Here is a 288,358-nt window from a genome sequence, read left to right as displayed (position 1 = left end):
GGAGAGCAGCAGCTGCTGGCTGGGTGCCCAGCTCTGAAGGCAGCTCTACCACCAGCAGCAATGCAGAAGGAAAGGTGGCATGATATGGGGGGTCCTAAACTTGGGGGGGGGCAGGACTGGCGTTACGGGTGGGAGATGTGGGTGACTGCCTAGGGTGCCATGGTTGGAGGGGGGGGTGTTTCTGTGGTCACACCCCCCCCCCCCACACACACACACACTCAGCCAGCTCAAGGCCCCTTTAATCCCAGAGTGCTGGAGCCAGGGAGGGGCAGGGCTTGGGGCACCCTGGCCGAGGACTCCTGCCATACACCAGACTCCAGCTGCTGGTGAGGGACGGGACTTCCTTTTCCCCTGCAGGGGCTGCTCTTGGGGCCAGGTCAGACCCACCTCCAGGAACCTCCCCCTGCTGCAGGAAGCTCTGCGGCTGTTGGCTGGGAGCCCAGCTCTGAGCACCACGGCCAGCAGCAGTGCAGAAGTAAGGATGTCATGGTATGATATTGCCTCCCTTACTTCTGCGCTGCTGCTGGTTGTGGTGCTGCCTGCAGAGCTGGGCTCCAGCCAACATCTGCCACTCTCCAGACATCCAGCTTCGAAGGCAGCGCAGAAGTAAAGGTGGCAATACTGCTTCCCCCCTACAGTAGTTTTGTGACCCCCCCAAAAAAAACCTTTTGGGTTGGGACCCCCCACTTTGAGAAATGCTGGTTTCCACAGTGAAATCTGTATAGTATAGGGTAAAAGTACACAAAAGACCAGATTTCACCATCCGTGACGCCTTTTTTTCACGGCCGTGAATTTGGTAGGTTCATGACCAATGGACACATTTTGAAACAAGAATGACCCATTGTCACATCACATTAAAATGTTAGTTAACATCATGCCTTTTCGAATTGCAGATAGTACTGTAGTCTCAGCAGGTTTACTGATGTTAGCTATGGTGGGGAATCTTGACCAGACTTAGGAGCTAATCAGTGTGGCATTTAAGAAAGGCTGTGACCACAGGAGTCTTGTCTTTACCACCGATCCTAAGGTTGCTAACACCACTGCAGCTGCACTATTGTTAACAACGGAAGCGGGGAGATTTTTTAATCCAGTGTTCCTAATGTAAACAAGTCTTTTGAGGGGTTGCCTTCACAGAGCTTTCTCTGTGATCCCATGCATAATATCACAGCATGTAACTAACAACTGGCAGCAGTCCAAACACTGTTTAGTGCTTGTTTTCTTTTTCTTTCATGAACAATTTGCAGTCTGGTGTGATTTTCCACGTTATTCAAGCCTGATCCTGTGATATCCTGTGTCTTCCTTTACCACTGAAGTCAGTGGCAATTAAGGACTCAACTTCACGGGTTATTATAAACATAGGAACTGATCAGGTTCTCCATCCATTACATTGGTGGTATGATGCCATTGTAACTCTGATTTCATTGGGTTGGCTTTAAACCAGTGTAACACAGAGGATACCTCTCTTGTTTTCATCTTTCTTGGTGAACAAAAAAATCCCCTTAGAATCAGCACATTTAATCTGCCTCATCCAGAAGTGGATTTCTGGATGTTGGCTGGCTTCTTACTTCTTCCACTGAATGTGAGCAGGATTTACAAGATGGCAGCAGACTGAGACATAGTGTTACTCCACAGGGATAAAGTTCTCCATTTTCTTCACTATTATTTCTTTATTCTTAAAACAATTCTCTGTCTTAGAATACGTAATTTTAAAACATAACTTATGTTCCTGTGCAATATTTTGTATCCACTGAAGATAATAACCCAAAAATACAATCTACTACTATACATAGCATTCTATGTTACTTGTTTAAAACATGTGGCTCCAAATTCATTCCACATAGAGGTGCATTGGGCCACATAGAGGTGCATAGAGGAGAAGATGCACCTCTGTGAAGGTGGTCGGATATGGCTCAGAAAGAGGACCACAATTCTAGGTGAAGGAAATGTCCTTGTCTATAAACATTCCTTGCCCTTCCCACTCCCCAGGCAAAAGTCAAATCTCAAGGGAAAAAGACTCCCGTTGATTTCAGTGGGCTTTGGATCAAGCCCTTGGTGAATTTTTTTTGTCATCCAAAACTCCCATTGACTTCAGAGGGAAATTTGGTGTCTTCTTGCCAATGTTTGCTAAAACAGGCATAGATGTTAATCAATCTTTACTATATTTTTGTAATTGTTTTTGCCATATCTCCTTCTTCAGACAGGATGCCTCTTTATATTCCTTTTTACTGAACATTCATTATAATATACTTTTTAAATAAAGGATGTATATAAAAGAGATTGGTGCTGTGCTTCACGGTGGAAACTAGTGCTATCGTGTACATTTTTTTTCTTTTAAACCATACTGCATCCACTTTCACTAAACTCTACACTCTTTAAGGAGGTGGCATTAAGATAGCTGGAATATTACAGATCTCTCTATTCTCCTATAACGTCTCATCTTTTTCTGTTGCTTTAAATTGATCCTCTACGTAGCTTTACGAACTGGAATATACTAATCATTTGAGTGTTTCTCAGGAGGTAAGGAACAACTTTTGAAAAATTTAGAAGGGTTTTAGAAGCCATCCGGTAACAATGGTCATTTGCTCTGAAGATGATCCTTTCTTTGAATCTGAAGGATGCTCTAAAATCAATAAAACAATGGGGACCATGAAACTTTAAATATTGAACTTTAAATACCTGCATTAACTTAAGCCCCAAACTGCTTTTCTTGCTGCCAAAAAATGGGTTGGTGCTCAGAACTTTCTGAAAATCAGGCCCCTCAATTTGGACCCCTGAAACTTGAGGCACCTAAAATTATTGGCCACTTCTTTAAATCCTGGCCAATAGCATTCTCCTTGCTTATGGCCTTTCATCACCTCTGCTGCCTTTCCAGGAATGCTCTGAATCCCATTGTGCAAATAAATGATGGTCATTGAGACTTGCAAAAAATGGTGTCATCTATAGAAAGACTGGAGATGGTGATGCCTTGAAACAGTGGCAGTCACTGAACTTCATAATCACTAAATTGTAACCACTGAAACTGGAAATTATTTTTTTTAATGTGATGCTGACCACTTTTAAAGCTATATCTTAAAGCTCAGAACTAATGACATGTTTAATATTCTGGAATAATTCACCTACCTGCACCAGAATCTAGTAAAAAGGATCCCCTGTGCAGGGCCGGCTCTGGCTTTTTTGCCGCCCTAGGCAAAAAAGCCACCCGCGGGGGGCCCCCCCCCCGCCAGCGCAGCAGGGAGGGCGCCGAGCAATCCCCCACCGGCCAGAGCGCCGGGAGGAGGGCGGAGAGCCCAGCTGGGGCTCTCCACTCTCCCCGGCGGCCAGAGCGCCTGGAGCAGGGCGGAGAGCCCGGCCAAGGCTCTCCGCTCTCCCCGGCAGCCAGAGCGCTGGGAGGAGGGCAGAGAGCCCGGCCGGGGCTCTCCGCTCTCCCCAGTGGCCAGAGCACCAGGGGGAAGGCGGAGAGCCCCTGGCGGCCAGAGCGCCGGGAGGAGGGCGGAGAGCCCAGCCGGGGCTCTCCACTCTCCCCGGCGGCCAGAGTGCCGGGAGCAGGGCGGAGAGCCCGCCGCGGCTCTCCGCTCTCCCCGGCGGCCAGTGTGCCGAGGGGAGGGCGGAGAGACCCCAGCGGCAGGAGCGCCGCGGGGAGGGCGGCAAGCCCAGTCGCGGCCCCGCTCTCGGGCCGGCGCGCCCCGCCGCGCCGCCCCCCTCCAGGCGCCGCCCCAAGCACATGCTTGGTGGGCTGGTGCCTGGAGCCGGCCCTGCCCCTGTGATACTGCCTGTGGCTGGCATGGCTTGCTGTGCATTTATCATAGTGCTCCAGACGATATTAGTATTTAATGACTGTGCTCTGATCAATCTGAAATTGGATGAACAGAGTATCTTCCATCTAGTTGTACTTAGGGTAACATCAACTTTCATTAGTATCATAGCCACTTGCAGCCCATTCAAGTATACTCCAGAAATGCTGAAAGGGATACTCTTATCAAATCACAGCTGAATGAAAGATCATAACAATGAGTCTGTCTTTCCTACTGTCTTTGGATTACTTTAATAAAAAGCATTTGTATCCAGAAAGGAAGCAAAAAATATAATTAATCAATGACACAACTGAATAGGCACCCTGTCTAAGTGATTCATTAGGAAGTAGTTTCAAGAATATTTATTTTGATATACTCTTTATAATTCATTAGCAGCATAATAAAGTGAAGACACTCAAATGGTTGCATTTCTATTTTTATACCTTTGAATTAAATATAACAATGCCCCAGCTACCTGCAGCTGTGCAGAAAACACTGGGAGTCTCTCGGTAAATGGTAAGGGCAGCAATCATGGTGGATGCAATTAATGCACCAGGGAGCCTTGTATTGACAGGAGACCTTGTTGTACTCATAACTACGAATCAAGCCAGGAATCTGACACACAGAATCCAACATTATAACTTAAGATCCCTGGTGGCAGTCTCAAAGAGACTGATAACTGAATGTTTGTGAATACTGAAAAGACAGTTACCTTTTTCCCTAACTGGTGTGCTTCGAGATGTGTTGCTCATGTCTATTCAACTTAGGTGTGTGTGCGCGCCACATGCACCAGTGCCAGAAGTTTTTCCCTCAGCAGTATCCGGCTCTGGCACCCCCTGGAGTCGCGCGCACATGCCGCGGTATATAGGGGGCCGCTGGCTCCCCCCACCCTCAGTTCCTTCTTGCTGAAAACTCTGACAGTGGGGAAGGAGGCCGGGTTGTGGGATGGACATGGCCAACACCTCTCGAAGAACACCAGTTACGGAAAAAGGTAACTATCTTTTCTTCTTTGTGTGCTTGCTCATGTCCATTCAACTTAGGTGACTCCCAAGCAGTACCCCTTGGAGGTGGGTAGGAGTTCATGGACGTGTAGATTGCAACACAACTCGGCCGAACCCAGCGTCATCCCTGGCCTGCTGAGTGATGGCATACTGGGTCGTGAATGTGTGCACAGAGGACCACGTCGCGGCTCGACAGATGTCCTGGATCGGGAAGTGTGCCAGGAAGGCCGCCGAAGATGCTTGTGCTCTGGTCGAGTGGGCTCTGACGATCGGCAGCAGAGGGACTCCCGCTAACTCGTAGCAGGTTCGAATGCAAGAGGTGATCCAGTTAGAAATCCTCTGTGTGGACACTGGGAGGCCCTTCATCCTACCAGCTGTAGAGATGAAAAGCTGAGTCAACTTACGGAAAGGCTTTGTCAGATCTAGGTAGAAAGCTAGGGCCTTTCTTATGTCCAAAGTATGGTGGCACCTCTCTTCACAAGTCTCATGGGGCTTAGGGCAGACGACCGGAAGGAAGATGTCCTGGCTCACATGGAAAGTAGACACCACCTTGGGAAGGTGTCCTTATAAAAGACCAGGTACCCTCAAAATGGACACTTGCCCACCTGCTCATTGCAGGTTGAGCTGGACTGAGAAGCCTGCGAAGGCTGGTGGCTAAGACGCCGCTTGTAGCCTCTGGATTTTTTATGGGGAGGCTCCTGGCGGGAGTGACTCTCCTGCCCCTTGAGGCTGCTGAGGCTTAAGCTGCTTGCGGGCAGGGCCAGGAACGTACAGGCCCAACATTTTCAGGGTCGTGCAGGAGTCCTTGAGGCCATGGAGTTTATTGTCCGTCTGTTCTGCGAACAGGGCTTGCCCATTGAAGGGGAGGTCTTGCATCGACTGCTGAGCCTCCGTGGACAAACCGGAGGGGAGCAGCCAGGAAGTCCGCCGCAAAGCGACAGCCGAGGCCATGGTTTGGGCGGCGGTTTCCGCTGCATCCAACACCACCTGGAGTGTCACCCTGGCCGCACTCCCCTCCGTCATGATCGCCCTGAACTCCTTCCTAGAAGCCTCAGGAAGGGATCCCTCAAACTTGGCCATGGCCTTCCACATGTTAAAGTCATAGCGTCCCAGGACGGCCTGGATGGTTGGCTACCGTCAACTGGAGACTAGAGGATGAATAAACGTTATGCCCAAACAAGTCTAGTCTCTTGGAATCTTTATTCTTAGGGGTAGCTCTGGGTTCACCCTGTCACTCCCTGTGGTTAACCGCCTCTACCACTAGGAAATTGGGGTCAGGGTGAGTGTACAGAAACTCATGGCCCTTGGATGGCACAAAGTACTTGCGCTCAGCCCTCTTGGAGATGGGGGTCAAGGAGGAAGGAGTTTGCCACAGGGCCTTGGTGATCTTTGAGACCACTTCATGAAGGGGCAGAGCTACCCTGGCCACTGCTATGAGCAGAGGACATCGAAGAGAGTCTCCAAGGGCTCCTCTAACTCCTCTGCCTGAAGGCCCAGGTTGGTGGCGACCCTCTTCAATAGTTCCTGGTGTGCATTAGCGTAATCCTGAGGAAATGGGGGAGGGAGACCCATTATGGCCTCGTCTGGTGACGATGAGGAAGATGCCGGTGCCATAGGGTCCTCCATGACCATTGGTGCCCCAGTGGCTTGCTCCTTTACTTCCTCATGGATCTTCGGGATCCTTGTCCCTGAGGCTTCGTGCACCGAGGGACAGTGGGAAAGAGAGGCAGCTGGTCTCTCCGAGGCTCTGGACACCGAGTGGGCGACCTCGGAGGGTTGGGTGAAGCCCACCAGTTCAATGGGTACCACAGCGCCGGCCATTGAGCCTGAGGTCACAAGGCCAGTTTCGATGCTGACGATGTAGCTGGCACCGCTAGTACTGGGGCTTGCCCCACCATCAGGGAACCTCGCTCTGAATCAGAGCTGGAGCCTGAGCGGTCACTCTGAGGTGACCAAGACAGGACGGAGTGGTGGCTCTGTCCCGAACGGTGCCGGTCACTCTACCTGGAATCTGGACCTCAAAAGGTCCACTAGTGCAGCCCCCTGTGCTGTGGCAGGACCAAGTAAACCTGGACAAACACCTGTCAGGGATGGTCTAACATGTTCCGATGATGGGGATTCCACAAACTCCCTTGGAAGTCTAGTCCAGAGCTTAACTATCTTTACAGTTAAAAAGTTTTTCCTAATATCTAACCTAAATCTCTCTTGCTGCAGATTAAACCTATTACTTATTGTCCTACCTTCAGTGACATGGAGAACAATTGATCCCTGTCCTCTTTGTAATAGCCCTTTGAAGACAGTTATCAGGTCCCCCCTTGTTGTCTTTTCTAAACCTTTATCATTTTTATTGCTCTCCTCTGGGCTCTCCTCTGTTTGTTCACATCTTTCCAAAAGTTTGGTGCTCAGAATTGGTATTATTAGCTGAGACCTCACTGGGCCAAGTAAAGCAGGACAATGACCTCCCATATCTTACGTAAGACACTCCTGTCAATTCACTTGAGAATATTAGCTTTTTTTTGCAACTGCATCATATTGTTGGCTCATATTCAATTTGTTATCCACTATCACCCCCAGATCCTTTTCCGCAGAACTACTACTTAGTCAGTTATTCCCCATTTTGTAGTCATTCATGTGATTTTTCCTTTCCAATTGTAGTATTTTGCACTTGTCTTTATTGAATTTTATCCTGTTAATTTCAGACCAATTCTCCAATTTGTTGAAGTTGATTTGAATTCTAATCCTGTCTTCTGAAGTGCTTGCAACCCTACCCAATGTGGTGTCATCTGCAAATTGTATAAGCATACTCTACACTCCATTGTCAAAGTCATTAGTGAAAATATTGAATAGTATCAGAGCCAGGACAGATAATACAGGATAACAAGACTTGGCTTTGGAGGGGATGCCTTGTGAACATTATAAGAAAGTTATTGGAATACATTTCTTTAATTTCTCTGGGGATATGATAAACCTGGCACTGTAGAGTCATTCTCACACTCTCTCTCTGGCTCATTGTATATTTATACACATGGAAGAGCTGCAACAGGCAAGATGGAGAGAGACCACTCATCAGAATACCCCATAGTCTAGTAATTATTGTGCTCAGCCTGGAGGTAGGAAATCCATGTCCAAATGTCTTCTCTCTATCAGGCAGAGAGAGGGATTGAACTGGGTTCTCCCACATCCTAGGTGAGTGCCCTAACCAGTGGGCTAAAGATTGTAAGAGAAGCCATCTCCCCTAGCTGTTTTGTGTGGAGTTGGGCATGCTTTGAGAACACCTACCAGATCAGCCTCTGCAGACAAGTTAGGTGGGCAATGACTATCTTCTTCTGGTTGAGGATTCCATTCAGGCTTGGGTGTAAGATAGGCACTCAGGTAACTACACTGATGCATTGTGCACATGGCAAGTGGCAGAAATGTAGGCACCTAAGGGACTTCTACAGTGAACGTTTAGGTGCTAAGGGCTTTAGGTGCCTCCAAAGTTAGACAGCTGAGAAGAGATTTTCAAAAGTGGAAATTAGGCACCTACATCCTTTTGTGGGTCTGGGACCTAGTAGCTGAGAATAGTCTAGGAAGAAAGAATTCAGTCAAGCCAAATTTAAGAAGCAGAGGGTTCCATCCTACATCTCCAGCAAGTTGCTGCACCTTGTATCTGGGACTACACCTGGACAGAAGCTAAGTACTACCCCTAGCACTTTCAAATGTTAAAGCCTATCTAGACTACCGTCTAACACTTTACACCTTATTTTCAGCTAAGAATCCTGTAAAATACACAAATACTACAATGGTCATCTGAAAGCCCCTGCAGGAGAAAAGAGAAAAACTATTAATGAACTTTAAGCTTTAAAATTTTGAGTGACATACGAAACTTTTGCGTAAATTAAACCTGTTATACCTGGAACAGAAAATGAATACTTCGCCATAATTTGAATTTTGGTTTCTTTGGTAGTACAATATATGAACGACAGAATTGTATTATGTTGAGATAGGACCTGTTTTTTTATTTCTTGCTTTTATTAGTCAGTAGTAAAAAGTCAAATTTAGTTAATGACACAGGTGGAGTCCTAAATCCTTTGTCTTGAATTATGCTGAATGCTAAATAATTTTGGCTTTTTGTTTAGGAAAAGTCAGTCTTCTGATAAGGCTTTTCAAAAATGTATAAAGACTTGGGTTCCAAGTGACTAATATTCCCTCCATATTGTCCTCTTCAGATGACCTGAAAAAATGAAGTATTACATTCTTAGAGGGGGGGAGGGAAAACTATAGCCTCTAAAAGAAATATTTTATCATGTTACCATAGTAGTCTCTCTTGCTTTTTAAGTTATCTTTATTGAAAGAGAAGACAAAAGAATGCAGAAAAGAAAAAAAGCATGTGCACTGAAGATTTAGTGAACATCAAAGATAGTCTAAGAAAATAAAAAATAACTTCTTGCTAATTTATGTCAGAGATACAGGAAATGGAGCAACTTGACAGTGGTAAAGGAAGAGAAATAGAGTTGTGAGAAACCAGTTAGTGGATATAAATCTGAGAAACCCAGGGGAACTACCTTCTAAAAAATTAAATCAAACATTACATTATTGACTCCATCATGAGGAAATCACTAATTCTTCTCCAAGGGAAGATAGGATGTCAGTATCCCTTAAATGAGCAGTGTTTAGGTCCTTGCTCAAGAAACCATCTCTTGACCATAATGATGTCACCTAATTACTGCTTTTTAGTTTGGAGGCAGGGCTGTTAAGAAGGAGATAGAAAGACAACCTTGGTATTTTATGGAGTAATCAGATTTCGATGAGCCTGGTAAAATGAGTCATGGTGGTGAGTCTCTACTTTTCTTATGTAGCCTTAAGCCTTCACTGTCATAGATGGGTTCTGTCTCATGGGTTGATACTAATCCTCAGTCCATGCTGATTCTGTTCGCTATAACAGCAGTCTTTGATACCACTGAGTTCTAACTTACTCTTGGCTGCCAAGGAGTTGTTCCTGCAGCTGGGAATAGCCAAAGCACAGGGTCACGCCGTTATACTAGCAGCTGGGACGGGGGGAGGATAAAATATAGCTGCTGCACTGGCTCTCTGCCACCTAAGGAATCTCCCTACACTCTGGGAATTCCTGGGTAGATGGTTGTCAGCAATGCATTACTGCTGCTTTATGTTGCCAGAACTGTGCAAAGGCAGCAGTTTGGAACCAACAATTAGACCCTTGATGTCATTCATCTGACTTTCCTTTGTACACTTTTTTACAAGTGCATGAAATGTTTACAGTTAAAAATGTGTAATTTATATTTTGCATGGGACAACGCCTGTTGTAATTTGCTTTTGTATTTATTATTTCATTTGATCTCAGAATGAATCATTTTAGGCAGATAAAAAAATACAAGACTTTTGAAATGAATCCAGGAGGAGACTAATTACTCAGCTGACTGATTCAAAGCATGATAGGCAAGGTAAGTATATCCTCATTATGCAATTTTATATCCATTCTATTATTTTCCCACTCATCTTGTATGTATACTCATATTTTAATATGCATCAGTCATGAGAGAAATTGTCCTACAGGAAGATGGCATCTAAGGTGAAGATTTTCAAATGTGATTTTTAGGTCCTCAGGTTTTTGAGCTTGGGACATCTCATAAGGGACTGATTTTCAGTGAATAAATGCCCAACGCATTCTGAAAACCAGGTGTCTCAGTTTGGGACTCAAAAATTAAGGCTCACAGAATGACAAGTCTCTTTTGAAAAACTTGATCTAGATCTCCTCCCTTCTCTACCTATTTTGTGATGCCCTAATAAACTATTTGAAAGCAGTGATGGTTTTGTTAGTAAATCAATACTGACTTTTGCCCTTTTCCACACTAATTCCACCAAATGTGCACTTTTTATGCAGTTTATTGCACCAGTACATGCATCCCAGTGTACTGCACTGAGACGAAATCTAGCAGGATATTTGTAATCTCAGTCCCAAATTTCAATGGCTAGAAAATATGTGATATAGATCTGAGTGGATTAAAATATGCAGCATTGTAGTACATTAACTGTGCCTGAATGATCCATGCTGTGGAAGAATTTAGGTTTCTTGGTCAATGCTTGAGACCAAGAACAATTAGAAAAGTATCTCACAGATAAGTTACCAAAAAGCATTAGAATTTCTCCTTTCTCCAGTAATGAAGAGCATTTTTAATTAATGAGTAAACCATTAATCATTAAGAATCACCAGTAAGAATTCATCAACCAATATGTTAATTAATCTAATTTCCCAAGGTCAGTTCCCCACATCAGTTATACTGATTTATATGAATGATTGGATCTTTATAGATACTTTAATTAGACAAAAATAGAAACTTCAGAAGTTCTCTTCTCTTCATCTCTATCCCATCTGTTATTAGCCCAATGAAAAATAAACATAATGGATCAGGAACATCCTTAAAGCAACTGGGAATGAATGTGAACCAGTGATCAGAAACCTTCAACTCTATCCTTATATCTGAACTTTGCATACATGACACAAAGATCACAACAGTGCAAGGAACAATAAAAATAATCATGGAAAAATGTAAACCTACATAACCACTGATTTAGTAGTGTAGAAATCACAAATAAATGGTGTTGCTAAAATTAAGAATTTTTCATGACCTAATATATAAATCAGGTTTGAGAAAAAACTAGTGAATACTACTTCACACTCTCAGAAAGGAGTACTTTTTTTTATTAAATGTTAGAATTTTGTGCTACTTCTAGGAAAAGATGGGGGGGAGGGGAAGTATGTCAGACAACTACAGTGAAATCCTAGCTCAACTGAATTCAATGGGAACTTTACCACTGACTTCTGTGAGGCCAGGATTTCACCCAAGCTGCTTTAGGCCTGGTCTATACCTATAACTTGACCTAGCTATATTGGTCAGGGATGTGAAAAATGGTGTGCCCTGAGTAAAGCAATTAAGTGGACCTAACTCCCAGTGTAAATATGACTAGGTCAACAGAAGGATTCTTCCATAGACCTAGCAACCACCTCTCAGAGAGGGGGGGATTATTTACATCAACAGAAAAACCTTTTCCATCACTGTAGGAAGAGTCTACGCTATAGCGCTACAGCAGCACTGCTGCACAGCTGTAGTGTAGACATATCCTTAGGATGGAGTGGAGAAAGGAGGGATTAGCTATGCCGTACAATGACAAATATAGAGCTTGGTAACTACTTTCCAATCAAGATCCCAGATGCTTTACTTCAGTGTACATTTTGTTAAGGAAGCTTAGGCCCAGAGCCAGCAAAGCATTTAATCACATGCTTAACTTAAAGCATGTGAGACATCCCATTGAATTCAGTTTGTGTCTGCAAAACAATAAACACGATAGACTCACTTCAGACCTATTCCAGCACAAAACATTTTAAATATCCTCTTCATTCTACGGATTTGAGAAGTCCCACTGAAGTCAACTCTTTTATCTTCAGGCAAAAAAGCAAGCTTGGCTGAATTCGATTTGTATTTTTTTTTATAATTTGAGGGATAATGTTGATGTTTATTTTTAAGCATTTTTAAAATGTTTATCTATTTACATTTTCTCAGTTGTGAGAAATTATGTGGGTGGAGTCAGACAACAATTATTTAATGACAATAGATGTAGAGATTCAAAAAGTGAAAGCTTTACAATTGGTAAAACACAAATTGTCAACCTCATATGTCACAATATACAAAGTAAACATCCTTAAATCAAGCTCTCTAATAAGTTCTCAAGCAGCATTTTTCCCACCTTGCCTATCTGTAAATTTCTATTATTGATGGAAATATTTTTGTCGGTTTGTGTGTGTATGGTGAAATCGATGTGTACTGATAATAAAAATCTAATCCTTCCAAGCCTATCCTCATCCTATTTGTGTTGTGCTATTGGCTTCAGAGGGCGCGCAGGATTGAGTCCAGAAATGGAAACGCTGCAGAAATATAACTGAAACTTTAAAAAACTATTACCTACAAGTTGTGTTCACAACACCTAAAAGGCAGGTGTTTAGAAAGGTGCTGTAAAGGCCTCTATCATTAAAATTTTAGGTTAATAGACTTAATATTACCCTACTATATAGGTATGCTTTTTCCTGAAAAAGGTAGACTGTAGCCAGACCATGGCATTTTGGATCTATGTAATGTAGGGCTGCTGTTGGAGCTAATAATTCTGATGGGCTATTTTTCAAGTATTAGGAGAACAAATTAATGAGGAAGCATGTGTCTTCTTCCCTGACAAATTTGGAGCTCATATCTAAAAACATGGAGAGAGAGAAGCCATGGAAAGTGATTCTGAAAGTTGCTGCAATAGGTCCCAATTCTGCAATTTTAAATGCATAGGTAGACTGCTCCACCCGCTCCTTTTCTTTCACTAGGGGCACGTCTTCACTACCCGCTGAATCGGCGGGTAGCAATCGATCTATTGGGGATCGACTTATCGCGTCTAGTGAAGACACGATAAAATCGATCCCCGATGGCTCTTCCGTCGACTCCGGAAATCCACCGCGGCAAGAGGTGGAAGCGGAGTCGACGGCGGCGCGGCAGCGGTCGACTCACCGCCGTCCTCACAGCCAGGTAAGTCAACCTAAAATACGCCACTTCAGCTACGCTATTCACGTAGCTGAAGTTGCGTATCTTAGCTCGACACCCCCCCACCCCCCCCCGGTGTAGTGTAGACCTAGCCCAGGACTCCATGTGGGCACAGCAGTTTGACTGTATATTTTAATTTGCAGAATTGGGCCTCAGTCCTCACAGCTGGCCACTATAATATTATATCACTGGAAATCACAACTGAGGCTCTCCACACTTAATGTTTAAATGTGCATAGCTCAAACTCTAGTTCAGGGGTAGTCAATAGGTGGACCATGAGCCAAATCTGGACTGCCAGACCCTTTTGAATGGACTGTGAAATCTTTTTATTTACGTATTATCATTATTATTTTCTCTGGAGTTTGGACCTTGACTATATCTTGACCAAGAAATTTGGACCTTGAAAAAAAAAATAATTGATTACCTCTGAGGGTGGCTTCTGTAACAACTGGAACTGTGCATTTTATATTCTGCAATTTTTATGTATTAACTTGGAATGACAAGACTGTCTATGTCAATCCCTAAACTATATTTCCACAAAATCGCCACTAGAATTTGCAATTAACATACTAAAAGAGATATACATCAACACAGGGTTAACACTTTTAATTAGATCTTGTGACACATTTGTTTATTCTAAAACAAGACAACTAAAGATGGTACAAACAGAAGCATTACAATCATGTAATGAAGAAATATAATTTTCATAGTGCCTTTCATAGAACAATATATGCTGGATAACTAGAAAAAAGAATGAAATTAGATTTTTGTTTAGTTAGACTGTCCTCTAGAACTATTCATTTCTAAGGTAATGGTTTAAAGGAAGATGTAATTTTAGTTGGTTCTATTGTTATTCTGTTTTTAAATACCTGAGAGGCAGTCTGTGATAGCAGTTGCATATAAGTACCTAGATTGTCCAACGAGGAGATAGATAGATGACATTTTACATCACTTTTAAGATAGAGAAGGAGTATATAAAAGGAGCTCTTTGGCTAAGCAGGCTCTGATGCGATCTGTCACAGCTGGCAGTGCTGCAGCTATATCAGGTCAGGAAAAAACATGACAGAGTTCTGAACTGCGAGGACCATAGTAAAATCTGCAATATTCTGGCTCTTCCACTTCAGGGGCTAGTCTGTAAGTGCTTTTCAGATTGGGCCTGAATAAGGAGTTGCCAAGGTAAGATGTTCAGGATCTAGCCCCGAATCCATAACAGGTATATATTTTCTAAAGATTGTTTTTATTTCTTCCCTCTGTTCTGTATTTTGGCAATAAAAGTTAACTGCTTTTTATTTATTCTGAACTGTGGTTTTGACTGTTAATTAGGGGCAATTCCTTGCTGATGCTCTCAAAAGAAACTGAACTCCGTCCCCAAGGGAGGCTACTGTCTTCCCTCCACAATAGTGCCACAGAAGAAGTGGTGGACAACAATGAGCCCCACATGGTGTGATGAACATAAGGTACTATTACAGTTCTCTTACCCTATTAAGAAGAATCATAAAATGGGGAGGGGAAAATAGAGAAGTTAACAAATGGTAAGCAATGTGTATTGTCATTGTTTTAATTATATGATCTCAGCTACCTCTGTGATGCAATTGCTAATTCTCATGATTTTATCCTGCGTCTTGTGATATTTGCTGTTTTTCTTAAAGCCTCACCTGCAGGAATTATGTTCTTATCTGAGAATCTAAGCTGTCCTTTAAAAAGAAAAACACCTTCTGACAGCACTAGGCGAACCAGAAGAACCCATTAAATGTATTACTTTAAAATATCTCATTATTTTCTTGGGGCACCTAGCTCCTGGTTCTAGAATGCTGGGGATAGGTAAGACTATTGATATATCCCAATGTATACATAGTAACTGTGGGGCAGATTCGGCTCCACGGGTGGAGTAATACCTTGGTCTGCAAATACCTGTGTTTTCTATTGGTTCTACTCAAGGTGAGTAAGGGGACAAGCGCCTCTTCATGTTAACAAAAATTCAGACGCATATATTTATTTTTAAAGACTTGCCTATTCTCCATTAATACAGCAATAGCCGTAATGGGTGCGTATAAGGCATAGCTCATGCACCCAGCCTAAGCTAACCTGGTATGATCCCAGCAGTTGGACACGAAGCTTTGCTCCTCACATTCCATTCTCTGCAGGTTTGTATTTGCTGGGGGGAGAGAGGGAGGTTGGTTTTTGGTCCACAGCAGAAGACAAAGACAAAGACAAAAGCAAAAAAGTCAATGTGAGGAGCACGGCTGGGAACCATGCACCTACTATCTTCTGGCTCACTCGCATCTATTAAGAACTGCAAGCGCTTGCTAGGGCGGGAGGCGCATTTCCCCTCCCTTTAGAAGCCGCGGCACAGCTCCGCTCGAACTCACCGGGCGCAGGAGCTGGCCCGCCTCAACCTCCGCCCGAACCTGCCCAGCCCTGGAACGCTGCCAGCAGGAGGGCGGAGGAGCGGGCACCTCTCGTCCCCCAGGGCCGGCCGCGGAGAGCGGCACGTGGCCGGAGCCCGCCGGTGTCTCCGCCGCCGGGCAGTTGCTGGTGGTGCCCGCGGGAAGCGCCTGCGCGCTGCAGCCGCTCGCTGCCTGCCCCGGAGCTGGCGCCGCCCGCAGCCCCCTGGCGGCTCCCTGCCTATTTTAGTCCAAGCTGCCGCTTGTTGGCGGCGCGGGGCCCTGAGGAAGCGGCAGTGAAGTCCCCGGCGCCTCAGCCCTGGAGCCGGGAAACTTTTCCTGAGGCGCCCGGCAGGGGGCTAAGGGCCAGGTAAGGGGGGCGGTGGGGCGTGGGCAGCCTCCCGGCGCACGGACACGCACCCCCCATCCCGCCGGGGCAGCTGCTATGGGGCGTCCCCGGGCAGCGGCTGAAATCGGAGCTGGAGGCGCCGCTTGCCCTCAGCTTCAGGGAGAAACTTCCCTGGGGAGACGCGCCCGGGCCAGCCCCAGCTGGGTGCAGCCCCCGCCCGGATACTGGCGGCCCCGCGCCCCAGCTCTTTAACCCCCATGTGCCCCCCGCTCCCCATGGCCCCGGAGCCAGCCAGAGCGGGGTTGTGTCGGAGGCGGATGCGGCTCCCGAGGTCACCGCCCGCCTCGCCTGGTCCCCCGACCCGAGCCCCTGCCAGCTGCGGGGTCCCGCCGCGGGGAGAGCCGGGCTGAGCCGAGCGCTGCACTGCCCGGGCGGGCTGCGCTCCCAGCACCCACACCCCGCCCGCAGCGGCGGCGTCCTGGCCCCGAAGCTCCTTTCTGCTCCTGGCAGTCCGCTGCTCGTGGCAGTCTCTGTGAACGGGAAGCGGTAGTGTTGTGTTTGTGGCTTTCTTTAGGCGTGGTACAAAGTAACTTCGCAACATTGGATGGGGTACACGAATCCAGAATGAGGACCGCATTCCAAATGGAAAATCAAGTTGTTGTATCACAGATATTTAATATCATCCGTGGGAAATGCTTTGTTAGGAACTAAGGAAACATGTAAACAGTCCATATTAATTGTTGAAATAACGGATTTCATAGAAACAGGTGCTTTCCACATTAGATCTACATTTCTCTGTAATAGGCTTCGCTTTAAAAGTGAAATGCAGTAATTTTGTATGAAATGTTTTGAGATCACTTAAAGGTTGAAGAGCTTTGTGCTGCCTCATAAAATGTTCCATTTAGACAGAATATGTTTGCATGACACTTGCTCTATAGCTACCTTTCCTCCTCGACTAGTAAAGATATGCACGGAAAACAAAAATCTTTGTTTTGTAAGAATTTGGAATTTATTTTCCCAGCTGGAGTCCTTATCTCTGTACCTGATCCTGCAAGTTTTCAATGTATAGAACTCCTTTTGCACATGGAGCACATGGAGGAGTAGGTTTTCTGTGTAGTAATAGTCTTTTCACAAGAACCAGCTGGGGCCAAATCCTTCTCCCTTTTCTCAGGTAAGTAGTCCCATTGACTTCACTGATTTGACTTTCCCTTGCCACCACCAAATAATTATATCTTAATTGAGTAAGAAACAGCCAGAGCAATTCAACTCTTACATTAAGACCCGGTCTTTATATTTGTTTCTTTTTTGCAAAGAAACAAAGTGAGAGTAACACAAAACGTGAGCCTTTTTTCTAAATAGACTGTTTTACAAAATCTTACACAAGCCACCAGCTGTTCCTTACAGCTTTGTTTACATTTAACCTGCCAATCACTTTATAGGCAAATATTTTATTGAGTTGCTCTCTTATGATATTGAATCATAGAACCACCTGGTAATGTCATAAAGATGTCATTGAAGAAATCTGGCTTCCAGAAATTAGTTCTGTGGATTCATGGGAGTTTAGCTGCATACATCCAAGGGAAATGTATGCAGCAGTCAAAAAAGTGAACAGAATGATGGGAATCATTAAGAAAGGGATAGATAATAAGAAAGAAAATATCATATTGCCTCTATATAAATCCATGGTATGCCCACATCTTGAATACTGCGTGCAGATGTGGTTGCCCCATCTCAAAAAAGATATGTGGGACTTGGAAAAGGTTCAGAAAAGGGCAACAAAAATGATTAAGGGTATGGGGAATGGCTGCCATATAAGGAGCAATTAATAAGACTGGGACTTTTCAGCTTGGAAAAGGGACGACTAAGGGTTGATATGATAGAGGTCTATAAAATCATGACTGGTGTGGAGAAAGTAAATAAGGAAGTAACAGAGAGTCCTGTGGCACCTTTAAGACTAACAGATGTATTGGAGCATAAGCTTTCGTGGGTGAATACCCACTTTGTCAGACGAAGTGGGTATTCACCCACGAAAGCTTATGCTCCAATACATCTGTTAGTCTTAAAGGTGCCACAGGACTCTCTGTTGCTTTTTACAGATCCAGACTAACACGGCTACCCCTCTGATACTAAATAAGGAAGTGTTATTTACTCCTCAGAACATGACTGATGTGAAGAAAACACTTATTTCCTATTTACTCTATCTCATTACACAAGAACTAGGGGTCACCACATTAAATTAATAGGCATCAGGCTTAAAACAAACAAAAGGAAGTTCCACACTGTGCACAGTCAGCCTGTGGAAATCCTTGCCAGAGGATGTTGTGAAGGCCAAGACTATAACAGGGTTAAAAAAAAAAAAAAACTAGATAAATTCATGGATGATAGGTCCATCAATGGCTATTAGCCAGGATGGACAGGGATGGTGTCCCTAGCCTCTGTTTGCCAGAAGCTGGGAATGGGTGACGGGATGGATCACTTGATGATTACTTGTTCTGTTCATTCCCTCTGGGGCACCTGCCATTGTTTGACAGGATACTGGGCTAGATGGACCTTCGATCTGACCCAATATGGCCATTCTTATGATCTTATGAAAATGACTTCAGTGACCAAAAGAAAGGGCTTTCACCTGTGTAGAGTTGTTGCTACCTAGGCATGACACCATACTGTGTATGATGCCAGATCTTAAAGTAATATAGAAAATCTTCAGGCAGGTACTTTATGAAGTATGCCAGTGACTCATGCAGTATCACTTGAGTTGCATGTGCCGATAGTAAGGAGGTTAGATGCTATTAAAGAGGGAAGCATAATATGACCTTTTTAATTTTGAGGGAGAAGGCAAGTTTTTCCCTTCTCTTACAAGTTTTGTTGTAGGAAAATCTCTTTAAGACAAAATTTGATCAGCAGGAAGTTTATTGGAGTAGGAGAAACGGGCTGTTAACTGAAACCAACTTTAGTCTATTTGTTTATATTGTAAGTTCTTGGGGCAGAGACCACTTTTTTGTAATGTGTACGGTGCCTAGAACAGTGGGTATGTATAGGCTACCACAATACAAATAATAAATAATAATAGCCTGGTAGTTTGATTGTATTGGGATAAAGAATTTATAAGCCTCTTCTGACAATGGTAAGCAGAAATTAATCTATTAATGTACTTGAAAGTGATACTAAATGATCTCTCTCTCTGGGTGTGCATGCTTCTGTATGGCATTGCTTTTGTGATAGTCCATATGACACTTATTCCAAAAAAACCTAAACCTCTGTCCCAATTAAGCACAAATTAGAGATATGTTTTCAAACCTGAGTGCCAAAGTCAAATTAAACTATTTTAGTAACCACTAAAGCAGTGGTCTCCAACCTTTTTACTCCCAAGATCACTTTTTGAATCTAAGGGCAATCCGGGCTCTACCCCATCCCTTCCCTGAGGCCCCGCCCCACTCACTCCAACCCTCCATCACTCACTCTCCCCCACCCTCACTCGCTTTCACCGTGCTGGGGTAGTGGTTTGGGGTTTGGGAGGGGGTGTGGGCTCTGGGCTGGGACAGAGGGGTTGGGGCTGGGGGTTGGAATGCAGGAGGGAGTGAGGGGTACAAGCTCTAGGAGGGAGTTTGGGGCTTTGGGCTGGGGCAGAGTGTTAGGGTGCAGGAGGGGGTACAGGGTGCTGGCTCTGGGAGGGGTTCAGGGCTGGGCTTTGGGGTGCAGGAGGGGCTTTGGGGTACAGAAGAGGGTATGGGGTACTGGCTTGGGGAGGGGGCTGGGAGTTGGGGTGCGGCCTCTGTAGAACTGATGAATGAAATTGTTTTTAATTGTTCACTTTATTAATGTAACTTCATAAGTAAAGTTTTATGAATGAAACAATATTCATTCATAAAACCGGTTACCCCAATAACTGGCTAATTAACAATTAAGATGCTTGTTAACAGCCATAGCTGTTCAGTCAGCTGCCTTTGTAAGTTTCACTATCAATCCAATTCCTGCTTAAATCACTGAGGCTTGCACTGTTTCAGTATTGTAACTTCTGTTCACCATTTATTACACTTGCCTACAGTGTAACTTCTGTTCACTGTTTGCCATCCATTATACATGTCTATATTGTAACTTCTGTTCACTGTTTGCCATATTGTAATTCAAACCCCATTTTACAACGCTTACTCCATTTTGTAAGGGCTTGCTGCAACCTTCATTTTTGCAAACCCTGCTGTAATCTTATTAGTTTAGTTTAGATGTATGAATGAGGTATGTATGGATGATGGAATCAACCTCCAGCCCCAGCCTGTCCTGATTAGAGTTCAAACACCAAGGGCTGAAGATGCAGACAAGAGCCCTAACAAAGTAAGAAGAATCCACCCTAAAAAGAAAAGGTACAATAGAAGGAAGATCAAAGCCAGGTCCCAGGCTGAAAGTCATGTCTGCAATTGACGGGTGGTCAATCACCAGACCTGGAGGCAGCGTGACACAGCAAGACCTATAGACTCTGGATTCAAACTAAAGCCTACAAAAAGGATGGGTGAAATGGAAAACTTTGGAGGAGAGTAACATTCTGCTGCCAACATGGAAGGGTATCAGTGCATGCCCAACAGAGACTCAGCTCGTCCTTGTGCCCAGCTTTCCTGGCCAGTTAGCCGCCACAAGCTATGAACCCAAGCTGCAAACTCAAGCAGGACTGGTAACTATGCAGCAGCTGCAGAACATCTGATGTGTGTGTGTGTGTATGAATGTGTGTATAGGTATTAGGTATAATGTGTGTGTATAAGGATTAAGATACTAGTTATTGGTCATAAATCAAATTGTTATCATAATAAATGTGGCATCTTTATCTTGTCCCCTTTAATCAGATCCTGCTAGTTTTTATTGGTATAACACCTCCTGCCAGGCAGCACTTACCTCCGGTGGCTCCTGGTCGGAGGCGAGGCTAAGGCAGGCTCCCTACCTACCCCAGGCCCACACTGCTCCCAGAAGGGGCCAACATGCCCCTGCAGCCCCTGGGGGAGGGCAGGTGGCACGTGGCTCAATGCGCTGCCCCTCTCTGCAAGCACCACTCCAACAGCTCTCCCAGCCAATGGGAGCTGGGGGGCCGTGCTTGCAGGCAGGAGCAGCGCGCTGAGGGAGACCCCTGATCATGGGGCCGCACTGGCCGCTTCCGGGAGCGGCATGGAGCCGGGGTAGGCAGGGAGTCTGCCTTAGCGGCAGCCACACTGCACCACTGGAGATGGTGATTGACTGGGAGATCCTCTAGGATAGACCAGTCGATCGTGATCGACCGGTTGGTGACCACTGCACTAAAGTATCCTTGTTACCATAATGGAATGTGTTTTGAAACACATGTGATAGGTAAAGTGGTATCCCATGTTTTATCATGTTTATCCATTTGAACTGGTATCTAACTATTTTTCCTCTTTTGTAGTCTGGCTTTCATATTGGTGCATTGTGATTAGCCAAATCTCAGTGTTTATGTCTTGGTTTGGAAATAACCAACCATGCTGCATGCACTTACTTTGTTGATGCACGAATTTTAGCATTGCCAGGGGGAGCTCATATGGCTAGGGATAGCTCAGTGGTTTGAGCACTGGCCTGCTAAACCCAGGGTTAGGAGTTCAATCCTTGAGGGGGGGCCACTTAGGGATCTGGGGCAAAAATCAGTACTTGGTCCTGCTAGTGAAGGCAGGGGGCTGGACTTGATGACCTTTCAAGGTCCCTTCCAGTTCTAGGCGATAGGATATCTCCATTAATTTTTTTTAATACAAACTAATTAATTTTAAACTGAACTGTGTTTGCAAGGTTCAAGTGCAGTTCATTAACACAGCAGTAAAACAGCTTTGAAAATATGCACTGTCGCTGCTTAGTAGATTCCTTTAAAACAGTTTAAAAGCTGTAATGTGTAAACAGGAATAACATTTGATTTCACATTACTGTTTTCTTTGCAAAATGCAATAAATCCAAATCATTACATTGTTTGACCAACACAGTATTAATCATGTTTAACATATGTGAATTTTATTCAAGCTTCTCCAAGTGCAAGTAATCCACCATACTTTGAAAATAAAGATCTGAATTGTTTCATTCTGTGCCAATAGGCTTCATGCACAATGTTCCCCCTGATCTAAAAAAACTAAAGAAAAGATGCCAACTAACCTATTGTCTATAACTCAGATTTCTACAAGAGAACTATGTGCTTTCTATGGGTTATTAGTCTCCATCCAAATTGGAAAAGAAACTATAATGATTTTTAAAATAAAATATTTAGATATCTCTAATATGGGTTATTGTCTGGTATGTTTTACAGTAATAAAGAAGCAATTATTCAATTATTGTAACTTACCTAAAATGTTAAACTACAGTAAATTGTTAAAATATTGAAGACAAAATATTTGTAATATCAAAAGCTTTCACTGTACATGATGACACTTTTGATAAACCTTAAATAAATTATTCTATACTCATTTTTTTAAATGCTGTGGCAGTTTAACAAGTTAGAAGAGGAATGATACTATTTTTAATTGTATCCTTGATCTTGTTGCACATACAAATTCAACTAAGCTCAGTGAATTGAGAGTCCTGAGCCAGAGTACATCTAAATACTCACATGTTTGTTTAGGAACTTGTATAACTATGACTATTTAAATTATTCTGCCAGTGGTTGCTGTAGTACACTTCTGACATCGTGCTATAATATATTTTTTTTCCCTCAGAAAAGTTGACCTACATACACAGAAAAGGGCAACTTAAACTTGAAACAGGTTAAATTTTGTAAAAACAAGCTTTTATAAAGCTTGCCACTAGTGGAAGTGTTTCCACAACTATTACAAATCCAGTGAAAACATTTGCTCTTAAGCAAACAAGCAGTGTTTAAAACACAAACTTAAATGCACTAAGGGTCTGAAATGAAACTGACATAAACAAAAGTGAAGCTGAGTTGATTGATTTGTTCAAACTGAGAGAAATGCAAAATATAAATGAAGGGTATAAGTGAGAGCTAAATCCAGCCAACACATGCAGTTTTAACTAGTGCAGAAACCCACAGATCTTTCCCTCTGAATACTTAATATGCTCCAACTAAAGGGCAGTTTGCTTGAAGCCTGAATAAGCACAGTGTGCTATCGCTTTGCTTCTTGACTTAATTGAAAGGGCTGAAGTATTAGAAGAGCAAACAGATCACACCTTAAGTTTTTCAGAAATTAGTGTTCCCAGTGTTCTATGCAGGTGAATAATTACTATTCAAAGTATACCACAGCTAAAGTAGTCAGTGACAAATATATGGTGATATAATACTGTTATGAAAACAGTAATTTACATAAGCAATAAATGTTCTGTATGGATTCTGCAATGTACAGGGAACATCCCTCTCCCCAAACACACACTTTTCTGCATATTACATTTTAGCTGATTAATCTTTGATATGAACGCATATTAGTATAGCCTGTATCACAATTTTGGCTTAATATTTCCTTGTTTTGGGGGAGAATTAATGGAATATTGCCATTCTATTTATTAATTTTTAATAAGGGTTTTATTTTCTGATTTTAATTATTTCTTAAAGCCCTCCTCAAAACACGTCCACGAAGCCAGTTCAGTACCTGCAGAAATACTGTTGTTTGTTTTTAAAAAATACTGTAGTGCTATGTGATCACAGCTCTTATGTCAGATATGTTGATTTCTCACTAACTGATCTGGTTCTATTGAAGACATGGAAATTTTGCTATTTACTTCACAGGAAGCAACATGAACCCTTAAACTAAACTTTTCATACTTAGGAAATCAAATCTTGAATATTTTGTTTATTATTAAACCAAAAGTTCATCTTCTAATGGAAGTTTTGACTACGAGAATTGGAAAAATCTCAGTGAAATTGTGGTGTTCCGATGTATTTATAAAATTGGATAAACTAGTACTAGGCACTTGTTAGAGTTGTACTAAATGGCAGAAGCTTTGCAATTAATAGCACTGTTGATTTCCCTGTACTGAGGATAAACTGAATGGTGTCTGTATAGTGGCCATTGTGTAGCCCTTGGAGCTGTATGTCCTGCACCTAGAGCAGAGGTGGGCAAGCCACATCCCGCGAGCCACATCCAGCCCGCGGGACCCTCCTGCCCAGCCCCTGAGCTCCTGGCCCGGGAGGCTAGTCCCTGGCCCCCTCCCCTGCTGTTCCCCCTCCCCCGCCGCCAGCGCAATGCTCTGGGCAGCGGGGCTGCAAGCTTCTGGGGCATTGCAGCTGCAGAGCCTGGCCTGACCCAGTGATCTGTGCTGTGCGGTGGCTGGCTCCAGCCGGGCGGTGCGGCTTTAGTGCCGCCAGCCACTGGTGCTCCAGGCAGCGCGGTAAGGGGGCAGGGAGCAGGGGGGTTGGATAAAGGGCAAAGGCATTCAGTGGGGTGGGTAAGGGTCGGGGCAGTCAGAGGGTGGAGAACAAGGGGGTTGAATGGGGGCAGGGGTACCGGTGAGGGCAGTCAGGAATGAGAGGAGGGGTTGGATGGGGTGGCAGGGGGCAATCAGGGGCAGGGATTCCAGAGGCAGTCAGGGGAAAGGGAGAAGGGATAGTTGGGGGGGCAGTGAGGAATGAGGGGGGGGTTGGATGGGCTGGCGGGGAGCAGTCGGGGGACAGAGAGAAGGGGTGGTTGGATGGGGCAGGGGTCCTGGGGGGGGGGGGCGTCAGGAATGAGAGGAGGGGTTGGATGGGGCGGCGGGGAGCAGTCAGGGGCAGGGATTCTGGGGTCGGTCAGGGGACAGGGAGTGGGGGGAGGAGGCTGGGACAAGGGTCCGGGGGGTGGGTGTCAGGGAATGTGGGGGCTTGGATGGGGCAGGAGTCCCGGGGAGGGGGCAGATAAAGGGTGGGGGCTGGGCCACGACCCCCTCCCCTAACCGGCCCTCCATACAATTTCCGAAATCCGATGCGGCCCTCAGGCCAAAAAGTTGTCCGCCCCTGACCTAGAGGAACTGTCAAGTAAGGAAATATCAAGGAACACACACACACTGTTTGCTCTGCTCTGTCAAGTACTTTGTTTCATTAGTCTCAATACCCTTGTGGCAAAACTTACCAACAATTCTTGGCCTCCCAGGAATATTTCTCCCAAAATAATAGCAGAAGCAACTCTGATTATGGGGCCTGATCCTGCAAGCTCTCTCTGTGCAGAATTCCCATTGAAGTCAATGAGAATTTTGCATGTGGTAGGTTTTGGAGGACTGGGTTCATTGTGAACATATCCAGCTATAAATGCAGAGATTTTTTTCCATGGTCTTGGAGCCTATAAATCTTCCTGAGAAAATGGGTTCCATTTCCATGGTGGTATACATAAGAACGACCATACTGGGTCAGACCAAAGGTCCACCTAGCCCAGTATCCTGTCTTTCAACAGTGGCCAATGCCAGGTGCCCCAGAGGGAAGGAACAGAACAGGTAATCATCAAGTGATCCATCCCCTATCACCCATTCCCAGCTTCTGGCAAACAGAGGCTAGGGACACCATCCCTCTCCATCCTGGCTAATAGCCACTGATGGACCTATCCTCCATGAATTTATCTAGTTCTTTTTTTGAACCCTGTTATTGTCTTGGCCTTCACAACATCCTCTGGCAATGAGTTCCACAGGTTGACTGTGCGTTGTGTGGAACTTCCTTTTTGTTTGTTTTAAATCTGCTGCCTATTCATTTAATTTGGTGACCCCTAGTTCTTGTATTATGAGATGGAGTAAATAGGAAATAAGCAAGTGTTTTCTCCACACCAGTCATGTTCTGAGATGGAGTAAATAACACTTCCTTATTTAAGGTTTCAGAGTAGCAGCCGTGTTAGTCTGTATCCGCAAAAAGAAGAACAGGAGGACTTGTGGCACCTTAGAGACTAACAAATTTATTAGAGCATAAGCTTTCGTGGACTACAGCCCACTTCTTCGGATGCATATAGAATGGAACATATATTGAGGAGATATATATACACACATACAGAGAGCATAAACAGGTGGGAGTTGTCTTACCACCTCTGAGAGGCCAATTAATTAAGAGAAAAAAAACTTTTGAAGTGATAATCAAGCTAGCCCAGTACAGACAGACAGTTAGATAACAAGTGTGAGAATACTTACAAGGGGAGATAGATTCAATGTTTGTAATGGCTCAACCATTCCCAGTCCTTATTCAAACCGGAGTTGATTGTGTCTAGTTTGCATATCAATTCTAGCTCAGCAGTTTCTCGTTGGAGTCTGTTTTTGAAGTTTTTCTGTTGTAATATAGCCACCCGCAGGTCTGTCACTGAATGACCAGACAGGTTAAAGTGTTCTCCCACTGGTTTTTGAGTATTTTGATTCCTGATGTCAGATTTGTGTCCATTAATTCTTTTGCGTAGAGACTGTCCGGTTTGGCCAATGTACATGGCAGAGGGGCATTGCTGGCACATGATGGCATATATCACATTGGTAGATGTGCAGGTGAACGAGCCCCTGATGGTATGGCTGATGTGATTAGGTCCTATGATGATGTCACTGGAATAGATATGTGGACAGAGTTGACATCGGGGTTTGTTACAAGGATAGGTTCCTGGGTTAGTGGTTTTGTTCAGTGATGTGTGGTTGCTGGTGAGTATTTGCTTTAGGTTGGGGGGTTGTCTGTAAGCGAGGACAGGTCTGTCTCCCAAGATCTGTGAGAGTAAAGGATCATCTTTCAGGATAGGTTGTAGATCTCTGATGATGCGCTGGAGAGGTTTTAGTTGGGGGCTGAAGGTGACAGCTAGTGGTGTTCTGTTATTTTCTTTGTTGGGCCTGTCTTGTAGGAGGTGACTTCTGGGTACTCGTCTGGCTCTGTCAATCTGTTTTTTCACTTCAGCAGGTGGGTATTGTAGTTTTAAGAATGCTTGATAGAGATCTTGAGGTGCTTGTCTCTATCCGAGGGATTGGAGCAAATGCGGTTATATCTTAGAGCTTGGCTGTAGACAATGGATCGTGTGGTGTGTCCTGGATGGAAGCTGGAGGCATGTAGGTAAGTGTAGCGGTCAGTAGGTTTCCGGTATAGGGTGGTATTTATGTGACCATCGCTTATTAGCACAGTAGTGTCCAGGAAATGGACCGCTTGTGTGGATTGATCTAGGCTGAGGTTGATGGTGGGATGGAAATTATTGAAATCATGGTGAAATTTTTACTTTCTCCACACCAGTCATGATTTTATAGACCTCTATCATATCTCCCCTTAGTTGTCTCTTTTCCAGTCTCATTAATCACTCCTCATATGACAGCCGTTCCATGTTCCTAATCATTTTTGTTGCCCTTTTCTGAAACTTTTCCAATTCCTATATATGTTTTTTGAGATGGGGCGACCACATCTGCCTGCAGAATTCAAGATGTGAGCGTACCATGGATTTATACAGCAGCAATATGATGTTATCTTTCTTATTATCTATCCCTTTCTTAATGATTCCCCAACATTGTTCCCTTTTTTGAACACTGCTGCATATTGAGTGGATGTTTTCAGAGAACTATCCACAATGACTGCAAGGTCTCTTTCTTGAGTGGTAATAGCTAATTTAGACCACATCATTTCATATGTATAGTTGATTGTTTTCCAATATGCATTACTTTTCATTTATCAACATTGAATTTCATCTGCCACTTTGTTGCCTGGTCACCCAGTTTTGTGAGATCCTTTTGTAGCTCTTCTCAGCCTGCTTCTGACTTAACTATCTTGAGTAGTTTTGTATCATCTGCAAATTTTGCCACGTCACTGCTTACTCCTTTTTCCAGATCATTTATGAATATGTTGAATAGGACTGGGCCCAGTACAGCCCCTTGTGGGACACCACTATTTACCTCTCTCCATTCCAAAACCTGACCATTTATTCCTACTCTTTGTTTCCTAACTTTTAACCAGTTACCAATCCATGAGAGTACCTTCCTTCTTATTCCATGACTGCTTACTTTGCTTAAGAGCCTTTGGTGAGGGACCTTGTCAAAGGCTTTCTGAAAATCTAAGTACACTATATCCACTGGATCCCCCCTGTCCACATGCTTGTTGACCCCCTCAAAGAATTCTAGTAGATTGGTGAGGCATGATTTCCCTTTACAAAAACCAAGTTAACTCTTTCCCAATACATGTATGTTCATCTATGTGTCTGACAATTTTGTTCTTTACTATAGTTTCAATGAGTTTGCCCGGTACTGAAGTCAGGCTTACTGGCCTGTAATTGCTAGGATCACCTCTGGAGCCTTTTTTAAAAATTGGCGTCACATTAGCTATCCTCCAGTCATTTGGTACAGAAACCGATTTAAATGATAGGTTACAAACTACAGTTAGTAGTTCTGCAATTTCATATTTGAGTTCCTTCAGAACTCTTGGGTGAATACTAGCTGGTCCTAGTGACTTATTACTGTTTAGTTTATCGATTGTTCCAAAACCTCCTCTAATGACACCTCAATCTGTGACAGTTACTCAGATTTGTCACCTAAAAAGAATGGCTCAGATTTGGGAATTTCCTTCACATCCTCAGCTGTGAAGACCAAGGCAAAGAATTCATTTAGTTTCTCCGCAATTGCCTTATTGTCCTAGAGTGCTCCTTTAGAATCTCGATCGTCCAGTGGCTGGTTGTTTAGAAGGCTTCCTGCTTCTGATGTATCGTATATATTAGTTCATAAGCTGAATATTTTTTGAAAAAAAGTGATGCATCAAAGAGCGGGGGTCGGCTTATAAATGGATCTACACCAAAATTTGATGATTTTAAATTCTATGGAATCATTTAATTGAATATCTAATACATTGTCGTTTTGTTTACTTGGAGTGTCTGCAGGCATGGAGCCCCTCAGCTCCCTGTGGCCGCGGCTCGCCGTTCCCAGTACTACAAATCTGCATGACATTTGACCCATGCATTTCACAAAATGCTATGCCTTACAAGCCAATCAGAAAAATACAATGAACGATAGTACTATAGCACTGGTGTCAGTCCGCTATTGTGTAATTTGATCTCTTCATGCATTTCTACCATTGGACCTCATAAGTCTTGAGCCAATATGAAAATATAATGTGCAGAATCGATGGAATCTCTAATAAAATTGAAATAGCCTGTTATCCCCAGACATGCCAATCTACAGGGCTGCTTTGAAATAAACAACAATAATAATTTGATAGTGATAAAGCAGGTGACATTCCTGTATAAAGTCCTACAAAATCTATAACTACAATAATAATCTATTTTCATACTAGTATTTAAAATGAACAAGGGTGAAATCAATAGAAAAAGATCTGCTTATCACGCAGTGTTCAAATTTAAAGTTGTTGAATATGCAGAAGCAAACAATAATTGTGCCGCTTCTCATGAATTCTGTATCAATGAGAAGCAAGTAAGAGAATGGCGAAAAAATAAAACACTAAAAGACATGCCAAGAAGCAAGAAAAAATGTCCAACGAGGTGCACTTCATTTCCTGAGCTGGAGAAAGATCTCAATCATTGCGTTGTTGAATGTTGACAAAATGGGTACATTGTCACCAGAACTGGAATTCGTCTGCATGCTCTGCAAATGTCGAAAGATGACAATACAAGTCAGTAAAGCCGTCAATGTTTGTCGCATCAGCAGGTTGGTGTACTCAGTTCATGAACCGTCATGGTCTCTGTCTTCATCAGCGAACAAAGATAGCGCAAAAGATGCTGAGAGATCTGGAAGAAAAAAATCGAATCTTTCCAAAGGTTTATTATAAAATATTTAAAGGAATATGCATTTGAACTGTCACAAATAGGAAATATGGATGAAACACCGATGACATTCGATCTCCTGAGCAACAGAACAGTAACTGGTGTTGGTGAAAAAACAGTTTTAATTAAAACCACTGGCCATGAAAAAATCCATTTTACGGTGGTTTTATCATGTTTGGCAAATGGATCAACGCTCCCTCCTGTTGTTATTTTTAAAAGAAAAAACATGAAAGTTCCTGCTGGTGTCATCGTATGTGCACATGAAAAGGGATGGATGGATGAAAGTGGGACTATTGAATAGCTGGAAAAAGTGTGGAATAAGAGACCAGAAGCACTTTTCAAGAAACCCGCTATGCTCGTTTGGGACATGTTCAGGACACACAAGATGGATGAGGTGAAAAATGTGGCCAAAAATATGAAAACTACTTTGGCTGTAATACCTGGAGGCTTAACTTGAGTTCTACAACCACTTGATGTCTGCCTGAACAACCCCTTTAAAGACAGGCTACGCAAAATGTGGTCTGAATGGATGTGCTCAGGCATGGCCAAGTTGACAAAAAGCAGGAATCTTATGAAGCCTGAAATCAATCAAGGTCGCCCAGTGGGTGTCCATTCCCTCGGAAATGTAGAAAAATCATTTAGGAAATGCTGTATCAGCAACACACTTGATGATGACACAACAGAGGCTGATGATGAGACGGAATCTGAGTCTGAAGACGACACTGCCGACATCTACAATGACAATGCAGCTGTAGCTGTGACTGAAGCCAAGTTTAATGAACTGTTTGGTGAATCAGAGACTGATTCAGACTTTGAAGGATTTTAAGACTTTTTAAAGTCTCATATTGTTCTAAGTTACTTATTTTAAATATCCATTTACAGATTTTAAATATTGACTGTAATTTTGAAGGTGAATACATATTTGTTCAGTTATTATTATTATAACATATTTTTTTCATTAGATTACATTAAAATAATTCTAGCAAAACTTTTGAGTGTTTCTTGTGATGCCAGCTTTTAAAATATAGCAGGGGTTGGCAAACTTTGGCTCACGGCCTGTCAGGGCATGCTGCTGGAGGGTCGGGACGTTTTGTTTACCTGGAGCGTTCACAGGAATGGAGCCCCTCACCTCCCAGTGGCCGCAGTTTGCTGTTCCCAGCCAATGGGAGCTGTGGAACTCCTGCACGGCAAACCGCAGCCACTGGGAGCTGAGGGGCTCCATGCCTGTGAACGCTCCAGGTAAACAAAACATCAAGGCCTGCTAGAGGCTTACCCTAACGGGCCAAGAGCCAAAGTTTGCCAACCCCTGAAATATAGGGTCGGCTTATGAAAGGGTCTTACAGTTTTTGCTATTTTTACCTAACCATCTTGGGGGGGTTGGCTTATAAACGAACAGGCCAATGACCGAGTATTTTTTAAGTACAGGACTTAAAAAAATGTTTGCCATTTCTTTTTGAGTCTTTGGCTACCTATTCTTCAAATTCTTTTTTAGCCTTCTTAATTATATTTTTACACTTCATTTGCCAGAGTTTATGCTCCTTTCTATTTTCCTCACTAGGATTTAACTTCCACTTTTTAAAGAATGTCTTTTTGTCTCTCACTGCTTCTTTTACTTTGTTGTCTAGCCAAGGTGGACCTTTTTTGGTTCTCTTACTATGTTTTTTAATTTAGGGGTATACATTTAAGTTGAGCCTCTATTATGGTGTCTTTAAAAAGTTTCCAGGGATTTCACTTTTGCCACTGTACCTTTTTAATTTCTGTTTTAACTAACATCCTCATTTTTGTGTCGTCCCCCTTTCTGAAATTAAATGTTACAGTGTTGGGCTGCTGTGGTGTTTTTCCCTGCCAGAGGGATTTTAAATTTAATTATATTATGGTTAGTATTACCAAGCAGTCTAGCTATATTCACCTCCAATCCTGTGCTGCACTTAAGACTAAATCAAGAATTGCCTCTCCTCTTGTGCACCAAGAATCAGTCATTTACCTCTTCTGAGTTTGTGATGCCATTTGATAAGTTGGTAAACTAAACCCTGGTATAAATAGGAAGTGAATTGACCGTGCAGAAGAGAGATGTTTTGAGGGACTTTATAAGGTTGAAGTATTTTAAATGCTTGTCATTTTGTGGAACATTTTTATAAACATTTTTAGCCAAACTGAAATAGGAGGTGTAGCGGGGTGGACACCCGCTCCTGCCCTGAGGGGTTGGAAAAGCCCTGCAGAGGGCTGGGGCTGGGCAAGGTAAAACCCTGGCTGACTGGGGGAAGTGGCTGCAGCTGGGCCACACCCTAATCAGAGCCCAGGTGGCCTATATAAAGGTAGGGAGCCAGGAGCTCAGGCAGAGTTTCTGTGTTCAGGGAGGGAAGGGCCTGGCTGCAGGGAGCTAGACATAGGGTATCTGTAGTAGAGCAGGGCTGGGGAAAGGCCGAGGAGCTGGGGAGCTCCAGCCTGGGAAGCCCCAGGCTGCTGCCTAGTATTGGGCCAAGGGGTACTGGGGGTTGCAGAGGGCAGCCCAGGGCTAGGCCAAGGCAGCAGGTCCAAACCCTCCTTGCCAATGATGAGTGGCCTATACTGCAGTCTGCCCCAGGGAGTGGGAGCTAGTTGGTGACTGGCAGTGGCCTAGTGCTGAAGCAAGGTGGAGATAGTGGGTGGAGGTTCCCCAGGGCGGGGAGACCCAGATCTGTGGGGTACTGCCAGGGGGCAGCATCCCAGTAATAGGGGCACTGGGTCCTGGGAGGGACATGGGCGCCAGAAGAGGACAGGCGGATCACCGGCCTGCAGAGAGCGCTCCAGAGGGTGGTGAGCTAATTCCCTGGACGACCAGCAGGAGGCGCCGCAGGGGTGAGTCTGAACCCCTCTTACAGGAGGAAACTCTATTGACTTCAGTAACCCTTCAAGGGCAGGTCTTCACTATGGAGGGGGGGATTTAAGATACGCAAATTCAGCTACGCGAATAGCGTAGCTGAATTCGACCTATCGGAGCTGACTTACCCCGCTGTGAGGACGGCGGCAAAATCGACCTCCCCGTCGACGGCGCTTACTTCCACCTCTGCTGGTGGAGTAAGAGCATCGATTCGGGGATCGATTGTCGTGTCCCGACGAGACGTGATAATTCGATCCCTGAGAGATCGATTTCTACCCGCCGATTCAGGCGGGTAGTGTAGACTTAGCCTAAGACTAAGAAATTTAAGGTCAGGAACTTTATCAAGGTAGTACAAGTGGCACTGGATTTGTGTTGTTTGACCCTGTGTATTAATCTTGATATCCCCATGTATAGTTCTATGTCTTGACAATGTACTGCTTTACTTTAGAGATTTTGGCTTAGGTTCATTAAAAGATAGACCAATCTGTGTTTACATGAGTTGAAATACAGGAGTTACAAAAGCTTTGAGTTAACTGGTATTGGCTATCCAAAACCACTGGAATTCTAAGGCTGCATTGTGTCAATTTCATTTGCGTAACATAATAAATGCTCCATGTTGTGTGAACTAGGTAATAGTACCAATCGATGACCTTATTTACATCATACAGGCAGAGTCCCCCATAATATTTTGACCACAATCTCATTCAAAACGCAGCAGTTTACTTCATAGGAATTGGTATTGTATTAATTTGACAATTGGTAGACGGGGTATCGTTGACACTAAGCTAGAAATATCTCTGTTATCAAAAGTAAAGTAAAAAACAACATAGGACCAGGTTGTCTTAAAAAAAATCCTTTAAAAAAATCACTTGTTCTGCAGTTGACTAGCAGCATTCTCACTGCACTGCCAAAGAACTTCAGAATAGAAGACTCAATAGCCATGTGCTTCTGTTAATTCTGTTTCTTTGAGTTCAACAATCCTATATTTTGACCCTACTTGTAGTGCCTAATGATCTCTCCATCTAATTAACGTAAGAATTTTTATTTGTAGCAGAGATTACTCTTATCAACTCACTTGGTAAAAGTGCCAAAATCTGCATTTAGTTATATTTCTGTAGTAACTCCATTGACCCCGAGATTTACACTAGTGTGACTGAGAACAGAATTTGGAGAATGGCTCATCTTAAAGCTCTAGGATATCTCTTCTACAGGATTTAGGATCCAATAGTGCCACATGGCTCCCCCCTTTTAACACACACACCAAAAAAAACCAGCATGCTGTGGAAAAAAGATCGTACCCCCCCCCCCACCACCACCACCACCCACACGCACACTCTTGCAGATCTTAGTACTCAGAGAGGGCCAGACCTCCAAAACTTCTCATCAGTACTGCCCCACTATATTTCTCTCAGCTCTTCTAGATTTCACCATTTTAGCAGCCATGTCTTGGAATCCTGCAGCTAATGTTCCTTTTTTAGTAAACTAAAGGAATTAAAGCTCAGCAGCTAATAAATGTGCTATTGTGATATATTCCATGCACCTCTATGAATTGTCATTTCAAGGTTGGTACTTCTGAACTGCTGGATCCACTCAGCACACCAGTAGCACTTCCTCTAAGTATTGACTTCAGTGGTTCCTGGAAAAATCAGTTCCATTCGATGTCCCAAGAAATCTAGTATTTGCAATAGGTTTCTCTTTTTCCTAGTAAAACAGCAGTGGAACTGACATTTAAAGTTGGGCATTTTTCACTTTTAATTACATCACTGATGAATTTTGATTTTACACTTCCTACTGATGCTCGGCTCCTTTTGGATAAGTATATTTTGTTTTAAAATCTGACACAGAAGCCATTATGTTTTTAAATTCTGGTGATCTCACAGAGCTCAGATATTCAGTGGCTTTTCCTGGGAATAAATCAGAATGTGTAAAATGAATCCTGAAAGTGTTAAACAGCATCGTGTATATTATAACGTGTAGGCTATAACTCTAAAGCTTTGTTACACACTGTTCTCTTTGTGGTTGCTTTTGAGAAATTCTTTCTATATTGTCATGCTTGTAGTACAAGAGCAAGTTCCTTTGTATACAGAGGCACCCTTAAACTGTGCGGCTTTACTTCTACTTGACAGATTTTTTGCATGTCATAGCTGAAAAGTGTCATTTTACATGTGATGAAAAAGGAACACCCTGCACTACGCTTATGTTCCATATTGACTCATTCAGGGCCAGATCCTTTACCCCAGAAGTCAGTAGATGCTTTGCCATTGACTTCAGAGAGTACAGAAGCATGTGACCTAGTTTGTGCCAATAAAATTTCAAATATTAAGAAGCAATCCTTACCATGTTGGGAAAAGTTATTTGTAAATTAAAAAAAAAAAAAGCAAACAAAAAAAGCTAGATCATGCCCTTCCTAGGAAGGGAACATTTCTAGTATCTCCGTAGGGTCATCCACTCAGTGAGGCGGAGATGGTGGCTAGCCATAGGTCCGACATTATGCAAGTAGGCTGGATATCCCCGCCCTCCTCTCCCCCGAACATGCTTGAAGACTTCGTGTGTGACTGGAAAGCTCCACCATTTTTTACACCAGCAGTTCTTATGCTGCTACTGTTTCCCTTGCTATGGGCATGATCCAGAGTGCATTGAAGTGAATGAGAGTCTTTCCATTTACTTCAGTGGGCTTTGGATCAGGCCCCCTGGCTGCATATTCAGACCTTCTCTGCAGGTTGTTAATTCTGGCATGAACCAGCATTTACCTCTGTAAGATTATGTCAGAGTTGAACTCCCTACACCAGAGAATCATGCCATCTAGTGCAGAGGTTCTCAAACTGTGGTCTGTGAGCTCTATTCAGGTGGTCCGCGGATAGTTCCCTCTAAGGTGCATGCCTGGACGGCTGCACACAAGAAAATGAAGGGCCACCCACCTAATTAGAGGAGGCACAGGCATGGCTCCACTAATTAGGTGCCTGGACCCTGGAGAAGATGCACATGTAAGGTGAGGAGGTGGCCTTGGGGGGGGGGGGGAGAGGGGGTAGGTGGGAGGGGGCAGTGGGGTGAGAAGAGAGGGTGGGGGGAATTTGGGACGTGCAGGGCTGCAGTGGCCAGAGAAAGAGGCGACTTTCCCCAGCTCTAGGGTTGCGGCTGCTGGGGAAAGACTCCCCTCCTTCCCAGCCCCAGCTCTGTGGCTGCTGTGGTGGGGGATAGCCGCCTCCTTCCCAGCCCCAGCTCAGGGGCTGCCACGATGGGGGGAGAGAGGGCACGTCCATTGCATTAGAAAGGTAAGACTACTGATATTAAAATATGAGTTGTGTGCTTTTTATTTATAGAACAAAAAAAGTTAATTATTAAAGGTTTGTTTTTATAGCGCTTTTATCCAAAGCACTTTACAATAGTTAGCTAACGGTACAAACAACCTTTGGAAAGATCCACCGAGACCCTCAGCAATTTTCAAGTGGTCTGTGAAAAAAATAAAAGTTTGAGAACCACTGATCTAGCATGTTCCTTGGATCTACCCGCTTGGCTGCCAACAGACATTCCCTCCTCCCCAAGTTCCATTTCCAGCAGATCTGCCTCAACACATGTTGTTTACAGGAGGGCCTTCCCAACTGGTAGCTCCTTTCTTTTGGTATTTATAGCCCTCATTTAAAAAGTTACTACTTGATGTCAGATTTGATAGGGTTTGAATATAAATCAAACTTATCAATACTCTGCTTTTGATGGAATAATAGTAGAAATAGTAGCACTATTTGTTAAGTGATACCAGATAGTATGACTAATGCAAGTCCTAATATCAATTTTCAACATTTTATGAATCACATTTGTTTATTATGTTACACTTATTAAATGTGCCCTTTCAGATGTCTCAGGACACAGAACGTACACTAGAACATATTTCTGTTGGCCATATAGTAAATACATTATACATAAACATGTAAAATTTCAAGTTAGTAATATTTTAGGGGAGGTTTCATGGTGAAGCAATGTTTACATAGTGGTGTAATATTGGGCCAAGTCTACATGGGAATATTCAAGAAAGTTAAGGCAAGTCAACTAAAGATGCTGTGCACATAAGTTAAAACTTAATTAACATCAATGTGGATGATTGGGTTTTATTTTCTTAAATATGAACACATCACTGTGGTGCTCTACTCTCTCTACTGGCTCCCCATAGAATACAGTGTCCTGTTTAGATCTCTGCCGTAATCTTCAAAGCCCTCCATTGGATTGGCCCTGTCTATCCAAGAGATTGCCTCTCACTCTGCCAACATGACTTCCCAGGGCAGTGATATTCAGTTGGAACAAAGAAACTGCCAGTCAACAGAGGGAGGCTCATGAGAGCAGGAGACAGCTTTCACAGGAGCTGGACCTAGCCTGTGGAACCCTTGCCCTCAAAAGATAAGAGTGACCCCCCCAGATCTCACAGTTAAATGTAAAACTCATTTGTTTTTCTTAGTTTTCTCTCAATCAGTTCTCCTTTCTCATACTCTGTAAACAAAATCCCCCAAAATACAAATTAATCAAGCTATTGCTCCAACGGACTGGGGGAGTTTTGTTCTTATTTCTATTTCTAAATTCTTAGAGGATCACCAGTACTGCAGTGATGGGAGGCCATAGATACATAGAACACACTTGGAAATCTGAATTGAAATTCAACCCCAACTGATTATCCTATTAAAATATTAACAGGAATATTTTGATACTTCCTCCTATTTTGGTGTTAATGAAACTTGTGTTGCACTGATATCATCCTTACAATATTGAATTTTGCTCCTTAAATTTTCTTTTGACTTTTTTGTTTATACATGGTACATAGTTAAAAAAAATTAATAAGCAGTGTTTTTGATTGTTGGCATATAATTAGTAAGGCTATTGACATAGCTATAAAATAACCCCCACCACACACAATCTCTTATTAATTTGAGTAAGGAATCAATCCGATCTCATCTTTCATGCCAAACTTGTCATTCCTTCAGTGCCCTAAAAGGACTATTGCTGAAAATCTGACAATTAGGGCTGTCGATTAATCACAGCTAATTCACACAGTTAACTCAAAAAAATTAATTGCAATTAATCTGTTTTAATTGTACTGTTAAACAATAGAATACCAATTGAAATTTATTAAATTTTTTGGATATTTTTCTACGTTTTCATATATATTCTGTGTTGAATTGATTTCAAAGTATATATTTTTGATTATAAATATTTGCACTGGTAAAATGATAAAGAAATAGTATTTTTCAATTCACCTCATACAAGAATTGTAGTGCAATCTCTTTGTCGTGAAAGTGCAATTTACAAATGTAGATTTTTTTAACATAACTGCACTCAAAACCAAAACAATGTAAAATTTCAGAGCCCACAAGTCCACTCAGTCCTACTTCTTGTTCAGTCAATTGCTAAGACAAACAAGTTTGTTTACATTTACAGGAGATAATGCCCTCTTCTTATTTACAATGTCACCAGCAAGTGAGAACAGGTATTTGCATTTTGTAGCTGGCATTGCAAGGTATTTATGTGCCAGTTATGCTAAACATTCGTATGGCCCTTCATGCTTCGGCCACCATTCCAGAGGACATACTTCCATGCTGATGACACTTGTTAAAAAAATGTGTTAATTAAATTTGTGACTGAACTCCTGGGGGGAGAATTGTCTGTTCACTGTTCTGTTTTACCTGCATTCTGCCATATATTTCATGTTATAGCAGTCTTGGATGATGACCCAGCACATGCTGTTCATTTTAAGAACACTTTGACTGCAGACAAAATGCAAAGAAGGTACCAATGTAAGATTTCTAAAGATAGCTACAGCACTCAACCCAAGGTTTAAGAATCTGAAATGCTTTCCAAAATCTGAGAGGGATAAGGTGTGGGGCATACTTTCAGAAGTCTTAAAAGAGCAGTACTCTGAGGCAGAAACTACAGAACCCAAACCACCAAAAAAGAAAATCAACCTTCTGCTGCTGGCATCTGACTCACATAATGAAAATGAACATGGGTCGGTCCTCACTGCTTTGGATTGTTATTGAGCAGAACCCATCATCAGCATGGATGCAAGTCCCCTGGAATGGTTGTTGAAGAATGAAGGGACATATGAATCTTTAGTGCATCTGGCACATAATTATCTTGCGACGCCAGCTACAACAATGCCTTGAGAATGCCTGTTCTCACTTTCAGGTGACATTGTAAACAAGAAGTGGGCAGCATTATCTCCTGCATATGTAAAGAGACTTGTTTGTCTGAGCGATTGGCTGAACAAGAAATAGGACTGAGTGGACTTGTAGGCTCTGAAGTTTTACATTGTTTTATTTTTGATTGCAGCTTTTTTTGTACATAATTCTACATTTCTAAGTTCAACTGTCATGCTAAAGAGATTGCACTACAGTACTTGTATTAGATTAATTGAAAAATATTATTTTGTTTGTTTTTTACAGTGCAAATATTGGTAAGAAATATAAAGTGAACACTGTACACTTTGTATTCTGTGTTGCAATTGAAATCAATGTATTTGAAAATATAGAAAACATCCAAAAATATTTAAATAAATCATATTCTATTATTGTTTAACAGTGCGATTAATCACAATAAATTTTTTTAATCGCTTGACAGACCTACTGACAATATGTTATTAAGAAAGATATCTAAGACAAGGAAAGATTTATTTTATTTATTTATTTATTTATTGGGCTAGAAATAAGGTATGCATATTTTTAACAGTGAGAGTAATTAACCATTAGAATAAGTTATCGAGGGTGGAGTTCTCCCTCACCTGAAGTCTTTAAACCAGAAGTTATGATGAGCTTGATGCTGGAGCCACTTGGTGAAATTCTGTGACTTGTATTATGTAAGAGGTCAGATTAGATGAACATAGTGCCCATTTCTGGCATTAAAATCTGTGAAATCTTGTCTGAGCTAACTTATGCAAATGTTTGTATAAATGCTCCTCTCTTTTCTTCACTTGGCCAGATCAGATCATGTTATGGATCCAACCAAATCAAAAGGATGCGTGAGCCGGTGAGAAAGAACATGGACTTCTGAGAACACTAACTTCCTAGATGCTTAAAATAGAAGAGCCTGGGATTATGGTGATCAGTTACCAATGGCTACAAAGATGGAAAAGCAATGGACCCCTCTACCTGTACCTGTATAAATAAAGTTTTAGAAGGCAGAGAGAACTTAAATTGAACCAAATAATTATTTCAGCCATGGGAGAAAATGAAAGTTTTTGGGAGAGCTTGATATATGCACATCCTACCTGTGTAGCCTGGAAGCAAGAGCCAGAAGGATCTATCTACCATCTAGCTAGTATTCTATTCGTTGTTGGCTTCATGGGAGGAAGTGGATTCTTTGGGCTAATGTACGTCTTCAGTTTGCTTGGACTGGGCTTTCTCTGCTCTTCTGTATGGGCTTGGCTGGATATATGTGCTGCTGATATATTCTCCTGGAATTTTGTCCTCTTTGTGATATGCTTCATACAATTTATTTATGTTACTTACCAAGTTCGGAGTGTTTCCTTTGAAAAAGAATTCCAGGAACTCTACAGTTCTCTTTTTCAGCCTCTGGGAATCTCTTTGACTGTTTTTAGGAAGATTGTCTTGTGTTGTGATGCAGAAGTGGTTACTTTGGAGAAGGAGCATTGTTATGCTATGCAAGGCAAAACACCTATTGATAAACTCTCTATGCTTGTGTCTGGAAGGTTTGTATCAGTTTGTTCGTATCTATTTACAGGGTGGGTTTTTTCATCCTTCCAAATATAAAAGTAAACAGTAATTCCTTATTTGTATATTGTTTGCTCACATTTAATTCAAGTACCAGAGATTAAATAGGCCGACAGTTTAAAAACTGTAAACATGTCCAAGAAGTCTCCAGCATAAGAACACTTTGAGCACAAAAGCCATAACAGCTTAAAGAACAAGGAGACTAATTTTTTTTTTCAGACCATTGTATTATACCACTTCAATTTTTCCTTAAGAAATTCAAATAAAGGGAGCATGAGTGCATTCATCAACGTGTACACTGTATTTGTTACCCATCTATTGTTTTAATAACATAAGAATATTTTAGAAGTGTTCTCTATTAGTATAACCTGACTAGTATGGGAAACAAAATTGTGCTACACCATATAGCAGTGAATGCTATGTTTGTTTTTAATAGCGAATCACTACATTATATCCTAGATTGTACCTACCTGCTTCATGGGTGTCCAAGGAGTGGAAAAGGCATAAGAAACAAACAGCCTCCCTCCACAACAGCTGGGCACAACCACAGTCCCTGCTAGTGTCTGCATGAGTGCTAGCTATGATGCAGGAGTAGTGTCCATCCCTCCACATTGGCCAAACATGCAGGGAAATGCATGCTACACTCCTTCCTGGGGTGAGACAAAAGACTTGCACGCCCCTGCACGTGGGAGATGAGAGCATTAAGCCCCATCCTGAGTAGCCCTCAGAGTGGCATACAAGGTGCAGTTGAGTCCTAGATAATTTTTTAACTCATGAAAATCTTTGGCCTGTGGAGGGCTAGGCCATTTATACAGAGACCCAGTGTCTCTATGCTATTCCTCTGGCCTCACAGCTCCTGAAACAGCATTACCTTGCATGGGAAAACCATATATGTTACATGAGGGATGTCTCCCCAGCTACCATGCCTCCCTCTCACCTTAGCCCTCTAAAATTGCAGAGCCACAAAATAACAAAGGGGGTTCTATTGGTCTTAGAAGAAGGTGAATCATGCTTTTTCACCATCTCTATGTATATCCGCCATATCAGGCCACTGTATGCCTAACGTTCAGCCCTTCCACATGCTAGTCACCTATAGAATGATCTTGCCTTGAGTAAGGACTAGAAGATTTGAACCTTAGTTGCTTGCTTGCTGTTTTGTATGTGCTTGTTCCAACTGCATATAAAAACTTAAAGAAAACTGTATGAACAAATAAGCATAGACCTCACTGTCCTCAACACCCTGTACTGAGTATTAAAGTACCTCACATCCGGCTGCTGTTTAAATTTAGAAGTAACTTACTATTCTGTCTACTTTTATGAGTGCAATATTGACATATCCACTGTATTTTGATAGGATCAGCGTGACCGTTGATGGAGAGTTTCTGCATTATATTTTCCCCCTTCAATTTCTGGATTCTCCTGAATGGGATTCCCTAAGACCCACAGAAGAGGGTATTTTCCAGGTAAAACATGAAGGGTTTTTGTGTACTTCTTTAAACTGTTGCATAGTTAAACACTTTAGAAATTAATGTACTGTATTATTTTTGTTATTGAAAATGCCAGACTTGGGCATACAGGGGAGGGAGGTCTGGTTACCCAATTGATTGGTTATGTCTGTATTCTGTTGGTATTTATTTAGTTTTATATTGTTGCTGCAAAATATGATTGCTTAGAAAAAATGACCCTATTTGGTATTTCAGAATTAGACTGCCTTTGTATTATGTAATGGTCTTTTTACATTTAGTCTGGGCTTACACCTAGAGAACTTCTGGATCCAAGAAAACTAGAAATCCTTGGTCTTCTTCCCCACCTGTCTTCTATCTGCAATGAGTCTTGGGTCATATTCTCACCTGGCTTAAATTGACTTAGCTCAGTTAACTTTAACTATTGTATATACAGAGCAGAAAGAATAAGGCACATGCACAGGCAGCAATCCAAGAAGCACTAGTGGCACTTTCAAAGGACTATTTGTAGGATTTCTGTGGCCAATTGTCATAAAAGCCTGATTCTGCAGTTTTTTTTACTTGTGCAGCTTTCCTATTGAAGCCCATGGGAGTTTCTTCTGAGTAAGAAGAATAGGCCTGAGCCCTTCATACAATTGTATAGTCAACATCAGCACACTGGAATTTAGCTATTTTTAATCTCATTTTCAGGTAACTCTTACAGCAGAGACGGACTGTCGATATGTGGCTTGGAGGAGAAAGAAACTGTATTTGCTGTTTGCTAAACACCGTTTCATTTCACGTCTGTTTTCAATTTTAATTGGGAGTGACATTGCTGATAAACTATATGCCTTGAATGACAGAGTGCACGTAGGAAAAGGACTTCGATACGACATCCGGTTACCAAACTTCTACCAAGTGGCAGTACCAGGGACACCCAAAGTGCAACCTGCAGAACAACTTGTGAGCAATTCAAGACAAAAGTTCACTAACATTGCAAACTGTGACTCTTCTAAAAAATAACAAACGAAAAGATATATGCTAAATTAAATAGGGAAATACAAGTTAATAACAGGAAAATCAAGCTGAACAAAACCTAGTAAAGCCAAACTTGATTGAAAGTGCCATTTACTTTAGCTAAAATAGCTTGCATCCCTTTTCTCCCTGCAGAGCCAGCTGGTTGGCTTGTACATCTTGACTAATTATGCATTATGATTAATTTCTTTTGTTGGTCTTATTACTTTTGGGGGGGGGGGAAATGAATCATGATGGGATGAAGCTTTATTGTAATTGTGGTGCCTTCTGTGTGTGTGTGTGTGTGTGTGTTTTTTAAATGATATTTGCATAGCGCTCTTGATCATATGTATTCCAACTTGCTTGTCATAATGAATTATGAATCTATTTCATCATAGTGAAAAGCAAGTTATCTTATCTTATTTTGAGTTGCTTGTTACATTCATAATTACAATATGTGAACCTGATCTTTTTTTAACCATCAGAATCTTAGAGAAGATTACTTTAAAAAAAAAATTAAACTCAGATTGTCGTTTTCTTTTTTAAAAAGGGGAAATGACAGAATGTGAAATGCACAGTAAGACAACGTTTTTTTTTTTTTTTCTTTCTTTCAGTCCATGAACAGTTGATTTCTCTCAGGCTATAGGAAAGAGGCATTACATGGAAACAAAAAACACTAGTGTAATTGCCAACGTGAAAAAAAGTAAAGCAATCAATATAATTGCTGCAAAGTATATAATAGGAAAAAGTTTGTGTAGTGCTTTGAAGTAGCTAGACTTCAAAGGTGTAAATGCCAATCATAATGTACAATAAATACTGTACATCAATCAATCACTAACATATTTAAGTCTATATTTTACAGAAACCCTTTGTCAGGTTTGTCATAAAGCAACACAAATCAGTAAATACGTGGGGCTACCAACATAAAACAGCAAACTATTCTTCTTAGTAGTGAAGTACTCCTATTTAGCTTGCAAAGTCACTTTTCTGTGCCTATAAACGTTTTAATTTAAAATACATTTTCTCCCTAGTGTGGGTGTCTTTAATAGTTTATGGGGATTGAAGATCAACATTTGGTTGGAGAAACCTAGTTTTATACCTTTTCCAATTGATTTTGAGGTCATTGTGCCTTTGGGGAAGAGGTGTTTGAATGTCTTTCCTAACTTACTATCTTGCTCTATGCTTGATGCATGCCTATAATCAAAAAGGGAGAACCATTACTATTTTATGAGACAATATTAATGCTTGATACATATCAAGGTAGATTGCCTTTTTAATATTTAAAACTTAAAAATTGCTCTAGGGTTTGGGAGGAAAAGTTAGTGCCTGCCTTTTTTTACTAGATCTTATGAGTCATTGGTAGAGGTTTAAAGCAGTTGCCACAGTCTCTACCTTGAAGGTAATCTTACTGTGTAAGAGGAAAAACTCTTTCAAAAACACATTCATCCTGGAGCCTGAGTGAAGTGGTTTTCAGTAAGAGTGGCTTTACAGAAGAAACCAAAAAAATCCATGTATTTTAACAAAGTTATTACAAGTGATGAAAAAGTATATATTGTACATCACTCAATACAAATAAAAGTAGTATTTACAATGCAAGAACAATTTTGCTTTTAGCTTTCTCCATTTTCTAGAGAGATAGATATGTAGTGGTGCCATGTGATATTGCAGAGCTACTTGTGTATAATGGGGTAATCCCAAATTCATTCTAATAAAAACCTCTTTATTATGTACTCCCTATGTTATGCCACATGATGTCACGATGTCCATAAAATGACTTTGTTTCTGTAACCCTGTGGCAATACCTGCAGCCATTTAATTAACTGAAAGATGCTGAGTCCCTAAATTAATTTTGGAGCTGAGGCTGTACACCATTTTGCGGGAGGTGGCTTGCACCTCATCTAATTGGGTTCTCTTATTGCTTTGTTGACTTCTCATTTGTGTTCTGCCAACTCATCCATCTCAGCCACAATTATGAAATATCTCACTCTTCAGATAAACTTTCAGCATTTTTTTTAAAGGTACCCCAAAATTATTTTTTTCCTCACCAAATCTGACGTAGATAAAAACCCAGGATTGAACATGTCCTTTGCTATATAATTTGTTTTGGACCAATAAGAGGTTTTACAATATTTTATGAACCCCTAGGACTAGAAATGCCATTAGAAAGGTAGTATTCTAATTTTGACAGACATTGACAAAGCATTGATTTATTGCTCTGATAGACATTCAAATCAAGACATCCTGCCTTTTTTTATTTATTTTTTTAAAGCTAATTTTAAATAATAGAAGTTTTACAAAACTTACTAGTATTATTTTCTCTTGCTTGTACTATCAGATATATGGCATAATATTCTGGTCCCCTTTGAAGTCAATGACAAAACTCCCATTTAAAATTCTGTCAAGTATCAGAGGGGTAGCAGTGTTAGTCTGAATCTGTAAAAAGCAACAGAGGGTCCTGTGGCACCTTTAAGACTAACAGAAGTATTGGGAGCATAAGCTTTCGTGGGTAAGAACCTCACTTCTTCAGATGCAAGTCTTGCATCTGAAGAAGTGAGGTTCTTACCCACGAAAGCTTATGCTCCCAATACTTCTGTTAGTCTTAAAGGTGCCACAGGACCCTCTGTTACTATTTAAAATTCTGTGACCATGAAATTGACCAAAGTTGACCTTGAATTTGGAAGGGTCCTAACTGTCAGTGTGAGTATGTACAGAGAGACAGATATAGACTTTGGGCCTGAGTCTTACCCCACTGTGTAAATCAGGAATAATGTCATTCATCAATTAGATCTTACTGGTTTAAGTGACAGGGTAATCAAGTCAACACTGCTCTATGAAGCACAGAGGTCCATATTGTGAATCCCTTACTTGGACTGTAGTGACTCTGCTTGAGTAGCACCTCGCTCTTTGGATAGTTGCATTGTCTTGATTGGGGCTATTGATGGAGTTGGGTTCTATTATAAGTAAGGGTGGCAGAATCTGGCACAATGTGACTGTTTTAAAAGCAGCTGTTTGCCCTTTCATCTGTGCATCAGTCTGTCAACTGATTAGTGCTTCCAGCATTTTTGAACATGTCAGGCAGGAATCCCCCTTCTGAGTTGCAAATTTCATGCCACCAACCAGCAAGATAACTGTGCCCCAGGAAGAATTTAGCTCAAAGAGAGAAGATGGTGTTTGCACCACTAGCATTCTCAGGAGTTCCCCTAGTATGGGTGGCAGTATTTAGTCTTGTGTAAAAAGCAAGGGTTACATTCTGCTCCATTGCCTGGGGTGACAACCAGGGAGAACTTATCTCTATTTATTATAATACATGGTGCAACTTCTAATCAAGAATTATTTTCCTTGGACCAAAACAGAAACTGTGGCTCAATCTGATCAAAGAAGATTTGATCATGGAGTAGATTATGGTACATAGCACACAAGATTCAGCCTGTTTTGAAGAAAAATGGGAAACGAGCCTGAATAATAATGCTATAGACTTACCACTCCGATTGAAGCTATGTACTCTTGTAATTATGAAATGATGTTGATACCACTTTCTAGAAAAAAGTTTGATAATATGAAATTATTGAGAGACAATGCATTGCCTACTGTTATATTCTCAACCGACATGAAAAATTACAATAAAGTATTTTGCCACTGATGTGAACTGGTCTTGCAAGACCATCTGTTATTAAAAACCATTCTCAATTATTTAGGTACATAACATGAAGGAAAAAAACTACACTGAACTCGGGTGTAAAAATAGATTAATTACTCTGCTGTAATAGTTGAATTTATATTAAAAAAAAGTGGGAGTATTTCTGAAATACTCTGAGGTAGCTGAATAGACACATTGTCAAATGATTCCTTAGCCTACCTTTGGAAAATGTTTATTTTGATTACATTAATATGCATGAAAAATATAAGTATCATAATGGGTTCATGATTCCAGAGGGAGTGCATCAATTTTTCATCTGCATAATTCATACTAACTTGTTTTTTTTTGTAGAGTTTTGTGTGTGTCTGCAGTTTCTGATTAATTTTCTGTCTAGTGTAGATGCAGTAAAAGCTGTAATGAGCCTTGCATGGTTTGGACAGATGGTTTTAGTACACCATTCACAGAACCTGACCGTGTAAACACTGATGTTTGAATTTTGTGGTGTTAGTAATCCAGCACAAAGGTGCTCAAGAAGACAAGTGCTATACATAACCCACTTTGTTATTTTAACTTTCAAAGTCTTCACCTCTGTTCTATGCATACCCACGTCCCAATGTGAATCAAAGGAATTAATGAAACTTAACATGCAATTTAGCCTGGTAACTTAACATGTAAATAAAGCCACATCATCTTGGTGAATCAAAGAGTGTAGGTGGAGCTTCATAAATACAAATGTGCTGATTTTCTCCTACACAAGTGAGGCATGTGACCTACCCGGCTGCTCTGGGAGGCTTAAGCAGCAGCTATGACTTCAGTGGGACTAATTGCATGAGTAAGGATTTGCAGGATCATGCTTAAGGTCAAAAAACTGCTGGCAGATTTACCTACAAAGGCAGCATACAAACATCACCCATGGAGAAGGTAAGAAGCTTCCAAGAGCTTGAGGGAGTAGAGGAAGATGTTCCAGCAACTAAAGCGCTACCCGGGATTCTGGGGAACATATTTTAAATCCCTGCTCCACCATTGACTTTTTGTATGACCTTGAGTAAATCACTCAGCCTAAGTTCCTCATCTGTGAAATGGGGATGATAGTGCTTCCTTATCTCACAGCAATTTTGTGAGTCAGTACATTAAAGATTGTGATGTGCTCAAAAGCTAATGATAGGGGCCATATAAGCACCATAAGCAGCTGCGATAAAATAATAGTGAATAATGTTTGCTCCTTTCAGTGCTGGCACTCACTTCTAGCCCTGGAAGATCTTCAAATACCAAACTTCAAAATCATGAGACTTTTATACACAAAAAGCTATTTTTGATCATTTTATATATCTGCACAATTATTTTTTCTTTTCGGTACAATGTGGGCTCCTGGTAGCTGAAGTCTTGTTGAATTGAGATTCAGCCATCGGGGGCTTCACTCCCAGTGTAATTGCACTAATACAAACCCCAAGTGTACTTTAAAAAAGCTGCAATTTGCATTAGTTGAGTTTACTGCTGCCTGAAATCCTGGTTTTCCTTGTCTACAGTTGGGACTTGCACTGGTGCAGCTAACACCAGTTGCTGGCTACCAATAGCTGAAAATGCCAAGTATAGACAAATCGTAAGGCTCCGGATTTTACAGGTAGAAGAATACAAAAGGAAATCTCAATGAAAAATATTTAAATTTCTTGAAAGCATTCTTAAAATAGTTTTTTTCCGTAGTACATATGGCATATATGTAATAAGATGGTATGAAGTTTCATTAACATTTATTTGGAATAACTTGCATTACTTGTCAAGTTACTGAGTTGTGCAACCATTCCCAATTCCTGCTCATATAACCTTTATACCACACAATGTGTGCGTACACGTACGTACACACACACACACAAAATTCATACAGTGTAGAGGATGGACTGTGCTCTGGGAATGGCTCTGGGCTGTGTGGTCAATGAAGATGTTGTTTGTAGGACCCCTGTTTCATTTGTTGCAGAAGATGGAAAGTTTGTAGTGAAGGAAGCGAAATATGGTCCTGTGTCTAAAGATGTTGAATGCCAGCTCTAAAATGAGGATTATAATAATACCATTTAATCTCAAAGGAGTGTTTTGAAATTGATTAATATGTGAAGCAGTGAGGCCCAGATCCTCAGAGGTATTTAGGCACCAAACTCGCATTGAAATCAATGGCAGTTAGGTGCCTAAATACCTTTGAGGCTCTAGGTCAAAGAAACTATGGTGAGAGCACCATAAAAACAATTATGAAGAAATTACTTATTGTGTATTGTGCAGCATTGGAATGGTGTGTGGTACATAAGGCATGGAACCGCACATTGAATGTGAGGGATAAAAAGAAATGTTGAATAGCTACCTATTCACTCAGTGAGGCAGGGGTCCTTTGGAAAAATAGTAGGTGATCATGTAATTAAAGACTATATCATAATTAAGAGTTTGTGTCAGTTATTTTTAGTTAAAGTCACATACAGATCACAGACAATAAACAAAAATTCACGGATGCCTGCACCCTGTCTGACTTTTACTAAAAAATAACTGGGGAGGGAGGTGGAGGGAAGGGCTGAGGGGGAGCATGAATGACAGTTGGGCCCTGTGTGGGGGAACTGACAGCCTGAGCTCCACCGCCACGGGGGCATAGTCCCAATCCCAGCCATGGGGGGGAGGAGAGGTGCAGAGCCCCGGGCGAGGGCAGCCCTGGCCACAGCCACTGGTTGTGGGGGACATACAGCCCTGGCTCCAGCTCTTGCCACAGCCATGGGGGGCAGGGACAGCCGCAGCTGGGGAAGGGATGGGGTGCACAACCCTGGCTCTGGCCCCAACTGCAGCCACTGACAGCTGAAGCCAAAGAAGTCACAAAGCTCCAGTAAAGTCATGGAATCTGTGACCTCCATGACTAAATATTATCCTTAATCATAATGCATATTATTCCTGGGGGAATTCTGCACCACTGCACATGTGTAGAATTCATGTGCCCTGCAGATTTTTTTCCACCGCAGAAAATACATTGTCGGACAGGCGCTGCAGTTCTGCCTCTCTCCCACAAGGGAATGATGGGGTGCTACAATACAGCACCAGCTCACCGCTCACCAGCCCTAGCAGTCAGCAGCCAAGAGGGAGAGAGCAGAGGCTCATTCCTCACAGCACCCTGCTTACAGGGCCAGGAGAGGTGGCATGGGGTATGGGGGGAGGCGGGGCAGAGGGCACATAGACCAGCCACATGGAGCTGCTAGGGGTCATATAGGCTGAGATTCAGAAGGGCTAGCGGGAGGGACAGTCTGGACTAGGGGGTCAATGCGAGTGGGGTTGCAGGGACACATGGGATTGGGGGGCAGGAGGGTACAGGGATACACAGGGAGAGGGGAGATGTACCTGACTGATTGGGAAAGGCTAGGAGTCAGTCAGGGTCTGCATGGGAAAGGCTCCCCAACTTCCTAACTATCCCTCACCCATCCCCAAAAAACTGTTCCCTACTTCTCCCACCCACATCCAACAACCCTCCAGGTTCACTTTCAGGCTCCTTCCCAGCAATTACTTCCCTCTCCCTCAGCTCCTCCATTACCCCGAACTCCCTCAAACCTTTGCACTGCTTCTGAGGCGTGCCGGAAATATGGTTCTGTATTGCAGTTTAAATGAATTATTACTCAAGTTCTGTATTAATATGTCTAGTAAGGAATCTATTCGTCCAAAAACATTTCCTGAATCTTTTTTGTTGTCTATATTGTTACAGAAATACTTGCTGACATGTATTTTGAAATAAATTACCAAAATAATTAAAACAGGAGTGATTATATAGTGTTGTTTTGACAAATAAAATATGCAGAATTTTTAATTTTGTTGGCAGAGAATTTTTTAATTTTTGGTGCAGAATTCCCCCCAGGAGTAGCATATGCAGAAGGAGGCTGAAATAAGGTTACACAGGCAACTTTAATTCCTAATTTGCCTAACTTCTGAGTATTTATTTAACTCTGCAACTTTAATGTTCCTTTAACGTAGTTTTTATTTATGGTAACTATATCTAATTTTGATGTAACTTTGTATTATATTTTGCTAAGAGATTTATCTGAGAAACATCTTTTATATTTTTTCAAATATATATCAAACTTCATAACTGGCTTATTTTAGTTTCTAGAAATCTCGTCCTATGTTTTTAAGCAGAACTCCCCAGTGAAATCAGTGCTCAAAAATCAATACCAGGATACAGCCCTTACTGTTTTTTTGCTGAGTCTCCATTTTCCAGTCCCAACTGAGTTATAGTTTTTCAATACAAACAGAGTCCATTTGGCATACATAAAACAATTTGGAGATTCATTATAAATGATAAGAACATAGCAGTATATAAATACTAAGGACCTGAAGTCAGATGTGGAATATAAAATATTATGCTGTTCTATGATTTTACTAACCAGTGTACTTTGTTCTCCATCATAGTTATTTGAATAGGTATTTTATGTCAGAACAGCATTGTATACACAATGCTTTATGGATTTATTGAAAATAGCATTAGGTGCAAAAACAATAGACATACTGCAAATGTGTGTGTACACTGCAGTGCCTACTTTTAAGGGCTCAGTATAATAGGTTTACTTTACAGAACAAAGAGCTATAATAAATGTAATTCATCAGATTGGTCTTTAGCTATCTTCAATGAAAATTGGGGGAAAGATTTTAAATGATTCATTGTTTGTCTAGTATTTGAAAGATCATTCAAAATTTCTGCAGGAATACTTTATCCTGACTCTATTGGCATGCATTCTGCTATAGTGAGGTTAAATAAACCTAATTTCCCCAATACTAATTCCCCCCTACTGTTACTCACACCTTCTTGTCTACTGTCTGAAATGGGCCACTGTCATTACCACTTCAAAAGTTATTTTTCCTCCCTTGGTATCCTGCTGTTAATTGAATTGTCTCATTAGACTGACCTTACACTTGGTAAGGCAATTCACATCCGTTCATGTATTTATACCTGCTCCTGTATTTTCCACTCCATGCATTTTTCAGAGTGGGGCCGGGATCTGGGGTGAAGTGGGGGTCAAGCATCCCCCGGCAAATCACCACCTTGGGTATCTGTACCAAGGCATGGTATAAGGGACACTGGCTTCCCCCCACCCTCAGTTCCTTCTTGCCGCCAGTGACTGTGCTGGAATGTCTGCTCCTTCGGCTAGCGTTAATTGTTCTCCATTCTTGCAAACTTTGCAAAACCTATAATTTAGTTGTATACAGTTAGTAGTTGAATTAGTTACCCATAGTAGTAGTTCTTAAAGCCTTCCTTAGTCCCAAATGGGACTCAGCCTGGGGACAGGGCATGCTCTGGTCCCCGGGCTTCAAGCTCTGCGATCGCTGCAAACGGCCATGCCCATCAGCAATCCCCATAGTAGCTGTCTTAGGTGCTTGGGTGAAGGGCTTATAAGTGACAAGTGTCATATTTGCAAGTCTTTCATACCCAGGACTTAAAAGGAGTGTGACAAATGTCTTAGAGTACTCCTGATGGAGTCATCAGTCACTCTGGCACTGGAGCAAAGATCCAACTTGGCACTGAGCACCGCAGCATCGGTGGGGAGTGCCCCGCCAGCCTCGTCCGTGGGCTGGCACCATTTCCCCCTTCATGGCTCTGGCCAAGAAGCTGAAGAGGAATATAAGGGGACGATCTCTTACTTCCCACAAGGGAAAGGAGAGGGCTGGGTGCAAGCCAAGACCCGTGCTGGACAGCTCAACACCCCCTCCGGGAAGTCAGGCCCCAGCTCAAGCGTAGCGGTGCAGGCAGCCCATCCTATGCCTTGCCTGCATCCCCAGATAGTGACACTGACCTCTGTCAGTTTCAGGTGCCATCGACACCCGAAGCTCTGCAGACAGCTCAGGAGATCCTGACGCTCTCGGTGCTGCCCACACTGACTCCAGTGGTATCCAGGTCTCGGGGTAAACCCACCTTGGGACCTCTGCATATGTCCCCGCCTCAGCGGCACCATTCCTCATTGCGAGGGATGTCCCACCACCGCTCTCCCTCCTGAAGCCGTCATGCTCCGAGCCAGAGAGGCAGGCTCAGCTGAGCCCTTTTTGGTCCCTGGACCTTGAGCACTGACAACAGGATTCGAGGCATACCTCGCCGGTAGCCGGGCGTAGACCCTCCAGGGCACACATCCCCTGGCAGGAGCACCAAGACCAATACCACGCGTCGCCAAGAGCTCAGTATAGATCCTGGGACCAATTGTGGGACCGAAGTCACCAGCCTGCCATCATCAGTCTCTGAGACAAGAATCGCCATATTCAGGAAGATCCTCCTGGCAACTGGCTCGTGATAGACCCCGGTCCCGCTCAACGTCCTGGTACCAGTCCAGCAGCATAAGGCATAGATTGCCAGGTTTCCAATGCCAGGTTTCCAATGCCAATCTGCTGAATGCCATCGTTCCCCGAGGCCTCGACCAAGACATTAGTCTCGCTCGGACAGGTCTATCTCCAGGCGCAGCAACCAGCACCAGTCAGATAGGAGCTGCCGCTCCACCCCAATTCTGGTCGCCTGCAAGCGACCGATCTGCCTATAGCTCTGGCATGGAGCAGTTCCCTGACTGCGGGACAGCCTCCGATGCCTGCGGTGCCATCTACATCATTACCACTGAAACATGTCCCATGGCCCCAGGCACAGTGGCTGGCACCATGGTACCCAAGGAACCCATGGGGGTTCACCCAGCCTTCCCAGGCTGCCCGTTCGGTGTCGAGAGCCTCGGACAGGCCAGTGGCCTTGACATCCCGGCCCCCCTCCAGTGCTTGAGGCTTCAGGGGAAAGACCTCACAAGTCCAAGAAGACCTAGTCTGCTGGACCACCAATGGTTGTTGAGGATTCCGGGGTACCGCATCGTCCTCGTCGCCTGATGAGGCTATCACGGAACCCCCTCACCCATTTCTTCAGGATGATGCTAAGGTGCACCGGGAACTATTGAAGAGGGTCGCATCTAACCTGGGGCTTAAGGCTGAGGAATTGGAGGAGCCTTGGGGCTCCCTGTTTGATGTCATTTGCTCATCAGCCCCTGCTTTACCCCTTCATGAGGGGGTATCAAAAATTACCACTGCCCTGTGACAGACTCCCTCCTCCTTGCCTCCCATCTCCAAAAGGGCCAAGTGCAAGTACTTTGTGCCAACCAAGGGGCATGAAAACTTATATTCCCACCCAGCCCCCAATTCCCTGGCCGAGGCAGTTAACCACAGAGAGAGGCAAGACAACCCAGGGCAATCCCCAGAAACAAAGACTCAAGGAGGCTGGATCTTTTTGGATGCAAAGTTTATTCATCTTCCAGCCTGCAGTTGAGAGTGGCCAATCACTAAGCCCTCCTTGGCCACTACGATTACAACATATTGCAGGCCATGGCCAAGTTTGAGGCTTCGCTCCCTGAAAGCTCCAGAAAGGAATTCCGGGCAATCCTCGAGGAGGGCATGGCTGTGGCCCGAGCGGCCCTCCAGGCAACTTCAGACACTGCAGATTCTGCCACCTGCACCATGGCCTCCATCATCTCTATGCAGCGAGCTTCCTGGCTGCTTCTCTTGGGCTTGTCTACCAAGGCTCAGCAGTCGATACAGGACCTTCCCTTCAACAGCCAGATCCTATTTACAGAGCAGACAGACAACGAGCTGCACAGTTTAAAGGACTCCCGTACCACCCTGAAAACTCCGGGGCTTTACATCCCAGGCGCAGCATGTAATCGGTTCAAACCCCAACAGCCTCAGGGCCAAGGGAGCCAGCCTCAGCAGGACCCGCTTCAAAAGAAGGTCAAGGGCTAAAAATGCCACCCAAGCCAACCTCCTCCACCCTCCGCTCAGTCGGGCTCTACCTGAAACAAGCAGGGTGTCAAGCAATCGTTTTGAGGGTACGCCCGAGGGCGACCTACCAGACTATTCACCAGACCCATCTTCCCTGTTTTTTTCCAGCCGCCTTTCCTCTTTCCTCCCTGCATGGACTGCTATAACCTCAGTCCGCTGGGTCCTGAACATGGTGGCACAGGGCTATACCCTCCAGTTTCTTTCTACCGCCCCTCCAACTCCTCCTACCCCGTCCCTCTTCAGTCTCCTCGCACAGGAGGTTCAAGGATTACTGCGGCTGGGTGTGGTGGAGGAGATTCCTCTCGAGTACAGGAACAAGGGTTTTATTCCCGATACTTTTTAATCCCACAGGCAGGGGTGGTCTACGTCCTATTCTGGACCTGAGAGACCTAAAGAAACTGAAGTTCCACATGGTCTCCCTGGTCTCTATCATCCCTTCCCTGGATCCAGGAGACTGGTATACCGCCCTCGACTTGAAGGACGCATACTTTCACATAGAGATCTTTCAAGGACACAGACGCTTCCTCCAATTTACGATGGGACACAACCATTACCAGTTTGCGGTCCTCCCATTTAGCCTGGTGACAGCACCAAGGGTGTTTATCAAGTACATGGTGGTGGTGGTGGCTGCTTACCTCAGGCGTCGGGGAATCCAGATCTACTTATACCTCAATGACTGGCTGGTCAAAGGCAACTCTAGGTCTCAAATCCAAAAGGATGTTGCGGTGCTGCAAGCTGTGTGCTGCTCCCTGGGCCTTCTGGTAAACAACAAAAAGTCTACATTCGTTTCGGTGCGGAGGATAGAGTTCATCAGAGTGGTGCTCGACTTGACTTGCACCAGAGCATTCGTGCCGCTAGAAAGGTTCCAGACATTGGTGGACCTCATCATGGAAGTCTCTGCATTCCCCCCTGACTACAAGGTTTGTCTGCGCCTGGTAGGCTACATGGCAGCGTGCACATATGCTGTCCGCCATGCCAGGGCTCCGGGTGTGGCCCCTGCAGCAATGGCTGATGACGGTCTATTCCCAGTCCAGGGATCACCTAGAAAATATTGTTACCATCCCCCCGACAATACTTACTTCACTGCGATGGTGGACCGATCGCAGGACAGTCCTAGAGGTAGTTCCGTTCAACACCCCACCTCACTCCATTGAGTTGGTATCAGACACCTCGGACCTCGGCTGGGATGCACACCTTGGCGATCTCCAGACCCAGGGTATGTGATCCCAGAAGAGATGACGTTACACATAAATGTCAAAGAACTCAGGGCAGTCTGCTTGGCATGCGGCGTCTTCCTACCTCACCAGTTGGGCAAGGCGGTGAGGAGAGTACTGATAGACAACACAGCCTCGATGTTCTACATCAACAGGAAAGGGAGAGCTTGCTCGTCAACTCTCTGCCACGAGGCACTCCGTCTCTGGGACTTCTGCATCAGCCAAGAAATCCATCTGGAAACTTGTCACCTCCCTGGTGTCAAGAACACACTAGGGGATCACCTCAGCAAGGACTTCTCCTCTCACCATCAGTGGTCACTCCACCCAGAGGTAGCCTGTATGATCTTCCAGAGGTGGGGAGCTCCCCAACTGAACCTATTCGCCACCAGACAAAACAGGAAATGCCACGGGTTTTCTCAGCAAGGTCTGGGAAAGTACGCCCCCTCTGATGCCTTCCTCCTGTCATGGTCAGGAAGCCTGATGTACGTGTTCCCTCTGATTCCACACATCAGCAGGGCCCTGGCAAAGATCAAGAGAGATGAGGCACAGGTTATGATGATTGCCCTGGCATAGCCTCACCAGCACTGGTTCGGCACGCCCATGAATCTGGCAGCGGCCCTTCCCTGGCCCCTGCCCAACCAACCAGACCTGCTGTCACAGGACCATGGTCAGCTCTTGCACCCCAATCTAGTGCCTCCACCTCTTGGTGTGGTTGCTGTGTGGCTGAACCCAGAGGAGCAGACCTGCTCGGATGAGGTCCAACTGGTCCTCCTGGGGAGTACAAAGCCCTCAACCAGACTGACTTACCTCGTCAAGTGGACAAGGTTTTCCTGTTGGGAGTCAGAGCATGGCATCTCTCCCTCCCGCTCTTCCTCTTCTGCTCTTAGACTACCTGCTTCATCTGAGGAACCTGGGCCTGGCACACTCTTCCATTAGAGTGCTTCTCGCAGCCATCTCCGCTTTTCACCCACTGATGCAGGGCCAGATGGTGTTTGCTCATGACATGACGGTCAGATTCTTGAGAGGCCTCAAGAGGTTCTTCCCGCAGGTTCGGACCTCTGTCCCACAGTGGGATTTTAACTTGGTCCTCTTTAGGCTCACTGGCCCACCCTTTGAGCCGTTGGGCTCCCGCTCCCTTTCCCACCTGTCATGGAAGGTTGCTTTCCTGGTGACAGTGACACCAGATTAAAGCCTTGACCTCAGAACTGCCGTATACAGTCTTCTACAAAGACAAGGTTCAGCTGAGGCCTCACCTGGCCTTCCTGCTGAAGGTGGTATCAACGTTTCATATGAACTAGGACATCTTTATCCTGGTGCTGTCTCAAAATTCACAAGACCAGTGAAGAGAGGCATCTTCATGCACTGGACATCCGAAGGGCTTGGCTTTTTACCAAGAGTGTACCAAGCCTTTCTGTAAATCAACTTAGCTCTTCATCGCCACAGCGGATAGGACTTTCTGGTGTCCTCGCAGAGGATTTCCAACTGAATCACCTCTTGCATAAAGACCTGTTACGATCTAGTGGGAGTCCCACCGCTGCTGATTGTCAGAGCCCACTCGACTAGTGCTCAGGTGTCCTCGGCAGGCTTCCTGGCACACATCCCTATCCAGGACATCTGTAGAGCCGCGACATGGTCCTCTCTCCACACATTCATGGTGCATTATTTCATCACTCAGCAGGCCAGAGACGACGCTGGGTTCGGCAGAGCTATGTTGCAATCTACACGTCCATGAACTCCTACCCGCCTCCGTTGATACTGTTTGGGAGTCACCTAATATGGAATGGACATGAGCAAGCACTCAAAGAAGAAAAGACAGTTACCTTTTTCTGTAACTGGTGTTCTTCGAGATGTTGCTCATGTCCATTCCATGACCCGCCCTCCTTCCCCACTGTCAGAGTTCCCAGCAATAAGAAACTGAGGGTGGGAAGAGCCGGCGGCGCCCCTTATACCATACCATGTGGGTGCCACTCCAGAGGGCGCCAGAGTCAGTCCCCTACGGATACCGCTAAGGGAAAATCTTCTGGCACCGGTGCATGTGGTGAGCACACACACACACCTAATATGCAGTGGACATGAGCAACACATCTCGAAGAACACCAGTTATGGAAAAAGGTAACTGTCTTTTTTCTTGAGCTAGCCTTGCAACCATGTGATTTAGATGACCAATTGTTGAGAACGAATAGCAAAAACTTGAAGCAATAGTTGCAGAAATTAATTTATAAGCAATCCATAGGCTGGAAAATGGATCATTCCTCATAAATCATTCCTTGAACAATTTCAAATAATGAACAAATCTGTAAAAATCAGATGGTTCACAGATAATTCATGAACAGAGAAAGGGGCTTAGTTAATTGAATAAATTGTCTGCTGTGATTAGTCTGCACAGCTCTAATACAAAACAACCTTCCCCTGCCCTCATAGCCCCATGACTCTGTGAACCCTTCAGATTACATATCTATCTAATCTATGTACTGTCACAGGGGTTCTCAACCTTTTCCTTTGTGAGCCCCCCTGTCTCTCCCCCCCCCCCCCCCACGGCCTGCCAGTGCCACAACAACTGCTTTTTGGCATACAAGAGCCAGGGCCAGTGTTAGGGGCCCCACGCCACAGTTGCCTGGGGCCCCATACCACAGGGGGCCCCACAAAGCTACATTGTTCAGGCTTCAGCTTTAGCCCCGGGTAGTGGGGCTCAGGACCCCAGGCTTCAGCGCCAGACAATGGGGTTTTGGCTTTCTGCCCTGGGCCCCATCAAGTCTAATTCTGGCCCTGCTTGGCGGACCCCCTGAAACCTGCTTGTGACCTCCTAGGGGCCCCGGACCCCTGGTTGAGAACCACTGTTCTATCCTACTATTATCACAGCTAGTGCACCTGTTAATCTTTGAGATTAAAATTCAACCCCTGACCCTTACTTTGCATCAATCAGGCTTTGGAAAACAGCAGGATCCTGAATCTATTACACAGTGTTTTATGTCTCCTATGCAGAACATGATTACAGAAGCACAAGTGGTCATTTTCTAGTGCACAGAAGATACCATTCCTTCAGACTCCTAGTAGCCACTTTTTGATATGTTACAATGTATGTGGTTTGGCAATTTCTCTATTCCACTTTTTGAGGAAAGATCAAATTGCATCTCAGTGCATGCTTTTACAATTAGCATAGTTCCTCCAACCCTTCAAAGGTTGCAGTATTATTTTTCACTCCCCTGCAATCTTTTCACAGACAAATTTCCTTCTAATAATAAATGATACCTACAGGATGCTTTTTGATAAATCCAAATAGTAAATAGATAGATGTTTCCTGGATATATTACACATAACAACACCACTCAATGACTGCTCCCTTCCTACCTTGTCCTGACCATTCTTGCTTAAAACTGGAGGAAACCCTGGTTACATTTACAAATGTTGCTACTGTGATACATTATTGTGTGCCTGTATAACATTTAGTGTCCAGTGTTGCAGCAACTCCACTTGCAAATCGCCCATTCACTGTAATGGGAATTTTGCCCCAAAATAACTGCAGGATTGGCTCCATTACAGCCTCTTATATAGAACAGCAATATAATTTATGTCCCAAATAAATTTGGGGAAATTACTTTATATTGTGTTTTATACACATGAATATGCTCCTCAACACCCCTGTAACTAGGTGTACTGGACCGCGAGTCAAGAGATCTTGGTTCTGTCCCCAGCTCTGCCACTAACTTGCTGTGTGACCTTTTCAAGAGACTTCATTTCTCCTTGCCTTTGTTTCCACCCTCCACTCATTGTCTGTCTTGTCTGTTTCAACTGTAAGTGTAACCCCTTTGGGGTTTAGAGAGCATGGGCCCTTTAAATATTTTTCCTGAGCAGGGGGAGTACTGATTGTTCCAGAAGGAGTTAGTGCTATTGGTGGAGGGGGAGGAGAGCAACTGCAGCAAGCAGGACCTCACAGAGTGAAGCAGCCAAAAACCTGCCTGAAGCCTGGGAGGTACAGAGCAGCTGATTGCAGACACCCCAGGACAGGAACCAGGAGGAGCACTGTGCCAGAGAGGAATTGCCCGAGAAGGACAAATCAGAGCTGGACCCAGTATCACTGCTGCCCAGAGCTGTATGGGGCCATGCGTACTGTGGCTTGTGACTTTGCATTAGGAATAAGGAAGGAGGCTGTGAGCTAGTTAAGTGGGGAGGTTGTCGCTCTCTATGGCTTTGCAGAGAGCCGCAGAAGAGGGCACCGGAGAGGTTTGTTGTGGAAAGTTTGCTGGTGCCAAAGATGACCAGGAGCATCCAAGACTCACCACTGGACTGGAACTTTGCTCAGGACTCCTGAACTCTGTGTGCAGACACATTGCTCGGTGTCTGCCCTTCCAGACTGTGCTACCACTGGGCCCGTGGGGCCTTGAGTTGAATGCAACCCCATTGTACCACTCCCTCTATATTTCCCCCTATTGCTTTTATCCTTTCATCCCTCTGTTAATAAATATTTTCCTTTCCTATGTTCATTGTACCTTTGTGTGTGTGTGTGTGTGTGTGTGCGCGCGCGCGCATTCACTATGGAGGGGAACGGGGCCCCTGGGCTGGAATCGACATTCTCTGCTGCGTTCCTGTGCACGCCTTCTCTTGGCCAGAGCTGCCTGCAGAGCAAAAAGAACAGGAGTACTTGTGGCACCTTAGAGACTAACAAATTTATTAGAGCACAAGCTTTCGTGGACTACAGCCCACTTCTTCGGATGCATATAGAGTGGAATATATATGTTTTAACTAATAAATTTGTTAGTCTCTAAGGTGCCACAAGTACTCCTGTTCTTTTTGCGGATACAGACTAACACGGCTGCTACTCTGAAACCTGCAGAGCAGACTCCATCTTGGCCACGAGGGTGCTAAAGTTACATAAGTTTTTTGCAGCAGTGACTGTTTGCACAGTCTAGAACAATGGAACACAGATCTCAGTTGGGACTTCTAGGAACTACTGTTAATATAAATACGTACATACTATTATTTCCTATACATATGAGGAAACCAAGAAACAAAGGCTTTAGATGACTCTGCCAAAGGTTACAAAGCAGGTCAGCAAAGGTAAGAACAGAACCAAATCATTTGTTTTAACTCTGAGGCCACATTTTCTGCCATAGACCACTAGTTGTAGAGACTATCAGCTAGAGCAGGGGTGGGCAAACTTTTTGGCCTGAGGTGGGGAAATTGCGTGCAGGACCATGAATGTAGGACTGGGGCAGGGTTTTGGAGTGCGGGAGGGAGTGCGGGGTGTGATATGCAGGCAGGAGTTCAGGGCAAGGGGTTGGGGCACAGGAGGAATGCGAGCTGTATGAGGGGGCTCAGGGCAGGAGGTTGGGTGCAGAAAGGGTGTGGGGTGTGGCAGGGGGCTCAGGGCAGGGGATTGGGATGCAGAAGGGGTGTGGCAGGGGGTTGGGGTGTGGGGTGCAGGAGGGGTTTTGGGTGCGGGCTCCAGCCCAGCGCTGCTTTCCTGGAGTGGTTCCGGAATGGCAGCGGTGCGCAGCGGGGCTAAGGCAGGCTCCCTGCCTGCCCTGACCCCGTGCTGTGCCGTTCCCAGAAGTGGCCGGCACTACGTCCTTGCGGCCCCTGGAGGGGGGGTGAGAGGGCAGAGAGCTTCGTGCACTGCCCTTGCCTGTAGGTACCTCCCCCAAAGCTCCCATTGGCCATGCTTCCCTGTTCACAGCCAATGGGAGCTGCGGGGGGCGGTGCCTGCAGACGAGGGCAGTGCATGGAGCCCTCTGCCTTTCTCCTCCTCTAGGGGCTGCAGGGATGTGGTACCGGCTGCTTCCAGGAGTGGTGGGGGGCCTGCGGCACCATAGTGGTGGCAATCCCATGGGCCGGACCCAAAGCCCCGATGGGCCGGATCCGGCCTGCGGGTCGTAGTTTGCCCACCCCTGAACTAGAGAATTTAAGAAACTATTTGCTAGAGAGCTACACAGACTTTTATAGCTAAAGAGAGATGCAAGAGAGGTTATATATCACTAGGCAGCTATACAGACTCTGTACTAGAAAAGTGCACCAATTCAACTAAATTAATCTGGCTAAACATGCACAACCCCCTGAGATAGGCACACTTATACTGCTTTAGTCCTTTCCTATAGCAGTTTAGCTTGCACTGGCAATAATTTTTTTAATAAACATAAACAAGGGTTAAACCAATTTAAATGTGCCTATATTAAGGCTTCACACTGGTTTAACTAGTTCAGTTTTAAATCAATTTAGTTAAACTGGTGCACTTTTCTAGACTAGACAAGGCCAGTTTTAGAGAATGCTTTCTAGTTAGCTGGGGAGACTGTTGTCTATACAGTATAGCTAAAAGAGATTGTTATATATTGAGAGACTTGGCAGGATAGATTTTTATTGATAAATGTTGATAAATGTCAATTTCACTTTATGCAGTGTTGTTATAGTCCAGTTGGCCCCAGGATATTCGAGAGACAAGGGGGGGTGAGGTCATGTCTTTTACTGGACCAACTTCTCTTGGTGAGAGAGACAAGCTTTCTCACCAAGAGAAGTTGGTCCAATAAAATATATGACCTCACCCACTTTGTCTCTCTAATTTCATTGCATATCCACAAACTACAGAAACATATTTTCTGTGGATAATACTTGCAATTTACAAGATAGGCAAAATGAGAAAAATGCAGCTTAGAATTTGATTTACTATTTACTTTGTGTATTTTGTCATGTGATGTTGACCTTTTGTGTTTTGATGCTTATAAAGCTTTAGCTTTTTGACTCTTAACCATCTCCTGTTATTAAACAATTACTAGCTGACCCCTCTCCATTGTTTGACACCCCCCATAAGCTCTCACAACTGTAAAAATTTAAAATCAATAAACATTAGAAAAAAATGCTTGAAAATAAATGGAAGTCATAAAAAAGGACCATGGAATCCTGCCAAGCCCAGTTCTACACAGTTCTGTACTGTTGTGTGTGTGTGTGGGGGGGGGGGGAGGTCTTGGGGCAGTGGGTGGAAGAATGTATACAGTGGGGGTGCTGAAAGCTATTAAACCAAACTGTAAACTCTGTATATGGTAAAAACAATGAGGAGTCTGGTAGCACCTTAAAGACTAACAGATGTATTTGGGCATAAGCTTTTGTGAGTAGAACCCCCCCCCCCCCCCACTTCTTCAGATGCATGGAGTGAAAATTACAGATGCAGGCATAAATCTACCACCACAGGAAGAGAAGGGAGTTGCCTTACAAGTGGAGAGCCAGTGTTGACAGGGTCAATTCAGTCAGGGTGGATGTGGTCCACTCCAGATAATTGATGAGGAGGTGTCCATACCAAGAGAGGGAAAATTGCTTTTGTAGTGAGCCAGCCACTTCAAGCCAGGGTGCTGTCTCACCACCAGCCCTAGTTCCAGCCCCCCTGCCATGGGGGTGCAGTCCGTTTGAGCTAGAAGGGTTGTTGCTCTAGTCCCATAGGGCTGTGAGCCTTGGGGTATGTAGTCAGTATCTGGGGCCCTTGTGGAGAGTGGGGGGGGGCAGCACAGCAAACCCCCTCACCCCTGGGCGGGCAGCGCTGGTACTTGCCCTGCCTTCGCCTGGGGCTGAGCCGAGACCGTTCTCTGCCCCTTTGCACCCAGGCGCTGAGCCGCCGTGGCGAGCAGCCCCGCGACAGCGCCCCCTGGCGGGCCCCGTCTGCTCGCCGCCCTCGACCGGTCTTACCCCGCTCCCGCAGCTGTTCAGTGTCTCCGCCGCCGGGCAGCGCCTGGTGCCCGTGGGAAGCGCCTGCGCGCTACGGCCGCTCGCTGCCTGCCCCTGGCAGCGTCCTGCCTATTTTAGTCCCAGCGGCCGCGGGTGGAAGCCGGTGAGGGGAACAGCTACCGAGTCCCAGCAGCAGCGCCCCGGGGACCCTGCTCGGGGCCAGGTAAGGGAGCGGGGCAGACCCCCCCCCTCCGGGGGGCAGCTGCTATGGGGCGTCTCCGGGCAGCGGCTGAAATCGGAGCTGGAGGCGCCGCTTCACCAAAGCGCCCGGGAGAAACTTCCCTGGGGAGACGCGCCCGGGCCAGCCCCAGCTGGGTGCAGCCCCCGCCCGGATACTGGCGGCCCCGCGCCCCAGCTCTTTAACCCCCATGTGCCCCCCGCCCCCCATGGCCCCGGAGCCAGCCAGAGCGGGGCTGTGTCGGAGGCGGAGGCGGCTCCCGAGGTCACCGCCCGCCTCGCCTGGTCCCCCGAGCCCCTGCTAGCTGCGGGGTCCCGCCGCGGGGAGAGCCGGGCTGAGCCGAGCGCTGCACTGCCCGGGCGGGCTGCGCTCCCAGCACCCACACCCCGCCCGCAGCGGCGGCGTCCTGGCCCCGAAGCAGCGGGTCGGGAGCCTGAGCGATCCGCTTTCTTGCTCTTCCCCTCACTTCGCTTCTCTTGGAAACAGTGCCCAGTGCAGAGGTCCCAATATAGTATAAGAGCCCCACTCTGCTAGAGCCTCCCCATCCCAATCTCGCAAATGGGCCATCAGTTGTACCGGGCGCGGTTGAAACGGCACATAAAGTTACGATATTAGCGTGAGAAATATTCCTGTAAGCGTACATAGACTCGAGGATTTTCAAATCAAACCAGAGAATTTAAATGTAGCTCTTGGTAAGTCAGCTCTTACCGAAATGGCTTTAAAACAAATTGTATTTAAAGCCAAGAGAGGCAAGCAAAGACTGCAGTATTCAAATGGAAGTATAATAAACAACACATGAGGTTGCAGGATTTAGTCAACATTTGATGACCGTTGAATGACATGAGCGTCTTCAGAACACGTTTTCTTTTTCCCAATAGAAGCTTGTTTAAATTCGTTTGGTGTAGAATTGGTTCAAATAGACGTACTCAAAACATTTGTGTAGTTCTGTAGCACTAGAACACTTTTTAAGATTGTGTCAGTATTTCCATGTTTTAGGGGGTTGCCACTCTTTTACAATAGGCTTTGCATTAAATTTTAGCATACTAAACATCCTAGGAAAAGTCATCATAATCTGATAATATTTAGTATGTTTGGATACCACTCAACTTTTAGAGATTCCACCATAGTGTTTTTGATTGGCAAGCTATCCTGCCTTTGCTGTAGTGGTCCTAAAATTGTGGAACACACTCATCCTTGAAATGAGAGTCCTTTCATCCCTTCCCACTTTTAAACAACCTTAAGCTATTTTCCCTAAATATATAGGTTTGAATAGGTGGTAAAGAGAGCATCATTCCTCCCTCCTTGCTTTTTCCTTTTAGATAACCCTAATCTTAAAGGGTTATTTGGCTGCTGGGCGGGGGGTAGGGGGGAAGTGTGCATGTGCACAATTGTTGAGCAGCACCCTGAGTGCCTTGATAGGAGGGGTGCTTTAGAAAGAACATTATTTTATTGTTATTAATGCAAATGTTCAATATCTTAATTTTATTGGCTCTGATTTAAGACACGTATTTATAGTTTTTTCCATATTGTGAATTAAAATTAAGCTTCTGTTATTTTGAGAGACATTGAGGATTAGAAAGTGACAGTTATAGATGTTTCCCTTAACAGATCTTTTCCATGCATCTGTGTGTTATGTAACCATAACACAAATTTGTATCTGCAGTTAACACCATTCTCGGCTCGCATCATTACCCTTATGACTGTTGATACTGTGAGCACATATTAAGAATTTCACTTAACATTGATGCATTTTCTTAATACATAGACTGAACGGACTGTTTATTCTTAATACAAATTTTACACAGCCCAAGGCTAACAAATACTGCAGTATAGAGACATTTTATTCTAAAGGGGTGCAGGGCTTCATTTGCATAGCATGTCCAAATACATGTTTTCTTCACATGCCTCTGTTTTTCCCTTTAATCCTATTTCAGTAGTAAAAGAAAATTGGGAAACTAAACTACAACGCATCTAATTAGAATAGCACTAGTGGTCTGTTTTCAGCTCTCAAAATTAATAGTTACAGTCATGGCTCTGTTGCCAGCTCTTTGTGCTGCAGGACCATAGCAAAGTAGACTAAAGAAAAGTTCTAGAGCTAGATTAAAAAAACCCTGCGGCCCAATCCTGTAAGTAGATCCATCTGTATGGATACAGTTGCAGGACCAGATTTTTAAAAGGCATTTAGGTACCTAAAGAGTCAGATAAGATTGATTTCAGTAGCAGTTAGGGGCTGGGGGCTAGCCACCTATAGCCCTTTGGGGATTTATCATCCACTTCACGTGCCTAAGTCCAAAATTTAGATCCACGAATTCTCCACTCAGCTCCCACCTAACCCTGTAGGCTCCTAAAGTCCCTAGGTACATAAGTTTCCACCAATAAAATTCCCTAGTCACCTAAATATCTGTCAGTGGGCATATTTAAAGCCACCTAATCCCTGATGCCCAGTACCTGATTTGTGCCCTAAACCCCAGCAGAATCCCCAGACCCAGTGTTCCCAGCCTATCTGGTAAGCGTGCTATTGGATCAGGCCTTGCACAAAACTACCACCCTTGTATCCAGTAGCCCAGTGGTAGGGCAGGGCACTCACCTGGGGAGTGGGAGACCTGGGCTTAAATCCCTGATTCAAATAAGGCAGAGGTGGGATTTGGGCCTGGGTAAATTCACTAACTACTGGGTTATTGCGTATAAGGGTGGTAGTGATGGTGGCAGTAGCAGACATCCTTCTGCTGAGAAGGAGCTTAGGCATCTCACTCCAGGGGAGAGTTCATGGGTGTGAATCCTGAGCAGAAGGAGGTGCCTCCATCCAGCCTAGATTTAGGCGCCTATGTCCATTAGAGGGACAGGGGGAGTCCATACCCCTCATGGCATTTCCAACAAGTAGTTTAAAGCAGCTCCTGCTCAGAGTGTTGGCTTTTGTGAATCCTGTTCTTAGGCACCTAACTTTCCCCAGGCATTGTATAGGGAGCCTGGGCACCGAACTCACAGCTATAGAGTCCGCTAAGTGGCAGGGCACCTAAAAGTCATATACTCTGCATTGCAATGCCTAAATCCCTGTTGTGGGTCTAGCCCCTGGGCATTTCTGAAAATCTCATTATCTGCATCTCTTGCTGCCTAAATAACTTTAAAGATTCATCCCTTTAACATATTTGTGTAACATATTTAATTCAAAGTATCTTCACTCTTGTCGGTTTAATATTGGTGTTAATATTCTGACCACTTTACAGACAACACGTCAACAGGTTTTCTTGTTGATTATAGCATCTTGTAGTAGATACAGTGAGACATTGTCAATTTAAGCATAAAAATCCAATTTACTTTCACTGTTTGTTTATTTACTACTTGCTTTTCTCTTAGCTCTGACAGTAGAAAAACAATGACATTGGTTTAATTATAAACAAATTGAGTTTTCAACCTCCGATTCTGAGTGCTGTAAACAGTGTGTGTGTGTGTGTGTGTGTGTGTGTGTAAAGCAATTGTTTTAATTTTGAATTTTAAAAATGTATCAAACATTTTATTAAGTTTTGTAAAAAGTTTAAATTTTGTAAAATGATGCGTTGTCAGATTTAAGTTGACAACATTCCATCCATTTTTTCCAAATACACAATAGTTTCTGAAGATGAAATTTTATGACTTCTATTTAAAGATCAGTTTTTAGAGGGGTTTTTGTAAAGAATATATCTTTATTGCAGTTTGTTAACACAGCATGTTATATTTCAAATTACATTATTGTAGTAATCTTTCTTATAAGCTGGAATCCTAGTTTTCTGTGATAAAAAACCAAAATTCTCTTATAAACATAAATCCACATTTTTCTGCAATTAAAATGAAATCTGACAGCCCGAACCCCGTCTCCCTGGGCTGACGGCCCGAGTCCCATCTCTGTTTTTTAAAAAAAAAGGCAAATTCAGTGGTGTTTTTTTCTGTGGCAAATGGATTTTTAGAATCCCTGCTTATAAGTAAGCTGAATTTAAAGCGTTAGAAGCATGATCCTATATTCCTTAGCTTCCCACTTACTATGAACTTTTGGTATTTTGAAATACTGAAGGTCCGAAATAGAATTTTTCATGTTTGTGTTATAAACAAGTTAGGACTGAAGGATCTGAGCTAGGACCAGAGGAAAAGACATAAGTTTCAGAATTATGTTTAACAATTTCTTTCCTGTAACTATCTATGGATAAATATCCAGATTGCATACCTAGTTTAAGTAGTATCTCCAGTTGAAATTAGTGGGCAGTCTTGCTTAAGACCCAGTGACACAATCTGTCACTTTGTAGATAGAGTAAATCTATTTCTGCAGGCACTTAGAAGTCTGTTTATCAGAAAAGTTGTACAGCCTTCTGCTATCTGTCAGTAGCACTCCTATATTTGTGTGACAGTAATAAGTCAACTTGAACTTTAGAGGATTAGAGAGCAAGATTTTAAAAGGAAAACTGAGCCAGAAGTTAGGTTCCTAAATCCATATTTAGGCACCTGTGAAGGGGTCCCCATCACATGTGCACCTGGCTAGACACTGGATGTAATGAATGTATGAGTGTGGGTGGGTGGTGGGACAGGTTGGACCCCCCTGCCCCCCAAGATGTCACCTGGCATGCTGGGATGCCACTGAGGCAGACTATTCTGCCAGCCTGGGCCCCCTTTTACCTGGTCTTGCTGGGCATCTTCCAGCCAAGCACACAGGCAGGGCCACCCCCAGCTGCACAGAGAGACCGAGATCTGCTCTGAGAAGGCTCAGCTTAAGGGGCTTGCCACAGCACCCAGATGTCCACCCCCCCAAAATTGTATGAAATTACCCTCCTCCACATTGAGGGAAGAGGCAATGCACAACTTCTCGCCCCCTCCCCCCAGTTAGAAATCACATAAACTGGGTTATATTGTAAACCAGAAATAAATGTATTAACTATAACAGGTGTATTTTAAGTAGTCAAGGAGGTAGTAGACAGAACAAGGCAGATTACTAAGAAAATAAAACAGCACACAAACTAAGCTAGATTCACTAAAGAAATTGGTTACATGTAAGTTCTCACCCTAAATGTGGTTCTAATAATCTTCTTCACAGGCCAGATGCCCTTCCAGCCTGGGTCCAGTTCTTTCCCCCAGTTCAGTCTTGGTTGTTTCCAGCAGTCATCTTGGGTGGGATAGCAGGGGAGAACTGATGACCAGGACTACCTCACTCCGCACCCTTCAATGGGATTTGCATAAGGTGGGAGTCCTTTGTTTCCTACTTTGACCCCCGACCCAGCTTCTCGTGGTAAAGTACAGAATTCAAGATGGGTTCCAGAATCCGGTGACATGGTCACATGCCTCTGTAACCATTCATCACAGGCTGACCCACATGTTCCCAGGAAGACTAAGCTCTTTTACAGTCCATTGGCTATTGCTGATGGGCCATCAGCACTGTCCAGCTTTTTCATTGTTGTACCTGAAGTGTTAGCAGGGGGCATCACCCAAAATAACATAGTTGAAATATAGTCAATATTCCTAATTTCAGATACAGAAATGATACATGCATACAAATAGGATAATCATATTCAGTAAATCATAACCTTTCCAATGATACCTTACAAGGCCAATCTTGCTTAAAGTACATCTTAGTTATGTTATATTCCTATCACAAGCATATTTTCATATGGAGTATAATGTCACAGGAGGATGTGTGAAAGAGAGAGGGAATGCCTCTACAGGATTTGTTACAATGCATACTCCATAATGTGTAAAGGGAAAAGAGTGTTCACTCTCTGATGTAAAGGTAGTTCATTAATGGGAATCAAACAGAACTCCATATAATCTTTTATATTGCAACCAGTAGGGGTCCTAAATACTTAGCTAAAAACAAGATTACTTTACTTTTAATATGAAATGAATCATTTTGTTTTTTTTTTCAATTGAAAAATGAATCTTTGTTTATTAAGTATATCAAGTTGTGCTCAATCTTGATGAGGAAAGACTGTCTGCAATAGGTTTCAAAAAAAGGTAATATCTCCCACCTTCCTTTTTAGTTACCTATTTAATCAGAGTTATTTCACTGTGTTTTGGAATGATATTGGTTAAGGGAAACCAACTTTATTGCTTCTTTTTGTTGTGAAGGTTATTAGCTAAGGGAACAATTTACCAAGATTCATGGTGGATTCTCCATCACTGGCAATTTTTAAATCAAGATTGGTTGTTTTTCTAAAATATGTTCTGATAATTTGTGCTGGGAACTTCTATGGCTTGTCTTACACAGGAGGTAAGATTACAGGACTACAGTGGGTCTGTTCTGGTCTTGGAATCGGAGTTTGTTTTACGTTAAAAAGTCAGTTCTTTTCTGCCCAATTTTCCTGAAAGACACTATGGATGACTGGAGAGCTAGAGCATTTGTTATCAGAAACACTAAGCAAGTGAAACCTGATCAACTGAGAAGGGAAATAGTTTTTATTAATCTTCACCCTAACACTCATGTATGGAATGAGAGAGCTTTGGGCAAACATTTTTGATCTCCAGGGAATCCGACAGCAAAACTGGAGAAGATCAGACTTGGTATTTGGTTGGTGGTGTGTATTATTATTTTTTTTTTTTTTAACCTTACAAATATCAGTTCTCCTCCCTCCTTTTGAAAGAAAGAAAATCCTTTCAGGACAGCTTTATACATTATAAAGAAGAATTAAAAGACATAAATCCTCTTTGGCTTTTTTGTCAAGCTTTCTGTAACAGATTATGATAACAGATTCTTCTGAATTTGTATTTAGCTTTGCTATTTTACGGATACCAAAGCTATATACTGCTCTTGGTATGCACATGTATCTTCTGATTATGAGGGAGTGGAAGTAGTATGCCTGGATGGTCCTAAGGACCATTTAACAACCAGCAGAAGTTACCATTATTGTGCCAATCCTGCAAGCTGCTTAGCATCTTATGAAAGTCACTGGGCATGTATCTGATAATAAATCATGTGTGCGGGTTGTCAGAATATTGACCTTTAACTCTTCTTCAAGCTCTTAGTTTTCACCTAAACGTGACTGTAAAATGTTTTTCATGTGTAGAGAGAGGGTTGCCAGGTGTCTGGTTTTCAATCGTAAGGCCTGGTGGAAAAGGGACCCTGGAGGATCCAGTCAGCACTGCTGACTGGGCTGTTAAAAGTGAAGTTGGTGTGGCTGGCAGGCTCCCTACGTGGCTCCTTGGAAGTGGCAATATGTCCCTAGGCTCCTAGGCAGATGTGCACTCTGCATGCTGCCCCCGCCTCGAGTGCTGGATCCACAGCTCCCATTGGCCAGGAACCATGGCCAATGGGAGCTACGGGGGTGGCACCTGTGCGGAGACAGGGCGTAGAGCTGCCTGGCCACCCCTGAGCCTGGCCACCCCTGAACCTAGGAACTGGACATGCCAGTTGCTTCTGGAGCCGCCTGAGATAAGCGCCGCCCAGAGCATGCACCCCTCATCCCCTCCCACAACCCAACCCCCTGCCCCATCCCAGAGCCCCCTTCTGCACCCTGAACCCCTTATTTATGGCCCCACCCCAGAGCCCGTATCCCCAACTGGAGTCCTCACCCCCTCCTGCACCTCAACCCCCTGCCCAAGCCTGGTGAAAATGAGTGAGTGTGTGAGGGTGGGGGAGAGCGAGGGACAGAGGGAGGGGGGATGGAGCCTCATAGAAGGGAAGGGGCGGGGCCTACCAGAAGGGCAGGGCAAGGGTGTTCGGTTTTGTGCCATTAGAAAGTTGGCAACTGTATGTAGGGACTTAGTTTAACCTTTGAAGCATGTGTAGAATTTTTGTTCATATTAAGGAGAAATATGTATGCACATGAAGGAGAGAGTATACCCCTAAGTCCCATGACACAAATCATTGTTTTTTCCATTGTATTGGTGCTCATTACTCTTAATGCCTCTCTTTTTGTATTTTTACAGGATTCTTCAAGATGAATACTACAGAAATCAATTCATTCACCATGACCCCATTAGGTTTTATACCAGATTTCAAAAATGCCACCCTTGTACCTGTCAATGAGACTGCGTGTGAAAACTGGAGTGAGGTTCATCATCTGGTTTTTCATGTGGCAAATATCTGTTTTGCAGTTGGATTGGTTATTCCAACCACTTTGAATTTCCATATGATTTTCCTGCGAGGCTTGCTTGCTACAGGTAGGACAAAGAAAATTTACTTTTTACAACTTTGTGGCTGAAATTCCATTTACTGACCAATAGAAAATAGGGCTGTCAAGCAATTAATTGCACAATTAAACAATAATACCGTTTATTTAAATATTTTTGGATGTGTTTACGTTTTCAAATATATTCAATTACAGCACAGAATAAAAAAATGTACAGTAGTCTTTTTTATTACAAGTATTTGCACTGTCAAAAACAAAAAAATAGTATTTTTCAATTCACCTAATAAAAGTACTGTCGTGCAATCTCTTTATCATGAAAGTTGAACTTACAAATGTAGAATTATGTACAAAAATTTTTTTTGAATGCAATCTAAAATTTTAGATCCTGCAAGTCCACTCAGTCCTACTTCTTATTCAGCCAATCATTAAGACAAACAAGTTTGTTTACATTTGCAGGAGAAAATGCTGCCCGCTTCTTGTTTACTGTAGAAGGGCAGACTCACCCCTGCAGCACCTCCTGCTGGTCTCTGTTGGGAATTAGCTTGGCTAGCCTTGGAGCGCCCTCTGCAGTCCAGTGATCCGCCTTGCCGCTGGCCCCGGGATCCTCCCGGGACCCTGGTGCCCCTTTTCTCTGGGTGCTCCCCCCTGGCAGTAACCCCTCAGTCTTAGGGTCTCCCCTCCCCAGGGAACCCTCACCCACTATCCCCACCTCGCCTCAGTATACGGCTACTGCCAGTCATTGTCTAGCCCCCACACTCTGGGGCAAACTGCAGTATACACCACTCATCACAGGCAAGGTTGGGTTTGGACCTGCTGCCTTTACCTACCCCTGGGCTGCCCTCTGCAACTCCCAGTACCTTTTAGCCCAATGCTAGGCCCCAGGCTGGAGCTCCCCAGCTCCTCTGCCTTTCCCCAGCCCTGCTCCACTCAGGTACTCTGTCTCTAGCTCCCTGCAGCCAGGCCCTTCTCTCTCTGAATGCAGAGAGAGACTGTGTCCTTGCTCCTGGCTCACAGCCTTTATAGAGCCAGCTGGGCCTGATTGGGGCGTGGCCCAGCTGCAGCTACTTCCCCAATCAGCCTAGCAGCTTTGAGAGCTGTAGCCCTCTCCAGGGCTGCTTTCAAGCCCCTCCAGGCAGGAGCGGGTGTCCACCCCGCTACATTTACAATGTCACCTGAAAGTGAGAACAGGTGTTCGAATGGCTCTGTTGTAGCCGGAGTCACAAGATTTTTACATGCAGATGCACTAAAGATTCATGTCCCTTCATACTTCAACCACCGTTCCAGAGGATGTGCGTCCATGCTGATGACGGGTTCTGCTCAATAACAATCCAAAGCAGTGCGGACTGACGCATGGTGAGATTTCCCCCCTAGCAAAAAGTTGACTTTCTTTTTTGGTGGTTCGGGTTCTGTAGTTTCCACATTGCAGTGTTGGTCTTTTAAGACTTCTGAAAGCATGTTCCACACCTTGTCCCTCAGATTTTGGAAGGCACTTCAGATTCTTAAATCTTGGGTTGGTTAGAAATCTCACATTGGTACCTTCTTTGTGTTTTGTGAGAGTGTTCTTAAAATGAGCATGTGCTGGGTCATCATCCAAGACTGCTATAACATGAAATATATGGCAGAATGTAGATAAAACAGAGCAGGAGACCTACAATTCTCCCCCAAGGAGTTCAGTGACAAATTTAATTAACACATTATTTTTTAAGTGGAGTCATCAGCATGGAATCACGTCCTCTGGAATGGTAGCCGAAGCATGAAAGGGCATACAAATGTTTAGCATATCTGGCACATCAATGCCAGCCATAAAAGTGCCATGCAAATGCCTGTTCTCACTTTCTGGTGACATTGTAAATAAGAAGAGGGCAGCATTATCTCCTGTAAATGTAAACACTTGTTTGTCTTAGCAATTGGCTGAATAAGAAGTAGGACTGAGTGGACTTGTAGGCTCTGAAATTTTACATTGTTTTGTTTTTGAGTGCAGTTATGTAACAAAAAAAATCTACATTTGTAAGTTGCACTTTCACGACAAAGATTGCACTACAGTACTTGGATGAGGTGAATTGAAAAATATTATTTTTTGTTTATCTCTTTTACTGTGCAAATATTTGTAATAAAAAATAATATACACTTTGATTTCAATTACCACACAGAATACAATATATATATGAAAAAGTAGAAAAACATCCAAAATATTTAATAAATTTCAATTGGCATTCTATTGTTTAACAATGCAATTAAAACACTGATTTTTTTTTTTTGAGTTAATAGCATGAGTTAACTGCGATTAATTGGCAGCCCTAATAGAAAGTATCGTTCTGGACTCGCTTGTCTTCCATTGGTGGTATTTCAACATATTGTTTTATTTTGTTGGAGGTGTGTTAGCATGATTTGGGGCTTGGTCAACACTCTGACATTGCAGAACTTACTTGGATAAGGTAATACAGACCCAGTTTCATAAAACTCCACAACAACTGCATATAGAATTTTGAGCATCTGTGCAGTTGCTGAAACATCTGACTGTGTGGAAGGGTAGGGTTTGTTTGTGATGTGGGCTATTTTGTTTTGTTTTTCCCTTTCTTTGTCTGTTTTTCTCCACTCTCTCTTAACTTATCAGAAAAAAAATCTATGCTTGGACAAAGTATGGAAAAAAAATTTACTCATAACAAAATTTTTTGGGGCCAATGAAAAAAGTAGAGCTCAATTTAAATTCTAGCAAGATAGACTTGTACCTTCTACAGTAGAAATCTCTTGCACTCTCAGACCACTGATATAATAGTAAATATCATCTACACCTACAATATTTTTTTCCTTAGAGAGCTTAATGTAGTGACTAGCCCCAACTCTTCTTAAAATATGAGTGGAGTGAAGTGTGAACATATACTATTAAATGTATTTTCTTGAGGAGGACTAGCTTTCCGCTCAGGCTGAATATTGCTAAAACAGATCGCTTCATCTTAACTCCCCCCTTAACCTCCCCATTACCTCCTTTCTTGGTCACTGTAGATCACACCACCATCCTGCCTGTCACTCTGGACTATACTGTGGCATCCTCTCTCTAGGCCTTCATGTCCAGGCTACGTCTAAATCTTGCGGATTCATTTTGCGTAACGTTTCTAAGATATGGCCTTTCCTATACACCCACACATCTAAAACGCTCATCCAGGCTGTTATCTTGCTTCTTGATTACTGCAACATCTCTGCAGTTGTCACGGGCCTTGACAAGTGCAGTCTTGCCCCACTCATTCATTCAAATGATGCTGCAAAGATAATTTTCCTAGCCTGTTGCTTTGACCATACTTGCCCTTCTCTGTTGCATCAAACATAATCCACTTGTCACTTTCAAGACCCTTCACAGCTAATCAAAGCCTCCCTGTCATCTTTCGTTTTCTACTGAAATATTCACTCCCATCTATCTGTGATGCCAGCCTCCATTGCCCACTTACAAAATTTTCAAACAAGGATCTTTGTGCTTTCTCCCATGCTGCCCCACCTGCTTGGGAGGAGCTTCCTCTAAACATCTGTAAAACTAACTCATTATCCTCCTAATTCCTCCTTAAAACTCTCCTTTTCCATGAAGCCTGCAAAAAAACTTGACAAGCATTAGCTTCTGGCATGCTAAGACTGCTGCCTATTGTGCTGGCTAATATTGTCTCATTCTTTCCTTACATTCCCCTGCATGTCTCCACTTGTTAACTCTTGTGTTATACTTAGATTGTAAGCTCTTTGGGACAGGGATATTTTTTTTATTTTCTTTTTCCCAATTCTGTTCATACAGCACCTAGTGCAATGGGGTTCTGTTCCATGATAGGGCATTATGAAAATACAAATAATTAATATTCCAAGTCTAATACTATTGTAATGCAAAGCGCTAACTAGAATTTCCTTTTTCTGATAGTCAAAAAAGCAATTTATGGTTGGAGTCTTGGCCTGATTCATTATTAACCACCAAAAATGCCCTGACTAATATCTGGGCTATTGTATTTAATAAAGATGTAGTTGGATTCAGAACCGTGCAGTACAACACACTTGGCAATCTTAAATGCTCTGAGAAAATAGAATTCTCCTGCTCTTACATTGTCTGACAGCATTAAGAACGGATGCTTTTTTTTGCCATTGACTTGAATAGGGCTAGGTTTTTACTACTGAAGTATTGTAAGCGCCTCATGACAGTAGGTGATGCCAAAACCTTGTTTTCAGCGGCATTGTTAGGAAGAGTTCAAACATGATTTGAGTGGGGCCAAACTACGTTTGTAAAGTCTTAACCTAAATCACTTACAGGGTTCCTGAACTATCTCTATGCCATTGTACTGTATGTAGAACCAAAGTCTTCATGACCCATTGAGGAAGTGTTGTGAAAAGTTATGACCCTGTAAGGTGTATTTTGAGAAATATCCTTTTTGTTATTTTTACAATATAGAAGTTCTATATTGTAAAAATAACAAAAGGGATATTTCTCAAATACACTTTACAGGGTCATAACTATAATAGAACCTGTTCAGTGTTTGAGAGACTCTATTTTAATTACCAGACCTTTATGTTGCTTGTATTAAGAATTTTACAGTAATTGTTCCATATTTCCTTTCACACTTACAAAAGGCTATTTTACCAAAATGAGTTTCTCTAATGGCCAGGAACCTCAATCTTTGCAAGATCTTTTATCTGTTGAACTCTCATTTAAAATCAACAGGAATTCTGCATGTGGAGGGTTCACTGATTTCAGCTCTAGTTTGAATTTTGAACTGGCAAACATATGGAGTATCAATTTTTCAAGCTGAGATGGCAACTTGAAAGAGTAACATTGTAAGAGAGAGATGCATAATTAAGAACTTTATCTTGTTTAGCAGCTCTCACTAATCGGAGCAGAGGAATTAGTATTTGAAAATTATGTAGAAGATACTCATCAGTCATTCTGTCTTCCTAACCAATGATATCTTGAACAATGGCATAACTCACAGCAAAAAGCCAGATTCATAACATATATTGTGGTGGTTCTTTTAAAACTGAAAATCTCTCTGGATGGCATTTAGGGAGCTCCAGGCAAATAGTGCTTGCTTATTCATGTTTTGTTTGTCTACAGGCTTCAGCCCTAGAAATGAATGCTTATTATTTTTGTCTCAAATCCGTGTAATGCCAGCTGTATGAAGCAGTTGTGTTTTAGTTAAAATGCTTCTTGTAACTAAATAAAATTAACTGTTACAACATTGCTTACCTTGATCCATGTTACCTAACTCTGTTGAAACTTGTGAAATGCATCACTTCTGAACATAATCACTGTAATCTAAAATTGGGATCTGTATTATCTATATCAAAAGAATGAAGTGTGTGTGTGTTTTTATTTTTATATAATATATATCTGTATAATTTAACTTCCTATTTTATTTTTGACAGGATGTGTACTTTTCATCATCTGGGCTATGCTGTACCGTTGTGCCTTGGATATAATGATCTGGAATTCGGTGTTCTTGGTTCTCAACTTCTTGCATTTTATATATCTACTGTACAAGAGAAGACCGGTATGTAAAGAGTATAATCACTACAAAGTCCTGTGACTGTGCTTGGGCAAGCCTCCCATTGAATTCTATTGGAGCTTTCCCCGGGTGGGTCAGTTATCAACCCCAGCAGGTACCAGCTATCATTAGCATGATTTTAGCCTGATAGTTTGTTGTTTGCCTCACTCTCTGATATAGTACTTCCATTTTAAAACTTTTTTTTTTTTTTTTTTGGTCAGGCATTTTTATTTATTTATCTAAATGAAAAGGACATCAATTTCAAAAGTGACTAGTGGGTTTTTTTTGGGTGCACAACTGGAACATTTCAGAGGGGCCAGATTTTTCAGAGGGTAGGTACTCAAAACTTCTGAAAATCAGGTCCACATACCTCAAGGTGGACATCCATAACTAATCATTCCTGGAAAATTAGGCCATGACCTCTATGGGGCTAAAACTTCTCTTGCTTAGTTTAAACCCAGAAGTATCTTGTGTACGGAGGAAGTGGAGAGTACATTTTGGCTCTTTATAAACATGGAAATAAATGTAGGTGTCCATATACAAACAACTTTAACGTTCTTCTTGCAGTCCATTCATACAAAAATACCTTTTTGGTCCATGTGTCCTCTCTCTCTCCCCCTGTCCTGCCTTGCGGAGGGAAGGAAATCCATAAAGAAAACCCTGATCAGACCCTGCAGATGGGAAAAGTGATAAGTGAAATACTACTCCCTTCTCTGTCAAATATCTGGGATGCCCAGGAATGAGCAGGAAAAAGTGGGCAGGGTGACGGAAGAGCCATTCAGTAACATGATTCCTGCCTTTAACCAGTTTGGAGCATGGGGATAATTTGCAGGTCAAATCAGCAAAGTTAAAGCTGCCTAAACTCTAGCGGTGCACCCTGTGACTCCCCTCCATAGAATCAAAGGGAACAGCCAGGGGAGTGAGCCAATAATCTGGAAGGGTCTGCAGAGTATTGTAGAACAGGAGTCCATCAACAGACTTGAGCACAGTCACTGAGATTGGAGGCCAGGATCCTTGGGAATCCCCATTCCTTTATCCATCCTGCCACCTGATATCTTCCCATTCTGCAGCATCTTGCCTCTTTTCAGAAACATTTAGGCTTAGAAAGAAACAGGGAAAATTCTTTTTTGCTCACTTTGGATTTTATATTGTACAAAATCTATCTTAAGAGAAATTACAGGAATATACTTAGGGCAAAGTAAAGCTTTATCTAGCTTTTGTCTAGAAGCATCATCAGTCACTATTTTAAAACTAGATATATTGCTCTACTGCTAACTGTCCATTTAGTTGCATGCAGTATATTGAGCCATTTGGCCTATCCAAGATGAGCCTAAATTGCCCATTGCCTTTAAATTGAAGAGATTTTAAAAAGGGAGTAGGCACATTTGTTTCTTACTGTTCTGCCTGAGATGCTTGCACTATTATTTTAGAAAACCTTTCTTTATCGATCTGTTTATACATGATCTTCAGGATACAATACTATGATGAAACTGCACCTTTGCCTATACTCAGATATTCTGTCTGTTATGCCACACCCATTACTGTATCTAAGCACCTACATAAATAATTTTCATATGTATTATGTTTATAGTCTCCCAACATGGATGTCATAAGCCCCAGAGGTGTCACTAACACATGTCATGACCATCTTACCTTTCTATTAGATTAGGGGAGGGTGGTAGATCCTGGTATTGAAAACACAGAACCACTGTATTTTATGATAAAGTAACAAAAGACCTTCTTGCAACAGATGTATGCAAAGGGCCAGGATTAAAATAGCAGTAAAAACTTTAACTCTGACCTGAGTGACTAAAATCTGAGACTTAATGGAATGCTAACACAGGGGTTTTTTTGTGCCATAGTAATAATTTGACTGTATAGAAGTGCCAGAGAATCTGGCATCCATTAGGGACTTCACTTTTGCTACTGATCTTGCAGGGAAGGCACTCAAATACTACAGTAATAGGCAGTAGTATAAAACACTATGATAGATATTGTTTATTTAGGTCCAAATAGAGAATATATTTGAGTTTGAAACTCAATTTATAAACTACCAGTCAATGAAAGTGTTAAAAAAATATTTTTAAACAGGTGGGAGGGAGGGGGGAACTTCCTGCCCATCCTATAATTTTGCTAAATTCCTCTTCTGGGTCTAGTTGGCTGGTTATGCCCAGATTGGGGAAAAGTGCAGCTGGCTATTCATATGTGCACTGTCCCTTGAGTGCGTTACAGTTGACAACTGCCTTTCTGAAAGGAAAATGATGTTGTTTTTTTTAATTTTCATCTTCAAATTGCATATGGCAGTAATGCAATGCAGCCAGGACTTCTAAGAGCAGGCTGTATTTGATTTTTTTTTTTTTTTTTTTTTTTTTTTTTAATAGCAGCTAGTCCTTTGGATGGAATTGAGTATTCAGGAGAGATGCAACACTACATAAAAAAACTCCATTGAGCCCTAGTCTTAGGTTGCATTTTTAAACGGTGACAAGCATTAGTGTCCAGCTTTCTTCACACCCCAATGGGACACCTCTCACACATTAGCAAGAACATCAGTTTTGATTTTGTCATCTTGTCTTTCTACTCTTCTGTCTATCTACATCCCTTTGATAGCACCGATCTCTGGTGTTTGACCACTCGCACTTGCTATCTTAGTGGTAAAATACATACAAGCAAATACTGACCATGAAATTGCTCATTTCACCTCTGTTGCTAGGTGTCAGTCTGTCTCTCTCATACAGACCATGCTGTATCCACCCTTGGTCTAGGGGGAGAGGCAGTTAATCAAAATAGCTAAATAAGCGCACAGTAACGGAAGATGCTGTCTCTGTTTCTTGAGCCAAAGGGAGTATTACAGTTAAGTGTTAATAAATGAATAAGGACCACTTATCACTAATAAGTGACTGTTTGACCATGTGGTTGTTTAAAAAGTGTGAGTTGGGAGTGCTTTTGTTCCAGGTGAGCCTTGAGTGGTTGATTGGAGGGAAGGCTTTGAGCTGGGGCAACTGCTTCAAGCCAGAAGCCTTATAAAAAAGCAGCCAGTTGCAAACCAAATGAGTGGCAAACAGAGAAAGTTCGCCTGGGGAGAGTTTCCACAGAGTTTTTTGCCTTTCAGGCTTCTGTGAGCAGTAAATACAACATCTAAAGAGTCTCTTAGAAGGAAAACAATGTGGATAGTGAATGATCCCTTGTTGTGACCTGCACAGGATGTGCCATGCTTGTTTTCTCCCAGAGGATAGAAGCGACTTCATCTGTATGAAGTGCAAACTAGTCTTCATATTGGAAGAGAAGGTTAAAGGACTAGCTACCCAAGCATCAACCCTGCGATGAATCAGAGAGAATGCTGACTTTCTGGATAGAAGACAGCATTTGGTACTGTGGGCACAACATGCTGAAGAATCAGAGAGGGCAGTACAGAACAGGGAAGAAAATTGGCAGCATGTGATCTCCAGAAGAAAGAGGAGAACTCCTGTACCCCCATTGCAGATAGAAGTAGAAACCATTTTCAGGCTTTCTGCACAGGTACTATGTCAGAGAATGGTTTGGAAGAGTTATCTGAGGGAAGGGATCAGAGGGAGACCCCATCGACCAGAAGGCATGGGAAGCATTGTCCTAGGGATGGGGGTTCCATAACCACCACTCCCAAGAGGAGATTTTGGGGGGGGAGGGTGGTTGGGGGCTCTCTCCTAAGGGGGAATGGAGTCATCCATCTAGACCAGGAAACTCTGTGTGCTGCTTGCCTGGAGCTAGAATTCAAGATGTGACTGAGTGTCTGCTGAGACTGATCAAGCCCTCGGACTGCTACCCCTTCCTACTTCTCCATGTGGACACCAATGATACTGCCAAGAATGACCTTGAGTGGGTCACTGCAGACTATGTGGCTCTGGGAAGAAGGATAAAGGAGTTTGAGGCGCAAGTCATGTTCTCGTCCTTCCTCCCTGTTGAAGGAAAAGGCCCAGGTAGGGACTATCGAATTGTGAAGGTAAATGTGTGGTTGTACAGGTGGTGTCTGAGAGAGGGCTTTGGATTCTTCGACCATGGGATGTTCCAGGAAGAAGGATTGCTAGGAAGAGAGAAGAGCATCTTGGCAAGCAGGCTTGCTTATCTAATGAGGAGGTTTGCTGTGGGATGGTGACCTAAGCCCTGAGGTAAGTGGGATACCGGGAGGAAACACAAGGAGGAGGGTGCAACAGGGGAGGCCTCCTGATCCCTACTGAGAAAGTCAGGCAATCAGCTAGTTATTTTAGGTGCCAGTACATGAATGCAAGAAGCCTGGGAAATGAACAGGAAGAATTGGAAGACCTGGTCAGTCAAGGAACTATGATGTGATTGGAATAACAGACTTGTGGAGTAACGCACATGTTTGGAGCACTGTCATGGATGGGTATAAACTGTTCAGGAAGGACAGGTGGGGAAGAAAAGGTGGAGGAGTTGCACTGTATGTAAGAGAGCAGTATGATTGCTCAGAGCTCCAGTATGATTGCTCAGAGCTCCAGTATGAAACTGGAGAAAAGCCTGTTGAGTCTTTGGGTTAAGTTTAGAGGCGAGAGCAACAAGGGTGATATCGTGGTGGGTGTCTGCTACAGACCACTAGACCAGGAGGATGAGGTAGATGAGGCTTTCTTCAGACAACTAACAGAAGTTTCCAGATCACAGGCCCTGGTTCTCATGGGGGACTTCAATCACCCTGACTTCTGCTGGGAGAGCAATACCTGGTGCCAGTGCTGGAGGAACCAACTAGGGGCTGTGCTCCTCTTGACCTGCTGCTCACAAACATGGAAGAATTGGTAGGGGAAGTAGAATTGGGTGGCAACCTGGGCAGCAGTGACCATGAGATGGTTGAGTTCAGGATCCTCACAAAAGGAAGAAAGGAGAGCAGCAGAATACAAACCCTGGACTTCAGAAAAGCAGACTGACTCCCTTAGGAAACTGATGGGCAGGATCCCCTGGGAGGCTAATATGAGGGGGAAAGGAGTCCAGGAAAGCTTGCTGTATTTTTAAAGAAGTCTTATTGAGGTTGGCTTAACTGAGAAATCTTCAGTGAGCTTAAACACAAAAGGGAAGCTTACAAGAAGTGGAAATTTGGACAGATGAGTAGGGAGGAGTATAAAAATATTGCTCGAGCATGCAGGGGTGTAATCAGAAAGGCCAAAGCACAATTGGAGTTGCAGATAGCAAGGGATCTGAAGGGTAATGAGAAGAGTTTCTACAGGTATCTTAGCAACAAGAAGGTCCAGGAAAGTGTGGGACCCTTCCTGAATGGGGGGTGGGGGGACAACCTAGTGACAGATGATGTGGAAAAAGCTGAAGTACTGAATGGTGTGGTGTGGTCGTTTGTTTGTTTGTTTTTTGTTTTTTTTCCCCCCCCTCCTCCCCCTCAGTCTTCACAGACAAGGTAAGCTCCCAGACTGCTGTACTGGGCAGCACAGTATGGGGAGGAGGTGAGCAGCCTCAGTGGTGAAAACAGGTTAAGGACTATTTAGAAAAGCTGGACATGCACAAGTCCCTGGGTCCAGATCTAATGCATCCGAGGGTGCTGACAAAATTGGCTGATGTGATTGCAGAGCCATTGGCCATTATCCTTGGAAAATTTGGTGGTGGGGGGAGGTCCCAGATGATTGGAAAAAGGCAAATATAGTGCCCATCTTTAAAAAGGGGGGGGGAAAGGAGAATCTGGGGAACTACAGACCAGTCCACCTCACCTCAGTCCCTGGAAAAATCATGGAGTAGGTCCTTGAGGAATCCATTTTGAAGCACTTGGAGAGAGAGGTGATCAGGAGCAGTCAATATGGATTCACCAAGGGCAAGTTATGCCTGACCAACCTGATTGCCTTCTATGATGAGATAACTGGCTCTGTGGATATGGGGAAAGTGGTGGATCTGATATATCTTGACTTTAGCAAAGCTTTTGATACAGTCTCCTACAGTATCCTTGCCAGCAAGTTTTTAAAAGTATGGATTAGATGAAAGCTGGCTAAATTGTCAGGTTCAATGGGTAGTGATCAATGGCTCAGTGTCTAGTTGGCAGCTGATATCAAGTGGAGTGCCCCAGGGGTTGGTCCTGGGGCCAGTTTTCTTCAACATCTTCATTAATGATCTGTATGATGGGATGGATTGCACCCTCAGCAAGTTCACGGATGACACTAAGCTAGGGGGAGATGTAGATATTCTGGAGGGTAGGAATAGGAGCCAGAGTGACCTAGACAAATGGGAGGATTGGGCCAAAAGAAATCTGATGAGGTTCAACAAGGACAAGTGCAGAATCCTGCACTTAGGATGGAAGAATCCCATGCACTGCTACAGGCTGAGGACTGACTGGTTAAGCAGCAGTTCTGCAGAAAAGGACCTGGGGATTACAGTGGATGAGAAGCTAGATATGAGTCAACAGTGTGCCCTTGTTGACAAGAAGGCTAAAGGCATATTGGGCTGTATTAGTAGGAGCATTGCCAGCTGATCGAGGGAAGTGATGATTATTCCCCTCTATTTAGCACTGGTGAGGCCACACCTGGAGTATTGCATCCCGTTTTGGGGCCCCCACTACAGAAAGGATGTGGACAAATTGGAGAGAGTCTACTAGAGGGCAACTAAAATGATTAGGGGCCTGGGGCACATGACTTAGGAGGAGAGGCTGAGGGAACTGGGCTTATTTAGTCTGCAGAAGAGAAGAGTGTGTGTGGGGGGGAGGGGGATTTTATAGCAGCCTTCAACTACCTGAACGGGGGTTCTAAAGAGGATGGAGCTAGTCTGTTCTCAGTGGTGGCAGATGACAGAACAAGGAGCAATGGTCTCAAGTTGCAGTGGGGGAGGTCTAGGTTGGATATTAGGAAAAACTATTTCACTAGGACAGTGGTGAAGCACTGGAATGGGTTACCTAGGAAGGTGGTGGAATCCCCATTCTTCAAGGTTTTTAAGGCCTGGCTTCACAGAGCCCTGGCTGGGATGATTTAGTTGGGGTTGATCCTGCTTTGAGTAGGGGGTTGGACTAGATGACCTCCTAAAATCTCTTCCAACCCTAATCTTGGATTTGAACTCAGAAGCATAAAAGTAGTTTCATGCATGTAAATACCAGCTTAGACACTTCCATCACGATTGGAATACTCCCTCCTCCTGTGCCAGACAAAGCAAAGTGATAATGTGACTGTATCTTCAAACAACTCCACTCTCTCTTCATTTGAAGATCCCAGTCCTACTCCTCCATTGCCTTACACCTTTTGTAGTCCTTTACCCAGAAGATGGTGGGAGTGAAATGTTACCTAATCAGGTACTATTTTACACTCACTGTGCATTGATGTGAATGACTGCTTGAAGTGCAGACCATCTCTTCAGAACTTTCCTTCTTGGTTTGAAAACAACAGTCTGAGAACATAACAGTGGCCTTTCACACACTCTCCCTCTATTGGTATGAGAGGCTTCTCTGCAATTCTTGTCTTTGGGAAGAGCCTTCCAATACATCTCTACCTCTTCAACTAAACCATGTCTCTTCTCTCCAGTTCTCTCTCCTAAAGCCATCACACTATTAAATTAAAAGTAGCTTTATTCTTGCATCGCTGATGAACTCCACTCTTTCTAATGAGAGGGGGGTGGTCACTTTCCAGCATTTTTCATAATGGTGTTTTTGGGTGAGCTTTCTAGTACTCAAATACATATCCAATAGTTTGGATTCTTATCCTACCCTTTATGCTCTACTAAACTGAAGTAGGAATCTCAGAAGAACAGTCTTACCTGAGAAAAGTACAGGAGTACTTGTGGCACCTTAGAGACTAACAAATTTATTAGAGCATAAGCTTTCATGGGCTACAACCCACTTCTTCGGATGCATAAGTGGGTTGTAGCCCACGAAAGCTTATGCTCTAATAAATTTGTTAGTCTCTAAGGTGCCACAAGTACTCCTGTTCTTTTTGAGGATACAGACTAACACAGCTGCTACTCTGAAACCACTCTTACCTGAAAGAGTTCCAGCGTGTCCTGCTTCTGGCCAGTACTACATGAGTAGCAGTGTGATACGTCTTAGTTTTGCATGGGGCTGGAAGCAGAAGTGAAGAGACAAATGAAAGTGAATAATAATGTTAGCCCAATTAGATCAGTTCTCCAAATTTGGTTCTGAGTTTAGGCCAAGTTTTGGATCTGTTCTGACTCTAGGGCTGAATGAACCCATTCTGATTACCTACTATTTTATTTAAAGGTTAACAGCACTAGGGGCTGAGGCCATTCAGCACTGTTTTAGAGGCACTCTTACCTTAAAGGACATTGAGCTTAGGAGCAATGTGGTAAATGGTGGTTGTAAAGGGGGCAGGGAAGTGGAAATTCAGGCCTGTCTTAAATAAACTCCACTTTCCTCCTCCCCTATTGCTGAAAGCCTTGCTTGCTTCCTGGATTCCAAAAATCTCCCTTTTCAGGTGCCTAAAACTCTAACTATCCTTACCCTTCTACCAAAGCTTTCCCCAGGACCATAATACATTGCCACTATAAAACTTTGCAGCAAATTGAAATAGTCAAATATAAGATCAGCACAAAACATGCTTAACTCAATATCTACACCACTACCTCCAGGAATACTGTAGTGATTTTTCATAATTTCATTCAATAAAAATATCTGTACCTGAAGATATCCCATAATTCAGCAGGACCAGGGGCAGTGTATGAACTGCCCAGTGTGGGACCCTAGCCCTCAACCCCTTTTCTGTTTGAAGTCCCACACCTTTTGCCCCTTCCCCCACTAGATGACTCCAGAGCACCTCCACCATGGCACCCAGTCCCAGGGGGGCAGCGCAGCCCCAGCTGCCTCCACACCCAGCACTGGGCGGATGGTGTGGCTCCACTTGGCTCCAGCACTGGGCGGGCGGCATGGCCCTAGATGCCCCAAGTCCCGGCTCCAGCCCGAGCCCCATTGGAAGAGCAGGCAGGGAACTGGGGGCAGAGCTGGGGTAGGGCCACACCAGGCAGCGCAGGGAGGCTCAACCTCCCCATGCCTGTGATACCTGCAGCCCATGAGCAGGCTCTTGGCAGGGAGCACACAGGGCTTGAGTGTACAACCTCCTAAGAACAAATTTGAAGAGTCCTAAAAATCAGGTATGATGTTTGCTGTCACTTTGTGGGGAGATCCCATGGTCACATCAGCATTTTAAGTGGACTTTGCTGTCTCGACCTAATGGGCTAAACTTTCCAAAGCAGCAATGTCATATTGAAAAAACAATGAGACCTAGTGCTCCGGTGACCTAGGAGCCTATAGAAAATGTTACAAATACCTTTTTAATATCTATTCATTTTGTTTTCTCAGCATTGTTTGGGGTTTGCTTTATGGTAATGGCAAAAGTTGGGGAGGGAAGGAGGAGATGGGGAGTGGGGGGAAAAAAGCAAGAGGGAATAGAATATATGGAGTCATCCTTGGTCCAAGTCCGTTAAAAGCAGTAGAATTAAATCAGAAGTGAATTTGGAATAAAATATATATTTCTCCTCTGTGGCTTTATTTGTTTTTTTATGTGCTAATTATGGGGCAAATTAATTGCTGCACTGGCATAGAGTCAAAGGGGCTGCAGGGGTTGGTGTGATGGAGGCAGTGGTCAGGGATACCGAAGTTGTGCGCCTGCTGCAGTGGTCTCTCTGGGGGATCCACACTTGGCGGGCCCATGCTCAATGTCCTGCTTCTCCTATTCTCAGAGCTGCCAAAGAAGTGGTACAGAGCTGGTAGAGTTGACTCTCCATCTAGCATAAGGAGCTCCCAGTAGAAAGGGTAATTTCCCCCAGAGAAATGACTTACACCTGCCCCTTTGTGTTAACTTAGCAAGTGAAGAAAGGCAATGGCACAATGAGGAATTGGATCCTGAGGGTCCAATTTTTCAATAGTTCTGTGCACCCATAACTGCAGTTGTAGTCAGTGCTCAGCTCTAAATACCTTGTGACATAAACACATCCATTGTGAATTTTAAAAACTGTAAAATTAAATGGAAACAAGAAAACATATGCCAGACAATATATGCGGCATCTTTATTATACATTATGAGCAATAACCCTTCTTGTAAATGCAACATCTGCTACTTACTCCACTCATTGTAGTTGCTGTGAATGTAACTTTGCTTTTACTATGAACTTGAAAATTGGTTGTTTTAAATATCACCACAGAAGGTAGCAAAGAAGATGTTAAAAATAATTTTTGAATGAGATTTTCTAGCTGCAAGTATCGACCATCACCCAGAATCATTTTTATTTACTCAGCCTCACACCTCTCATAATCTAGAAAGAATGGAAAAACAATTAAAAATCAAGCTGTATTGCAGGATGAATAATTGATAGATATTTTCAGGTAAATATTAATTTCATTAAATGTAGTCTGTGGAAAAACAATGGGTTCTTTCCTGACCAAAATATGACTTCTGTGGTTTTGGCTTATTGAGGCTTTCCCTACATGGTTCCTTTTAGAACCTCACCCTAATTCAGAAGCTAAAAGATTCTAATCAGTGCCTCTGCAGCGCTCTGGCTTGAGGCTTTGGCAGTACTCCAGAACACTTCATCTATCACAGAGCAAAACTTATACCTACCCATATGGCTCATTTGGAAAATGGCCCACAATGATGACTGCAGAAGCAGTCAACAGTGCTTAACTTAGGTTAGGGTGAATACTGCTTGAAGAGGGAGGGCTCGCAAAGTAGAATAATACCTCCCACCTGATCACTCATTTTAAAAGCAGCACTTCAGTTATGCCTGCTTTCTGCTTAGAGACATTTACATATTTGATCATGAAAGCTCTAAACTTTGTTTTGTTTTCCTTTAGTCAGTTTTGCCCTCACAAATGCTTGTGTAATTCCCAACTCAGTCCACGGGTGCTGCACATACACATCTAGGAATAAAATTTGACCCTGTCTGTGAATGGGTAAGAGCTCATGCAGGGAGATACACAGCATTAAGTTAGAATTGCTGACACAAAGGAGGGACTGACTGGAGAAGATAGACTGATTACAATCGACATATCTAACCTCACAGTTGCACAGAACCTATATGCAGATATTAGCAACCTTAGGGGATTCTGTGATTAATGATCTATTATGATCCCCAGCACACTTCTCCCTACCATGTATGTTTAAATTGAAGCTTTGCTTTGCCTGTGCGTAGGCCCTTTTTAGTTGTTAAGAATTACGATGTGCAGCAGGGCCGGGGGAATTGAAATTGAATTGAAAACCTCATACAAACATAGTTACTGTAGCTTGAGTGCTAACAACCTTATTGTTAATCTTCCTGAGCGTTTCCATTCCAACACCCCTCTTTCAGGAATTTAAAGGCTGTATCATAATGCATATGCACAAGGAGGCCAGATTAAAGGTGCACAGGCAACGTTAATTCTGGCCTTTCTTAACTTTTCAGGGCCTGACTTTGCATCCTTAATAAAGTTGTTTTAACATAATTTTTGTGTGTATTTTCTAGATATTTAAAAAAGCAAACTGAAAAATGGAAGTTCTTTCATGTGGGATTATATTGATACCCACATGGATCATTAGCAGGTTGGAACTTTGAGATCCACTACACAGACCTCTGTCGCTTGAGCTAACAGAAATAACTGATAGCAGTACTATCCTCTATGTGGACTAGCAGTAGAGGGGGATAGGACACTTTGCCAGTGGGTTTCAAAGATATTTGCTGACAGCAAAGACATGGTAAGACTCAGGGACAGGGATCATGGGTTCCATTGCAGACTCTGGAGGAACGTGTGCTGCAGTGGGCACTGTCACTTCTGCTCATTCCCCCCCGAGCTTGACCCCTTCTGTCCCATCACCTCCATGAATCCTCTGCCCCAGTCCTCTGTATCCCAGTTTCATTCTCATCTAGTCAGTTCCAGTCTCCACTTCTGAGAGGCTTCTGATCCCAGCCCCAGGCTCCCCCTTTTCCCACTCCTAGTCTCCTCGTCCATCCAGTCCCAGTTTTCTCTCGTCCTCCACAGTCTGTCTCTGTGTTTCTCCAGTACTCCCCTGCCCATGTTCCCCATGCCTCCATAGGAGCCAATGCTCCCAATCCCAATCTCCTGCCCCAAGGTTCTCATCCATTCTCAGTGTCCTCACCTCCTCTGGCTCCTTGTCCCGGTTGCTTTGCCCAGCCAGATATACCCTAACTTCTTGTCAGATCTTTCTCACCAGCATCCTTATTCCTTCCCATCCCTATGGATTCTCAGGCTCCTTGCCCAGCCAGTCCCAGTCTCCACCCTCAGGCTCCATGTCCCAATCCACTCCCTGGCCCTCACTCACAATGCCCTATGTCTGGCTCTTGTCCCCTCTGCATTAGAATCAGACTATTCCTTCCACTATGTTGCCTGGGTGCCAACAGAGTAGGGGGCGGGGGTCACTGAGAGCACAGGAGAGACCACTTCCCTGTTCTCAGTGCCAGTGCCTGGACAAACCCTAGCCAGGAGCAGCCATAGCTAAAAGCCTAGCCTAGCTTTGCCCCTGGACTGGAACATGCTCCATTGCTCTGTAGGGCTGGCACATGTGTTATCTGGTCAGCACGAGGAGCTGTGACAGGCCTCGAGCATGCTCAGTGAGGATAGAATCTTTCAAGACTTTTTGCTGTTAAGCTATAGAAAATTTCAACTGAACATGTGCAAATGTGACTTTCAGAAATATAACTTGGCCAAATTTGGACGGATTTTCACAGTGATGGCAAAAAGCACATCCCTGACACAAAGGCCACCTCCCTGTCAAATTTGAAGTCCCTATTCCAAAGCATAAAGACCTTTCAAATGAAAAGGTCACTAGAATATTTTTAACATTGAAAAATAATTTTATTTTCCTTAGTCTCATTCTTGGAAATGACTGACTTGTTTTGGATGAAATTTTCCACAACAATTGAGCTGGAGGCAGACACCTGGCATGGGAAATTTCAGCCAAAGTGGTTTAAGTTATAAGTGACTGAAATTGGGGTCTTATAATGGGAAGTGTTGGGCAACATTAATAATAGGCGGTGCTACCAGCCCTACCTATAATTTTGTTTATCAGTTTTTCTTTATTTTCCATTCTGAATATATGTACTTCCTTTTTTATTCTCTGATGTCCATACCCTTCATCTGTGTGTCCTGTTCCACCACCAAGCAGACCTCTGCTCAAGCTTTCCTGTGTTTTGTGGTAGACAAGGACCCAAAGCACTAGCTGCTATCTCCTTCCCAGTTGCCTTCGTTCAGGAAATACTTTCAGGCTTAGGATTTCAGCCAGCTTCCTTTCCCGCTTCCCTGCAGCTGAAGTTTGGGTGGGCTCCCAAGAGTGGGATGTTCATCTGGCAGTGGCTTCTTCCTCACTCATGACATGTGCTTATGGTGGGTTTCTGCATGCTGGCTCTGTTTTCAGGGCTTGCAGGCCTGCTCTTCCTCTGTATACAAGCCATGAATATGAAGAATCAAAGGTGCTCCCTCATTCTGTCCTGAGGCAGGGATGCATAGTGAAAGACACTGGGGTCCTGATGTTCCAGATGCCTTTCTGGGCCAAACTCTATTTGTTCTTACGGCAGTGTAAATCCAGAGTGACTATTTAAATCAGTTCAAATTCTACTGGTATGGAAAAGATGCTTAAAGTGCCAGCATACCATCTTGACCCAATTTTAGCTCTGCATAAACAAGTGCTGTGGTCACCATCTAAGAGTCAACATTTGTGGACAGATGCCAGTTCTTTCCTGCCCTATATGTAGACAAAACCTGAAGTATCTCAGCTACAACCATTTTGGCAAATGGTGAACTTTTATAGGAACCTGTGGAACTGAAAAATAATCTTGCACTTCTGTTTCTTCATTGACCCATTCTCCTTTATCATGACTGTTGTTGCATTCCAGATCAAGATAGAGAAGGAGTTCAGTAGTCTGTACAAGAGAATGTTTGAACCACTCCATGTACCTCCAGAACTGTTCAAGAGATTAACTGGACAATTCTGCAACATTCAGACTTTAAAAACAGGTCAAGCATATGCTGCAGAGGACAAAACATCAGTTGATGATCGACTAAGTATCCTGCTAAAGGGAAAGTATGTGCTGCATAAAGTTTGGGAAAGTCTTGTGTATTGCATGATGGTGGAATGAAAAACAAATTCAAAGGAAGGTCATTTTAAAAATAATTGTTCACAATATACAGTCAAATCTGTGTTAAGCCCTGTACCAACTGGAAAGCTCTATAAACCGACATTTCTAATCTTCATAGAAAGTCAGGTTTATAGTCCGGTTGGCATGGGGCCGGCAAGCTTCCTACCTGGCTCTGCGTGGCTCCCTGGAAACGGTGACATGGGGAGAAATGGCCACGAGGAGTTCAGAGTGCAGGGGGGCTGAGGATTGGGGCACGGGAGGGGTTTTGGGGTACCAGATCCAGGGGGGACGCTCACCTCGGGTGGCTCCCTGCAAGTGGCGACCTGTCCCTGTTGCTGCTAGGCGGAGATGCGGCTAGGGAGCTTTGCATGCTGCCTCCACCCACAAGCGCCACCCCTGCAGCTCCCATTGGCCAGGAACTGATTGGAGATGCGCCGATTCATAACTTCATAAGTTCTAGCTGGAGTTTAAATCTGATATTCCCTTGTAAGTTGTGGTACCACCATCTATCCTCTTTCCCTAGGGTTTGATCCACCCTATGTCACTTTGCGGGTGGATCAAACCCAAGGTATTCAGAGGACATCTGATAGATGTAGTATTCTGCGTACTGGGTGCTACCTTCTGGGTAGACCTGGGCAATTTTTTTGGCCAAAACTCTTTTTCAGTGAAATATGCAGATTCGACAACACTAGACTGTTTAGTGAATTTGTGTAGGCTTTGCTGAATTGTTGGAGTGGAAATAAACCCTAATAAGTAAATAAATAAAAAACCCAAACCTTTTCATTTTGACATTTTTCTCAACAGCGTTTCAATTTTTCATTTCAAAACAACTTCATTTTGAAATTTCTCTTTGGACAATTGCTTCTCTTTAATTTTGATGAAAAAAAAAAAAAAAGCTTTTTAAAATGGTTGAAACTGAGACAAAATATTCACCAAAAATGTCCAAAAAATTTTCTGTTTGACCTGCAACAGTGCTGTTTGTTTGTTTGTTTTTGTTTTGGAATTGGTATCAAAACAAAAAAAAATCCATTATTCACACAGCTCCTTATTATTTCAAACCATGTCGCCTGTTTTAAGGTGTGATACTGCTCCCTTTAGAATCAGTGAGAGTTTTGACAAAACTTAGTTTATTTGGCTGACAACTAGGTCAGATGCTTGGTGAAAACTCCCTGAGATATGGATGCAGTGACCTCTCGGAGTTCTGTATTATCATTGTCAATAATCATATTCAAATTTAGATTGTTATTCTACCTTATGGTTTTTATATGTTGTTCTAACAAATATTTTTATCATCAGAATGAAGGTCTCCTATCGAGGGCATTTTCTGCATAATATTTACCCCTGTGCCTTTATAGATTCTCCTGAATTTCGATCAACTCAGATGAACCGGGGTGAGAAATTCCAGGTATGTGTCTATTTGGCTGTCACTGGATATGAACTTAATGAACAGTGAATTTATTGACTTACACAGTTTTGCTAGGTTTTTTTTTATATTTAATGTTGGGCCATTTAAAAGATACTCCTGACTAGTAGTTCATTTCAAAATGGTATTAGTTTTTTCACTGACAAACCTTAGTATTGGCTTGTTCTATGCTATTTTTCCCCCTACGGTTCATATACTTTAATTCTATTTAATAGGATCTGTACTCCCTGTGCAGGACATATAAATTAGAAGGAGGTTTGGAATTGTCAACAAAATGTTGAGTGACATGTATAGGTAAAAAAGATGCCATTGAACTGAAATCTAGCAAGTTTTTTTAAAAAGTGAATTTCAGGTACTACAGCTGCCGCTGGTTCCCCTGGTTTACAATCACACTTTTTTATATTTTTAATTTTTCTCCTTTCTACTATTGCTGTATGTGTCACGTTCACAATTAAGGCTGTGATCCTGCAAACATGCACATACTTCACTTTAAGCACCTGAGTAGTCCCTGTGGGTGGGTATTTGCAGGATCTGGGCTTAACTGACTCTACTGGGAAATTATGAAACTGGCTATATGCAACATATTGTCAAATGCACAAAGAAAACAATCTGAAAAAATATTTTTCCCCCTTTAAACTCTTTTAGTTACAGTAATTTTAGGCATTGGCTGTATCTGCTTTAAAAAAGAAAATGATTACAAGTATGAAGTTGGTGTCCCTTTAAATGTGTTCAATGAAAAAAAGCTAATGTGTGCATATATTACAGTTGTCATTCAGCAGTAATTACTTGTATTTGAGTCACTTTATGCATTTATTTCCTTTTTGTGTTCCCAAAAATGTAAATCTAATTTATTATACGTGATGTTGTCTTTAAGGAGCAGACCTCCTTTTTGAACACATGCACACAAAAATCGTCCTTATGATTAAGAGCAAAACTTAGTCTATATTCAGACAAAACTCCCAGTGACTTCTACAGGAGCATAACCAGAGGTGAAAGTGGGCTGGTACAGCGTACCAGTAAGAAGTGGCCACTGGTATCAGCCCGTACACAGCCGACAGCACTTTAACGTCGCTGCCCCTTTTGCCCCCTCCCCAGGGCCACCGACGGGGGTGTGGGGCGCAAAAGGGGTAGCTGTGCCAGGGCCCGGCAATTTAAAAATGCCCAGGGCTCCTGGCTGCCGCCACCACTACCGCAGCAGCGGCCGGAGCCCCGGGCCCTTTAAATCGCTGCTAGAGCCCCAAGCGGCATGGGACAGGCAGCGTGGAAGGGCTGGCTGGCAGAGGCCCTCGTACCGGTATGTCTTTTATATTACTTTCACCCCTGAGCATCACATAAGTGAGGGCTGCAGGCGTTGACATCTAGTATAACATGCCATAGAGTACCACACTGGAGACAGGGAGTGATCTTAGGGGTTCTCATTTTAGGTTTAGCCGATCTGATACAATAACCTAGAGTGACACTATTATTTGTATTATTGTATCATCTAGGAGCCCTAGTCATGGACCAGGAGCTCATTGTACTAGGCACTGTACAAATGCAGAACACAAAGACTGTCACTCCCCCAAAGAGTTTACAATCTGATCTCATGACATTGGTGTGAATCCAGAGTAATGCCAACAGAGATTAACGTGACTGACAGTTGATGGCCTTGCCCTCTAAAGGAAAACGGTGTAGCTATAACATTTCTTAGGACTTGATCCTATTGCTTGCTCTGATTCCCATTACAGTCAATAGAAAGACACTCATTAACTTCAGTAGGAGTTGGATCAAGCCTTTTTTGCCATGTTGTAGAACAATGCTGTTGTCTCAGAAATTCCGTGTCTTTCTATCTGCATGCTGTGTGCAGTGATCATGGTTTCTAAGGGTCCTGGCTACATGGGGAAATTTCCCAGAATTACTATACCAGTATAATTGTACCACTATAGTTTTACTGGTATAACTCCCCATGCAGACCCTCTTATGCAGAATACGAGTGGCTTTTTTCTCAGTTTAGCTTATGTTGCTTTAGAAGCTCTGGAAGATGAACAGATGGCTGAAAGTATTATACATTGGTGTGCAGCAGATAACAAATATTAAGGAGGGACGGTTTTCTACCCAAAATACTGAAATCAGTACCAGATGTTTTGCTAGTTCCTTAACATGTTATTATTCCTAACTATGATTGTGTAATAGTTACTGGACTGTGACTCTCCTCATGCCAGGAAGGGAGGCAGGGTTGGTATGGCATCTAAGTCAGTGATTGAGGTAATATGTTCCAGTCAAGAACTCGGCATAGGGCCAAGGAGAGATGGTTGTGAAGATATATTCACTAAAGGAATCCTGTACACTTGCAGTCCTTGTCATGCAATCTCTCCTTTAGAAGATGATCAAACATTGATTCATGCTATTGAAGGGAAATAGTTTAACATCAAATTTCACCTACCTTAAAATTATTATAATCTAGTATGGTATGTCCTTCACTTACTAGGTTTTTGTTTTGTTTTTAATCTCAATACTCTGACCTTAAATAAAAAAATCTCATCAGGAATGTTCATGTAGAACTTATATTTAAATTATCTATAGAACCTTTTGTGCTCCATCCGCTGGCTGTGCTGATGAACAAATACTCTTCCCAAACCTGTACTTTTAAGAACTATTACAAAAAAATGGAGACTAAAATGTATCACTTAAAACCTGTATATAGTATGTGGCAGCGTTCCCTCACCTTCTGAGACTTATACCTCTTTAATTTATTTTAAGGAGAAAAAAAATCTACAAGTAACTTAGAAAAGAAGTAGCTATATGATTCCTACTTTTAATTGTTTACTTGTTTTTGTAAAATAAGTGATTTAAATATGGCTACAGAAGTACTGAACTGTGATATAGTGGTTTTTGTGTGCCACTGCCCTCTTCTGGCTAGAATGCGAGACCTGCTCAAGTGTTTATAAGTCTATAACTGTTTTCCTGAAAAGGGATGTAAACCTCTCTGCAACTTCCATAGCAGTACTACTGATGACTAATTGATTTGATTGTTTAGCACAAGTATTGAAGACTTGCCTTCATGAAAAGGTCATGAATTCTGTTGTAGCTGATGACAGGGCAAATCAAGCTGTAACAATTTGTATGAGATTTCAAAACATTAAAATATCACTCATAATATCTTTTTATATACCAGCTGTGCCAACACGTAGTAACTATGAGTAATTTTACTTACGTAAGTAGTCTTTGAACATCAGTGGGACTATTCATATGAGTAAAGAGAGATTTTTCCACACTATCCTTCCAAAAATCTTCCTAGAACAAATTTAGCTCTCATGTAATTAGATGGGAATTGCATTAAGGTCACTGGATTTAATTTGATTGTTTTATGTCCAATGAATTTCAATGGAATAAAAAGGTGTGTTCCTTATATTTTATTCCTAAATATATCTCTAGATTACAAATGCTGATATTAACTGTATTTATGGAGACAACTCGGTTTGGTGAGGGAAGGATTCTCATGACATACACTTCTGCCAGTCCATTAAACAAATGAAAAATGGGAAAAAAATCTCAGTTGAAAACATTTACTGCATTTATAAATAATGGAAATTTAAAAAATACAATACGAAGCATCTTGGGTGCCTTTAAACTTGTAGGTGGTATGTATCTTATGGGATATACACGGGTTGAGTCATGATTGAACTAGTTATTTTTGCTGCATCCCCAAATTAAAATCTGGTGTGACCTGTTTTTCAAACAATAAAGCAGTGTTAATTCTGTACATATGTTTTCTTAGGTCACCATTACTGCAGATGACAACTGTAAGTTTCTGTGCTGGTCCAGGGAACGACTGACTTACTTTCTGGAATCTGAACCATTCCTTTATGAAATATTTAGGTATCTTATCGGTAAAGATATTACAAACAAACTCTACTCATTGAATGATCCAACACTAAGTGATAAGGTGAGTTTTTTGGGAGAGTTTCCCTCCCTGTGCTATATTGTTAGATGCTATAAAGACAGGTTAATTTTATTCTCTTAATCCTGCTCATATATTCCATTAAATTCACACACACATCCAAAGACGGAATTGTTTTTTGTGTATCAAAAATGTGCTTAATGCAGAATATTTGGGTTTTTTGGATGGTAAAGATGCTGATCAATGTCAGATCAGTGCTCGAGAGAAAAGAGGCATGGTTAAGGCCCATGTCTGCACTACAAACTTTCACCAGTGCAAGTTACATTGGCATAAATCTGATGCAGTTAGTATATCGCTTCCATGCATGCTTGGCTCTTTGCAGTGGTGCTGTACGTACTCAGTAGGAGTGCTTGTGTTGATGCACAGTGTGGTGCACCGTGGGTAGGGATCCCAGTGTGCAACCCGCCACCATCCAATGCACTTTGGGAAGTTTTGGCAATGCATGGTGGGGCAGAAACAAGTCATCAGGGCGACTGGGCGCAAGGGGTCAACTTCCCAGTATGCAACTGTCTCCATCCCATAATGTCATCTACATCCCATAATTTTCATGCCATATTTAAAAATCTCACAAAACAGCACAGCCCTCCTCACTGTCCGCCATCTCTGACAGAAGCAAGGAGTCTACACAGCTCTGCACTATTGTCATAAGCGTTGCAAGCACAGGACGCACGATCCTCTGGTACTTGCAGAGCCGTAAGAAGAACCCACTGATTTGTGGGGAACCGGACTATTTCTTGAAGGACAGATAGCTGTGGGCCATAGCAAGAGCCAGTTCAAGGTTGTTAGTGGTATTCATGGAGCAGCTACAGATGGTGGAGCGCCACTTCTGGGCCCAAGAAACAAGCACTGACTGGTAGGAATCACATCGTAATGGAGGCTTGGGATGATGAGTGGTGGCTGCAGAACTTTCGGATGTGTAGGCCAAATTCCTGGATCTGTATGCTGAGCTCACCCCAGCCCTCCAGTACAGGGACACTAGGAGGAGAGCTGCCTTGACAGTGGAGAAGTAAGTGGCAATAGTACTTTGGAAACGTTCAATGCCATATTGATGCCATCCAGTGGGAAATCATTTTGGAGTTGGAAAATCCATTGTGACGACCTTTGTCATGCAAGTATGCAGGACTATTAATCATTTCCTGCTATGCAGGACTGTGACTCTGGTGTGCAGGACATAGTGGATGGCTTTGCAGCAATGGGGTTCCCAAACTTCTGTGGAGCAATAGACAGCATCCATATCCCTATTTTGGCACCAGATCACATTGCCACAGAATACATCAACAAAAAGGGCTACTTTTCCATGGTTATGCAAGCATTGGTCGAGCACCAGGGCCACTTCACCGACATCAGTGCTGGCCGGTCAGGGAAGGTGCATGACACTCATCTCTGAGAACACAGGATTGTTCAGACAGCTACAAGCTGGGACTTCCTTTCCCAAGTGGCAGATTATCACTGGTGATGTTGAAATGACCCTTGCTCCCCTGGCTCATGAAGCCGTACACCAGCCACCTCGACAGCACCAAGGAAAGATTCAACTACCGGCTCAGCAGTTGAATGTGCTTTGGGTAGAGTGAAGGGTTGCTGGCAGTGTTTGCTCACAAGATTGGATCTCAACGGGAAAAAAAGTCCCAGTGGTTACAACTGCCTGCTATGTTCTGCATCAAACCAGTGAAGCAGAGGGGGAAAAGCTGCCACCCCGGGGTAGAGGGCAGAGGTGGAATGGCTCTCTGCTGAACGTGAACAGACAGACACAAGGGCTATTAGAAGAGCTCAACATGGAGCTATATGAGTCAGGGAAGCTTTGGAAGAGCACTTTAACAGTGAACCACAGTAATGCATTGTGGTGTACTGTGTTCAACCTGGCTTTCCTGTTTTGGGCCTTTTCGGAATTGTGTGGTGTTGGTTCACACCTATGAATATAACACTCAGTGCACCTATTCATTCTGTGGTGCTTGCTGTATATCTATGATTATTACACCATGTCACTGATCCTATGAGTTGTTTTACACTGTACAGTAACAAGTAAGCGGGTGCTATCAGAACTTCTAGGCACTCTGCAGCATATGTTGTGAGCTAATAAAGATGAATTATTTTGCAAATAATAGAATTTTTTCATTAACAAAACCAGTGCGAAGAAAAATCTGTTCAATTTAAAAGGAAATACATTAAAAACTTAATAAATTATATGGAACAGAACTTAACCAAGTGAAAGAAAATTCATGTCCATCTTACCTACATGCTAACCTGTGAAAGCCACCGTTGCTGTATATGAAGCTGTAGTTGTCCTTAATGTCCCCTGGAGTGCAGTGGTAGAGGTAGGGATGTAGCCCCTGATGCCACATGGAATTTTGGGGTAGAGGGGGAAGGGAGGTGCTGCAGTGGAGTTCTGCATGCATTGCAAAGGGAGGCAACACTGTGATTGTTGAACCTGTAGGTCCACAAGAGTCTGCAGCATCTGTGTGTGCTGCTAGGGAAGCTCCATTATCTCCTGGTGTATCTCCCTCTCCTTTTCCTACTGGGCCTCCTGGGCCCATGAACCACTGGCTGGGGGAGGCTAGCCCCCAGCCCTGCCCCTTCCACCCAAGGCCCCGTGCCCCCTGCCAGAGCCCCCCACCGCAGCTGCTGGCCCCAAGCGGCACACACGCTAGTGCTCGTGCTCCCAACCCCAGAGCGGGCAGCGCAGCCCCAGCCTCGGAGCACTGGGAGGGTGGGTGGCACAGCCCGAGCTGGGGCTACTCCAGGAGACTGGAGCCATGCTGAATGGAAGCAGGAGGGCTGGGGGCAGAGTGTGGGCAGGCTACACCTGGCTTGGGGAGATGCAGACTCCCCCGGCCTCTGACACCCGCCGCCCATGCCTGGGCCTTTCTCCTGTCTGCTTTTTCCTCATTCAGGCTGTGTGCAGTGTTCACCCTCCAGGCCCTTTGCTCACGGTCTGATACAGCACTGGCTTGCAGGATCTCATTGATCTCCCATGACCTTGGGCAGTGGAGTTCACAATGGTGACCAGAATGGTTAGTGTCTGGTATTGTGGAACAGCTGCTGGAGGACTGTTAGAGTTGACAAAAGTAACACAGTGTCTACACGTGTGGTGCATCAACCTCAGTACCTCAACCCTGGCTTAACGCCGCTCAGGGAGATGGTGTTACTATGTCACCACAACAGGGAGTTTACCTGGGTAGGAGACAAATTTAAGTGTAGACACATACACAACTAGGTCAGTCTGAGGCAGCTTACATTGACCTAACTTTGCAGGGTAGACCAGGCCTTAGAATCTGAATCCATAGCTGATATAAATATTTCTATCCAAATAGCTGATATATCAGGAAGTGATCATATTATAATTTGATTGCCATCTCCACAGCAGCTATACAAAAAAAGGTTGTGTATATCTTTTAATTGGGAGGAGGCTGGACTAAGTGACTAGGGGGACTTTAACATCTCTGACTTCAACTGTTAGACTTTTTGGAGACAGGTCTTCATGGATTTTAGTTTATACTGTAGATTCAGGTATTATGTGAGGACAAATATATACGTAACCTTGTGTTACTTTCATTATATCTCCTTACATGGCTACATGGCTTTGCATTGTTTGGATAGAGGAGCTATGTTGTGCTTATGGTTCTTATTGTTTATGTAGTAGCTTCAGAGTTTTGATAAACATTTACTCTAGTAATATTGGACTTCTTCTGCAACGCTTATACAACTCCCAATTACTTGTAGATTTAGCAACAACTTCAATTAGTCACTTTAGTTCTGGCTTCATGATTTTAATCCACTCTGATTTATCAACCCAAAATTATTTCTTATCAGGTTGTGCATCAAAAATCTCCTAACTAGGTCATATTATAGCTGCTATAATAAAGTTGTGAACTTAGTGGAAAATAGTCCAAAATGAATTAATTGCCACTCATACTATACAACAAATTTCACTCTGAAGCATCCCTGGAATTCAGCATCAGTAATTCTACTGGGTTTCTTCTCTGCCTCCAGACAGATCTGCAAGAATCGTTAGAGAAACAACATTACAGTATTTTTTTTTTTTTTACCAATGTAGCAGTGCCTATACTGTCCCCTGCTACATTATACCTGGCCAATAAATGCATGAATACAAACTCTTTCTGTTGCTAAAAGTCAGCTAGAATATAAGACACAGGCCTGATCCTGTAAGGACAGGTTTGGTGTTTTGGGCATATCAGAGCAGGGTAAAAAAAGTGAGGAACAGGACAGGGAGCACACAGGGGAACTCTGTATTGCAATAATGAGGATGGTGCTGCACAGCCAGCAAGTGCTTTTTGCCTATCTAGAGTGTGGGCTAAGGAGAGAACACATAGCTAAGCACCTCCTCTGCATGCTAAGTTCCCTCAGGCAAATCCATTTTCTCTTGTGCACTCTTCCGAGCATGGAAACAGGAATTTGAGGCTGACTTCTGTTCGGAGTAGGGTACTGTGCATACTGCAGCCCTCACTTGAAAGAGGCGTGTGCTTCCTGTTGTACATCATGCAAGGACTTGTAGGATCAAAGTCTTAGTATCAATCATTCTTAAATAAAAAATAAAATGTTACATGGAATACTTGTCCATTTGCTCCAAGTTGTGTAGCTGGTGTTTAGAAGTCAAGTGACTCTTACTCTCCCTCCTGGGATATTTTAAACAGATATCCAAGAGAGGTGGTTATTGTAGTCTGGCTGCTGAGGCCCTAATGAGGTCCAGCTACAAACATCTGGTAGGAAGCTATAACTGGAATTGCATTGTATGGGATTTGCAAATTACAGGAGAAATCAGAGGGGAAAGTTGGATTTACTGAAAGATTTGAGCTTCACTTCATCTGAGGTTCAACACCTCGAAAATCTTAAACCTACACACAATCTAAAAGCATTTAAATGCTAAAAGAAATCTCTTCTTGCTCTTTGTGTCATATTTCCATTCTTCATTTTTTTTCTAGCTTACTTCATTTGAATTAGTGCGTTCTTATTACTTCTGGTACTTCTGTCCCACGTAGAGCAGATTCAAGCAGTGAGAACTACTGCCTCCTGTTTGTGACTTTGGACACAATTTTCAAAATTGACCTGTGATTTTTGGATACTTGTAGTTTTTGGGTGCCCCATTTGAGACACTTCCAACAGGACTATCTTCAAAAATTGCAGAGCACTGGCCTCCTTAAAAACAGACCTCACAAGATATCAGATATACCTAAAACTGAGTACCCAAAACTACTGGGCACTTTGGAAAATCTTGGCCATAAGCTTTTCTTGTAATATGGATTTTTCCCATCTTGCTTCTCCTCTCTCCCCCCACCCTTTTCGTTTGCCTCCTCTCCTCTTTGTCTTTCATCTTGACCGCCATTCTCTCTGCCCTTCCTTCCCATTTCACTTCCTCCTCCCATCCTTTCTGCTCTTTTCTACATCACCTTAAATAATAATACAAATGCACATAATCCAATATTTCTTGTAGGGTACCTTGGAGTAATGAGCTCTCCATCCTTCCCCTGGCTTCCTGCTTCCCATGGTGTTGGGACCACTCTCATCACTGTTCCCACACTGCAGTGTCTGTTGTTGAAATGCTCCTTGCGACTGATGGGAATGGAGTGTTGACTGGACTCCCAGCACTGTAGACAGGGCTAGATAATTGTCTAGACTGACTTTTTCAAGTTCTGCACCTTCTCTCCATACATTGAAAATGGTAAACAAGCATTGCTTAATTCAAATACACCTATGTTAAATATGAATGCATTTAGTATGAAGAGAAAAGATTAGTGTAAATGTATGTTGGCTAATACCCATTTTGAAGGTTATATCTTACAGCCTTCAATTTAATACAAGGGATGCTTATTTAACAGTTGTTTTCCAGGTCACTTCAGAAGATTAGAATCAGATTGATAATGTGAATTAGGTTTTATTTGTTCCCAAAGAAAGGGGAATTTTTAAAAAACTTAAATTTATGTATAATTTTGTTCATTGTCGCTTTTGATAGTGAAATACTAATATGAATTTGTTTAAGATTATTATAACTGCTGCTATACTGTAGCAGAACTGTATTACATTAGCAAAAAATTAAAGTCAAATGTATGGTTTGGGGGATTTTAAAAAAATCTTTTTATTCTTCAAAGTTGGACCCCTTGACGGCAAACCATTCTGAGGGCTGTAAAACAAAATGATTAGTCAAGTAGTTTGTCTTCATTTCCATATAACACAGCCACACGTATGTGTGTCAACCTGGATGGGATTCACTGCCAAATGCACATTTATAAATTCCTATTCTCTCTCAAAGGTGCCTTTGTTATTTATGCAGAAAATGGTGATTCATTATCCTTTTTATGAGAAAGTTACTAAATCATAAATATTAAAGTACAATAGAACAGAGTGCCATCCCATTACATCTTTGTCACTAATTACCACCTCTCATATGCACTTGACATATCATTGTGACATACAGTAGTATTTAAAAGAGGATAGAGCGCGATTATTTCATATAAACTTTATAGTCCAAAGCCTTCTCAAGAAGAGTACTCAAAGCAAGTGAAGGTCCTGGGATCGTACACTTCATCTGTATTCAATAAACCCCAAAGCTAGATTGTAACACCTGGCGAATATATTCCCAGGCGCAGCAGTTCATTAGCCTGGAGTTAAGGTTGAATGAATATATCATTTATATCTGCCAAAAGGTGGTGGGATGGGGGAGGAGTGGGAAGACTTCAGTAGCCTCAAATGCAAATGTCAGCCAGGAAATTCCAACTAACAGTACTGCTTTACAGAAAACCCTCAGAATATTTGAAAGTGTTCAAATGCACATCTAGGGTCATGGTTGTTTACATAATAATTCTGCCCTGTAGTGCCATCCTGATAATAATGAGAAACCCAGAGACTACTTTAGCCTTCCTTCACACAGGTTCATGTCACTAGTCACCACAAACAACATGAATACATATTAAGACTGAAAATGCAGTATGATTGCTGGATAAGGTAATAGATAAAGTTTGTCTCTCTTGACTTTCTCGTGGTTCTCATAGTGGCACTGTGGGGCAGAATGGATTCTCTTTCCAAATATTTGCAGCATGTGACAGTCCAATGTGCTTATCTAGCCACGAGAGTGTATGAAGTGGCTGTTAAGGTTTGGTGTTGGAGTACAAGTTGGATAAAGTTGGGGTATTGGCTGCTTTTTTGTTATCTGCTGGAGATGGAACTGAAAACTTAATGGAGTGTTAGAGTGTGTTATTCACAGTGGTGTGGGCAATATGAATTAATGCAGCATACTTTTCTCTTTAACGTCGTATTTCCATGGTTTTTAAAAGTATAATAAGTGTCTCTTCCAAGCTCACTCCCCATTTTGCCTCTGGAGCAATGAATCAAGCTCACTCATTGGAGAATTGTTATGCTTTCCTCAGTCTCACTTGCATGGACTGCCCACAGCCACTAACGTATAGGGCATAGGAACTGCTCCTCTGAAACCCATTGCCCCAGCTCACCTCTGACTTTAATAGCCGTACTTTAGCCCAAAGAGTCTACGATGGAGGAAGATTTGCTTTTGTTTCTTACTTTAAAATGTAGCTGTAATATATTAAAACCTTTTATTTCAGACTTCCAAAAAAATGGAGCAGCAGCCGAGCCTTTGTTCACAGCTCTCTGTGATGCAGATGAGAAACAGCATGGCTAGTTCCAGTGACAGTGAAGATGGCTTGCAGCAGTTTCTTCGTGGGTCTTCCACCGCTTCCTCTCTTCGTGAGTCCTTAAAAAAAGTGAAGCAAATCTTGGGCCCAGCCTTGTGGTCCATTAAGGACAATTGCAGAGCTTCTATGGACTTCAATGGGAGCAAGATTTGGGCCATTTGTGTGTTGCTGTAAATAAAAGGAGCTTTTGTACTAAGCTGTAGAGAAGTTGAGACATGTATAGTGGCTTTGGATGGCAGCCAAATCTACTTCATTTAAAAATTAGGGAGTGTTACTAATACTAGAAATAATGACCTATATTATAATGTCTGAGATCTAGAATATCAAACAGATAGAATATTTGAGACCGGGAGGCACATCACATGTGTAAATAACACTGAAAGTTTTAGTAATTATATTCAGTATGAATACATGAATCGTGTACAGAGGGGCTGCTGCATCTAAGCTGCACTGGACAGAGCTTGGTGCAGGGTGGGCAATGCTGGTTTTATGTTACCTTTACAAGCTCTTTGATGCTGGGGCTGGTTTGGCTCATAGTACAATTTAGAGCAGCCTCAGGGCTGTCCTACATTGTGCTGGCTGTTAATGCCTCTGAAGAGTCATTGTCAGGGACTATCTTTTTGTTCTCTGTTTGTCCAGTGCTTAACATAAAGGGGCCCTGGTCCATGACTAGGTCTCCTAGGGTTCGTCTACACAGAAAAAAAAAAAAAAAAAAAAAAAAAAAGAGACCCAAGGCAGTGAGCCTCAGAACCCAGGTCTACTGACTTGGGCTCGTGCTGTGGGGTGAAAAATAGCAATGTAGACATTCAGGCTAAGGCTGGAGCCAGGGTTCTGAAGCCCAGCAGGAAGGGAGGGTCTTGAAGCCCAGGCTCCAGCTTGAGCATTAACATTTACACTGCTTCACAGCGCGAGCCTGAGTCAGTTGACCCAGGGTCTGAGTCTCGCTGCCGATGGGTTTTGGTTTTTTTTGTAGCGTAGACATATCCTAAGGCACTTAAATACTACTGATAATTCTGCTCTCTAGGAATTGCCAGAGCACAGCAGCACTCTGGTCATGCTCTTTCCTCCCGCCATACCCTTTACTGCCGATAGAGGGGGCTGTGACACAGAGCTAACAATGCCTGCATTGTGCCACATGGGAAACCGTCTTTCCAGCTGCTCCGAACCCCTAGAGCAGCACAAAGTAGGTGGAATGGGGAAAGCCAGGATCAGGCTCTGTGTTTTTGCATCAGGATCTTATACCTTATAGAAATCTTTTAAATAACTCAATTTAGTTTGGCTTTTTTCTCTCTGTGTTACATGTAGAACTATAGGAAGTTTATTGGAGCTGTTTTAAAGACACAAAGTCTTACACAAATCAGGGATTTCTTTGCTTTTTTCCAAATACACATTTTAGATCCAGATTTTTTTAATTAAAATACAATTTCTTATCCTCATCAGCTTCCATGATCATACTATATTACTTGTTTTCAACATATAGAATCTAACAAATTTTGCTTCGTAAAATAGGCTCCTCTCATACGGCAAAATTTACATTCACCCAAAATAGTTTATCAAGTGTACTTGGGTTATGGGTGTTCATTTCAATACTTTCCTTTTGTCTCCCACTTAATTTAAATAAACTTCAGTAATAATTTTAACCTGAAATCAGATTTTGAAAAAAAAAAAAAAAAGTACATGTGCCTAACCCAGCTGGCACAGGCTCTTAGTTTAACGGGGTCATACAGAATTAACTATTGTGGCTCATGATCTCACTGTTTATCTGTTAGGATCTTAATATATATAAGAACTTGTCAGTGGTCCACCAATACTAAATGTATCTCTTTCTAATATGTAAAAAAAACCAACAGATGACTTAATTTTTATTTAACTCCAAGGCACCACCTTAATTATCCATTCTCCACTGTCCACTTACAATTCTTATTCAAGCCTCCAGATTTGGAGAGTCCTTTTCTTTCTAATTTTTGGCAATGATTTATATCTATATTCAAGTATCAGAGGGGTAACCGTGTTTGCTGCTTTTACAGATCCAGACTAAGAGTCCTGTGGCACCTTATAGACTAACAGACGTATTGGAGCATGAGCTTTCGTGGATGAATACCCACTTCTTCAGATGCATCCGACGAAGTGGGTATTCACCCACGAAAACTCATGCTCCAGTACGTCTGTTAGTCTATAAGGTGCCACAGGACTCTTTGCTGCTTTTATATCTATATTGTCATCACCGTTATAGGAGCACAAGCCCTAGGAGTGTTTCACCCTGATGGTTAGAGGGTGACTGACAGGATGTCATTTTGGGGGGTTAGCGGCAGGTCAGGTTTGATTTTCTTAATTTTCCTATGATATTTTTTCCAGAAAGTCCTGGTTTTGGGGGACATTAATGTCTGAGCTCTCCCGCATACAACTTCCCCTCTTTCCTATGTAGGAAACTGCTTGATTATATTTGTGCAATTGGGAGACAGTCATGGGCAGTTTGGAAGAGAGCCTCACTTCCAGCTAACCGCTTCAGAGTGTTTACTCCAGTATTTCAACATTGGGAGAAACTAATCTAAAGGCTTGCAATTTTCAGAAATAATATTAATCCCCATTTATGATAAACCTGAGCTTAATAATACTTGGTAAAGTCCTCTTCTCTATTGTATTCCTGCTATTCCATCTCTTTGTTTCTCTCAACAAGATTTCTTTGTGTTAGTTAACAAAGTGTCTGAGCTTCCAAAACTGATAGAAGGGGATTAGCTGTCTCATTGATATGCAGTGCTTCCATGGAATTAAATTCTTTGCCTAGACAGCTGTGCAGCCTGTTACCCCTATATAACACTGTCTATATGACAGTTCCACTGTCACAAGTTAGCATTGCCTGAATGTAGGTATTGAGATAGAAGATTTAGCAATGGCTCTCTTTCCCTCAGGTCCCCAAAGCAATCTGAACAAAAAGGTGGACATTTAGCTTTCCACATCTATGTTTCAGATAGCCCTGTCGCACCAGTAGGTGCAGCATATTCAATAATTGCTTTTCAGACTAGTCCAATGATGTATGCCAGTATGCCTCCAATTGTGGCATAAATGTACCAATATTGAGTTCTCCTTCCAGCTGCAGCTTAGAGCATAAACCAATGTACATTTTTTTTTTTAGTAAAAACAAACAGCAGCAGCAAAACCCCCAACAGATTATTTAGAGAAGGGCAACAAGTGAAAAGCAAGTGTCTTCTGCCACAGGAGAAAATAATAAAAGGGCGCTTATCTGGATAAGGCTCTGCATAAATTATAATCTCTTATGTGACCAGTTCTTGTGTAGACAAAAGCTTCCCAGTACAAAGATCTCATTATTTTTGGCTACTACAATGTAGAAAAATCCTACTCTCCAAAGTTTCATGTACTTACTGGAATACACTTGTAAAAACTAGAACTTCATCTTTTGAATGCGTTGAAGAAATCTTTTTTGTAAGTTATGACTTTGCTGCTGTGCTCCAAAAATATAAATTCTCTAATACATTTCTAAAAAGAAATCCACATAAAGACTTTAGCAAAATTGTATAACAGGAAGAGGGAAAACGTTCTTGCTAATAGAACCAATCTACTCATGTACTAATAAACTGTGATTTAAGTTTAAATAACTAAAAACAAAAAACTAACTGTCTGCTTTTATATTAAGGAAATAACCAACAAGAGTTCTATAATACTTATGGAGTGGGTCGTTTGCAGCATGATGTTTTCTGTTGATAACATCACATATTAACCCAACATCCTCAAAAAGGTATTAAAATGAAGTTTGCTTATGCCAGGTTGGTACTTATATTTGAAATACACAGTGCATCTGGGCACAAGTTATTAGTAAATGAAACTGTGAAGTAACATTTTTAAAAACATAAGTAAGTCGCAAAAAATGAGTTGGAGCAGACAAATAATTTCAGCTAATTTTGATGGTGTTTCAGTATTATTGCTATAAAATAAGCCTAATGGTTAACAGTAATTAATATGCAGGGTGACGGAGTCTCTTTAAAAAAAAAAAAAAAAAAGTATCTGGTTTAGCTTATTCAGGAGTGTTGCTGGTCTCTACAAATTCTGTATTTGCAACCCTCTAATGTCTCTAAGGTCTAAGCTAAGGAGGAAGGTAGTATGAGGATTTATTTTCAGTAATGCTTTCATTGGTATTACTCAGTATGTTCAATGTTATACCCAGCTTGTGGTTAATAGCAGGATTGGGTTTCACAGGAAATACCGTTTTTATAAGCATTTGAACTTAGGAACTGGAGACAGTGCAATAGACTACTGTATTGGAGGCTCGGGTTTGAGGCTCATTCAGGCTTTTGTATGTCCTCCTAACAAAGGATAGAGGCATGCCTAGATGACTCTTCAGCATTTGGAGGAAACAAGGGCATGACAGTGGTGCAGAACATAGGCGCCAACTCCCTGGGTGCTTCGGGGCTGGAGCACCCATGGGGGAAAAATGGTGGGTGCTTAGCACTCACTGGCAGCCCCCCTATCAGTTCCTCCCCCTGCCCCCAGTGCCTCCTGCCCACAGGCAGGCCCTGCCAATCAGCACCTCCTCCTCTCTCTCTGCACCTCCCGCCCACCACAATCAGCTGTTTTGCGGCATGCAGGAGGCTGAGGGGGAGTGGGAGTAGGAGCAGGAGCGAGGATGTGGTGCACTCGGGGGAGGGGGCAGACCTAGGTGGGAAGAGGCAGGGTGAAAAGAGGCGGGGAGGGGTCTTGGGGGAAGGGTGGGCTGGGGGCGGGGCCTGGGACAGAGCCGGGGGGGGTGTCAAGCACCCCCTGGCACTTTCGAAAGTCATCTTCTGTGGTGCAGAAGAAATTTACAGTATGAGACCAGACTACCAACTCTATTCAGCAGGCTTGTGCCACCGTGCTTCTGGGCTGGTCCACACTAACCCCCCACTTCGAACTAAGATACGCAACTTCAGCTACGTGAATAACGTAGCTGAAATATCTTAGTTCGAACTTACCGCGGGTCCACATGCGGCAGGCAGGCTCCCCCATCGACTCCGCGTACTCCTCTCGCGGAACAGGAGTACCGGCGTCGACGGCGAGCACTTCCGGGATCGATCCCAGAAGATCGATTGCTTACCGCCGGACCCGGAGGTAAGTATAGACGTACCCTCTGACTACTATGGAGAGACATGGGCTCTTCTGAACAAAGGCTAATCATCTTTGCTCATATCACCCTCAAAATTATTAACAACTACTAGTGACATCTAAAAATGAAATTGAAACTTTAGGCCTAAAGTTTCAGGCCTCCGTTTTTATGGGTGTAATTTGTGCCTGCTATGTAGGTCACTCAGATATCTAAATCCATAACTTCACCCACAAATCTCAGATTTAAACATCTCAGAGTATGTCTACACTGCAAAAAAACAAAAAACAAAACCCACCACCACCCACGGCAGTGAGTCTCAGAGCCCAGGTCAACTGATCAGGGTCAGGCTACAGGGCTCAGCATAGCAGTGTAGATGTTCCCACTTGGGCTGGAGCCCGGGCTCTGAAGCCCAGTAAGGGTCTCAAAGCCTGCGCTGCAGCCTGAGCAGTACTCTCTATACTGCTGTTTTTATCCCCATCGTGCAAGTCCGTGTCAGTGGACCTGGGCTCGAAGACTCACGGCTGTGGAGTTTTCATTGCAGTATAGATGTATCCTACGTGGCCTAACCTGCACTTGCAATTTTTACTCCGAAAAATAAGTATCTGAAAACAAGGCCTTTGTAGTCCCTGTATTTAATAATATACAGACTAATCTCTGTATAAAGCCAGCTGAGTAAGTAGTTTGTAAATACTGGGGGAGGGGCGGGGGAAATAAAGTACTGCATAAGACATTTACTACCTGTGGTGTTCTAAAAGCATTAATTAATACCCTCCAGTGTTTGCATGAGTGTAATTTTTAAATCTGAACACAGTAATGCAAAGCATATACTTGAATTGTAAGCTCCTCGGGACAGAGACCATCTTTCTCTTCTGTCTTTGTACAGCACAAAGCACCATGGGGTCCTGGTCCATGACTAGGGCTCCTAGGTGCCATGGTAATAAAAATAAAACATTAATTATTGCATAGATGATGGATTGAAGTTTAAGTAGTTTGTGTAATAAGAATGTCAGTTTACTAACCATATGTTATAACTGCAAAGATTCTTGAAGGGAAATGTTTTTCTTATCTGCATATATAGAGATAGCATCTGGCTGGCATGACTGTTTGTCTTTTACTGTTTTTCTTCTAGGATAATATTTTAACATTTGAAAGATTTTCATACTGTTTTCAGTCATCATATGCAGGCTGTTTATAAACTCTGCCAGTCCAAAGCCTGCACCAATTATGAATGCAGGACTGCTGAACTTTAGGGAATTGAGAGAAGACAGGGAGTTAAATACAATTTTCAGATTGGAGGACAGAGATTTACCTGTCAAACACGGTTGGGTGACCAGACAGCAAGTATGAAAAATTGGGACAGGGGGTGGGGTGGGGGGGGGGGGGAAAGGAGCCTATACAAGGAAAAGACCCAAAAATCAAGACTGTCCCTATAAAATCAGGACATCTGGTCACCCTACATGCATGTTAAGGAGAGTTATGAAACTAAATCCCCTCCATAATATGTACTCATATAGACTCAAATCTTGAAGTCCATTCTCAGGCAAAATAACCATTAACTTCCAACTGAGTGTGTGCTTCTGTGTGCTCTGCTTTAGAGGGTTTTATTCATTGCTGCTTTGGCTGAAGGCTGCCACCTACTGCTAGAGCAGTGAACCAATTTCAGTCATTGGCTACATGGTGCATATTATTTAGCCCTACATTTGTTAATAACATAACATAGGTGTTTTGCATTAGTTGTTTATGCAGTGGGAGTTACATCTCACCCCTCAGTAGGTTTTATCCCATGTTGTTGCTTATGAGGCACTGGAGCTACGATCTGGCTGAGATCTGCCCGAGTAAACTTAAGAATTTTGTCGTGACTTTGTGTCCTGAGGCGAGTACTCAAAGATACCTTCTGTGCTTAAGTCATCCTTCGATTTCTTCGGGCCAATTCTTGGATGAATACTGCAATAAGAAAAATACCTATCGGGAACACAATTCCCCGAGTAAGACGTGCAGAAAACTCCCATTGACACAAAAGGAGTTTTTCTTGAGTATGGACAGTAGCATTTGACCCTAAAATATTATAATGATTCATATCCCCTTTACCTGGCATCCACAATTTTCTGATGCTATAGTACAGATGTCAGATTAATTGACTTTAACCGGGAAAATATAAATTCTTCACAGTTAGGAGAATCATCAGATTTGCTGCATCTTTATCACAAATGAGTCTGTATGACGGGGGTGCATTCTTCAGTTTAACTTTTTTCTTCTCTTTGAAATTGTGGCAGGCCGCACATCTCCCTATATGAGAACTTCGGCAAAAATGAAACCAATAGAAGAAAGTGGTGAAGATGATGTCTTTGAACTACCCTCTGTTGTTAAGCCTGAAGTTCAGTGACTGCCTTGAGTCTCGAACATCCAGGGACGCTGTTGACATGGCAAAAGCAAGAAGCTTATTTTGAAGCGATTCTGAAAACTATCAGCACCCTTTACTTTCAGAGAATTATACCACAATATACCTGTGTTAGTGGCTTCTAGATAAAGATGCCAAGTTTTATTTATTCTCCTTAAAAATTTTTAAAAAGGCAGGATTTTTGAATGGGTGTATTTTTACTTTGGCTCTCTGCTGAGTTAAATTCAGTTTTAAGCAACAGACTAGTCTGAAATTTTATTTGCTTATTGAGTACCATTTGCAAAATCAGCCAAGTCCCATTTTTCTAAGCCACTTAGGAGCCTAAGTCCCAGTGAAAGTGAATGGGAATGTTTGAAAATTTGACCCAGTATCATTTGTACCTAACACCATAGTTATTAATATTGCAAATTCAAAATGAAGTTAATACACAGTTTTTGTGTGTGCATGAATGTATGTGTTTCTATTTTACACAGAGAAAACAATCTTAAAAGAACATTAAAGTTTCAAAGTCAAGCACTCCAAAGTTAAGAAAGGCCAGAATTAAGTTTCCTGTGCAACCTATATTTGGCCCCCTTATGTGTATGCATTATAATGTAATTAAAAATTGCATGATCACATACTGTTTTCCACAAGAATTTGGCAAAATGTGTAGATTTGACACACAGGCCATCCTTCTGCCAAATTTCAAGTCTCTGCTCTAATGCATGGGGGTTCTAAACCATCTTAAAAAAAAAGTCACTAGAATTTTTAAACATGGCCAAAATTATGTATTTTTCCCTAGTTTTGTTCTTCGAAATAGCTGCACCATTTTGGCTAAAGTTTTCCAAAGTAGTTCTCCTGAGAGAGACACCTATTATGGGAAATTTCAGCCCAAAGAGTTATAATTTTGCCAAACTATAAGTAGCTGAAAAAAGGATCTCATAATGGGAAGTGTTGGGCAGCCTTAATAATAGGTGGCACTACCAGCTCCACCTATAATGTGAGTACATGAATAAATAAAATCAACGTATTTGTCACACAATAATAAATTGTATTCATTGTCAAAGAGCATAATGGCAGATACAACAGTCTATGTAACAATTTAAGATGACAGAATGTGGCAACTAGAATATGACAAATAATGAGATTGTGGATAACAGTCGGAGTCGGGCTTTTTTACTGATTTTTTACTGTGACCATCGTCCTAGTATTGGCAGTGAAGTTAAGCCTAAGAGTGTCCTTGAATCAGCCTGTGCCTATGGTATAAAAATCTGTTTTTACACTGTTCTGAAGCTCTTGCAATGCCAAAGCACAACTCTTGTTTTTGTGGTTTTAAATTCAATTTTTAATGTTACTTCAGTGTGTCTTGTGGTTTTTGTTTCTTGCGTATTAAAAATTCTCATTGAGGTGAGCCATAGTTACCAGTTTATGTAAATATATGTTAAATACATCTCACATCATGTATGCAGTAGAGCACACTGGCCCCTTTTGGAGCGGAGGTAATTTATCATATAACTTCACTGTTTGAGTTTTGTAAAAACCTTTATTTACTTTGTAGACAATAAGCGTTCCTTTTGGAGCCATTGCCATCTCTTATATAAGTACTTAAACCAGTTATAAAGATACAGATCTGATCAAATCTACCGTTGCTAGGTACAAGATCAATGAGTGTTGTGTGGTACTAGCATTATCAGCATTTAAGACAAACTTAAAGACATGAAAAAGGTTATGCCACATTTATGGTGGCTGATTTTCAAACGTCAATAACTGGACAGCATTACCTTTTTAAAAGAAAATACTGTAGCTAGCCAGAGGACTTGATATATGTTAGGGACAAGTCTGCAACATTTATTTTCTAAACAATAAAAGTGTGTGAGTTAAATGAGCATTTGAAATTTGTAACTCCTACCTTTTTGCACCAATACTAACTGGGGAGAATTGGGTGGGGGATTGGGTTATTTTGGTGTGTAGGATTTACTAAGAAAAAAGTTTGTCTAGCATGAACTTTTATAGGAAGTTTTCAGAGAAGAGTTTGAATGGAAATGCTGCTAGAGACTCTGATTACAGCAGGGATGGTGCACTGAAAATGAATATGGATGATCCCAGGAATATGACGGGATCCAGAACTTCGAAGTTCTTAGCTTAAAATACAGCCAGTCTCAATAAACACAAATATTTCATCCACTCTTTTTTAATCTTTGTTTTTGAGATTTCTTTCGGTCGGTTTGGTTGTCAAGCAGCCATGCAGCCAACTGAGGAGGGAGTTCGGGATTGGGGTTCAGATGCTTCTTGTGGGCTGGGAACATTTGCCAGCAGCAGGCTCAGCCTACTCAGTGGGAAGTCGTGTCTTTCACGTTTAAGAGACTCCTCTGGATAAAAATGCCTCCAGCTCCCCTCGGCCAGAGGAAGACTCCCCAGGCCACATGAGCTTTGAGGGGCAGGGCTAAAAGGGAAGAGCAAAATGAATGTAGTTCAGAGAAGGCTATTTTTATTAAAATTGGTATTCATATAAACAGATCCATTGTATTTAAATATTAAAAACGAAGTAAGATCATGGTGAAATATAGTGTGAAAACTGTAGTCTGTTTTTCCATAACACATGATTATCATAAGCTACACAGTGGCCTGGTCTACACTAGAGGGGGGAATTGATCTAAGACACGCAACTTCAGCTACGAGAATAGCGTAGCTGAAGTCGACGTATCTTAGATCGACTTAGAATCACTTACTTCGCGTCCTTGCGACACGGGATTGATGGCCGCCGCTCCCCTGTCGACTCTGCTTCCGCCTCTCGCTGTGCTGGAATTCTGGAGTTGACGGCAGAGTGATCGGGGATCGATTTATCCACGTCTACACTAGACGCGATAAATTGATCCCCGATAGATCGATCACCCAGTCTGGCGAGTAGTGTAGATGTACCCAGTGTGAAGGAACGATAACAAAATGCTAATGTCTCCAGAGAAAAGTCAGTACTCTGCTTAAAGGGACTATGACACTGGCAGCTTAGCAGTTACCAAATTAAAGAGGAAATTCAGTAGTAAAATCCTGATATAGTAAAAAATGGATCCTTCAATAAGTACTTTGCAGGCACATCCTTGCTTCCGCAGCGAGCCTGTTGTAGAACTGAGGCCTCAGGAAGTCTCTCTCTCCAGGCATGAGAGATGGCAATTTCACAAGCAATGTTCTGGAGAGATCTTCACACTACACATTCATAAATCATTTTCCTGGAATCTCAGAGAATGAAATTTTGGTGACATGCTTTTATGTTATTACTAGAAAGAACAGTAACAGTTATTCCAATTATTGGTAGTCATAGGAAATGTTGGTTAGACTTAGTAAAATGTCTTTCCTCACTCGTGCAAAGCTAGTCACAGCTGTTTCTGATTAGAAAGGAATGAGTTCTTAGTACTTAGGGGATGAATAAGGGAAGACAAACTGTCTTCATTAATTAGTCCTGACATTTAAACTTCCTGAAAGCATGATAACATGAGAGTCATTAGAGATTTCAGAGAAGCAATGCTAAAACAAAAAGTTATCTGAGTATTCAGCATTAACGAGGTAAAGTCTACATACTTCTCACCACCAACAAAAGTATACAATTATACAATGGTTTGGAAAAAATGGCACAATTCTATTGGCTCCTAGCTGATTTGTCATTACTTTAAATCAATGGCTTTTCAATTGGTATGATTATAATCACTATAGGCTTAGTAACACAATTCTAAAACTTATATAAGGGAAATTGGGGGTCTTCACAGTAACCATATTTTAAAGCACAAGATTTTATCTTTGATCACAGATACAAAACCTTTTGGAAAATCGAAGTAAATTATGTTCCTTTAATATAAGGGCGTGAATGCACACACACCGATTGGCTAAAGAACTCTAAGAGCTAGATCCGCAGAAGGAGCGTAGATGTTAGGTGTTGCAATGCGTGCGTCTAGGTCCACACCTGTGAGTTAGGCACCCAGGTTCCCTAGACAATGCCTGGACGGCGTTTGGCACCTAAGAACGGGATCCCCAAAAGTGAGCAGGGAGCTACCTAAGGTAGCCATTAGGAAATGCTAAGGACGGACTTAGGTACCTATGTCTGGGCTGGAGGGAGGCACCTCCCTCTGCTTGGGATTCACAGCCACAAGCCCTTTCCTGGAGTTAGGTGTTCAAAATCTCTAAAAAAAAAAAAATTAAAAAAAAATTGGGGTGGTGCCACTGCATGCCACTCACCCCTTTCCCCAGATAACTGTTAGTCCAGGGGTGAGAGCATTTACCCAGGATAGGGGATATCGGAGTTGAATGCCCTAACCCCTGTGCTATGGGGTGGGTCTCTTACTCTCTCCTGTTAAGCTGTTCCACTGTGTATAACTAATTAAATATTCATTGGGCCACAGAGAGAGAGAGGGGGCAAGCACGAGCGCATGTGACTCTATAGCCCAGTGTTGATCGCACTGCTGGGTGAGGTGGGAGACTCATCTTCAGATCTCTTCCCCACATAAAGCAGAGGGGGAAGATTGCAACCCAGGTCTGCCTGGGTGAATGCGCTAACCGCTGGGTTAGTAGGGAGGTAACAGCAGTTGTGTTCTGTACTAAGCCTGACCTGGAGCATGCTTACTGGGTCAGGTCTTGCAGGTGAAACACCCAGGGCCTGATCCTATGTTGAGGGTTGAGCTGGGCTTAGGCATGAGCTATGCACCTGGGAGCCAGGACTGAGACTGCTGTGTACATGCCCAGCAGCAGCAATGTAGGTGCCTGGGAGATTTACCAGTGGAAACTTGGGCACTAGGGAATGTAGGTGGCTGCAGGGCTAGCCAGCAGCTGAATGGGGGTATAGAAGACCTAAATTTTGGACTTAAACACTGACATCTCATTGTGGATTTAGCTCTAAGAGCTTATACTGTGGTCACTTTCTTTTACAGAAAGCCCATGGGAAGATTTGATGAGCACACACTGACTATTCTATCCTGAGACATTCAGTCAGTTTGCCTAGAATTGAGATGAAGCTTGCCTGTCTGCAAATCTCAAGATTGTCCTGGGCTCTTTTTTGAAGCCAAATAACAGTAGCAACTTCTCGATATTCAGGACAGCTGATCTTAAGACTTAAGCTTGAAATTCATCCCAGTACAGGCCAGAACAAGACCCTTCCCACATCTTAAGCCCCATATTAAAGGCTTAAGTCATAAGTAGGACCTTAAGTGGTCCCTCTGCACTTGGGCAAATTTTACCTGTATTGCATATCCCCAGATAGCTTTGCTATCAGATCTCTCAGAATAATACCATCCGGTTACTGTAATTTACAGCACTTGAGTTTCTCAGGCTGCTCCTTAACTTCCTCCTTAGAGATTAATATCTATTAAGGCCACATCCTGATTTCCTGTGCAAAGTGCTTTTGGGAGAAGAATTCCCCATCATCCTTTATAGTAAAAGGAGTGATGAAGTGAAGCCTCTTGAAATGTGTCCACTTACAAACTATTGTGTCACCTTCCTTCATTCCCTCATACTTTGTGCTGTGTTTTATTTCAGAAAACTAAGGAATCTCATAATGCAATAGTAAATTGTCTGCCACAGGTAGTATGACAGGATAAATAAATCTTCAAGGCTAATTGAATTTTAAAGTATTTCCCCCCCCCCTTTATTTTTTAAAACAGGCCTCCCTCTCCTGCAGTTTTGCAATACACTTTTCTTGTTTTGTTTTTTAATTCCTTCTTCCTAGTTGTTGTGTAAAACACTTATATAAACACTAGGGGAAATGATTTATTACACAAGGAAACAAACAGAATTGACTATAGACAATCTGCTTGCAAAGACAAAGTGAACAAGTTAAAAAAAAATTCTAGAACTTGTCAGAATGGTAGGTAAAACACTTTCAATCAGAAGAATTTTTAAGATGAGGATGTCAGCTACAGAGGGAACAAAACCTGGACAGTTCTCCAGGTTTCTCACTTCCCCAAACATGGGGCTCAGATAAAATGGGACTGGTGTCAGAATCAATACTGCTTTTGGTTTTGCTAAATTGAAACAATCGCCACATTTTTTGACCAGATCTGGTATTAACTGGACCCTGATTGTCCAAAGTCAGGTACTGATTACCCACTGAAGCCTTGAACCTTCTTAGTGTCAGTTATCCACCAACTGCAGCAGTGCAGGGCTGGGACCTCATCATCGCACAGAGGAAAATCTCTCACTCTGTTAATTATGTTAACAAGATTTTACTCTTGGGTATTTTTTAAAACAAGTGAGAAGGGAAGGGCATGGGCAGGCAGACCTTGTCCCCCCAGAATACAGCTGCCAAATTCTATGTCAGTTTTCAGGTAACAACTTTCACAAATGACAGAACTTTCTCCAGTTCAGCCTGCCTCCCCGTTTAATAATAAATAATAATAAAATATTATAATAATGTCTATGTACTAACTGAGTCAGGAATCGAGGTCTGAGGTGACATCCTGACACTGCTCGAGTCACTGGGAGCTTGTCCATTGGCTTCAAGGGGGGATTCGGGATTTCACCCAGGTTTCTTTATGCTCAGCCCAGTGTATTATCTGCATGACTACCCTAGCCCTATTTTTACCTTCACTGTTTCTCTTCTCCCAAGACCCCCATCTCCCTTGGTCCCAGTTTCTTTCATATCTCCTTTCCCCGTGACCATCATGTCTCACTCTTTGCCCTCATTAGGTCAGCCAGTCTGCACAACAGCATTACCCTTTCCTACACCTGTTTGTGTTCCTCTCCCCAGTTTATCAAACCCAGACCCCTTCTTTCCTCCAATCAGACTCTGCCTCTCCCAGGTGCACACGATCCCCTGCATTAGGATGGGCTCCTATGCAGAGCTAGGAGGAGAGTGAATGAGCACAAGTCAATGATTCTGGGCATGTCCTCCCAATTTTAGCCCCAGTGTAGTGAGTGAACCAGTAGCTGGGCAGTGAGAATGAAAACAGGGATCCTTATTAACCTGCTCAGCACATTTGATGATACAAGCTACTTGCAATCCCCACTTCAGAGCCCTGGTAGCTGGCTGGAGCATGCCCCAAAGCAGGTTAGCCCACCAGTAGGTAGGACCAGGAGATGTACTGACTCAGTTCCTTTCTCAGGCTGCCTCCTCCAGCTACGGAACCTCCCCTGGTGGGGCTGGTCAAAGTGTTTTAATCAAAACTACTATTTTTTGTGACAAAAATTGGCTTTTTGACCAAAATTAAAAATGTTATGAAAAACTTTAACTAAGATCAATTTTCTGGGGGCATGGAGGGAGAGAGGATTCCAATGGCAAAACCAGAACACTTTTTTTTCCTGTAAATATTCTAATATTTTGGTTTAAAAATTAAAAAAAACTTCAGGTTTGGAGTATGGTTTTTGGGGGAGTGGGACATGTTCAGTTTTTGGGGAAAAAAACATTTTTACCAACCCCACCAAAATGTTCCCCAAAAGCGCTGTTTGAAAACAAAATGTTCCCCAAAAGTGCTGTTTGTTATTGTTTTCTATCCAACATGTTGTGGGGGATGAGACTGACGGGTCCCCCCAGGGTGCCACCTGGAACTGGATTACAGCTGAGTCCTCTCTTACCAATCTGGGTTCCCTCTCGCACTGTGACTTTCTGCAAAGCCCTCCAAGTTTGCACATCCACAGGTGGGGCCACTCCCAGCTGTATTCATGAATGCTCTGCTAGCCACTGCATGAACCAACAATAGAGAGGCTTCAGCCAAAATACCCCCAGTTCCTCAGCCTTGCCTTACTGGAGTATTAACCCAGAATTATACTGGACAGGGATCTGTATGGTGCAAGCTCATTAATTAGCCCACTTCCCCCTTGATGTGGGGAAGATATACACCGGCCTTTGTTAACAGAGCTAAGATTCCCTAACACTTCATTCAAAAACACATTGGTTAAGAGAAAACCAGAAACTACAGAAAGATAGATTTTAAGTAATTATAAGGGATAACAAACAAATCAAAGTAGATTACCTAACAAATAAACAAAAACATACTTAAGCATAATATACTAGATAGGATTTGAATCAAATGGTGTCTTACCATGTTAGCTAGTACAAGCAATTTGTAGATGTTCTATACACAGGCAGGAATTCTCTCTTCCTGCCTGCGACCAGCACTTCCCCCAAGTCACTCTTTGTTCCTAAGGTGTTGAGCTGTAGAGGGAGTGAGGCCCCTTGGTGATGTCACTTCCCCCTTTTATAGTTTCTTCCATATGGCAGGAACCTCTTTGTTCCAAGCCAAGTTGATACACGTCCCAAAATGGAGTGCAGTATCATGTGGTCCGGTCAGATGTCCTTGTATGCCTTGCTGAGTCATAGCAGCCATTATCCAGAGGCTGTCTGAAGTGTCCTCAGGTGAGGACAAGGCTTTTCCATGGGCCTTTGTTTCCGCTGATGGGTCATTAGCACTGTCTGGCTTCTTCTTTGTTGTACCTGAAAGGCTAGTTGTGAGTGTTACCCAGTGTAAGCACATTTGAAATACAGATACATAGTCAATATTCATAACTTTAGATACAAAAATGATACATGCCTATAAATAGGATAATCATATTAAGCAAATCATAACTTTTCCATTGACACCTTACATAACACATTTTATACAAGATGCATCATAATTATGTCATAATCATATCATAATCATGCTTTTATGATGAATATGGGGAAGACTGTCACAGAGACTATGGGAGGAAAAGACATTGTCCCCAAATTACCCACAAAACCACATTAGCATTTTTCAATCAGCACAATCAAGTGGATATTAAAGCTACCTTCTCATGCAGAAATCTTTGGGAAAGTTGGTGAATCCCCCTTCCAGCATGGGGGCAGCATGGTACTTATTTTTCCTCGACTCATTTTACTGACTGTAAGTACCCTACAAGCTTTAGGATGTCACAGGAGTCTAAAGCATGTTGTAACTTCTAGGAGATAAGGTGCTTCAATCTGAGTGTATTGACTGAGGTGGTGTAACCATTGTATGTTGCACAGGCAGGGAGAGAAAAAAGGTCTTTTTATAATAAGATGATTAACTTTAAACTTTTTTTCATCATTTAAAATTAAATCACAATATTTGTAAAGCTATTTAAAAACCAAACCCAATACAAATGCCCACCCCCTAGCTTTTCTGAAACTCTTTGCCTCTCTAAACTCAGGTACTTCCCTTAAAATACATTTCACATGGGGTGCACAGTTTGGTGGAGAGAGGGTTAAAACTGTATCTTTCAGCAGGAGAGTAAAAACACCTGTTTTCACTTACTGCAGAGATCACATTAGAAACCAGTCATGGTGGGGGAGGGAAGGATTGGGCTGAGCTCACACGAGAGTGATTGTTCCATGAAGGGGACAGGTACAGGAAGGGTTTCTTGGAGTTAAAATTGTCTTACCTTCCAAGGACTCTGTGTCCCTGTGAAAACACATTGAAGGGGTGAATTTATAGTATGCTTAAAATGCCATGGCTGTGGGGACCATGTGTTGACACCTCTCCCATGTGGCAGTAGCATGAAGAGGTAGGTGGCACTGATTTGTTAGTCTAATGATCTGTGTGAGAGCCTGAGAAAGCTCCTCCCCGCATCTCATGATTTTCCATCTAGCTCTCTTCAGACATACTGCAAGGACTGCAGACGTGTGTGTGGTGGGGGAAGACTAAAAGGGTGGGGAGGGGGTGAAGGAACCAAATTTGAGTGGCATTCTGCAAGGTCACAACACCATGCACTCAGATTTGGCCCGGCCACCCTCCTCCTTCATGACTAAGTGCTATCTGGGCCAAATCTGAGTGAGTGAATGAGTCATCTGGTGCATATGGTCACAATGCCAACCAAATCTGGCCTGGCCACCCCTCTGTCTTGCCAACAGGGAAGGGGTTCTGCCCTTCCACCACCCAGCTCCAGTCAGGGACCAAGTGTGTGTGGGGGCTTGGTTGATTTTTCCCTCCCCCATTACACTCCCTGCCAGGGGCAGGCTCTCAAAAATGGAGGGCAAGTCCCCTGTTTAGGGGGCCATGCCCTTTGCCTTCTCCCATCTCCACACCTGTGGCTTTCTCCAACCCATGATCATCTCCCCTACAAACCAGGGCTAGCTCTGAAGCTGTTCAGTTGGTTCCCCATTCTATCAGACCCGCTTATTTAATTTGGAAGAGAAAAAAGCCTTGACACACATTTTTCCTATAGATGGCAAGCCTGACTGCTTTGTGTCTCTGCATCGTTGCTAACTGGATATTTAGTTTGTTTAACTCTGAGATGTGCTTATTATATACATTTGGTTGTGGAATTTAATATATTTGCCTCCAGATTATATAAGGACCTGCTCCAAACCTTTTTGAAATCAAGGGAAAGAGTCCCGTTGACACCAATGAGCATTGAGTGAGTTATGTTGTTTAAAATGTGTTTAGCTGAAAGACCTCTTACAATAAACGGTGCAACAAACAGTGGTGAACTTGACCTCTAGAGGATTTCTGTACATATCTCATTGGATCCTGGGGAAATATAGAATCAAAGGGTAGAGCTGATTAAAAAACACGGAATTTTTTCATGTTTTTTATTTTTTCAAGAAAGCTTGTCCCCTTTGGGGGGAGAGGTGTCAAATTTTTGATCATATTTTGTCAAAATATCAAAATTTGGAATGTTTTAATGAGTCAATGAGGGTATTTCATAGGTTGGTGGCAGATATGGCTGGAGATAGTGCACTTTCCTCATGTTCAAAGAGATGACAATGGATATGGAATTAGGGAGAATCTAGTTGCAGGTTCAGGCTCCAGTCTTGCAACTGGCTGAGAGGTCTCTACACAGACCCACTTGCCCAGTCAGGACCTCTGCTTGCCTCACTTTTATATTTATATGATAGTTAAGAAACTCTCTCTTCATTCGATCAGATGTAGCAGTCAAATGCTCTGAACTGATCTTGAAAAGTTGGATTTTCAGAGTTGCAAACTTGCATGATACCCCCCCAAAATTACTTGGTATTTTTCTTAAAGCCCCAGCTCGTGGAGTCCTGTGTTTCAACTTCCATCTAAAAAGACAAGGCACTTGTAATCTTCATGTTTGCACAGAACAGCAGGACTATGTGAAGCCCAGAAGCTCAAAATAAAGCAGGCAAATAAAAAGACCCCAAAGTTAATCTTTTAAAATCTCATGATTTTTAAGCCAACCTCCTGATTTTGGGGGCTTGACTCAGGATTTCATGCTTGGGGTTGTCAGTCCTAGATTTGATGCCTATAGTGGCTTAAAGGGGAGGGTTAGTAAACTAGTTAAATTTATATGACAGAAAATGTGTAGACCTCAGTGATTTTATTAAATATGTTAATTTCTGTTTGTTTTAAATGGATTGGTGGCTCCATGATTTTCTTTGGTACACATCTATTGCACATACGTGGAGCTACTTATAATTTGCCTATAAACTGCTTACATTATGTACAATGCAAAGGTGATATGTTTTTACATTTTATTTTGGCTTTTAGTCTTAATGGGTCGGGAGGACGGTGCTAGATTTTAAACTTTGTCAGCTCATCACACTGATCTCGGAAGAATGATTACTTTGTAGATTAGTTGGTGTTAGTTGTGTGCACTCTCCAAATAACAAGATCACTGGACAGCTAATTCTTCAGTTGCTGCAAGCATACACTGCATGTGCATCGTGTCTGACATGAGGAAGATGGAATTACTCTAGGTCTGATGTAGCTTACCAACTCAATGAATGAGGTAAGCTAGAATGTAAATCCTGAAGAGCATCACTTTGAAATCTATGCCTAAATGTTTGTAGAATGAGCAGTAGGTTGCATCAGTGCTGTTTGGCTGTCAGATGGGGATGTCAGAAGCTGGTTAAGTTGACATGGTTATAGCTACAGAGTAGATGAGCCTGTGTGTATGTTAGTTTTAGTAGTATAACTGCATAAATACTAAGAATTGTCTATAGTTAGAAGGCAGCAGTAAGACAAGTAAACAGCAACCTCTACTGGGGATAAAATCCACATACATACAGCCTCTTCTGAAAATATTAAGACTACAATGCCATTAATATTTCTTGGACTATATAAAAATTAAATTGTTAAATAAGACCTTGATTCTACAAAGATTTATGCATGTGTAAATCTTTGCAGCATCGGGCCCTAAAAAGGCAGTTCTCACATAATCAACTTAAAGCATTGTGACACACATTGAGTAAAGCTAGAAAATGTTTAGATCAAGAAGGGAAGAGGGGAATTGCCCCTCTATGCATATTTGTACAATGCTAAAAAATTGACTATGGGTAGGAGGTGCTCTATGTACCCCAACATAACTGAAAAATACATAAAAACTAACACCCTAAAAGATCACCAGTACAGTTTAATATAGTGCACCTCTAGCAAGTCAAGCAACTTAAAAGCTCTAGTGCTCCACAACCGTTCCTCTCCTTTACAGTTCCTGACCCCACTTTTCAGATGCCAGCCTATAGCCTTCACTAACTAGGCACAATAGGACACATTGAGACTATCCAGCAGTAGATATCACAGAGCATGAAACACAGCAAGTTTATTACTATGAGATATCACGGTGAGAACTCTTAACAGCCCTATTAAGCTATTCCTGCCCTGCAGCAATCTGTTTGAGGAGGTTCTATTCCTATCCAACACCACATTTACCCTAGTATCTAATGTATTTATAGAAGCACAGAAGTGCCATTGAAAGCAGTGTTCATCCCTAAAGCAGAATCTTGTTTGCAAGTGGGACAACATGCAAACAAATAGCAACTGTAAACTCTCATTTGTAACAGTGGAAATTGTTTTGTCAGACAATTTTTTTAGTGAAAATTTCTATTTCTTTTGAAACTTTCCAGCTTTTTGACCAAAAAAATCCCAATTTTCAAAAATACTTTAAAAAAAAAAAAGGAAAGAAAGAAAAACAAAATAAAAACAAAACCCAAACTTGCAGAAAATATTTCCTATTTTCCTCCTGACTCTAATGGTTTGCTCTCATTACTATCTTAACCAACTAATGGCCAAATCTTGCTCTGGTTGGTGCGGTGAACTGGAGCAGAGATGCTGTCTGGTGTTTCCACTCCTACAGAAATCCTATAGTCATGGGAGAGCTCTTTCAGAGTGGGCTGCAGGTTCACACTCTGGAGGGATGCTGCCAGTGTAGCTGAATAAGCTGGGTATTCCCCTCTAAACCATACCTCCTTAGGGGTACAGTGTGTGACCGAGTGTGTTAGCTGCCCTTTTCCTCAGCTCTCCTTTGAGCCCCAAACAGATCCTGTCCTGCTGGTTGTGAATTGAGAAGAGGCTCCCCAGACTCCTCTCTCTCTCTCGGACACTACTATAGCTATGGACAGGACCCGAAAAAAAAGCTGAAACATTGACTTATTTTGTCTTATGCATTTTAAAATGATCAGAGTAAACTAAAGATTGAGTAACGTGAACTTGTTTGCTACTTGACAAGGAGTCCACCACCACCACTCTTTGAAGATTTGATAGATATGCTTGAGTTGCTGAAGCAGGACAGCACAATCAATAATATTGAAAAACTGCCCGGTAAGCTAGCAGTATCAGAAGAGCGAACGAGCTTTGGGACTAGAGGCAAGATGTAGGGAATTAACCACCCTGAGAAAAGCAGATTCTGCACATGAGGCTCAGAAAACGACACTGAAAGCAAAGCAGGCAGTGGTGTAGGTGGAGGTATGTCGGCCATTTTCTTCAAAGCCTTGCTGAAGGAACAGGCTAGTGATGTAGTAAGCAAGGATGAAAAATAAATCCAGCCTTCTTTGGAGGGACAGCACAAGGTATCTGCATCACTAAACACCCACCAAAGCCCTATTTTGAATTTCACTGGAAGGGAATCCCCACAGAGGGAATGTTTAATGTCGGTAGTAAATAAGTAGCAGGAGTAGAGAGGTGGGAAGCTAGCCATGAAGTTGGGAAGGGGGCCAGATAGAAGCTACTTATTTTCAGCAGAGATGAGGTGGATGATGGGCTAGTGGCTTTGATGGAAGAGAGAAAGGAGGGAAGAAAAATGTGGTAGCAGTATTAGGTTGCAGCGGGAAATCAAGGGAGGAAGAGGCACCTGAACTTCTTTTGTTTTAATCTTCAAGAAGAGGAGCATGGAGGGGGATGCAATAGGGAGTCAATATGTAGCAGGATTGCCAGTATTGAGCATTCAAAAATCAGGCCCCAAGAAATCACAAATTCAAAATAATAAATGTGGGTTCTTGTTTTGATATAAATCTGACACCTTTTTAGCTCGAACTAAAAAAATAAAGAAAACACAAGAGGTGTAGATGGGAAATTGTGAGAAGTCAACAAGTATTTAATGTTGTTTTTTTTTAGGTACAACTTCAGGTCTAAGTCATGGAGATAAACCAGCTATATGAATATGTATTGGGCAGCAAATAAGGCCCATGAAAATGACACACACAATCAGTCAGTGCTAAAATTCCTTTTGCCTTGACCACATAAATTATGCAGGCAATTTCTTATTTGCATGGCATTCCTTATAAACTTTGAAGCAAGCATCTTGGGATTGGGCACTAAATAGTTTCTAAGTGGACCCAAAATAAACACTGACTAGTGTAAAATCTTGAATGAAAAATATATATATTCATGGAGTTAACTAATGCACCAGATTGCTGAACTCTCCTTTCACCTCTCTACTGTATGAGCTTAAATCGTAAGTGAAAATAATACCTGCAAAGTTGATTGACCTAATTTTAGGACTACCAGCTGTTCCAGTTCGAGCAAGTGTGAGCATCACGCCATTCTTTTGCTCTGCCACTCTGATCTTTTCTCATGAAAAGACAGGATGTTAAAACACCCAAGTATCTCCAAGCACTTCAGACCACAGAATTCTTGTATATTTCAAAACTATGCTGCTCATATGTGAACTGATGAACTGCCCATTCAAGTCATTGGAAGTCTTCCTTTTCACTTGAGTGGGATTTAGATCAATCTGAAGAAGAGGGCAGACAAGGGACAGTGCTTGTAATTCTAAACCTGGCTCACCACATTTATTGTCAGATCACCCAGTGTGATTTCTGTCAGCACTTTCTTTTTGGGGACGTGTTATTTTTCAAGAACAAGACACTTCACTCTTTTTCTTTTTCTTTTTTAATATATATATATATATATATATATATATATATTGGTAGGTTAAATTATAGACCCATCAATTTTGACTGTATCCCTTTAACCTTCTCCGCTCTTAGACATTTGTCTACATCACAAAGCTGTACAATACCAATCATGCTGACACCAGTGCTTAGGAGAGGCACGCATGAATAGCAAAGCTGGCTTCAGCTGGCACTGTGAACACTCAGTACCTTTGAAAAGTAGGCCCTGTATTTCCACAGAGGAAGCAGGAGAATGTGAAACCTGCACCTTAAGGGGAACAAAAATACTGAGGAAGGTGTATGCACTTCATGCACTTGTGACATGAAGTGCTCTGCTGGGAGATTCTAATGGACAGCTGTCATTGTGTGTCTGAATCAACGTACTTAATGTTGGCAGAAGACGAGCCAGCGTATTGTGCCCAGATAGGATGATGAAACTAAAATCTGTACAGGAAAAACTGCTTGTGCTGAGGAGATGGTGAGATATTGCAATACTGATGCTACTTTTCAAAGGCCTAAGTGTGTGAATGGAACAAGTAGTTTAAAAAAGGTGCCGCAGTAAAGCATTTATTTGTGACTGTGCTAATGGCAATGTTACAATGATTAAAGGAAAGCTGAGAGAAGAATTATCCAGTGGTTAGAACAGTAGCCTTGGACTCTGGAGACCCAGGCTCAATTCCACCACAGACATTCTGTGTGAGCTTGGCTGAGTGTCTTAGTCTCTCGCTTCCTCCCTTCCCCATCTGTGGCTAGTGATGTTAACCCTCCCTCAGAGTGTTGCCAGGGAAAATACGCTAATAAAGGGGAGGCTCAGATAGTTCTGTAGAGGGGCCAGATGGAGATCTGAATTTAGACTCTTTAGTACTATCTAATGTACCAGGAACAGCTGGACAAATAAGGTATTCAAATGTCACTTCTTTCTGTTGGTAAATTGCTCACAAGCAGATTGTGACTTACTCAGAATTATTGGCTATTGGAAAACTTTTGCCAAATAGTTTCTGTGGATAATTTTGTTTGCCAGCAGTTCATTGCAAATGTTCAAAACTGGTGCTATTGTGTTTAGTTTTTGACTGAAAACCTAAGTCATGAAATATGTTTCTGTTGCGTTAGAATGGGTGGAGTTCTTGGAATATGGTTTCTGATGCAAATGCTGATCTTTATGAATACAAAAATTGCTTTCCTGGAATATTTTCCAATATTTGCTAAAATTAATTGTTTTATGAACATTCCAGCCAGTAAAACTTACTCACTAGAATGTTTATAGAAAGCAAACACCAAAGGCACAAATCACAGAAACAAACTTGTTTAAAAACTGATATAAATATGAACGGAAGATTTTTGTGTGTGCACAATAATTGCCTATCTTCAAAAAAAAATAAATGAGGAGTCCAGTGGCACCTTAAAGACTAACAGATTTATTTGGGCATAAGCTTTTGTGGGTAAAAACCCCACTTCTTCAGCTGCATGGAGTGACAATTACAGATACAGGCATAAATATATATTGGCACATGAAGAGAAGGGAGTTATCTTACAAGTGGAGAACCAATGTTGAAGGCCAATTCAGTCAGGGTGAATGTGGTCCACTCCCAATAATTGATGAGGAGGTATCAATACCAAGAGAGGGAAAATTGCTTTTGTGGTGAGCCAGCCACTCCCAGTCCCTATTCAAGCCCAGATTGATGGTGTTACGTTTGCAAACGAATTGTAGTTCTGCAGTTTCTCTTTGAAGTCTGTTTTTGAAGTTTTTTTGTTGAAGGATGGCTACTTTTAAATCTGTTATTGAGTGTCCAGGGAGACTGAAGTGCTCTCCTACTGGCCTTTGTATGTTACCATTGCTGATGTCTGATTTGTGTCTGTTTATCCTTTTACGTTGAGACTGTCCAGTTTGGCCAATGTACATGGCAGAAGGGCATTGCTGGCACATGATGGCATATATCACATTAGTAGATGTGCAGGTGAATGAGCCTCTGATGGTGTGGCTGGTGTGGTTGAGTCCTATGATGGTGTCACTAGAGTAGATATGGGGACAGAGAAGGCAATGAGGTTTGTTACAGGGATTGGTTCCTGGGTTAGTGTTTTCGTTGTGTGGTGTGTAGTTGCTAGTGAGTATTTGCTTCAGGTTGCGGGGCTGTCTGTAAGTGAGGATTGGCCTGCCTCCCAAGGCCTGTGAGAGTGGGGGATCGTTTTCCAGGATAGGTTGTAGATCGTTGGTGATACGCTGGAGAGGTTTTAGCTGGGGGCTGTACATGATGGCCAGTGGTGTTCTGTTATTTTCCTTGTTGGACCTGTCCTGTAGTAGGTGACTTCTGGGTACCCGTCTCACTCTGTCAATCTGTTTCCTCACTTCCCCAGGTGGGTATTGTAGTTTTAAGAATGCTTGATAGAGATCTTGTAGGTGTCTGTCTCTGTCTGAGGGATTGGAGCAAATGCGGTTGTATCTTAGGGCTTGGCTGTAGACAATGAATCATGTGATGTGTCCTGGATGGAAGCTGGAGGCGTGTAGGTAAGTATAGCAGTCAGTAGGTTTCCGGTATAGGGTGGTGTTTATGTGACCATCACAGTTTGCAGGGAATTTCAACACTGTGAAATTTGGATTCATTCTGACACCCGCGGTTTCCGAAATGAAATGTGCTCCCCAGGACCAGAAACTGAGATGATTCTTGATAGATTCACTGCTGCTATTAAGTGGTGGGCAGCAGTGAAACTGACAAGAATCAGCTCAGTTTCAGTCAGTAGCTGACAGGATCTTCAGCACCATGCAGACTACTCCAGGATTGGGAACCCCAGGCTTCCAGACTCCTGGGCCCATGGGTCCCCGGACTGCCTGACTCCCACAGCCAGGGGAGCCAGCTGCCCCAGGAGTCTAGAAGCCCTGGGGTCTTTGGACCTAGGGCAGTCTGCCTGGCAAGACTGTGCCAGAGCTGCAGGCTCTGGAAGCCCATCCCAGGACTTCTTGGCTCTGTGGTGGGAAGCCTGGAAACCCTGATAGCTCCAGCTCAAATTGGGTCTCTCAGGGTTTCCGGACTCCCAGCTCAGGTTCCTGGGATTTCCTGGCTCTGTGGCAACAGGAAGTCTGGATTCCTTAGGCTGGGGCAATCTGCGTGGTGGGGCTGCCCTGGGACATGGAAGTGCCAGCTCCCTGGCTGGAAAGCAGGTACAGTTCTGTTGGTGGAACCCTGCCTGTAGTTTTTGAAAGTTCACTGCTCCCAATATATTTCCACAAAACATTTTGGGTTTGACGAATTGGTATTTTTCCAATGAAATGCCATTTCATCAGAAAACTCCCAACCAGCTCTACCTAGGAGTGCTGAGTCCCAGGCCTCTGCTCTGGCTGTGACATTACATTAGCACCCACACTAGATGTGGGGCTGTTGTCAGACAGTTTTGTTCACCCAGGTTTTCTTTTTGGAAGGTGAAGTTTGCTTCCTGATTAGAGCCATCACAATGAATTGGTAAAAATCACAATTTCGATGGCAACACAGCAATATCCTAAATGCAGGACTGTGACTTGACTGCAGGCAAAGCTGTGGGAAAGGGTGGAGGGCAGTACATCTAGACAAGTACAGGAACCGTATGTGAACGAAGAAAATTAATGACAGGCCAATTTCTTTTAAAATAAACAATAATTTCCCCCAAGTTTGTGCCACTTTTAGATGCCCCTCTTTGGATCTTACTCCGCAAGGGCACAGTCCTCCCCCCACTGGCCTAGGGGATACCAGAACTGTGCCCAAATAAAGACCACAGCAGGCATAAGTGTTGGGAATAAGCAAGCCATATTTTGAGTGGTGGCTGAGTGAAAATCATGGGTGAATACAAGGGCAAGACTCAGATCCCCCTCTCGCTGGTTTAAGCCTGGGAAACTTTGGTGGAGCTACTTAGGTTTACACCAGTGTGAGTGAGAGCAGAATCTCTAATTTGGCCTCTTTGCACCTCTAAGGTACCTACTGAAAGAAATCTTGTTTACAATCTTCCTCAGTCATCCCCCCTGCCAAGCCCTCTCTTCCTCTACCCTGCCACTCAGCTTTCTATTTTAATCTCTTTGGGTGGTAATAGTTGAGGAAATGGTCCAGTTCATTTATTATTTTGTTTTAATGAATGTAGTGAGGGTCTGTGTGACTCATGGGGATGAGGAAGTTGCTCCGGTAATTGCTCATGACTGTTGAACTGCAGAGTAATAACACAGAAATATCTGACTTTACTTAAGGGCTCATACTTCAAGGCTTGCACTAGTTAGTGCCTCCCCCTCCCCCTTCCGTTTTGAAGATGGGTGGGATTGGGGAAACGAAGCATTTTGTGATGACCACACACTTCCACATAATAGCATTACTGACTGAGTCAGCCCTTGTCTGGATGATTCTTTTCCTTATTCTCGGGATATGAATAAAAAGGGGGAGAGTCTCTGTGTGTGGGTGGGTGAAATGTAGAACTCCTCCACTGAGACTGATAGCCCAGACGCAGTCTCAGAAACAAACAGGAAACCTTTATTTAAGTAGCTCTTCTAAACACCTCGTCATCCCCTTTGCTAGTGGCAAGCCTCCTTTTGATGCATGAAAGTCCAGTTATGCTAAAAAGGGGTCAAATGCGAAAGATTGCTTATAAACTATTATATAGGGGTAGAGTCACCCTTATGACATAATGGTCTCATTAGGGAATAGGTGGTGGTCGGAGCAACTAAGTGCCTTAGCCTTTTATATTTGGAGACAACAGTAATAACATAGGCCAACACCGCTCTGTCCTTTGTAGAGCACATTTCATCAGTAGATTTTTATAGTGCTTTATAAACAGGAATTAAGCCTCATCACTTCTAGGGGAGGAAAATATCATTGTTCCCATTTCACACATGGGGAAACTGAAAACCAGAGAGTTTGAATAACTTGAGCTCCCAGTTGGAGTCAGTGGCAGGGCAGGGACTCCCCAATGCTGTACTCTAATCACAAGATTATGCATATATCCACACAGCAAGAGCTGTGCATGGGCTAGCCTACCTGAGCTGGCTTGAATCCAGCTAGCACAGGTAACAATAGCAGTGAAGGCTGCACTATGCAGACTAGCAAGCCAAGTACATATCCAGGGTCCATGCTGGGCATATGCTGCCTGCATTGAGCTCTTTTCATTGCTATGTTACCTGCACTAGCTGGATTCAAGCTAGCTCAGAGCCTGTGCACAGTTCTTGCTGTGTAGATACTTGCTTTACTTCCTCTTTGTCAGGAAGTCAGCTCGTGCATTCATAGAACTTTGGGCTCAGCGTTAAAAATCAAAGTCTCCCATAAGCTGGATTTAAAGACGCACCCCCCCATTGTTGTGGTTGGAATTCAGGTTTATATCCACTTCATAGGCCTGCCATGAGGAACACTTGATCCAGTTGTTCTTGATCCAGCTTCTAAGCACTGGCGTGCATTGTACACGTACACACTAGTCAATATGCTACATCACCAAAGCTTACAGTAGGGGTCTCAAACACGCGGCCCGCGGAGTTATTAGCTGCGGCCCGTCAAGCTCCCCGCCCCCTCCCGAGGTATTTCCTGCAGCCGCCAAGCTCCCCTCCCCCCCAGCATGCTGTGTCCCCGCTCCTCTGCCTACCTCCAGGTGCTTCCCGCCACCAAACAGGTGTTTGGCAGCACTTAGCGCTTTCCAGGAGGGAGCAGCAGGGAGCCATGCACTCAGGGGAGGAGGCGGAGCAGGGGCAGGGAATTGGAAAAGGGGTTGAAATAGGGGCAGGGAGGGGGGTGGAGTTGGGTTTGGGACTTTGGGGAAGGGATTGGAATGGGGATGGGGAAAGGGTGGGAAGAGGTGGGGCGGGGGCGGCAGGGGGGCGGGGGCGGCGGGGCGGGGCAGGTCAGTGATGCAGCCCTTCAGCCAATGTACTAGTCCTCATGTGGCCCTCATGGTCATTTGAATTTGAGATCCCTGGCTTACAGGAAGAAATGAGTTTTGTGATCCCTAATCTCTGTGTCAGGCAGTTGACAAAGTACCACATAATGTAGCACGATTGGCAGTCTCTAACCAATAAAGGCCCAGGACTTGAGTAGCTAGCCAGGTTTAGGGAGCAATGCCAGAGCCAGAGACTGAACAGTGCCTGGCAAACCTCTGCTTGGATTATATCAATGCTAATTTCCCCATCTCATTTGCTGTCACTATATTAATCTTCAGATTTTTAAGAGGCAGAAAGAAGATTGCTTTTTACCTCTTTTGATCTTTCCATTCATGGGAAGCTAACAGGGAAAAGATGGAGAGGGTGAATCTGGACCAATGCTGGAGAAGCTAGACTTTGAATATATTTGGGGACTGATTCAGCAGAGCTGTCTAGTATCCTACAAAAGTTTATACAGGTCTGTCTGTCTCATCTTACGCGGGGGTTCCATTCCGCAGTTAGCGCGTAAAGCGAAAACCTCATATAGCCAAAACCCCATTGAGTTCAATGGCAGGCGAAATCGCCCGCACTACAGGTATAGTATTAAAACTGTTGTTTTTCTCTTTTTTTTTTGGGGGGGGGGGGGGGGGGGGGGGGTTGCCAACTGTGTAAAGTTGAAATCGCGCATGTTAAATGCACGTAAGATGAGACAGACCTGTATAGGGTCCGCATAAACCACAAGACATAAATACAGCCTTTCTTTCCCTCCTCTTCCCCCACTTTCAGATATCTGGCTTTCATATTACCTTTGCATGATTGGTTTGTTTGCTCAATTCAGTTAAATATTAAGGATTATCCACTATATTCTGGATAGGTCACTCGGGGGACCAGCACCAATGCTGGAAATAAGGATTGTATAACTCTGATGACAACGGGCTTTGTCAGTAATGAATTTAAGCAGGGAGAGGAGGGCCCTTTTGTAAATGCCTGGTAGATAAAGCCAAGGATAACTCAGACACCTATGCTGTAAGGTTTGTGCATAAATCCTATTACTTCACCACAGAACATCCACGCTAAGCGTCCTTGTGTTCTGGCCTTGCTTGATTTTTTTTGCATGAGTGGTATCATGTCTCTTTCTTTCAAAATAAACTAAATCAGAATTCTGCTGAGCGGAGACCTTAAAAGTGAGCAAGCCAAAAGGGATTCACACCCACACGGCTGAAAATGCCCATAATCTTCTCCCCCCAAACGAGCATTTATCAAAATAATCCTCATGGTGTCTAAATGAGAGCTGGCTACACCATAGATAAACTCAAATACAAATAATTTGAAAGATCATATTAATCATAGAAATGTAGGGCTGGAAGGGACTTTGAGAGATCAGCAAGTCCAGCCCGCTATGCTGTGGCAGGACCAACTATACCTAGACCATCCCTGACAGCTGTTTGTCCAACCTGCTCTTAAAAACTTCCAATGGTGGGGATGCCACTACCTGCCTTGGAAGCCTATTCCAGAGTTTAACAGAGTTAGAAAGGTTTTCCCTAATATCTACCCTAAATCTCCCTTGTGGCAGATTAAGCCCATTACTTCTTGTCCTACCTTCAGTGGACATGGAAACCAACTGATTATCATCGTCTTTATAACCGCTCTTAACATATCTGAAGACTGTAATCAGATTCGCCCTGAATCATTGTTTCTCAAGATTTAACAGGTTTTTTTAAACCTTTCCTCATAGTCAGGTTTTCTAAAGTGTCTGTCATTTCTGTTGCTCTCCTGGAGTCTCTCTCATGGACTTGTCCATGTCTTTCCCAAAGTGTGGTGCTTAGAACAGGGCACAGTGCTCCAGCTGAGCCCTCACCAGTGCCGAGTAGAGAGGGACAATTATGTCCCATGTCTTACACACAACACTCCTGTGAAAACACCCCGGAATGTTAGCCTTTTTTGCCACTGCATTACATTCTTGACTCTCATGATCTAGAAGTTTGATTCGGATCTCGCTCACACTGGTGTAGGTCAGGAGTAACTCCACTGTAGTCACTTTAAGTGAGATCAGAATGAGGCCGCTAATAAGTAAGTTACATGTATTCATTTCTCTTTCATGCAGGGTCAGATTAAAGCAATCCAGGAACCTAAGCACACCATGACACAGAGGCAGGAGTGGCAATAGGAAGACACCTCCCCTCTTCCCCAGTATTGCTTCAGCAGCTGGGTATATGTGGTTGGGGACGGTGACGGGGTGAGACTAGACTGCTGCTCTTTCCTCCCATCACACACACACTCCTCTGCTGGGATGGGAGCTACAGAACCTTGGTCTTGGGGTTAATATGCCATTGAGATGCATGGAGCACTTACTACCCATCAGAACTATTGTTCCAGGCTCTCTGCAGACTCAGGCAGATGTCACTGAATCAGTTATGTTCGCTCATGTTTTCAAGCTTTCTTTGCAGCCAGGAGGGCTAGAAACCTTTTTTTTAAATGAACGCTGAGATTCTGTTGTAATCACATGATTCCAGAAGCTGGAGCCTGAGGTATGGTCCCATACTGCCTTAGTCTGGCCATGCTTTCCTAGGAATTATGGGAATCCACAACTCAGTCCCACCTGGAAAACTGCTGTTCCCCGCCCTCACCCCTTCACATTTCTTCCTAGGCTTCTGCTTCCAGGCTCTGAGACAAGGGCTCCTCTAGACTCTCATCAGCTCTCCATGCTGCATTTCTGACACCATTTAGCTTGAAAACAGGGATTTCCCTACCCTCCCAGGGAAGGTGTACACTCCTCCTGAATTTCCCCAAACATCCCCCCCCAGTTGTTACCTACTTCAGTGTTGCCAATATAGTCATGTACTAGAAATTTGAATTGAAATTGAAACATTAATACACACTTTAAATGCATATACAGTATAGGATAAAATACTTGTACCTGAGAATTCATAATGGGTTTGAAATGTATGAACAAAGACTAGCTTCCTCACACAGCTGTTGTTTTTTATGACAATGTTAGCACATTCATTTCAGCGATGTTGGCCAACCTAATAATTTCAAATTATGATTTGTAAGCAAGGTCTAAATGAGCTCTTCCTGCCAGCTAGATGACTCAGGGGGTGGGGAGGAAGACTTCAGGACCAGAATGTATTTACATGAACATACCTACTCTGACTAGGTACCCAGCAGACAGAGCTGTGTTGCCCGAGTAATCAATTGTGGCCGGTTTTGGGTTACAAATCACTTTACTATTGTATGTTGAGGTAATGAAATGTTGTTATCCTTATTGTATGAGTAAAGGGCAGCAGAACTGTACTTAGCCTGTCCTCATTGAGGGGGTCACCGTCAGTGCTTAATTTTTGCCAGGGCTGAGCCCCGGCATGTCTAGGCTTGGCAGGTCATTGCCTCTGGGCTTGTCACATCAGTTAGGAAAGTAACAAACTTACTTGACCCTGACACCTCTTTTGTTACAAATTAAGCACTAGTCACCCTGAACTGAACTGCGCTCACTAAGCAAGAGGTTTAGATGGCAGATCCCAGTGCAGAGAGAGAAAGGGTGGAGAGGGGTTTTGCTTGGTGGTGTGGGCTCTTCCGAAGGGCTTGTCTACACTGCCAAGGTTTTTTTTTTTTTTTTTTTTTTTTTTTTTTTTTTTTTTGCCAAAAGGCAGCTTTTGGCAGACAAAACAGAGTCACAGGCACAATTTGACCTATCTCTCTTCTCTGTTTAAAGAGAGAGCTGATTAGGCTCCATAGAGAGTCTTTTGTTTTGTTAAGTGACCGCTAGAGCTGAAATCATTGATAATCAGGTCTAAGTGCGGGACAGCGTTTCTGTGGAAGACACTGCTGGCCTAGACTGCACTCACTGTGAGGTTCCCCCACTGAGAGCTGAAATCACTGAGAGTTTGTGGAACCTCAAGAGACTGACTCACAGAGATCGCAGGGGCTGGTGGCAGCAGAAGGTGACGGTGCAGGCCATTGTTGATGGAGTGGTGGAGTGAATGGTGGCATGACAAACAGCAGCCAGAATGAGCAGTCGGAGTGAGGCGAGTGGCTGAAGGAACGAGCAAGGTGCCTTCTCCCCTTCCGCCCCGCCAGGGTGGGAGGTGAACTCAGGAGAAAGCACCTCTAAACTCTGGGTCTCCACTGACCAAGTACAACAACTATGAGTTGGGTGTAGTGAAGGGAGGGGTATGTTAAAGGAACATTTGTTTGTTGGACTATGTTTTAATGACTTTGCTCCAGAATGCTAGATTTGTGACATGGAAACTTACATAAATAGCCATTTCCTAGGCCTAGACTTTTAAAATGCATTATTTGCCAAGGTAGTTAGTGCACATTGTTGCTATCTCGAGAGGTCGTTATCTTGGGGAGTTTCTGTACTAAACATTTTTGTTGTTATATTGTAATTAATTTTTATATAAGATCATAAGAATGGCCATACTGAGTCAGACCAATGGTCCATCTAGCCCAGTATCCTGTCTTCAGACAATGGACAATGCTAGGTGCTTCAAAGGGAATGAACAGAACAGGGCAATTATCAGGTGAGGCATCCCCTGTCGTCCACTCCCAGCTTCTGGCGAACAGAGGCTAGGGACACTCAGAGCATGGTGTTGCATCCCTGCCCATCCTGGCTAATAGCCATTGATGGACCCATCCTCCATGAACTTATCTAGTTCTTTTTTGAACCCTGTTATAGTTTTGGCCTTCACAACATCCCTTGGCAAAGAGTTCCACAGGTTGACTGTGCGTTGTTGAAGAAATACTTCCTTTTGTTTGTTTTAAACCTGCTGCCTACTAATTTCATTGGGTCCCCCCCCTCCAGTTCTTGTGTTATGGGAAGGAGTAAATAACACTTCCTTATTCACTTTCTCCACACCAGTCAAGATTTTATAGACTTCTATCATCTCGACTCTTAGTCGTCTCTTTTCCAAGCTGAACAGTCCCAGTCTTTTTAATGTCTTCTCATATGGAATCTGTTCCATACCTTTAATCATTATAGTTACCCTTCTCTGTACCTTTTCCAACTCCAATATATCTTTTTTGAGATGGGGCAACCAGAACTGCATGCACTATTCAAGATATGCCAAACCAATCAGCAAAGCCAATGCTGACAACTTACATGAAAAGGCTGCAAAACACCAATCCTCTGACTGTATTGACATGCAAAAAGCTTTACCAGCCAGTCACTTGCAAAGCCAATTTTAGAAGTACTTAATGAGGCTTTTAAGAATGCTGGAGACACAACACAGTTTATGCAAACAAATATGGCTGTCGCATCATACTTTTTATTTAAGCAAGAGATACCACACACTACAATGTTAAGTGTATTGTCACTTGTTAATCCTGAAGTTGGATACTGGTTCCAACCAAAACCAGGAAATGCTCACTATCTTTTTGCAAGAAACTCAACTGACTGGTTAGAAGCATGCAGTGCAACAGTGAAAGACTCAGCAGTTTAAAAAGTGAAGAACTCTCTCACTGCATTCAGAAAATGTGCATGCATGGCTGATGAATGAACCAATGCAAATGGGCAAGTATTAGGTCATTGCATACATTATCTTGATGTCTGTGATAGGCCAGGAGATGCATTTCTAGATGTTCAGGTTATAGAAGACACATCGGCTGCATCTGTGACAACCCACATCTTAGAAAAGTTAAATGCTTGTAAATTGAACCCCAAAGAGATGAGATGACTGTTTGTGCATTTGATGGAGCTGCAGACTTCTCTGGGAGACATAGTAGAGTACAAGCTTTGCTCAGAGAAAAGTGTAACCCTAATCTCTCCTATACACACTGCAGAGACCATCTACTCCAACTAGCACTTATATGAGCTGCACGATCTACAAAAGACAGTTAAAAAAACAAGTTTAATGTCTTTGTTATACTCCTTTTTCAGCAAGAATACAAAAGGACTAAACATCTTGGAAAAAATAGAAGATACACTGGGACTGAAGTTCAAATTAGTCTAATGCTGACTTTCTCATGAACGATCCTTGGCTGTTGCCTTAAAATTACTGCAACCATTATTATTGGCTTTGGAAAGTATCTACGGAGATGGGACGGATCTAAGTGGTGAGACTGGTGGACTACTTTTGCTACTCAGTTCAGAGAAGATTATCGCCATTCTCTTTCTTGTAAGTCTACTGTTGAAACCTCTTGGGTCATTATGCAATCCAGGCATCTGCTATAACAATAGTAGACCTTTGTTCAGCAATAAAAGTTACACTTGGATCAATCAGAAATCTAGCCATTGAAAACGTATTGGAAGAAGCAAAGACTTCAGTGCAGAAGTTGACTAAGTAGAGCACTTATATTGACTCCTTAAGTGAAAAGGACAAGAAATATTTAAGTCAGCTGAAAAAGTACATAGTCTTGATCCTTACAAATGTACAACAGCAACTTCTCGATTCTACACAACCTCTACATAAGTTTTACAGGTGCCTGTCTTATAAAACACCGACAGTTGAGTGGAGTTAGGCACTACCTGCAATGGGGCTGCCGTGTGATCAGAACAGAATAGAGAATTTGAACACAGAGTAGAATATCATACAATGAACAAATGAAGATTTGACTTCAACTTCTTCTTTATCATCACTAGTGGCTCGACCCAATCTTTGCGCTATGTTTCCTGGGATGAAAGAAGTAAGAATTCATCTCTTGCTACTCCCAGTCACAACAGCTACAGTTGAGCGTTCTTTTTTTTCATTGAATAGAATTTTGTGTTCTGAAAGAAGTTGCCTTCTGCTGGATCATGAGCATACCATGAAGGACTGGAAGTACTGGTCACGCGCGAAGCCACCAAAGATGAATGAACTGCATTTGAGAAGTTCATTAACAGAGTTGTGCAAAATTACACAAGAAACCAAGAAGGATGTAGATGTAATGCTTCATAGGAGGCTTGAGAAGCCAACTTTAATTTGTGTGATGATTTTAAAACATGAGTTAAATCTAATACATCTAATACAGGTCGTGAAACATTTTTCAGTTTTTACTATGGTGTCATACAGCCCACCTTCGTCCTCACGGTCTCACCCCTCGTCGACCGTCACCCCCACCCTGTATATTTGAACACCCCCCCCCCCCACACACACACACACACAATTAAATCCCTGGAGAAAACATTGCTTGAAACTTCCCAGGAAGCCAGAATTTGACAGTTTGATTTGAGCTTTTGTTGTTGTGCCACAGCAGCCAGCATAGGCCAGGTGCAGATGTGGGGAAGAGGGAAGTGGTGTGTGTGCTATGTGGAGTCATCTTCCTCCTGCTGGCTAAGGGGAGAAAGAGAATGGCAAATCCATGTTGCTTAATAGAAAGTGTGTTCCAGCCTGATGCTCCAGGGTTTAATCTGCTTTTCTGCTCTAGTAACTTTGGCCAACAGTTTCAAACCGACTTGTTATTTTAGGTATGTCAGCTTGGTGGGTGCCCAAGTTAAAACACCTTAAAGGGGGCAGGTTTTCAGAAAGTGCTGAGTGTGTCCCCACTCTGATCACTGACCCCTTTTACAATGTTTCAAGCAGGCACCCAAATTGGAGACAGCCCAAATCACCCAGGATTCTTGAAGTCTTGATCTTTGACCTTCTAGCCTTGGCAGTGTGACTTGAGAAATATATCAGCAGTTCAGAACTTTTAAGGCCAAAGGAATCCTGATAATCTAGTTTGACTTCCTGCATAACACAAGCAATAGAATTTCCCTCAGTAATTTCTGCATCAAGCCCATAACTTCTGGTTCATCTACAGCAGAATCTCTTAGACATTTATCTTGATTTAAAGCTTCCAAGTGATAGAGAATCCATCATGTGCCTAGGTAAGTTGTCCCAATGACTAATAATACTCATTACAAATTTGCACCTTATTTCTAGCCTGAATTTGTCTAGCTGCAGCTTTCAACCATTGGATCATGTTGTGATGAGTTGCTACCCCTGGTGTAAAGTCTGGGAGCTGTGAGAAACTGCTGCACCCCTCTAACCATTCAGTTGGACTGACCCTACTAACACTGCTTCCTTGGTTGGAGACATAGCCAGCCTTACCCAGACCCTGTTATCATCCAACATGACAGCAAGTGGTGCCACGCACCCAAACTGAGCTCCCTGAGAGTACTTTACCTAAGCCATCCAAGTAGGAACAGCAGATCCCAGCCAGTTTCCCAGCTCCCCAGGTATGCACCCCCCCCTCTGGAGTATAAACTCAAAATTATATCATCTTGCACTGCACAGGGATCTGTACAGTGTTAACTCATTAATATGTCCACCCCTCCCTCAATGTGGAGAGGAATATGCACATTTGTGGTAACTAAGCTGAGATATTTCCCCCCAGACACTTCACTTAAAGGCACACTGGTTTAGGTTAAAATATAAACAAGTTTATTAACTACAAAAAGATAGATTTTAAGTGATTATAAGGGATAGCAAACAGATCAAAGCAGATTACGTAGCAAATAAACAAAAACAAAAAAATAAACTTAACATACTAGATAGATTGGATATGCATTAGCTGTTGCTCACCCTGACTGATGAAACAAGAAGGTTTGGTGATTCTCAAGGCACAAGCTGCACTTGCTTTGCAGCTTGGGCTCCCCAGGTTTTCATACACAGGCTAGAAATCCCTTTAGCCTGGGTCTAGTACTTGTCCCAGGTCAGTCTTTGTTCCTCAGGAGTCCTTTGGGTGGGAAGTGAAGAACAACTGATGATGTCACTCCCTGCCTTATATAGCTTTAGCATATGGTGGGAACCCTTTGTTCCAAACTCAGTTCCCATACCAGCTTGTGAAAGGTACACAAAATGAAGTCCAGAGTCATGTGGGCTGGTCACATGTCCTTACAGAGTCATAGCAGCTATTCCTTATAGGCTGTCTGGAGTGTTCGCAGGAGAGTTCATAAGGTGGGGGATAAGCTTCTCCTAAGGCAAAGGTAGGCAACGTATGGCGGCATGTGAGCTGATTTTCAGTGGCACTCACACTGCCAGGGTCCTGGTCACCGGTCTTGGGGGCTCTGCATTTTAATTTAATTTTAAATGAAGTTTCTTAAACATTTTAAAAACCTTATTTACTTTACATACAACAGTAGTTTCTTAAACATTTTAAAAACCTTATTTACTTTACATACAACAATAGTTTAGTTATGTATTATAGACTTATTAAATTAATGGAGATATCCCATCTCCTAGAACTGGAAGGGACCTTGAGAGGTCATTGAGTCCAGCCCCCTGCCTTCACTAGCAGGACCAAGTACTGATTTTGCCCCAGATCCCCAAGTGGCCCCCTCAAGGATTGAACTCACAACCCTGGGTTTAGCAGGCCCTCCCCCCCAGAAAGAGATTTTCTAAAAATGTTAAAATGTATTACTGGCACGCAAAACCTTAAACTAGAGTGAATAAATGAAGACTCGGCACACCACTTCTGAAAGGCTGCCGACCCCTGTCCTAAGGCCTATTGATTTCCCTAATGGCCCATTTCCCGGAATGGGCCCTTCCCAACCAGCTATTTAGACTGGAAGCATCTTGCCTACTGGGTGTCACCCAGGTGTGACTACATGTGAAATACACATACATAGTCACTATTCATAACTTCAGCTACAAGAATGAGATATGCATATAAATAAGATAATCATATTCAGCCAATCATAGCCTTCCAATGACACATTACCTGACCCATCTTGTAAAAAATGCATCTTCATTATACCATAATCATATCCTAATAATATCACTGTGAAAAATATGGGCTGTAGTGTCACACATGTAATACCTTTTTCTGCTAGATTAGAGAACTGCCTACTGTCAGAAATCTTTTCCAGGTATAGATACTTGTATAGCATTATCATGTCCCCTTCTAACCTTCTCTTGGATAAGCTGAATAGATTGAGGTTCTTGAGTTTCTCACTGTAAAACAGGTTTTCCAGACCTAAAATAATTTTTGTAGCTCTTTTTTGAACCCTTTCCAATTTGGCAACTTTCTTTTTTGAAGTGTGGGCACTGGAACTGGAGACAGTACTCCAGTGTTAATGTTCATTATTTGAGTTCATAGGTTCACCACCAGAGGGCCCTGTAAAGTAGCATAGTGGGGAAGCTACAAGAGCAATACTCTCGCTCTGCGTGGTTTAGAAAAGAGAACCTGGGAATAGACTGTGGGACTGGCTGACTTGGGACAATGGAACTGGGGGCCATGGCCAGGGAGACAGAGACAAGGATATGGTAAGTGAAAGGGGTTGTGGGTGGGGGGGATGACTGAAAGCCAGTTGTCTGGGGGCACATCATGGCACTCAGATTGGACAAGGAGCTGCAGGAGTGGGAGGTAGACGGGGACTAGGAAGGTGGGGCAGGGGGATGTGACACAAAGCACAGAGATTGGACAAGAAGCTGGGTTGTTGGGGGAGAAATGGGACTGGCTGGGCACAGAGACTGGAACAAGATAGCCAGGGAGATGTGCAAGGGAGACTGAAGTTGGATGAGGGGCCTGAGGAGAGGGGAGACTGGGATTGGGATGAGAAGCCCGATGAATTGGGATTGGGACAAGGAACCAGAGATGGGGAAGAGACAAGAGTCAGACTAGGACAGGTTGGAGGGGACAGGACAGAAGGGATCAAGCTTCAGGGGAACAGGCATAAGAGTCTGTGCCCACTAAAGCATACTCCCCTATAGAGCCTGAAACTTCAATTCTGAGCAGTAGTAAGAACTGCCTGGAAAGCCCCAGACCTTCCACCTGTTCTGGGCAGTGCACTCCAGGGGTTGGGGACACGGGCTGGGGGCTGCTCTTCGGCAGTCCAGTCCCATGCCCAGGGCAGCAGGAGGGTCAGGGGCTACCCACAGTAGTCTGGGCTCCCTGCACTGCTCTTACCACAGTCTGATTCTAGCTTCCAGCCTGGCCGGGGAGGGGGCTTTGGGGAGAAGAGGAGGAGCAGGGGCGGGGCCTCAGGGGAAGAGGACGGGCTGGGGGAAGGGCCACGGCAGGAGAGGGGCTCCTACATGTGTCCTGCTTTTGCCTTTTGAAAAGGTGGTTACCCTACCTGGAACAAAACCCAAGATTCCAAAATCTCACCATTTCTCTGCTGTCATCAGATACTGTGAAACCCACTGACAAAATTGTGTCTCATCCTCCTCTAGTGCTGCTCCACATAAAAGGGGACAGCATTCTATGCTATCAGTTTATTCTGTTATCTCAAGTGGCAGAGATCTGTGCAGTGGATCTACAGATGCCAATCCTACTGTCGAACCAGATGGGTGTCAATGTGATGCCACATAATGGAATTTCTGTTTTGTAAAATGCCCAGAGAAAAAGTCTAGGAAATCTCTCTTTCATGCATGCACATACAACTAATATTAAAAGAATATTATTTAAGGTTATAAAATCAAGCACTCAGAAGTTAGGAAATGCCAGAAATTATGTTGCCTGTGCAACCTCAGTTTGGTTCCCTTGTGTGTACGCATTATGATAATCTTCAATTACATGATCACATACTACATTTTCCACAGTACCCCTGCCTCGTTCGGTGCACAGGACCGACTGGTGCTCTGGACATGAATCGGGGTTATTGAGCATAAAAGGCTGTTGTCTGTAGGTCCCTCGCTTCATTTGTTGTGTAAATTCAAAAGTGTGTAGTGAATGCAGCAGGGGATTGCAGGAAGAGAAAGGAAGGTCTCATGGTTAAGGCAGATGAATGCTGGCCTGGAGAACTGGATTCTATCCCTGCCTCTGCCACAGAATTCCTATGTGATGCTGGGCAAGTTACTTAAACCACACTTTTCACAGGTGGTCACTAATTGTGCGTTCCTCCTTTTCTGGCTTGAGACACTGGGGGAGCCTGATTTGCAGAAGCGTTGAGCACTCTTATCTGCAACTGAAGTAAGTGGAGCTGTACTTGAATATAAAACATGCTATATAGTGCTAAGCATTATAAGGGGCAAGGAGTGCAGGCCACACCTATGGAATGGGGGACTATATCCTGGAAAGTGATTCTCAAAAGACCTTGGGGCTCAGAGTGGACAAACAACACCACATGAACTCCAAGTGTGATGCTGTTGCAGAAAGGTCTAATCAGTGACCTTTGATATATAAACAGGGGAGTAGCGAGTAAGAGTTGGGAAGTGATGTCACCTCTGTATACAGCATTGATGAGATTGATACTGGAATACTGCATGCAGACAGTTCTGGTGGCCACATTTTAAAATGGATGTTGAATTACTGGAGTGTGATGAAAGGCGCCACAAAAATGATTGGCAGGCTGGAGAAAATGCCTTACAATGAGGGACCTGAAGAGCTCAATCTGTTTAGTTTATCAAAAAGTAGATTGAGAGGTGACTTGATTATAGTGTGTGAGTACTTCCCAGGGAGAAAATACCAGGTACTACAGTGCTCTTTAATCTAGTCGACAAAGGCGGAGCAATAACTGACATCTGGATGCTGAAGCCAGACGGATTCAAATCAGAAATGTTTAACAGTGAAGGAGATTTAACCATTGGCATAAACTACCAAGGGAAGTGGTGGATTCTTTACCTCTTGATGTCCTCAGATCAACTCTGGATGCCTTTCTGGCAGTTAGTTATGCTTTAGCCAAACAAGTTATTGGGATCAACTGAGGGCACTCAGACGAGATGGCCCCTTCTGGCCTTCAAGTCTATGAACATATTAATACATTCGAGGGGATCTCAAACTGGGCATGTAAAATCAGTAGAGATTTTGTAGCTTAATCTCTTTGTCTCAGCTCCCACCTGTAAAATGGGTAAAATTCCCTTCCTCCCCACAGGATTTTGTGACGGTAAATTAATGTTTATGAAGAACTCCGATACTATAGTGAGAAGCAACCTAGAAAAGCCCAGGAAGGAAATTGATAATTCTGTCTTCATAGCAGGGTTTGACTAGTGTGAGGAAACTAAACAGACTATTGAATAGCGGCTCATTAAATGAGCACCCTCCAGCCTGTGCACTGACTGAGGTGCGGGTCTTGTAGAAACAATAGTATGAGCTCATGTAGTTAAAGACTGTATCATAACACATACATGCAGAGTGGGGGTGGGGATGAATAGCATCCCACTCTCACCTCAGTAGGGAGCCTGGGCATTCTGAGCATGCAGGCAAGAGCAACGTCTCAGAATTCTGCCTTTAGGGTTTGGTTGCATATTGCGATTTTAAAAATTCAGAAGTGTCCAGCTGAAATAAAAAGGACATAGGCTTGTAATTGTCCCTGGGATGTTATCCCTGCCTATTATCCTTATGGTCTTCTCACTTGATCTGCTATCATATATAAATAAAAGTAACCTCTGAATGACATAAAACTGGCATAATAAATCCTCGCCACTCTCCCTTCAGTTTGCTACAAGTGTTTATAGGATGAATGAAAGGCGGAGAAGAAGCTGAAGAGCATTAGAGAATGGGACCTAATATATGTGAAATGAGTTGTCTTTTCGGTGTCTTTTTATTATTACGTTGGGTGGAGGTTACAAAACCTTAACCACAAGGATTGGTGGTAGAATTATTTACAGTATTGATGTTGTTCATTATTCGGTGTTTTCCTTAAAGCTCCAGTTCCTGGAGTCATGTGACTCTATGGGATGTTAAACTTTTATTTTTAAAATGAAAAAGTTTCTAACCCTCAAAGTTACAGCGAAAAGCTTGAAAATGTGAAGCTTAAAGGCACAAAAACCAAAAGGCAAATGAAAAGAATGCAAAACTTATTATGACTTGACTCATTATATTTGAACACTTCAGGGTAGGCAGTACAATTGATAATTTAAGTTGTCCCTGTCTCAGTTATCTGTGTACCAGTTTTTTTGCCCCAATTGGACAGTTCCATCCCTCCACAATAGTGCATGTGTTAATGGGGGATGGGGGGGGCCGCAATCCTCAATATCTCAGTATAGTGACTCTCGACATGGGGGCTTGTCCAAGCAAGGACAGTGGGTCTCTTATCTAGCGTCAGCTCAAGTCATGAAGTCACAGCTAAGCTCTGCTACTGCTAATTGCCTTCAGTTTTTCTAGCTGCTGAGGAATGCTCCTGAAATGTAGTTTTGCTTTCACCTCACTGCTTTTGCAGGCATCACTTCTGTGACTCACCTTAGGTTGATCAGTGATAAAATATTAGCTCACATTGCTATGTATTGACTAATCAAGCTGGTTGAATACCAGGAGTTTTGATATTCTTATTGATCCTGAATCAATAGCATCAATCTTCATTTTCATCGAGTTGTATGCTTCCATTCTGAAAGAGTTGCTTTAGTTTCATGGGCTTCCATTCCGATAATCATTAAGAGCTGCTATAATGATTGGAATACAGATCTATTGCTACTCTTGTGGATGTTACCAATATGTGTTACAGAACACATCTATTTTAACATAGTATTAAAAACAAAATACGTGATTAGATATTTTGATAGAGACCCTCTTAAATTGATCATTACTAGCTACAGCAGAGACACTAAATATTCCTAAACTGAAACAAATGCTATCTTTGTAATTGTATGATAAGTATTACAGTTAAGAGGTCAAGGGGACTTGTCATGTTTGTCTTTAGATCTCAGATAAAATTTCCTGCAAGAAGCCAGAAACTAGATCAAAATTACTCTTGATAGTTGAAAATGAACAGAATGTGTCAATGTAAAGCTATTTGAAAAAAGTAATCCTTGATGGATGCTACTTCAGAGGTTGGGTGGGAACTCTTACTGTTGTGGAAACATCCAAATGCATAAAACCATTCTGCTTTCTATATGCTGTACTGAAAATTAAACCAATTGTAAAAGTGTCTAAATATAAGGGGACACATTTGGAATTTAATATATAATAAGATTTAAAAAAAATGCAAACTCCAGTATACTTGCATGTATATAGGGGGAAACTCAATTCAATAGCACCAGGATTTCATAACATTATGCTAAACTTAGATTTGGAATGTGAAGTTTTCAGTTAGTGCTGGATGATTTATAAGTGATACTGTACTATTTAATTTTAAAAAATTGTACATTTCAAATTTTAAATCCCTATGAAACCAATGGGAGCAGAGATTCAGAAGTTATTGAATAGGTAATGAAGATGGCATGAGAATTAAATAACAAAACAGATATTTTTTTACCCTAAGTAGATGAATAACTTAAATTTATGGTGCATATTGTGAACCAGTTCCAAAAGTGATGATCTTTGACAGCTTCATTTTGACACAGCTTTTGGGGTAATTTATGCAGCCTAGCTGATATGGCACAGAAGTACAATTATCCATTTATGGGACTTCGTTCTGAATAAGCAAAAATTTACATAACTAAAATGACCTTTTCTGATGATGATATGCTGAAAAGAACGAACTGTGCTTAAGTATGAATAGTTGGTAGGGGCAGCATCCTTTATCCTTCAACCATTCGACTCAAAGAAAATCCACAAAGAAACTCCAAAGTCCACTGTAAATGTCAACGTTATATGTTTTATTTTTTAATCAAGGAATTTATTTAAACCTCACAATATCCATGATTGACAGAAATAAAAAGACATTAGGCAATGAAATGAGAATATAAAATACATGATATGTAGAAAGGCAATCAGTGCTTTAGTCCAGTAAGAAGACAGTAAACAGGTGAAATGACTTTCAAAACTTCAACTCACTGTCTTTAAAAAAAAATACAATTCAAGTGATTTTTATTTCACCTTGTAAACAACATACAAGTCAAAATGGACAATGAGGTAATCTATACTACAGAGGATAATTTAAAACCACTAGATAAGACACAGTATTAAAGACATACAGAAATCAGTGTTCACTTTGGTCTCTAGTATGGTTATTGTTATTACCATGAGCAACGCATACTAGTTAAACCCAGTCTGGTGATGTTTGTCAACCAGTTGTTGCTTAAATAGTAATCCAAGAGGTAGTCAAGACCATCATCCTTTTAAAAGCTAGTTACTCTGACACTTGGTTTACTGACAGTGGTAGTAAATTTCTGGGGACTTTCTAATATTCTCATAAAAATTCTACCAGAGTCATTAAATTGCAGCCCTGTTTAAGTATAAAACAGAAATGTGTGTTCATAGATCAACCTCACCAGTCAACAATTATGACAGAGGTAACACAACCAACATATCTTAAAGAGGCTGTTGATAGTAACCAAAATAAGGTCTGATGCATTTAACAAGGCTTTGCTTGTCTCTAAAACAAATAATCAAATCTCATTAAGATACCTAGAAAATTAAAATTAGTGCATCTGCACATGTACATATCTTTCCCAATTACTTTTAAATCCAGCACAGGGGAATACACATATATATTTTTATGATAAACATTTTCTTACAGATAAATTAATTTAAATTAATTTTAAGACTTAATGAGATTTCTCATGCCCTTTTATAATTTTTCTTACAAAGAATGTTACAAGATCTATAAACACTTTTTGGGGCTCTATTCACAAAACTAAGTATATAACTAAGCAGTAACTCTGGGATAGCACTGGTGCAAAATAAAATTGAGCCAAAAAAGGGGAAGGCTTTAGGATTAAAACATATTACATTTGGCAGTCCCCAAAAGCTGATTAAAAGCAGAACATTTTGGAGGCTAAAGATGCCAAATTCGACAACAATTACAACAAAAATGCCCATTTGATTCTCCCCTCCCAAAATAGGCTCTTTTTTTTTTTTTTTAAGTTTAATCTTTTCAGTATACAAGTGTGCACCTTGTTTTAGCTTTTATTGGGGCAGGAAAAAATCATCCCACAATGTCTTCTGAGAGGAGATCAAATCCAGTATCTTATTTTAGATGGGGGAGGAGATGCAGAAGGAGAGAAATTCCCCATATTTTAAATTTCATCTCCAGTAGTGTGGGGAAGCTAGGAGTACAGCTCTTTCAGAAACTATTTTAATACAACTATGTGGACTGGTTCCATTGTGAGGTGTTCTGGCACATTTAGTCAGGGATATGGGAATCAAGGCTGCTCCTATAATTGGCTCTTAAATGGAGACTACTCTTCACTTCATTGTCAAAAGTGAAGGAACAGTGGGAGGACCCCAAAACGTGGATCTGCCCCATAAATGTATAGGATTCCCAAGGACCCATAAAGCTCCTTCTCTTATTCATTTGAAGCAGCTTATTTAATCTGAGTAATTGGGGATGAAAACCAGACATTCTGTTGCAATCCAGTGCTAATTAGTTACTTATCACAGCTCTGCAGTTCTGTAGTTAGCTTTAGTGCAGGGATTGGCAACCTTTGGCACGCGGCCTGCCAGGGTAAGCACCCTGGCAGGCTGGGCCGGTTTGTTTACCTGCCGCGTCTGCAGGTTCGGCCGATCGCGGCTCCCACTGGCCGCAGTTCGCTGTCCCAGGCCAATGGGGGCTGTGGGAAGCGGCAGGGGCTGAGGGATGTGCTGGCCACCGCTTTCTGCTGCCACCATTCGCCTGGAGCAGCGAACCGCGGCCAGTGGGAGCCACGATCGGCTGAACCTGCAGACGCAGCAGGTAAACAAACTGGCCCGGCCCGCCACAGTGCTTATCCTGGCGGGCCGCGGGCCAAAGGTTGCCGATCCCTGCTTTAGTGTCTGTGTTTTGTTGTTTGTGAACAGTGCCCACAATCCTTTTAATGGAAAAAAAATACAAACTGTAAAGAAATGTTTGGAGACTTTTCACAATTTCAAACGGATGCTTCATTTTAAACAAGTATTTGCTCTAAAGTATGCAGTGGTGAATTACCAATTTACATATATAGTACAGATAAAAAGGTATGTACCATAGGCTCAACAGCCACCTTTAAGGCCAGAGCAGCACAAAGGTGTGTTTATGCAGTAGGTATGAGGTAGCCTTTTGCTGTAAACAGAATAATAATTTTATTGTTACCTATGTAAACGAAGTGGGCTTGATACTTTTTTTTCAGACGGTCTGAGCACCTGTAACTGCTATTGGAAATCAGTGGGAGCTGCAGCTGCTCAGCATATCTGAAAATCAGACCCTGTGAATGTAAAGTCACAAATATTCACATAAGCAACCAGTACAAGAATACTGCTTTATCACTTATTTTCACAGGAAATCATAATACAAAAAGTTGATATCTGATTATAAGAAACGTAGGTGTATGTCAACTCAGAGGTAGTTATTATTATCAGTATACAATACTTATATAGAGATATAAAGGTCTAAATCTATTTGGTTTTGTTCTGAGTAAGCAGGCCTGTAGACTATTCTGTAAAGAAAAAATAACATTACATGGTATATTCCCTGAGCAAAGTTCTTTGTCCTGAGTATGCTATGTAATAGTGATAACATTCTAATATACAAAAATAAAACCTAAGCTTTCAATAATAAGATAGGTTTGGTATGTGCTCTTAGCAGTTCAGTCTGGTTTTGGTGCACAAAACAATGTCAAACTGCACCAGGAAGGTCTGTATGTCACGATTACTTATTTCCTAATGATCTCAGCTCTGAACTTTTTATATGTAAACAGGGAATGACCAATTTTCAAATCCACAATGGCCTATTTCTATAAGGAACTTTGGTTTAAATTTTCAAAGTGACCTAAGTTTTGCATCTTTGCTCTTTAACCTGGTTATTACACCTGCTAGAAGGTTAAGCAATGCCACTTTGATTTGTCTACATAATTTAAATAAGTTTACAATCCTCACGTAAGGCAAGGAAGTACTTCTCTATAGATACATCACATTCAATATCGTCAAAGGTAAGCTTTGCATTACAGCATACTGAGACCGTCAGTACAAACCATTGAGATTCTCACAAACACTGTCATGGAATTCAAGCGAAGTTCATCTGCAGGACTCCAGCCCTATGCGGAGGTAGCTGATCCGTATCTATTTTACTACAGCAGCTACAGTAAGTTTCATGTGGCAAGACAATTTGGGGAGGGAGGCCTTGCCTTACAATGGGCCTGATGCACTGCTGGTGTAAGGCCACAGCAGCCAATGGCATTACAACAGAGATGAATTTAGCCCACTATAGCCTTTTCATACATGCTGTATTTCTTTTTTGATTATCTGAGCTTAAACCTACCTTCCTGTCTCAATTTTTGTAACAGCCTATGTTTATTGCCAATGTTAAGGATTATACAGATTTCTCCAAAGAAATTACATCTGCAATGGGATGGTTAGAAGGACATTTTCTTAAGTATAATTTGTTAATCTACCAATTGCAAATGGACCAGGTTACGGATGGCCAAAGTGCAGCCATGGGTTGGTTAAAGTGCAGCCCAGCGAGTTTTAGAATGGGGCTTGCAGACACATTCATCTTCAGTGCAGAAGAGCAGGCCTAGCATGCACTGAGCCAAGGCTGGTCTGCAGTCTTCTCCATTTCATGGAAAGCAGATGGAGTCCTAGGGCTTCTGGCAAGTGTCACACTGTTTGCATGTCCCTGCTCTAAGGCCTCTCTGCATCAGCTGTGTATGTTCTTCATTCAAAACTGTACTTTTACTATATGAATAGCAGGGGATGCTAATCAACTGTAAGTGCCCATACAGTTTTATTCTCCACCAAGGCTGTAACCCAATAGGTCATTAACTTTGTGTTTCTTTTTCCTTTATCTTAAAAAACCCTAGGGAGTTCTTTCCATGACTTTCAGTAGTAAACAAGGGGGAAATCCCCTTGATCTGTACACTGACTCAGGGGGACAAATTGGGACCCAGGGAAGCAGCTTCTGCCACCACCCTACCGCCCCGCCACCCCCAAGATTTTCACAAAACTCAAAGGGGGCAAACAGGGTGGTAGCTTGATACCACTCAAACCAATCAGTTCAGAACAACTGACACATTCTTCCCCCACACAACGGTCACCTAACTTAAAATTAAACCATATTCATTTAACACAACATTTGAGATCTCAGCACAGAAACTACACATTCATTGTCTTTTCTGGAGTCTTAACTCCTGAACAAAGATTGTGGCAACAGGGCCATACTTAATCAAGGCATGCCCTTGACAGGTGTGGAGAAAAAAACAACCTTGCTACACTTTGGGCATCAAGAACAAAATATCCACCCAGAATCGAGGGTTAGGGGAATGTCTTAGTATTCTTAGTACCGTATCATTGGCAGCTTTGAGAGGTGAAGTATCCTTTGGTTCATACAAAAGTAACAGTCATGATCTCAACTGGTTTTTAAAGCATGTTTCAAGATTGCTGCCAGGAATGAGTATCCAAAAACATTCTGAACCATGACTATTGCTTCACAATGGATGATGTATCCTGGGAAATGGAGAATGTTCTGCTGGTGTGTGTATGTATACATATACAGAGATAGAGATAGCAATTATAGATATGTATACATACAGACAGAAGGACATGATAGAGACACATGCACTCATGGACAGCCACACACACAGGCAGTAAAACACAAGACACCCTGCTCAAATGTAATTTGCTTGGAGTGATTTGTCTATTTAAAAAAAAATAAAAAAATTCACAGTTCCTCAACAGTAGTTAAAATTTCAGGTCAGCTACTGATAGTGAAATTACTTCCCCTGTTCTTGCATGAGGTAGACATTCCAAGAGGGTAAAGAAAATGAACGGTTATGACAAAGCTCTAAGTTTTTTTCCTTTTTTGAACAGAAGGCCCCTTTCTGCTTTGTTCTTCAGGTGATGCAGATAACTTACTGGAGGAAGCTTCTTGTGGTGACCTGCCTGAACGTTCTAAGATCTCTGACCTTCCCTCCTGAGAATATGATGGAGATGAATGGCAGTAAGCCCCTCCCCCTTCTCTCAGGAAAGCAGAAGTGGAAGGCTGTGGTTCTGCTTCATATCTTCCCTGAGAACTAGTGGGCTGTTGTGAAACAGTTTTATGAGGGCAGTTAGCCACCATGTGCATGATGCTCTGACAGTAATGGCACTTCTTTGGCTGTGGAGGTAAACTACATTCCTTAGCATGATGATCAAGGCCACCACAGTTGTAGCATCTACAAATGAAAAAGAGAGTCTGTTATAAAATACGTCAATAAAAATATTCTTCAAAACATTAAAGAAAGAAAGAGGAAGAACCAAATCTTATGTGTATACAATTTTTAATTTAATGTGAAGACACACAGCACATTTGTAAAACAGTGGGAGTTTCCACTCAATATTTTATAGTATTTATTTTCTGGCTTTAAGGATTTAAGGTGAGATATTTTTCAGAAAAACAACAAGGAGTCTGGTGGCACCTTAAAGACTAACAGATTTATTTGGGCATAAGCTTTCGTGGGTAAAAACCTTACTTCTTCGATGCATAGAGAAGTTTCTGAATGATTTAGCAGCACAAGTTCCACTGAAAGTGAATAGGACTTGTGCTCAATCACTTAGGTACTATGAAAATCTCATCCTCATTTAGGCCAGATTCTGCCACCTTCATTCATACTGATCAGTATCTTCCTCCACAAGCACTTTGGTATCACTCACACAGAATCTGGCCCTTAATTAGAGTCTGATTCAAAGCCCATTGAAGTCAGTGGAAGTCTATCTACTGACTGAGTCCTAAGGCCAGATTTTCAAAGGTATTTAGGTGCCTAAAGATGCATTTAATAGCTTTAAAAATATGACCTAGATACACAAAAGGTGAAGTTCTAAGGGCTTTTTTGTGTGAGACCCAACGGTCCCCGACACTGTGTGCAAATACATTAGAAAAATATATGAAGGGAATAATAATGATTTTATGTACCCCTCAGTGGCAACAAAAGTTAAAGTCCAGAATCAAAAATAAGCTTTATAGTTTATTAAACTGTAAAAATGGGTATTTGGACTCTGCCAAAATGTACCAGTTGTGCTTCCCTTTAATAAATAATCTCAGAGAATGTGCTTGGGCTGATAACATTAGAATGGTCCACTAGAGGGCACCAAATATTCAAACATGAGCCCACAATAAAGTCTGTAACTCATGTAATGTAGATTAAATATCTTTACTTCAATATTTGTAGCAATAAACTTTTTGAGTGTTAGTGTGTTTAATTTGGGCTAATGGCTGAAGGTGTTGCAAAAAAAATTAGGCTATGATGGCCTACAAGTTCATCCTCACTAATTAATCCTGTTTGTGCCATATTAGCTACTAGATGGAGAAGAATCCTCTGTTAAAAGTTGAATAATATGGTGAAATTTGATAAGAAAGAAGTTCATGCTTTTTGATAAACAGTCCCACAGTTTACCCAACCCTTCCAAAGGAATACACCACCATAAAAACTGTATGGCATTAGTCAAATCCAACAGAGCAAAGGGGATGTTATGATGATAATGGCTAGATCATTTCCCCCACCAGGTAACGGGAAGGAAATCTCTGCAAAGGTCCCTTTTGAAGAGAAGTCTCTCCCTGATTCTTTCCTCTGTGGGGCAGAGAAGTGGAGGTCAACCTCCCATGATCCAGGAGGTTTGTAGGAGGCTGGGCTGGAGGCAATTCTGGAGCTCGGGGGTTCTCCCCACTGCCTGCTGTCGCATGACTTCTGTGAACTCTCCTGGCCCAGGCTGCCCCTGGACCTCCCTTAAAGGGATGTTCTCTCACCATGGAGGAGGTTCTGTAGGAAAAGTTATACAATCTTGTATTCTGTTACCTTTCTCAGTAATATGTGCAGGGATTAGTAGGTAGGGGCAATGATGTGCCCCCACCCCCAGCTCACCCACCAGATCCCAACAGTGATGCAAGGGGAATGGTGTCATGGACCCAGCTGCCTGAGTGGAAGGTCCTCTCCATGCCTGAATCATTGGGACATAGTAAGAGGGGGATGGAGGCCAGGAGGAAGCTTTTGGCAATACCTATTGCTAAGAGGTTGCAGCATGGTTCTGAAAATAGAACAGTGAGTCATAAAATGGGTTTACTGTTTTCTTCCTTGGAAACCCAGAACTCAACCCAATTAAATTTAAGTTTTCCAAAACCAAATAGAATGTCCAACTATTACATGGCTTTAGCCTTTAAAACCAATGATTAAACACACAGCCAGAATGTAAATACTATACTGGAAATCTTGTTAACTAAGGGCTCAATCCTGCAGTCCTCAAGCAATACCTCACTGAATGATCCTTATTTATATGACCGGCTACATTTATGATTTCTTAAAATGTGCACAGTATACATTCTTGTACTATTTGCTAAAAAGAAAATAATTGCACAAACTGTTAAGTCATGCCCAGAATGCAGGTCTGTGAAGTTAATTTCTTTGATGTAATAGGACTATCATGTTACATTCATCTTGACCTTTGTATAGATATTTGCTGTGTTTCCATAATTAGTAATATACATCTTACACATGCATAAATTTAATTCATTGTTTACCATTTTACTGAGGAAAGTGACACCAAATCATATGATGTGATTTCCATGCTTAACTTACAAACCCATTAAATGAGGGAAATAATGTTTACACAGACTTGCTCCAAAGCCCACTGGAGTCACTACGAACTTTTCTATGGACTTCAATGGGCTTTGGATCTAACTCACAGTTAGATATTTTAAAATTGCAGATCACTGGAAAATTGCAGTTTTAGCCAGAACCCTGCAAACACTTATGCACATATTTAACTTTGTGACTGTTGTGTTCGTCTACTTGCATGCCCAAACTTAAGCATGGGTGTGTATGTTTGCCTTAGCTTATGAACTAGATTTCACTTTTGGAAAAAAAATGGCTAAAAACAGTATACAGTTCATATAAGCCTTGAAAAATTGCCATGAATATTTCCAAACAAGGAAGGGGAACCCTTTCCCTCTAACAATTCTTGCCCACCCATCAGAATGATCAAAAAAATTCCTTGCTTTGGCCAAGTTGAATTTTGCAAGGGCAATTTATAACTTGAATAAGTCAAATGATACATAGAATTCCAATGATTTTTTTAAAAAAATCCTTGCATAGAATGTTGTAATGACATCAATTGTGCCCAATTTTTAGAAGTATAACAAAAAAACCCCTAAAATTAGTCTTTAGGTGGCTTCAGATGAACTGCTAACATTTTAAAATATTCAGTATACATCTGTTTTTTGTGTAATCGGCCAGTAGGATTGAAGAACTCTTTCTCAAACTGAGTCTGTTTGCATGTATTGTAAACTGACCCAGCAATCTTAATTACCCCCTGCCGTTGAAAGGAAAAAAAGAAAATAGGCAAGGTTTTACAAACCACAGTCATCTAGCATTTATTTCCCCAATATTTCAGCAAGATTAAATAAAATGTTAGCTATTTCACATGCGTGCTATCCTCTAAGACCAAAATGATAGATATTTCCTAAGTTTAGTAAAAATGTTTTCATGTATTAAACATTGTACATTGGTTTCCTTTCCATCAGTCACTGAAGCTATTTCAAAACAAATGACCAAATTAACATCTCTTACTGGTATATAGCTATGCTTGTCAGATAAGCTTTTTCTAAAACCACTAGATAAAACAATGAGTGACAACTGAAAAATAATGGCAATGATCCCTTCCGTAAGCCCCCTTCCCCCAAAGTTCTAGAAAGATACTAAAAAATAAGGGGGAGGGGTGTTATGATTTAAATTTGATATTAAAGAATGGCATTTTCTTGATTTCTTTCTATATAGTATAGGATATTTATTCTGTGACTTCTTATCTATGTGTTAGTAAGGATTGTAAACCACTTTGGGAATGATATATCTGACCTTAATTCTGGAGAGAATTTTATAGTTGTAAATTTAACTTATTTTCACTTCCTTCCTTTAGGATCACATTCATCCAGAAGCTTCCTCTCTCTCTCTCTCTCTCTCTCTCTCTCTCTTAAAAGAGTTCGAAAATAGGTTAAAGGGCCTCAGTAATAGAGTAGGCTGCAGCCACGGACAAATCAATTTAATCAGTCACTATGGTATGCACTGTGTTATCCAATTCAGTGAACCATTTCGCCTCACCAATTGACCAAGAACCTGCTGGCAGGGCCCCCACTTCCACTCCAGGGGCCTCAATCAGCTTTTGCATCTATATTTATCATTACATCCTGCTTTCAAAATAGTTTAACCCCCTCCCCCCACCCGCCAGTTTTCTTAAATTTCTGGTAGCATTTTTTTGTTGCCCTTGTTTTAATAAAAGCCGTTATAATTAAACTGTAATTTGGCTTTTCAGCCATGTTTCTGTCACCAAGCAAGTCAGCCTGCTGGTTGAAGTGTTGCATTAAATTGTGTATGTGCCTGTCCATGTGCGCCTGGACTTAAACAGGAGGGTGGTATTTATTCAGTTCTTCTGACTATTTATTCGTTCCTTGTCAATCACTCTTACCAGCAGGACAGATCACACCCCATTCTGAAATGCTTTCGTTCTCATGGGATTGACACCAAAATGGAAATGGTCAGCCACCTCGGAGCACACAAATGATACCACATGGTATCATTCATGCACATTGAAATGTGGTATTAACCCTTTTGTTCTAGCTGAGAATTCAAAATACAACCTGCTTGTAATTGCTAATGTGTCAGCTGTATATTCTTACTTTACAGCACAATGAAATGAAACCTAAAACATTATGATACACAGACACAGGCTGTACACGCTGTATACATAAATATACAAAACAATAGACAGGCAAGCTTATGCGAAGGAAAATTAAGCAAGTTCACATTTGAACATGCATATATAATCCAAACCAATAACACTGGAATAAATAATTATCCAAAATAAAAATACCACTGAAACATGGTGATTAACTCAGCATCTTAAAATAAAGTTAAAATAAAACAAACTACTATACATCACATGATGTCTAGGTCAACATAAAGTCTAAAGCACTGCTAAAACAAGTATGAGCAACTCCTGATTCTGTTTCTTGGAAAAGATCTGCTATAAAAGGAACAGCCCTTCATAGTCTTAATAGGCTCTGATAATTTATTAGGTGACTGCATGCTCAAAACCTAACGCAACATGAAGTATAGATAAAGAGATGACAATTATCCTAAATGGGAACACTGCCTCAGCACAGTTAGCTGAGTAAGGGAGGTAGATTAAGACTGCTTCTGAGACACAAGGAATGAAAAATTTCATGAAATGAAAGCCTTAGGAAATCTGTCTAGCACCATTTAATAACATCCTCAACATACTTTAAAATCAACACCAAGAAAACAAGTCTATTAAAATCTACAGCTGAGAAAGGAAATATAAAAAACCCATCACCCTAGGAATTTAAGAAACATTTCTCCTTCCAAACACCAGTTCACCATCAATTCATAGTTAAACTGAGAATTTTACAAAGTAGAAGAAAAACCTTAAATGAATAGGAATAAAAATGATTTGAATGTAATAGGTGCAATATTAACTGTAACCAAACTGATGACTGGAATTCATTTTAAAATCACCTATGCCTTCAGAAGCTTAAATGCAAAGTAAAACACTTCTAGCATTTAACTTTCCTTAATTTAAACTCATGTTTTCATGTTCATACTTACAAACAGTTTTATAGTGACACCACCACTGTCTTGCAAACAGTTTGCCATAATTACAGTTCGGCTGACCTAAGCAACCAGGAAGGCCAACACAATTGTGTGCATCTTCACGCTGACCTATAATATGATTTGGACAATAATCCAACATATATGACGAGTAGAGAATAATTGTGTAGCTCTATGGTGTTATCTGTTGTCAGAAAAAACTTTAAATTACTTACTGGTGACTACATGATTTTTTACAACTAATTAAAGGGTGGGGGAGAGGGAAGAGCTGCGGGCAGCGGTATTTAACTCATTTAAATGTTCCCTGGCCAATTCCTTCCCCCCTCCCCCCCCTTAAATACTAACCGGTAATAAAAACTGCATTTTGGTGCACTGTGAACAGTGAATAGTTTCTAATACAGTGCTGGGGCTGGTGGTTTAAATGCTTTGAAAGATGACATGTTATTTTACAGCAAGTGCAAATTAGAGGTTTTACAACACATGACACATAGACTAAAAGGAAATGTTTAAGAGACCTAAGTTTATAAATAAAGTTTTCTTTAGTCATTAGCTCCACAACATACTTGAGGAAATGAGAGTTTTGAAAGCAAAACACAGGGAAGTTTTCTCTAATTATCCTATTCTGATGCTAGGGGAGTTAAACTATCCATGCTATAGGAAAAAGATTAACATTGTTTCAGTATTCAAGGGCTTCAGTGATATTAGTCTGAAGAACAAGACTGGGGGAAGGGGGGGGGAGGAAGGGAAAACCCACACCTTCCCTTGCTGAGCCAGGTTCAGATGTAAACAATTACAGACAGAACACATATGATGAGAGTAACTATAACAAAATCGCCTGCCCCGACACTATGTTTTATCATTCACTTCAGTCAGGGCAATGCAGCAGCTGAAGTCAGAAATGTTTCTACAGCATTAAAAGATGCTTCAGCCTGTCCAAAGTCATCTAATCTACGAGTTCATTTTTCATAGAAATCAAGAATAATTTTTATGGATGATTTAAAGGTTCTAATAACCCAAGACTGGATATTAAACCTTTCCCAATAAGCATTTTAAAGCTGAGAGCATCACATTTAATTTCCTGCAGCTAAACACAAGCCTTTAAGATGTTCGCATTATGCAAAGGCTAAACACTGCCGCTGTAGGCTATAATGCCCAGGAACTTTTATTTGTTAATTTTTTGTAAAGAAATCAACAGTAAAAACATCAACCTGACTGAGTGCTAGAAAGTTACTTTAACCTACTTTTGTTTTAAACAGGGCTTCTTCTTCATATTACTTAAGAATATAAATGGTAGGCAGGAACATATCTGATGTCTTTACAGATACTGTGAACAGTAAGAGACAGAGACGCTGAATATAAGGTCAAAATCACCACAACTTGAAAACAGACAGCAACTGTCGGGGGGGGGGGGGGTATTTTTTTGTCAGCTGCTACAGAAACAAAAGAAACAAGTTCTACGTGAATAGTCAAGAAACTACATAGAGTCATGCATGTGGAACCTTAAATTAGAGCAAAAGAAGGGGGAAGGGCAGGCAAGAATTCAGGTTAGCTCTAGATTCTATGCAGCCTGCTACCCATTCCATTTAATGTCTTCATCCTGATTCTTATAAATGGAGGTTTATTTGTTTTTTTTAAAGGGAGGGTATTTTCTTAATCATTTTAAAATTCAGGAAATCCCAGAAGAAACAAAGCAATGGTGTTGCTCACTTGTGTTTAAAAAATAATGGCATGAATACTGCTCATTGCATAGGAATTGTATTAATGTGGTTGTGCAGCATTTCACAGTGCTGCTTCACAACTCATCAGGACACACTTTACACTGGTGTGCATTCTTTGCAATCCCATTGCATTGGTGTGTGAATTAGGAGGGCATCATGATCAGGCTTTCTTGAAGGAAAAAAACAATGTGAGACCTGTAACAAACACGAGACATGCCCACAAACATACTCTGCTCGTTCTAAGCAAAGAAAAAGACCTGCTGAGTTTTAAGATTTTTCCAGAAACTACTCTGCCTGTCTCACACACTGATTTTATGTAATACATCATTTTGCTTTCTTACCCTTCGATTAAAGCAGACAGAACCTCACAAAAAAAATCTTATTTTCTTATCCATTAAAATGTTTATTTATATTTTTAAATTATGCTCCTATCATTTTAATAAAACATACCAGAAAACTATGTAAATTAACCCAGCTGGAATTTTAGACTATGGTACCTTAGGATCAAATTCAGATGTTTACAAACAGAGGGGCCTGACCCTGCAACTGTATCTGCTAATTTGGCCCCTTGTACCCATGCAGGAGGGACCCTGTTAGCTGCAGTGGGGGCCTACGGGGGTCCATGCTGGGGAAGTTAATTGCAGCAGTGGAGCTTTTAAGGTAAAATTCTGTTTGAAAATTCACAGTTTCACTAGGTTTTTGAGATGAATGAAAAGCTGATCTGCTCACCTTTATATCCCCTCCCCCTCCAAAATAAAAAATCTTACACCACAAGGATAATAAGTAAGATCTAAGAGGTTAAATTTCTGTAGAGGCTGTTTAAAAGCCTCTCTCTTCTCCTAAAAGTGCCTTTTCCCCACATTTAGATAACCCCAACATGCTGTCACAAAGACACTTTCTGCATGGTTTTCAGTAACATAGCATGGATTATTGTTGATGTATGTGTTCATTACAAAAAATGAAATGCCTAATTGTAAACTCATCCGACTGAATAGTTTCATGTGGTTAGTTCTAACTCAATCTGTTCTCCCTAGTGTATTTTAGAAGTAATATCAATAGGTTATATTCTTTTGTTGATGATTTTTTTCCCAACAAAGGAACTAACAAACCAGGCACAGCATTTGTCTGATAAATCAGGCATTTGGTGATATTATGAGCTTAAGTTTTTGGGGGAAATAATTGGTTTAAAATGAGCTACTATGGTTTACTAAAAGATTTTTTTTCTGATAAGAAGCAACCAGAACAATAAAATTAAGATGGTGGTTTAACCACACAGACCCATATAGAATTCAGCCATTTTATTATTCTTCTAAAAATGGAGAGGACCACACAGACATTAGCTCTTGAAAAAAACTTCTCTAACAATTCCTTTCCTTTCCATGGAATCTTATCTACACTGTTCACTCAGTCTAGTTTGCAGACAGGGAGGGAAATTATTTTCATGCAACCACATAAAAAATAGATATGGAATATGCCTCTTGAAGGAAAAATGCTTTGGCTGTACTTTGATTTGTAACAATTAAACAGTGCATAAACACAGTTGTTTTCTCTCTAGCGGGAGTTAAGAACTTCTGAGAAACAATTTTACAATGTGCAATCTTGATAAAAGAATACAATATTTACATGTCAGATTTTAAAAGGTAAAATATGTATCAGTCCACAGCACTAACACAGCACAGAATGAAAACGCATATTTTAAAAATGGACTCAGTTCTTACTAGATGTTAGAGCCATTTCAAATTCAGTAACCATTTAAATACACCATGTTGAAAAGAGTCACATAAATTATACGTTTCAGGTGTGAAACGTTGAACTATGAACTCAGATAAATCCTCGAGTTAGGAACCAACCCACTTACATTTTAAAAAATATATACAAAAAACAGAATGATGTTCCCTGTGAGCTTTGATAGTTGACACTGGCAAGCAATTATGACCTTAAAGTGGCTCCATTTAAAATATCTAACATAAAGCTGTCAATGGAATTGGAGAATTAACAATAGTTTTTCAGATGTTTAGAAACGGTAACCAAAATCCTTTCTTAAATTTAGCATGCAAGACCTCAGCACAGAAACATTTTACTAACCCATTTTGTACAGAAAATACTCTATCAGAATGAGCCAGTGTACTACAATATATATTGTTAAAAAATACATATATATCTGATCTAACAGTGTGCACCAAAATATGAAAATTAAACATACAAAAATATCTATTACCTATTACCTAACAACGAATTAATTTAACTGGGTAGAAAGTACACATTGACCTATTTACTGTTTTTAAAAAGAGGAATTTTAAAATATTTTGTGTGTAGCACATTCCCGGAAGACAGACACAGCTACTGACATAGCACAGGGAGCACAGAATAATGCCTATGTCACACACATTAATCTAAACCTAATCCTTCCCTAGCATTCAACATTATAGGTTCTAAACTGGGACATTGTTCTGCTATAGAAAAATAAATGACTTTTTTCATTAGAAGGTGCGGCAGGATTTCCAAGTGCCTTATGAACAATTCCTCCTGTGTTTGAATCTTACATCCTCCTGCAACTAAATCTTAACTGGACCTGAGGAGAAAGTAGCTCATTTCCACAAGGAGCTCTTAGGAGCCTATGGTTAAGAAGTTATCAACTTCCATTTAAAGTAATTAACTGCACCCTCCCACCCACTCGACTATTTATATAACATAACTGGGTAGGGAAGCAAAACTGGCTCTTGCCCCAACCCTTTACATGCCCTTCTGATGGCAAAGAGGGACATTAAAGAGCCACAAAGGACCACGTGGACCTAACATAAGCCACAGAGTCCGCACCTGCAGCCCCTGACGTGCCCATAACACTCATCACCACAGGGGATGCTGGACTGTGGGGCTGCCCTGTGGAGGCTGCCATGAATGAAAGCAGCCTCAACACTACTCTAAGTCAGTGCCTCTCAACCTTTCCAGACCACTGAACCCCTTTCAGGAGTCTGATTTGTCTTGTGTACCCAAGTTTCACATCACTTAAAAACTACCTGATTACAAAATCAGACATAAAATACAAAAGTGTTACAGCACATTATTACTGACTAATTGCTTACTCTCTCATTTTTACCACTTTTAATTATAAAGTAAATCAAGTGGAATACAAACATTGTACTTCTGTTTCAGTGTACAGTATATAGAACAGTATAAACAAGCCATTGTATGAATTTTTAGTATGTACTGACTTCGCTAGTGCTTTTTATGCAGCCTGTTGTAAAACTAGGCAACTATCTAGATGAGTTGATGTACCCCCCGGAAGACCTCTGTGTACCCTCAGGGGTACATGTACTCCTGGCTGAGAACCACTGCTCTAAGGGAGCAAAAGTAATGTAAAGCCACTTTGGCCTCCCCTCCCAGTGGGGTACACTGTCTATGCTGTGCATCTCAGAAATCTGTCCCCAGGTTTCTACCACCAAATGCCAGAAAAATCAAAATGTAGGAGCTTCCATCCTCTGTTCATGAATTGTAGGGACTAAGGGCTGGTCTTCACTACTGGGGAGATTGACGCTACTGCAATTGATGCAGCAGGGGTCGATTTAGCGGGTCTAATGAAGACGCGCTAAATCAACAACAGAGCGTTCTCTGATCGACCCTGGTACTCCAGCTCCCCAAGAAGAATAAAAGAAGTCAACTGGAGAGCGTCTCCCATCGATGCAACGCAGTGAAGACACCGGTGTAAGTCGACCTCAGCTACGTTGACTCCAGCTACATTATTCACGTAGCTGGAGTAATGTAACTTAGGTCGACTTACCCCAGTAGTGAAGACAAGCCCTAAGATGGAATTTTTCAAAAAGAGGTGCATAAAGTTAGACATCTCAATCCATATTTAGGCATCTAGACACAGTGATTTTTCAGAGGTGCCTGAACAGCCATAGCTGTCTTTTAAGTAGGTGGGAGTTGCAGGTATGCAGCACATCTAAAAATCAGGCAAGTTTTAATGAGATGCTTGACTTTAGGCATGTATGTATTTGAAAACTTAAGACTAATGGCTTGTCTACACATGGAGTTATCCAGGAATTAATTGCCTAGTGCTTTAAAAACACACCCTACCTTAATCCAAATTAACTTTCAAGTGTAGACAAACCCTAAGCACTTTAAAAATCCACAGTGGTGGGAGTCTTTTGTGGTTTTGTGGCTGCTCTCGCTGATTTGAGGGATTTTGTGTGTGTCCCACCAGCATGTATTTCAGATGTACAATACCAGGACTGGGGAACAAAAACTAAACCACATTTCTAATGGCTGGAAAAGATAGAGGGTCTGTTTTTGTTCTCGCTTACACCATTGTCAGTCAGAAGTAACTCCACTTCAAGTCATAGGCATTAGATTGGTGAAAAACCTCGGTGAGTTTGAATCAGGCTCAGTGCTATAAATGCATTTCTGTAGCCACGCTAATTGATGTGTTAAGTAATGGTTCTAACAGGTGCGGTACATGCTGGACTAGATTTTTCTGGGAATCTTAGCAGATCTGTAGGCAGGATGTTAGTCTACATTACAAACTTTGGTTGATGAAAGTTAGGTCAGCATAAGCTGTCACAGTTAGTATACTGCTTATGCTCATGCATACTTGGCTTCTTCTGTCAGGGCTGCATGTACTCACCAGGAGTGCTTATGTCGAGGCACCGTGCAGTGCGCCATGGGTAGGGACCAGTGTGCAACGCACATCATTTGGCACGCTGTCTTTTGGGAAATCTGCAGGGGGAGGGGGCGGAATGTGGAGCGCTGTTGTCATGCAGGTGTGAATGGGCCATGCTAAGCAGGACTGTGACTCTCAGTAACGTGCAGGACACAGTGGATGGATTTGCAGCAGTGAGGTTCCCGAACTGCACTGGGGCGATAGACGGCACACATATCCCTATTTTGGCACCTGCCACAGAATATATCAATAGAAAATGCTACTTTTCTATGGTTATGCAGACGTTGGTGGTCACCAGGGATGCTTCACTGACGTCAATGTTGGTGGTCGGGGAAGGTGCAGGATGTTTGCATCTTTAAGAACACTGGACTGTACAGAAAGCTGCAGGCAGACATTCTTGCCCACTGTAGATTATCATTGGCCATGTTGAAATGCCAATAGTGATCCTGGAGGACCCAGCCTACCCTTTGCTCCCCTGGCTAAGCTGTACACCAGCTCCCTTGACAGGAAGGAAAGATTCAGCTACAGGCACAGCAGGTGCAGAATGACCAGTGAATACACTTTTGGTAGACTGAAGGGACACTGGCATTGTTTACTCAAGATTGGATCGCGGTGAAAAAAAAACATCCCAAGGATTATAGCTGCCTTTTGTGTCCTGCATAATATCTGTGAGGCAAAGGGAGAAAACTTGCCACCAGAGTGAAGGTGGAGTGGCTGTCTCCTGAGTTCAAACAGCCAGACACAAGGGCTATTAGAAGAGCTCAACATGGAGCTATGCGCCTGAGGGAGGCCTTGAAAGAGCACTTTAACAGTCTGTAATGTGGTGTAGTGGACTGTGCTCTATCTGGCCCTGAAGTTTTGGGGGTGTTAGGAACTGCTGTAGAAAAACAAGTTGTGGGCGCTTTCACGAGTGCTAGGCATTCTGATGCATATATTGTGAAGTAATAAAGATGAATTATTTACCCCACCCCCCAAAAATAGATTTTTATTGCATCTCAAAACCAGTGCAAAAACCCAAACAAATACAATAAAAACTTCTGAAAGAAATTACTGGAACAGAACTTAACAAGGGGAAAGAACATTCATGTCCACACTGGCTCCACCTTCAACAACCGGGGCGCTCACAGCTCAGCGTATATGAAGTGGTGGTTCCCCTTACTGGCCCTCGGCCTGGAATGGTAGGGATGTGGCCCCTGATGCCACATGGAATGTTGGGGAGTGTATGGTGGTGCTAAAGGGGAGTTATCCACTGACTGCAAAGGGAGGCAACACTGAGACTGTTGAACCTGGAGGTCCACAAGCATCTGCAGCATCTATGTTTGTTGCCAGAGAAGCCCCATTATGTCCTGGTGCATCTCCCTCTCCTTTTCCTGCTGGGACTTTCTCTTGTCTGCTCTTTCCTTCTTCTGCAATGTTCACCCTCCAAGTCTTTCTGTTCATGGTCCAATGCAGCACCGGCTTGCAGGGGATCTCACTGAACATATCTTCTTGGCTGTCTCCTCTTCTTTCTCTTCCTTATCATGTTCAGGCATTCCATGGCAGCAGCTATAGACCAAACTCACTGAGATACCATTGTCCGTACAGTCACACCGGAAAGCGAAAGTTAAATTTCAGAACACGTTTCTCTTGCACGAAACAATACCATTTCGTCCCCTATTTCCATGGATGAGTGCAGGGTAATGGCATAGAGCACTGGCACTGGCACTATTTTCCACAGGTGGTGGTGATTTTAGCTGATATCTTGTTCCTGAGGGTAACGAAAACACAGAGAGCACAGCTGCCGCTGGCATCCCGAAGTCGCCTGGGCCTGTATGCTGCCAGCCTGTTTCCTGCAATGGTTCCTGCTGAAGTCATTGTGGACTGACCTGGGAAAGTATCCTACTGTGGAAGAAGCTAGGCTGTCATCCCTAGAAACCTTTGGGAGAGGATTGCAGAGCACCTCCGTGGAAGTTTCATTGAGATCGCTCAGGAGGATTCAGGGGACATCCTTGCCACATGCCCCCCCCCCCGCCCCGCCTAACTGTACAGGGGAATGAAAAGTAGATAACAACACTCCCTGTCTTGTACTGCCACCTTTTCTAGTACAAGGAACTTAATGAAAAGTCTATACTTGTGTCCAGCTATGTAGGGGTCAGGTGCCATCTGTACATATAAACATTGTAATGCAATGGGAAATGCATTCACACACTTACCCGAGGTTCCTTCCCCTGCATCTGGCTCGCCTGTGTTCAGTTGACAGAACTGACTGGATTGTGGTGGAGTCTTGAACAGATCCTGGCTTGCAGCATAGCTGGACCCCATGATCACATGACCGCCATCTTCCTTCTCCTCTCCACTGTTCATGGCAGGGGTCTGTGTATCAGGCTCTGGGAGGTATCCATAGTGCTCTGTAGGGTTGGTGGGGCTCTGCTAAGCATGGCATGCAGCTCACTGTAAAAGCGGCAAGGCTGAGGCTCAGCACCAGATCAACTGTTGGCCTCCCTGGCCTTCCGGTATGCCTGAAGCAGCTCTTTCGCGTCCATGCAGCAAGTCTGCTGATCCCTGTCACACCCCTTCGCCTGCATCTCCTGTGCAATCCGCTTATAGATGTCCACATTTCTATGACTGCTCCATAGCTGTGCCAGCACAGCCTCTTCCCCCCCACAGGCCCAGGAGATCCAACACCACAAAGCAGGAGCATGGCTGGAGCATGTAGCCAGCAAGGTCATTTGCACACAACAAAGGTGAGCTGCTAGGGGTGCTCACCAGGCTGGGCAATCAGGAAAACGCATTTCAAAAATACATGGATTTTTTAAAATGGCGGTTTGCTTCTGGTCTCCATAACTTTTGGGCAGTGAAGTTCACAGTTTTGACCAGAACGGTCAGTGTAGGAATTGTGGGATAGCTGCTAGAGGACTGTTAGGATTGACATAGGTCACATGGTATGTGTGCTGCACAGTATTGTCCACAGTAGGTCAGCCACGGCTCAGTGCTGTTCTGGGAGGCGGTGGTGATATTTACATCAGCAGAAGACAATTTTGAGTGTAGAGACGCACAACTAGGTTGACGCAAGGTGACTTACGTTGACCAAACTTCGTACTGTAGACCAGGCGTTAGTTACATAGGAGCAAATTCTGCAGTGGCCTACAGGATGTTGGAACACACCTACCTCATGTAAGCTGATCAGTAAATAGGTGTGAATGGAAAGCAGTGTAAATCACATTGATTTGGCATTCAGTGGAGGTGCAAAGGCAGAGGAAGGAAGGAATAGCAAGAAAACAACATGAGCGCATAAGTAAAACATAATACCCCTTTTTGTTCCCTTGACATGTAATTGCACTCATTTTGCACACTCACTGAATACCAATTCAGTGCCAGTAATGTATATATGTCACAGATGCTAGCTTAGCAATTACATCTATTTTCTGACAAATGTACATGCAGCATGTCATTTACAATACTAATTACCAGACTTTACACAGAAATTGTCCTATAGAATTGCAAGAGAATTGAACCTCTCATACCACATCAGGATTTTGCCTATTCTCCTTAGAAGCCATTAGCATATATCTCAAATATGTTTTATAGTGAGTACTCAGTGTATTGAGGTACATTGCAAGGTACACCATACTATGAGACACTCGCTCTTTCATTTGTTGTAGGGGGAACCGGTAGCTCTAACACCTACTTTGTTTGCAGCAGACTTTTGATATTCAACAAGCTGAACGCTCCCAAGGCTAGACACATGCCTTTTGCTTATCCCATGAAATTCCTTTCAGATTTAGCTGAGCTATAAACTGTTAAAAATTGCCATTTCCCTTCTGCTACTTTTGTTGTCATCAAAATTTTGGCAGCATGCCACAATCAGAAATGGACATGAACATTCTAATCTACGGCCCAGCCCACAATGCACTGGGAATACCTGGAAGTTGCTAGAGCAACAGTAGTGGTAGTGGGTGGGAAGAGGGCTGGGCTGCATCTGCCCTAACAACTGTTCTGGAATCAACATGTGTATACACACATATATATGAAATGTACTATATGCTGGTGTAAAATAAAGTTGTAGGGAAACCCTCACACTTATTTGGCATGTTTGAACACCTGCTTTAAGCTCATCTGCTTTCATATCTCATATAAATTTGACACCCAAAACCAAAATTATTATGAATGTTTGGTAATGGGACTATTGCATAAATAGTGCCTGCTCTTGTAACACTTTCTCATATAAGCTGTCTTACAGCATTCAGTGAATGGAATTTGTGTAAGTAAAGGCTACTCATGCGGTTAAGGGTTGCAGGATTGGCCAATAATTCATAGCTTCATTTCATTCTTAAGAAATGTAAGAACTGGTATAGCCTGGCATGTTCAGCATTGTGAGGTTGCGTCAGTTATCTATAGAGGGGTTCATTCCATAGCTCCTGGAACTGATAGGTGGTTGGTTTTCCTTGAAATAATATCTGTAAGATCATGTATTCAATGATCCTGATGCCTAAAGACTTATGAGTGATCAGGCATGCAGTAGCCACACTTTACCAGTAATGAAAATCTGCATACCTGTTTACTAAGAAGCAGTCTATTTTTAATGCAGTTCTCCAGATTTGTACCCCTTAAAAGTCCACAATGGACTAGCTGTTCCATAAAGTCACAGTGTAGCATTGAAAAAATGATTAAACTAAATATTTAGTGACATTTTTTCTAAAGCTTTCAACATTTCCAGGAAAAAACTGAACATTGAAAATTTCCAGAATTTTAGTCAAAACACAGAAACCCCAACATTTAGGGCATGATGAGGGTGTGTTATATGGTAACTTGGGGGTGCATGGGGGAGGGAGCACAATTGGGCCCTAAATGCTAGAGTATCAATTCCTCCTTTCTGGAGTCTTTCCTGCTAATCCAAACTTGCTAGGGGCCCTCCAACAGGCGATAGGGGTGAAGTGAGTAACTTCTGCTGTATATCTTATAGGGTTTTGTCCCAGCTAGTTTTTTCTTTGTCCGGGTTCTCTGACAAGATGGGTTCTTGTGTACATAAAAGGCCTACTTCAGTAGGAACTGTGGGTGCTCAGCATCTCTGAAAATCAGGCCCACATGGTGAAGTTTTTAAAACAATCTAGGCAAGTTAGACACACATCTCCCATTAATTTTCAAATCCTAGCTGGCTATGGAAATCTCACTGGGTATTCAAAGTCTGAGGCACACCAAACTGCAAAGATGTTGATCTACATGTGCCTACCTCAAAGTTCTGGCTATCCACCCTCAATTTGTATGAGACAGCTGATGTTGTCATATGGATGCTCCATATATAGGGAGATACGGAAGGCTGTAAGAAATTGCGGGCCAATATTTAATTTCAGAAACCTCAATTTCAAATGCTTATCAAACTTCCCATGCTCACTGCAACTCCTTTGCAACACCACTCACAGAACTTTGGTCTGCTGCCTCTCTGCCATGACAGAAGGAAGGCCAGTCATATTTCAATGAAGTGGCGTAGTAATTCAGTGCATGCGGTTGGGGGGGAGGAGGGAAAGGGGGGGACTGGTAGATGTAGATGGGGCCAGGCTCCTCAGGGGGCTTGCCCTGCTTGCTACCCTGGCTCCATGCAAAGCACCGCTGCCTGGACTTGACCCTACTAGTGCTGGATTTGCACTTTGCCTAGGTGCAATTTCACCTCCACCAGGTGGCACAGGCCAGGCTCATGGAGCGGCAGTATCTCCTGCACGACCTCAAGGACTTTGGCTTCCATAACGGCTGATGAGTGGGGCTTGAGTTTGTGCCTCCCATAGGGCACAAGGCTGGGACAGGGGAGCCCTGCTGGTACCAGCCCCACCAGGGGTCTCTGAGCTGGGGCAGCTCTAGGGCGCAGACCCCCCAACCTCGCCTTGGGGATTGGCGGGGGGGGGCACGGGGGGCATATCCAACCCCAGTTGCAAGGAAAAGGACCCTGCTGCCAATTTGACATCTAGGCAGTTACAAAAAACAGCTTAGGTTCTGCACACACACACACACACACACACCCCTGCCCTGCCCTGCCCTGCAGGTAGAGTATGATACTTGAACTGACCACACCAAAACTGCAACTTTAACACCGTGAGCACAATTTTGTAGCCCAAAACCCCTGCAAACTTTCTTACAGCCTTAGAGACACCACCTTTATATTTGACCTGCATGTCTAAATCCTTACATGGGAAGTGGGAAATCAAACTGTGTACCTAAGTTCTGGTTTTTAAGTGCTCAAGAGGATGGCAACAATATAGCCCCTTACAATTACTGAAGCAAGGGGGGTTTGTATTTATTTTTTCTTAGCTTGGCCATAGGATTACTAATCTCCTGGAAAGAGAAGCTTACACACACAGGTCTGGGTTTCATATATCTTTCTCTGAATTCTGTTGATACTGTGTGTGGGTTAAAATTAATCTTAATTACCAACAGTTACTAAAAGAAATGTGTCAGATGCTGTGAAAGAGAACATTCTAGCACGTTAATTGTGACTACGCTTGTGCGGCTATAAGTAATATTTTCTTGTTCTCACACCAGTAAAATGGCAGAAAAAATGTAAATAAAAGAAAATGTTTTTGAAAACTATTATATCATTCAGGAAACATGTTGTTTACAGGTCCAAATTCTGTGCTTAGTTACACGGGTGTAAATCCAGAGTAATTCCACTGGTTGCACTGCAGTGGGGTTAATCTGCATTTACATTATTAATGTAACAGAGTAGAATTTGGCTCCTCCTATACAAATGCTTTTAAAACATATTACACTAATTGTAAAACTAATTGTTCAGTTTAATTGATGTAACACAAGTGCAAAACGTAGCATGAATCCCAAGTTAGGAAGAAAAAGTGCCAGTGCACAGGACTGAAGAGTTTAGTTCTGTTTGCTAGCACAGGGTCAGCCTTTAGGATTCGGCAAGGAAGTAAGAAAGAAAGAAACAGCACCAGAGATTCAGAAAGTCAGAGTGTTTATAGGCCAAGGATCAATTTTCCTGGCATGACTGATGAACTGTGCATCAGAAGATTTAGATAAGATATCAGCCATAGATGTTTGAAAGCCGGGAAAGATCCAGATAAGAGGATCCCATTGTGATCAAAGTGAATGCCCACTGGCTGAAGTCTTGGATGCTAACAAAGTGTTTGGCCTGCAAACTATAATAAGTAGCATCTATATGGCTATGCATAGTGCACAAAACAAAACAAGCCATCAGTATGTTTTGATCAACTTTTCAGGCTTCAATTATGTCTTAGTTACAAGTCCTAAGCCAAATATTTTGAAAACGGTCTCAAAGCACAATAAAGTGGTTAATGACTGAACTCCTGGAACCTTAACATCCCACGTGGGCTACAGGGAAGGGAGAGTCTCTAAATGACAGCCACCCAACCAACCTCCCCTTGCTAAAACTCAGGGCCGTCCCTAGCTGTTCTGGGGCCCTATGCAGCCCCCCCACAGCGGGGAGGAAGCTGGGGGGCTGGCCCCAGGCCTCTGGGGTGGGGGGTTGGGCTCCAGGCCTCTGGGGGGAAGGAGTGGGGTGGACGGGCCTCAGACCTCCACGGCAGGGGGGCTGGCTTGGGGGGCAGGGGGAATCACCCCCCGGCACTCACCGGCTGCGCAGCTAGGGCTGGGTTGCTGCATTCCCGCTGCCGGTGAGTGCCCTGCTGCACTCCTCAGGGGAATGGGGGCCCTGGAGAAGAGGCAGAGCAGGGACTGGAGCAGCACACAGCTGTGCAGGGCACCAGGAAATTTGGTGCCCCAAATTTCCTGGTGCCCTACGCAACTGCGTACTTTGCGTATGGGTAAGGGCGGCCCTGCTAAAACTCCTACCTAACAATAACTGGAACACGGCTGTTCAGTGGCATTCATTCTGCAGGGAAGACAGCCCTCTGCAGGATAGGTGGAATTTTAAGGCTCTAGAGGCCAAATGTATCCTTCGTGTAAACCCTGCAGCTGCTGGCGATGAATTTGATCCAGCCTGTGAATTTTTGTGTGTGTGTGTGTGTGCATATGCAGTGTGGTTATGTTAAGCATGTACATGTGAAGAAGCTACTGAAGTTATAGGGTGAGATTTCCAAGAGCGCTTAGGTGATTTAGGAGCACAAATCCAAAAAAATCTCATCCACAAAATAAGTACTAAGATTGAGATGATGGCCTTGTGGTTAAAGCATTGCTGTACTGGGATTTCGAAGATGTGAGTTCAACTCCTGGCTTTGCCACTGATTTCCAATGTCACTATGAGCAAGTTACTTCATTGCTCTCTGTTTCAGTTCCCTATCTGCAAAACTGGGATAACAATATTTCCCTGCCTGCCAAGTACGATGTCAGGAAAAATTCATTAATATGCGAGATGCTCAGCTATTCTGATGATGAGGGCCATATAAGCTGCCAGACAGATAGAAATATTCACTGTGTGAATGATTCCCGTGCTTGATGACTTTTTAATCTGCAATGAAGCACCACAGTAGGACATACTCATAAGGGAAAGAGGCCTGGCTTTTGTGCATCCACTCAGGAAAGATGGAAGAATCTGTTAGACTCAATTCCTGCTTAATTTAATATTTCTGATTATTTTTTCTTTTTACTTTGAGGGAGTGGAATAGGTTACAGTTTCCTGAATCTCTGACCCACCATGTGTACAAGCTCTGGGAATCAACAGTTATATACTCTGATTTTCACTTCCAGCTAGATAACAAAAAGAAACCGATATAGGGATAGGCGCTGACTCCATGGGTGCTCCAAAAATAGTGGGTGCTTAGCACCCACCTGCCACAGCTGCTTGGCTGCACCCCCAGTCAGCTGTTTGGCGGCGTCCACAATTAGCTAACTAGAGGCGCCATCAAACAGCTGTTTGGCAGCTGGGGGAGGAGTTTGGGGGAGGGCGGAGAGCAGTGAGTGAGCCGGGGGCCTCGGGGACGGGGGGGAGCGGGGCAGGAAGAAGCGGAGTGAGGGCGGGGCCTTGGGGGAGGAGCAGAGTGAGGGTGGACCACCCGTGGGGAAAAGAAAACCTCAGAGCCTATGGACATAGGTACACACTGGTGAACTGAGCATTAGATCACAGCTACCTCTGCTGCTTCACAGAATCACCCTCTTGGTGATGCTGTGAATGAGATTAGCGTTGCTAATCGTAGAACTTTCAGAAATGACACGCCTGTCAATGGTTGACAATCTCTCCTGCTTATTCATACTTTGTGCCTCTAGTCTAGGTTTGAGAAGGTGAGAACAGAGAACTGGTTCAGGTCTATCTTCACCAAATTGACCATGAAGCTAGTGTCCATTTCAATCTTAAGAGGCATGGGGTAACATTTTAGGAGCCTAATTCCCATTGAAAGTTAATAGGATTTAACTCCTAAGGCTCAGATCCTCAAAAGCACCTATCTGCCTTGTTAGGCATCTAAGTCCATCATTTAAGCACCACTGGCATTTTCAAAACCACCACTAAGCTGCTGCCTAACTCCGCAGGTGCCTAAGTGCCCATGGCACATAAGCTACTGCTGGGTGGGTATTTGCAAAGCCAGCTAAGCGCTGATGCTGCCCCAATCTGCTCGGAGCCTTAGCTAAAGCTGAAGTGCTGGAGGCCTGAGAGGGATTCTCAAATTAGGTGGGGGAACTCCATCTCACCAGCAGGGCCTGATCCCATAGGCATGATCTGTGCATGCCTAACGCCTCTTACCTGCCAGGCCCTGCAGCAAGAGGGCTGGGTGCAAGCCACTGACCGGTGGAGGGACAGCAGAGCCCCTGCACAAAAGACAGCCAGGCCCAGGGAAATGTAGGGGGTGCGTGAGCAGGAGAGAGAGAGAGAGATTTGGCTGCTAGGATATGGGCTACTGAAGCAGTGGACCTGGCTTAGTTGCCTAACTCCAGGAGAGGGTTTGTTGTTGAGGATCCTGAGTGGAGCGAGGTCTATCTCTGCCCCGTCAGCCAGGAGCGACAGGTCAGCTGCTTAGACACCTCTCTTCTCCTCAACCTTCTCCTAAGTCGTTCATGCCTCGGGGCCTAATTCATAACTGAACATCCCAATGGATGGCAGGGTGCCTAAATACCTTTAAAAACCTGTCCCTACGTCACTTCTGAAAAGGGACTCAGGCTCATAGGTCACTTAGATGCTTCTGAATATTTTATCCATGGTCAACATCTTCATATGCTCTTAGGAGGGGAATTTTAGCACGCATTGCTGTGCTGTTTAAAAGGGGCCTCCATTTAAATATGTCGGGAAGGTGGTCTTTGATTTAAGAGCTATGCTATCAGGCGTTCACCACAGGGACTGGAACAACATATGTGTTTGTCTCACTGGAAGATGCTGGATACTTTGCTGGACACTAAGTGGGAATCTGACATGCTGAATGTGTAATAAACTGGCCTCATTCTTGATATCCAGGAAGGCTTTGTACATGGGCAAAGGCTGAAAGCCTTGATCCGAGGCTTGTCGAAGTATGTGTCTTTGATCCTCCTCCTTAGGTAATTCTACCCCTAAACAAATGAGACACCTGAAAATAATTGATTCCAGATAGCCAGAGAATGGAGGAAGGTTGCCCTCAGGCTCAGACTCCTGCATGAGGGCCAGAAAATCCACGAATTTCCCTTCGGAGAAGTCTGATCTTTCCCACCCTATGGGCCTGGGGCAAGTGGAGGACGGGGTGAAAAGACAGGAACTTAACTTTAGGGAACTGGCTTATGGTTCATGATAGGCTGAAAGGTGGCAACAGAGGTGCTAATTAGGGTGGGGAGAGAATGTGGGGAACCTTCAGAGAACTGGACCTGAAAAACAGATGATAGTCTGCTCAAACTGATTCTAGAGGATTAGTTCCTGGGTATTTTCAGTGGAAGCAGCTGGAAACCATTGTCAGAGGTTCCCCTGTAGTGACAATGCAGTTTGTAGGCTCACGGAATGCTACAGAGGTTGTGCTATGTTGAGAGGGAATGCCCTCTTTACAGTAGTCCAGCCAGAAGATGCAGGATTGAGAAACCTGGTCCAAGTAGTTACGACACTAACCTAGGACTCAAAAAGCCTGGTTTAAGTCTCTGCCCTGTCACAGACTTGCTGTGTGTCACTCCTGCTCCAAATCAGGCAGAATTGCTGCGATTCAAACCTGGGTCTCCCACATCTTAGGTGAGTGCCTAACCACTGGGCTATTGAGTATTCCTGGGCATACGCATGCCAACCAGCCCCCAAACTCCTGACCTATCCTTGGCTTTCTTTTGCATGGGGTAGGGGTGCTCTGAGCACACCTACCAGATCAGCCACCACAGGCAAGATCGCCTAGTTTGAGAATAGCACTGAGACTTAGGGATGAGGTAGATCCGAGCAGCATTGGGACTCGGATGGCTTTGCATATACCAACTGGCAGAAACTTAAGGGGTAGGATTCACACAGGTATTTAGGTACCTAATTCCCACTGAAATCCCATATTATGCACCTATGGGGATTTAGGCACCCGTGAGGTTAGGTGGTAGCTAAGCACTGGTTTTGTGAATGTCAGTGGCACCTAACTGTTGGGCTGAGGGGCCTAAGTTCCTTTGTGAATCTAACCCTTAGCCTCTGTGTACCTTTATTTCCTGTCTGTGAAAGGGGAATAATAGACTTCCCTACCTCCCAGGAATGATCTGAGGATAAATAAATTAAATAAATACATTTACGATTATGAGGAGCTCAGATATACAGCCCCCATTTCTGTAGTAAGTACTTAAGAGAAAGAGAGGTAGATGTGGAACTGGCATGGAGCACATGCTGAGCTGGAGAAAGGATAACACATTTGCTAAGCTGAGGCATATGACCATCTAGCAGCTGGCTGAACACCAGGTTGTGAGTCACAGACAGATGGGAAAAACAGTAGATTCACTTCCCTTTACATGGCTAAGAAGTCCTGTTTTACACCTAGCTATGTCATTCAGGGGTGTGAAAAATTCACACACCCTTGAGAGACGTAGTTAAGCTGACCTAAGTCTGGTGCAGACAGTACTAGGCTGATGGAAAAATTCTTCTGTCAACCTAGCTACCACTTCTCAAGGACACGGATTTACTACAGTGCCAGAAAAACCCCTCCCATCACCGCAGCAAGTGTCTACACTACAGTGGCATAGCTGCAGCTGTAGCATGTATAGGCCTAACACGAGGGGGAGTGTCTCAGAGCCAGTTTTTTTAAAATGTTTGGCAATTTTCCTCCTATAGGAGGATTTTTTTATTTTCCCTTTTTTTTAAAAAAACAAACAAACATAAAAAATCTCTTTTCCTTCCCTCTTCCCTTCAGCAAGGAATGGAAGGGAAGCATGAAAAATGAAAATTGGAAGACTGAAACACAGTCTCTATCTTCCTTTATCTTGCAACAGCCTAAGCCAGAATAGCCTTAAGGCCAGCAGCAGATTGCTTAGTTTTCAATACTAGTTTCCTCTCACACATTGAACACTTTGGGTAAGGTTCCCAAGACACAGCACCACTTAACTTTTAGGCATCCTAATGCCTTGTGCAATCCACAGCTCAGAGTTCGGTTCCCAGGCTCCAATACAATGCCTGGGAAGAGTTAGGTGCCTAAGGGCATGGCTACACTTGTGAGTTAGAGTGCATTAAAGCAGCCCCGTGCGCTCTAACTCATGACGCGTCCACTCTGGCCAGGCACATAGAGCGCTCTGACTCCGCAGCTGGAGCGCTCCTGGTAATCCACCTCCATGAGAGGCATAACGCTTGGTGCACCCTGGCTGGAGCACCACAGAGCCTGTGTGGACACCCTGGCCTGTTAATGCGCTCTGATCGGCCTCCAGAAGTGTCCCACAATGCCTGTTCTAGCCACTCTGGTCATCAGTTTGAATTCTACTGCCCTGCCCTCAGGTGACCAACCGTCAGACCCACCCTATAAATTATCTGGGAATTTTGAAAATCCCCTTCTGTTTGCTCAGCAAGGTGTGGAGTGCTCTCAGTACATCTTTCCAGGTGACCATGCCTCCACGCGCCAGGCGATCCCCAATATGGAGCAATAGCGAGGTGCTGGACCTCATCACTGTTTGGGGGGAGGAAGCTGTCCAGTCCCAGCTGCACTCCAGCCATAGGAATTATGATACCTTTGGGCAGATATCAAGGGACATGATGGAAAGGGGCCAGTGCACGGTTAAAATGAAGGAGCTGTGGAATGCCTACCGCAAAGCCCGCAAGGCAAACAGCCACTCTGTTCTGGTGCTGCCCCCGCGACCTGCCGTTTCTACAAAGAGCTGGACGCAATACTGGGGGGGGTGATCCCACCTCCACTCCAAGTAACACCATGGACACTTCAGAGCCCAGTTCAACAAGCAGGAGGAGGAGGAGGAAAGCGGGAGCGAGGGTGCTAAGGAGGAGGAAGACACCCTGGCATCCCTAGATGCATGCAGCCAGGAACTGTTCTCAAGCCAGGAGGAAGGTAGCCAGTTGTAGCAGCCGGTGCTTGGGGAAGGACAAACACCAGAGGACGTGCTCAATACACGGCTTTTATTTTGGGAAGGAAGTTGTTCGGTGCGGGCTCTTGGGGTGAGGAGGGTTAGGGCTGTATGCATGCCTAGATGTGGAATAGGGCGTTGATGTGCTCTCTCACATCGTGGTAATCGGCCTCAGTGATCTCTTCAAAGGTCTCATGCAGAACCTGGGCAATGCGCTTGCGCAGGTTCCTTGGCAGAACTACTGTGCTCCTTGTCCCAGTCAGGCTAACTTGTCCGCGCCACTGTGCCGTGAGGGGGGACCATTGCTGCACACAGCCAAGCTGCATATGAGCCAGGGCAGAAGCCACAATGTAGTGGAAGACCCTCTCTTGCTTCCCAGGTCACCGTCAGCAACTAGATATCTTCCAGGATGAACTCCCATGGAAAATGTGGGGACAGTGTTCAGTATAGGGGCCCCCTGCAGCTGTTGGCTCTCCCCAAGGCACAGAAACCCAGAGGACAGTTTGGCCGTGAAACAATCAGTCCCCCTCGACCCTGTGCTTACTCACCATTTTGGAGCTCCTGTGGGTTATGTGCGCTAACTTTGGGACTGGCAAATTCTGCTATTGTTAGACTGTGCTTGTCTTTAAGTATGGGCGAATCATTGCTCTGTCTGGTGTGAACTTACCTCTGTTAAGTGTTGCATTTTGTCTTTACAGATGCAACCTTGAGATCTCAGCCGTCCGTGTTATCACCGGCCGAAAGACTCCAAAGAATTAGGAAGAGGCCACGTAAAAGCAAAGACGACATGCTGCATGAAGTCATGAAAATCAAATGAAAATGAAAATCAAAAAGCGGAGGAGGGGAGGGAGAGTGAAAGGAAGATCCGCCAGCAGAATGCGGAGTGCCGGCAACAAAGCACGGAGTGGCTACTAAGCATTATGGAGTGCCAAGCGGACTCGATCCAGGCGCTCGTAGCCATGCAGGCAGAGCACTTCCGCTCCCCTCCCCCGGCAGCCCTTGTCCCAAAACTCTTTCCCTTGTGCCCCCATGTCACCTCCAACCCACTTTCCCCAACATCCGGGTTCTTATCGCCACCAGCTGCCTCCAATACCTGTAGCTTCACCACCCTGCAAACTACGACCCTTACCCACTGCACTCAACCCCCATCATCATGCATTTTAGCCAGCCTGAAGTGCAGCACTCATTGCACAGCACTCCAGACAGGAAGGCTGAGTATGAGAACAGAACATACGCAAATCTGTGACTGAACCGTTCCCCACCCCACCCCCTTGCCCTTTCTGTTTCCTAAGCAGTTGTGTTTCTTTTCAATAAATGAATTTTATTTTAAATAAATGGCTTTTTTGGCTTTGAAAACATTCTTTATTATTGCATTAAGTAAAAGATTCCTTAGCCCAGGAAAGCAACAGGCACTGCAAGCCAGTGCAGCAAGTGCAGATACCTACTAACATTGGAACCACGGCACTTCACTCCCGTGCAGGGCACCAGACGTTACTGGTGGCTTTCAGCCTCAAATTGCTCCCTCAAGGCATCCCTAATCCTTACAGCCCTGCGCTAGGCCCCTCTAATAGCCCTGCTCTCTGGCTGTTCAAATTCAGCCTCCAGGTGTTGAACCTCCGTGGTCGATGCCTGAGTGAATCTTTCACCCTTCCCTTCACAAATGTTATGGAGGGTACAGCATGTGGATATAACAGCGGGGATGTTGTCATCGGCCAGGTCCGGCTTCCCATACAGAGAGCGCCAGCGGCCCTTTAAACGGCCAAAAGCACGCTCCACAGTCATTCTGCACCTGTTGTTGAACCACTCCTTGCTGCTGTCAAGGCACCCTGTGTAGGGTTTCATGAGCCACGGCATTAAAGAGTAAGCAAGGTCTCCAAGGATCACAATGGGCATTTCAACTTCCCCTACAGTGATCTTCTGGTCTGGGAAAAAAGTCCCGGCTTGCAGCTTCCTGAACAGGCCAGTGTTCCGAAAGATGCGTGCATCATGCACCTTTCCGGGACAGCCTGCGTTAGTGTCAATGAAATGCCCACGGTGATCCACAAGCGCCTAGAGAACCATAGAGAAATACCCCTTCCGATTAATGTACTCGGAGGCTAGGTGGGCTGGTGCCAGAATTGGAATATGTGTCCCATCTATCGCCCCTCCGCAGTTAGGGAAACCCATTTGTGCAAAGCCAGCCACGTCATGCATGTTACCCAGAGTCACATTTTTTCTGAGCAGGATGCGATTAATGGCCCTGCAAATTTGCATCAACACAATTCCACTTTTTTTCCCACTCCAAACTGGTTAGCGACTGATCAGTAGCTGTCTGGAGTTGCCAGCTTTCAGATTGCAATAGCCACCCGCTTCTCCAATGGCAAGGCAGCTCTCAACCTTGTGTCCTTGTGCTGCAGGATGGGGGCAAGCTCCTCACACAGTCCCATGAAAGTGGCTTTTCTCATCCGAAAGTTCTGCAGCCACTGCTCGTCATCCCAGACTTGCAGGACGATGTGATCCCACCACTCGGTGCTTGTTTCCCGGGCTCAGAAGCGGTGTTCCACGGTGGTGAGCATGTCCATAAATGCCACAAGCAATCTCGTGTTATATGCATTATGAGAGTTGATATCATCATCGGACTCCTCGTTGTCAGTTTGTAGCTTAAGGAGTAACTCGACTGCCAAACATGACGTGCTGGAGAGACCCATCAGCATATTCCTCAGCACTTCGGGATCCATTCCCACAGACTGAAAGGGAAGACAGAGCGCGCAGTGCAAAAAACGTTGAAAGATGGCGCCAAATGTGGATGGAAGCACAGGGCTTGCTGGGATGTGAAGTGATGCATCATGGGGCGTTGGTACAGGACCCAGGATGCCCCACCTCCCTACCCCCTTCCCACAAGCCACAGCGCCAGAATGGGAAGAGGTGCTCTGTGGGATAGCTGCCCATAATGCACCACTCCCAATGCTGCTGCAGCTGTCAGTGTATACAGACTGCAGCGCTTTCCATACTGCGCTCTCCAAGGGCTGGTTTAACTCACAGCGCTCTACATCTGCAAGTGTAGCCATGCCCTAAGAATGAAATTCACAAAAGCCAGCAAGCTAAATGGGGAGCTGCCTGAACTAGCCAGTAGGAAATGCCAGGTTGGGTGTGTGGGCTAAGCTCTACCCTTCAAAGAGAGGTAGGTAGACATCTATCTCTGCCTGGGATTCACAGCCTACAGGCAGGCGTCTAAGCCAGGTCTGCCCTTTTTCAAGAAAAACAGTGGTGGTGAGTGCCCTAACCACTGTTCTGTAGGGTATTTTGAGGTTGGCCTCTCTTCTATCCTGTTGCATAATTAAATATTCATTGGGCCAAAGAGAATGACTCGGGAGACCCAGGTTCAGTCCCTGCTCCAAGGAATATTTAAGAATTTCATAGAAAGTAGAACAGCTTCAACAGGAGAGAGTTAGCGCACCTACCTGGGAGGTTGGAGACCTGGGGTTAAGTACCTGCTCTACTTCAGGCAGGGTGAAGATTTGAACCCAAGTCTCCTTTATGTTGGGCGAGTGTGCGAACCACTGGGTTGCTGGATAAAGGGGACAGGCACTGGCCCCATCACCTGTGTTTTGTGTGAGGTCTGATCCTGTAGACATGTTCTTAGCCTCTGAGCATGCAAGTAACACAGGGACTTTACCGGTGGAAATTTAGGCACATAAAGGGTTAGGCAGGATTTGAGTAGGGGTTTGTGAATGCCAGTGGTGCCTCAATGTTGGACATAGGCCCCCAAAATGGCAGCTGAGTATCTAAGTCCCCCTTGTGAATCTAGTCCCTTGAGAATGCCACTTGGGCTGGGTAGTGGTGGTAGGGTCTCCTGGGGTGGCCTCCACTCTTCTTAGTGGCAAGCTAATGAGAGTGTGACTTTGACCCCCACAACAGTGGAGATGGCACAGTTGGCTGCTGCATGAATACTGACTAGGTTCTATGACTTCCTAGAGCATAAACTGTGGTGGTCTAAGACAGCGCCAGAGGCAGTGAGCCACTAACTGCAGCGAGAGGATTGACATAGGGGATTTCTTCCCCACATTTATTTTTGAGGGTTTAATATAATTAAAAATATTATTTCAAATGAAAAAAAGCAGGAGCTGAACAAATCAATCACATGTAAGATACACCTTTTAAAATAAATTTAAGTCCTATCAAAAATCTGAAGAAATCAACACCATAGAGACAACACCACTAAATATAGAAAGAAATAATGAGCCTCTTTTAGCTTCCATTTATCAAGCCTGTTCACAAATTCTTGGCATAACAGAAACCCAAAATAAACCCAGAAAGAGATTTTTACAGGAGAATAAAGAATCGCAAGATGATATTGATATCCAGAAAGCAAAGATAGATTAGGGATTTGGATTTCAACATCTGAATTCAGTTCTTGTCCTGCAAGAAATTAGTTTTTCTTTAAATTATTAAACTGAGACAGTACAAAAAAGGTCTGTGTTATCAGAGTATAAAATCTGTGATTTTTCATTTTTAATTAAACAAAGTTTAGTGAGAAGTTTAGTACTGAGGTCTGGAAACCCAATAAAGAGAATTCAGATGATAGTTAATACTTTTTAGTATCAATTATGAGTTGTTTTAGAGATGATAGAAAAAAAACAGCAATTGTATTGTTTACTAAACTGCAGATTACCTTTTGTTTCCAGCCTTTGCTTATTCCTCCATCTTTGTCATACAATGTCACCACACCTGCCTCCTTCTCCCCTGGCTCCCAACCTCTTTGATGCCATATAATGAAAAGAGGGGGATTAAAAATTCCCTTTAAAAAGAGAGAGAGAGAGAGAGAGAGAGAGATGGAGGTACCAGCAAAGGAAAGAATGAACCCATTACCTGCACCGGCAGGGGACTGAATGGAGCTTTAATTATGTGTTTACTGCAATAAAACACCAGTGGCTTCCCTGTGTCAGCTGACTTGGGCTCACAGGGCATGGGCTGAGGGGCTATAAAATGCAGTGTAGATGTCTGGGCTTGGACTCTCAGACCCTTCCCCCTCCTGGGATTCTCGAGCCCAGGCTCCAGCCTAAGCCCAAAGGTGTTCCCTGCAATTTTATAACCCCGCAGCCCGAGCCCAAGTCAGCTGACACAGGCCAGCCATGGGTGTTTTATTGCAGTGTAACTCTACCTTCAGGGTCCTTTGAGAATCTAGTGGATGGGGCCTGATGAAAGCACTCCCCAGCTGGTATCCTGCGGTAGGGCATGAGCAGTACTGTGAAACTCCACTGGGAACAGGCACTTTGTGGGGCCAGACTCACTTCCTGCCCCACCAGGGGTACTGTCGCAGCAGAGTTGTACCTCTCCGATGTGGTGCACCTGTCCCCTGACAGTTCAGACTTTTATCTGACCTAGCAGGAGTGGGATGATACTTTTCTTTATTTCAGGAAAGGTGGCATGGTGGTTTTTTGTTTGTCTTGGAGACGGGATAAGGGGAAAAGAGAATATTCATGCCTAGACTGACTCCCTGTACTTCTTAATAAAGCATGAATCAGTGAAGAGCTTGGAACAGATGACACATCACCTCCATATTGGTGCACATAACAAAATTCATGTGGCAGAAGTGGGGCCGAGGGGTTCGGAATGTGTGTGTGGGGGGGCGCTAAGGGCTGGGGCAGAGGGTCGGGCTGTGAGCTCCGGCTGGGGGTGTGGGCTCTGGAGTGGGGCCAGGGATGAGGGGGTTGGGTTGCAGGCTGCCCTGGGGCTACAGTGGGGAGAGAGGACTCCCCCCCAGCTCTCTCTCCCTGCAGCAGCACCTGGGCTGCGGGGGAGAGGTGCCTCTCCCCACCACGGCAGCTTCAGGCAGGGGCTGGGTTGGGGCTGGGGCACCTCTTCCCTGGCCACGGCAGATCCAGGGCTGGGGGAGGGGCATCTCTCCCCGCCGCAGCCCTGAGTGCCTGTGCAGCGCTTAATAGGCTGCTGTGCAGCCACGCAGCTTAGAGGGAATTTAATTCATGACTCCTGCTTGATGCGTAATAACTGAGGCAGTTTGGAGAGGTGCTCACTTTGTCCAGCAGAAAATTTGCTTCAGTGGATCTGATCTTTGCAAAGTATGGGAGCCAGCAGGCAACCAGAGAATCACTAAGAAACAATGACACCTGGGGCCAAGTAATCTACCAACGAGAACTCTTGACATGTGTACAGTCACTCTCACTTTGACTTCTTACACAGAACTGTAGCATACAAATTAGCAGGGGGTGGGGGGGAGGATCAGGATTGGTTGTTACCTCTGATGTCACTTAAGAGTGACCTGAGCTATTGACCTGGCTATGGTCTATGATCATAAAGCTTAGTTATTAAATTAATTTTTTTACAATTTTGCTTAATTACAACCTAATTTCTTCAAAGGTATGCCATTTCAGTGAGTTTTAATTAGCCTGCAAGTGTGAAGTATGTGTGTTATTACATTATTAAGATCATTTGGGACTAAAAGCGTCTGACAAGGAGTGCTAAATTTCTTAAAGGACACTTAAATTAATCTTAATTCATACTCCAGATACACTTGTACATTACAAGAAAATTAATTGTATACATTGTATACTGTAATTTTGGGGAGGGTACTATTTTTCATGGATTAAAAAAAAGGTTGAATTCCATCTTCAAGTGTAAAACTCAACACAAATTTAATTATAGAGTCACGATCATCACCTCCATAACATTAATTCTCTCTGCCTTCCTTTCATGCAATGGAGGTATCATAACAGAACATATTCCTTCCAAAGTAGAGAACATAGCACACAATAAATATGATGGGAGTAGTAGGGAAAACCTGACTGAACTCACAACCAACCTACATGCTTTTACCATTGTGTTAATTGCACAAACATTTTTATCTCATAGAAGTCAAAGTACTATCACAATCAACATGTATCAATAAGAATACGAATACAATAGCATTAATAATGATTGAATAAAAGGATGTACAATACTAATAGGTAGGATCCTGTTAAAAATTTTAAACCTGAGAGGCAAAGAGCATAATTCCTGGAAGTTGCTAGTAATTCACATGGCTTGTTGTGCTAAAGTGCATGAAAATTAGCAAGACAGCAAGCTAAGTGTATCCTGCAAGACTCTGGATAGATGTCCAGTTGGAGTTGTAGGGAAGGGTGCTCCAGGTTTTCTTAACTAAATTAACCCAGCGCAAAAGTTAGAAAAGTTATGATCTTAACTCTGAAATCAATTAATACCACAACACAATGATATTTTAGAGATCAATATAGAACTGCTAGAAATCATTTCAAGATGCTGAACATCTTGAGTAACACATGCTGAACTTTACAAATACAGTCACAAACCATCCCTTCCTTGCCTCACCCGGCTGTAAGACACCATCTAACCAAGCAGAAAAAACACATAACTAGAGAGTCCAAAGATTCAGCATTACATGAAAGGGCAATTGAAAACAATTGTTGATGAGTCAAATGAAAAATGGAATGTGAGAGGAAGGCTAACTTTCCCCTATTAATATTGAGAAAAAAATGACTTCCTTGTATTTCACAAGATAATACGTATTTATGCTTAGGAAACACCACCAGGATGGCATAATTCTAGTTACTTAATCTCTCTACCTCAGTGTCCCTCTCTGTGAAATAAGGGTAATATATTAAGCTTATGGTGCGGTGTGAGGCTTAATTAGTTAATGATGGTACAGTTCTTCAAATAATTATTTTGTTTTAATAGTTATTCAAAATAGTATCTAATTATTTTGTTTATTTATATGTACATATTGGGCAGGTTTTGGACCATCAATATTTTATGATAGCTAACAATCTAAACAGCTATGTATTTTTTGGGAGGGAGGGTCTGGATAATCAGCGCGTTGTCATGTATAGTAAAACCCCATTTACCTCAACCCCTATAGCCTGAAACTACTATCCAAATCTAAGTTCTCACCCCATGAATATTGCAGAGTGTTTGGCACTTCTCAGGCCCTTACCTAATCACTGGCCTACAATTTTTGAGAAGTCATCTGCTTCAGAGATAAAATGTGCTATTTATTATGTATTTTGATGTGCTGAATTCAAATATGACAATTAAAACAACTGATTGGCTACTGTTTCTAAGATATTTAAGTTTTTACATTTTATGTCTATGGATATTGTGTAGATAGTAGAGTTTTAATCATAAATTGTAAACCTAGGTCTTTTCATGTGTTTATGGTTGCTTTACATGATAATATTTCACCTGTCCTGTTTATGTAACACTTTAAAAATCAGCAAAAGGGTTATATAAATAAAATGTATTATGAAACAAAAGGCAAAAAACTATTCTGTACATAGTTTAGTCCTATTCAGTATCTACTCGGCGCTTCTTGGCTTGTCTCTTGTATTCATTAAATGGAGCATCTCTTGTCACCGTCCAGCACTAGTCTGCAAGCATTGATGGGCTCCATTTGCCCTGATAGCATTTCTCCATTGTTGCAATGTCCTGGTGAAATCGCTCGCCGTGCTCGTCGCTCACTGCTCTGCAGTTCGGTGGAAAAAAATCTAGATGAGAGTGCAAAAAACTTATCTTTAGTGACATGTTGCAACCAAGGCTTTTGTATGCCTTGAGGAGGTTTTCCACCAACAACCTGTAGTTGTCTGCCTTGTTGTTTCCGAGAAAATTTATTGCCACTAACTGGAAGGCTTTCCATGCTGTCTTTTCCTTGCCACGCAGTGCATGGTCAAATGCATCATCTCGAAAAGTTCACGAATCTGAGGACCAACAAAGACACCTTCCTTTATCTTAGCTTCACTTAACCTTGGAAATTTTCCACTGAGGTACTTGAAAACTGCTTGTGTTTTGTCAATGGCCTTGACAGAGTTCTTCATCAGACCCAGCTTGATGTGTAAGGGTGGTAACAAAATCTTCCTTGATTCAACAAGTGGTGGATGCTGAACACTTTTCCTCCCAGGCTCCAATGACTGTCGGAGTGGCCAATCTTTCTTGATGTAGTGGGAATCTCTTGCACGACTATCCCATTCGCAGAGAAAACAGCAGTACTTTGTGTATCCAGTCTGCAGACCAAGCAAGAGAGCAACAACCTTCAAATCGCCACAAAGCTGCCACTGATGTTGGTCATAGTTTATGCACCTCAAAAGTTGTTTCATGTTGTCATAGGTTTCCTTCATATTGACTGCATGACCAACTGGAATTGATGGCAAAACATTGCCATTATGCAGTAAAACAGCTTTAAGACTCGTCTTCGATGAATCAATGAACAGTCTCCACTCATCTGGATCGTGAACGATGTTGAGGGCTGCCATCACACCATCGATGTTGTTACAGGCTACAAGATCACCTTCCATGAAGAAGAATGGGACAAGATCCTTTTGACGGTCACAGAACATGGAAACCTTAACATCACCTGCCAGGAGAGTCCACTGCTGTAGTCTGGAGCCCAACAGCTCTGCCTTACTCTTGGGTAGTTCCAAATCCCTGACAAGGTCATTCAGTTCACCTTGTGTTATGAGTTGTGGTTCAGAGGAGGAAGATGGGAGAAAATGTGGGTCCTGTGACATTGATGGTTCAGGACCAGAAGTTTCATCCTCTTCCTCGTCTGACTCAAGTGAGAATGATTCTGGTGCATCAGGAACCCTGGGGTACTGGGCGTATACCTCATGGAATGTTTGGATAATGCACAGTCCACTTTTTCTTCTTTGACACACCTTTCCCAACTGGAGGCACCATGCAGAAGTAACAATTGCTGGTATGAGCTGTTGGCGCTCTCCAAATCATTGGCACTGCAAAAGGCATAGATTTCCTTTTCCTGTTCAACCACTGGCGAAGATTTGTTGCACAAGTGTTGCAGCATATGTGTGGGGCCCACCTCTTGTCCTGAGCTCCAATTTTGCAGCCAAAATAAAGGTGATAGGCTTTCTTAACCATAGTGGTTATACTGCGCTTTTGTGATGCAAAAGTCATTTCACCACAAACATAGCAGAAGTTATCTGCACTGTTCACACAAGTACGAGGCATCTCTGCTCACTTTGGCTAAACAGAAATGTGTCCCTTTGCAAAATCCAACACTGACAAATAAGAGAGCACGACACTGTATGATTTCTAGAGCTGATATAGAGCAATTTGTTCAGCAGAGTGATGTAAGCTTCGTTATGATTGCATCATCCATGACTTCTAGGAATAACATGATGCAATTCATATCATGTATGACGCAATACCAGCTTCAGATTGCATCATTCATTGTTTTGCCTAAAAAGCAAGTACTGTCCAAACCCAGTCATAGATTTATTCATAGATCCAGTCAAAGATGTATTTTAGTCATTTCTGGTTTAAATTGAGATCCCTTCCCTTTATAACTCACTTATCCTCCACCATTCCCAAGTCAAGGGTCGTATATACTGACCCAATAGCATATCTTGAAAACTAGAGCCAATCAACAATTTTAAGCATCATTTTCATTCTCAGTGACCCAGAATTAGTAAAGTTTGACTACATTTATTTCAGAAGCATTTTGGCTGTAGAGCAGTGTAATTCCGCAAGTTAGCTGGACCACTAAAATTCTTATGTCCCTGACTCCCCAAAACATTTTGGACATACAAGGTTTTACCCTACTTTTAATTGATTGACAGGTTTTTCACAGTTTTGTAAAGCAGCAAAAAGTCACAAAGCCACTAAACATGCTTATAAATTATCTTAAACTTCTATTAAATATCTTTTCAAGTGTATCAACACTGAATGTGTTTACCTAAAGCCAAACATTATTGTCATGCACATTTACAATTGTGCTATCCCCAGCCCTGCTTTAAATGTAAAATATCTGAAGTACAAATGGTATATGTCACAACCAACGAAACCCACTTTACTTTAACCTTGTTAATGGGGAGCCAGATGGAACCTCCGGGGCCACCCATTGTTCTGTTTTGCATTTTTGTGTAATGCCATGGTGTAGGTCCAAAGGGCCTCATGAATTCCCCTCCTCTGAATATATGCTGTGCTGTTAAAGGCACTGAAAGGATCAAGCTCTGCTCAAAGAGCAGCTGGCTTTTTATTTTTTTAAATGGTGTAAGCAGCAGGGTTTTTTTTTTTCACCCTGGCGAATACTGATCTACCAGGCCTCAGGTCAAAAGAAGCCTTAACTATGTCCTGTCAATCACATCATACACTACCTTCATTTCTTTGTACCATTGTCTTTTTTTCTCATGCTTGTTGGATTGTATTTCTTTCCCTCACTCCTTGTTAAGCTGAGCAAAAGTATTTGACTGAATCTGGTTTGGTGAAAAATGCAGGGTTGGTGAGACAAACATTTTGCTAATTCATGCTGATTTCACTGAATTCTTTCAGTCAAAAAAAAATCAGAAAAAAAAATCAAACCATTTCATTTTGGAATTTTCAAAATTAAATGTTCCAATTTTTTTTATTCCAAATGACTTTTCATGTCAAAATGTTCTTTAGTTTTATTTTTTAAATAAACATTTAAAAATGCTTAAAATTTAATGAAACAAAAGGTTTCATTTTGAATGAAACATTTTGTTCAGCCTGAAACTGGTAGGTTTTTTTACTTTTCAATTTGCCAAAAATTTTTTTAAAAAATCACTTTCAATTCAACCTGATTTTTTTCTGAATGTTTGGAATTACCAGTGAGCCAAAAAAGTCCGTTATTCACCCAGCTCTTCACACACTCAGGATTTGATCCTGCAGCTCTTACACACATCAGCATGAATTAGTATATTGAGAAAAAGTTGCAGGATTGTGCTTTCTCACAAAATAAAATATTTTATTATAACACTTAATTATACAGTGGCCACTTCTCTTACTGCTAAGTTGAACATTTTTATTTATTATTAAATTATTAATTATTATTATTATTTTAGGGGGTAAGGGAGAGAAATAGCATTTGAGCAACAATGACACACAGTCATTTTCTCATCATGACTAATGTGAGGGAAAATACATTGTTTCCCCATTATTTAAAAGATAAACAAATAAACCTTGTAACCTTTTACTGAATGACTGGGGTTTGAAAGGTGAAACTTGACTATGGAAATACACCTTTACCCTGATATACTGTGACCCAATATAACACGAATTCAGATATAACGCGGTAAAGCAGTGCTCCGGAGGGGCGGGGCTGTGCACTCCGGCGGATCAAAACAAGTTCGATATAACGCGGTTTCACCTATAATGCGGTAAGATTTTTTGGCTCCCGAGGACAGCGTTATATCGGGGTAGAGGTGTATCCCTGTGCTTGGGTGCCAAGTCAGCAGAGCAAAGCACTCTGCTAAATAGGGATAGACTCATGCACAATCTTAACATTCAAACACATTGAAGTGCATTGCTGAATTCAGGCTTTAGACACTATAGTAGGAATGGCCAAACAGCCACATACGACAATCTTCAGAAGTTTGAGAGCCAGAGCACACCTGCCAGGGCTTGGGACTTCAGCCCCATGGGAGACGCCTACTGGGGCTCAGGACTTCAGCCCTACTCCTGCTGAAGCCCCGAGACCTGGCAGGTGTGCCTGCTGGGCAGAAGCCCCAAGACCCAGCAGAAATGCAGGAGTTTCTAATGCACATTTTAAATCTGCCTTTTTGTATAAAGCCCCAAATGTTCCTCTTCACTCCATTGTGTGGAGGGGTTCAAATGAATACAAAAAAGGATGGAAAGACCCTCAATACAGTATGTGTGGATGAAGTTTGGGGGAGAGGGAGAAGAGCAATGGCTATGTGGCATATCCCCTTCCTCAGACTCTGCTGAAACCTCTTTGCATGAACACTGTGGTTGGGGCTTTGCAAGTTTTGGGGAGGGAATGCTGGAATGGGTCGTGGTAGGAGAACTGTGAAGCAGCCACTCTGTGCTGCATTCTGTCTCCTCAAATCTAGATTCTCAATTAGAACTCCACAGGCAGTTTCATTCTGCATCTTGCAACATTAAATCCCCCATCAATTCACAGGGTAGGAGGGCCAGGTTAAAGACTAGAGGGACTGGCACAGCACAAAAATACCTGTAGGTCCAGTGGCTAGGACTTCAGCCTAGGCCTTGGGAGACCTGGGTTCAAGTCATTTAGCCTCTCTGTGACTCAGTTCCTCATCTGTAAATAGTAGGGATAGTAGTACTTCCCCAACTCACAAGGCTATTGCAAGGTTAAAGACCATGAAGTGCTTAGGTTCTATAGTGATGGGAGCCATAAAAGTACCTTAGGTAGATAGGATCTGCTTCTCTCATGTCTCTTTTGACAGGGGAGACCATAAGCGGTAACAAGGCCCTATTCATACTAAGTATGAACAATTTTTCTTGCAGGGTACAGACACAATGTATCATTTATTTCAGATTTGCTTGGTGATAAAATGCACACAGCTTGAACAGAGCAGGTCTCACTTGGGCCCAGCTATGCACCCCTCATAAGGCTGAGAAATAGTTTACTTTCACCTGTGGTTATTTGGGGGACCTATTCTTGATTTGGAAAAGGAAATTATCTCCCTAACAGACTCTGTTTTTCTGCTCTCTTTTTCCCTATGTTGCATGGGTTCTTAGCATCTGTCTTTCTACAATGACAACAGAAGATATCTGGCTACTAGTAAAGTTGCCAGACAGACACTATGCTCAGAAGTCCTCTGCCATTATTACAGAATATGGCGCAGAGGGTGATTTTATCACCATTTGCCAAACAGTCACACACAATCCCTTCCCAAACCCCACCTTTGATCAAATTTAGAGAGAATAAACTTGCAGAATTAAAGATACCATAAATTTTGAAGGGACACCATCAACTTAGAAAAAATAGTTATTTCTTTATTGTTTGTTTACTTTATGCATTTTACAGCATTTTTCTTATACTCAGTTTTACAGTTTTATCTGCCTACTCAGATTAGTTTAGTCCGTTTCCCTTGTTTATGTGGGGTTTTCGAAAGAGCATCAGGGGAGAGCAAAATATTTTAAAATGGGAGAATTGTGACCATAAAACCACAAAAATGTATATGCTTAGTATCTGAAACTAATGTAATATCTTTTTTTAAAATGATATTTCCAGCTTTATCATGTCCCTTCAAATGGAAAAAAAAACAGATAGATTAATTACTCTGGTTGACAAATTATCTTGTGAGACACAGCGTGTGAGTCTTTGATTGGAATAATTGTCTTGGGCACCTTTGGCTTTCCTGAATTAGAGCTTCAGTCTGACACAAGTTCTATGCCCCCTAGAAATTATAATTGTGGGAAGCATTTGATGATCCAAAGGGGGAAAAAATTCCCAGGCCTGGATAAGCCAATTACTAGATAAAGTACAGAACCAACTCCTGGAAGTCCATTCATCAACTCTGCTGAATAGCTAGGTCATAAACATAAAAATGAAACAACAAATCTCCAGCCAATCCAAGTTTACATCAGTAATAACCAAAATGAGTTTATATAATTACTGTATATTTAAATACTCCAGGCATTAAATACTGAAATGATAATTTGTAAATTGCAAACCAGCAATCTGTTGGGATCTGCCTAGCAGTCCCTTTATAGGGAGAATATGCCAGGGGGAAGAATCACTATATGGTCTCAATGTCTGCTGAGGAGTACATGTCAATCTAGTAGTGTGTGGAATGCTGAGCTGGCCAGACGGCAGACCTATAACCTTATTCTACTGAGGTTTCCCCTCTCTCTGCTTAGGTAGTGGCCACAGTATGGATGGAATTGGTCTTGTCATTAAGAACACACTCTTCTGCCAAACAGGCCTCTAGATTACCGGTGGCCTAAATCTACCTCCTTAGCCTCAACACCTTTCTTAGGCCCCTCTCAGAGGGTAAATAAGTGGCTGGAAGACTGAAAATCCTTGGTTCTTGACAGGTAGAATTGTAAGTCCTGAACATCCAGATAATACCATCAGTGATGCTTCTCATTAGCATTTTCAGGTTTCTTTCCTTCTCCTTTATCTTGATTCAGGTAATAACTGACGGTCACACCATGGTGAGAAATGAAGAAGCATTTTATACCATCTTGTCCAGAGAAAAGAACTAGGCTATGTCTACACTAGAGAGCTTATAGCAGCACAGCTGTAGCAATACAGCTGCACTGCTCTAAGGTTTCCTGTGTAGCCGCTCTGGTCATAATTAAACCACCCTCAATGAGCAGTGGTAGCTACGTTGGCGGGAGACGCTCTTCCACTGACTTAGTACTGTCCACACCAGCGCTTCTGTCGGTGTAACTTACGTCGCTCAGGGGTGTGTTTTTTCCACACCTCTGAGCAACATAAGTTATTCTGACAAAAGTGCTAGTGTAGACGTAGCCCTAGAAAAAGGAACTGAAAGGGAAGTACTACAGCCTCCCATTGACTCTCCTAGCAGAAATGAGTTAAAGACAAGAGTCTCAGGGACACTGAAATCACCAAGCTCTTAAGAAGCTCAGCAGAAATGCCTCTGCTTCTCCCTCACAATTATCACATGCTCCCCCACCTCCCATCCTTAAATGTCCCCCTGCTGCTCCCCTACTGTTCTGTGCACCCAGTTAGTTCATCCAGCCCCGCCCATGCCCAGAAACTCCTTCGCCATTGTCTCCTCCACAGCCCCACTTCTCAACATATTCCCACCATCCCATAACTGCTCCCCACACCATGCACCCTTATCACATGCAGCTTTTAAATACTGACATATATCAATGTCACTTTAGCGCTCACAGCTGGATGCATTTAGGAAGGAAGGATTTTTAACTGACAAGTTTGAACTATCCTTCTCTTACGCTTGGTATTTATTAAACCGAACATGAAATTTTTGGAACAGATTTGTTTTAAATCTACACTCTCAGAGAACTGACATAGAACAGTCCCAGTGGAATATTCTCTTTTATAAATGGGAATCTGCCCTTCAAGGAAACAGTTTGAAGTCAAATCAAAATAGATTTATATACCGTACAGAAACAGCAGTCCCTCTACAGTAAAAGTAAAACAGAATATCAGGATTAAGCAAATTTACCACCCATTAACATGAGGTGGAAATGTGGCGGTATTCTACTCAAACACCACCCAGAATCCCATAGCAGCTGGATGTTTCTGCGACAGTGATCTGTGTATTTAACACTGCTTATGCCTCCATGTTTAAGCTCCAGCATTAATCCCACATTGAGAGGAAAAGGTGCATTTTACACCTCTCAAAGCTATTGTTTTAGACCCTGTCTGTGCTCCGAGTATAACTGTGTTTTTGTAGGAAGTCTGTGACACTCTCAGCTGAACTGGTTACAGCAAATGCTGAATTGTGTCCATCCAACCACATATCAACTGTGTTTGTATGTCCACATCTATCAACACTGCCTAACCATGTTTGACTGTGTGTATTCTGGGAAAATCTTGGCCACTATCCCATAGTGCCTCTGCAGGCCACAGAGTGCCAGAAAAACATGTACAATGAGACAAGCCAAACAGCATCTAGGGCAATGCACTCTGGGATGCACTAACACAGAGAGAATGTGGAAGGAGGAGGACTGGCCAAACTAGTTATATAGACATGGGTTGGGGGGAGAGGGGTGCCCTGTATACACTGCAAAAAACAGGTGCAGAATCAGTTCCAAGAAGCTAACCATGTGAAATCACAAAATAATGCTAGATGTCATGATTACTAACTGAGTATTGTAACAAATGGTTATAAACTTGATTAAAAGTTCCAGTATAACACAGGACATCTACCTTTCAATATTCTGAAGACTGCACCAAATCAGCTCATTTCAGATTTACTTTGCAAACCTAAGCAGTAGACTTTTTTTTTTTAAATGAAGGTTTACATTTTGCAGAAACTGATGTGGTTGCCAGAGATACGCTGGTTCAATGTACCAGCCTGTACGAGCTCAACCTGACCCCTGATTAAATCATCTCCCCTTTGACCCCTTTCTCCAAATGCAGTCTAGAGACAACCTTCTAATAGATACCTTCTGTGTACAATAGCTTTGACATTTTGTTTCCAATCAGAAAAGTCAAGCTTCTATACAATGTATCAAAACCAGTATTTACCTAAAATTACATATAAGTCAATATAAGGAAATTACTGTCTTAAAAGCATCCAAGTTTCTCGCACTAACTCTGCACTGCTGGTTTATGTTTTACATATAAGCTAAACAACTGATGCTAGTCACTCAGAAGAATGAGATAATAATCTAGACCAGGGTATTCTCAAACTTTTTCAGTGTGAACCACAACTTGACAGAGAGTACTTCATAGACCCCTTCCCCTCCCATTCCAGATCACATAGCATTGTGGCAACCTACAGCAACTGCTTACATGGAAAAGTAAAGTTTCTCATGTATTTGTAGTTAACTTTTCATGCAATTACGCAACTAAAAACAGAGGAGGAGAGCAAGAAACATGTGATCAAACAGCTCTCCAAAGACCACCAATAGTCCACAGTTGGAGAGCCTCTGATCTAGATTACATTATTACAAATACCCTTTCTGATGAGTTCTTATTTTAGAAAAAGGAGGGCATTTTAAATATACTCAGTATGTGCTATATATCATTGTGATAACTTACTAATATTAAATGATGTAGTACAGGCAAATCAAAGAGTCTGGCAAGGGACACTAATTTTAGAAGTATTGTGGGATTGCAGTCAGAGGTCTTAAGGTATGTCTACACTGCAGTGTTCGCCTGGACTCAGACTCAGGTTTGAGACCAACCCTGCAAGCTCAGTAGAAAACCTGCCTCTCACTACAATCTATTATATAAAAAACGTGGAGGCATTTCTCAGCAGTTTTTGCATTACCAGTGAGTAAAAGAACGACTTAAAATGAATATAATTTCATTTTTTAATAATTCAGCAGGCCAAGATCTTCAAGCTAATTATTGAAATTGAGATGATAGTATTGCATCTGTGCAAAGTGCTGTACAGACATATAAGAAGGCACAGTTTCTGTCCTGAAAAGCTTATAGTCTAAACAGACAAAGGATTTGGGAAGGGCACAGACAAACTACCTAAAGTGACGTTAGGCACATCTCTCATTAGTGCCATGAAATTTTTCTTTTATATAAACCACTTGCCTCTTCCCCTCCCTCTTTCAATGAGTCCTGGCACCCCAGACTACACATTCCCCCACCTCTGCTATCCCCGATCACCTGATTAAATAGAGTGAGCCCTCCTTCCACCCTGCCTGTCCCACATTAGCAACAGGACTGAGAGTAGCAAGGAAGAATCATATACGGCCTACCACAGAAAACATTCACTCTAGTCCAGGGCCCAGATTTTAAAAGGAATTTAGGGACTCCTCTGCTCAATGTTGCAACACCTAGCTGATTTTGGAGCCTACGGCCCAGTCTACACTATGGGGTTAGGTCGAATTTAGCCAGTTCGATCGATTTAAAAATGAATGAGTCCACATAACCAACCCCGTTCCGTTGACCTAAAGGGCTCTTAAAATCGACTTCTATACTCCTCCCCGGCGAGGGGAGTAGTGCTAAAATCGACTTTCCTGGGTCGAATTTGGGGTAATGCAGACACAAATCGACAGTATTGGCCTCCGGGAGCTATCCCAGAGTGCTCCATTGTGACCGCTCTGGACAGCACTTTGAACTCCGATGCACTAGCCAGGTACACAGGAAAAGCCCCAGGAACTTTTGAATTTCATTTCAGCGTGGTGAACTCAGCAGCGCAGGTGACCATGCAGTCCCCCCAGAATTGTAGAACGTAGAATGTTTCTACGCTCCCCCTATCATCTCCATCCCTGAGGTTATCGCAGATTAGAAGGCAAAAAAAAATGCACTTACAATGACATGTTTTCCAAGCTCATGCAGTCCTCCCACACTGATAAGGCACAGCTTAATGCATGGAGACATTCAGTGGCAGAGGCCAGGAAAGAATTAAGTGAGCGCAAAGAGCGGCGGCAGGACGCGATGCTGAGGCTAATGGGGGAGCAAACAGAAATGATGAAGCGTCTGTTGGGGGAGCAAACGGACATAATGAAGCGTCTGTTGGAGCTGCAGGAAAGCCAACAAGAGCACAGACCCCCGCTGCATCCACTGTACAACTGCCTACCCTCCTCCCCATGTTCCATAGTCTCCTCACCCAGATGTCCAAGAACATGGGGGGAGGCTCCGGGCACCCAGCCACTCCACTCCAGAGGATGGCCCAGGCAACAGAAGGCTGTCATTCAAACAGTTTGATTTTTAGTGTGGCTACAATAAGCAATGTGGCCTTGTCCTTCCCTCCTCCCCCACCGAACCCAGGCTACCTTGTCTATTATCTCATCTTTTTTTAATTAATAAAGAAAGAATGCATAGTTTCAAAACAATAGTTAGTTTATTTCAAAGCGGGGAGGGTGGTTGGCTTACTGGGAATTAAAATCAACAAAGGGGGCAGGTTTGCATCAAGGAGAAACACACACAACTGTCACACCGAAGCCTGGCCAGTCATGAAACTGATTTTCAAAGCCTCTCTGTTGCACAGTGCACCTTGCTGTGCTCTTCTAATCGCCCTGGTGTCTGGCATGAAATGATTGTCTGCTGTTGTAGAGGGAGGGGCGACTGACGACATGTACCCAAAACCACCCGCGACAATGTTTTTGCCCCATCAGGCATTTGGAGCTCAACCCAGAATTCCAATGGGCGGCGGAGACTGTGGGAACTGTGGGATAGCTACCCACAGTGCACCACTCCGTAAGTCGATGCTAGCCATGGTAGTGAGGACGCACTCTGCCGACTTAATGCGCTTAGTGTGGACATACGCTATCGACTAAAAACCGACTTCTATAAAATTGACCTAAATTCGTAGTGTAGACATACCCTTAGTCTCATTCTCAAAAGGGATTTAGGCACTTGAGTCTAAATCCAATCAATTGTCAATGGGATTTAGACTCTTAAGTCTGCATGGATATCTCAGTCCTTTGAGTCTCTGCCAGCTTCTCCTGCCATCGACCCCCAAATGGGATGGAGGGGTGGAAGCTGGTGCTCCTGGAAGAGGCAGGCAGGGGCTTTCCTGGGCAGTCCAGCCTCTGGTCCTACTGCATTTTCTCCTTTCCCCTCCATTAGGGTAGAAGGGTTGAAGCCACTCCGATGGATTTCCCCAAAAATTCACCTTTGAGCTGAAGCTACAAAAGAAACGTTGCAGCCCTAAGGAGAGAATATTTTGGAAGGTTTTGAGCTTCTGACAGAGGAGTTAGAATAAAAGTGTCTGCGTATCATTTACTGTCAGGAGAGACATAAGAATGTGCTAGATACACTCAAACAGGCAACCAGATGGAAGCCCTGGTGCTTTATTTTCTAACTATGATTTACAGGTCTCTAATCCATTCGATGTGACACAGCCACCCGAGAAGTACTGGAATCTATAAAGATGTGAGTCAGATTCTGAACTGCGGGAGACACGGCACGTTTTTGCTAAAAGAGCCTGTACATTAGACACTAAATCTTTCTTTCACGTGTTGATACCAAAATCACTTTTCTTCCATTTGTGGGCTTTTAAAAACAAACACACACACAAATGGCTTATATGTTAAAATCCTCACCCTTTGTATCGCTTGGTTTTGGGAATGGAATAATACATATATAATTACTTTAAAAATGATTGTGCGGGTGGAGGATCAATCATCATTCTCCTTTAAATATATTCTGTGATAGATCTCGAACTATCACATATATGGTTCTCTTTTCATGAAAATGAATACTCCAGTTTGTAATCAATGAAAGGACACTCCCCGATGACAAGTATGTGTAGAATGAGTTCAACTTTGAATAGCTGTAACAAAAAAAGACCTTCACATATTGGTTTAATCATTAGCATTGGGAAATTCTAACGTAAGAACAACAATTTCAACACGATAAGAGGACCTGATCCTGTGAAGTCAATGGGAGTTAAGGATACTTGGCAGCTAGCAGGATTGGGCCAGATCCTACAACCCTTACTCAAGGCAAGTACTTCTTATTTATGCAATTAGTCCTGTTGATGCCAATAATATTTCCCAAGAGAGTAGGAAATAATCGAGCAAATAATGATTGTATAATCAGGTCCCAAGTTATTATTTTACAAAATATTGGACAAAGTATTTAGTATGTTGAATATATAAAATTGTTATATTATATACATGGTATTATTAACTAGTAAGAAATTTCATCCATGTCAATCTGTAATATCTAAGAAGATTGCTTACTTCAAAAAGCACAGTACAATTAGCTTGTTACCCTTAACCGGGGTTTAAAATAAGCAAATTGTTTGATGACTTTGATGTTTTGCACCCAAAATGTGCTGGCTAATTTTTCCATTCCAGTTCCCATTCCAGTCTTTAAACTGCCTTAATCTCCTGCCCTCAGATGTTGACCTTGTAAGAACAGAGGTCATAGGTTAGAACAGACAGACCTCAAAAGATCTGGACTATCAATTCATGCCTGAAAGATTTCTCTTCCACAAAAGAAACCACTAAAAAGCAAATTCCAAAATCTGACTACACAAGTCTTATAAAGCACAAACCTGTTGTATTTACTGAAACTTGGTGATATGTTACAATTAAGCATTTTACGAGGACATTACCTAAAACTATAAATTCTTTTATTTTTTTTTTCCCTATTGGACAGAGACAAAATCAGTGCAGTCAGCCCAAAATAATGATTAAACTTCAAAAATAAAAGTGGAAAGCTGCTCTCCTAGGGCAGAGAATTTGGAACCAGCTACCTAACCATGCAAAAGAATAATTTCTAAATGCTGGTAATCTATATTGTAGAAAGTAAGTAGATTAGTGTTTTTTATGAAGGCACTTCTTAAACATGGTTTGTTTCCCTGTAAAGTTGGAAGCATAGTGGAAATAATATATATACCAGTTTACACTAATTTTAATGATCATTGGGTGAGTTTTCTCTTCTTTTAGTTTTCTTGCCATAATTAGCTATGCAGCAGTTTTACTTACTCACTCACTCTCAGCAGAGGGTAAATGGTTCTTTCTTCAAAATATTGCATACAGTCCATAAGTAAAACGGACAACCTCATGAAACCCCAATGAGTTAGAAATGCAGGGATGAAAAGCCTCGTGATTTATATAATTTCTAACGCTGAGTGATTCAGAAACATGCAAACACTAAAAGTCAGAAGACACAATTTTTCACTAGACTTTCTAAAGGCAAATAAAGTGATATACATATTAATTACTTTAGTTTTTCTAATATAAAAAGTGAGGAATATATTAAAAGTAATGAATAAATACAAACATTAGGTATATTTTCCTAATATTTATCACACAAGGAGTTAAGCATTATTCCTAATAAGTATCCCAAGTTAAAAAACTGAATAGATATGACTGACTCAGAAAGTATCAGTCAAATAACCTTACTTCTCATTATTGTATGCTTAACAGCCAAGAAGTGTTTTAATATACACAAGTAGGCAATGTTAATTTACACAGAATTATAAATATTTAAAGGTCTATAAAGGTCTTTACATTCCAGCTACATGCATTTCTGAGTTGATCATCAGAAAAAAGGACAATTCCTGCCTCACAATGTAAATAACAGGCAAGAAAACAAAAAGATTCCTAAACAATGTTTAATGAGACTAACCATTCTATTCACACGTTACTCCAGACTTGTTTTTTACGATTAAGAGTAAAGGCAACTAAAAAGAAAGAGTATTAATTAAATTAATGCAATAACTCTGAATGTAATTGAACTTGAAACATTCAACAATTTAACAATCATATATTCGTCAAAATATAGCCATATATCACAGGAAATCAAAGCAGTCTGGTTAAACTTTGAGGCAAAGGCTGCTGCAACATTAATTGCAAACAATGAAATCCGAGCAGTCTGTGGTTAGCTATTGTTTCAATGCTGTCTGAACTAAAGTAAATGGCCAGCATTTAAACTGTCCAAAAGCTAAAGAGTTAAAACCAGTTCTAGTCACTTCTAAGCCAAGGAAAGCCATTCACTATAAAACGGTATAAAAAATGGTATAATTTAAAATCGCCTTTCTCACTGAATAGTTGAAAAGATCTAGTGCCATGAGACCCAATGCCAATAAAATTATAAATAATGGAGATCAAAGAAAAATAAATTTAGTTCATTCCCATATTTCATAGTGACCCTTCACAATTCTCGCCTTTCTACTTATCCACTAGTCTCTTGAGTTTACCCAGCCCCCTCCACTCCAGCCCCCTCCACTGCCAGCTTCAATTCTGCATTTCTCTACTTTTATCACAGTCATCTTTGCACTTTTTTCCACACTGTCCATATACATGCAACCTCCTCCTTGGCCTAGCTCATAAAACTATCCCCTCCCATCCCTCTTCAAGACCTTCTTCTACTGAGATGTCTACAAGAAATTACACAATTAATCACAGTTATGCAGAGAGGGAGTAATCGATATATCACACACACAAAACTATATTAAAAGAATATTAAGGTTGTAAAGTCAAGCACTTACAAGTTAGGATATGCCAGAAGTAAGGCTGCCTGTGCAACTCTAATTTGGTGCCCTTATGTGTACGCATTATGATAGTCTTAAATTACATGATCACATGTTATTTCTTCCAATATGTTATTTCTGCCCCGCTGAGTGCTCAGGATGGATGATGCTCACTGAATAGTTAGTTATTCAATATTTCTTTTTCTCCTCATTCAGTGTGTGGCCCCATGTATTATTTATTTTAAATCATCCAAACTCTGCACTGAATACAAAATTATGAATTTCCTCATGGGCTTTTTCTATGGTGCTCTCGCCATGGTATCCTAATGCTTTACAAACATTAGTTTTATCTTTACAATGCACCTTTGAGTCTAGGTGGCATTATTATCCCCATTTTATACATGGGGAACCAAAGCACAAAGTTTCAGGCCAAAATGATCAGAAATGTCCATGATTTTTATGCCCAATTTGAAAAAAACAAACCCAAAAACGGTTACCTACCTTTCGTCTTCAAGATGTGTTGCTCATGTCCATTCCACTGTAGGTGTGTGCACCCATGTATGCAGTCGTTGGAGATTTTTGCCTTAGCGGTATCCATAGAGCCGGCTGTGGCGCCCCCTGGAGTGCCATGCTCATGCTGCGCTATATCAGGCACTGCCAGTCCTACACCCTCTCAGTTCCTTCTTACCGACAACTCCGACAGAGGGGTAGGAGGGCAGGAAATGGAATGGACATGAGCAACACATCTTGAAGAACACCAGTTACAAAAGCTAGGTAACCGTTTTTTCTTCTTCGAGTGCTTGCTCATGTCGATTCCATTGTAGGTGATTCACAAGCAAAATCCTCAGAGGTGGGCTCGGAGTTCACAGACTTGCAGATTGGAGCACTGCTCTACCAAAACCAGATTCATTTCGAGCTTGCTGGGTCAGCGCATAGTGTGCAGCGAACTTGTGGACAGAAGACCAGGTCATGGCCTGACAGATTTCTTGGATCGGCATCTGAGCGAGGAAGGCTGCAGAGGATGCCTGCGCCCTAGTCGAATGAGCCGTCGCTATCGGCGGCGGGGACACTTTCGCTAGCTCAGAACAGTAGCGGATACAGGCCGTGATCCACAATGATATTCTTTGGACAGACACTGGGTAACTTTTCATCTTGTCTGCAATCACAACGAACAACTGTGTCGACTTACAGAACGGCTTCGTTCTATGTAGGAGGCCAGAGCCCGTCTGACGTCCAGGGTAAGCAACCTGCATTCCTCATCCATCATGTGGGGCTTAGGACAAAGGACTGGCAAGTATATGTCTTGAACAGTATGTAACTGCGAGACAACCTTGGGCAGAAAGGCCAGGTGTGGACGCAGCGGAACCTTGTCCTTATAGAAGACCGTGTAAGGTGGTTCAGATGTTAGCGCTCTGATTTCGGACACCCGATGGGCTGAAGTTATGGCGACTGGGAAGGAGACTTTCCAGGAGAGAAGCAGGAGAGAGCAGGAAGCTAGGGGCTCGAAGAAGGGACCTCTGAGCCTTGACAGCACAAGATGTAGGTCTGAAGGGGGTACCAGATCCCGGACATGCGGGTAAAGGTGCTCCAGGCCCTTCAGAAAACGTGCCGTCATAGGGTGTTCAAAGACCGACCCGCCTTGAAATGGAAGAGGGAATGCTGAAATGGCCACCAAGTGCACCTTGACCGAAGACAGCGACAGGCCCCGGAGCTTAAGGTGCAGCAAATAGTCCAGGACAGCTTGCAGCAGGGCCTCTTCCACAAGGATGCGATAATCTGAGGCCTAACACGTAAATTGCTTCCACTTCGCCACATAGGTAGCTCAGGTGGAAGGCTTCCTGCTGCCCAGCAGGACTTGCTGGACACTGGCGGAACACTGTCGTTCCTCTCCACTCAGCCACACAGCACCCAGGCTGTCAAGTGCAGCACCACCAGGTTTTGGTGCAGTAGATTGCCAGGGTTCTGGGACAGCAGATCCGGCTGAAGAGGCAGCTGCAGTGGGTGGCTGCCGACAGACTCAACAGCATGCTGAACCAGTGTTGATGAGGCCACTCTGGGGCCACAAGGATGACCATGGCCGTGTCTTGCTTCACCTTTAGGAGGACCCTGTGGATCGAGGGCACTGGCGGGAAAGCGTACATCAGCGCTCCCGACCATGAAATCAAGAAGGCATCCGACAGAGAGCCCTTGTCCCTGCCATGCAGAGAGCAGAACACATGGCACTTCCTGTCTGCCTGGACATGAACTAGTCCATCTGGGGATTCCCACACTTGCGGAAGATCAGGCTGACCACCTCTGGATGGAGTGACCATTCGTGGCGAGACAAGAAAGTCCTGCTGAGGCGATCCGCCAAGATGTTCTTGGTCCCTGGAAGGTGGGCGGCCACCAGGTAATGGCATTCCGCACGCAAAAGTCCCAGAGGCTGAGCGCTTCTCAACAAAGGGCTGAAGACCTGATGCCCCCTTGCCTGTTGATGTAATACACCATGGCAGTATTATCCATCAGGACCTGCATCACCTTGCTCTTCAGGTGGGGCAAGAAAGCCTGGCAGGCCAGGTGAACTGCCCTGAGCTCCCTGACATTGATGTGGAGGGCCAGATCGGGGTGTAGCCAACAGCCCTGGGTGTTGAGATTGCCCAGGTGGGCTCTCCAGCCCAGATCTGAAGTCCCTGAGACCAGGGTGAGTGATGGATACGGAGACACAAAAGGAACTCCCCAGAGCATTGACTTGAGATCCCACCACCAGTCCAGTGACAGTAGGACATGGCTTGGTACCACGACCACTTGGTCTAGGGCACAGGTGGGCAATAATTTTCACAGAGGGGCCACTCCACGAATTTTGGTAAGTTGTCACGGGCTGCACATTTCTACTATATTAATGGAGAGGGTGCGGGGTCTGGGAGGGAGTTTGGGTGCAAGAGGGAGCTCCGGGCTGGTGCAGTGTTGGGGTACAGGAGTGGGTGAGAGATATGGGCTCTGGGAGGGAGTTTGGTACAGGAGGGGGCTCCAAGCTGGGGCAGGGGATTGGGAGGCAGGAAGGGGTGTGGGGTCTGGGAGGGAGTTTGGATGCAGGAGGGGGTTCTGACCTGGAGCAGGGGGCTGGGGTGTAGGGAGGTGGGAGGTGCAGGCTCTGGCTGGGAGGCGCTTACCATAGGTGGCTCCTGGCTAGCGGTGCAGCGGGGCGCTCAGGCCGGCTGCCTGCATGCTGTGGCCCCACGCTGCTCCCAGAAGAGGCCGGCTACTGGCACCGTGGCACGTTTCTGCGTACCCCTTGCAGGGAGCAGGACAGCGGGTCTCTGTGTACTGCATGCGCACCACAAGCACCGCCCTGCAGCTCCCATTGGCCTGTTTCTGGCAGAACTCCTGCCTGCTATATACTCAGTTTCAGCTGTTCTGCTGCTGTTCCTGGTAAAATCCCCATCTTGCAGAGCCTCAGGAAGGGTGTGCACATTCATCAAAACAGCTAAGCTGACTATGCAAAGTGCTGTCAAATGCACAAATCAAATACATTAAAAAATACAGGAAAACTCTTTTTCTTTTTAAATCACTTGTAAGTTATAGTGTTCCTTGACTTTCCTGGTAAGAGCACTAGAAACTAATGGTGTGCTGAGACCCCTAACTATCATGCCGACCAATATTGTCTCATTGTTTCCTTGTGCTCCCCCTCTCTGTATCCATCTGCTGTCTCTTTCTTATACTTAGATGGTAAGCTGTTTGGTGCAAGGACCATTTTTTGTTATGTATTTTCTTCGGTGCCTAGCACAATGGGGCCCTGGTCCACAACTGGAGCCCATAGGTGCTACTGAAATACAAATAATAAAAAAATTGTAGTAACATTTTCAAGAGTTTTTCAAGCAGCCCTTCTAAAAAACCGCCTCAACTTCTCTGCACAAAAGTGACACCAAAAACAGACTTCCATACAGACAAAAGGAAAGGAAAGCGAAAAAATAAATAAATAAAACAATGAGTCTGGATATAAAGTCAAAAAGAAAACCCAAATAGTGCTGAGTATCATAAACATGGACAATACAAAGTTAAAATATAAAACGATTGAAGTATTGTAAAAGTATAAAAAAATCTGACAACAGTTTGAAAATACTGTTGTATGCTCAAGCAAATCACACCTAGGATCCTAAGCTAGTCAGAATACATAGAAGAACTGAGTAGAAAATACTTATTACAAAAAACAAAACAAAACAAATGCAATATTCTGAAAACAACTTATGTAGCTAAGAGACACATATGCTGTACAAAGATTCTGGTTCTGATTTTTTCTACTCTACATGATGCTATGTAAAAATGACACCTTCCTACTGAACAGATGTTTTGCTTCCATGTATTTGGTATTGTATCCACTTTAGAGAAAAGTTTGGATTGCTCATTATAATGTAGCTATGAGAAATCTGAGGTCTGTTACTTATTATGCATACATCATCAACAGAACTGATAACTAGGAGGTCCCTCTCTGTCTTTATCCCATCTTTCATTGACATCAACAGGAATTTTTTTGGATAAGCACTGAATAACAAACCAGGTAAACTTCAGGGCTTGCCACTGAGTTTTAAGGCCCTGATTCAGCAATGCACTAAAGTTTACATTGAAGCATGTGAGCCATCTCATTGAAGTCAGTGAGCCTGCGCACCTGCTTGAAGTTAAGTATGGTTTAAGTGCTTTGCTGGATAAGGGCAAAGTGCTGCCCTCTTCTTTATATGTGCAATGATACTGAAAACAGTATAGTTGCAGAGGTGTAAAGGGCAGAATCTTTTACTGTGATGGTACATCAGCTAGAAAGAATCCCACTTGACTTTTAGATCATATTCAGGTGAGTTTGCTGGGCTGGCAGTTAAAAATGTGTCCATATATTACATTAAAAAAAAAAGATATTAAAAGCAAGTTATTTAGGTTGCAAAGCCCTCAAAAGTTAGAAATGTCAGATTTACAGTTGCCTGTGCAGCCTTAACTCTGTCCTCTTAGGTTTCAGAGTAGCAGCCGTGTTAGTCTGTATCCGCAAAAAGAACAGGAGTACTTGTGGCACCTTAGAGACTAACAAATTTATTAGAGCATAAGCTTTCGTGGGCTACAGCCCACTTCTTCGGATGTATTCATCCTCTTATGCATTCATCCAATGCATCTTATGCATTCAACCTTCAGCACTGTAGTATAGACCTACTACCATTTGAACTATAGAGCTACGTGCATTAGCTGGCAGCAGGAGACGGGCTGTTATCCCAGAGGGGAGCTGCTGGTGCCATGTGCTGGGTTGAGAGGTGGAGCCCAGCCTGGCCTCGCTCTCTTCCTCCCCACAAGCCGTGGGAGTCTCCTACCCTGCCCCGTGTAAGGGGGGATAGACTACTGGGTCTGGTGGAATTATGTGGGAAGCTCAGGCTAGCCTGGTTCTTCTCCCCTCTCCCACGGCTACCACACCTGGCGGCTCCCAGGTGTTCCCAGTGCAGAATCTGCTGCCACCACTTGGGCAGTGGTATGACTATGGCTCTTTAGAATGTTCACAGTCAGCTGGTATGCTGGCAGGCTGCCAACTTTTTTCCTGAGTAAAGAAAAAGAGAAAAGAAAATGTGTCTTACGCTGCTGTTGCTGGAGCTGAGAAACTCTCTGTGCCCTCTGCTTCTGCAGGGGGTCTTCAGCACCCAGACCCCCTTACAGGTGGAAACATTCAGCAGGAAGTCCATTGGCTGAAAGCCCCCTGTTGGAGCAGAGGAAATGTCTATGCTGCAGCCAGGAGCATGCCTCCCAGCCCAGGCTGACAGACTCACGCTAACTCGGCTCCAGGTAGCGCACTAAAATTAGCAGTGTGGACACTGCGGCTCCAAGCAGAGATCCAGGCTAAACATCTGAGCTTGGACCCAGGGGGTTGCTGAAAGGCAGTATGGCTAAGTGGATGAGATTTGAATCTTCCCTATGAGTAGGATGACCAGGCAGCAAGTGTGAAAAATCGGGACGGGGGTGGGGGGTAATATAAGAAAAAGACCCAAAAATCGGGACTGTCCCTATAAAATCAGAACATCTGGTCACCCTACCTATGAGCTACAGGGTTGTGAGCCCAGCTCTGACAGAAGTGATTTTATGCAACCTCTCAAGTACCCCAGTTGCAAAATGAGGGAAATGGTATTTGCCTGCTTCCTAAAATAGGGGTGTGAGATCTTGCTCCATAACAATGGCTGTGAAGTACAAAGAATTATTAACACCAGTCAACAGAAGATCTTTTGGCTGCCAACCAGCCCACTTTCCCTTAGGCCAAAAGGGTCTTGGGGGTGCCTCTGTGTCCTGTCTGGAGCTCTAGCTCTTTGCCTACTATGTAGGACAGAGGGAGACTTGGGGGCACACTCATGCAGTTGGCATTTAAGAACTCTGTGGGGTTACAGCATGCTTAGTGCAGATAGACAACCGGTAGAATTTAGAGCATCTCTAAATCCACTGAGTACACGAAAATGGCAATTTTCAGAGGCTTATAACTCAGCCAAATCTGGCTGGATTTTAACAGGGACAGAAAAAGCATCTCTCTGACTCCAGGGCTATCCCCACGCCAAATTTCAAATTCCTGCTTCAAAGCATGCACTCGCTGGTGCTCTTAAAATGTTTCCAAATGTTTCTATTTTTTCCTGATCCTCTTGGAAATGGCTGCAGAGTTTTTGCTAAACTTTTCCCCACAAAATATAAATAAATCAATAAATACAAAAGTGAGTCCGAAGAAGAGTGCAAACAAAGTTAGTCTCCAATGGTTAAAGTGTAGCAAAGTTATAAGCAAAGGGGAAAAGAAAAGATCAAATTTCTTAATTTTAGGATACAGATTTATGAGAGTTTCTTTCGAGAGGCAGTGTGTTCACGTGGATTGAGCAAACGACATGGAGCCTGCAATTACTACGTTACTAAACTTCTATGTCTTTCCCCTTCTGCAAAATGGCAGAACTATAAATGTTATCTACCTCATAGGGCTGTAGGAAACATTAACCTCTTGGCAGTGATGTACTGATACCATGTAATAAGAACATAAGAATGGCCATATCGGGTCAGACCAATGGTCCATCTAGCCCAGTATCCTGTCTTCCAACAATGGCCAATGCCAGATGCTTCAAAGGGAAGGAACAGAACAGGGCAATTATTGAGTGATCCATCCCTTGTCATTCAGTCCCAGCATCTGGCAGTCAGAGACTTAGGGATATTCAGAGCATGGGGTTGTGTCCCTGACCAGGTTAGCTAATAGCTATTGATGGATCTATCCTCCATGAACTTATCTCATTCTTTTTTGAATCCAGTTATATTTTTGGCTTTCACAACATCCAGGCAATGAGTTCCACAGGTTGACTATGCATTGTCACAACAAAAGGATACAGATCTCCCATCCTTTCCTCAAAGACATTTCTCAACGTTTGTTCCCTCCCATATCACCCACATGCCCCAACCACTGGGCGCCTTCTTTAAGTTCTCTCAGCCAGCCCTATCTCCCAGTTCTTTCCTCCACTGATCAAATGACCACCCTATGTTCCTTTCTCTACCAGACTTCCACCCATCCACCTTCCAAATGTGGTTCCATCTGCTCCTCCTGCCCCAACACATGCCCTCCCCTTCAAGTTCTCATTCCAACACGTCTATCCTTGCTCATCTCTCTCTGACCCTCCAACTCCCACCTCTATTCCCCCCAAATCCCTCTAAATTTGAGACAGCTTTCCTAACAAATAAAACATTAAATTAACCCCCTTGGGCATGATTTATTCAGGGGGTGGAATTTGAAATTACCAGCCCCTGTATCATGGAACTTTTTTTTAATTACCTGCCCAGTGCAGCTAGTTATATGACCTTGCACAAGCAGCAGTTTGACCCAAGTCCCATCTGCAATACCATTTTACCCTCATCTCTGCTTACCTCACACCAGATACCTCGGTTTTACCTCAGCTGACTGACCAGACTGTGGGCTGTTAGGGACCATCACTTGTAAGATCCTCAGCTGCAGATTGTTCCTCAGATTCCAATATTAAACCTCCAGGGGACTTTTTAAACTGACCTCTGACCCAGAGTATGTCTAACATTGCAACTGTGCTGGTGTAGCACTTTCATGCAGAGACTTCCTACATCAACAGAAAGGGGGTTTCCGACAATGTAGTTAATCCACCTCTCCAAGAGGTGGTAGTTTGGAAGAATTCTTCTGCTGACCTAGCTGTGTCTCCAGTGGGTGTTAGGTGAACCTAACTATGGTGCACAGGGTGCTAAATTTTTCACGTCCCTGAGCTGTGTAGCTAGTTCGATCTAATGTTTAGGTGTAGACCAGGCCTCAGATAAAAAGCAGTCCCAAGTGACAGTTAATCAGATTAATATTTTGTTATTTAACCAGAGCACCAAGAATTAAACTTGCAGTAGTGTTTAAGGGGCAGTCTTTTATGTTTAATAAAGACAGTGCTCTCCTGCTCCCACCTAGAGGTGTCTGCGCTGAGATTCCTGGATTTCATTAGGAGTGTACTAAGTATTTTGCTCTCTTTTTAAATTTTGGTTACAGCTAAGAGCTGGAATTACTGACAGACCCTTCTTATAACTGATGCCTACTTCCAAATTTTAAACTTTAGACATTTTAGTGTGGTTAGAATTCTAAAAACAGAAAAGTGTTTATTTTTTTCACCCTCCCTAATTCACAATCAATTTAAAGGTTTTGTCATCAACCTTCTCAAAAACAATCAACTTTAAGTAGACACTCAACACAAGAGGCAGTGGAGTCTTGTGGCTAAGGTGCTGCACTGGTACTCAGGACATTGGGGCTCAATTCCCAACAATGCCACACACTTTTTGTGTTACCATGGGCAAGTCATTGATTTTGTATCTCTGCCTCAGTTCCTGACCTGTAAAATGGGGATGTAATAGTTCCTTTCTCCCAGCCTTTGTGTATCTTGTGCATTTAGATGTTAAGCTCTTTTAAGACATGGAGTGTCTCTCACTACATGTATGTACAGCACCTAGCACAGCAGCATCCTCATCTTGATTATGGCCTCTAGACACTAACACAGTAGGCTGAGGAGATAGAGGAGGGTTATGTAAGGGAGATCTTTCCTCCTTCTGGGGGGACTCTTTGTACCCTTTCTTCTTGCAAAACTGTACTTTGTTCCAAAACTCACATCATCTGTGAGCCATGATATCCCTGTAAGTTTTCTTCCTTGTTTGAATACCTCAGGGTAAAGGCTGGCTGTTGGGATGCTCAAGTCTGGACATTCAGGGATGCACTAAGCATGATCAGTGCTTCACAAGGTGTCCTTTTCTTGAGCCCAATTGACATGGCTATCGTGCTGGGCAAAGCTGTGGAAAGTATGGAGACTTAGGTGCCATTGAAATTCACATCATGCAGCAGCTTTTGAGTGGAAAATACCCCCTGGACTAAAGCTATGTCTTTATAGCGGCATAGTCAAAAGCATCATGAAATTTCTTCAGACCATTAGATGTAGAGTGAATAAAGGGTCAAATCCTGAGCTGGTGTGAATGAGTGCAGCTCTGGGATTTGGCCCATAATCTGTAAAATTACTTTAAAAAACCATGAGCTGTTCTGCAGACCACCATAAATTAAGGCATTTGGAAGCATCCAGAACTTTGTTCATTAAGTGAAAATATAATTAACCAACTTATATACCAAGTTATCATTAGCTTTTCAACCTAAATTGCACAAAATAAGTCTTCTTCAGATGTACAGTACTAAAGATATCCATGTAACAAAGCAATCAGCATGCAGCAATCAGTTCTGCATGCTCTTATCTCTACTGAGCATTACATCGCTTCACATGTTTTCAGTGTGACCTCTCTTTTTAGTCTAATCCACGGGTCGGCAATGTTTGGCACACAGCTCACCCGGGTAAGCACCATGGCGGGCTGGGCCAGTTTATTTACCTGCTGACGCTGTAGGTTCGGCCGATCGCGGCCCCCACTGGCTGCGGTTCACCGTCCCAGGCCAATGGGGGCGGCGGGAAGCAGCGCGGGCGAGGGATGTGCTGGCCGCGGCTTCCCGCCTCCCCATTGGCCCGGGAAGGTGAACCGCGGCCAGTGTGGGCCGCAATTGGCCGAACCTGCCACATCAGCAGGTAAATAAACTGGCCCGGCTCGCCAGGGTGCTTACCTGGGCGAGCCGCGTGCCAAACGTTGCCGACCCTGGTCTAATCACAATATTTTCAACATAACTTTAACATTCCTTTGCAAGCTCTCCCCAACTCAGTATGCTAGGATTTTAAAAATGAAAGCGATCAAGTGAGCAAAATGTATTTCTACATATACAGATCAGGATATCTAATCAAAGTACTAAGCTACTTGTACAAACCAAACTTGCACAGAAGGGTTTCCTGTCACATATGAATGAGTATTGAAAATACAACATTCAGAAAAACTTGCAAAGAAGAAGGTGGGATGGAGGGGAGGAGAGTAACAAAGTAAAGTAATTACCTATCTCCCTTTGGTTTTCTTTTCTGTACTGTCTTCCCTTTGGGTCGTCTCTCACTTCCTAAACAGGGGCTCCCACCAGGGCCTGTTACCCGTATTGATTCAAGGCCTTTGGAAGATTTCTTAAAAGTAAATTCCACTGGTTCGCCTTCCTTTAGGCTTCTAAATCCTTCCATGTAAAGCTTGCTCTGTAAATAGGAAAAATATTCTTGGTTACTATTGCCTTAAAAACAAAGTTGACAATTATAATAACAGGACAATATTAACTTTCCTGTTATGTTTATCCTACAAGACACAGGTTGAATTGGGTTCCCTTAATAAGATCTGCTAAAGATACTACACTTACGGTCATGGGGAAAACATTCTTCAAACTTAAGAAATAATGAGATTCTCTTTTTGGATATGAACAAAATTGAAATAATAATTTCCTTATTCTCTGCTGAATTGATATGGGCTTTTGGGCTGCACAAATCTAAAAGTGCTGTATGCTAAAAGTGCTGTATGCTCATACAATTCTCTGTAGAAACTTTCTGCAGTTTAAGGCATTTTAATAGAAACAGAGAAGACAAAGCTAATAGATTTAAAAAAAAATAGGAAGAAAAGAGAGCAAATGCTCCCTCTCTAAGTGAACCTAGATATTGAGTTCTAGTTGATGATCAAAATGCAACCTTTAAAAGAAAAGGGGGGGAAAGGATAGATTAATTTTCAAACTAGCAGAAGTAAAGAATAATGAGCAAAAAGAATGAAAAAGGAGCTACCAACAAAATGAATTGCAAAAGGTAACTCAGTTACTCCAAGTGAACTGCTAAGTTAGCATTCATTGCCAGTAAAACTTATCTTGTTAGTATGATCTTAGTATGGATTTATTCTTTGATCCAAGAAAAGCAAATCATTATCACCAGGGTCAGAGAAACAAAACAGCAACACTGATAATCTTTTGGTATATGCTTCTAGCGTGAAATCCTGCACCAATGAAGTCAATGGGAGTTTTGCAATTGACTTGAATGAGGCCAGGATTTCACTCCTCATCTCAAATCCTCTGAATGCTAAATAATACTAAGTCTATATCCAAGGATAAATCTGCTGAATAAAACACTTGGATGAAATGGTTAGCAAGTTAAGTGAAACAGAATAGAATATAAAAAGGAAGACAATAATAAGACTCAGGTCTTATTAAATGTTTATTCAAAATGTTATATTTAACACAGACAAGATTAGTGGGACTATAAAGTGAATATTACAGAATCACTGGCAATACTCAATACTTGAACTGGGCTTTTATGTTTGTTATAAAAACTAAAGGGAAGGGGAACACTTTTTTGTTGTTGTTATTGGCTTGTGAATACTTCAGAATAGACAACACCTCTGAATTGACTCATACAAGCTACCCAGCCAGTACTCTCTTGGCTAAACCATAGAGTCAACAAAGGGAAGCAATCTTAACTGTGGAGGTAGGATGCGCTGTAGTGGTCTGGAAGGTAGCTGGACACTAACGCCATCAATGGTCAACATTTTTCCATTCAACCACATATAGGGTAGAGCTGGAGAACACCAAGGGATGCTCTTGACCACATATAGACAGCAAGAAGTCCAACATCGCAAGGGAATTGGAGGGACAGTGAGTCTATACTAGCCTGCTAGGACCCCCATTTGTGTCAATTGAGCCTGGCATCCTGTAAGCGTGCGGGACTCACCCCTGCGGTGCCTCCTGCTGGTCTCTTCTGGGAATTAGCTCATCGACCCAGGAGCGCCCTTTGCAGGCTGGTGTCCCACTACCGCTTGGTCCCCCTGTCCCTCCCGGACCCGGTGCCCTGTTGTCTGGGGTGTTGCCCCCTGGCAATAACCCCTCACAGCTCTGGGTCTCCCCCTCCCAGGGGGAACCCCCACTCACTATCCCCACTTCGCTCAGTCTTGGCTACTGCCCAGTCTCCATCTAGCCCCCGTTCACAGGGGCAGACTGCAATATAAGCCACTCATCACAGGCAAAGGGGTTTGGACCTGCTGCCTCTGCCTACTCCTGGGCTGCTCCCTGCAACCCAGTACCTAATAGGCCTTACCAGGCCTGCAGCCTGGGGCTTTCCTAGGCCAGAGCTCCCCAGCTCCCTTGGCCTTTCGCCAGCACTGCTCCACTCTAGGCACTTAGTTAAGCTCCCTGCAGCCAGGCCCTTCTCTCTCTGAATACAGAGAGAGACTGTTGAGCTCCTGGCTCCCAGCCTTTTTATACAGGCCAGCTGTGACCTGATTGGGGTGTGGCCCAGCTGCAGCCGCTTCCCCCATCAGCCGAGGCTTGCTGCTTTCCTAGCAGCAGCCCTCTCACAGTCTGAGCCCTCTCCCAGGGCTGATTTCAAGCCCTTCAGAGCCGGAGCGGGTGACCACCCCGCTACACGTCCCCACTGTAATATCTTCATTGGGAAGTACTGGGAGGAAGGCTAGTCTTGTGGTTAAGGCATGGAAGCCACACTGAGACAGGAAGACTTGGCTTCTGTTCCTATCTCTGCAGACTTCCTGTGTGGGCTTAGGCAAATGAAGTCACTTAATTTTTCCATGACTCAGTTTCCCTATCTGTAAAGTAGACACTATCAAATACTTACCTATCTCACAGGATACTGTGAGATTAAACTAATGATTGTAAACCTGTTTGAAATTCTCATTTGGAAGAAACTATGTGAGTACACACACAGGCATGCACACAATAAAAGAACTCCTACCTACTGGGCCCTGACAGTCTACTGAGCAGTGGCCATTCATGGTGGTACGGGAAATATATTATTGGATTCCAATGCACTATGAGTCACAATATCAGTACAGGCTGACAAAGGGATCTGGCTGCCTTTAGGGAAGGAATTGCAGGTTTTTCAGCAGCTACAAGCACAGCAGATTCATGGATCCACTGGTTAGGATGAGGAATGCTTGGGCATGACCGATCCTGCAGCTTGGTTGTTGGACCAAGATGTCGTAACAAGTGTGATGCGTGGAGCAAACACTGGCATCTCCTGGTCACAGGGGGGATGTCTGCACTGCAGCTGGAAGCGAGTCTCCCAGAGTAGGTAGGTAGACTGGGTAACTCAGCTTGAGCAAGGGCGCTAACAATACCAGCATGGATGATGTAGCACAAGTGGCAGCTTAGGCTAGCAACTCAAGTCCAAGCCCGCCTGACCCCTGGCTCTGAGCTCGGGGCTAGCCATAACAGCCAGTCTGCTAGTTTTAGCATGCTAGCGTGAGCAAAGCTCCTGCAAGTCTGTTAACCCACACTGGGAGGCTCACTCCCAGCTGCTGTGTAGATGGCCTTAGTGTCCACTGTTTAAAAGGAAAAGACATGAAAGGGAGGAGTTTGCAGATATCTGTACCCCGCTTTATGCTTTTGGCAGTTGCTGGGAATGAAGGTAAAAGGTACTGATAAGGATGATCCAAAGTGATCAAAGTGGAATGCAGTATTTATTATATTAGCTTGTGTGATCTGCAAAAATGATCCAGGAAGAAGCACTCTACTTTCAAATATTGGGATAGAATTAGGGGGACTCATGCCACATGTGTGTGATTTCCAGGTGCCATTATAAATTCACAGTATGAACAGGGGAGGACACATTCAGCCATTGATTGAAATGGACTCCTGCCTCCAACTGGCCCATGATACAGGCCTTCACTCCCACTTCATAGAATCATAGGACTGGAAGGGACCCCGAGAGGTCATCCAGTCCCCAGTCCCCTGCACTCATGGCAGAACAAAGTATCTAGACCATCCCTGACAGGTGTTTGTCTAACCTGCTCTTAAAAATCTACAATGATGGAGATTCCACAACTTCCCTAGGCAATTTATTCCAGTGCTTAACCACCCTGACAGGTAGGAAGTTTTTCCTACTGTCCAACCTAAACTGCCTTTGCTGCAATTTAAGCCCATTGCTTCTTGTCCTAACCTCAGAGGTTAAGGAGAACAATTTTTTCCCCTCTTCCTTGTAACAACCTTTTATGTACTTGAAAACGGTTACGTCCCCTCTCAGTCTTCTCTTCTCAATTTTTTTCAATCTTCCCTCATAGGTCATGTTTTCTAGATCTTTCATAATTTTTGTTGCTTTTCTCTGGACTTTCTCCAATTTATCCACATCATTCCTGAAATGTGGTGACCAGAACGAGACACAATTCTCCACTTGAGGCCTAATCAATGAGGAGTAGAGCAGAAGAATTACTTCTTGTGTCTTGCTTACGACACTCCTGCTAATACATCCCAGAAAGATGTTTGCTTTCTTTGCAACAGTATTACAATGCCAATGTTCCCTCTAATTTTTTCTATCCATGTGCGAAATGAATTTTGTTATGTGCACCAATATCAAGGTAATGTGCAGATGTGCACGACCCATAGAAACAAAAAACCTAGCTATAATATATATTTTTAAAAAGTTACCATAGGGATAATTATTCCAGCCAGGACAGGTTAGGCATTTTAGAACTCACTACTCAAAGAATTAAATTTAAGTGTAAGAGAGAAATAAAAATTATGAAATGCATAGACCAGTCAAAAAATTGAAATAACAGCACTTTGAAAGAATAAAATTACAGAGAATATATGAGCATTGCAGGAAGTACTGTACTAAGAAGTAACAACAACAATACAAGTATGTGTTGGGAGATGAGTGTGAAAGACAGAGTGTGTGTGAGACAGAGACACACAGGGTGTGTGTATGTGTGTGTGTGTGTGTGTGTGTGTCTGAGTGAAAGAGAGAGAGACTGTGTGTATGTGAGAGAGAGAGATGTGCGCTTCCCCATTAAGTACGCTGCCCCTTTAAGTAGATTGGCACTCACCAGTCTGAAGCCTGATTGTTCAGACACGGCAGCAGCTGCCAGTAAGCTCCATCCCATGCCTCACTCCTGAGCCCTGTTGTGTCTTCCCACCCCCATGGAGATGGGGTACAGGGGCAGGGGGATACTCTGACATCAGCACCCATCTCCCCTCTCACACACACCCGCTCTGCACAGTAAGCAGGAGGCTCCCGGGAACAGCTGGCCAGGGGCTCCAAGGCAGAGAGCAGGAGCAGTGTGGCGGGGGGAAAGGGCCCCTGAAGTGTGGGGCCCTTCATAGACTGCTGGGCAGCCGCACAGCTTAGAGGGAACTTAGCTGTTAACTCATATTTAGCTTGTGATCCACTATGACCCCCAGATCCCTTTCTGCAGTACTCATTCCAAGGCAGTTATTCCCCATTTTGAGTGTGCAACTGATTGTTCCTTCCTAAGTGGAGTACTTTGCATTTGTCCTTATTGTTATATTTTAAAACAAGCATCTTTATGCTTTCTCTCATGCTGTCCCTCAAGAGTTGTGAGGAACTCCTTGTAAACATCCTCCTTAAAACTCTCCTTTGCTGTGATATCTACAAAAAACTGGACAGTGGCTGCTGGTGTGTTGAGACCACTGTCTATCATGCTGACCAATACTGTCACATTGTTTCCTTGTGCTCCTCCTGTCTGTCTGTATCCATCTGTTGTCTCTTGTCTTATACTTTGATTGTAAGCTCTTTGGAGCAGGGACTGTCTAGCACACTGGGGTTCTGGTCCATGACTAGGGTTTCTTGGTGCTATGATAATACAAATAATAAATAATCATAATCCCGTTTTGCCGGCCCTGAATTCACTCACAGGTACAGCAGTACCTCACTGGTGCTACAGCAGCCACATGGAAAAAACATTAGAAGACAGCTTCTTGTCCTACAACAACATTTTGTCCTTATCATAACCATAAAGATAAGTGTTCCAAATGGGATAGTCAACATGGATCAGAGAAGTATGCTGCTCACAAAGGGCATCAGTCAAGCTGATGTGCATTTGTCTTTATATCCCAGAGACATCAGCAATGGTATGGGCTACTTTTTGTTTGTATATATATAAATTTATGCTGTTGTAACTAAAGCTGTGCCAGTGTTTAGGTTATAAACCCTTTTTTTCCAGATCTTTTAATTTGAAAAGCAAACAGCTGGAAGCTGATATGTGGTATATAAGTGTTACCTATTTTGGTTTTGCTTGTTAGGTTTTTGGTTTTTTTTTTTAAACTAATTTTGGTTAAACTTTTAAATCTTCTTTTATTTACAGCACTAATGATGGTTTAAAATATTTTTGCATTGCTCTACTTTAACAACAAAGCTTTCATTTGTAAACAACACTCAAAATTTACTATGGACACCAATGACATTTAAAAAACATTAAAATGCAATTGAAAAGACATTTAAAAGACAGCTACCAAACCTTGATAATCAACTATTAAGTACGTATGATTTCTTTTACATTATGCATTGCTTATTATATGGAGAGAAAACCCAAATGGTTTCATATTGCACTCCGCTACAATATATCTTTGCAGCTCCACAGTGTTACAGAGGGACACGGCGCTCCTCTGATTTACTGTGTAAATGTTTATTATACTGGCAGCCTCCCCATAAAAAGATTATTTGAGGATGCGCCACTATTTTGAAGCCTAACGAAAGAAAGTGGCCTAGAAACAAATAGGAAAGATCAAATGCTTGCCCTCTTAAACAGTTTTTATAGAGTTGGTTGAAATATGTGAAACAATATTGGTAATTTTTTTTAATTCCCACTTTTGTTTTAAAAAATGTCAGGGGTTTCCTGCTAGTTCAATTACCCCCACTCTCCCATTACTTTAGATATATCTTGTAATCACATCCATGCATGGCAGTGCTCTGAACATGGACCACCCTACTGACCTCAGTGAGACTCTACACGGGTCCAAGAAGGACTGACCCATGTATTCCCAGTTGCAGGAGCGGGCCTTAGAAAGGGGGAAACACAAACTGACTACATACAAAGTAAACAAAGGAAAAAATAGACACTCTTTCTCTACTTTCTTTCCATTAGAAACAACCTGGGGTGTTACTTGTAGCCGTAGTGAGTAAAGCAATTTCAGACTCCAGTGTGATTTTTAACCTGACAGTGTTCCTCTAGGATACGCTATTATTCCATGGTATTGCAGCCTATGCTATAAGGCCGCACACATCTCCAACACAAGCAGTAGCGTGTTGCAAAAAGCTTACAAGTTCAAGTGAGTAACAAACAGAAGGAAGAGTTAAAAACAATCCTGTTTTCATGAAAAGTGTCCCTCACAGTATGAAAATGGAGCAGAAAAATACAACAAACATAAACCATCTAAGTAGGAGTGTGCCTAAAAAGAATGCATTCCTGGCACTGCCTGTGGGTGCTTAAGACTCTCACTGAAACCCACAAAAGGAAGGAAGTTCTGAGTTAAGGCTCATTATGGGGGTCTATTCTCCTCTTGATATGCGTGCATAACTCCTATTAACATGTACGTATGGAGGAGAGAATAGGCCCCCATAACGAGCCTTAATTCAGAATTTCCTTTCTTTTGTGGGTTTCCAGTCAGGGTCTTAAACACCTGCTGACGCAGCCATGAAATTCTTTGAAAACCATTCTGTGGAGGGGCAATTTTGCTCAGACGGTTTATAGTTTTCTGTATTTTTAATGTTTTTTTAAAAACTGTTCAGTATAATGATCAAGTGTTATCAGAGTACGCTTGGCACTTGACAAAGAAAAAGTCAGAGTCTCTGCCCTGAGTTGTTCAAAATCCAGTCAAGGCACATAGCAGATCAAATCCTGAAGCCTGTCTACACTGAAATTTTAAGGAGTTTTCCCTCCACTGATCTAGCATCAGTGCAGTTCCACCAGTGCTAGTAATAGTGTGAGCTTTAGTCTAGACCAGGGGTTCTCAAACTGGGGGTCGGGACCCCTCAGGGGGGTCACGAGGTTATTACATGGGGGGGGGTCGCGAGCTGTCAACCTCCACCCCAAACCCCGCTTTGCCTCCAGCATTTATAATGGTGTTAAATATATTTAAAAGTGTTTTTAATTTATAAAGGGGGTCACACTCAGAGGTTTACTATGTGAAAGGAGTCACCAATAAAAAAATTTAAGAGCCACTGGTCTAGACCATTGTGTCCTGCAGCATTAGAGGATAGAGTAGTAACAGGTCTATACTAGCTCTCCTATCTGAGCGAGGACCAAAATGAAAGAATTCCCTATAATTATCAGTGGTGGTGCAAGAATCCAGCACTGGTTGTTGTTGAAAGGTTTAGTGGAAAAAATGTGTTTTGAAGAGGCAACTTTATTTTTTAAATCCCTTACTTAAACTCACTTCATGTGACAATAATCTCCAGACAGAGCAAAGTGAACCTAGGAGTTTTACACTCCTGCCACCCTCTCCACCCCACCCTGAATCTAGCACAGAACTCTCACTGACTACAGCTAGATAGCATCCTTTTGGAAAGGGCATCTCTCTGCCACGTGACTTTGACTGGCTGCTTCACACAAACGTCAATCTATTGCAGATTATAACAGCTGTTTAAACATGAAGTACATGAAATCAGGTCCATGTATCCAGTGTACTGTAGTTTTTTTATCTGGTTTGAGATGGTATCTGAAGTAGATTCTTTTTCTTATTTTGTATTTTCAAATTACAAGCACAAAAAGCAATATTTAATATTTTATAAGAGCTGCGGTTACTATACCTTATAGATGGAATATATAGTATGTTTGCCTACTCTAAGATATGCTTTCTTCAATATTTCAATAAAAGAAACAAAAGCAAAAGAAATAACAGTCTCTACAATTTTAGAAATATCCTGTAGGAAAGCCCAAAGCACTGTAAATTAAGGCTTTAAAAAAAAAAAGGTTTAAGGTAACATTTGTATTATTATTCACTGCCATTATTATTGGTAGTTAAACTGTTTCTACTGCCTACTAGACAATGAAAGCTCATGTTTGCCACATGAGTAAATGGCCGTACCACTGCCAATGTCAAAATAGTTGTACCCAATTATATCAGCAATTAATTTGTCCTCGATCTTCTTAGTATTGATAGCAAAGTAAACAAAATGAATAGGAAACGGGGGGAAAAGAAATACACTAAGGTGCTAATACTGCAAATACTAACACACGTTTCATTTTACTACAGAGAGTGGTCCCACTGAAATCAATGGAACTATTCATGGTAGTAAAGTTGTGCATGTGCTTAAGTGTTTTTGTAGGATTAGGGCCTTTGTGCTGTATTATTACTAGGACCCCATGTGTTGTAGGATGTCATGGGATTTGGCACTGAATGTATCCCATGCTACAGAATTATGAAGACTATTTAAACAATTTTCTAGCCCTTACAGTTGCAAAAATAATCTTCTGAACATGACCTATGTGTGAACTGATGTATTTGTCTACATGAGTATGCAGGGAACCTAAAACAGTAGCTCTTAGAGATATGATTTTTCTCTCTCTCTCTTGTCAATTGTGTGTTAATTCTGGAACCTAATGATGAATATATTAGGCCCTTATTAAACAAAGTCCAACAGCATGTGCCTTACTCCAAGCATGGGGTATCTTCAATAGGACTACTTGTGCTCAAAGTTAGGCACATATGTAAGTAGTTTGGTGAATTAGGACCTAAACGTAAACATTAAATTTCACTACTGATTATTTTAGCAGAAGCATCCACGTTGTTGGAGCACTCCTTGAGTGCAGTGGAGTGGAATGCTGGAGGAAGCAGGTTGTAGCTCCCTGATGATCAGCTGCCCAACTCTGGTACAAAGTGAAGCTGCACAGGAGCAGTTCTAACTTACACCACTCAAGGACCTTACACCACTTTGAAGGATCAAGCGTAGTGAAGCTCTGGTTCCTCATACGCACTCCCTATCCCCCATCTGCTTACACTGGAGGAGGAGGTGAAGAGTGGGTGTGGCTTGCAGCAGAGGCAGTTCTCTACATAGGGGAAATCTCAGCTGGCCATCTTCAAGTTTTAAGACCACTTTGTGCCAAATAATCAGACAGGAGAATCCAGCCCAATGTGATTATTCCACAGTCTCAAACTGCCTCCAACACCTTTCCAAGAACCAAAAGCCCCACTTGTCCTCTACTTAGTTGCCAAAAGTTGCAACTCTCCCCCCCGCCCCCTTCTGGCAACTTCTGTAGTGAAATTATGCATTTTCAATACTGAATTCTAAAGCACATTGAACATTGAGGGTGTAGTAAAATAAATATTGGGACCACAGTTGGACTTGCCCATGTGGTTCTCAGTGCAGAATCTTAAATTAAACAATATAAGGAGTTCTGTAGTGACTATACTATGCTTGCCATTTAATTCAGTAACACCTTCCATTTTGTAATGTACCTGAACCAGATGTCAACAGATGTAGTTCTTGTAGCATAGCTCCATTATCAGGGAATAGAAGAGAGTTTGCACAGGCTCCCAGAGCTAATGGAAAGGCAGAGGGCTTCAGTATATACGGCCAGGACCTCCATCCAGTCCCCTGAGATCTGCAGGAGTGGAGACTGGGCCTCCTACGTCTTTCACAAAGGGTACATTCGGAGCAAATTCTGTTATATGAATCTCATTGAGCTTTTCCTCCCTTTGGGATCTTTTCCATGAATTTAAGGATGGTGAGGACTGCAATATGGCCATGATTTACTCATTTAATTTTGGGGGTTTTAAATAATACACTTAGCTGTCTCAGATTACTCTTCCCCACTAATAAATCTTAGAACAGCTGATTTTCAATAATTAATAATGTTAACTTGTATACTCCTGTAAACACAGATAGTGCTATAGACAAATATTTTCCATTGGAGATGCTGAAGCACAGGAATGCTATAAAAGGCTCAATTTATGATCTTTGCTGCATATTTCAAGTATTGAAATAGAATTACGTCAGTCAGTGAGAGCACAGGGATAATGTACAGTCACTGACCCCCAGTGGTACACTTCTTTAAAAATAAACGTATTAAATGCAGATCCCTGCAGTTGGATTTAGTGCACCTTTCAGAGGTCTCCTTCCATATCCTGAAACTAGCCTAGCTACCTCAGCTTTTCAGCCCTTCTCAGCTCCATCAGTCCTGTTCTCTCAATTTCTCCTACACACACACACACACACACACACACACACATCCACTTGCTCAGGAAAGACTAGCCCTCCTTCTCAATAAAAGTTTTATTTGTTTAGCTGTAAAGCTTAGCCCGCCCCCCCCCCCACCTTTCCCCCATCTTATCATCCCCTTTCATTCCAATAAACTACATATAATTCAAAAAGAAATCAAGGCCATGTGGAGGGGAGGGGTGAGGAGGGGAAGGAGGTCAGCTGTTCCCCTACTATGGACCCGGGAGACAGCCTCCTAAGAGGTCGAGGATCTGTGAGTAGAGAGAGAAATGGGGCCAGGGACATTTGCACTACCCTGTGGGAAATGCTCTCTGAAGTTAAAACAACCTTAAGCGGCATGCTCCATCCTGCAGAACCCCCCTCCACCCATGACAGGGAAGAAGAGACGTTTTGAAAACTGCCCCCAACAGGGCAGCAAGGAAGTAAGTGAGCATTTCAGTGTAACAAAACCTTGATCATATTTCTTGCCAACTTGGTAGTAATCGTACCCTGAGCTAATAAGCTCCTCAGCCTTTGGTCTCAGAGTTCAGTTAGCCAAGAATAAAATTATTGCCTTGTAAACAGGAAGCTACCTCAGAGATCATTAAGTATTTTATGCTACTGCAGTCATTATTTCTTATCTGTAATGCAGTAATGCCCAGAGGCCCCCATTGTGCTAGGTGTGGCACAAACACACTGGAACTCACGGCTCCTACCTCCAAAAATGTACAACATAATTTATTGTGTACATCGGTGGTGTCAAATCCCTTGCAGAGGATTGAATCCTGTGTTCAGTTATTATCCACAGGCCAGGGAATGCCCACTGATGTGAGCTGGGGGGTTGCACAGAGATCAAGGGGAGATTATGGCCCCTATGTAGTAACTAAAGATTTAGTTATTTATTATTTGTTCAGTGCCTTATTGTCACATTCTCGCTCAGTGAGAAAACACTCTTCCTTTCTAGGCCTCCAGTATTTCTGCCTTTTGTTTCCCTTTCTTCTCCATCAGCCTTTCTCTGTTTCTTTCATGCTTCCTTGTCTTTGTGAATCGCCTCTGTTCTTTTTTCTGTATTTCCTTCCTGGTAGCAACTCTAAATTCCCAACCCAGCAGGCTTCACACTCGCTCTCTGCCTCCATTCCACCCACTGAAATGATCAGCAGTTAAACAGTTAATGTTCACAGTGAAGCGTCATCACTGAGCTTTAACACTGACACTCGAGATTTAGGGCTAGTCTACACTAGAAGTGCTACATCGGCACAGCTGGATTGATGCAGCTGCACTGCTGCAGCACATCTGGTGAAGATGCTCTATGCTGATGGGAGAGAGCTCTCCCATCGGCATAACAAATCCATCTCCGCGAGAGGTGGTAGCTATGCTGGCAGGAGAGCTCTCCCACTGACATAGCGCTGTCCACACTGGCAATTAGGTCGGTGTAACTTACATCACTCGGGGGAGGGGAGGGCTTATTCATGCCCCTGAGTGATGTAAGTTATACTGAAGTACGTGGTAGTGTAGACCTGGCCTAACTGAGAATAGAGGACTTGCACCTCTGAGGCTGGGTCTACACTACCCGCCTGAATCGGCGGGTAGAAATCGACCTCTCGGGGATCGATTTATCGCGTCCCAATCGATCCCCGAATCGACGCGCTTACTCCACCAGCGGAGGTGGGAGTAAGCGCCGTCGACGGGAAGCCGCGGAGGTCGATTTTGCCGCCGTCCTCACAGCGGGGTAAGTCGGCTGCGATACGTCGAATTCAGCTACGCTATTCACGTAGCTGAATTTGCGTATCTTAAATCGATTCCCCCCCATAGTGTAGATGTAGCCTATGTCATTGATTCAGGCTTTCTGCAGACGCAAGCAGACCTCACTGCACTGGGTACACTCAGTCCCCATTTGGAAGGTTATCTCTGCAGCCATATGTGCTAGGAAAGTTACTTTTTCTTAAAATGAAAGCTTAGATTCTGGAGAACTATGCGGCCCACGATGTGTTATTACCTGTATGGCCCTGAGGATGTCACATGGACCGCAGCTCTGTGCTGACTGGGCCGCAAGTGGCCAGTGGGCGGCAGGCTGAGAACCACTGCATTAACAGGACAATTCACATGAGTAAGGACTGCAAGATTAAGCCCCTAATCAAGAAAAGATTGTCCTATTTAACAAGTATAATTCAAGAAGGTTTATTAATTAGGATGTTTATTAAATACTGCATATTTTAAAATCAAATCTCTGCTCCTTAATTTATGGTCCCCACCTGGATACCTAAATCCTGCAAATGCTGAGAAGGCTCATAGATGTTGCAGGCTGTGCTTTCCCCCACCTATGTCACATATTCTCTATCATGCTCTTTCATATTCCCTCTCCCTTCTCCCCTCCCTCCCCACACAAATAACCCCAAGACTCATGGACACATCTGTGAGTGCACATGTTAATAGCTGGATTTCTATTCCCCTTTGAAAGCTCCACTGACATAAGGATTCAGTATATTACAAAAGCCTAGTTACCATAGGTTTGCATAAAGCCAATACACCACCTAGAAACTAAAACAGAATTTTGAAATACATGTTAATGTATTTAATTACCGTAAAATAATATCAGGGAATAAAGGCACTAGGAGATAGGACAAGATTATCTGGGGAAATTATTAGAGGGTTAGAATATAACTGCCCATGAAACAATTACTTAATAGTTATCTTTTCTTTAAAAAAAGGGAAACAAAGTGCAGTTATTTTCATGTCATTATTTACACTGTAACAACCAAATACTATGCAAGAAAAATATAAACAACATTTATACTGCATAAACAATTCCAGACTTACGAATTTGAGGTCTATAGCATAACCAGTTTCTTTTATTAAGATTAACAAATGTGGCTAGCCTCCCATTCATAGCTGTTTCAGAAAAACATTACAAAACCACAAATACATAATCCAGTACATATTTTCATTCATTAGCATAATCAGTTCCATCTTCCTAAAATTACAGACGACTGAAGACAAAATTGATTTATTTCACATTATATTTTACTTACGATAAATAATTTTATAGGAACTAAAAATACTGATTGGTTTATTCAGAAATTCAAATAAGTTAATACAAAAAAATACTATGGCTTAAAATGTTAATAAGAACAAAGAAATTTTATACTTTAAAACTGTGTCACTGTTTTATGGAAATGACAGATCATCTAAATATGTACCAATTTACAGGTGGAGCACAGCAAAGCTGGTAATAAATGACTAACACTGTCTGGACATAACAGGAAATGAGAGGGTGAATAGGAATTAATGTTTTTCTTATATAATTGAAATGCATAATCATAGTAAGAGTCAATGCTGATGATTCAAAAAGAGTTTGTGTGTTTAGTTCTGAATGCTATATTCTACTTAACTAGAACTTTGAGAAAAATATCCTAAAAATATTGTACTTCGTTTTTTTAAGAAATACGTTTATTTCATTTGTAACTGGTATGAAATGCACTATTTAAACGTACATCTAAAATAGTTGGCGGCAATGGCTGTTTGGAGGATGGGGAAAATTCTGTTCTGTTACAAAGGGAACGTCCCAAGTATCTCCACTGACTTAAATGAAGGCACTCTGAATTTAAACTGGTGTAGATGAGAGCAAATTTTCTTTTATCAGAAGTATGAAAAATAAATATAAAATGACAGCAGAAGAGCTGAGGAGTGTGAAGAAAATAAAGAGATTTTTTGTTGCAGAGGGCAAGATTTAAAAAAAATTAAATTAAAAAAATAGAAGAAACCCCTCAAATTCATTACTGTAATGTAATATAAAGGGCATTCAGAAATGTTTGCAAAATGTTATTTTCTAAACAACAACACAATACCATGAAGCTATGACTATATTCCTTGAGGAAATCATTGTAGAACTGGAATATGTTGCATACAATGCATTAATCAAAATAATATTGTTGGCTTTAATATTATCAGAGTTGAGTCTGCCATTTTTCTGTCATTTTACCACACTAAGCCTTAGTACTGCAATTGCTTTGAGGCCCCCTGAAAGAGGACTGCATCATCTGCAATACAAAGGCACAAGGGGGTTACTTAAGGACAAAGAGATATTCTCCTTCCAATGAATGCACATAACTCCCATTAACATTGATGAGAGGAGAACATATACTCAGAAGTGTCAGCCTTATCTCTGAATTTCAATGTTTAAGTTACACTCTTAATAAAATATATGTCTCATAAAAGACACATACAACTGACTAATTCCAATTTGATTAAAAGAAAGTATACAGTGTTAAAAGGCAGATTCCCCACAACTGAAACCCTTTCATCCACAAATATTTCCCCCCCTTTACACTTCCCACAATTTCATATGTGCCATCAAGAAGCATCCTTTGGATTTTTTACCTGGCTTGAGCTGTGCACACTCACTCTAATATTCTTCACTTTAAATACTAAAAGCATTTTGTTACATACCAGTGTAGGACATTGTTTTATTGGATACACAAGACACCCAGATTTCAAATATCACCATGGAGAGTTTCACCTATGGTCATTCTAGATCAGACAAATTTGTATTGACAGAATTTTCACTATAGGTTATTCTACAAGATTGGGGGAGGGGGGAATACCAAAGGCGAAGAGTGGATATGTTTTCTCTTTGAAAAGACCTTTCTAGCTCAGGGTATTGAAAGACCAGGGACACTGGCTCTACAGCAATCAGACCCATTCAGTAAAAAACTGCTTGACATTGCTTTTTTAAATTAAGCCACAACTCAAAGAAGTTTACTCATGTCCAGCATATCTGTAAAAAGAAGAGGAGTACTTGTGGCACCTTAAAGACTAACAAATTTATTAGAGCATAAGCTTTCGTGGGCTGCAGCCCACTTCTTCGGATGCATATATCTGTGACATCAATGCAACATTTCTCTATTTAATGTCTCTATTTCCCTCTGTTCTGATACTTTTTTTTCCAATAGATTTCTTTCCCCTGTAAAATTGCTTGCTATCTTTATTAAAACTGAAGTCATTTTATTATGTCATCATTTGATTTTGACTCTTATTTAGTGCCTGTATTATATAATTATCTGGCCTGGTACACTGGATCTACTTAACATTAATGAAAGCTACAACTACTAAAGTTTGACTGCCAAGCAAAAAAATCCCCAAAGGTTGTTTGTGATCTGTACTACTCCTTTTTGGTTTATATAAAGATGGCTCCTAAATAGCTGTCTGATTGTTTGCTTTTTTAATACTAGAAATAAACAAGGGCCTGACTTTGATTAGATCTTTGGATGCTCTTGAAACAGAATGGACAGAATTTTTTAAACAGAAAATATTTTAAGATGTTTTCTCTGAAATGCTTTTGTTCTAAATGAAACCTTGCTTTAAGGAAGCTGTGTGGTTACTATATTAACCACTGTCATTATCCCAGAAGGTAGAGAAATGCAGAGTCTGAGCCTAAGTCAGACCTGCTGAGGCAGTCACAATTGATATACAGGGGTCTGCAGCCAGGGTCTGGTCTGAGAGCAGAGAATTGCACAATTCCATACCAAGACACAGGTGTTGGCTAGTGGCCTGAAACCTGGGAGGTGGTGTGGTTGGACAGACTATGAGGGGTCAGAGGTACAGTTACTAACATTTCTCCCTGTGCAATCATAGAATATCAGGGTTGGAAGGGACCTCAGGAGGTCATCTAGTCCAACCCCCTGCTCAAAGCAGGACCAATCCCCAAATGGTCCTCTTAAGGATTGAACTCACAACACTGCGTTTAGTAAGCCAATGCAGGCCAATGCTCAAACCAACGAGCTATCCCTCCCCGTTGGAGGTAAAAATTCTGCTTGGGGTTTTGATCTTTTAAATTTTAGTAATTTCTGTTTTTGTTTGTTTGTTTGTTTTGTTATAGAGGTTTAGGGACAGAATGGGTTGTTTGTATTGTGATTGTCATTCTTATGGTGGAAAGGCTTGGGTTTTTTTCTCTCTCTCTTTCCCCCTCCCCCCTCAAGGAAGGTTTTATAATGTTCCCTGAAGATCCTGGATTCCCCTGATGTCCTTTGGAAGATTGCTCCATAGCTGAATCCCCTCAACAGAGAATGCTTTGTCCCTGACGCTCACATGCTTCATCCTGGGCTTTGTGCTCTGCATGGTCCCAGAGGAGCACAGCTGTTGCTGTGGTTCACAGATCAAAATTCCATCCTTGATGTAACTGGGGCTTGATCCATTAAGTGCTTTGATAATTAGGACCAAGGCCTTAAACTGGCATAAGAAGCTGACAGGGAGCCAGAGGCAGTGGAGGGACTTGAGCACAGGCCTGATGTGCTCTCAACAGTCTGAGCCATGGAGAAAGCAGGCAGACACATGCTGTACCAGTTCAACCTGTGCACTGTCTCCACACTCAGCTTTAGATACAGTGAGTTACAGTAATGCAGTCTGGAGATGACAAATGCTTGGATCATTGTGGCCAGGTCCTCATCCAGGAGGAAGGGACAAAGCTTCCTAGTGATCTGAAGGTGAAGGAAAGCATTTTTAGACACTGACACTACCTGGTCATCCAAGTTTATGGAGGAGTCAAAGAGGACCCTGGGGGTTCAAACCACCTTAATGAATGGAGGCTCATGCCTTTAATAGAAGGTGGAAACAGTGTCTCAACTAGTTCTTCAAAGTGTTTCTCCTTTCAAATCAGCATCACTTCAATCTTGCCTGGGTCCAACAAACCCTTCCTCTCCTCTGCTTCAAACCGGAGTCCCTTCCACTCTCCAAAAAGCACAAAAGCAAAGTATTTGTAATAAAATTAAAACATGTGTTTAAAAAATGATTAATTAACATGATATGTGTCTCCCGGTCCACTGTCTTACTTCTATGTATATTCCTTCCCCCTGTCCTTAGTGTCTCCCTTTTCCCCTGCTTATTTTTAGATTGTTAGCTCTTCAGCACAGGAACCTGTGTCTTCTTCCTCCATGGCTTTTTCTCCAATGGAGATTTGCCCCAGTGACAATCATTGATGGGTAAGCCACCTATGTAGTGCAAGTCCCATGAGTACACTGGCATGGCTACTCTTTGCACTGGTGGTGTGCCCCCGGCTTGAAACCATAGTAACCTCCACTGATGCAAACAGGGGCTCTGCCCATCTACACAAGCGATCTGCAGCGGTGGAGCAATGTGTGGAATTCATTCAATTTGACAAAGTAGTGAAATTTGACAAATTACAAATAACAAGAGGATTTACATTTTTAAACAAACAATCCCTTTTATATATGCATGTGTTGCAGTTATTTTGTATCTCATAATACCTTTTTCTGCACAAATGTGCGACACTGCGTGGGCATTAATGCTATTTGATGTGAAGCATCTATTGCTCTAAATGTAGCGATAGAATCACAGAAATGTAGCACTGGAAGGGTCCTCAAGAGGTCATCTAGTCCTTCCCCCACACACTGAGGCAGGATTAAGTATACCTAGACCAAGGCTTCATTGTATTAGTGAAAAATGAGCAATCCTTCCATGATTGTCAGTCTATCACATGAAAATTAGTTATGTTTTAGCTTATCATATTTACCTTTAGTATTTAATGGGAATTGTTGGGGGAAAAACATGTACTATAAATGAACCACATACTAAATGCCTAAAATATGCTAATCTGCGTTTTGTACTGTAGCATTCCTAATTGTTCTGGTCAGTTATATTATTTATATTATTTTCATCCTTTCTGCCTTCAACTCTTTTACTCTTGATATGAAATGAGAAAATTAAGTGTACCCATTTGGTTATTCTTCAAATGTAAACATTTTGATTCTCTAAAAACTAATTAACAAAAGAAATTAAGTTTGCATTATAGACTAACTGCTTGTGAAATAATAGTACCTTTTTCTTATATAGCACTTCTTCATATATAACATCTTATTCAAATATTTTGCACTCTTAAGATTGCCCAAATTCATAGAGTAAAATATAGAAAAACTAATCTTGCTTCAAGAATTGAACTTTTATTGAAGCACCACGAAACCAAATAAGATACGGAGCTACTGAATTCATCTGAGTAAACTCAATATCTCAGGTAAATATCTAGTTTAAATACTGTAATGACCTTTTCAGAAAAGTAAATATCCATGAAAGTAATCAATTTCAGTGTATAATGTTGAACTGATCAGACAAATGATTTTTTTGTAAACAAGACTGTTGTCGGTTGCTTACAAGTTAATGGAACTACTCACATGAATAAGGAGTAGCTATGAAAGTGAAGGTTTGCAGAATTGGGCTCATTATGAGTTTGTTATGCAGACTATATACTCTCTGTAAAACTTCTATAATTAAAGATTACATCTAGAGTATCAGCTAGATGAGCCATTACTGGCTATTGTAAAATCATGAAGATTAAGTGAAGCAGTAACATAAAAATAGATATTTGTTCACAGGGAATTCAGGTAGAATAAAATCAACCTGGTATTATTGTGTTTAAACAAACAAGTTAAAGGGACACATGCCAAAGTTTTTACAAAACTAAAGACAAACAGAGAATTTTCCCCCATATAAAGTCAAAATTCCAGTGAGATTTTTTTTGTAAACAAATAAATATTTTTCCTGTGAACAGGTTTTCTGCACATTTTCACACTAATTTGTATCTGATAAATTGATCCTCCTATTCCATAAGTGACAGGAAGCAGAGCCAATCAAGATACAGAATTTTCTTCAGTCTTTCAGCTCTTTCTTATGTGACCTTCTGACCCCTGCTGATATTTCCACATCCCTAGAGACTCAACTAGAGAATCATAGATTAGTAAACATTAACATACTGAATTACAGAGCTGATTACTATTGGAATGAGTACTAAGAGGGTTAGATATTTACACTAACTGGGAACGAACATTAACTGGGAATGAAAAACAACCCTGAAAAAAGATCAGATTAGACAGACAAGCATTGCTTTGAGGGTCTTCACAAATTATTGTGCTGAGGTACCAAAAACCAATTAAGGGACAAGAATTGCTGATTCTACATCCTTGATACAGTAATTTGTTATTAATGAAATCTGATTATCTATCCCATATAAAAAAAATTACCTTCATGTATATCCCAAACACCATGGGAGGGTTACAGCTCTAGATCGGGTTTGTTTTCAGACTGATATGTGGATCACTAGCAGTCCAATAAAGCCTTCTGAGTGGTTCACAACACAAAGTATTTGGAACCAAGCATGAGATAACTGGGCTGTTAAATGGGGAAGTGGAGGATGAAAGGATCTCTTTTACAAAATGCGTTGTCAAATAAGAGTTGGATAACTAGTCCTCTGTACAAAGGCAAGGGCATTAAGACCTGATGCACCTTAAGGTGAGCATTAGCCAGAAAATGTGCATATATTCCTCAGGCAGTACTTGGAAAACACATGCAGGGAAGGCCAAAAAGCCACCCTGCACAGATCTAATGCCAGGTGCTTATCTTGTTCACACCAGAGTGAGGTTGTGGTTTGTGTCAAGCATGTTCTTAATTCACTGTATTGTGACAAAGACCTTCCGTGGAATGATCTTCCTGTAAGAGTTGGTATCTTGACATCAAATATAAACTGTACATTTGCTAAATACACATTTTAGTTAGTTTGCTGTTCTGTCAGAAGGCACCACTTCACTAGAGAATTAAACCAGTCATATGTAACTCAATGAAATTATCACAATTGTAGTTCACATGAGTCAGTGTAACCATTTGCACAAGTGATACGTAGATTTGCTTTTACCGCCCGCTTCCACTCTAGTGCTTCACTCCAAACAGTGGTGCACTGTGGATGGTTTCTGAACGGCCTGCTGTAGGATTTACAGCACCGAAGAGAATTGAGGAAGGATAACTCCTACAATCCCTTCTGGCAAAAATCTCAAGATTCTTTGATGTTACTCCATAATCTCCCATGGATCCAGTAGAGGCCAGAAGCTTTTAATAATATCTTTATAATATGTACGAAGCAGGCATGATTTCCCCCCCACCCTCCATCTCCCTTGATTTTTACCTTAGAAATATCAGGAATGATAATTCTGGTCTCTTCTGGTTTTGCTGAAGGACATGTTAGGCTCTGTCTACATTTACAGCAGCATGGTATAAACAGTAGTGTACACAATGAGGCACTACTTAGGTGAGTAGAGTACACACATGCTAGAACCTCAGGGTATTTAGCCTACCCAGCTCTCAGCATGCCTAAGCAGTGCCTCCTCCACCTACATGGCTATTTTTTGCAGTGTAGTGTCCTGCTCCCACCCCGCTGCTGCAATGCAATGAGACACTGCTTAGGCGAGTACAGTACAGACATGCCAGAACCTTAAGGTATGTACCCTACACAGCACTCTCCATGCCCAAGCAGAGCCTTTTCCCATTATCTCCCCACAGTCAGAGACTGTCACTGCCATGTGTAGCTACACACCTCAGTCAGGACGCAGCGCGCTCTTCACTGCAGCACGTAGCTAAATGTACCCTATATACCGCCACTACCACTGTGGACAAGGCCTTAGATATCTCAGAGGCTGTATATTGTGTGTTCTAATGCCATCATTGAAGGGGTAAGGGGCTGAAATCTTTAGCAAAGGCTTCCATTCTCCAAAATATTAGTCATTTGTGTTCGATAAGTGTTAACAAAAGATTTCTATTCTTTTTGAAGATCTGAGAAGTTATTATTAGGAAACCTAGTTCCTTCCTTGTATATTCTATGAAATCTAAAATGTACTCAATTTTTATCAAATACAACTGTTTCAGTATTTCAGTTTTCTCTACATAAATGTTCAGTCAGAGCTGCTTGTACTAGAATATTACGAGTAAAACTTGATAACCCAAATCCTGTATACACTATATTTACTCCCAATGAAAATACAATTATGAAGCACTGAAAATTTGGTCAACAAATGCAAGCATTATGGTTAAGTGGACAAAGCCCTGGATTGGAAGTCAGATCTTCCCTGCCACTGTGGGCAAAAACTTCACTTCTCTGTGCCTCTGCCACCCTACCTCCCACCAGCAACCTTTGTCCATCTTTTTAAATGCCTATTTAGATAATGGGCGGCAGGTCTTATAGGCCAGGGGAGGCAGAGCCTCCCCTTGCACTTGCCACTGGACGCCTGGTTGTGGGTTTGGCGGGGAAAGTTTTGGCTTTATTATGCCCCATGCAGGTTCCAGGGTGGCTGAGGAGGCGGTATCCAGGGAGATTACTGATGAACCTAGGAAGCTGAGTAGCACATACCAGCTCCTCAGCTGCCCCAGAACTTGCATGGGGCATATCAAAAGCTAAGGTTCTTCTTCGGTAAGAGACGTTCTCACGCTGTGGCTTTTCCTGAGTGGCTTGGGGTCTGGGGAGGGGAGGTGTGGCGCAGCTGTCCCAGGGCTTCTCCGGGCAAGTGGCAGGGGGCCCCCTCAGGGGGGGGAGGGGGATTGGCATCCAGGGCTTCCGCCAATCCAGGGCTCTTCTAGGTGGCGGCAGAGTGGGGGGGTGCGCTCGGGGCTCCTCCAGGAGCGGGGGGGCGGACTGATTGCAGGAGGGCAGGGGGTCTCAGGGCTCCAGCTGTGGGGATATGTGTGTCTCGGGGCTCCAGTTAGGGAGAGGGCATAGGCAGAGCCAGGGGCTATCCTCCGCAGAGGGGGGCTCCACCCTACACCCATGATTTAGATTGGAAACTTATTGGCGTTTACAAGGAGTGTCTCTTACTATGTGTTTGTACATTACCCTAGCACAATGTGGCCCTGATCTTAGTAGGGACCTCTAGCCACTACTGGAAAATAAACAAACAATAACTCATAACAGCATTTCTTAATGCAATAATTGTGAAATTGAATCCACTGTCAGACATGTTTAAACAATAATTTCAGTCCTTTGTGTGTATACAGTCAAAAGGTAATGCAGAGTTCACTTCTTCTATTTATAGGGTTTATTTCTGTGGCAATTACATACTAAACTGGACTTCTGGGGATTGCAAAAACATAGATATAGCACCAGATTCACAAAGATGGTAAAATGAAGCTATATTCTACCCTCATTCCATCTGCAGAAACCCAAGGGAATTTTAAATTGTCAATAGAATATGTTCTTTTAAGTTTAGATGTAGGCTCACATGCTTAACACAGGTGAAAAAGTGTTAAAATGGATGAAATGAGAACTAAATATGATTTTAGCTGTGTTAATAAGAAAGAGTATGAGCTGGTGCTGTTCAACATAATGTGCACTGTATGCGGCACCTTTGCATAGCTGCTCCTTTACTCAGATGGTGAGGAGGAAGGATGTTTTGCTACACAAGTTCTTTCCTAGTCAAGTAAGACATTTCTGTATACATATCTGAAACAGATACACCATTTTACAGTATGCTGAATTCTAATACTAACAGTAAGATTATATGCGTTAACATGATCTATTTTAATCTTAATATTAGAAATATAAACTAAGACCAGCCCCCACAGAAAATGTAAGCCTCTATTACAAATTGGGACTAAGGAGGGGGGGGAAGAGTGGAGGGTGAAAACATCTGAAGTATGCACACATGCCAGCATGTTTTAACCTGGATCTTTTTATCAAAAGCGAACTTTTTGAATAAGCTAAAAAAAGGGAATTTGGATATGGATAAGAGAGGCCATTTGTTGGGCATTAATACAGTCTTAAGGACAGGTTAAAAACTAAAACATAGTCTGTATTTTTCAAGGGTTTGTAGTAGCAAAGCTTATTTGAATTACAGACCACTGAACACTACATGTTTAACCACTGTACCGGAGTCTGTGGGGTACTAATGTTGAGTGTTTTGTTTTAAAAAATTTAGGATAACAAAGATTACGAAATCTTGGATCCACTCTGGAGTCCTTTTTAAAATAACCTTAGTACTATATACAGTATATGTACAAAACCTTTCAAATCCTAGCATTAGGCAGCTCTGTTAAAAAAACAAACAAACTCAGATTTTCATTTTCCTGCTCCCTTAGGCCTTGCACTCCTTTTTCTGACTTCTGCACTCATGTTTTAATCCAACAGTGGCATTCTCTGACCTTACCAGTGTCTTGTATGGTTAAAGGTTCACAGACTGGGGTCAAGAGAGAGCATGACCAGAAGACTTGTGAAAAAGGAAAACAAAATGGAGGAGGGGCTAGGAGAAGGGGGCACCCTGAGAAGATGAAGGGAAGCCAGCAGAAATGCCTACAGCATATTTTGTTCAGCTCCAGTGAAGTAGCATTTCCTTATCACGACTGAAGAACAAAAAGGGATTTCATGAAACATCTTCCTAGGTCAACCCAAAAAACTTTCTAAGGGCTATTTTGAAAGGATTACCTACCATAAATGATATGCTATTAGTAAATAACCTAAGGATCTATGTAAACATAATGATCCACAAAATGCAGAGATCTATAATTTGAGCTGATGGGAGGAAGATTGTTTTGAAATGTGTGTTCCTACCTTTTATCCTAAGAAATGACATAGGAAAAATCCTAAACAGTTTCATTCTGCAAGAAAAAAATACGATCTTCTATAGTATAATACAAAACACGGCCTTTACATGGAAAAATGTATCTCTAACTATTTCATATTAATTTCAGGGATAGCATTCCCTTTGGAAATATTTGCTTGAATTAAGCTATTGGGTTTACAAAAGAGTGAGGGAAGAAGAAGGAAATGTGGGTTTTTTGCATAAAAAAAATTAATGGGCACAACTGAACCAGATTAAAAAAAAAAAATCTCACCATTGATAGCACCATGCTTATTTACCAGAATCTGGGGATCAATATCACTCTGCAAAAGCATCATACTGATAAAGACACCTTGTAGAATCATTCACACAATACAGTCTACATTAGAACAATATCCCAAATACATTAACATTTCGCTAATATACCAAACATTGCAATAATGGCTATGCCGAGTCTGCAAAAATTATTGTTTCAGAAACAAAGGGTTGTGCCCATCTTGTTCAACCTTACGCTACAAAGCGCCACCTAAAGCTGTGATCCTGCATGCACACATGTGCTTAACTTTATGCATTGCAAGTGCATAAAGTTCAGCATACACCTTGCTCTTTGCAGGAATAAATTCCAAATTACTGCAGTAAACAGAGGACCAAACAACAAACAGTTTTAATAATTCACTTAGATTTGGTTTATTTTCTAAAATAATAGCTAGATGCTATTGGGAAGAAAACCATAAACAATTTTATTTAAAAAAAGTACTTCATCAGTAAGACCCTGATCCTGTACCATGAAAGAGCTACTGAGCTTAATAAGCCCTGAGATCCCAAATGGGACTCCATACAAGTGTGGTAGTCTGCCTATACAAAACAGCTTGCAAGATCGAGGCATAGACAAGATATGTATAAACAAACACCTTTCCTATCTGTAAATGTTGTACTTTCTATAGTTACAATTAACATCTATGACTACTATAACTGAGTAAGTTAATTAAGCAACTCTATTCTTTTCAGTTTGTCTAATGTATGGTTTATAGCACTTTCCATGTAGTCAAAAAGAACAGGAGTACTCGTGGCACCTTAGAGACTAACAAATTTATTTGAGCATAAGCTTTCGTGGGCTACAGCCCACTTCATCAGATGCACAGAATGGAACATATACTGCTGTAAGAAGATATATATACATACAGAGAACATGAAAAAGTGGAAGTAGCCATACCAACTGTAAGAGGCTAATTAATGTTGTCAGTTTCATGTTTCCCCTATATAATCAATCAGCTTCCTCTCTTGTTGAAAAGCTCTTAAAAATAACAATGGCTTTGTTTACACTAACAAAATGTTATAGCTGTTATTCACCACTGGTGCAGCTCAAACTAGGATAGCAATGGTGGAAACTGTAGTGCAGACAAACCTCAGTACCATACTGTAGTGTAGAGAGTACAAAGATCATATTGTACTATTGCTTTTTAAAGAGGTTATAGATGTCTGCTTATAAATCATAGCAAGATTGGGCCCCAAGATTTTAAACACTCTGAGACAAATTCTGTCCTGGGTTTTGCTTGTACATCCTCATTTCTTGCAATAGCATTGCATGGTAGGATAGAATTTGGCAGACAAATTAAGGACCTTGCTCCACGCATAAGGACTCTTGTGCAGAGCTCATTGCAAGATCAGGGCCTCACTCATACAAGTCCATTGAAGTCAATAGGACTACTCAGACGAGTACATATTACACATACAAGTAAGCGTTTGCTGGATCGAGAGTATATGCATTATTAACATAATGGTGTGTGTGTTGTGTGTGTAACTAAGGTTACATTTCTCTATTGCTGCAATTTTTCAATTTGTTTTAACATTGTCAACTTTGATTTTTTTAATTGTCTGCTTTTATTATAAGTCCAATTTCTGGTACATCACCTTTTCAATAGACTATCGCCTGATATTTAGAACAAAAAATCCTTTAAAAAATTAAGGGTTTTTCTGCTTTCTTGCTACCTGCATGCACACTAGCAAATTTCATAGCTATAAAATTCACCATCCGCACAATTCCCCGGGTAGTGTAGCAATGGTGAAGCCTGTGGTGTAGACAAGGTTCTGGTTTCATTGCTGCAACCACGGGTGGAGCTACATATGTGGTAAATTATAGTTGCAGAGATCCATTGTCCCTCGTGTCCAAGCTCTGCTTTGGGGCAACATAAAGACTTACTGATGCAGCACCAGTTCAACCCTGCCATTAGTTCCAGCAGCTGATGAGCTGCTTTAATCTATAGCACTGGAGTAAGGTCCTCTAAGAGATTTTGCACCAGTGGAGAATCTTCATAAGGGGTTCTACTTTGTCGTCATTCCCCCATTGGCAAAGTAAGAAACAGGACAGGTTAAGGGGGCAGTCCTGTTATCTCTGCCAACTATATATCAGTAGCGAGTGTCCAGATGGAGTTTTGCTACAGCTGAACCACAAAACCTTTGCAAACATTTCTGTAAATAATTAAAAAAAAAAAAAAAAGATATGTCAGGAGATAATATTTAAAGATGCTCTATCAGAAACTGGATTTTTTTTAAAGTAGCCTATTTAAAAAAATTGAATTTGACAGTGTCCTAACAATCTTTGAAAATTTACAAACATGAAAGCAACTTATTAACTTCTCATTTTAACATACCATTTGGTAAACAAAAAGTGGTCTATAATACAACTGATGCTCTTGATCCTACAAACTTTTACTCAGATATGTAATCCTTGCTCAGGTAGACTGTCCTACTGAATTCTCTGTATTTGTGAGAGACACAATGACCCAAGGGTTGAAGGATTGGGCCCCTAAATTCTCTTATTCAAAGCACATAATGTTCTATCCAGAGTTTAAAAGCTTGGGGCCTGATCACACCATTCCTGCAGAATTCCTCTCTAATGGGGAATTCTGTTGTAAAACTGATAGTACCTTATGGCCCTTGGACTAAAAAATACAAAAACAAAACCCCACCACCACCCTACTCAAATACAGTACCAATTGAGTATGTCAACAAAAATGTCATTAGACAGGGTTCAGAGGAATGGAACAATTAAAAGGCTTCAACATAATTACATGTTTTGAAAAGCATTATTAGTACTTGGGGATTTTAAAAGCAAACAAATATAAATGTAAAAAAAGAACAGATAAAAGTTTACACCAGAACTTTACGTAAAGTTACCAACCCTAAAGAAAACATCAGCTAAGCATTCCAGTAACTTAATATGTACAATGAAAAATAACCAAAATATCTTGTAACACATTCCCTATGTCTAATTTATATCTTTAGCTATTGCCATCAATAGTACATATGAAATGCTTGATCAAAACTAGAGAAAAATCACAGAGGTAATGCAAATTGTATTTGCAATGTTAAATAATTCTGGTTTATAAATAATTTTACAAACAGGTTTGCCACCTAACAAACTAACAATAAATATCATGGATGATATCTACAACATGATAAGAATTAGATACAATAATCTTTAATCACAACACTACATTCTTTTGATACAAAATCATAGTTATATGGTTTTAACATAAACTTACATTTCATTGTTTCAAAAAACCCTCCAGAACATACATACATCTATTTTCAGAACAACCTATTACAGTTAAATGTGTTATCAGGGTCATGATGAGAGTACAGAGAGCTAGATCCTCACTTAGTGTAAACTGACACAATCCCATTGAAATTTGTGGAACTACACTAATTTATGCCAACTGAGAATCTGTCCCATAATGATTACATCATCATTACTGCCTTTTGAGCTCTAACAGCACATTTGAATACACTGATGCACACAAATTTGTCTGTTCTACTAAGCTTTGTCTGTTCTACTAAGAAATTCAGAAAGCTTTGCTCATACTTTAATATTAAAATAGTTACAACCTCAGTCCTGTGTCAGGATCTGCTAACGCAACCCCCTGCACACAATGAAAATCAACGGATCAAAGTCTATTTTAGAAAATGTATCTTAATGAGACTTTCCTTATAACAGAATTCTCAGTGTGGATGAAGCATTTTTAAAAGAGAGAATAATGATGTCCTCTCCTCCCCCTTATTTATTTAATTCACAAGCATTTAGGGCCTGATATTACAGTCCTTACACAGAGAAAATTCCCATTAATCCCAACAGGAATTTTGCCTAGAGAGATTGCAGCAATGGACCCTGTGTCCAATAATTATTTAGATCTAAAACTGTTATATCTTTAAAAACTTAATCTAGAAACCTCTTGTTTACATAAGTAGTCCTTACTCAAAAGTGTAAATGTTTGCAGGATTAAGTCCTACAATAATTAATCTATTTGAAGCTCTCTCATGTGAGAAGACCATTTTTTCCTTCAAATCAAACAAGAGCAAAAAATGTTAGGGAGTATATGACAACGGCTTTCTTGCTGTTTGTGTTACAGCATTAAAAGAAACTAAGAAATAATTTAGCAGAAAAGTGTAAGGTACAAAATCAAAAGGAAGCTCAAGAACATTTTATAAAAACATATAGGATTAAAACATTTGCTTCAGATAGAAATAATGGGTATTTTGTTGTTGATGAAAAGTTATGGCTTTATGTTTACCGAGTAAAATTTACAGAAAAAATACTCAAAGCTCTAAAATACGAAATTAAAATATCCTTCTTTAGCAGCACACATTTTACTTAATAAATAGGAAGAAATCTAGTTACTGATTTGAGGACTGAAGAAGCCAGAGAATTTCTAACTTTTCACCATAACTGCACACATGCCTCCAGAAAAGTATACTTGTGTTTATTTTGAACCAAAAAAACCCAAGCAAATCAATCATATCTTATCATTATAAAATTATAACTTTTTCCTTTTTAATAGGATTTATGTTTGTAGTATAAACAAACAGGAATAAGGCACCACAATACTGCTGTTAAAATGTGTTTATCATCAGATTTCTCTTTGACATTAAAAGCGATCCCAACCCCCACACAAAAGCTAGGTGGGTGGGTACCCCTCCCCCATCTCAGTTACCATGTGCGTTCTGAGAAAATATGGTAACATTCAGTAACCTCAAAGGTAGCTAGAAAACGGAATAGGAAACATTTTCCTCCTAAGCTCAGCACAACTCTACAATGCAAAGTTTAGAAAGATGCAAAGGATTAGTAATTTTTAACATTACTATCTTGAGTTACACATCCTAAGCATTACTAAAATAAAAGCATGGTTTTAAACAAGGAGCTGCATTTCAAGATAAACATCAATTATTGTAAGCATGCATCCTGTGTTATGAATTCCATATGATCCATTTCAACCAAAATTGTTATAAATGCTAAAATTGGATTTCTAATGTCTGATTCATTCTGATTCACCTTCAACCCTATCTCTGACTCACTAAAAGGGAAGTCACATGACTAAAGCAGTGAACGAAAGAAACGTTTTCTTTCCTTTCTGGAGGGGGGCGGGGGGAACACCCAAAACCTTTCTGAAAGAGAAACAAAAGCTTGGTATTAGCTGTCCGGGGCTATTCATGGGTGGGGCCTGCATGCCAAAAAGCGGTAATGGGCTGAGGTTAATCTTAATGGGGGCCCACTTTAACCTTCTGAATGCACCAAAAAAACATGAAAACAGCATCCACCCCCCAGGTCTACTTGCAACAGCACTCCCATGAAAACAACAGGCATTTTACACAAGGCAGAACTACAACAGGAACAGTTCTACTGGGGCATCATTTACAATTTAGAAACAATGAAGCCTCTTTGTTTTTGAAAATCACCTCTACAGTGCTGCCATCTTTATTTTTAAAAAAATACCATCCCCCCACTCAGCACTGTATACACTTCAGGAGCTTCTTGAATAAATAGGAGTATCCGATGACCAGGCTGTTGGGTGGTCCTAAAGTCTTGAAATAAAGGCTGTATACTTTATTTGGGATGCAAAGATAAGAACAAAGTGTTGGGTGTTTGTTTAAACCTAGGTTCAGTTTAAAAGTGGTTACATCATTAATAGTGCTTCATATAAACATATGCTACTATTGTTCTAAGTGTCAGCATAAATATAACCAAACTTTTGAAGAAAAAAAATGACTATACTCGAATAAATCCTGATTTGTTTTATTTTTATGTATTAAATCTCTAAGCCGTATTTACAGCAATCTATCTTTAATTATTCTGCAGTTGGTCACACTGGGTCTTTACAATGGAAAAACAAGATAACCTATATTCTCACTGCACTAATATTTGGATAATGTTTCCCTCTAAATCACGTTGAAAAATATATAGCCATTTCACTTTATGAAATAACCAAATTTTACCCTATGCATTTTAACTTTAAAAAGTACTGCCTTCTAGAACGAGGCAGATCCTCAGAACAATCCCATATGTGAGATATCATTATTTGGATTCTCACAGACATTAAGTATTTTCAGTACTGTATCATCTGCTAAATTAGCTGCCTTTTAAAACACTTTAAACCATATTAAGAGACTAATAAAAAGAGAATCTTTGAATCTTCTACATCAATCACTAGCACTATTAACTAGAGGCAGAGGACTGGGTTATAAATGGCCCAAGGAAGTGATAGGCAATGAATAGCCCGCCCCTGACCCTGGCTTCCCTGGTTTGATCAAGAGAGACTGCAACCTGAGCCAAAAGGGTGCAAATTCCTCACCATTCAGAATTCTTCAATGGAGTGGGGGAGGAAACTGTTAAGGAGGCACACATCCAAATGCATCTGCATGCAGACTCTGTTTACAACTTAACCTCTGAATTACTCCGTTCTTACATAAATAAATTCAGTGTGATTTTTGTAAGTTCATTGAACGCCCAGGTGTATTATATCTGTTAGAAAACTGCAATATATTATATGCCTCCTTTTAAAATGAGTATCTGTTTCTTCTTGTTAAAACCTTAAACTGGCTCATGGTTCATGCAAAACTATTCTTTGTTTTTAAATCATTCATTTTAAAAAGTCAAATTAGGGACCCAATCCTGCTTCCTCTGCAGTCAATGGTTTTGCCACTAACTTGAACAGGAGCAGGATTGGCCCGATTGTGTCTTTGAATCAATCATGCCACTTAATCAATATTTTAAAAAGAAACATTGAAGAGCTGACAAAAGGATTCCAGGTGTTCTGTTCATTATTTTAGTTTTGGTTATAATCAGCTATTATTCATACAGTTCAAAGTGACATCTTTGGAGAAAAATATGCTTAAGTGGAAACTATTCTTAAAGTAATTCAATTCAAATATCCTTTTGAACCAATGGAGTTACTAACAGTGTTTAACCTGCTTAGATTGCAGCACCCACATTATAAAGGCAGCAGGAAACTAAGCCAGTTTTATATAGGCTGAAAAACATGTGCTACTTGAATATGAACATCACACAGTGAATGAGGAATAAATAAAACATTTAGATGAAAGAAATCATAGATAGATCTGTGTATGAAGCCAGAGGGTGAAAACAGAGGGTCTGATGCTCCACACTCATCTGTGTAGTACACCATTGCAATCAATAGAGCTATCGAGCATAAAAAAGGTGTAAGTGGAGATTCAGGCCCAGAGTATCTACAATCAGTAATGGACCAAAAGTTATTATATTGCTTTGGGAATGCAATGGTCATGAAATGGCACTGACCAATATAAAATCCACCTGAAAATAAGTATGGTCTCTTCAATTACTTTACACAGCATGCTGCATGATCAAAAACTACAAATAGCAAAGATGGTTAGACATATTCATTCAGTGAGGCTTTGAAAGATGCAAAATGTTCTTTTAAAAAATAAACATTTAATACACACATCATTTTTATATTAAGCAATGCAGATCAGTAATGTTTAAACTGGTTTATTTTGGCTATCATTTGGATTTATTTTACTAGCTTTTGACAAATACAATTCTACTGTCATTTTTAAGATAAAAATTGATACAGTATTATAAATATGTCTGGAAAGTTTTGTACAGATCTCCTACTACTGTTTCTCATCATTTGCTTCATGGAAACCAGACAGTGAAGTGAACAAGTGTTCTTGGCAAAGAAAATATTTTCTTTAATAAAATATGTCCAAACTCTTTTTTTACTATAGTAATGTAATATTTAGTATCTTCTAACAGGCAAAATCAACCATAGTTCTGAATAAACTATATGTTATTTGATAATCTTCTTCCACAGAGATTAAGGGAACTAGCTATCTTTCTATCATTTTCTACAATTTGGCAGTGATGCAACTGTGCCTCATAGAAGTGCCTAATAATGAGTTGTATACTCCAAATTAAATACACAGTGTTGGACAAAAAAGTTATACAAACAACAGACAGTAAATATATTAGTCTTGCAACAAAATACTAATGGGATTCTTTCTCTTAAAATGTAGATTTTTATAAATCTATATTCTGCTAGATTATTTCAAAGAAGGCTGACTTGAGAATATTTATTGTCTATTTGAAACCCTAAGAATTCCAAACTTACATACCCACAAAGGTGATGCTGCATTCGAACTAACCATTAAGAACCTGGTGGAACAAAACAAAGGAAGCCAATGGAGCAATTTCTCTCACATAAGATGTAAACATGAGAGGGTCATACGCTACCTTTGATGCACATGCACAGCTAAACGTGCTACATTATATATATATATATATAAACTTACGTTCATGCAAATGAAATGGCTACACAATTAATCTCCTTTTCATTCTGCTACTTAAAGGCTGTGAAAGCGCTTGCTACTAAACTCCCATTGGAAATAGACAGAGCTATACTGAGTAATCACCCCCAATATATAAAGAAACCTAAATGCTTATTTGATAGGAAACTTGTGTTTTAAGGCCTCATTTTCCTCACTGAAGTCACTGCAAAAAATCCTTGGGTGAAATCCTGGCCCCACTGAAGTCAATGGGTATTTCTGCCACTATTTTAAAGAAGCCAGGATTTTACCCTCTTTGATTTCAACAAGACGGGGCCCTTAAAGTCTAACTAAAATGTTCTGGACCTTCAATAGGTCCTTTAATTAAGGAAAAAAGTCAAATTAAGATGCGTTAATCATTTTTGCTTTAGAAAATTATTTCAAATTTTATAATCATTTAACAAGTGGACTATATTAATCTTTCTACAAAATAATGATATCATGATACACCAGAAGGCAATCATTTCATGTTGATTAGCTCAATATTTCTCAAGAGAATATAACATATTATAGCTATATTTCACAGCGGATCTAATGAGCTCAATATTGCTTAGCTCTCACTTTTTTCCTACTGAAAAATGTACATATACCAGTTATACAGTGAACTAAACAAACAAAATGAAACAGACACTGTAAAAAACAGATATGAATACATAAGCACTACATCATTTTGAACACAAAAACTGTTTTCAGTACTGATACCTACATATAATTATTCTAACCATAGTCTTATTAAAAAAGAGAAACAGATTGATCAGTCTACAATTTAAAACATTAGACATACTATAGAAATGTCAGAAGGTTAAAAATTCTCTTAAGAATTAATTTTGCTTTTCCAAAGGACTAGTGTTTAAAATGCTACTACTATATTAGAGCCTGGCCCTAGAAATCTTTATGCAAAGACATAGTCCTCAATTTAATGGGTCAACCGAAATGAGCAGGGCTACCCATGTGACTAAGTCTGCAAGATTAAGCCAGTAGACACAAGCATGGCAAGCATGGAATGGTATGGCCTGTTTTCATTAAAAATAAACAACAGTAATATTTAAAAACTCCTTTATACATATTTTTTAAAAATTTGCAACTAAAAATTAAACTGCAGTAATACAAAAAAACAACCTTCCCTATAAAATGATATGCTATTTCTAAAGGTATTGATTTCTTTGAGGAAAACATGTTCAGGAGGACTGATTTTTCCTAAAGAGTTTTACCCTCAGTGAAAAACAATGTACTAATTAGTTTATTAAAAAAACATGTTTTTGTTCTCAAAAAAATTTGCAGAATTACAAAATAACATCCATTGACTTTTCCATTAGCATATTCAAGTTCAATTTGCAGAAATATTTTTTAAATGGCAGTTAAAAATATACTTACTAAAACACAGAAAACCATATGTGTTCATAAAAATACATATCCATTCATACAGTAACATACTATATTGAGCACAATATCAAAGCTGGTGTGGAGGCACTGGGCCTCCACATGGTTCAACCTGCAAGTTTGGGGCAGTTCTCATGGCATCTCCCACTGGAGAGGCAAACTCCACCCATCAACAGGATGTGTATGTGTGGGGTGGGGAATGTCACTCCATTTGGGGATCATCGCACAAATTTCTTCCGACATCCTTCCTTCCTGTGGGAAAGGATGCCCTGAGCTTAAGTAATTTTTCAACAGAAAAAAAAACTAAAAATGCCTTATCAGCATGGGAGCTTTGCACATCTTAATGCATCAAAGCAGACTGGCAGATTAGTGGTCTATTGACACGTTAGTCATATGAGATGGCACATAGCACACATATATTGTACTAGAAAATAGTAAACAGGATATAACAAGTTACATAATCAGTCTGGTCCATGAACTTGTGATCTACAACATCTTAAATTATATAATTTTAAGGACCAGTATACAAATTTTAATTGGAGACACTGGCTCAAACTCTGCTAATTTACACTTTATGTATCTCACAGGGACTATATCAGGACAGACTACAGTTCACTATCTTTAAACCACAAGAAAGCTATGATTAAATAACATTAAGGGTTTGTCTATACTGGAAACGCTACAGCAGCACAGTGGTAGTGCACAGTGTAGACACTACCTATGCCACCAGGAGAGGCTTTTCCATTGGCATAAGTAATCCACCTCTCCGAGAGGCAGTAGCTAGGTCGATGGACGAATTCTTCCATCCACTCAGCCCTGTTTACACCAGGGGTTAGGTTGGCTTAATTACACCACTTAAGGGTGTTGATTTTTCACACTCCCTGAGTGACATAGCTGGGTCCACCTAACTTTTTAGTTATGACCAAGCCAAAAGGTTTGAATTAAATCCATATCAGCAAGAAAATTCAGAGAGTAGGCTTAAAATCCATTCCTAATCCACCATGTTCGGCATAGGTATTGAATGGGTTTCAAAAGTCAAGGGGACTGCTCATGTAAGACAGGTGGGCAGAATTTAGCCCTTCTGTGCTGCAATGCCTAAGAAAAACCAGTGTGGAATGATTTACGTATAATAGGCCTGAATTTCTCTGAGTGATTCAACTCAGTCCCTTTGACATAGATCTATGTGATTTCTTGACCTCATTGTTTATGGCAGTTTAAAAAAAAGACAACATGCAGAAATGAGAAGTGATGTGCTAATGATTCATTCAACTCATTATTTTCTAGTTTCACATCAACAATGGCTAAGTCTTCAAATGCCCAAATTGTATGTCTTAGACCATACAACTCAACAGTATATGATAACAATACATGTCAAAATATTACATCTATATGGGACTGATCCAAAATCTACAGAAGCCAATGGGTCTTTCAGCTGACTTCAGTGCGTTTTGGATCAGGCCTTATATGCATTTGTACATTCCAAATATCAAAAGTCCAGTAAGCATTCTTGAGACATTACTGCACACACACAGCAAATGTTTTTAAAGCCCATATTTCAGCCAATATTGTATTTTTGAAACTAGCCTATAAAGTTGACCAAGACTTTTCAGTAACGCCTTACAAAATGTTGTAAAAAATGGAGCAGTTTTAAAGCTAGTGCACAGGGTTAGTTTAGATATTTTAAGGACTTCTGTACTTCAAAAACAACCATGTTCGTATTTATTTTAGTCTGTTCAAAACTACACATGGGAAAGCAATTTATGCTAAATCAGCTGAGGGATAACTTTGTTATGTGAATTGATATACTCATGAACAATAGGAAGTTATAACAGAAATGGTAAAGGAGCCTCAAGTGGTACTATAATAAGATCATAGTAGAAAAATAAAGCTGTGTATCTATAAATTACTGTGACTCATTAATAGGGGACCTCGATTGGGAAAATATTTCTTTGATGTCAGCTTCACTGATTAAAAATACATACTCATTAGTATAATTATTCTTACAATAATATCCAATATTTTCTAATAAAGCTGCATACATTCCATAAAAACAATGAAGGAATTCTCAGTTTTTTGAGCCAATTCCATATGCTCCAAATTAATATTGATTATGTCTTTTCTCAATGATTCTTACAAGCCAAATATCCTAATTAATAGATAATAGATCAAATGTTTAATGTGGCCATTGTACTTTATACAGCACTTGATAAGGTCCTAAATCCTGATGACTTTATTCACTCAAATACTCCCAGAAAGTAAAAGGAACTACTAATGTGAGTAAAGTGAATGGAATTTGGTCCAAAGTATCATATTCACCCCTAAGAAAAATAAAGGGGATTTACAAAAGAAAATGAAAAAAAACAAAGTATCTTAAATTGTTTTAATATTCATTAATTATATTTAAAATAAAACAAAAACAATGAATTACTTTCACTTTTTTATTTGCGTACCCCACAAATATTTTAAGGACAAATTATCTAACTATGTTTTCTCTCTGATCAGGATGTAGATTTAAGCTTAATTTTTCCATTATATAACAAACTATAACAAATTTATACATTTCATAAACATATTAAATGTAACTACTGAGGAAACAGACCACTTTAATGTAATGAACACCTGAAAGAGAATGATTTCTGAAACACGTCAACATAAATATTAGCTCGGACATATTCTAACATGCAACTGAAACAAAAATATTTTCAAAAGAGGATTTCTGAAACCAACTCAAAGGAAATGACTACACTACAAATTATAAACTTGTCATTTCATAAAGTCATATTTTTTAAATTATAACAACTTAAACACTAACATTTAATTGGAAAAAATACAAAGGATACAGGCCAAGCTCTAAACTATTATGTTGCTATAATTTTGGTTAAAAAATATTTAACATATGAAAATATGATATTGCTACATTCTGTTCTTGACTAATCTTCATAGTTATAGGAGAAAAAATAAATCTTTTTTGTGAAATGAGATGATCATAGAACTAAATGTGATCATTAACTCAAGAGTTATGTTCTCCATACTAATTAACAAATATTTCACAGCTAATTTAGTGACAGCTTTCTTGTACTACCAGTTAAATGGAATCAGAATACACATAACTATTATTTTTTAATACTGGATAATCTAGAAACTCCCATTACAATAATCCATATTTAAAATGTTTTAAAGCAACAGCAAAATATGTTTAATTTATACATTAGAATGCCACAGTTTAGGGCTGATACTACAGACACTCAGAGATATGTCAGAGTTGGGCTGGATTCTACCATCCTGAGGATCTACCCAAAGGATGGAATATGAAGGGCCAAGAAACTCTGTAGCGGAATTTCCTCATCGTCTTCCTCTGTGGTCAGAGGCTCTTGCAGGGATGCAGCCTCTCCTACTGTACTGATCTCCAGCATCCAGAGGAACCTTAATTCCCTTAAAAAGCTAGCTCTACTAACTCTGGCTCTCCATCCCCAACTGGAGCTATGCTCCCACAGTCCTAGCATTTTGCATCTATAGAAAAGAAAAACCTACTCTGTCTGTAGGGAAGAGGAAAGGCAGGTAGACAGTGGTGTCACCCTGGAACCTGATTAGGTCTTCCCTAGACTAGATTGCCCCAATAGCTATACTGGCCTTCCCTTAGTAGAGATGCAGCTTATACTAGCAAAAAATGTTGCCAGAATTGCTTATACCCGTTTCTCAAATGAATTAAACTATACCAGCAAAATCAACTATTTTACAGGTATGATAGTGTCTACAATAGGGCTTCTTGCCGGTAGAAAAATGTCATAAAGAAACACAGCCCTCACTGATATTATGATACTGGTAAAAGTTTCTTGCATAGACCTGAGTGAATAACCCTTGAAAAACATAAAAGGATTACTGTCAATTAAATTATATAATTGATAATTCAATTGACTCATTTTTAGAAATTCCAGTTTCTGGAAAATCATCCTTCAAACTGCAAATCTATTTTGTTTAGATTCCCTTAAGAAATGTTATAAATGTTCTACTGCTCTCTTGTTGATATTTATAATGGGCTTTTCAGCAAAGGAGTACAGCCAAGAGCCTCAAAGATATTTAGGCTCCCAACTTCCCCTGGAGTCAATGGGAGTTAGGTGTCCAAACATCTTTGAGAATCTCAGCCTATCTAAGAGTCTGACCTTGCCTTCACTGGTGTCTGGCTATACAGGAGAAAGAGATTCTAAACAATGTGCTGTCAAAGCACAAGGTAAGTAAACTTAAAAAAGAAAGAGTGAGAAATATTTTTTCAGTTACAGTAATTGTATTAGGAACAAAATTTTCACACCAATGTGATTTACTTAGATTGTAAGCTCTCTGCGGCAAGACTGTCTTTTCACTAGGTGTATGTAGAATGTACACAATGGAGCTCTGATCCCTAACTAGGGCTTCTTGGTGCTAACTCAGGACAAATAATAAACAACAAAAATTTCCAAGTTGATTTTCTTTTAATGTAGGCACATATATCTGCTTGGATACCATTTCTGTATGAAGGGTAAAAAGTGCTCCAAACAGAATGTCCTCCTCCCATCCTCCAAAGCTCATGCAAGACTTCCTCAGAGTTAGAGGAAGGGAGAAGTATGCTCTGGAGAAGGATTTGTAGACTTGTGTTCCCCTCTGCTCATGCAAAGGAGCATTTGGTCCCAAATAATTGGGCCAATAGTAGGTCCCCTGAAGGTGTAACAATTTGTGATTTATGCCTGGAAAAAAATATTTACAGTTGCTCAGCATGACAGGAGCTGATCCAACTCCATTTGCATCAATGGGAGTCTTTCCATTGACTTCAATGGAATCCAATACTGCATGTGTCTTCAGATTAAAAATGCATGAAGATGTTAGCTTTAAATGTAAATAGATTCTGCTCAGAGGCATTTATCACAGATGAAGGCTCCCTTACTAGGATTCCCAAAGGAGAGGTTGGTTCAGTTAACTGTGAATCATATTGTAAACACTCATTAAGATTTTTTTGTGGTTTACCAGAACTAAAACATCACCATAAATCCCTCCACCCAGCAATTTAAAGGTGTTTCCAAACATCCAACTCCTGACCCTGGTTTGAAGGGAGCAGCTCTCCTCCCCAGGAATCCCTCATCAGTTGTCCACTCTGCCACCTCTCCTGGAATCCTCCCACATGACCATTCCATGATGGCCCTGGGCTCAGACTGCCCCTCCAAGCCACTCCAGATTCCCAATGAATGGGCTCAGGCCCCCGAGCAAGTCTCAGTACCAATAGCTGGGCCCAGATTTTTTATTGCAGATCTGAGTTCAAGCCTGTTCCCTCTGATACCCTTGCTGCCAAAAGACACACATTTTGCTCCTCACTTGCTCACCTACACCTATCTCACTCTCTCTCCTGGCTCCTCAAGTCTCTTCCATCCATTTTTATTTAGATTGGGGTTTGGGTTTGTGTGCCCCCAAGCAACAGTTCAGGAAGCCAGGTTAGGAGCAGCAAGCCTCACACAAAGACTGCTGTACTCCGAAGTGGCACTGCTATGTTGCACGCAGCAGGGGAAAACAGTCTGCCATTCACCCCTCTTGCTCATCAAAACTTCAAGTCACCGTGTGCAAGCTTTTTCAAGCCCTGATCATAATACAGTAAGAAAGAGATGTACTAGATCCCTAGATGTACCCCCCTACATAGAGAAGATCTAGACCTTGACATTAGGGACATTAGATATTAAATGTAATACACTATGCCAAGTCCTGCATTTCTTGTACCAATAAAACTTTGCTTGCCCTAGTTGACATTAGTAGCAGCTTTGGACACAAAAGAAACACATGATCAGGTGCCTAATCTTAAAGAGACAATCAACTTAAAATCTAGTAATTAAAAACAATAGTTGAAAAACAGATTCTATTTGGGGTATTATATCTGCCCCTAAATTCCCCAATCAATATTTTTGTTTCTTTTGTTTTACAGTTACATTGTATATTATTTTTGATTATTTTTTTCTCTATCACTTTCCAGTGTTGTGTGAAAGACCCACTAAAACAAGGGAAAGAGTGCAATTTACTATATATAAAATGAGGTCAAATGCACAAAGTAACTGGGGATGGGGAATGCCGCAGATTTCTTCCAGTTTCAGTAAACTTAAGTGTAAGAATAGTAGTTAAAACAAGTTTCAGATGGAAATGTGTGTTTTTAGCTAATGCCAGTCCTTTAAATGCAGATATAGAAAGCATCCTGTTTTAGGTCCCAAAATCCTTATGCAAAAATCAATCCCATTGTGGCAATAATTTTGGACTGCAGGACCAGACCCTAATATAAGACATCCCTACTATCTGCTCTTCTAAACAAATCCACCTAGACAAGGATCTGAAAATTCAGAAACAGTATATAAGGTTATGAAGCTTTCATGTGTAATAAACACTTATAAATTGCATCTATTTACATTTAAAACCAACAAAAACTGCTCTTTTTTGTGTGACCACATAAACAATCTTGTTAAGCACTTTCAAAGTTAAACCTTTTTCCCAAGGTAAACCACAGAATAATTAGAGCTGGAAGGGACCTACAGTAGGTCAGAGTTCACCCCTCCCCCTGGGTTAAAAAAAAGGTTATATACAAACATCCCAGCAGTTAAACTAACTTCAAGCATCAACCCTTTTACTGTGATCTTGGGGCTAAAACCTCACATATAATCCCATTTAGTTTACAGAACTGTAGACCTTTTAAACTGCTGTACTTAAACTTATGCAGAATCAGAAGAATTTTCTATTATTGCACACTCATTAGGCCCAGCTCTGCCCTCTGATAAATACAAGCATCTCCCACTAAAGACAGGATCGATTATAATTCAGCTAATGTGGAATTTAAAGTGCAGAGAACAACAATACTGAGCCAAAACCAGTACGGTACAACCCTGTTGGAGTCAATGGAGTTACACTATGCAGAATTCAGCCCATTCTGTTTACTCTTATAAAAATAAATGATAGTCCCATTAATGCAATTTGAGTAAGGAGTGATTCAGAAACAAACAGGTTAACTATTCTATAACTTCCTTTGGAAATAATGAATAGCTCAAACAAAAGATCAACATGAAGATGTTGAATACATGGACGGGCATATGCAAACCAAAGCTGAAAAGGACTTGAGTGTAAATGTTTACAAATGTACTCTACTTTAATTATAATATATAAATATAGAGAGACCTCTGGTATGTTTCCATCTGAAATAATGTGTTTGGCTCTGAGTACCTCATTACCAGAAAGATAATGACAAGCTGAAGGTAGTTCGGAGAAGATCAATCAAAATCAGAGTGCTGAAGGGAATAACTTAAAAAGAAGAGTTAAAGGCTCAATACTGCAGCTGTTCCATGCACAGAACTTCTATTGACTTAAAGAAGTATGGGCTCTAAAAAAGACCTAAATATGCACAGCTTAGTTAAGCAATGACAAAGGGAAAACATGATAATAGTCCACACATAATTGAGGGGTGTAAACACCACGGAGGGAGATAAATTATTTACAGTGCTACAAGTAAATAGAAGTGGATATAATAGGATGAAATCATTAAAGGGAATTTGGACTGAATATCAGGAAAGTCTTCCTGACAGCAAGATCTCTTAGGCTTTGAACAATTTCTCAAGTGAAGGGGGTGGAAAATCCTATCATTTGGAATATTTAAAGCTAGGCTAGAAAAAACACTAAAAGTATATTTGTAGGGAACAATCCTACATAAGCAATCCTGTATAGGTACTAAATTATGTAGTGGGTTTTTCCAATTTTTTTCTGATACATAGTATCTAAAAAGTTTGTGGGGTAGCTGTATGTATGCCATGACCATGTACATAAGTAGGTGCTGTAGTAGAAGACACACTAGTTCTAAAATAGTATACAGCAATATTTAGCCAGACAAATTTATAATCTGACTGCAAACCCTTTCTCACATGAGCAATCCTTCTGACTTCAATAGTCAAATGATTAAGAACTAATTGCATGAGTAAAGCTTTGGAAGATGGGGCCCACTGAAAGTACAGATAGATACCAGACTCTATTTTAATAGCATGCAATCTCTTCTTTGTATGACATTTCAGATTTAAAAAGGGCTTTATGTTGTTGTGACTATCTGTCCACCAGTGGCTACTGTCACCTTCAAATCAGCTAGCCAAGTAGCACAATGTATTCTATAATAATGGAGTATATGAAATTCAAACTCAGCCCGAGTTAGGCATTGCTTCCCCCCATTATATTAAACCTTTGGGAGACAGAAGAGACCAGTGTCACCATAAGCCCTGTATCTAATCAATATTTCACCAAGAAAAAATAAAGTGAGATGTATTAAAATACTTTCTTTGATGTAATGAGAGCAATTAATTATGAACCACTAATAAATTAGTGCATTAAGACATATATTTGAGGAAAAATTCAAAATTATTAATGAGGTTCACAGTTTAAACCAATTAGCTATACTATCTTTTATGGCATTGTGTACCAGCAGAAATCTGTAAATCCATACAAATATTTATGACATGTAGATTAGTACAGTATCTACAAATATTTACACTTGAAATTATTTCCTCCTGCAGACACCAGCATAACTCACTTATTGGCTTATTAAATGTCCCCATCTTCTATGTGACACAAAAGACAAACTGGCTTCAACATTTCCTACAATTTTATTAGATTATCTTTTGACTTTCTATGAATATTTTCCATTGTGTAAGTAAATTACATGACTTGCTTTAAAGTGTGTATCAATAGCAAAGTCCTACACATAATATGATCACTTAACATCTTTCTGCAGTTACACAGTTCTAAGTATACCGTTTTCAAATATTTTATTTTATTAATCAATCTGCTATCCTTTAAAACACTTGGGTTTTTTTAATATTAGAGGAGCAAAGAGAATAACATATACCAAGGTATTAGACAAAGAGAACTTTTTTTCCTTTCTTTCATCTATAAAATACATTTATGTAATCACAAAGAGCAATTAATGACCTAAAGACAGTTCAGAGGGGGGGAAAACGGCAAGGAAACTGATAGCAATCAGATTTGACAATGATTTCAGTAATTCAGTCTCATGAAAAGCAGCAGCAAAGGAGCTGCTTCATCCATGCCTGACGGTGCAAAGCAGAAAGTGTAAGAATTTAAAAACAAAGTATTCCTTTTACATTAAAAATAAAAGCTCTATTTCATTTCACAGTTATACCTAATTCCACATGCAAACAGACACTATGGATAAGTAGGCCCTGGAGGCAGGGGTGGACAGAGCACAATACGGTCAAAAATCTACCCAAACGCCACCACAAAGCAAAGCAACATGCCAGCAGGCATTGTTTCTTAGGTTTCAGTTATCTCCTATCAGCTTCATCCTAAGTATATATTCCTTAAATGTGAATGATGAAAATGAGCCCAAACGTACAATAATATGTGGAATAAAACTAGACCATCAAGATAGAATATCATGTAACAAAACCTCCCCCAAATCATAGTAAACGTCATAGGAAATGGACAACTACGTGAAAAGTTAAGATGCCTTTAGCTTTCCTGACATGGCCATTACCCAGCCTGAAACAAACGGTCTCTTTAAACTTTGCAGATATTGTTTTCTTTTTCTCTGATCAACTCAACATTTTTGAGAAGGCTGATGAAATTCAAAATGTCATTCTTGCAATTTGGGACTAATACAAGCATGTGGGAGATCTAGGCACACTGGTTTCTCACAAATCATATCAATAATCTTGGGAAAAGTTTTCTAAACTTCCTGATTAACATTTCTTGCAGCTGAAACTTTTTCAAATGAAGACATTTGCCTTACAGTCTCCATGTACAAAATAAGGCTCTAGATATTAGTTAGGTATGTTAAAAATATAAACAATGGACACATGTCTTTATGTTCAGTGTCTTTAAAGAGACAGTGTCCTTAGTCTTATTTACTACTGGATATGTTTTCCAAAAGAGATTTTTAAAACACACACACACACACACACACACACACACACACACACACACACACACACACAGTTTGAGTTTGATGAGTCATGTATTATCACAGGGATGTTTTCATGTCTGTATTTTGCAAAATAAACCTATTATTACATTTACTTTTCACCAACTAATCTGGGATTAACTACTTTTAAAAAATGTATAACTTTACAAGAAAAGTGCTAAAAGAAAAATATGTTCACAACAGACCTAATTGGTGAATATATTTATTTATCCTTTTCTGTTTATTTCTTTTTATCACCTTTGCAGGGAAGGACCTATCTGCTCCTGAGCAGACGACATAGCTGAAAAGTTTAAACTTTATTAAAAACAGGATATGAGATTATTTAAAAAAAAAGAATTCAAAAAGAAAAGTTTGTACCCCAGCCTTGCATCGTTAAGAGATAAAATATTCTTTTGCACAACCCACCAATTTGGATGCTGATCTTATTTGAGTTTTAATGGGGATGTAGATAAAACCCCTTCTTAGAGCAATTTTTATTACACATATACAGATGCATTTAAATATCTAGAACGATAGATTGTTTCCCTTCCAGTGTAATTCGATCACCATTGAACTCAACCCGGGGGGGGAGGGAGAGTGGAAAAGATGGGAGACAAAAGTTGGTCTTACTTGGTGTACAAAAACATCAACTGGAGACTCCAAAGGGTTTCCTTCCCGGTTGATCATGGAGATGAACCCGAATCCCATTCGCACATTGAACCACTTGCAATGGCCTGTTCCGTGCAAAACCTGGGATTCCTCCTCTTCCTGCTCCGGCAACTTCCCGGGCTCGTCTCCACCTTTACTCGCCCCTGCTGAGGAGGGGGGAAAAACACAGACAGAAGATGCAAAGCAAAGAGTTAAATTCTGGTAAACGTCCTTTGCCTTATACAAAGGGATTGCTACAGAGGGAAGAGAAACACACACCCCCCACCCGCACATTACAAAATCAACCCGTTTTCTTTCCCTGCAGAGCAAACCATTAAAAAAAAAAAAAAAGCACACAACCCAAAAAGCAGCCAGGGTAACAGAGAGGAAACCCAGCATATGCTCGCTCGCTCGCTCTCTTTCGCCCAGAACAGCCCACGTTTCTGTATATACGTGTATTTTTCCATTTCACGCCAACTTTCAGCCATGCTACACAACAGAACGCGATACTTTACTTGAATATTGCTGGTTTAGAACCGAACCCATTTTCCAACAGAAATGCTCAGCTAAATTATTCTCTTCTTGCAAAGCGCGGGTGGGGGTGAAGAGGGAATGAGCAAAAACGGGGCAGATTGCACAACAACGCGTTATTGCACATGCAGCGGCGGATCCAGTACTATTTTCCAACGTGTATCCACCCCCCACCCCTTGGAATAACTTTCAGTTAAAGTTGGGGGGACAGGTGTACAAACGTTTACTCATCCCACCACTGAAACTGTGCTTAATCGTACAGGAACAATTCAAACAATAGCTCCCTGAACGCTTTTCAAGTTGTGTGAATCGGTGTGGGCGGTACGGAACATTTTTGGAAATCCGTAACAATAGGTTTGTAGAAAGCCCCCTTGCGCGATCTGATAAAAAAAAGAAGAAGAATGGTGCCCAGTGGGGTTAAAAAAGAGGAGGAAGGGGAGGGGAAGAGAGAGAGAGAAAATCATAGAAAAACAATAGAATAAGAAAATTAACCTTCGGCCATGTTGCCCCACGGGCCCTCTGCTCCAAACTCGTGAGATGAAAACTTTCCCTTTGGATCGAAGTGGTCTTCTGCATCAATCTAGCATCCTGATTTTGAACGATCACAAATTTAGCTCGCATGGTCTAATGTGCTTTCCCTCTTTTGATTTTTCCCCTTCTCTCTCCCTCAGTTTCTGGCCCCCTACGCACACGTGACTTTGTCAATTACATGCTTTCTTGCGACTAATTTCACATCGGATCCTTAAGGGGTTGGCAAGAGTCTGAAGTAGCCAATCGCCATTTCAATTTAAGCTGACACACCAAAATAATTTATGAATGAACAAGAAAATTCAAATACGAACTTGTCTTACAGCTAATTTGCACACTTCACGGTAAATCAAGATGACGTATTTTGGGGCTTTCTTTGCGCGTGTGTATATACACATATGTGTAGAGATACACGTATAGCTACATAGTTACACCCCACCCCAGACATACAACTGAGATTATTACTATATATATGTACAGTCATAGGGAGGAGATATATCATGTGAATAGACGCACAAATATGTATACAGGATCACATATGCTATGTTATGCATGCATAACCATATGCGCACTCTGTACAGATACACACCTTACTACGCATATTGCCGTGTGTACAAAAAATATGTACAAATTTGCAAGTGTTGTTACTTCCTTAATAAAAGTGGCATTTAAACACCTTTGACTCATAACTGTATTTTTGCCTTTTAACCTCGTATTTATTTTCGTGTAGACACGTTAGCCAAAATTCGACTGCTTCGTGGAATTTAACAGGCTGATCACCTTATTTTAACCTACTTAGGTTGACAGGAAAACGTTATATGTACTTTACTCAGAAATATGCACACTTGGGGTCAACATATACATGGAGAATCGCTGGTGTTCCTCCCTTTGTTTCACATGACTATTTCATATTCAAAAGAAACGCGTACCGGAAACGCGATATCACCTTAATATGGTTCAGAATGTGTTGAGGTTTAGCGTTTCAAAACATTTTTGGAGGGGGATGGGGCGAGGGATTGCACTTCACAGGTTTCTCCGCCATCTCTTTCCGCGGGAGGGGATGTGATTAATGACTTCCTAAATAAGAGCCCAGTTTTCAAGCCTAGCATTAGAGTGAACCTCAATCAGCAGCGATTGTTCTCCAGGAGCATGGTGGTGGAGGAGGAGGAGGAGGAGGAAAGGCTGAAAGAGAAAAGGAGGATTTGCTAGGGAGGAGGAAGACGAAAAAAAAAAACAGGAGGAAGAAGACAAAGAGAAGAGGAATAGTGGTGGGCTGGAGACTGCACTTTTAAATCTCCACTACTAGTGGATGGGAGAGTCAAACACATAAAATAAAAAAAATATCTAACGGGCTTGATAGCCTACAGCTTTCACGTGTTCCTTCTCGAATTCCCTAGGCATTGGACCTCTCTCAGGTATACAAGTAGGAAAAAACACATGTTATTTGTACTACTGTACTTCGTGTCGCACCTATTTCAAAGAATACATTTTAATATGTTAAGAAAAAATACTAATCAAAGTACCTATTTCCTTCCTTTTCTCCCTGGGGAAGAACATGCATAAATATATATGTTTGGGTAGGTATGAAAAATATAAAACCACGTTGCCCATTTTTTCTTGTCAGTAAACATCCTATTCACAGGTAGGCACTACACAATCATAAACTGAGATTTGGTGACACTTCTGCCCCCATAACATTTAAAAGGTAGGTTATACCTTGTTAAAATCCGAGGACACTGGGTTGAATCATTTTCTGATTAAAGTGGCATTATCCCTCCTATCCCATCCACACAAACATAAATACATAAAAAGCCAAAACAACAAACTGTGATCTGCCCAGAGCATACAATGTGTTTTATAAAATTTCAAAGTACTTGCTGTTTCAGTCTGCCCAATTAAGCAAAACCTCTTTGCTCTAATAGGCCTGTTTACTCGTCTTCGTTGCTTTTCAGGAAAGTGTGTAAATCGCTCTCCTTTGTCTTTAATTTCTGTTTGAAATAACAAGGTGCCCAGTTGAACATTTGGTAAAAAGAGAAGGGGATGGGCAAAAGTGTAAAAATACAAGCAATCTGGCAAGTGGAGCAGAAGCTCTAAATCCTGAAATTCCTTTGCAGTCTTCAACCGTAAATTTCCTTTAGGTTATTTCAACAGTGGAGGTCGACTTCCTACACTGACCTGCCTTTACACATTTGTGCAATAAACCATTCCTTTTTTCGTTTCCACTTCCTAATGAATGCAATTATATTACTAAGATAAATCAATATTCACCTCACTTTATCTACGTGGAAGATTAAAAACTAAATATTTCCCATATGTATGTGAACTACTATATATAATTTCAATTCTGATATAATCAATGGACAAATAAAAGCAGGGCAGCTGGAGAGAACAAATATGTAAAGTGAAACGAATGTAGTGTATATATGAAAATATCTATCAACTATTTGATATGTCTACCAAAAACAGGAGGCATCAATAAATACAATTTTTTTATTTTTTTATAGTATCTGTTATAAGAGTCTGTATTTTTCTCAGATTGGTCTCCTCTATGGGCATTTGGCTGAAAAATGCTATGGAGACTAGACTCTTGGTTTTACTAATACTAGACACAAATAAATTGACCCAGGTTGTTTTGTTTATGGAGAAACTGTCCTTTGTTTCCAGATAGTTTGATTTAAAAAAAAAAAGCAATGCGGTATTATGCTTTTTTATCAGAGTAAAGGGAGGAGTGTGAAAACAGCAAAAGAAAGCTGAATGCAAGTATAAGAGATAGTTGCAAAGGATTTCCTACACTACAAAATAAATGCTGATTGTGTAAATTACGCATATTGGGGGGGGGGGGAAGATTTGAAAGTGGTCTTTACTGAGATTTTCAGGCCTCCAGTATTACTGGAATTAAGGTTGGGGTCACCGGACTGGTCACTGGTGTCAGATGTTATCGACTCATTCATTTCCTGCAAAGGACATCGGCCTTTCAAGTTTTGTGGAAGGTAGAGAGCTGTTGCCAGCTGGGAACTCTCAAAAACCTTCCAAAATTCATTCACAAACAATCGGCCACAAACACTTCTTTTTTTAAGCAGACCCAGGTCGGGGAAATTCGAGGATCATGGTCATATTTCACGCGTTAGAAAGATGCCGCTGTCTTTACCATCGTCTTGCTCTCCCCGCAGAAAACATGCTTTTTCGTTGAGATAATTACACGGAGAAAGAATCGTATTCATGAAGCTGCCCCAGGACTCCTCTGGTGCCTGTTTTCTAATTTGTCATGTTTCTAAAACTTCTCTGGTTTTAATTTTTTTCTCATTTCCGATTTCTTTTAATACCCCCTTCCACTCCTCCCACCTCTGTGTATTTGAACCAGAACTCATGTTTAACACGATGAAAACTGAGCTCTTAAGATAACTTCGATTTTCCATGTTTTAAAAATACTGTGTAGTTTTGCTCAGGTCGCTAATCAAGAAAAGCAGGAGAGCGCGCCTCTGCCATTGCCCTGTGATAACCACAACGAAAAGGGGGTTGGGGAGCTTCCTTTTTGAACTATTATCACTCAGAGCTGGAAGCCCCATCTTCCCCTCCCCAGAGGCAGCGATGGCCCATTTCACTCAAACGTGCCGCTGTGGGTGTGGGGGAGAGGGAGCCCACGCGCGCCGCGCTTGGTGTCCTTTATTTCGTGCAGATCAGAAGTGCCTGGTGCTTGGTGCGATGGTCTCTATTAAAACCAGAGCCGCCTCTGCTGCGGTTCTTCCGAAAACGAGGGGGAGGGGCAGCGCCACTGCGGCTGGTCAGGTCAAGTCACCCACCCTTCTCTCCTCCCCCACGTGGAGCCAGGTTCCAGGACCCGGCGGAGGGGCGCTCCTGGCTAGGAACCCACCCGCTTGGCAGGGACCAGACGCGCTGGCGCCCTCCAAGCCTGGCCCCACGTGAGAGCCGGTGGACTCCCGCCTTTCGGGCACCTCCGGCTTCTAGCCAACCCGGGTCTGCTTCCACCAAGTCAGCCAACTTTCTGCCCCTCCCCACGTCAGGGGGATCCGCAAGGTCCCGCCCGAGCCGCGCGTCGTGGCCGGCTAAGCGGAGCGGACCTGTCATTGGGTGGTTCAAGGTGGCATTCTCATTAGCGCTGTGGGGCCCAATCCAGCCCCTTGGGCTTCAGGGAGATCCCGTCCTCTCCAGGTCATTACCGGCAGGGATGCCCCCGGAAAGTTGCATTTTAAAGGAAAAAGCTCTCCTGGGATAGCGAATTCCCCACTCCCAGAAGCTGCTCCCTGCTGGGAAGATCGGGTCTGTCCCATTGGATCTAGGTAGCGCTGCCAACCTTAGATGTTCCTTTAGTTTTGGAGATTCCTCCTGAGCCCTCACGTTAGGAACCCAGAGTCTGTGAATCAGGGAAATGACACCCTCTCCCCCCTCCACACAGTGTTTGTCTTCACAATCAGACTGCTCGGTCGGGGCTGTAGTATCGGGTGTCGTGTCAAGTCGAACTGTTTCATCAGAGGAGTTGCAAGGGGGTCAGATCACGGCGTGGGAAGGCAAGAGAGAAAAATCAGCTGATGCAAAGGCTCTTCCAGCCTATGGTCTCACCTGCAACGCAGGCGCCAAAATTGGCCTGCGGATCCTTCTCTGCTGCAGCCTGGTCAGGGGGTTCCGCTGTAGCCTGGTCTCCTCTGCACCCCAGCGTTCACTATAAGCGGGGCCAGCGCAGTGATCTCCATTCTCACACGCACTTTTTTTTTTTTTTTTTTAGCCTCAGTGTTAGTTTTTCCAGGGGAGTTTTCTAGGATCATTAATGCATTCCATGCATTAATTTGAAATGCAAGACCGTTTGGTATGGCTGCTTTTCATATTCAAATCTTGATTATGTGACGATCCCAATTATTACCTATATAATCCCACCACGGCGACCACTTTCCATTATTGACCTGCAATACAACGAATACTTCAAGCCGGCTGGCTGTCTTTGTTGCAAAGACTGCCTGTCCCGTTGGATCTAGGTAGCTCTGCCAATTTTACTTGTTCCTTCAGCTTTGAAGATTCCTCCTTAGCCTCCCTAATGTCAGGAGCCCTGGGCTGTGTGTAGAAAAACAGCGAGAGGAAATGTAACAATGCCCTAAATCAGCTAAAGCGGTTCCAATGAATAAAACACTTCTTTAAAAAAGGGGAATCTATCTTTCTTTCCCCATTTCACTGTTGTTTACGGTGATTTCCTTACCCCTTTCGAAGACTCCGATGTCCCGACTATAAAAGTTAACACCTGTAAATGATTGGTGTGTGTGTGTGTGTGTTAGTGTTAGTGTTATAACATCATTTTTTCTCCCCACCTTAAGTTTTTCTTATACTGTGGGGGGGAAAGCTTATACTTCTTAACCGAAGATGCTTCTTAGACTTATTTTAAAATTTAAATTAAATAAACCTCGTTGCGATTGAATTGTTCTCTCCATAAGTATAAACAACGAAAAATTCAAACATACACTTGTATACATATGTTTGAATATTAAGTTACTAACATTTTATGCCAATACCTTCATTATTTACACGTTTTAATTATTGTATTGTTAATTATCGATTAATTTAACGGACTATTAAATATTTCCATTGTTTTCCAAAAGTTATTAAATACTTAATTCAATCATAAAAATGGGTAGTTTTCCAGCCAGTTGTATTTTGAACACGTTGTTATAGAAAATTGACGTCACACTGCAGTGGAAAATAGTGAGGTATATAAAAACTTGATGAATGAATGTTTTTAAAGGATGTGTCACATCTCAAGCTGAACTTGGAATATACCTAATGTTTATTTTAAGTCTGAACTTTGAATATGTTAACAAATATTTATGAACCACTATTTTCTCTTCATTCCTGACTAAAATATTCCAGATCTTAAAGCCTATATTTTATTTTTTACGTCCATAGGTGGTGGTGTTTGAATTAATAGTCAGAGTTTGGGGGAGGAAGGTTTAAAATAGGTGATTTAAAATATTTGATAGTAAAAAAAAATAAAATGAATGTTGATAAAGTGATACTGTAAACATTCCGGAATAGCTAACAGTGCACTCTGCATTTTTGCCTGTAACTCTGACGGTTTGGAGAGGCATTATTACAATACCCGACACTGCTCTAATCCTAGATGTAATCCAAGGGCATTAGGACATTGAGAGCCCTTCTAGAACTCACTGCAGGCGGTGGCCTCGTGTACGTTAGCAGTTTTTCAGCTGTGGATTTGCAACTGATAAGGATTGCTTCCATGGTTAGATTTAAGGAGGCGCCACATCAGTAATTTGCGGAAAATGTGGTTATATTTGGAAAACCAGCCCTACTGAAGACTCCCGCTGTTGTAAGACCACTTGCATTTCACTGTCAAAAAAATTCAAAATAGATGCCACATAAGGAGACATTGTATATGCTTCCCTAAATTTCATTTCGGGAACGAAGGAAAGGAAGAGAAGCCTAGGAATTAAAGACTGCAGCTGCTTCTCAAAGCTCATATTGCTTTTTCAAACTTCATAGCAATGGCAGCAAACTTCGGGTTGAGAGCGAGCGACTGTGTGTGTTTAAGACTGTCCCGCCCACTGAGCAGGTAGACACACCAGTCTCCGTTACCCATTTTAGCAACGGCACGTGCACATACTACAATATATTGCTATAGAGATTATGGGACAAGCCCTGCCCCCATCTGCAGTCAACAGCGACACCCCCGAAGGGAGCAGGATCGGGCCCTAGATGGAGGTATAATCTGAAGGTGGGTTTGTATTATGTGGGGCATATAAATACATACGCAGCTCTCTATTGTACAGAGAAACTGGATGCTATGGACGCCTGTTGCCCACTGACTATTCTGAACGGCTATATCTGACCAAAGCCATTGCCTTAAGCACAAGATGTAGCTCGTGATTAAGCACGCCCGGATTTCCCAGCGCATTGTGCCACTGGGCTGCATAAACCTCACTCAGCGGCATGTGTTCAGCGCCTCGGGGAGGGGGATAAAGGAGAGCGCCAGAGCACCCCCGACCCTTTTATTTGCTAGTCTGAGTGACGTCAGGAGCACCTTACAGATCCCTAACAGGCATGCGCCTAACAAAAAAAAAAGTAGCAACTGGAACAGAGCCAAAACCACTAAACTTCAGTGGGCAGCAGGAGAGCACCCAACAACACTACAGAGCCCGAACAGGGCTGGGCACAGGCTGCATACAACTACGCAAACCCTTGAAACCAAGGTAAGCAACCGAATACAAGCACCCCTTTTCCTGACGCGGCTATTGTAAATACATGTTCTAAGGATCCAGGCAGCGGACAAATGGGTAACCAAAATGGGAACAGCGGGTGCTCCTGTAGGGAGAGTAGGTGGGCAATGAGTTTTCCCAGGTGACCATTTGCAAAGTGAAATACCGGATTTGTTAGCGCAGCTTCCAGGGAATAAAATCAATAGATACTGCCTAACGAAACCTGACAGATCAGTGAACTTTGAGGCTTTTTTTTTTTTTTAGTTGCATATGCCAAGGAAAGTGTTTGGCAACGTATAGTACTGCCTCAAAAATAGATGTAGGTAGGAATTGTCTATGAATGTGAGGACTGTGCAGGATAACGTGTTTACATTGCTGCTGCATTAAAAATCAATTTAATATCGCTAAAAGATGGGCACTGACCTTTTACTTGCTGATATGTTTGTTATACTTAAAACTACTTCGTTTTTAAATCATTAATAACACTACCTGTTAGAAGAACTATGGTGTGTCACAGCCATCCCTAAGAGTAATTCTGTAATGTATTTCAAGATGTCTTTAAATCCATTATTTAAGCTCACAGGATGACACCTGGGAATAAACATTGTACACTGTCTTTTTGCCTCCAGCCCAGAAAAAAAAATCCATCTACAAATGGTCAGATCAATTAAGAATTCCAAAGTCAAACCTTGGAGAAAAATGAATGAGATTCTTTCTTCGAGTCTAATGGCACTTTTCCAGACAGAAATTTAGGTTCATTACTGTCCATTCTGTTGTGGGAGTGGGAGGCATAAAGTAATTATCAAATACCAATTCCCCAATCATATATGAAAAGTCAGCCATATAAGACTTAGGAGTTGGACTAGATGACCTCCTGAGGTCCCTTCCAACCCTGATATTCTATGACTTTACAGAAAAAAAAGACTGACCTGGGCCTGAGGAGACCTTCTTGAATGACCTCATCGTCTTCTGAGGAACCTAAAATCAGAGAGTTGAAGTCAGTACTAGCCAGCAAATTGTACCAGAGCACCGTATTTAATTACCTCTTCTCCAGTTTAACGGCTCATTAGAAGGCCATAAAATGCCAGGGCTTTGACTCTGTGAAGTGACCTGTAAACTTTTTAACTGTTTGCGACTTACCTAGCTCATCAGAACCACAATTAGATAACCAAAAGGTAACAATCAGCCTGTTACCAAAAAAAAAAAAAGAGGGGGGGGCCTTCTCCATTCTTTAAAGTCATTGCCCCATTAATAGTCTTCTTATAAAAGTTAATGAGGAAGTAGACAAAATAAACGGATTTGCTGGATACTGCAAGGTGTTGTTTTCACTTATCAATATTTCATCGCAATAGGTAACTCAAGTACTAGTGGTTGTTGGCTTTGCTATGCTTAAATTGTACACTTTAAATCATAAAAAAAAATCAGTTTGTGTCTTTACATATACTTCAAAGGAAGTATCTTGTAATAAATGTTTGGTCAAATTGTACTAAACATTATAGGGCCTAGTATCAACCTAAGAGTATCAGTAGGAAAATGCCTTCCCTTTAATACTAGTAAAATCCCAGACAATAATTTGCATTTTAAACCAATACTTACAAAGTCTCAATAAACTAACAAAAAATATTTGATCAGAGACCAACACACAATATGGCTTTGCTGGTGGTAGGTGTATTTATGGTCCACTGCCGATTGAGCAGTGGACCATATCTGATATCTGATTTTATATCATAATAATGCCAGCAAAAATGTCATGTATAGTAGATAGTAAGAGGCACCCAAGGAAAGCCACTGTGCTTAGAGTAATCTTGTTGCTCAGGCTGTGCAGATTGTTTAGAGCAAGGAAGATGAATAGATTTGAACATGCACAAACTCACCTGCTACCAGCCTATGTCCTTTTGTCTCCCTCTACCTGATTTTTATACACTCTACTTTAAGTAAGACCCATCCAAAGCAAATAAACCACTTCATGTTGTTGTTGTTTTGGGATGTGAACTTAAATCTCTTCTGCCTTTAAAGAAAATGGAGATTTTTTGCAATTGGAGAGCATGTCCTGACTGTTGATTCTGGCCTTTTCCTACAAATGTGGAAACTCCACCTTCCTTCTCTCACTGTGTGAACAGCCAAAGACAAGTGAGAATCAAATTTCTGTATATTAACTTCTTATCCTCTAGTTAACCCCACTTCTATACAACATCAGCAACTAGAAAAGGTGATAGCCAGCTTGTTTTTCCTTGCAGTGCAATAACACTAACAACTGGTCTCCGGTTTTTCTTTTTGTGATGATCTATAGCAAGTTTTGTTTTCCAGTAGAGCGGTATATAAATTCAATATTAAACCTAATCTTCCTTTTACACCTTCAACTATTACAGCCCAATCCCTGTTTTTACTTGTCTCTTCTGCCAACCTGCAGCTGTGTGGCTTTTGTCTCGGATTTAGCTACATTATTTATGCAGCATAATGAAATATGCAAACAGAGTAAGAGATCCTTTCCTGGCTTTGACAAGTGATGTGGTTTAGTTTATGGGAGGATTCAAAATAAAGTACTTTAGAAAAGAAATATATTAAGAATTGCAGTAACTACAGATTTCAGAGTAGCAGCCGTGTTAGTCTGTATCTGCAAAAAGAAGAACAGGAGTACTTGTGGCACCTTAGAGACTAACAAATTTATTAGAGCATAAGCTTTCATGGACTACAGCCCACTACAGAGATTGGTACATCCTGAAAATTAGATAGGATTTAAAAAAAAAAAAAAAGCCCTTGTTTTTGTCACTTCATTCAATGTATTTGTAAACATCATGTACATAAATATGTTGATAGCATAAGCATCATAATAGATTATTATACAGAAAGTAAATGGGATGTAACTGTTCTAAAAGACTTGGTATTAATTGTTTCTTAATAGGATATAGAAGTCCTGACATATAATTGTAAGAAATGCTAGCTTATAAAATGAACTTCAAAAGTCTGAACATCTTAATTCTATTAAATTAATTCTTAAAACTGTATAGTTTAAACAAAAAACTAGTTGTCATCTATTCTACTGCATCATACTGAAGCCAATAGGAATTTAGTCACTGATTTAAATGGGAGCAGGTTTGGGCCCTAAAGCAGCTAATGGTAACAGTGATAGGTTAGTATTTTCCTACACTTCAATATAAACATTTCAAGCAAATTGGGATCAGCTTGTGCTGAAATTGAGATTTATATTTAAATAGGCTTCATCATTGCTAATATCATTTAATAAATACTAATCAAGGATTATATAATAATTAAGCTTAGTAAGAGGGTTTTGGAGAGAAATTATTATTTGCTTTAAAAGCCTGATTCAATGTCTATAGGCATTTAATCATAATATGTCTGAGTGGAAACTAGTTCTAGGAATAAAGTGATATTTGAAGATACCATGCAATCATCACAGAACAGGAAATCAAACCTACTCAAGTAGAGTGAAAGATAAAGTTATAAATTATACCTATGAAATAATCTTTACTTTTGTTACAGATAACACCTACAATAATTTGAGGGGGTGTTTTCTGCCACTTACTGTTTGTTTATTTTTGGCAATTCATTCATATTGGACAGTGAAAGGCAACAGTATGCCTCTAGTCATTCATTTTTCCCCAAAATTCTCAATGACAGCAAAATTATACAGTGTTTTGGATTTCAGATAATGCAGAGGGTTAATTTAAACAATTTTACTGCCATATAAAAACTGCATATATAGTATAGGGTAGAAAATCAGGTATTTATAGTTTGCCTGTTTACATAGAAAGTTGTTTGCTCTATTTCAGAGATTAGCTAGAACAAAAATTTAAGACAATGAGCCTGCTCCTGCCTCCATTGAAATCTCTCATAATTTGGACATTGATTTTATTGTGAGGAAGAGTGGACTCAATATTTTATTAATATTATATTGTTTAAAACAGTTATAAAATACATCAAAACACAAAAGTAAAATATACAATAATAAAAAGTTACTACTAACGAGTGAGCAAATATCATATGGGGCAGAAAAAGATACAACATTCCTTTATTTTCTATGTATAACTCTTATCTAGGATGGATTTTTTTTTTAAGGATTTCAGGTATACCTGTCATAGAAACTGAATTAGATAAATTGTGAACACCTAAAAATAAACAACTTGTAGTATTTAAGAGAAAATGCCAGGTACTCTTTAAAAAAAAAAAAAAAAAAAAAAAAGACCTTATGGTAACAAACCATTTTGTTTAAAAATTGTGAACTTTTTTTTTTAAAGTAATATATATAGTGTATGCTTTACCTTTTGCACTTCATTCAGCTGCTGGACAGTAACACAGACTAATCAGTTTATTTTTGTTTATAGTCACTTCAACTTCTGATTGAATGCACTAGCAACATACTGCACTATCTTAGTTGCAAATGCCGCAGAGGAATGTTAAATCAAACAAATTACTTGACACTTAACAATACTAACATGTTTATGAATTTTTAGAAATATCAATAGTTTTAAACCAAAATCCTAAGTGATGGGTCTAAAGCTCATTAAAATGTTTTTTTAAAGGTTTCTGGTATTGTATCCCTTACTTTCTTTTAATATTTCATTAAGTAAGATACAGAAATCAATTTAAAATATACCAAAGAAATTGAATTGCATTCTGTAAAATCCAAAACATCTGACAAAGTTTGGAAATAAAAGATATAGAATAATACTGGAACTGATCCACATCCTCAAACCAATGGCTTACCTATATTGTATAATTTGCTAAGGATACAACACAATTCCTGTGAATAATTCTCTTCTGAAATTATTAATCTAGATTTCATTTTCTTGTTTAATTACACACATTGTGTAATTTTGTTCACAATTTTCTTCCAATCAAAAGACTGTGAGCATTGCACTAAACATTTTTAGGAAGTGAAGTGATAAAGCAGGTGTGGGAAAAGTAACTCCTTTTAATTATCTTCTAAATTCAAGAATTCACCTTGAAACACTTTTTTTAATAAAATCCTTCAAACTGACTTGGTTTTGTTTTGTGTTTTAATGATCAGCAAACAGAGGTTTAATCTTTCTTTACTGATTTGAACCTTTGACTCTTTTGTTATGTGTTAAATTGATTACCCTTTGTGGTTAACAATATAAATAGCTTGGTGATATTCTCTAGATATGTTTTGCTGACATATGAAAGGAGTAAAGATGGACTATGTGGTACACAATAATGTAGGCATTTCTGATAACCAGCGGGCCCAGTTCTGCTCCCATTCAATCAGTTACTAGACTCCCATTTGATTTCAGTTGGAACAGGAGCACATAAGAACAAAATCTGCTCCCATTGACGTCAAGACTCTGAACTGTTCTAGTAATGTAAGCAATGTAAATTGGGAATAACTAGCTCCATTGACCTCAATGGTGTGGAGTCTGCCACTAACTCCAATAGGAGCCACTGACTCCAATAGGACCAGCGTTTGACTCTTAAAAGTGAAATACCACCATTCAATTTAATTTTTAGTTTCTTTTAAATGGTGTGCTTTGACCCCCAGATCAACGAGGCTAAAACTTTACTATTAAATAAAAATGTAACTTTAGTGCATATGATTAAAGTGACAATAATGGTATAATAAAGAAAAACAATTGGATAAAATCATTTCTCATTCCCTTTTAGTGAGATTGTTCTTAATCCATATTATCTATTTTAGATGTTCTGTATTTAGAAGAATATGAAAAATATCTTAAGTAGAAAATATTTTGTATATTTAAAAAAATTCCGTAACACAGAATAGTGACCATATTTTCATACGATTGTAACCAATTTTATTTTTCAAGGGTACAGAAATATGTCTAAACATAAAATATTTTGAAAAGCAATTATTTAGTCTCTTATTTACTTGTCATATGTTGAGCATTTCATTCAAATTTACAGCTAGCATGTAAAATAGTACCGGTAATTTAAAGCTAATTTGTCCAAATTTAGAGTAATTTGCATTGTCTTAAGCAAATGAACTTATAAATACACCTTCTTTTAATGGGACTGAACTAGCTTTCAAAGTGATTATCTCCAGAAGTAGCTAATATTGTTCTTTTGTTGACAATAAGTTGAGTAATCGTGACTGAAACAAATAAGAAAATCCAAATTTATTAGATATTTTGCATAGTTTATTACTAGGATTTGAATTATTAGATTTTTATTGGCAAATGTCAACAGTGATTTCACCATACACACACACACACACAAACCAACGAAAAACTATTTCTACTGACAATCAAAATTTACAGATAGGCAGAGTAAGAAAAAATGCTTCTTGAGAATTTATCAGAATTTGATTGAATCAGTTATACAGCTTTAACTTTTTAAATCTCAGCATCTACTATTATTAATTCTCAGACACCCCCATAGTTTCCTGCAACTATGAAAACTTAAATAGATAACAATTGGGAAAAAAAAGTTAAAAATAAATATTATCCATCAGTTATAAAAAAAATCTAATTCTGAAAAGCCTACTTATGATCATTGGTTTAATTTGTATTCAAATTATTAAAAAGTTAAACAAATGTAAATGTATCTTAAACCTGTGGTTTATATTCATTTTGAAGCCATCGTTAAGAATAATATTTGCTCACAAATGAAATAATGCTTAATAAATGTTGGAAAGATGTGTGTCAAATAAGAGCTGTTATGGCAATATTGTAAATTTAAAATTATTCAGCTTTTAGCTTGTACAACCCTTCCATTCCACATAGTGACACTACATTGGATTTGTCCTCTACAGTATAAATGAGATATGAACATCACACTGAATATAATTCTAAATCTGTGTTTGTAACCTTTCCCTAAACTCAACAGAGCCGCAATGTAAATATAATTATTAAGCCAAAATTAGAATATGGATCTATAAATAAAATGAAACTGTAAACTGCATAACGTATAATTTGCAATCAGGTAATAAAAAGCACTTTTTGCCAATTTGAACGTAACCATGTTAAAACTACTTCAGTGGATGAAATTGCTATTCTATATGTATTGCACTACTTTTTACTTGAAAAATATTCTATATGTTTAAAAAAATTCATATACTTCTGTAAAAGTTTCAGCATGATTGGTTGTAGATTCTAAAGAAGCATTTCTAAGTTCATTGTTGTACTGCAAATTAATATTTACTCTTCGTGGAGTTAACACTTCACCTCTGCTACATCCTTTGCGCCCCACACTACTCAAAAAAACACTACTTTTGTTGCTTTTATACAGGCCATTTATCTGTAAAACACCAAGTTTTTTCTGTAATTATTATTAGTGAATTATCATTTAGGAGTCTAACAGATTCACAAGCTTAAATTCAGCTCCTTCATAGGTCTTCTTTTTGGTGTGAATATTAGGAATTTACCAGGAATAAAGCAACCAAGCTAAAGAAAACATATTAAAAGTAAAATGGTATAATGTGTGGTTTGTCAAAAGACAGTGCTTACAGCACTAATGTCAATCTAATATTGACATTTTCTTTTCACATAAGTGTGGGTAATGCAGCATAAACAGTTCAGAGTATGCAAAATTTTCCTAATTGTAAAAGAAAATAGTTCCATATAATAATCATTCCTGCTGAGTCATTGTTTAAAAGAAGTTATTGAACAAAATAATGCAATGGTAGTTCTTGTCTGTTTTAGTTGAAATAGTTTATTAATTTAAAATGAGAATACAGAATGGTATCACTGATATTAAATTCTTGGAGATTAGAAATTGTCATCTTGAATTTTATTTTCTTACAAAAATGATTGCACATGCAAGAATTTATTATGAAGTATGTACAATAGTGGTAGAACATCTAAAATATTACTAAACAAATCAGTGTCAGTGTTGAGTTACAAAAATAATGCTCAGCGTGCAAATATTTTCAACACCAGTTTAACAATCTATATATGTATGTTGTGGCCAGACTAAAAAACCTTTTATGCATTGAAGTACTGTTAGTAACATAGATAGTGATGATAGATAGATGTAAGATGCATTTAACAGGATTAAATTATTAAAAATAACTGTCCTAAATAGCATGCATACACACACAGAGATATAAGAGCATTTTAAAATGTAATTGTAGTTAAAAACAAAAACAAAAAAACCACACCTTTCTGAAAGGTAGTGGGGGAGCAGAACACAACACTACATGTAATAAAATAATAACAAGGTTTCTTCAAACAAAATAAAATCGATTAAAAAAAATAGAAGCCGTTTCATTGATAGCAACTAGCTATTGATATAGAGAGCCATTTATTCTGGATAGATTTTTTTTGGAGGGGAAGGAGATTATTTTTAACCTAGTGTGTATCTACAAACACACCACTGTCAGAATACATGGTCTTCAATTTTAGAATTTTGTTTAAAGCAAACATTAAATATATATGAATGAACATAAATGAACATATATGTTTTGGCAACCTAAGAAATTTACCATATACTATTTAGAAAAAGACTGCATTCCATCCTACAGATTCCCAATTGTACATACTACTAGCATCTCGACCAGTTAGAGATGGTAAAATACTAAATTAAGGAAGAAATTTTAGTGTTTAAACCTAAACATGTACATACATATTTCTATAAAAGTCAGCATAAATTCAGTATTAAGAAACATAGTTGAGAATGTACACTATTTGGGAAATTCTGTAAATCTCTCTCTATTTCATTGTGAAAATTGATCAGTTAACATTACAGGCCTCTTTTATTTTTTCCTGTATAATTAAGCTTTTGTTCAGCCATGAAAAAACTAGAAACTGATTGCTTGAAAATGAGCTGCATGACCTTTGTCTTGGTTTGTCACCTTTGACCTTTAATTTGAGGATCCTGCATATCAAGTCGTTCTATTTTTAGAAGCAGTATGTCAAAAAGTCCTGTGTTTAAATTTTTACCACTTTTGTATCAAAAAGAGTAGGAAATTAAAACTATTTTGCTTTTTTATTATACAACTGTTTTTGAAATAACATACATCATGAACTAGTCCACAAAATGCTTTATGTAAGAAAGAGCTCTTCCTATCAGAGATATTGGAACACAAAATAAATTTTTAGGAGATTCTCCTATAGACTGCTTGGCTCCTCCAAATTTTAACTCTTTAACAAAAACCTCATGCTCATATCTTTTGTTGTTGTTGTTAATGGGTATATGCAATTACATGGACTTTGTCTATATCATCATTGATTTTTTTTTTAATTCACTAATCATATGCTTGGATCTTAGCTCTCAAAATACCCTTTCACAATCTGAAACTGTGTTTAAAAATGGCTAATAGCAAACTTAGATCTAAAAATTGTTTGACTCAAAAATGTGATTTTTTTTTTGAATTAGGCTTTATTTTTATGTAAGATGGCTTAAAGTGTCTTTATGGTGGTAAAGAACCATTTTCAAAACAAGAGAGTGCCATAGTATTGATCTAATTGATTTTCCTATACTCATTCAATACCAAACTAATACAATTCACTGGAAAAAGCTTCCTTGAGACAGCATTTATCTGCCTACTACACTTAGTGAATGAATGATGTAAAAATAAGATAATAAAGAAAAAACTTACTATAGTTATTCTTGTATTTGAACCTCCACAGAACTTCAGGATGTGTTTTTCAGTTGGATTTAGTAGTGATCAACATGGCTGTCTTGATTCAGCACTCCGGTCAGCGACATCATACAGTATCATGTCATAGGAGGAGCTACTCCATAAAGGCATGTACCCTCATATTTTCGAAATACAGCTGGCTTTATAAAGTACATCTGCCAGCTATAAATAGTGTGAATTTTAGTTATACTTGAGAACTGGAATCTTATTATTCTGATTAACAAATTAACAGTCATGCCTCACAATGTATGGTTTTTAGGCTCATTGTGGAGGAAAAATGGTTCCTTTAGAAGCTATCTTCTATCCAGACATATTGTAATAGGAGAATCATCTGGTAGGTCTTTCTCTCTCCCTCCCCAAGATCACATTATAAATCATATTGTTTAACTATAATGCAAACAAAAAGCTACTTCAAAATGAAAAAAGGAACCTTTAAGAGCCTAAGCCTTATTAAGTCATCTTTATGCTTGGAGAATGTGATCTGAAACACTGCTTGTGACTTATCACTGCATCCTAGCAAGGGTTTAGACAGTGAAGATTTGGGCCTAGATATATGAAATTTTAATTATTTCTCTCCTATCTCCTGAAGTTTCTAATACATGTCAGCTAATGTGTCTCCTACATTGACTTTACTCTTGATTTCTGGTAAGATTTTTTTTCAAATTATCTCCCTTGCAGCATTCATTTTATAAACATAAGTTTGATAGCTCATTTCTTCATGCAATCTTGTATTTTCTACTACAGCTGTTTTTAAATATGTACTAAACAGTCTGGTTATAAGTAACCATTACTTTGCTATTTTGTGTTACATAGTTTCATGAGAACAAAGAAAACTTGGCTTCTTGGTATACTTATTAATAAATTTGAGATATATATATTCCAGATTTTAGTGATCTTTCTTGCTGTACAATAGTCAATCTTTCAGAAGACTACAGTTTAACTGCATAGCCTGTGAATAATTTTCAAAGAAGTGAATGGCAGAATATTTCCCCCAATAAATAATGTATCATCTTTACACCTTTAAAAATGAAATGTCCATTTCCTATATGGTTTACTGTACAATCCAGTATCAATCTAACTCTAAATGGTTGTTTAAAGTTTAATATAAATTATTTGATGGATGCTTCATTAAATTAAAATGTTGAAAACAATTTAGACTATTATAAAACTATAGCTACAATTCTTATTTTCTTAAGAGTAGCTAATACTGATGATAACAGATGCTTTGCTGTAGATGTAGTTAGATAGTGTATGCACAGAAAATGTGAAGTTCCAAAACGGACTATAACTAGAATATTAGTTAATGGCTTTTTTAATCTAATACTGTTTACATAAGTAATATGCCTAAATCCTTCAGCAAAAGTTGCTAATCTGTATTACTATTTCATTCATTTATACTACAATATGAGACTAAGTAGATATCAAGTAAGTACACTCAGGAAAGTGATTATCAATTAAATGCATAGCATCTTTTCTAGGTGATCTATCTAATGTTAACACATTAAAATAGATAACTCAACCAAGTGTTAAACCTTTCTTCCTCTAAAACTTACTTTAGAATATTACACTATTTGAAATATACTAGTCTTATGCTTTTAAAAGAGCTTGGACTAAATAGCAACATTAAGTGTATAGTTATGTTTTCTGATCTTTTATGCATATACATGCAGGGTTTGAATTGACTGATTTTTCTGCCAAATCAGATGACTAAAATACCATGTGCTTAATTACAATGTCAATAAAAATATAACTCAAAACAAGAAATTAAATACAAAATATTTCCTGGACCAGGATGGAATTCAATTTTACATTGCTAAAAGAGAAATATATACTTCTGAAAATAGTTCTAAAGCCAGCCATTCTAGTCTATATTCATAAATCAAATTGACATAGCCAGATTTCTATCAGTGTTTGAAACCAGAAAACAGAAACTACATAGTTTAAAGACATTTATTTGTTTTCCCTTACATTACATGCCATCAACAGGACAACTTCACGGGAGAACAGCACAGTACTACATGGGTTTTGTTTTTAAGTTTACTATAAAAAGACCCCAACTAAACACAGCACCATTAGGAGCCATTTATAGAAAACACCGAGGGGAAAATGCAAGGAATCACAGAGATCGACCTAAGATTTCATTCTGTTGCATGAAACAATTCAAAATGGCGGCCTTACCATTACTTACATTTAAACCCCCCGTAAAGAGGACACGGAATTACTATTTGATCTTATGCATAGCATCCCCCCACGCCCACACTCATACACAAAAAAGCACTAAAGGGCAGGAATAGTTACCAAGGTGCAATTAAAAAACAGTCCTTTGGGGCACAAATCCGTACAAGGCAGCTGCATCCTCTGCTCTCTAGTCAGTTTAAAGCCGACGCACCGATTGGCAAACACAATGTAGTTGTCCATCTACTTTCCTCCTTCGTTTTCCTTTTGCAACAGCTCAAGCTCCAAGATCGTTCTCCTCCGCTCCTCCAAAGTCCTAATTTGTTTGTGCCTCTGCGTCTTCCCCCCCCCCCCAAACACACACACACACTCACACACACACTGTCAGTGCAAGATTGTTTCCTTGGTAGGCTACAAATACAAAGATCTCTTTGCTATCAGGGGGCAAAGGCAGGGAGTGGAGGGATCCCAAGAGCACGGGACGCCCCCTGGCGTCGAACGGGCGCAGTTTCACCTGCGGGCATCCCAACCTGTACCTTGACCGGAGCAAGTTAATGCAATCCCTTTGTGCTCACACCTGGAGCAGCCCATCGCTTTGCAGATGCACCATGCGAGCGCTGGGCTCTCCCTCGCGCACCCCGGGGTGACACCGGGATTGCATGCCACGGAGGCTCGGCTCTTGTCTCTCGATCCTTTTATTATTGTTATTTGTAATATCACATGCAAGACACTCTCTCCCCTCCCCCAGGGGAAGCCGCAACTTTGCCGCTGGGTTCCGAGGCGTCTGATCTTCTCCAGGGTAACCGCAGCCCTCGGAGAAGGGGGGGTGGAAGGTGTGAACCCGGAAGTACACCCGCCACGGCAGCAGCATCTCAATGGCAACACTGGGGAGAAATAAAGGGGCGCTCGGGCAGCGGGAAGCAACTTTCCCTGCAGGGGAAACGAAGGCGCCTCCCCAGTGCATCTGTGCAGGGCGCGCGGACTCCGCGGGAAAGGTGCCGGGCAGGTGCCAGCTGCGGCGCTGGCAGCGGGCGGGCGGGACCCGGCGCGGCACGGACGGCGAAGGAGCAGTGACTGGAGCTCGCTTACCTCCCGGGGGCCATGGTCGCTGGGCTACGCGGGCGGGTGGGCGCTGGTGCGGGGCTGGGGGGCAGCGGGTGGCGCTTGGCTTCCTAAGGCGCTGCGGGGCGGCGGAGGCGGAGCGGGGCTGGCGGCGGCGGGGGAGGGAAGCGGCGCTCACGCTCCCCGCCTGTGGCAGAGCAGCGGCGGCGGCGGCTGGATGGCTGGGCAGGGACGCAGCAGCCCGTTACCGCTCCAACGCTGGGTCACGCCGCTGCAGGCGTGCACCTGCCCGGCCCGCCCTGGCTGCACCAGGGGGCGCGGCAGGTTGAAGCCCGAGCGCCAGTCACTTCCACAGGCGGGGGACACTTCCCGGGGGGACTCGGCTCGTACGAGGGTGTCTCCCCCCCCCCCCCCAGCCTCGGGCCTGGGACCGGTCCACGCAGGGCGCTACCCGCCCGCCCCGCCTGAGCCTGCCCCCGCTAGGTCTGACACGTTCGCTCCTAGGCAGGCTCCCAGCCTGAAACCGGCACCGAGGCCGCGACCCCACTGGTCCCCCTTCAGCAGCTCGTGCCCCGCCCCTGCTCGGGCTGTGCAGCACGCAGGGCTTCTCCCCCTGCCCTCCGGAAGGGGTGGCCAGCGCTGGGTTCCCTTTCCCGCCTTCCCTCGAGGCTGAGACCTTCCAGCTCCCTGCCCTTGCCCTCCGGAGGGAGACCACCCAACCCCAGGTTTTCCCGGAGACAGTTCAAGCCTCTCTCCAGGCTGTGCCCCACTCCATCCCATGGTCTACACAACACCCAGTAACTACATCATAAGGTTTTGTCACCAAGCCCAAGGTCTCTGATGGTGCCCCCAGCCTTGAGCGGCCATCAGAAACTAAACAAGGCAATCCCATGTTCTGCCCCCCAGGGTAAGAAGGTGTTCTAGGGGCACAGGGTTCTGTCTGATCAGGTCACAGAAGGCCCTATCCTACAGGGCCAAAACATGCCTTGCATAGAGAGATCCACCCCTCTCTCTGAATGTGCCTGACATCACAACAACCTTTTCTCCAAGAGTTTGCAGGCACCCCATTGTCTCAACAGTCCATGTCCAGGTTTCTGTCTAGTAGTCACAGGGCTCCATTTCCAGGTCTCAGTATTTTCTGCACACTCAGGCTTCCATGTTTTGGTTTGATCTGACTTCACCACTCAGTATGTTCAACCCACTTGCATTCCTGGGTCTTTAAATGTGCCAGTCACTTGCACAGCTCCAATCTTGTGTCTTGGCTTGTGCTACACATAAGGTTCTATGCCCAGCTCTTGACCAGGTTGTCATTTCTGGGTCTCAGCATATTGTTCACTTCCAGATTTCCAGGTCTTGACCCAGCCCACACATTCCAGAGTTTTAGTTCTAGTACCTGGTCTGTTCTGTGCATGAGATGTTTCCAACTCTCATCACATCGTTCATGGTGACAATGTTGCATGCTGAGGTCTCTGAATCCATCACCTACTTCCAAAATTCTTTTCCTCAGTCTTGACCTACCTGCTCACAGCATACCATTCCTAGCTCTTATTATGTGCCACTACCACAGTTCAAATTAGAGTGAAAAAGTGGGTCTCAGAACAAGTTGCCTTTTTGCAGAGTCTCATTCCTGGGCCCTTGTGCATGGTATGTGTAGGGTTCCACTGGTAGTTTTGGCGTACTTGCCCTGCTCATAAGGTTCTATTTTCAGATCTCACACAGAGTTCCTTTACTGAGTCTCCAATGGCCCACCCATGTTTGGGATTTAAGTCTTGAGTCTCTGAACATGCTGTCTAGTCAGAATTCTATTCCCAGGTCTCTATACATGCATTGCAGCCATGAGGTTCCAGTAAGAGGTTGCTATATTTACAATGTATAGCTTTCAATTCCTTTTGAATTGGTACTACATGCTGATCACAAAGTTCTGTTACATGAGCTCAGCCTGTGCTGTATAGTTCCACAACATACTGTACCATTTTCAGCTCTTCAAACATTTTGCCCACTAAGCTGCCATCACAAATTCCTGCTTTTCTTGTGGCTAGGGTTCCATTCTTAGAGCTCAACATAAAAGTCATCAAATGGTGCTATTACACTAAGTCTTACAAGTTGCTTTTCTTAGGGTGTGAGCAACATATAGTCTTTGAAGAAATGCCATATTTTTTTAGTTGTGGGGTGCAGGTTCTTTCTCGAAACTGCCGTAAACAGCAAGGGAGTTTGCTCTCCACCTTAATCTCTCTAGCTAGAGTCAACACCAGGAGTAGAGTTGCTTCCTGGGAATTGGGCATTGGGATTTGGGCTGAGATTTTTGAAAGAGGGATTTGCCTGCGTGGCACTTCTGACCACCTCTGTTGAAGTATTGGTGTATATAGTGTAAGTAAAACAAGTTACACTAAGAAAATACCCAGACTCCGTATCACTGATTTCTCTTCCGACAACAAACTGAATGCTCTAAGGTCTCAACATTACAACCACTTGGCAGAGGGGTGACAACATGTTTGCACAGTCGTTCTCCCTGATGTCTCTGAGCATTCCTTCCACTTGCAAGTTCCATTCCCCAGCTTTGACCCACCATGCTCATTCATAGGGTTTCATTCCTGAGCCTTTGTCAATTTCTGTGTGGATTACACAGTTTATGCATTTTCCCAAAGCATAATATTTTCACTACAATCAATGAGTTGTTGTTGCTGGTGGAAAAAGAATGGGCAGCTTTGACATTTTGGAAAAATAAATACAGAAGCACTTTTAGCTTGTGAAGTTGCATGTTCTATTTAAAAGATAACATAGAGTCCCTCTCTGTTGTGCTCCTATCAAAACCAAATGCTGTAGTGTTCATGAGACTGCTTCAACCCATTTAAATGTGACATTTTTCTAGTGAAGTTTATGGGAGCCCTTGCCACTCTGGTAAAAGAAAAGTGAAACATCTGATAAATTATTTCATTTTCTATTTTCTAATGGTACCTCTAACTATGGAGTATCATATATTGTTACACATGCCACTTGCCCTTGAAACTGTGAATAAGAAACTGCCAGGTTTTCTAGAGACTCCTGTGGACTGAATTTCCCAGGCTTCTGGCCTAGGTAAAGTTTCTTTCAGGACACCATCCACCCTCCTGGGCTGTTTCTGCCACCAACCATGGATACCTTCATGTCCCTCTCCCAGTGGCTACTCAAGCCTTTCTCAGAGTTTCTTCCATTTCCCCAGTGGTTTCATGCTGCAACCATCCAGGTGCTTCCTTTGTACCCACAGCCTCATGCTGCCTGATATTTTATGTTCATACATGTCTCCTCTCAGCCTTCCGATCCTCATTATACCGGTATTTCTTCCCTTTCAGCATCCTCCCCAACTCCCAACTTGCCTGTCCCTTACTGCCCCCTGTGATGGTTCTCAGGGCATTGAGGGCTGTAAATCACCTTGCTATATCTTGCCTCTAGTGTGAGGGAGTCTTGCCTGTGCCTAGTTGGGTGTCAGTTCCCTAACACCACCAGCCTCTCAAGCACTCTCCTCTGGGCTATGCCAGCCTTGTCTTTGCCTTGCAGATTAACAGTAGTGCCATCACAGTCCCCGAGTCCCTTTGAATCATTTCCCTGTGATTTCCAGGCCCTGACACTGACTACTCTCAGATCCTCTGCCCCAAAGGAGCAGTGTGCCCAAGTTTGCTAGTTTTACCTTAAACTGCCGCTCTTTTATAACACAGCACTTGTGAGCACTTATAATAAAACAAAAATAGATTTATTTAAGAAAGATTGGAGAGTTACCTAGAAACAAGAGGTAGTGGCAGAAACAAATGGTTATTATACAAAATAAATAATAAAATGCAAACTTATGTCTACAGTTATTGATAGTTACCTTTTCTATCTAAAGTGCAGTGTGTTGCAGAGCTGGCTGGCTTCACAGGAACCAGGATCTAGTTTTTCATGAGAATGTCTCTACTTCCCACGATGTCTCTTCAGTCAAAGAATCCAAAGAATCTGTTATACTGAAACCATGTTTTGTCTTTATTCATAGACAGGGCAAATCTCTGTCTGTTGTAATGTTCCTTTTTTACCTCCAAGTGGTTTTGATTGTTTGCAGTTCTTTCTGGTGGTTTTCTATAGATGGTCTTGGGGATCAGCAAGACTAGACAATTGAGCCTTCCATTACATCACTTGCTAAATAGGTAGGGGTTACAATTCCCTCCTGTGTGAATGGTCCATCACCAAGACATATTGTCCACTGGTGACTAACTTTTAGTCCAAGACTCTAAAGCATACTTTTAATATAGATACATTTTTCTTTAAATATTGCCTGTACATACATCTCACCATGATTACGAGTCTTGATAAGTTACAAACTTTCTGTGGATACCTCACATGCTACTCTTTATAAATACCCTGCAAGGCATGTGTTTGATGTAGTGAGTTTGTCAGGTCTGAGGTGAAAGTTATTTGCAAAGAACAGGGGACCCTTTGTCAGAAAACCTCAGCCGCCCCCCAGCCTAAAAATATTCTGATTCAGTACAATTCTTGTTTTTATGAGTGATACTAATATATGTTATTCATTATGGGTTGGACTGGCAGCACCAATGTTTAATTGTTTGGGCTGAAATTTTCCATGGTAGGTGTCTGTCTCAGGCTGATTTTTTTCTTTTTCTTTTCTTTTTTTTTTGAAAATTTCAGCCATTTCTGAAAACGAGACCAGGAAAAAATATGTTGTTTTGCCCATGTTAAAAATACTTAAGACTTTTTCTGTGAAAAGTTCTAGAATCCTTGTGCTTTGGAGCAGGTTCTTGAAATTTGGCAGTGGGTAACCGTTGTGTCAGGTATGTGCATTTTGCTATCCTGCTGAAAATCCACCTAAATTTGGTCATGTTATAAGCCTTTGTAAACTCTCAGGCCTTGGCTACATTGGCGCTGTACAGTGCTGCAACTTGCTGCGCTCAGGGGTGTGAAAACGCACCCCCCCGAGCACAGTGAGTGCAGCGCTATAAAGCACCAGTGTAATCAGCGCCTGCAGCACTGCACGCTCGCTCGCAGCGCTGCAAGCTATTCCCCTCAGAGAGGTGGAGTACTTGCAGCGCTGCGAGAGAGCTCTCGCAGCACTGGCGGCGCGACTACACTTGCGCTTCACAGCGCTATCCCCAAGTGTAGCCAAGGCCACAGTTTGCACATGCTTAGTAGAAACTTGCTACAGATTAACAGCTAACATTTCCAAATATACCATCCTCACTGATCATGTCTGAGCCTCTCACAGCTCCTAGTGCTGGCCAGACTGCACATGCACCTTTCCCATAGAGTGGTGGGGACTTTCCCTAATAACTGCTCCAGAATGTGGTGCTAGGCACCAGAACTGAGAGCAAGGAGCTTGTCTCTCTTGTGCTCTCAGTCACCACACTGCTGGCACCCAGGACACTGGAAAGAGGAAGCTGTCTGATTTGAACGCAGCGGGGACAAAAGTCAGACTGGGGGGAGGGAAAGGAGTAGATTAGGATAAGGATTCTGGTGAGACCTGGGACTGGAGGAAGATAAACTGTGACTGGGAAGTGGAGTGGGACACTGACTGGGAGCCAAAGGGAGGGGAGGCAAGAACTGGTTGGAGGAGAAGGAAAGTTTGGAACTGGTTGGGTGAGGGGACTGGGAGCTCATAAGGGAAATGGGGTGGGGGACTGGAAGCCAGTTGGCTGAGGGTGGGGAATGCTGAGCTCACTGAGATCAGAGGAGCATTAGGGGGACATTGAGACTGACTGATGAAGGAATCTGACTAGGTCCTGGAAAGGAATGGAGGCAAAGGGGAGGAAAGAAAGTTCTGACAAGGAGCTGGGTTGCAGAGGAAGAACTGGCACTGGCTGGGAAAAGAGACTGGGACAAGGAGGCACGGATGGTGTGTGGGAGTGACTAAGATTGGATGAGAGTGACTGGGAAACAGTATGGTGGGAGGGGACAGACTGATTGGATGAGGAACTGGGAGGGGGAGAAATTGGGGCTGGGTGGGCAAGGAGATGGGGAGTGGTTGGAGGAGGGGGAAACACCGTGATTTGGGGGGAGATTGGGACTCAGACAGCAAGCCCAGAGGAGGAGACTAAGACTGGCTAGGCAAGGAGACTGGGCCTGGAATGAGAAGCCAAAGGAGTCGCAATTGAGACGGGTTAGGCAAGGAAAATGGGACTGGGAAAAAGAGCTGGGGAGCTGGAGGGGAAGAGGCAGGCATTAGACAGGGAGAGTCCAGTGGATGACACAGAGGGGGATCAAGGATCAGGGGAACAAGCAGACGAGTCTGTGCTCATTAGAGAAAACTCTCCTATGGAACCTGGGCAGGAACCCAAGATTTTTGAGTCTCACCATTCCTCTGTGAAATATTTGTGAAACACATTGGCAAAAGTATGGGTTTCTCCCTTGCAAATAATCCAGATCTTAACCCAAATTGTAAACTAGAGAGCTTCAAAATTTGGGAAATTGTGACACTGACAGACTGGTCAACTTATGTGGGACCCATAACAACTTAACAGGAGGCATTGAAATGTAATCAAGACAATCTACATTTATGTGCATTTCAAAGAAGTGTACTGGACTTGAATCTTTAACATGTTTGCTGGTAGTGTTAGAGAATCAAGAGTGAATGCTAATTGCATTTGTCTCTGTTTGCCTATATCTTGTTAGAAGTTTAACAATGTGCTCTAATCAGCTTGTAGATGCTAAAATATTATTCCTGTCTTTTAATGATTCATTACTGTATTCTATTGACTCAAAGATGTAAGATACTGTAGGAATTAATAATGTTATTTACATGTCTTTAATTTAATTGTCTAAGTCATAATAAACTGCCTTGATAGTTTGAATTGTTAATTGCCATTTGTTAATTAATACAACTAGTTACCTGTGTTTGCATAGGAAACAGAATATTAGCTTCAAAGAAGCAATATACATTACCTATTCTTCATTGGAGGAAGGCCCTGCTGTGACAATTGCTATCAAGAGGCTATCAGCCTGTTAGAGAACTATAAAGAAAGCCTTAGGCCTGATCTTTTTTATCTCAGATCTGCTTAAATTTTAACAGGGAAATTCTAAGCCCTAAGACTGAGGTCTCCAGGTTTACTCTGGATCCACCCTGGAATTTTCATGGAAGGATTTGAACCAACTCTGCACCTGGACTGCCTATTGGAGTATAACCTTTTAAATCGATTCCAGAAAGACTTTTACAAATCAGCCGCCTCACTATCTCTGCAATGAAACTGACCTAAGGACTTTACATACATTTTTATTTTATCTCTTAACTATATATAACTTTCTTTTTTATTAATAAATCGTAGATTTAGTTAATAAGGATTAGCTGTAAGCATGCATTTGGGTAAGATCTGAAATATTCATTGACCTGGTGAGCAATGTGTCTGGTCTTTGGAATTGGTAGAACTTTAAGTATGGCGAATAAAGTTTTCAGTACTCTTTCACTATATTAGACTTGGCTGTCTGTGGGAGCCAAAGGCTTAATTGCTTAAAGGGGGCTGTATTTTGGCTTCTTGGTAACTAGTGTGATATTACAGAAGCTGTTTGACTTCTGGCTTGGTGAATCTAATTATAGAATAAACCACCAGTTTGGGGGATTGTCTGCCTTATTCCTTGCAGTTTGCCCTGAGTAAACGTTCTCAGTGTGGCCCCTCCAGGCACTTGGGTTCACACTGTTTTATAGAGAAAGCTAAATTTAACAGAAGCAATGGTGTCTGGTCAATTAGAAAACAAACAAACAACAATTGTAACTAATTTGTATCAGTTTTTGGAGACAGCTTTCCTAACGAAAAAGTGTCCATATATTGCATGCTAGGAAAGGGATGTGGATAGACAATTTACCCCAGAGAAATATGGTTTGACATGGAAAAGAGGACCACCAATCTCAGTCTGTAGCACAATAAAGGAAAATTTCTTTAAGATACTCTTTTAATGGTACCTCACTCCAGTCAGGTTAAAAATATATAGATAGATTGAATAGGGATAAATATTGGAGAAATGATGGTGAAAGAGGACATTTTTATGCATATAGAGTAGGTATGTCCGCTCATTAGAGAGTATTGTGATGCAATCTGTAACCAAATATCACAAATATTTATTTGGATATTTATTACCATTGGTAATCCACCCAGGGCTTCCTAGCGGAAATGGTCACACAAGAGGAAATGAAGAATTAAGTCTCTCATCTGCCTGTACCTGCTCAGCTAATGGTAGCCTCTCACTGGAAAAAGAAAAATAGTCCAACCGTGGGAGGTTGTGGTTATAGAAAAATAACACTCCAATTATGTACCCAGCAAAATAGACAGAGGATAGATAGATAGATGTTTAGATATTATGTTACTTTTTATACAGTCCTCAAAGTACATTCACCTGCAAAAAAATCCAGCACACCTGTCCAATTTTTTCCAATATTAACATTTAATAGACATACCTGGTCTGTTAAATATGTGTATATTGAGATTTCACTCAACTTAATAAAATCACTAGAAATAACATACTATAGGCATTGTAATGATGTTTGAGCTGTAATATGGTAACATTCTGTTAAATAGAAAGATCTGATGACTATATTCCACTATAATGTCTCTTTAAACAAAAGTCAACTGTTGTAATGGTTCTTTTGTTTCTGATATTTACATAAGGATTTGTAAACTTGTTAAAACTTCCTAAATAAATAAACTGTTCTTTTAAAGTGTTTGATCCTCTTTTAATATTGGTCCACAATAACAAAGGATGGCAAAATAATATTGTACCAGTTATTCTGGTATCTCAAGTGGCAGAAGACTGTGCAATGGATCTAAAAGTTCCACCCATGCTAATTACCCATGTGGGCACCAATATGATGCTACAGGTGGAATTGGGCGGGGGGAGGGGTATGGTGGTTCAGGTTGCCTTAAAAAAAAACCCCAGGAAATTACAGACAATACTATATTAAAATATTTTAAAATATGTAAAGTTAAGCAATCTTTCACAAGTTAGGAAATGTAGTGAAGGAGACTGTTGTCTGTAGGACCTGTATCTCATTTATTGCAGAAGTTGGAAGGGTTATTGTGAAGAAGGTGGTGATTGCAGGAAAAGAAAGGACATGAGTAAGGTAGATGATTGCTGTGACGGTGCCCCCCATAAGGCTTTATGGAAATATGCTTATGAATGTATATATGACATAGCTGGAATACGTTTTATGCTACATATGCCATGTAACCTATCTCTGTAAAGGTTATGATCTACTGAATCTATTAATCCTATTTATATGCATGTATCATTTCTGTATTTGATGTTATGAATATTGGCTGTGTACTTGCTTGATTTTTAAGTAGCCTTTGTAAAGCATTTGGTCAGCTTCTTGAGAAAGGAATGTGCAAATTAAGTTCCCAATCAAGAAGCACTTAAGGGACAATGGATCTTGGAAGGCTCCAATCCACATAAGAAGTCTACATGAGGATGTTCAAGGTAGCAGGTAAGCAATGGCTGCTGACTGTAAAAACGGAGTCATGCATGGACATGTGACTTGCCCATATGACTCCAAAACTCCATCTTGGAGCTGGATTTTGCATAGGAGAGAAGAAGAGGTGTCCACCCACAAGGGAAAGTCTATTTAAGCCCATGGGAGACCCCTCCATTTTGTCTTCAGCTGGCTAAAGAGATAGCCTCTCCACCCCCAAGGATGAAAAGAAACTGGAACAAAGGACAATAACTACAGGAGGTGTGAGTGATTGCTGGACCCAGACTAGAAGGAGACTAGTCTGTAAAAGGAAGCTTACTGGAACTTTTCTGAGGGTGAGATTTTTATCTGTATTCCATTTCTTACTGTATTAGACATAGACTTGAGTATTCTATTTTATTTTGCTTGGTAATTCACTTTGTTCTGTCCGCTATTACTTGGAACCACTTAAATCCTACTTTCTGTACTTAATAAAATCACTTTTTACTTATTAATTAACCCAGAGTATGCATAATACCTGGGGGGGGGGGGGAACAGCTGTGCATATCTCTCTATCAGTATTTTAGAGGGCAAACAATTTATGAGTTTACCCTGTATAAGCTTTATCCAGGGTAAAATGGATTTATTTGGGGTTTGGACCCCATTGGGAGTTGGGCATCTGAGTGTTAAAGACAGTAACACTTCTTAAGTTGCTTTCAGTTAAGTCTGCAGCTTTGGGGTACGTGGTTCAGACCCTGGGTCTGCGTTGGAGCAGGCAGGTGTGTCTGGCTCAATAAGACAGGGTGCTGGAGTCCCAAGCTGGCAGGGAAAGCAGGGGCCGAAGTAGTCTTGGCACATCAGTTGGCAGTTCCCAAGGAGGTTTCTGTGATCCAACCCGTCACAAACGCTATCCTGGAGAACTGGATTC

The 288,358-nt window shown here is 41.8% G+C and overlaps 3 protein-coding genes and 3 long non-coding RNA genes across 24 annotated transcripts; 3 read left to right on the top strand and 3 right to left on the bottom strand.

Moving 5' to 3' along the window:
- The first annotated feature begins 14,384 nt into the window (after positions 1-14,384).
- POPDC3 (popeye domain containing 3) lies at positions 14,385-44,560 on the top strand. 6 transcript variants are annotated; one of them, XM_005287705.4, is made up of 5 exons: positions 14,385-14,581; positions 14,692-14,825; positions 39,568-40,297; positions 41,674-41,782; positions 42,473-44,560. In XM_005287705.4, exons 3-5 carry the CDS (start codon positions 39,807-39,809, stop codon positions 42,782-42,784), a joined length of 912 nt encoding a protein of 303 aa, XP_005287762.1. In that variant the 5' UTR covers positions 14,385-14,581; positions 14,692-14,825; positions 39,568-39,806; the 3' UTR covers positions 42,785-44,560. The 6 variants fall into 6 exon arrangements, with proteins under 6 accessions (XP_005287762.1, XP_008163121.1, XP_008163123.1 ...); XM_008164899.3 differs by having other exon boundaries at positions 14,386-14,544; XM_008164901.4 differs by lacking the exons at positions 14,385-14,581; positions 14,692-14,825 and adding exons at positions 15,984-16,122; positions 17,123-17,272.
- BVES (blood vessel epicardial substance) lies at positions 41,672-112,783 on the top strand. 5 transcript variants are annotated; one of them, XM_065588273.1, is made up of 10 exons: positions 63,142-63,293; positions 68,365-68,508; positions 71,190-71,423; positions 76,781-76,905; positions 90,694-90,881; positions 92,233-92,341; positions 96,117-96,284; positions 103,868-104,009; positions 107,610-107,711; positions 111,326-112,783. In XM_065588273.1, the coding sequence occupies exons 3-9, from the start codon at positions 71,201-71,203 to the stop codon at positions 107,675-107,677; spliced, it is 1,023 nt and encodes a 340-aa protein (XP_065444345.1). In that variant the 5' UTR covers positions 63,142-63,293; positions 68,365-68,508; positions 71,190-71,200; the 3' UTR covers positions 107,678-107,711; positions 111,326-112,783. The 5 variants fall into 5 exon arrangements, with proteins under 5 accessions (XP_065444343.1, XP_005287761.3, XP_065444345.1 ...); XM_008164898.4 differs by lacking the exon at positions 68,365-68,508; XM_065588272.1 differs by lacking the exon at positions 107,610-107,711 and having other exon boundaries at positions 63,152-63,293.
- On the bottom strand, positions 52,720-63,216 carry LOC135982291 (uncharacterized). Of its 2 annotated transcripts, none has more exons than XR_010599563.1 (4): positions 56,234-57,944; positions 55,292-55,945; positions 54,848-54,970; positions 52,720-53,996 (listed from the first exon to the last, which is right to left on the bottom strand). It is a non-coding gene; the product is annotated as an uncharacterized LOC135982291 (long non-coding RNA). The 2 variants fall into 2 exon arrangements; XR_010599564.1 differs by lacking the exon at positions 56,234-57,944 and adding an exon at positions 63,092-63,216 and having other exon boundaries at positions 53,659-53,996.
- Positions 111,627-119,832, bottom strand: LOC135982292 (uncharacterized). 2 transcript variants are annotated; one of them, XR_010599566.1, is made up of 3 exons: positions 119,448-119,832; positions 114,159-114,653; positions 111,627-113,872 (listed from the first exon to the last, which is right to left on the bottom strand). It is a non-coding gene; the product is annotated as an uncharacterized LOC135982292 (long non-coding RNA). The 2 variants fall into 2 exon arrangements; XR_010599565.1 differs by lacking the exon at positions 114,159-114,653.
- A 27,847-nt stretch (positions 119,833-147,679) lies between these two features.
- On the bottom strand, positions 147,680-278,252 carry LIN28B (lin-28 homolog B). Of its 8 annotated transcripts, none has more exons than XM_065588269.1 (5): positions 278,064-278,252; positions 266,155-266,203; positions 256,935-257,119; positions 212,050-212,234; positions 147,680-153,148 (listed from the first exon to the last, which is right to left on the bottom strand). In XM_065588269.1, exons 2-5 carry the CDS (start codon positions 266,186-266,188, stop codon positions 152,779-152,781), a joined length of 774 nt encoding a protein of 257 aa, XP_065444341.1. In that variant the 5' UTR covers positions 266,189-266,203; positions 278,064-278,252; the 3' UTR covers positions 147,680-152,778. The 8 variants fall into 8 exon arrangements, with proteins under 8 accessions (XP_065444341.1, XP_065444342.1, XP_005287763.1 ...); XM_065588270.1 differs by having other exon boundaries at positions 256,935-257,116; XM_005287706.4 differs by lacking the exon at positions 278,064-278,252 and adding an exon at positions 277,098-277,331.
- On the top strand, positions 264,239-287,889 carry LOC135982289 (uncharacterized). Its single transcript, XR_010599562.1, has 3 exons — positions 264,239-265,219; positions 274,789-274,906; positions 285,064-287,889. It is a non-coding gene; the product is annotated as an uncharacterized LOC135982289 (long non-coding RNA).
- Positions 287,890-288,358: the final 469 nt, after the last annotated feature.

The sequence above is a fragment of the Chrysemys picta genome, chromosome 3 (assembly GCF_011386835.1).
Source record: "Chrysemys picta bellii isolate R12L10 chromosome 3, ASM1138683v2, whole genome shotgun sequence".
Classification (NCBI taxonomy): Eukaryota; Metazoa; Chordata; order Testudines; family Emydidae; genus Chrysemys; species Chrysemys picta.
This window is presented reverse-complemented; position numbering and strand designations above follow the sequence as displayed.

What these genes read in the sequence shown, in the direction of transcription:
- POPDC3 (XM_005287705.4), top strand. Translation starts at nt 39,807, where the DNA reads ATGGGAGAAAATGAAAGTTTTTGGGAGAGCTTGATATATGCACATCCT. An exon ending in TCTATGCTTGTGTCTGGAAG is followed by an intron (nt 40,298 to 41,673) that starts GTTTGTATCAGT and finishes GTATTTTGATAG; the next exon opens with GATCAGCGTGACCGTTGATG. An exon ending in CAGAAGAGGGTATTTTCCAG is followed by an intron (nt 41,783 to 42,472) that starts GTAAAACATGAA and finishes TCTCATTTTCAG; the next exon opens with GTAACTCTTACAGCAGAGAC.
- BVES (XM_065588271.1), top strand. Translation starts at nt 41,743, where the DNA reads ATGGGATTCCCTAAGACCCACAGAAGAGGGTATTTTCCAG. An exon ending in TACTGTACAAGAGAAGACCG is followed by an intron (nt 76,906 to 90,693) that starts GTATGTAAAGAG and finishes GTTGCATTCCAG; the next exon opens with ATCAAGATAGAGAAGGAGTT. An exon ending in ATCCAACACTAAGTGATAAG is followed by an intron (nt 96,285 to 103,867) that starts GTGAGTTTTTTG and finishes CTTTTATTTCAG; the next exon opens with ACTTCCAAAAAAATGGAGCA.
- LIN28B (XM_005287706.4), bottom strand. Translation starts at nt 277,217, where the DNA reads ATGGACAACTACATTGTGTTTGCCAATCGGTGCGTCGGCTTTAAACTG. An exon ending in TGTTTTTTAATTGCACCTTG is followed by an intron (nt 266,204 to 277,097) that starts GTAACTATTCCT and finishes CTCTGATTTTAG; the next exon opens with GTTCCTCAGAAGACGATGAG. An exon ending in GAAGGTCTCCTCAGGCCCAG is followed by an intron (nt 257,120 to 266,154) that starts GTCAGTCTTTTT and finishes CCCCCTCCTCAG; the next exon opens with CAGGGGCGAGTAAAGGTGGA.